Here is a 288,358-nt window from a genome sequence, read left to right as displayed (position 1 = left end):
TTGATGTGATAGAATTGGGTTTCACTCTTCCTCTAATTCAGCTCCTGAGCGCAAGATAGCATACATTCAGATGACTCACTCACCCTATTGTGTTTGCTGTCGCTGTGGGATAAACACAGCGCCTGAGTAATATTATCATGCTATTGTATTACTGCTTTGCATAGTTTTATAACCATGACATTTCTGAGCATGGTGAAAAGTACTGGTATTAATCTTCAAAGCTCTAAATGCCTTTTAGTTGGGATACCTGAAGGATGGCCTCCTCCTCCATATACCTGCTCAGACCTTGAGATCTTTCTCGGAGGCTGTTCTACAGGTTTTCCCACCTAGTTTTTAGGGAAAGAACCTTCTTAGTGGTGGTGCCACAGTGTTGGAATACCCTCCTCAACAATAATTGGTGCCTTTGTCTTCTAGGAGGACTTCTTTATTCTCCTAGGCTTTTTAATAATTCAAGTTAAGAGTATTTTTGTTACTGAACTCTTGTTTTCCCTCTTTGGTGGAATTTAGTCTTTGTTATTTTAAAAATTAATCCTATACTGTTTTCTTAAGTGTTTTACTGGTTTTGCACTGACAGGCTGTCACAGTTTTTGTTTTTGTTTTGTTTTGTTTTTTGTAATGGCTGTTTTTAGTTTTAATTGCATTTGCATAGCATTTTGTTGATTTGTGAGTCATTCAAAGGATGTGGTTAATTGGACCATGTAAAAATAACCAAATTTCCTTCTCCAGAATTCCTCCTTGAATTTTAGAACTCTGAATTTGCCTCTGCCAACTAAGACTTGAGGAAGAAGTTCAAACACACAGCTGTTTGTATTCCACAGTTCTGCATTTGCAGCTCCCTCAAAGGCTCAGCTTGATTTTAAAAGCAAAATTTCTGCTCTCAATTAGAACTATTCATGCAGTTTGCTGAATTCAGAGGGAGGGGGGAATTTCAGAGTTTGGGTTACCTTAATGCAGAGTTTCTATTGCAGGTGTTAATACAATCAACTCAGCAGTTATCACTAATCTGCTACTGTAAAAAATTGAAGGTGTTCTTATTTAACGTAGATTTAAGCTCCAATTATCACTTACTTAATTTTTGCATCTCATTCACATTTTATCTATTCATTATAAATAAATATCCCACATTTCTTCCAAGGAGCTCAAAATGGAATTTCTCTTTGGAAATTAATAAAGAGGATTTGTATTATTTTTACTGCAAAATATCATTAACTCTTAAATAACTACATCAATCATAATCATAGCCACATGTATTTCCAAAGAATTTATGGGTTACGTGTCTTTGATCTCAAAGTTGATCTACAATTCAGTTAGCTTTTTGCTCCCAGCGCGTGAAATGTGCATATGTCAGATTTATCCAGTTATTACAGTACAGTATGTGTCTGAACTCACATGCATGTCCAGCAGTCATGTGCATCCATACACACACTAAATAAAATATTGGGATCATTTGCTAGAGTTACAATGTGTGTCCGTTTATGAATGTGTGCTTGACATCCAATACTTTTTGTTTTGGGCTGGTGATCCTAACAATCTCTTTAACTGCCAGATGGACAACCAGTAATTTTTAAAGGCGAACAAATAGCTTTACATTAAGATCCTTGAGAGACAAATTACCGTAACAAAGAAAGCTTGGTTTATTAAATGAAATGAAAATGACAGACTACATAAATGCGGTTTCAGACAGTAAAAATACAGTTTAAGCAGGCAGCAAATTCTACCTTGATCTAAAGAGTGAAAGAATCCCTACGTCTTCTCAAAAGCCTACAGAAGTGAGCATGACAATTTTATCAGCAGGACTCACACTAATAATAAGTTAAGCAAAGGAGGGGGGAGTATACCTGTCCTTAAGTAAAGCAGACATGTGCTGATTCCTTGAGAACAGTGAGTTATTTTTGTTGGAGCAAGGAGAGCCAAACTAACTACTGAAATCTGGAGGTTTTAGGTTGGAAGAATATCATCCTAGTGCATCCTTTGTTTTCTCTCTGCCTTCAAATTCTCTCACCATTATCTTGATAGCTCCTATTCAGGTGGTGAATAGAGTGTATCCGCAGCTAAATTTACACATTCTGACCTTTATGCAAGATGTGAGAAACTCTGGACATTTCCTGAATGACTTCAGGGCATGTTTTGTAATCAGACTTATACCAAGGTCACCAGAATTCACCATGGAGGATCTCCTGTCATATTAGAGTCTAACCCACAGAGCCTAGGGCTTGCCGATCAGAAGGTCGTCAGTTTGAAACCTCGCGACGGGGGTGAGCTCCCGTTGTTCGGTCCCAGCTTCTGCCCACCTAGCAGTTCGAAAGCATGTCAAGTAGATAAACAGGTACCGCTCCGGCAGGAAGGTAAATGGCGTTTCTGTGCGCTGCTCTGGTTCGCCAGAAGTGGCTTATTCATGCTGGCCACATGACCCGGAAGCTGTCTGCAGACAAACGCCGGCTCCCTAAGCCTATAGAGCGAGATGAGCATTGCAACCCCACGACTGGACCTAATGGTCAGGGGTACCTTTACCTTTACCTTTACCTTTACAGTTTTCTTACTTATGCCATGATCTACAGTAATCTGAACTTCTTGATGCATACCTACTCACACAGTTACATAACTGTAAGCCCAAGACACTCATTTGTACTTGTAGAAGAACTCTGTGATTTATTGTGACATGATGCTGTGCTATATATCAAGAACGCTAGTAATAATCTAAATACTCTTTATACTGACTCAGCCTCAGACTAATTCCTTTAGGGTGTGAACCGCTTCCTGTATCCTAGGTTTCCTTCTCTTTAGAAGGAAATTCAGTGGCAACTGTGCTTCGATTTAATATTACAGAGCAACCAGGTTGCCATGCAAACTGGGATGACAGCAGACATGAAGCAATCCAACTTGTTTGCCTCTCCTTAAAGTTTCAAGGACCAGAAAGAAATATACAGTACATTAAACAACAGAGAGGGCATTATCATCTCTTGGAGACCAGTAACACACTTCCAGAAAGTCTCTTAGGTTCTGCTTTAGCTGCAGCATCAAACACCACCAAAATGTTGTGAAGGGGTAGCAGCAGAATGTGACATAATATGGAGAGAAACATTTTGGAAGGCCAGGAGGAAGGCCAGCAGAATCTCCATAGTGCAGTGGTTTTCAACTAGTATGCCATGGCACTCTGGTAGTGGCGCTCACCCTGTGGAACGCCCTCCCATCAGATGTCAAGGAAATAAACAACTATCTGACTTTCAGAAGACAACTGAAGACAGCCCTGTTTAGGGAAGTTTTTAATGTTTGATGTTTTATTGTATTTTAAATATTTTGTTGGAAGCCGCCCAGTGTGGCTGGGGATTATTATTATTATTATTATTATTATTATTATTATTATTATTATTGAATGATAGTCAGGGATGCCGCAGGCAACACTGGCCTCTTTCCTTCCCTCCAGGGCCGTCTCTAGGCCCGGGTCCAGTGGCGCGGGATGCCAGGGCGCCAGGCCACAGGGGGCGCCACTGCGCCCGCAGAGAGGTGTGGCGGAGGTGGCCCCAGGTATAAGACAACCCCTAATTTTTGACATTATTTTAAAGGAAAAAACAGAAAAATGCACAGAAAATACGGTAGTTGGTCAAGAGAGCTGCGGACTCAAAAAGGTTGGAAACCTCTGCCACAGTGAAACAGATCAGCACCCTGGAGAGCTCCTTCAGACAGTATAAATGTTCTAATCTAGGCAAGAAAGAAAAAGAGGAAGATGTAAAATTGGTCTGTCAAAAGCCAATTGCAGAAGTGTAAACTTACTAACTAACAAAGACTTGATTCAAGAAGCTGTGAATGAATGCAGAATTGGTGAATTATTTGGACTTACCTTATTCTGCAAGACCAGATACTGTACCTTTAATGCAATTTCATTTCAAGCCTTCTGCATTTACTTACTTAGCTTTTTAAAATAATGTTTCATTGATTTGTTAACCAAAAAAGTGCAAACATAACCAAACAAAAACAAAAAAAGACTAAAAAATGTAAACCACAAGGCAATCTGTACCTACACACACTTTTCTGATATTTGCATTTGGGTGTCTAATTAGTATCTCAAACTAAGTATATTCATACTTGGATTGCTCACCTTTCCCCTCAAGTGCTTCTGTCCTTCATTTGTTTCCCTACCAAACAATCACCTTACTAGGAATGCAGGAGAAATGTATTCATGCACATTTGCACCCAATGGATTATTTCTGAACCAATGCATGAATTTGAAAAACAGCTTTCCTCTGAAATCTGCACTCCTCCAAATTTTGTGATGCAGTTTCAATATGAAAAATGCAACCCCCCCCAAAAAAAAGTGTAATTAATGGAAAGTGCACACAAGTATGTATTTTAGTGGAATTACTGTACACAATTGAACTGAGAAATGTGTGTATTAAAAGAAGTGAGGATGGAAGTGCATCCACAGAGAAATCATAAACTGATGTAGAAATGAGGATAAACTGAACTTAAGACTGGATTTCCACCACCCCCATCTAGCATGGTCATTGCTTAGGGATGTTGCAAGTTATATCCCAAAACATCAGGAGGGCGCTAGGCTGGGGAAGTTGATTACTACAGTCCCATTACCCTTTTCTCTTACGCTCAGGCTGGTACTCAGTCAGTTCTCCTTGCATCACCAGCTTCAATTGCCTAGTCCTTGCTGTTGTTTTTCCCTTTTAAAAACCATGCAGCTGGGAACCAAAGTTTCACCCCAGGAATTCTACTGTTTAAGCAACCATTTTCCTGTGCTCACCTAACCCTACAAACAAGATATTTCTGTAGGTGAGCTGACCAGGTTGTACTGGTCATCTGCTGAGTCACCTAATACTCATGTAGGTCAGTTGACTCAGCTGATTCCCCTACTGATCCTATGAGAAAGCTATTCAGACAGCAAGAGCATGGGATTTGTTTGTTTTTTAATCACCACCTCTGTGGCAGCAGTCCTAAATGAGTGTCTGTGTCTAAATTAATAATCATTTCCCGATTACCCTTGGCCAAAAACCTCTCCTGGACTTTTCACCATTAAATCTTGTTGATGTTTGGTCTGCTGCTTGTTCCTGCTGCTAAGATTAGTATTTCAGTGTGACATTTATCTTTTCAAAAGCCTTGAAACAAAATTTCCAAGAAATTTCAACTCCTTGCTACTTGAATGGTTATGAGATCAACACTGCACAGCCTGATTTATGTTTATGGCTTCTCTTGTAAAAGACAGCATTGGTTCAGTTCTGTTGAAATTAGTTATTTAAATTTTAAAGGGTTATTGTATGATTCTCTTTATAAAGTTGTGCCTTTTTACATAATCGGTTTCTGTGGGTTTGTGTTCTTTCCTGATGAGTTAGCTTTTCTAGAACCAGGTCATATAAATGATTGATACAGCAGGGCCTGCTTTTCATTTTGGCTGCACTGAGGTTCATCAGAAGTTGAGATCTTAGAAACAGTTATGTCTTGAATCTTGGAGTATTTATATTATATCTTGCTACGTGGATAGGAGTAGGAGATGTTCTGTGATAAGATGGGTGTTTACTAACATCTGCAAGTTTTGCGGTACCTTTCCGTTGAATTTCCTGTAAGATCTTTCCAAATATTTGCAGTGTGGCACATTCACTGAGCTAGAATAAGCTACCAGCCAGGCTGGCTGATCGCTCAAGCAATGCAAGCAAGACAGAAGCAGGAAGGGATATTAGCATAGCTGCCAAGTATCCCGTATCCGCCGGGAAAACCCCTTTTTTCTCACCGTTTCCCGGCGGTCTCCCGTTTGGCAGAAAATCCTGGCATTGTCCCTTAAATTCGATTCTTCCCGGCGGCCATTTTTCTGGTGCCGCTTTGCCCTTCTATGGGCACCAGAAAATGGCGGCGCCGAAAGTCGCTTCCGCGCATGACCAGAAGTTGCGTGACGCGACTTCTGGTGGCGCTTCGCCCTTCTATGGGCATCAGAAAATGGCGGCGCCGGCGCCGGAAGTCGCTTTTACGTGTTTCCGGTCATGCGCGGAAGCGACTTCCGGCGCTGGCGCCGCCATTTTCTGGTGCCCATAGAAGGGCGAAGCGCCACCAGAAGTTGCGTCACGCAACTTCCGGTCGTGCGCGCACTGCCGATCCCGGATCTTTACGATCCGGACTTGGCAGCTATGGATATTAGGCTATGCCAGAAATATCTAGCTGCTCAGTAAGCAGAGAGAAATTTGTTTAAGAATCCTAAACTGTTAGAAATAAATAGCAAACAGTTCTGGGAAATGTTTCGCTGCCAGTCTCCATCTCCCACTGCTCCCCCAGCAAACTGGTTACAAGAGTAAGATCAGCAATAGGAAGACCTTGCTTACAATAGCCAGAACCTTGTAAGTATCAACCCTATGGACAGTCTAGGCTCATGGAGTATCACTAGGGTGCTATTCCTGCTGGGCTTTTTGAAATGTGTAGTTTCTTCTTTCTCCCAGAACAGAACATTTAAGGCATAGGAAATTATATGTCCTGTGCATCCTGGCTGGAAATGATGCTCTAGAGCAGAGACAGGGAACCTGTGGCTCTCCCATCAGCAGTAGAGAACCAGTAGTCTTGTAGTACATCAACATTTGGAGGGCCACAGTTTCCCCAACTCTGCTCCAAAGCATGTTTTAGACCACCTGGCTTTGTTGTTGACAGTGTTCTCTGCCATTCACCCTCATTTCAAAAAAGAACGTTGCTTGGGAAAAGTAAAATGACAGAGTCTAGAAGCAAACTCAGTTTGAACAAGGCCTGAACTTCAGGGAAAGACTGGTTTTGGCTCCTGTTGTATTTCTCTCAATTCTGAATGTCCTCCATTGTCAAATGGTTGTACCTTTAGAGAGAATGGAACATTGGAAGAATGAGTAGAAAAGAAAGGTGTTGATACGTAGGATGGGGGAAAGCCAAAGTAAGGCTCATTCTAATCTATGATTGGGGTCCTCTCTCCTGCACTGTCTAGCATAAACAGAGGACTTAGGAGAATGGCATCTCCTCTCCATTGTGTGGGGTATGGAGAAGGTAAGAAACAGTGAAAGTTTCTTCTGCTTCTTACAAGGGACTCCTGCTTATTCCCTGCTTGAAGTTTACAGTGAATATGTGTCCTATGGTAGGGATTTCTGTGGGTGCTGAATGTGTTGCTCACCAAAAGTCATGGGGGGGGGGGAAGGAAGGTATCCCTGGCAAACTTGCAAGTGGAGTTGTGAATTCCTGGCTGAAGTTCATAGATGAATAGAAAACTGCTATCCAATCCTTGTCTGCATACTTCCAGCATTGACACAATGTTGCAGTCACACACAGACATCCCATTTCCCAGTGCTCTAGGATTACAATTAAGGATAAGGTTTAAGAACGTTCAGCAGCTAAAGCTCTGACCACCTTAATTAGCAGCCTTTCATATTCTGCTCTTTGATTACATTGTTAAATCTCCCAAATACATTAAGTTGGTATTTAAGTCCACCTAGATTTTAAAATGGTTTCTTTTTCTTTTTTCAACTTTCCACATAGGACCTGATAAGGAGAGACATCCTGTACTACAAAGGACGCATTGACATGGATCGGTATGAGTTTTTGAATATCGAAGATGGAAGGGATGACGACTTTAATGTCAGCATGAAGAATGCCTTCAAGCTTCGCAACAAGGAGACGGATGAAATGCACTTATTTTTTGCCAAGAAGCTGGAGGAAAAACTGCGGTGGTTGAGAGCTTTCCGGGAGGAGAGAAAGATGGTGCAAGAAGATGAAAAGATAGGTGAGCCCCATGGGTCAAGTCAGCTGGTGGGCTGGGTTATTCATACCCCAGGCTAGTTGCTGGCCAGTAGGACCGTCTCAAGATATTTTGCTACCTGAGCTTAAAGGGTATGTTGTAAACAAAATCTGCTCTTTTTCCCTTCTGGGGTATCCAAGAGTCTGCACAGAGTCCTTAAGTGGGTTCCGTATCAGTAGTAGAAAATAACAGAGGCCAACCAAAGAATATTGAGAAGCAAAGCAGCCAGTAAGCCTGATCTTTATTAAACTGTTGCAACAGGGTCCTCACTCACCACATGCAGGAGGGAGGAGGAACCCAGAACATTGGTGTGCAAGCTCTTATATAGACTTTTGAAATTGCCCACCCTGTAGCCCAAGACCACCCCCCAATCCATCATACATACATCACTGAAGGAGGCTGTCAACAGCAGAGGAGGTGGTCTACAGGAGAAATTCTGTCTGCCAGGACCTGATAATGGTCACTGATTGCATTACTTGGGCAGTCTGGCCATTCTTTTGTGAGAATGTCGTGTGCATGTGTGAGTGGAAACCACAGGAGGGGAGAGTGCTATTGCACTTGGGTCCTACTTGAGGCATGCGCTTGGCCACTTTGATAACAGGACACTAGACTAGATGGGGCCTGATCCAGCAGGTTCTTCTCGTGTTATTGTGTTCTTTAAAAGTTAAGGGGGAGGGGAGATGTACCTGGGCAGAGAGAGAGAGAGGGAGACGTAGTTGTATATGTGCGAAGTGTCTGTGCGTGTAAGAGAGACAAAGATAGCAACAGGGAGATGCCTGTGTGTCATCACAAATTCCATAGTGCAGAGGGGCACAGGAAGTTGGGAAGGGTAGAAGAGGCATTTGATAGTTTATCAAGGTATGAGTATGGGCTCCTCATTTCCTCCTTCAAAAGAATAGTAGCACTGGGAACACCCGTGTGGGGCATTAAGTCAGACAATCTAATTTTGTACACTAACTGATTGGCAAAAACTTAAACTATATGAGGTGGAGTTGACCTTCCATTTAGAGTATGTGTACACAACAATCAAACTAACATGATTTCACCTATAAAATTTGGGAATTGTATATTTTTACCATGGTGAAGAAAATGCTTGTTCTGACCTTTATGTCACATTCACTTTCCTCCAACACCCTCTTTAGGTTTTGAAATTTCTGAAAATCAGAAACGGCAGGCAGCAATGACAGTAAGGAAAGTCAGTAAACAGAAAGGTAAATTACCTGTGCATGCTCTCTTTGGTGGGGGGGCATGGAGGGGGGAGGAATCCATCTTGGTTAATGTAAACCCACCAAATTATCATTCTCTGAGCCAATATATGAACCAAAATGCTGATATTCTTTGAAATTTGCACTTCTCTGGATTTTGCAATACAGTTTCCCAACCAAAAGCACACACAAAAATCATATATTTGAGGAACGTGTGTGCATAAATGTGTATGTTGTGCAAATATATGGACAACTGCATTATAATAGGAGAAGTAGCCTGCAAAAATGTGTATATTTACAAAAATGTGCATGAAAATAAGTTTTTTTGTGAGAACTTTGGGAAAAAACCCTGCAAACTAGAGAAATGCGGTGAACTGAGGAACGGAAAACTGAGAAACTGAAAACAGCAGATTCTTCCATCCTTTAGGTGGGGCAGTCATCCTCATTATTTTTATGCCATCTTCCCATAATTAAACCATACTCTAGGTGGCCTGCAACCTGAAAAAAATGTACATATTTACAGAAAATATAGAAAAAGTTAAGTAGTCATACACAATAAATGAAAGCATCTCAATTAAGTATACAATAAAAATATTTAATCCCCATATAATTCATAATAAGGTATAACAATAAAGATACAAAAACAAATATCAACAACAGCAAAAATAATCCCAATCAACACCCTAAACAATATTCCACTCTGATAGTCTCCTGGCATCCTGAGCAGCAGTCCTACAGAACTCGTAGACCAGGAGAGCTAAGATGAACAGCTTCACCAATCTCAATCCGTCTTTCACTTTGGCCTTCTCACCATTTACTTGTGTGTGTGTGTGTGTGTGTGTGTGTGTGTGTGTGTACGTACATATGCGCACGCACGCACGCACACACACACACACACACACACACACACACAGAGCCTGATGTATTCACAGTTCTAAACATAAAGGCATTCCAGTCAACCGGCACATTTCCCCCCTCCCACTATATCCCAAACTGGACATAATTTCTGGATTGCAGACTCATGTCTAGTTTTAGCTTAATCAGGGGCTGCCATGGAAAATACCCATTCACTCATTGCCTAGGAGGCATCTGTTTGTGGGGTTGGGTACACAGAAAAGAGCCTCAAATTTTAACAGCAGGGTCTGGATAGGTTAATAAGGGGGAAAGTGGTTCTTGAGGTACTGAGGTCCCAAACCATGCAAAGCTTCTCGGGTTAAAAGCAGCACAATGGAATAGGGCTCAGAAGCAATGCGCCACATTTTACAGACATCCTCCTTTTAATGGCAGAATAGTCCAGTTCATACTACATCCTGGCTCTACATTTTCCTCTTCAGCTCAAGAACAGCTTTCTGTGTGATTGTGAGGCTTCTAGCGTTTCCCAAGTCCTGCCATCCATAGTGTGGATTGTTTCAGGGAGTCCCATTATGCTCTTATTCCCTCTCTTGAGATGGTACTACCATCCATGTATTAGTAGAGAGTCATAGGACCAATGCTACTTAGGACCTCTGTGATATGGAGGGCTATGGAGTAATGCATGGATAGATAGATAATATGCATTGGCCACCACCCACTGCTGTTTGCATTCAAAGTACAAACATATACAAATACAAGTAAGCAGGTAAAATTTCCAACTTAAAATGAAAAATTGAAACTCAGAGAGCAGCCGCTAGAATTTTTGTGTCCTTTGCTGTCACCAACTTATATTGGACCACATGGAGAAAAGTCATGTAATCAACCAACCAACCACCTTGAATGAGATTATAAAAAATGGGGGTGATTAACCCTTTACATCAGGGGTCCCCAGACTACGGCCCGTGGGTCGGATACAGCCTGAAGGCCTCTTTTATCCAGCCCGCGATGACTGCCGCTGCCCGTCTTAGCGGCGCGGTGCAGCTGCCCACTTCCAGGTCGGAGGAGCGCGCGCCCATATGCACGCGCACACGCTATTTCCGGTGCACTTCCAGGTCGGTGGAGGCCTGTGCGTATGTGCACAAGCTATTTCCGGCACTCCTCCGACCCGGAGGTGTGACGGAAATAGCGTGGGTGCACGCTCCCCTGCCCTCCGGCCCGCTGCACGATTGGCGCGGGCACCAGCTGGAAGCCGGGTATGTTTGGGGACTCCTGCTTTACATAAACCTCTCTAAAAACAGCAATAGCAATACACAAGCCAATATTTTAGCTTTACAATCTCCACCATGGACAAACCTGATGGTCTTGGGCAGTAGATCACAGCTGCACATGTTCAGTATACAAAGAACTTTTGAACAAAGTACAGTCATACCTCAGCTCCCGAACACATTGGGAGTTGAACGTTTTGGCTCTTGAACGATTGAAAACTGAAGTGAGTGTTCTGGTTTTCGAACGTTCTTTTGGAAGCCAAACATCTGATGGGGGTTCTGTAGCTTCCAACTGGCTGCAGGAGCTTCCTGCAGCCAATCAAAAGCCGTGCTTTGGAAGTTGAACATTTCGGAAGTCGAATAGACTTCCAGAATGGATTCTGTTTGACTTCCGAGGTACAACTTCACACTGAAATGAAATAAGCTTGTAGAAGTAGATTTCTTCTTCTCAGTTATATCAGGGAAATTTCCCAGTGGGTTGTGAACATAGCCTTGATTATGCTTAATGAAACTCGTCACCCCAAGACTCTGTATGAACATTTCCAATTAAATTTCCAGTTAAATTGCTTTAGACCTTCATCTGAACAAAAACAGCATACTTAATTGTCTTTAGTTTTTTTTAAAAAAATAGCAATTGCTTTCTCATTTTCTCTGTCTCTCTATGGATCCTCTGAAAAATTGAGGTATAATGTTAGTCCAGGCTGCCTTCAACATAAAATTAATTAGTTTCTGTTTCTCTAGTTGATCAGGCTGTGCCTTCCTTGTGCAGCGTGAATGTCTTCTGCAATACTGGGAATTCCTTTTATAATTAGACATCTTTGGTCTTCCTGCTTTGGAGAAACAAATGGAGTGGAACCCATTTGTGATCTCTCTCTGTGTGTGTGTCTTTTAAACCAAAGACATTAACCTGGAAATAACAATTAGAAGGATTTCTGTACAAACAAACAACAGTTATGTAGCATGCATGTGCCTAGTCTGTGAAAGCTTGTGCCGCCATGAAAGTTATTAGTCTTTAAGCTGCCACACAAACATTTTAACTGTGTCTATAAGCTGCTTTGAAGGCTGTTTGCAGAAAGGCAGTGTATACATTTCTCAAATAAAGCTCATAACAAAACAAACTCCCTAAGTGTTGTAAGCTGGCACTCAAAGTAAGGAGGTATACTTTGCCTCTGATGTACTAGCTCATCACCTGCAAGGAGGTTTAAGATAATGGTGGAGGTAGGGGGAGTTAAAATAACACACACCTGCAGTCTGTTACTATCCAGAAATCTACCATCTCATTCTGCATAATTTGTAGATTGTGGCTCCTGGAGACAAGTTAAAATTTCTGCAGCACTTGATTATAACATCCCATCCAGCAAGGCTTTTTTTCTTGTGGGTTCTTCCAGTAATTGTCTCTTACATGGAGAAGGGACCTCTGACCCTCTAGATGTTGTTGGACTATGATTCCCAATAATCACCCCTGATTCAATATGCTGTCCGGTATGCTGTCTGGGGCTGATGGGACAGCATCTAGAGAGCCACAGGTTCCCTGTTTCTGGTCTATTGCATCCTTTAAAAATTTTTATAACAATATATTTCTCCGTTGCAGTTCTTTCCTTTGTTCCCTGTGTTTGGGGAATAGAGCCTCTTTGCCCCTCTGTGATAGAATTCCTAAGGCAGTGGGGAAGGAGCGAAAAGAAGTGTTTAAGGGAATGAAACATAAACACATGAGCCAATCTAACAGAGGTGAACTTGACAATAAACTGCCACTTACTTCATGAATGGGCATGCCACATATCCCGAGAGTATTCAATGGGAGACGAGGAGTAGACTCATTAAATGGAAGTGTGTAGGTAACCACTTGCTGCAAAATGACAGGGAGGAGCCATGAATAGAACAATAGCAAGGAGAAAAACCTTCAGAATGCATTTGATCCAAATGTGCACAACAAAAGCCCAGCGACTGCTCTTGTATTTGATGGGGAAATCAAGATGGGATTTGCAGTGCATTCAAGATGGGCATATTTGGAGAGTCCACAGCTTTACATATGTTGCAAATTTCTCATTAAGAACCCCTTTTGTGAACCCCAACTCAGCTATGAGTTGCTTTTCTTTTTTCTTCTTTCAGCCTGAGTCACTAATTCAAGAGCCAGAGCAGTGTAGTAGGCCTAAAGTGCTAGATTTAGACCTGGGAAACCAGGGTTCCATTCCCCACTCAGCCATGAAGCTCACTGGGTGTCCTTAGGCCAGTCACTCACTTTCAACTTTCACAGAGTTGTGAGGGTAAAGGAGGAGAGGAGGGAGGACTCCTGTATACCAGCTTTAGCTTCTTCAAGGAAAAGTGGGATATAAAGAAAATAAAAACAGCACTTCCTATAAGCCCACTTTGATAATAATAGAATTTAATCATAGAATCATCTAGTGCTGCCCTGTGCAATGCAGATGTCATCTGGTTATTTCCTTAGCCAGAACTTTCTGCAAAACGGGATCTGACAGGCTAAACTTGTTGAACCAGTATAGACCTCTTTAGCATACTATTAATTTTACTTTACAACAACAACAAACTCACATGATTTTGGAAGAGAGGATCCTAGAGAGAGATCATTCAGACCATCCCTCACCAGTCCATAGCTGTCAAGTTCTCCCCCCTTTTTAAGGGAAATTCCCTTATGCTGAATAGGCTTCCTCAAGAGAAAAGGGAAAACTTGACAGCTATGCACCAGTCTCCTTACAAAATGCTCATGTCAGGCTTGCTTCTGGGCACATGCTAGTTTCTGCAGAAGCATGGGGGAGGAAGAACAACAGAACAGAGAACCAACCTCCATGGCCCTTTGCTAACCACACTGTTTGTCCTTGAGTGCATGGTTTTGTTTCCTCTGCAAGGGAGGGTAAAATCTGGATTGGGATCGCAGTGGGAAGCCAGAGGACTAAACGACCCCTACCTGCTACACCAGGTTTCTGATACACTTGGAGGCGAAATGCTGGCTGTTTCTGAAACAAAAATTCATGCACTCCAGGGTGAATGAAGTGATTAATGTTGTGTAGTTTGGCCCAGAAAGCTGTGGGAAGCTGGCCATGCATATCGCTCTGTCAAAATTCAGCAATAAAGAGCAGCCAAAAAAGCCAGCATAATGCTCTTCAGGCATTCTCTTTGCCATGCAGTTGCCTTCACACAAAGCAGAGTGGGGTGCACTGCCAAGCTCCATCTCCACTGGTGTGGCCTCCCCCAATGATTTTGCAAGGAGGCTATAGGAGGCTTCCTGCTTCATAATGTTGTCCTTCCTCTCACAGCGGGCTGAAAAGCAGAAAGCAACATGCCAGAAAGGTTAGGATTTGGTAGCACACAAATGCATGCACACACCATGTGATAACAATTGCAGAAGCAAAAAGAGAAGGGCTTGCCTAGGATTCCCAATTCATCAGTTCCACTGCAGAAGTGATTTCTGAATCCCTGGACTCAGAACTCCGTAATCCAGGGAAAAAATTAGGTGCCTCTAAAGAATTCAGGGCTTTGTGATGGATTAAGACCCCTCCAGAAATGATATCATGACAATGAGTTTGGATTTCCTGGGATTTGCAGTTTCAGATTGAGGAAAACCCAGCCATATTAAACTACTTAAGGCAACTCTAAACTAATTCTATACTTTCCATAAGTAAGATTGGAGGCATTTCTTACCAAAAGAGAATATTACATTCAGTGATCAGGAACAAGATTCCAGGTTTAGAGTCAGACACAACAGGAGACCTGTGATTGTGACTTCTGTTGATTTGGTTCATTTTAAAGCATCCACTGAAGGAGGTTCCATCAATGCTGGAAGTGGGAGGGGGATGTTCCTCTGTGCTCCCCCCCCATTTCAACCCTCTCCTCCCATACATAATTGGTGCGGGTGGAGAGACCTTTCTACAAACATGATACAATTTCATATTTTTGCATTAGATTACAGTCAGGGTCAAATCATAATGTGTTTAGTAGGAGGTAAATGCTGACATGTGGTACAATCCTAAACAGAAGTAAATATAAGTGTGTTCAATGGTGTTTAGGACTGCTGCCTTAACTGAGCTTTATCTGACCACATTGTCAGACTGGTAAAGTATTATTACTGTTTTCCCCACATGTGGGATGATTATTGCTTTTTTTCTGCCAGGGAAGAAATTGAGTTTTATGCAAGGGCCAGACTGTACAGGTGCTGGGTATTTTCATCCTTGTTATCAACTCCTTTGTCATCTACCATGACTCTGCTGCTAGTCCAAAGGAATTTACAATATTTGCAGGCAGGTCATTGTCTATCTTGTGGCTGCTAGTCATGATACAGTGGTACCTCGACTTCCGAAGGTTTCAACTTACAAAGTCGGCAAACCCGGAAGTATTTTCGCCGTGTGCGCGTTCTGCACATGCGGAAAATCGCGCTTCACGCATGCCCAAAATGAACGCTTCGACATCCGAAGGTTTTGACTTACGAAGAGCGCCGCAGAACGGATCGCCTTCGTAAGTCGAAGTATCACTGTAGTTCTAAGCACCCGACACTCAATTTAGGATGATGGGCTTGGATGTATGCAAACCACCCTGTTCCAGTGGTTTGCAATGCCTTACACTATACTAATTTAAAATGTCTTGCATTGCTTCAGGAAAATGCTTGGGCTTTGATGGAAAAAGCATCCCAGGAGCGTAGTTGTGGTTCTGACTAAGCACATAGTTAGACTTACAAAAGCACTTCTGGCTGTGTAGGCATGTAAGGTGGAGACAGCTTCCTAAATATGTGAGCTTAAGGCTGCTTTGGGTTATTTGTAAGTCAGCATTAGCACCTTGAACTGAGCATGGAGGGGCAACAGGGATCCAGTGCAGATAGGCTCCTAGAGCAGGGGTAGCCAACCTGCTACACTCCAGATGATGTGGTTTCCACCTCCCTTTCACCCCAGACAGCATGGTCAATGGCTAGGGAGTTGCATAGTGCATTGATGTATGGCTACCCATGCTGTTGATGCATGTGGGCAACACACAAAAAAGTACTTCAATAAAGCCTAGGCACTTTTATGAATCTATTTCTTCTCTCCAGAGTTTCAAGTAAGAATCTTTCCCAGATTACTCCAAAATGTATCAAAAATGAAGCCTAATACCCTCTGGCATATGTTTATAAACTCTAAATAATATTCTCACCAGCTTCCCACCTGAATGTATTCATCCATATCACCTGGCAGTTCCTTGCCTAGCTGCTCCCATGCTAGGACTGCCCCCTTCTGGCTTTTTTCTAATCTGCTCTGATCCAGTGTAGTACAGCACAGGCTTCAAAAGGTTTGCTGTTCAATTTTTGAGACATTTTGGAGTTTGAGTATGCTCATTATACAGAGCTTGGAGAATCAATTAGATGTTGCTCTTTGTTAGTTTTATTGGAGTAATTAAAATTAAAAGGGAAACCTGTAATGTTAAAGTATTCAGAGAGCATAGGACAATATTCTTACCCCATGTTATATTAAGTCTAGAAATAATAATAATAATAATAATAATAATAATAATAATAATAATACAACTAAACAGTGCAATTTCTTTGCAAACCCCAGTGAAGCAGTTGCAAAATTAGCTGATGCAGACTATTGCAACGACATATTTATGCTGTGCTCGGTCAGATTGAATTTCCCCATGCCAAATATTCCACCGGCATCAGTTGCCAGTCATAAACAGGATTAAGGTAACTGTCATTTGCTGATTGCTTCACACCTATCAGTTAGATGTGTTGAGGATTCCTCTTTTAGCTAACATGACTAATAGCTAATGACCAAGTATTCAGCGAGAAAGGATATCCTACTTTTTTGAACAGAGCTGATTCAGAAAATGATTCATTCTTCCTACCCCTTAAAATATGGCTCAGTTTGGCATTTATCAGAGAGCTATGTCTTACCCGCAAATGCATTTATTAGTAAGTGAATAAGTTAATTCATTTATTATGCATCTTTTCAATGTTGATTTGCCTGGGTATTTTTCTTCGTCTTTGTTTATTAATTAGCTGAGCTACTTCTCCGCCTCTTTTCTGTATGCTCTCAACCACCATTAATATTGGGAGTGGGGTAGCTCAGTGTTTGAGCACGTGCTTTCCATGGAAACTATTCAGGTTCGGTCCCTGGCATCTCCAGGTAGAGGGTGGGGGGAACCCTGTCTGAAACCCTGGAGAGAGGCACTGGGCTAGCCAACATGGTGCTCTCCAGATGCTGCTCTTCTTCAATTCCCATGAGCCCCATCCAGCATGGCTAATGGTCAAGGGTGTTAGGAGTTTTAGTCCAGCAACATGGAAGGCACTACGTTGGCTAATCCTGGTAGCCAAGCCCACCCTCACATCAATGTGCAGCTTCTTATATTCCTAGCTCAACAGGAACCATTAAGAAGTAAGAGGCAAGTTTGCTTTTTTCCTGTGTGGCCTTGCCTTGGATTCTGCCTCTTGAGGGGTATTCATACATAATATTCAGCTAGAGTACAATCTGTGTACCTGCGTGCACAAACAGTTGAGCTCTACATTCATATAGTCATTCACATGTAACATTCCACAAGTGAACCTGCATATCCAAGAGTTGAGCTGCACAAATAACAAGTGCACAGTCTTTCACACAAACACTTGTAGATGTGTAGAATCACAGAGGGGGAAGGAAACCTGATGGTAATCTAGTCCAACCCCCTGCAATGCAGGAATCTCAACTAAAACATCCATAACAGATGACCATCCAACCATCACTTAAAAACCTCCAATGAAGGAGAGTCCATCACTGGACATCACCCCTCCAAGGGTGTCCATTCCACTGTCAAACAGCTCTTACCCTCAGAAAGTTCTTCCTGATGTTTAGTTGGAATCTCCTTTTTTGTAACTTGAATCCATTGGTTCCGGCCCTACCCTTCGGAGCAGGAGAAAACAAGCTTGCTCCATGACAGCCATTTAGATATTTGAAGAGACAGCTTGAAACTTTGTAATGTGTGAATAAGCCTTTGTGCTAGAATGTGATGTAATATTGGGAACTGGGGTGAATGGATGTTTGTATCTTTAGCCAGTACATTCTGATGGGCTTTTCTTTCTTCCTACTCCATCCCACCCCATATTCTTTTTCCTCCACCATTCATACAGGTGTTGGCTACTCTCGATCAGTTCCTCCAGCCTACCCACCACCCCAGGATCCACTAAATCAGGGACAATACATGGTGACCGATGGCATAGCCCAACCCCAGGTCTACGAATTCAACGAACCCAAACGCAGCCAGTCACCATTCTGGCAAAACTTCAGCAGGTTAACGCCATTCAAAAAATAATATATAGAGTGAGATGGAGAATTTTAAAATAAATTTTAAAAAATGCTTAAAAATATTTAAAAAATATATATTTATAGATGGACCTTTTTTTGGAGAAGCACTGTTGCAACTTAAAAATACCATATAGATATATATAGATATAGATATATATATATAGATATATGTATATATACAGACATGCATATATACATATACATACATATATATGTATATATATTTGAAGGACCAAAAACCTTTTTGTTGTTGTTGTTTTGGGGAGGCAGTCTCTGCTACTATATTCTAAGTAGCACCAAGTACTTCTGATCATGTAACCTGCTTTATTTTGGCACCATTGGAACCATTGTTGTTACTGTTGTTCTTTTCTTATATATATAATTTGTTTTGTTGTCTCAGAATCGTCTCCCGGGATGATTTCTTGTTCATTGTGCATTCCCTCCATTGACATGTTCCATCCAGCGCCACACTGGTGTATATTTCCTTTGGGGTTTTATTTATAGATAACCTTCTCTTAGAAGGGGGTTGGGCGCATGGTGAGAAAAGAAAAGAAAAGAAGTGTCTGTTCCTACATCTCATTCCCACAGCCCACCATGGATGCAACCTGTTCCTGTCTGAGCACCATTGAGAAAGGAATGAGAGGCCTCATTTGCTTCAATGGGATGTGCTCAGATTGTGTGCCGGGGCGATTGTACCACACACATTGAATGCTGACTTAAAACAAGACAACAACTGCATTTTATCTCCCCACATTCTTCTGTTCTGAGTCCATGCTCCATTGTGCACTGTATAATATGCTGCTCAGTACTTCTGTTGCTTTTTAATGTTGGGTAGAGGGATTCTGGACATGAGACCCTTCTGCTCCGCAAACTCCACTAGTTTCCCAGGTAAATGGAGGTTGGAAAGCAGAAGCACCTGTTGGACTGTGTCCCAGGTGTGCAGGATGGTAAGAGGGCATCCAACTCTTTATTATGCAAATAATTATGTCAGTTTAGCTGATGTTGTTGCATTTTTTAAATTGCACTCCCCCCTCCCCTTCTTCTTACTCTGTGGTTAGAGCATAGCTTCATCTTTTTTTAACTCCCCTAGTAATATCCTTAGGGTTGTTCCCATTTTGTTTATATATTTTATTGCAAACAAGTTTTCCCTTTGATTCTACCATTTTCTGTTTTATTTTTTTTATCTGAAAGATTTGCCAGTTACAGTGCCCCATGCTCTATTTATACAACCTACAGACTCAAACCAATGTGCAGAAAAGAGTTTGTGGGTCCATATCCCATATCCAAGATTAGAACCAAATGGCTCTTAGGACCTCCCCACCCTCCCACTCCCAGAACTGGCCACTTTCCCCATCAAGGAGACCTACTGATTCTGCCATATGTAGTGTGGCTTTTATGCACCATTGGTTACTGTTTAGAGATGCATTTTCCCCAGTGAAGACAAACTATTATATGGACCTTTGTGTCTGACCTGTTTCATTTGTCCCTAGTTATAGCCTTAGGTCTCTAACTACCATGCACAGCATTAGCCAGTAATAATGAGCTATTAGCTGTAGGATCATTGCCTTAGTAATCAGAAGCATTTCCCCCATTGTTAAGGTATCAAATCCATGGAAGGAGCTTAGTGCTGCATATATGAACAGACCTGCAATGCTTATTTGAACCGAGGAATGTGCTGAGCCTGACAAAGCTAATAGCTTGGTGATGATTCTCATACAGGTTATAGCAGTTGTTCAGCAAACAGGCATCACTGTCAGTATCCAACCTCTCTCTGCCTTTCTGTCTTCCCACTCTTTTTCCCCTCTCTCTCTCTCTCTCTCTCTCTTCTCCCCTTTCTCTATTAAAAAATGCATTTTTTCAAAGCCATCTTGTAAATTTCACTTTGGAGTTCCTAGATAGGTGCTGGTCTCATCTCACTAGAAGAACAACCTTCAGTGGCGACCAGAGCTATATGACAGAGGTACCACCACATCCAAACCCTGGGTGATTCATGTCAACCAGGGTGCAAAAGGGTTTGGGTCTGTGGTGGGGGGCAGTGGTTTTGCCAAGCTTTTCAGCCTGGCAGATCTCAGCATTTTAACTTCCCCACCCCCACTGAAAGCAGTTAGTCACACCAACTCCAGGCTGTTGTAGCTGAGGGCTCCCAATAAGAGAAGCTTTGGATCCAGCTGATCCACAGCCTGCTCTGCCCCACCCCAGTTTCAGGGCCCTATGCTTGCTACCAGCAGGAGGAACACTGCTTGTTTTAGGTTCCCACCCACTGAGCAGGTGCAGTGGATGCCTCCACCATGGTAGGGCCACCTGCCTCCCTAGTGAAGTTGGTAGGGAGGCAACTCCATAATGTGATTGTTCTCAAAGACTTCAGGCCTAAACACACTTACTAAGGAATAAGCCCCAGTGAAGTGGAACAAAGCTGAAATTTGTCAGCAGGCATTCCCCTCCCCCCAGGGGGGGCGGGGAATGCCTGAGATTCCTCTTGTTTTCCTCAGTGCTTCATGAAAGAAAGAAAAAGGATGCTACTTTGTGAAATTTCCTCCAGATGTTCTCCATTTTATTCTTTTATTTAGCTACTTATTTTGTGTTGCAGTAGCCAATTTGTACTTACAGTGCCCCAAATAACATGAGGCCTGGGACATTGTGGAGGATACAGGATGGAGGCTGAGCTGCCGACACAGTTGGTTCTTGCTGCCATTTGCAACAAAAGAAACCCCTTAGGGGGAAAATAGAAAGAAGCTGAGCTGCCGCCACCACTGATAATGATGAAATTGTCTCTCGCAAATAGGGTCGAGATTTCAGTGGACAGCTCTGCATTGAACAAACATATATAGGATTGAAGTGTGCACCCCAAATTTAGTTGCAAAGACATGGAAGTAGCTCACTTAAGATACTGAGGCTAAACAATAACAGAGTGTTGCATTATCTAAAGCAGCCTTCCTCCATCACCTGGTCCTGCCAGGTGTTTTGAACTACCCATCACCCCTGACCATTGGCTGTGCAAGCTGAAGCTGATGGGAATTGGGAGTCCAGCAACATCTGGAAGGCACCAGGTTGTGGAAGGCTGCACTGAAAGAAGCATTCCTGTGCCTAGGAATAACCAGCAAGCTAAAATGCTTGGCCTGACATCTTCCACTGTGTTGTGAGTTTCTCCCCTTCGCTGATTGCCATTTGCATGGGAATGGAAGCCCACATAGTGGTGACACCACTAGCTGTCACCAGGGCAGGTGGGAGGAAGAAAAGGAGAAGCTAGGTGGTAGGTGCTCTGGATGCCAAGCCTATTACCTTCATAATGCTTAGCTTGCAAATAAAGGATGAGCTTGGCTAAAAAGGCTGAATTTGGAGTAGGTGTACTTTTTTTTCCTTTTTTCTTTTAAAGACTCCTTTGAAAACAGAGAGTAAAATGGCCCAACCTCCTTTGCTTTCTTGCCTGTTCGCTGTTGGGGTTTTTTGGTCACAGTTTTCTCTTTCTTTCCTAGGCAAATCTGGCCAGCCTTTAAATAGAGAAGATTCATTAGCTTTGCTAATAAAGCTGGTGCTAGTGGGAGTTGTAGCTCAAAACATCTGGAGTTTCATATTTCACCCAGTGAACAAACAAACAGATAACAATTTTTTTAGAATAACAGCCCTTGAGTGCATAATTAGGTTGAAAGAAGCCTCTTTCGGGTGTATCCATAGGATGTTTTGTTAACACTAACATATGTCACTGTATCCTGATCTCAACTCTTGCTGGTCCACGTCCCACAAACCCACAACAGACGACAACATCCAGTTCAATGTGCACAACACTGTTTGTGCCATGATGTTTGATATGGGCTTCTTCAGCTGCACCCCATAGTTTTTAATTTTCTCTTGGGCTGCTAAACCAGGAGTAGAGGATGCTCCTGGTCTCAGTAGTGATCCTGGTCTGAAGGGCTACAGCAAGCACCAAGAAAAGAAATGAACTGGCAAGATAAGTGGTTGAACTTATCTCATGCCTTAAACACAAAGGCAGCCTATGCATTTTCTTCCAACTTCATCCTATCCAGTTAAATTTAACCATCTAATTGCAGGCAAACTGTTGCAGAGCAGCAGTGCAGTGTATGTGCGAAACAGTCCCATCTGCATTCATTTCCAGGGAGAGGCGGCTCTTCATGCACGGAACTGCTTATGCAGCAACTCCTTGGGTGCTGACTTTGGATCAGTCTTCCCAACTGACCTTAGTGTGTCCAGGTTTTCAGTGCAGAGTGACCAATAAAGGGATGAGTCAGTGACAACATTTTGTATCAACAAAGAGCATATTTTTATTGTGGGGTGGGGGGGGGTGGGGTACTCTTTTTTTAACTTTGCATGTTAGTGGGTAACAGAGAAGGTTTTAATATAGACTCTCATTTGTTTAATACCTTGGTTTTCCTAGCTAGGCAGATGCTTAGTAATTGAACCAGGGTTATGAAACTGGAGGTAGAAATTTCTTGCAGTTTGTAAATGGAGAGAGAGAGAGAGAGAGAGAGAGAGAGAGAGAGAGAGAAAGAGATTAGGGGCAAGTTGTCAACATGATGAAAGTTTTACTTATTCCTTTGCCTTTTTAATTGCATAAGAGGTGGGAGTAACAAGCACATTAGTTAAGCCTGTTCATTTACTGTTTTGTGCCCCAGAGAGCGAAAATGAAACATCCATTATTTTTATGAGAAGATGCTTCCTAACTATTCAGCGCTAGGAAAAAAAAAAGAAACCAACATCGTCACACCATTATTTGCATCATAAATCAAGATTCGCTTGGTCTGACAAGAGCCACTTGTTGGACTCCCAGCATCTTTCTTAAAGTGGAAAAAATAATACCCAAAGGGGAAGAGCTTTGCCGACTCAGTGCCAAAGCAGAGCAGATGCTGGCATTTGTTCCCAACAGAGGGAATGCGTTTGTCCCGGCTAGTGGCATTCAAGAACTCTCCTCCTTTCCATGTGTTGCCAAGGTGCTACGAGGAACGAAGCATTGCTGCCTTGAAGAACCAGCCGTGGGTGCCAGTGTTACTACCTACTACATGTTCTTGACGGGGAGGGCTGGTGTCAGGTTGGGCTGTCTTGTTATTCTCGAATGCTTACATCTGCTCAGATTTGGGGAGGGAGAATGTCGGAGGAGTATCAGAGATTGAGCATGTTACATAGACTTCAACTTTCCATTGCCAGAAGAAGAGGCAGCTGTGGTATCACAAGGTATACATCAAGGACGGTTGTAATACGCTTACTGTACACAGGATCTCTCTGGCATAAATAGATATATATGGGGAGGGGGGCATTTCCCCACGCCTCTTTCCTTAGACCACTGATCACATTACCCCTTTGACTTTGCAAATACAAAGGATTTATCTTTAAGATTATTGGCTCCCTAACCTTCTTTTAAAATTTAAGGGAAGGGAGGCAAGGCAAAGGTGCATCTAACAGTTGTAAATAGACAATAAATAGAGGGAGAAAACAACAACATATATTTGAAATTTGTTTCAGTTTTGGATGGACGCTAGCCATCCTTTGCAATGTTATTGATAGTACACCGTGGTGCTTTTGGGTTTCTGGTTCCGTTCTCTTTATGCTCAGTCATCTTTTTTAATTGCAGCTACATTTCAGGGAACATGTATATTTAGTAGCTATTGTAAGTTCTGCATGGCATCACCAAGCTTATTTTTCCTTGAGAAGATTAAGAATGAGCCTGTCGGAGCTTAATGGCATGATGGCTGGAGAGGCTCTTGCCAGAGAATGCAAATGAGGTTGGAAGAAGATTGAAAATCCAAGTTTGGGGCTGAATGCTGAGGTTTTTGTGTGTGTGTTGTGGGGGAGGTTTTAATGGTCTGAAGGAGCAGATAAACAGGGGTTTTGGGTAACCCAGCTAATTCTCACTTGCCAGTTCTATTATTTTGTTTCTATTGGATTGTTTGACTTTGTCAAACAAATGTCAGAATTGTGTGTATTAAAAAAAAAAGCAAGCAAACAGTGTTTTAAAAAAAGTGTTGTAAAAGACACTGAGCCTTATGAAAAATATTTATGGAGTTAAATAAAAAGAAGTAAAAAAAGACATCTCTGGGCATTTATTTTCTATTAAAAAAAGAAACATGGTTTCTCTCTACACATAGAAGAAGAAGAAGAAGAAGAAGAAGAAGAAGAAGAAGAAGAAGAAGAAGAAGAAGAAGAAGAAGAAGAGGAGGAGGAGGAGGAAGGGGGGGGAGGAAGAAAGCAGTGCTCTGTGCCAAGGTACATTTCCTGCAGTTTGCAGCAGGTATTAATCCAAAACAACACCCAGGTCTTCACTTCTTGACTGGACATTCACTGAAGTGATAACTTAATAGCTGGAAGTTGTACCAGGTTTTGGACAAGGCATCCATTCAGGACTATGCCAAAGCCACAGGCCAGGTTCCTTGTTTTCCTAAGGGTCAAAATTCTCCTCCCACTCCAAGGTTAGGTGTCAGCAGATGTATTTGCACTGCCTTGATGCTCTCTGGTGCTCTTTTTTGCCTGGGCAGCTGTTTCTCTCCAGCTCCTCCTCCTTTGACCTCACTGTCCCTGCTGGCAACAATCTGGTGACCCAAATGTTTGCTTGCTTGCTTGCTTGCTTGCTTTTTTTTGATAGCATCATTACAAAACATGTGGCCTGAGGTGTAAAAAGCACAAGTAAATAAATAAATGCAATGACAAAGCAGGCAACATTAGTTAATTATTAAAAAGCTCTGACTAGCCTAAAGCATTCTGTAACTTGGTGTGAGTAAAAGCCTAATTCTGTCTCCTTCCAACTGGATGTTGGTGGTAGATAATTCCACTGCTCTGCAGTACTGGTGTGACCAGATACCAGTTTACACATTCAATTTCCACCAGTCACAGAAACCGCTGCAAAAAAAAAAAAAAAAGCAAGGGGGAAAAAACACAGACCTTCAATTAGGTTTGATTTCACCAGACTTGGAGGTTGTATGCTTCTGAATGTCAGACATTTTGGTCCCTAGATTGGTAAAGTGTAGCAGAGCACTCCTCCGTCTCTCTATCATCGTTCCCCCCCCCCCACACACACTGAGGGCTCATCCACACTTACCTCCCCCCACCCCCTGCTTTCTAGGCACAAGTCCTCACTTTAAAACTCCATGACTGAGTGTTGGTTTTTTTTAAATTTTCCCCAATGCTTTTTCCAGAAAAGCCCACTCTTCAACACTGAATCATAACAAATGCAATTTGGGTCTTCTGCAGATTGACATTTGCTCTGATTCAGTGGTAAAAAAAGCAAGAAAAAAAAGCAGGTTTTCATGAGGAAAGGGCTGGAGGAAAAGAAAACCCACTCACATATGGAGCTTTAAAGCGCAGGCATGTGCCTAGAAATGTATTACAAAAGGAAGTCTGGATGAGCCCTGAAACCTGCTTAGTTTCAGCAGAGTTAATGCATTGTGTTCCTTTAAGTCCATGCTACTAGGCACTCTTGCTTCATAGGACATGCTTTCCACCTATGTTCCCGATGCCACCCAGAGACCATCACATGGAGGCACCATTGACCCATCATCCAGTCTGTAAGGGTGCCAAATTTAATGTGGAGTAGAGTGACTGACTATCAAAGCACATATATGCCTTTCTGAGTAGTTAATCTACAAAGTTATGGATCACTTCTCCTACAAATTATTGTCTGCTGTCTTTCTGGATCAAGCAAAGATTCATCACTCCGCTTTGTGCTTTCACACAATAGCTAGCCTGGTGCCTTGGGAATTTCACACTCAAGATACAATGCTCTCTCTCCAGTGTCTGGTAACCTAGGAAAACCTGCTTCTAAACATGGAGGTTCTGTGTCTTGACAGCTCATGTAGGGATTATACTGTTATTAGGTACATTTATATTTTATTATAATGTACTTTTAATTCACCATATTACCTCATTTGTTCTTACAAAAGCCATGTGAATCACTCCCTCCACTAATGTGGAACCAAACAGAGAATAAAGCTTGCCAATGGTTAAGAACTGAGGCCATGTGCAGTGAGATTGGAACCCAGTTGTGATGGATTATGAGCAGCTGTCAGGAGGCAGCAAATCACATACACCACCACGCCACTGTGGTGCCACCCCAGAATAAGGTCAGTGTTGCCAGCATTCACCTGTTCCATTCTGTAAAACACCCCACCCCCGATGCTCAACTACAGCTCCCATCATTCCCAACTGGTGGTCATATTGGCTGAGGCTGATGGGTGTTGGGAGTCCACAATATCTGTAGGGCCACAGGTTGACCACCCCTGTATGATATATGAGCAGCAATGCCCTTGCCTCCTTACAAAGGATTGTGTCCATGTCTTAGTTTACCTGATCTCATCTCAATGAATCTGCAAAACTATACAGAAGAGGTAGGGGTTGGTTTAACTGTGGCTATGATGGACAATTCAGATATGGGCCTTTTAATCTTTTTATTTTGGAGAAGGTAAACAAACTAGCAAGGAGAGGGTTTCTCCTGGTCCATTCCTTGCTTTATAGGTTTTCCTCCACTCTGCACTTCCCTAATGATTGCTGGTGCCCATTGAGACTGGCAGGGCAGATGACAAGGCAGCAAATACCAGGCAGAGCCAACTCATTTTGGGTTTGTCCCAATCCTTTTCCCTGATGGAATCTACAGTGACAACACCAAGACTAAGGACATGTAAAGTTACAAGTAGCACTTCTCCTGGACTGGTTGTTAAGACAGAAGGCAGATGGGGAGGGTGGATGATGACAGAATGAGGTTGATGGGGCACTCCCTATTCACCCTAATATGCTGGGGTTGTAGCCAATATTAGTCCTACTCAGAGCAGATCCATTGAAATTAGTGGACCTGGCTTAGGTCCATTAATTGCAATAGGCCTACTCTGAGTAAGAGTAGCATTGCATAGAACCACTGTATTATACTTCTCCTGAATTCCCTCTTTAACTTGGAGAATTTCTAAAATGAATTCCAGATCTGGCGCATATATAGTTTACTTGCAGTTTCAGTATTCCCCAGTTTGTTTTGCACCTTGCCCTTCATTACCAGCACATACATTTGCATGAGTGAAACATTGCAAAAGAAGTACCATAGTCCTGGTAACCTTTAATAAAACACTGCTGAAACAAAACAAAAACTCACAGTGTTGATGCCAAATTATTTTTGTGCAGTGTTATACATGCACACGAATGAGCATGCTCATTGGTAAGATGTCGCACAAAGAGAAATGATGTGATTGTATATATGATGTCATTAAAATAACTATTTTGGCAATGCTTTATCAATGCTTGCATGTGGGAGAGTGTAGACATGAAGGATCCGAAGACTATTGCAAACTGCACATGAAACATGTTCTGGATAATCTGAAATAATAATGAAAAACATATCAATTGAAAATTCATAATTCATCAGTTCTGCTTCAGAAACAGAAAAGTTTAATATGGAACTGCAAACTATGATGATACATTCACATGATAATTTATGCATTTGACTTTCATTTGCTATTCTCAGGGCATCACTGTGCTACATACCCACACCAATAAAACTGCAAAGGTCCCCCCCCCCAAAAAAAGCATCCTCAGAAGTGTAGTGCAATGGTACCAAAACAGATTTTAGAGACCTCTAGGCTACCTCACTGACCTACTGTTCTCAGAGTTGGGAACAAAGGAAACTGCCTTATGCCACTAGAATGGAAAAGTCAGCATTTGAAACAGAGACCTTTTGTATGCAACACAATGCTCTGCCACTGGAGAAAAGAGAGATTATTGCACCAATGTAAGTTGGTGCTAACGGACACGGATGGTGCTGTGGGTTAAACCACAGAGCCTAGGGCTTGCCAATCAGAAGGTCGGCGGTTCGAATCACTGTGATGGGGTGAGCTCCCATTGTTCAGTCCCTGCTTCTGCCATCCTAGCAGTTTGAAAGCATGTCAAAGTGCAAGTAGATACATTGCGGGAAGGTAAACAGCATTTCCGTGCGCTGCTCTGGTTTTGCCAGAAGCAGTTTTGTCATGCTGGTCACATGACCTGGAAGCTGTACGCCAGCTCCCTCAGCCAGTAAAGCGAGATGAGTGCTGCAACCCCAGAGTCATCCACAACTGGACCTAATTGTCAGGGGTCCCTTTACCTTTACCTTTAAGTTGGTGCTATAAAAATGCCTGCCTGTTGTGAGTTGCAAAGGCACATTCAAAGAACAGAAACTGAATTCTGGGTTGCTTCCTGTTTTATTCCGTTGAGAAAACTCAGATTGGTATTTGTTCCCTTGCACAATCATAATATGCTCTTGAGCAGAGGACACCTATTCTCTAAACCACAGGTGTAACAAAGCAGCTTATTTTGCCAGTTCTAGCTTTGATAAGTCAAAGCACTGAAGCTCATCTTTCAGTACTTTCTATTAAAGCACTTAAGAATATCTAGTAATCAGTTATTGTATTTAATGACACTCATTAGGGTTAAGAATGTTTTAGGACTTAAACCCCACCCCACCACCCGGCTAAACATGTCATGTTTAGCAAATTAATTTGTACAGTAATTAAGCAGTATGGTGAGGACCTGTCAGAGTTTCTTACCAGGGTTGGTCCCAAACTACTCACAGTTTTCCACAAAAATTTTGTACGCCAAAAAAATCTACTTTTGATAACATTTTACTATTTTTCATGAAAACACCCTGGCATTCATTTAAATAAATGGAATTAAATGGACAGTGAGGTTATTGATTGGTTTGTTCTTGTTTTTATTATGAATTTTGTGTTTTTATCTTGTATTTTTATGTTGTGAACTGCCCTGAGATCTTCAGATGAAGGGTGGTATACAAATTTTAATAATAATAATAGTCCTCATTGACAATTGCCCACTGACTGGCTACAAAGCCCTGTGATGTCATCCAATATGTGATCCCTGATTGGGTGGGATCCTACTATGTGACTAATCCAGGAAAACGAAACAGTAACCAGGCACCTAGAATAAAATATGGCAATTGACAGAATTGGAAGCAGCGACCTAAAAAAAACCAAAACACCTTGCTAAAATCACAAGTAGCTATCTATAACATAATACAAAAAGCTTCTTTAGACAATGGCAATAGGAACAATAAAAGAATCTATCTATGGTTTGCTAAACAACCACAACAACCAGAAAAGGCTTGCAATAAGAATTTGCACATGTCACTGGGGATCATTGCTGTTCTTTTCCCTTGCTGGAACCTAGCTAAAGAAGCTAACTTACCATTTCTGCAACCAACCAGATTTGTAGCTGTGAACATTTGTGAAGCTAATCAATGGCTTTCCAGCTGGCTGCCAATTCTATTCTTGCCACAATCCAAATGCTACTGTAAAATACTTCTAATTCAGTTACATGTCTCAAGTGTTCAGTCAAATGTTTCTAGTGTCTGAGTAACAAGCTTACTGGACTCACTGAAAGCCTTTAACCAACCATACACTTTATTAATCTGTGCAGTTTTCTTCAAAAGCTCTTGATTTTACATTATTGCTACCAGGAAAAGAAAATCAGAATTTGCTCAACTTATAATTGAAGAATATGTAATGCTAAATAAGTTTCTTTTCATGGACACACACGGGTAGATTGAGGGCAGCATGACCAGTTCAGCTGCACTGGGGGCTGAACAATGATATAGAATGGAAGGGAAGAGGCAGGGGGTTCTGTATTTTGGCATCGCACAGGGTGCCACTGAAATTTGAAACCCCAGTGTCTGCCACTGACAAACACCTAGCCTTTTAGTGTTTTATGGCTGACCACTCCACACATCTGTTACATTTTAATTTAATTTACATACAGTAACAGTTGTAATAAGAGAGTTGATTATGTGTTCATACATTTGCAGAAGCATGCTAATCAATCCTAAATGCTGTCCTTGCAATAGCCAACCATGCCAAAATATTCTTTATTACCCGCACTTGGCCATTGTGGTTCATGGTTAACTAAAGCATAAACATTTGTCTAATCACACCAAAACAACTGAATCGTACAATGGTGAAGACTGTACAGTATGAAAGTACCAAGCCCTCTGCAATTTCTCTTTTCTTCTCTTTTGGATGACCACCCCCAAAGAGGTATGGAGGTTTGGATGACCACCCTTTAAAACAGGTATGTGAGCATCTGTGGCTTTCCAGATGTTATCGGACTGCAGCCCCCATAATCCTTGACAATTGGTCATGTTGGCTGTGGTTGATAGGAGTTGGAAGTCTAACAACATCTGGATGTTTTGGCTGGCAAAGAATTCTGCTGGGGTGTTAGGAGGGTCAAGCAGACAAGGTAGCTTGTGTTCACTGCCCTATCTATCACCATTCTCCAGATATTTTTTTAAAGCAGGGAATTGTTATGAATGTGATTTTGATCACCTGCTATCTGAAAGGCCACAGGTTCCCCATATCTGCTGTTAAACATCTGGATGATAGCACTGGGTCAGGTGGCACACACATGGTCCCTCTGACTGCTTGCCCCCTGATGGCACCCCAGCTTGGCTCTTTGCCAGGAAGAACTCCATGCACAAGACATCCTTCCCATGGTCCAGCAGGAAGTTTTATGGATTCAAAGTGTGGTGGGATCTTTTCCTTTCTGAGGCTGTGGGGCCTGGAAGGTAATGAGCGGGGGGGGGGGGAGATAAGAGGACCTTGAGATACAGTTGGCTAGAAGACTATCAGGATGACAAAGGAGATTTGATTCCTCCACTTGGGGGTTTCCGCTACCCACCTACCACTATAACCCTCCAGCCACAGATGGGCAATCAGAGACCAACTTTCACCACAGGGGAAACGTGGAGGAGAACCATGCATGCTGCCTTGAGTTCTTCGGAGGAAAGATGGGATATAAAGCTCTATTAAGATGATGGTGAATAATAATTATAATAAAACACCCAACACATCATCGTAATCATGCATCTTGTGTTTGGCAAGGCTGTGATAACACAGAACTGAAACACGGTTTCCATATGTATATTTTTTCCTTGTTAAAAATAGTTTCAAATACACAAAGGATAGACTGCTTCTCCCTTTGGTCCACATAGCAGAATGATTCTGTCATAGCAACCAGTTTCTAAGGAAGAAGAATACCTTGCCTCCCCAAAAGGCTGACTTCTTTTCTTTCTCTCTTATGTAACATAGTTCACTAGGAACATCCTCCATATAATAAGGACAAATGATGTGAGCTGTACATATTCAGTGAGCCAGTTCATTCAGTGTATCATACAAGTTGTGGTGCAAGCTGACCTGAGCATTTGATGGCTCATCTTGCCTGTTGTCTGCCATTGTTTAGTCCTTCAGCTTGTATTGCAATGTAATGTGAAACAGCTTTGATCTTGATGGTGATGAGCCATTTGTGTTCTGTTTGGAAGGGTCTACAGATCATCAGTGGATGCATACAGGCACTGAATGCAGAAGGTCCCAGCAGCTCCAATCAAAAGGCGCTCATGTCTCATTATGATTATCAATATTTTTTAAAATATAAAATATTATATACCAGCTTTCATTTCAAGGTGGTTCACAAAAAATAGAAGCCAACAGAAAAATAAGAATGGAAATCAAAATACATAGTAAGACATCTACATTTAGACACCTAATTAAAATGTGCAATACTCAAGCCTCTTAAAACAGCCTCAAATAATTTTCCTCTCAAAAGATCCAGAATAAATACCAAACACCTGCACCTCCCCACACTTGAAGGAAGCTGGGGAGTCCCAAAACTGGAGGTATATTTCATTGGTAGCCAAGTAAGTCATACATTCCCTTTTATTTTAGATGATACTTCAAAACAATTTAAATTGGAAGCAAAACAAATTGAAGGAATTTCAGCCCCAGCATACCCCTTCTTAAAGCAAAAATTTAGAACTGGCCTAAAAGTTCAAAACCTATATAGATACATACATAAGTTTATTCATATGCTGCCTTTCCACAGTCCAAACCATGCTCATGTCGGCTTATAGTATGAAAAATATGCATATCAATAACATAACAAAAGTAGTTATAAGCAATAACTAAAACATTAAAAAATACAGAAAAATCATGCTTAATTGCATGGAAAGAGTAGGCAGGAATCCTGACTCCAACACTGTCCCCACTGAGACACTTCATCTGCCACCCACTACTGTATTTCAAAATATCTATACTGGTAATGTGGCTTTTATCAAAAATACACCACTATCAGACCAAGAAATGTGGACTAAACTAGGAAATTTACAAAACCTTTGACTGCTACTCCACCCAATCCACACTTTTTTGGCTAACCCAATTACCAGTAAAGCAGCCACAAGACCACTAGTCCCTTTTGAAAGACATGTAATATCCACAGTTAGACAAGGCCCAGATATAACCTCCACAATCTACAAAATTCTACTCAGTGCATTGGTGGATTCACTTGACCCTATTTTGGCAAGCAATAGCGAATTAACCCTAAAACACATATATAGGTGGTACCTGACCCCTAGGAAGCTGGCAATGATCCATCCTCATGCCTCACTATGTTGCTGGAGGGGCTGCCCCACACTCGGTACATATCTCCATGTGGGGTGGGAATGTACAAAAATCCAGCCTTCCTGGAATTTGATATTCCAAGAAATTAATAAAATAGCAAAACAACAATTGGAAATCAACATAGAATTAGCTTTATTAAATATATTTCAACACAACAATCTTAAATTACATAATAAATAATAAGACATTTATTACAAGCGGTGAGACACAGTATAACTAGACAGTGGAAATACCTTTCTGGCACAATGATAGACAATTGGTACAAAACAGTTGGGCCACTTGGAGACCCCAGGTATCCTGCCTGGGGAGGATGAAGCCAGTCCTGAACTACCAGGAGCCGCACTGGGATCCAGGGGGCTGCGCACTACCATGCAAAAATCGCCCCCCATTTGATGTAGGGAGTGGTCATTCCTTGAGAGATAAACAAATAAACTACAGTTGACACGTGGATAGCTCAAGAAAGATGTTTCTACCCCAGTGTGGTTTAATACACCACATATGTCAGTATTCCAAAAAATGAACAATCTATCCCCCCCACATCCTCAGCATTTGTCTCAATGAGGTTGGATCTAAATTTAAATTTAAACATAAATTATTATCTTCATTTTTAATCTGCTTCTCACATTCATCAATAGACCAACACTTTATATTGTTTCATTGGTAACTTAAGAGAGAAAATGACTATTACTCATAGTGATTCAAAGCACAACCAATGAATCATTCAGGAGCCTGCAGAAAGCCAATACTGATGGGGGCCTATCATATTTCAGCAGGAAGGGAGAGAAAATGGAAAGCCACCAGCTAAGCCCTTGGGAAGCTACTGCCAGTCTGGACAAAAGTGAGCTGGATGGGCCAATTGTCTGAATCAGCATGTGACAGGCACAAGAAGGACACAAGAAGCACAGCAAATAAAATTACTCACAGACATCCCCAGTGCTTAACATTTTTGCAGCAATGAAGCTATTCAAAAAAAATCATATATTTAGTCAGTAATGAAGAGAAATGCCCCAATAAACAAAGTGTTCTTCAGTTAGTAAGAGAGGGGCAAGGAAAGCATAGTCAGGTGGTGTGCACTTTAAACCAGTCAATAAATGTTCAGATTTCTGCTTTCCCATTGGTAAATGATGCACAATTATGTCAGGCCCATGCTTTTGATAGGTAATAAACATGCACGATGATGCCACTTGCATTTTGCAATGGATAATAACCATGCATAATATCTGAGGCTACCGTTGGTGTTGGTCTGGAGGCTGAAAATGGTGCAGAATGTACCTGCTAGGTTGTTTGCGGAGGCAAATATACCCTGCCTGTAGGATTTGCACTGGCTGCCAATCTGCTACTAGGCCAGCTCAGGTTGTTGGTACTTAAAATATAAGACCATAAACAGTTCAGGGGCACATTATGTGAGAGACCACCTTATACCTGAGTGCTGCATGAAACAAAATAAAAAAAATTCCTTCCAGCAGAACCTTAGAGACCAACTAAGTTTGTCATTGGTATGAGCTTTCGTGTGCTTCGACTACGTCAGACCAACACGGCTACCTACCTGCTGCATGAAAGCTTCTCCTGCAAGTTCCTAAGATTTCAGAAGCTGGTTCCACAGTAGCTGAGACATCATTGGTTGGTGCCCATTGAGACTGGTAGGGCAGAAGGCATGGAAGCCCAGCAGAGCCAACTAATTCCAGTTTTGTACTCATCCTCATCCTCCCTGTTGGTGTTCCTAAAAGGACAAACCCAAGACTAAGGAGAATAAAGCTGACAGGCTGTGCCACCCCTGGACTGGTTTTAAATAAGAAGGCAGAGAGGTGGAAGCTGGCTGAGAACAGACTGACATTGGTGGGGTACTATTTTGCCTAATGGACCAGCCTCCACTGAACTCAGAGCAGAATTTTCAGAATGGCTGGGCTGCCCCTGTTCTGTGGAACAAAACTCCTGTTGAGATCCTGCAGGCTCCCACTATCTACACTGTCCTGGAACAATTGAACACATTTTTCTTCCAGCAGGCTTTCCCACTAGGATAAATGGGTCTTCACTGATAATGTCAATTTTGCATTGTTTTAGTTTTGCTTTAAATGTATTGGATCACCATCTCAAATTAGAACGATCTCTTCCCCCTCAGAGCAGGAGATCCAATGCTCCCTATAGCCCCTGGATGTTATCCCAGTAAAGATAGGACTGCAGATTTAGTAGATAAGTTAAACAGTGGAATGGTTTCTGTGAGATTTGAAATTACACAGGGAACAGGGAAATGACAAGGTCCTTGGTGGGTTTGGCTCCTACCACAAATGAATGAATGTCCCTTAATTAATAAACCCCTGAACCCCTTCTCTGTTCCAATCTATTGTGGCCTGAGGGTGTGCCCACAAATGATAATTTTCTTAATATTTATTAGCCAGTGTCCCATATGTGGGAATGCCTCTCAATGCTTAATTATATCACGATAGTATGCTTAATTATATCACGATATCACGATAGTAAGGAAGCAGGACTTTGTTTTATTCTGTCCATGTGCATGTATTTTTCTGCAAATGAACCTCACTCAGGCTCAAATCCTATATATTGATATCTGGAATAACATCTTATTGAACAGGACTTACTAACAAGTCGGCAATCACAGGATTGCAGAGCTGGAGATTTAATGCCATGTGGATACAGGCAGCCCAGAGGGAGAGGAAGCCTCAAGTATGGGAAATGGGGGAGGAAAGCAAAAATGGATGGAGCTATTTGAGTAGGAATATATGTAAGAGAAGGCTCTCTTAAAGCAATCTGTTCCTCCAATAAGAGATATCTGCCCTCTCCCAACAGCCCCACCAGGTGAGGAAGAAGAGAGAGAGACAGTGGAGAGAAAGTGGGTGGCCCTGCCCATTTCGGGATCCAGCCCCACCAATCACAGGTTTCAACCCCATGCACTCCAAGCATGTACCCCCATGCACTCCAAGCATGTACCCCCAGACAGGTCCCCCTCCCCAAAGGAATTTGGCCTTCGACAGAAAAGAAAAGGTTATAAAGCCCCAGAACACATGTAACCTGAAGAATACTAATGGGAGGGGGAAAGCATCACCAACCCCAAGTGGAAAAGGGGTACTATAGAAACATGGAATCACAGAGTTAGAAATTACTTTGAGGGTCTTCTAGTCCAGTGCAGGAATCTCAACTAAAGCATCCATTACAGATGGCCATCCAAGCTCTGCTTAAAAACCTCCAGTGAAGGAGAGTCCATCACCTCCAAGGTGATCCATCACCTCCATTCCACTGTCAAAGAACTCTTACTGTCAGAAAGTTCTTCCTGATGTTTAGCATGAATCTCCTTTCTTGTAACTTGAATCCAGTGGTTTGGGTCCTAGCCTCTGGAGCAGGAGAAAACAAGCTTGCTCCATCTTCCATGTGGCAGCTCTTCAGATATGTGAAGATGGCTATCATATCTCCTCTCAGTCTCCTCTTTTCCAGGCTAAACATACCCAATTCCCTCATCCATTTCTCAAAAGACTTGTTTTCCAGACCCTTGATCATCTTGGTCACCCTCCTCTGCACACGTTCCAGCTTGTCAACATCTTTCTTAAATTATGGTGCCCAGAATTGGACACAGTATTCCAGGTGTGGACTGACCATGACAAAATAAAGTAGTACTATGACTTGAGCTGGATACTATACAGTGGAACCTCAGTTTATGAACACCTCGGTTTATGAATTTTCAGTTTACAAACGTCGCAGACCCATCTGGAACGGATTAATTCACTTTCCATTACTTTCAATGGAAAAGTTCACTTCAGTTTCTGAATGCTTCAGTTTATGAACAGACTTCTGGAACCAATTACACCCATGCTTCGGGTTAAGTACGCTTCAGATTGAGTACTCCGCAGACCCGTCTGGAACGGATTAATCCACTTTCCATTACTTTCAATGGGAAAGTTCGCTTCAGTTTATGAACGCTTTAGTTTAAGTACTCCGCGACCATGTGGAACAGATTAATCCACTTTCCATTACTTTCAATGGGAAAGTTCGCTTCAGTTTATGAATGCTTCAGTTTATGAACAGACTTCCGGAACCAATTGTGTTCATAAACCGAGGTACCACTGTACTTCTGTTGATGCAGCCCAGAATATAATTAGCTCTTTTTTGCTGCTTCTTCACACTGTTGACTCGTGTTAAGCTTGTGGTCTACTAAGACACCAAGATCCTTTTCACATGTACTATTGACAATCCAGGTGTCCACCATCAATAATTTTTTTTTTTTAAAAAAAGACAATCCAGGTGTCCCCCATCTTATATTTGTGCAGCTGGTTATTCCTTGGTTATACCAATAAATCTGGATTGCCTGTTATAAACAGAGCATTATTTGTAGGATTCCTCTACTGTAGAGTGGAACATGTGGTTGATTCACCACACACCTTTTGCAAAACAATTAACCACCAAACAGTTCTGCTTTAACACAACAAAGGATGCTAGCCTTTGTTGGCCTTTTTGGGCAGTGTTTTGATGCAGGTAATTCCCCTACCAGTGGTGTAAATATATCCTCATTCCAATGCACCATGAAGGGAAGGAGGTAATGGGGAGAGCTTTTAGTGCTTCATTTTCTTGTGTCAGTTGTCTCACCCACCTTCCTCCCAGTTAATTTTTAAAACAGATGCAGACGGACAGGGAAGACTCATTGTACTTTTAATTGGAAGCTCAATTAAGCAATAGTAGGATGGGTGTTGCCCTGATTTACAAAGCAATAATCCAGACCTGGAATGAATAAACAAGAATGAGGGTTAAATACAGTTATTGGCTTTAGCCAGAAGGCTGAATTACGGTAATCCTGGATGAGTCAAAGATAGTGTTTCCCAAACATCCCCAAAGGTACACTTCTTTTGGCAAGGAGATGATAGAATTGGAGGTGCATCTCATGCCTCAAAAGTTTTAGTTTAGAGTGGGTAAGCATCGGAACCATCTGCCCTCCAAGAAACCTCACCTCTTCACACACATGCCTCATGTTTCTCCATGCTTCTTAATTAGAATGTGGCAGGCCAAGATCAGGGAGTCATGTAGTGATGCAACATTCTCTATAGACAGGTAATTCCAATGTGCCTCTTCATCAGGAGTGATTAAGTAGGCCCTTGCAGAGATAGGGCAAAATTAGCTGACACCCAGTGAAATATGATTAGAGTCATATTGACTCAACAGTTAGCTTCTTCTGGAAGTGAGGAATCCTGCTGTGTCCCTGCATTGAGAGGGAGAGAACAATCTAATCTCATTCTACCCAGAAATTTGGCAACATTACTTGCCCTTAGCAGACTCTGTTTGGAAGGAGGCAAAGCCAGAATGATCTAATGGGTAGTCTTCGGGGGGGGGGGGTAGATGGCACGAGCCATTAGCAAAACCATTGATTTTTCATAAACCACTAACCAATTCTTTCACAGAACCATCAGGACAGCAGTTTCCTGGTTTAATAAAATCAGCATGGATCTGTAGACATCCCCCTCCATGCTTCCATCTCATACTTTCCTGCTTTCCAGCAAGTAGGAAATGTTTTTACGGTGACTAAGGGAGAAGGGGGTTGGGGAACTTTGCAAGGCTGTCAGTGATATTTTGAGTTAAGGGCCAAGAACTCCAAGAACTCAGTAAGGTTTCACAAGTAGCTGGTGGTTGGCAGGATCTTGAGTGGAAAACCCCCATTCCTTCAAGATGAAAAGTATATGACATTGTGCCCTGATTATATTAAATTGAAAGAGGAGAAGGAAAATACCAGTCTTTGCTCCAAAGCAGGAATGGGTTGATGATTTAGGCCAGGCATCCCCAAACTTTGGCCCCCCCAGATGTTTTGGACTACAATTCCCATCTTCCCCAACCACTGGTCCTGTTAGCTAGGGATCATGGGAGTTGTAGGCCAAAACATCTGGAGGGCCGCAGTTTGGGGATGCCTGATTTAGGCACTTGAGGAAAGAAGTCCAAACTGCCACATGGTTGCACCACTTAACATAGGTCCTGGGTCTAGGGGGCCCTGTGTGTCAGGGCACCCACACATTTTGTGTGGGTGGGTGCTTAGCACCCACAACATGGGGCTCCAACACAACTTCCAGTTTCTACCAGAAGTCACATCAGAGTCCCAATGCAAACTCCCAGAGGATGTGAGAGACCCTGCCAGGCCTACCAATACAACTTCTGGTAGTGTCCTGCACTTCCGATAGAAACCGGAAGTCACAACATCATGATGTCATGTTATGTCACAGGTGCCATTGGGCATCCATAACCTGGGGCCCAAGTCAGCAGCACCCCTGCCATATAAAAAGAAATCTCTAAGCAGCTCACACAAACAAACTAAAAACCTAATAAGCTGTAGTTGTTTTTAGAACATTTTAACTGTTTTAAGAACACAGGTGTATCTGTCAAAAAGCCACAGTTTCATAAGACAACTGGTACAGCAGTGTGAAAGGAGCATTAGAAAATGGAACAGAAGTGCTAATGTTTGAATCAGGAAAAGTAGCACAATATTCCCTATCTCTGAATGCACCACCAGAGTCACATGTTCCCTGTCCCCAATTTAGATGTTCTTGGTACAACAACAACAACAACAACAACGAAAAAAAAAGAGAAGCTTGAACAAAGTCTTGGGTATCCCTTGTGGAGAAAGCATCAATGCCTCTGATATCAGCTATCTCCAGGATGCTGAACAGATAAGCTGATACCAGCTGCAACAGCAGAAGGGCTCCTTGCAGTCAAGCAGACATATTCATAATTAGGAGAAATGCATCATTTGTCACGTAACAGCTTGAAACTGCAAATGGGGCTGCTGCCATTTCACTTTGCCTACTAAGAGAGTGGAACGGCTTCAGTGCCTCAAATTGGCATCTCTTGAAGGAGCATCACACTTTTAAAGGATGCATGAAAATACCATAAGGAACTACCCCATCCCAAAATACACACAGTGGCCACACCCTGGGTGCTGATGCACATGCCATATTTGAGCCCACCCTGAGCTTGCTTATGTCTGTCTGTCTGTCTGTCTGTCTGTCTGTCTGTCTGTCTGTCTGTCTGTCTGTCTGTCATCTATAACCCTTCTTTTCTCCCTGAGGAGTACTCAAGGTGGCTTACAGATAAAAATAGGAAAAAACCAAATCATTAAAAAACAATTAAACATTGATAGAATTAAAACTATATAGTTGTTGGCATTGATTCAACAAAGGTGATTAACTTGATCAGTGATACCACTTTAAAATTATAATGCTATAAATTGATATACACTATTATCTCCTAATGCTGTAAAAATGCATGCTTTCTTCTTTTACTTGTTATAAGTTACACTGGATATTTTGTTGTGTAAATCATGTTGGAGATCCATTAAAATATTATATAAATATATGTATAGATTGTATTCAAATAATATATTGCCTACTTCTTATGTCATTTGAAAGCAAGTTTGTCGAGGTGTGTGTATGCAAATGCACATGGTGGTGGTGGTGGTGGGGTGTCCTGAACTGAGTCTTTGACCATGGTAAAATAAAGCCTAGTGCTTTGAATCAGGCTTGGCAAGGCTGGGTGGCGCCGGGCCACGCTGTGCCCACAGCAGCCATGTGGCGGAGGCCGGACGCGGCACCTCCCCGCATTAGCTTGCTGCCCTCACCCGCCTCCGCCATACCGAGCGGTGCCCGGAGCCTCCGTCCCATCGGAGTGCTGCCTGCCTGGAGGGGCCCACAGGGCATGGCAGCGGGAGCTGCCAATGCGCCAAGGCCCACCATGACGTGCAGGTGCTTCACCAAACCCTTGCAGCGCGTGAGGGCTGCCAGGAGGCGGCCGGCCGCTGAGGGCGAGCCCCGGAGCCTCCACCTCTTCCCCGCTATAAAAAGGTGAAATGGGGTGTGTGTATGTGTGTGCGTGCCAGAGGGATCTTTGAATGTGGGGGGGGGCACCAGAGGGATTTTTGAACCAGGGCGCCAGGGCGCCAGATATCCTTGAGACAGCCCTGAGGGTTGGGCAAAATTTGGCCCTCCAGATGTTACTGAACTACAGCTCTCATCATTCTTGCCCATGGGCCATGCTTGCTGGGGCTGATGGGAGTTGTAGTCCAGTAACCTCTGGAGGGCCAAAGTGTGCAAAGCTCTTACAGTGATGATTCACTGTTAGGTATTTCTCAGTTTATGAAAAGCATCACAGGACAGGCCTCTGCTCTTTCTTCATGGATGCAGCAACACAAGCTCAGAGACTGACAGCTTTAAGGCCTAACAGACTGGAATAGTTAAGGTGAGCTGCACAGATTGGTGGAACTGCCTGGCTGGTTAGGAGCAGTCCAAACCCCAAGAATGCTTAAGTGCCCAGGAAGACACTCCTAGCTGCACTCCTGGAAGCCCATGGCATGGCTCAGCTATACACAGAGCGGATTCTATTCCAGATGACTCCCGGCGATCTCTACAGTGCATAGACTCCTATTACTAAGGATTACGTTATACTGTACCTTTGTTGCAGACATAAGATTGCACAAACAATGGTCTGCTGCACTACACTAGTTTTTGTATAACCCAACATGTTTTGTTAAGCAAGGGATTACAGGAAGGAGGCCTTGGAATTATGGCCATAAAAACCACAACACCCAGGCTGTTATATTCTGTTTCTCCTTTCTGTCCTCCTAGTTCATTGGAGCAGTGGAGGCGGCAGGTTGCCCATCTTCCACATCCATCAGAAAGGATCAGAGTCCTTTGCCAAAACCTCACCCATGTCACGAAACAGATTTCAAGGAAGTTGGCAGCACATTCAGGACAGGTAACAAACACCCCTTGCAGGCAGAGATTCAAATTCTATTTTCCTGGGCTGACCCTATTGAATAGGCTTGGATTGCTCAACACTCATGTCACAATGCAGGAGAATGATGGGGTAGCCAATGTGGTACCCTGGAAGATGTGGCAAAGGCTCAACCTCTGAGCTACAGCCCTTCTCAAGATCAACTCACCTGAGATCATCTATCATCTGGCCTCTTTTCCTGCTTACCAGACTTTTAAAAGGATACTTTCGCCTCTTCCTTCATACATAATTCTGATATGACACCTGTCAGTGTATGAGTGGGGGAGAGATTTGATTCATTTCACATTTAAAGATGAACTTTGCTAATTCACTTTCTGAAGCAACAGGAGAACTGAAAAACAGCAATCTTTCAACATTCACAATTCCCTGAATCTTGCAATGTAGTTCTCCAGCCATGTAATGTGTGCAGATGTGCATGCAGCAGGTTAAAGTGTACATAAAAATTACTCCACGTGCAACATATTAGGGTGCATAATATATTAGTGAAAATAATATAAAGGTATTATATTATGGGAAATATAAATTTTAGGGGAAATCTGTGCATTCAGCAAAAATGTGTCGATTAGGAGAAATTCCTACTAAAATGCTGGTGAATTCTCAGGAAGACTTTGAGAGAGCTGTGGAAGTGTGGAAAACTGAAGACTGGAAAAATGAGAAACTGGGAGAAACAAAAATTTTCAGATTATTTTACATTACTTGTCAGTTTACCAGATAACCTATTTTAAAGTAGGAGGATCACATTCTTCCTAACTCCATTATAATATTTTCAATAAATTATAACATGATGAAGAGTTTTGTAACAGTCCTCTTCATAAGGGCATATTCTTTCTTCCAACGGAGTATGGCTAAATTGACTCTCCATTAGTACTTGTAGCAGAAGACTGCTCCATGCCATCATAAAAGCTATTTGAAGAGTTAGAAAGGGCACTTATAGACTGTTGCTATTTTGGGGTTGGATTCAATCATATCCCATCAAATTCAGATTGCACAATTATACTTGGTTAGGAGGTCTTGCACAACAAACCCACTTTCCCAAAATATCAGACATTTTTCGACAAGGAAAGTGATGGCAAAATACCATCTTTTCTCCCCAAAAACAAATCAGAATGGGTGCTCATTAAATAGCCAACATTGTCTTACCTACCAGCAAACAAATCATGGATGATTGCTCAATAAGCAGGTCATCTGTAAGCACCCAAAGTTTAAGAACTTGTTAATCTTATAATTTTCCAGTTGTCCAAATCCAAATGTATTGGTGGAACACTATCAAGTACTGAGATCCCATTAATGTACCATTAGATCATGCTAATAAAGCAGCACCCAGTGTCTCTGCAAATAGCATAATCACTCAATAAACATCATTGCAGCCTTCTGTCATAGTTTTTGCTGTTTGTTTTTGTTTCCAGGGCTGAAAGTCACCTAATGTTGCTAATTTGCAACAAAGCCATTCAGCTGACATAAAAAGAAAATAAATGTATATGTATATACCAACCCTTCTTGCCCACCAAAATGAAAATATCTGCTCTCCCCTTCCTTAACATGGCATGCATTTGTAAACAAGCCCATGCCGGGGGTGGGGGAGCCAAGGACACTTGCCATGGGCCTTGGAGAGCTAAGCTAGCTGAGGCGCCCCCACCAGGGGCCTGCCATACTTATGCTGTCATGCCAAGAACAAGACTCCCACTGTGCAGACAAGCTCTGCACAAGTCTTAACCTTAACCTCCTCCAAAGGCATGCAGCTCTCCCTGCTGGATTTTTAACTTGAAATGAGAAGGCTATTACCTCGTCCTCTAATTAAGACCCCCAAGAGCACTTCACACCCAGCAGATATTAGCTTAGTGTGCATGTAACTATAAACTTAACCATGGTTTAGTATGGATGTGTGACTGTATGGGTTCCTGTAGACGAGATTGCAGCCTGTCTGCTTCCCTTCTAGTACTGCTGCTGTTAGGCTAAGCCAGCGTTTCTCAACCGCTGTTCCGTGGCACACTAGTGTGCCGCAAGACGCTGGCTGGTGTGCCGCGACGTGCGGCGACGAGAAGGGCGATTTGCATTGTCACGTGCCTGGCGGCCGCCAATAAGCAACTCTGACCCGCCGGAAAACAATATTTCTCCTCCTCTTTCCCAAAGCTCAGTGCAAACGACTGGAGGGTGGTTTTAGACAAACTTAAAGAAGCTGGCTGGATGAGCTCAACCTGAAACTTGCTGAGCAAAGGATTGTGCTGGCAGAGAAATCAGCGGCTTGTGAAGCCTTATTACAGGAGATTGCAACCAACACAGCAATTGGCAAGTGTTTCTTACAGTCATAATTATATAGTCAATACAGGGCGGCACAGAGTTAAATTTTTAAACTTTTTTAATGGTGGTGTGCCTCGTGATTTTTTTCATGGAACAAGTGTGCCGTGGCCCAAAAAAGGTTGAGAAACACTGGGCTAAGCCACAGTTTAACTTTGCATGTTATCCAAACCTGGGCTCACAGTTTGTCTCTCCAAAGAAACCACAAGCTGCGAACCAGTAACAAACCATGAGCCTGAATTCAGATGATTAGCTAACACTAGTGCAATAGTAGTAGCAAGACTAGAGCAGAACTAAAGTGACCAAACCAGGTTAAGTCATAGTTTGGTTTAACATTATGCATGAACAAAGTATAGGGCTGCCAAATGTCCGGCCATTACCAGGATTTCAAAGATGGAATTTCTAGGGGGAATTTCTAAAAGATGGAGCTTTGCCCTGGCCTTAAAAAAGCTCTACATTTTGGGGGCGGTTCCTAAAAAAAAGTCCAAGAATCAACCACTTCAGAGTCTCTACTAATCTCCTACTCTGTAGCTCCATGATTTATGTCATTCATTTATTATATAGCTAGAGGTTTCTTCTTACAAGGAAACATCAGAGTCAAAGGCAAAAATAGCTGTGGGTATTTCCCCTTTTCCTTTTCTGTTCAATTTGCAATGACATTGCTTCAAGGATTGTTTCATAGACAGATTTTCTGATGCGTCTTTGGGCAAAAGTTTTAGGCTGATATGAACGGGAGCCTTCCTTCCACTGAGAGCGGCATTTGTGCTACTCCAACCCACCCCTGGTGGGGGATAAAAGTAGTCCTGTGGTCCCGATTGAACTCTGCCACTTTCCCTGCACTGAAGGCCCTTCCAGAAGTTCTTTTCAGTGCTTGTTCATGATGACTTGTGCTCATGATGGTATTGGGGAGTTTATATGTGGTTCCTCTTTCAATACTGTTTGCACCTGCAACAGTTTTAGGGTGGGCATACTGCTTTGATTCCAATCCAGTGCATGTCCTATTGCTTTGAGCTCAAATCATGTACCCTTTCATACCACAAATGTTCCGGGATTGGTTTCTCTCCCCCCCTTGTGTTGTACTATAGTGTAAGAGTGTCCCTCCAGATGGTAATAGTGCAGAAAGCGTTGCAGAAAAATTAATGGAGTGGAACAATTTATGGGTGGTCCTATAAATGCACCAATGCACTGGGTGATCCTGGACTCATGGATGTGAATGGTTTCTGGACTAGAGAGGGGTTGAGGTTTTGTTTATCTGCTAATTAGTGAGCGGGAGTATTGCCTATTTCTAATGTTTTTTTGTTACTGTTTATGGGGCTAGTGTGTTGTTTTTGTTTTCCCCATCAGCTATATTTTATATGAAATAAAATATATGAAAATAAAATATATGAAGTATTATATGACACACACCCCGTTTTCCTTTATGGCATTACATATGTGCATATATTCTTCTTCAAAGTGAGTTGTTTGGACACCTTTGGGTGACAAGGGACTTATAAGTTCAATAAATAATAGCAATAATAAAATACTATTGTGTCAACAATATGTCAAAGAATATACCCACAAAAGGCACAAGTCTGGAGTGGGGATGGGGAAACTGCTCAGAGGTGTGAATAATGTTTCATCTATCTTACAAAAGAATTAAGGAGGGAAGAATTATTGAATTTTTGAGTGAGTGCTGTGGGTGACACCCCTTCTGGTCAGTTCTACCCCCAGACTCTGCCTGTCCTCAGGATCACCCCGTCTTCTAGGAGACTAGTAGTGTGCACACACACTTCACTTTCCCAAAGGATCTGGTAAAAGCTGGATGCAGTAGAATTAAGCTGATCCTTAACAATCCTTTCCTCCTTCAGCTCTACGTATTTTTTCAAGGGGTGGTGGTGGTGGTTAACAACCCTCAGCACCTCTTGACCAAGGGAAGAGTGGGGAAACTCAGAGGCTTCATGCATGCCACTGAAGATCTAAGTGACACCATTCACATTGCTTAAGAATATACAATATGCCAGTGGTCAGCAATCTGTGAATGGACTGTATTTTGTTCATTTGTAAATATAAATATAAATATATATATATCCTATATAATAATATGCAAGTGTCTCTGCATCCAGATTCCCTGTGTCCCGTTTTCCGCGCTACTGAGCATGTGCCCCAGGGACACAGGGATTGGACGCAGAGACTGCACACACACACACACACACACACACACACACACACGCCCCCCCACCCCTCTGCCTTGCACTGGCTCACTAAGCAGTTAAAACAGAGGCCACCAGGTGGAAGGCAGGAGCAGGCAGCAAGGCCCCTAAGCAGGGCCCAAGGGCCTGAGGAGGAAGCCGGGACGACCAAAAAATCGAGGCCCCGGCTTCTCCTCACTAACAGGCCCGAAATTGAGGCCCAAACAGCGCAAGCAACCGGGAGACCCCCGCTGGGCCAGAACGGCCAGTAAAGGTGCGGGGAGGCCACCAAATGCTCAGCGCCAACCGCGGGACCCTCAGAAAGTGCCGGGGCGGGCGCAAGCCCCCCGGACGGCAAAGCTCCCTTCCGGACGCAGCAGGCGACTGAAAAACAGCCGTGGAGGCCAACAAAAGTAGCAGGAGCCACCTCCACCCCCCGAAAAACTGGGCGTACACCCCGGAGCAGCCGCCCGGGCCGTCCAGGAGCCAGAATTCGGCCACTGGGCCCTGGCAGCTATTGACGGGGAAAAATTAGGAACCAAACGGTAGGCACAAAAAGCGCGCGAAAACAGGGTGGGGAGGGATCCGCACTCCAAACACAAGCTTCGGAGGGGGTAAAGGAAGAAATACCCCACACACCCCCAGCCGAGCCCGGGCTGTAAAGGTAAAAAAGGGGGGGACTTTGGCTTGGGGTTTGGGAATGGGGGGGGAATTAGGGATAAATTAAGGATCAAAGGGAGGGGGGAGGAACAATCAATTAGACAAGGAATAAAAGCCCCCCATGCGCCGCTGCCACCGAAAAAGGCCGAATGTTCTAGTGCCCGTTTATTAAACGGGCTGAATGGCACTAGTATGTATGTATATATATATATATATATATATATATATATATATATATATATATATATATATATATGATTTCTTAGTTTACAAAAATACATGCATTGTCTCTTTGTATAAAGTTGTGTTTTCTATTCACTTGTTGTATTTCTTGGGTGGTGAGAGAGGTTGGCCTTGGGTGTGGTTGGTCATATTGTATTGCTATGCCTGCTTTTCTGGCTGTCAACCTACAATAGCTAAAAAGCTTTTTTTATTAAAAAAAACCCAGCAACAATAACACCACAAGTTTCTAGGCCAGGGGTCCCCAAACTAAGGCCCGGGGGCCGGATGCGGCCCAATCGCCTTCTAAATCCGGCCCGCGGACAGTCCGGGAATCAGCATGTTTTTTACATAAGTAAAAACCTTTTATTTAAAATCATTTTATTTAAAATGCATCTCTGGGTTATTTGTGGGGCCTGCCTGGCCTTTTTACATGAGTAGAATGTGTCCTTTTATTTAAAATGCATCTCTGGGTTATTTGTGGGGCATAGGAATTCGTTCATATTTTTTTCCAAAATATAGTCCGGCCCCCCACAAGGTCTGAGGGACAGTGGACCGGCCCCCTGCTGAAAAAGTTTGCTGACCCCTGTTCTAGGCCATACTCAAGCATTGCACCTGATATGAAAGAAATCTTAGCTATAGTCCATGAAATGGTACTTGCACTTTGACAATTGTATTACGTCGTTTAAAGGAGGGAATCAGACATTTAATAGCAACACTTTCAAGAGCAACAGGAATGTGCATTGCTCTCTCTTGAAAATAATCACAAACCTCAAATCTCTGAATGGTTAAACATAATTATGTGGGAACTAACATTTTTTGCAAGGTATCAAGGTAGAATACAGGCAAAAATATTTTACAGAAAAACTGTGTGTGTTTTTTAATAAATCTTTGGGATGATAATGTTCATGATACTTTTTGTCCAGTGGTAATCTGGGAATTAAAATGGATACTTGGTCTTGTCAGGGACCCCTGACCATTAGGTCCAGTCATGACCAACTCTGGGGTTGCGCACTCATCTCGCTTTACTGGCCAAGGGAGCTGGCGTACAGCTTCCAGGTCATGTGGCCACCATGGCTAAGCCGCTTCTGGCAAACCAGAGCAGCACACGGAAACACCGTTTACCTTCCCACTGTAGCGGTACCTATTTATCTTCTTCAGGCATCCCCAAACTTCGGCCCTCCAGATGTTTTGGACTACAATTCCCATCATCCCTGACCACTGGTCCTTTTAGCTAGGGATCATGGGAGTTGTAGGCCAAAACATCTGGAGGGCTGCAGTCTGGGGATGCCTGATCTACTTGCACTTTGATGCGCTTTTGAACTGCTAGGTTGGCAGGAGCTGGGACTGAGCAACGGGAGCTTACCCCATCACGGGGATTTGAACTGCCAACCTTCTGCTTGGCAAGCCCTAGGCTCAGTGGTTTAACCTGTGTATCATTATATTTGTTCTTAATTTTAATTATCTTTTGTAATGTTTATACCCGTGTCTTAAAATAAATTAAACACCCTTTTTTATAACTTTTGTTAACCGAAAGACTGTGTAAGAAACAGAAATAAGCAACTAATCAAAAGAAACTAAAAAGCAGCAGGTGGCCTGGAGGGGCAGCACCACTTACCTGATCTCCATCCAGCAGAGTCCCTGCAGTGCACCGTGATGGAGAGTGGGAGGGGTTAAGCCGCCAACATTTCAGCAGAACAAATCCAGTACTCCTGCTGGCGTGTTTGTACCAAGCCGAACTTGATGCCATGGTGGCAACAACAACAACAATTTATTATTTATACCCCAGCCACTGGTTTCCCCAGCCACTCTGGGCGGCTTCCAAACAAATATTAAAAACAATACGGCATCAAACATTGAAATCTTCCCTAAAGAGGGCTGCCTTCACTTGTCTTTTAAAAGTAAAATAGTTGCTTATTGCCTTGACATCTGATGGGAGAGTGTTCCACAGGGCAGGCACCACTACCAATAAGGCCCTCTGTCTGGTTCCCTGTAACTTGGCTTCTTGCAGCGAGGGAACCACCATAAGGCCCTCGGGGCTGGATCTCAGTGTCTGGACTGGATGATGGGGGTGGAGACGCTCCTTCAGGTATACAGAACTGAGGCCATTTAGGGCTTTAAAGGGCAGCACCAACACTAACTCCCTTTTTTAACACACTCCCTGTTTAACATCCTAAACTCTGAGGGTGGGGGAAGTATTGAAACAGGTTGCTTCCAAAAGTAAAATACTTGTGATTAAATTTCACAGAGGGCACTATTTAAGAGATCTTATAAAGTTATCCATCCTAGTTTATTGTTAAAGACATATTCCATTCAATCTAAGAAGAGACAATGTTAGGGGATGGAACCCTGGAACCCCCTATCTGCACTTTCTTTCTTTCTTTTTTTAACAAGTGCTAACAATATATTTCACAGGCATAGGACAATCAATAATAAGAAGCATCAAGTCTTAGCATCAAATAAATACAACTTGCAGTTTTCTGTAATAAAGGGCTAATGCACTAAAGCAACTTTCTCAGATGAGGCACTGGAAATACTCTCCTCTGTATATAATGGGATGTCAGATTCTATTGTACTTTTGAGAATGCACATTTTCCAGTTAAAATATCACTCCTAAATTGGTACAAAATTTATGTGCCATTTAGCTTTGATGGGGGGTGTCTCAATTTAGTGGTTTACTTGGTTCTGATCTGAAAACAGAGTTGATTAATACATAATGAGACAATCTAACAGGCACATATGTTCTAATCAGCAATTCCAGACGAGTCCTGAAAAGCTGAGAAGAAAAACAATTGCAACCTCCCTGGTTAACTTGATTATACTAGACTTATAAACACAACCCAGAAGCATGAGGCATTTTCTTAAAAGCTTAGCAGGTAGTGCTGTAGGGAGGCAATCTCTAGTCTCTGCCTACAGGGCAGACCCATGGTGACCCTGCCCCCTCCAAAAAAAAAAAAAAAAAACAACCTTCCATCAGGACCAAAGGTAAGTAGTTAACACAGTTTCCACCTGAGGTCTTTCAAGTAACACCAAACAAACAGAGATTCCTAACCACAAGTCAACATTGTACTTCAGGATGCCATTTTCAGATTGATGTGGTAATCAGATTTTGAGGGAACTAGACTGATCATGTCTATTAGCAGCACGTATTGCACGAAACAACCAGCTGGGGAGATTATTTTCTTCAAACAGAGTCCTCCAATCATACCTTTCAGATGTAGTCATAGTGGATTCAGGATATATTCTGCAGTCACTTTCTTTTTTGGCACCGTAAAGGCTAACAAATTTATTATGGCATAAACTCAGGAACAGAGCTGTCAGTATAAAGTTTTTTGAGGGTTTTTTTTGCATTTACTTTTAAAAAAAATATTTTTATTAAAGATTCCTTGGTTTACAAAAGTATGTGCAATGTCTCTTTTTTCAAGTTACGTTTTCTACAGATCAGTTTCATTTGCTGTTAGACATTAGTGTTACATTAGGAAGAAAAGGGGGAGGGGGGAGGGGGGAATGGTGAGTGGGGTGGGGTTGGGTGGCAATGCTTCTATTCTACTTAGTGTATGTGTGGGGTTTTGTGTCACCCTATCTGCACTTTCCAGAAAAAAGTCATTTTTGTTTCAGTGGGCTTTGGTAGTTGCATGAATGGGTCTCTGACATGAATGTCTATATTGTTTATTAAATATATTTCTGTTTCCTGTGTTGCTTTGACTGTTTTAGTTGTTTTATTGTGTCTTGTATATCACGTTGGGAGACATGTGTGTGACATGATATTATTCTGACCGCATTGCAAAGGTCATCTTAATTTGTTCAGAGGCATCTATACACTATTTATGTTATGTCTTCTAGATTCTAAGTTGTTTAATGAAGTGTAAAGCCAACTACAGAATAAAAACACACATAGTTAAAATACACAATGAAAGAATTCCTTCCAACCGTAAAAATCCACAACTGAAATGTGCAATAAAATGAGCCCATTGAAACAGCACAACAATTAAAACAGAAGGTTTGGGTTTTGATAACTTTTTTTCCTGCTTCTCCAATTATAGGTCTTGTTGTGACCTGTGGTTTTGTAAGTGGTTTTATTTTGTACAGATTTTGTTCTGGTTTATGGTCAAGCAAGCAAAGCTTACTTATGAAGGGCACCTTTGGAACTTATGTGCCCTTATTAGGGCAAAGCCAAGCTTTCTCCCACTGGGAACAATAGATGGGGAAATAATTTTGTTGTGGCATATAAATCTTGCTAAGGCAATACACAGCATTTATTACATTTTTAATACGCTTGTGCACTGGTATTAATACGCTTGTGCACTGGCTGAGGCTTGAATCATGAACCAAATAAGGCCATTTCAGCTGGGTTTGGGGTTCTGGCTGATTGGGTTCTCTCCCCAGGTTGAGATGGCCCACCTGGATTGATATGGGGCTGCCAAAAGACCAGGAGGGTGGTGTGGTAGTAGGAGATGCAGGAAGCCACTACAGAGTCTGCTTTGCCAATTTATCGAGTCCTCCCTCAAAGAGGGCATGTGTTGCGGTGAGACCTGGAGACTGACCACCTGTGTTGTGGGTGGGTAAGATTGGTCAGCCACAACACCCAATTGGTAGGTCCCTCGATGTTGGGGTTCAATCTGGCCAATGGGACACAGTCCAAACGGATTGAGAAACCTATATATTCGCATGCACACGACCCAGAGCTTCCTCTTTCAGTGCATGCATTCGGAACAGCAACAGTGTGTCCTCTGTGCAACCGAGAGAGAGCGCGATTTACCTTTGATGATCGTCTTGGTGATCTCCCCCCCCCTTTTCTCCTTGATTTCCCCAGTCGTTATTATACCCCTTCGTTAATTCCTTGCCTTGCCTTGTGTTTCCCTTCCCGCCAGAACACTCCCGTTTGGGATCTTGCCGCCACCTGTGTAATTGCCGGAGGGCTTTGTGCAGCAGCTTTTTTTACTATCCCGGCTGCGGCTGCAGCTTTGGGGCTTGGAAATTGTATCAGCTGATCACTTTTAGACTCGTGGAGAGTCCCGTCTCCCAGCAGCTTGCTTTGCTACTGTTCTGCTTAGCAGTTGGCAGGGAATTTCCTTGGGCTGGGAACCCCCCCCCCCATTTCAATGCGGCTGCCATTTTTTGTACCTTCCTGGAGTAGGGGAGGTCTTCACCCAGCTAATTTTGGCGGGAGCGCCATCTTGTTTTGGTGGGAGTGCCATTTTAATTGCGGGGTGCAATTTTAATTCTGTTTGTATTCGTTGCACTTCCCCTTTGTTTATTAAGAGGATTATAGGATGTCTATTAAAAGGAATCCCAGCCCTGCTCTCCCTTCCAAAAGCTGGGCGAGAACGATTTGCCAGAAGCTCCCAGCTTGAGCCTGCGGACCCGCTTGCAGGAGGACTTGGAAGAGTTGAAGGCTTTTTCCTGGACTCAAAATTTTTTGTTCACAGCTGTTGCAGCGACGTGCATGGTGAGGAAGCCGATGCCCAGCTGCCACCAAGAGAGCCAGGAGGCGTGTCCAGAGCGCAGTGGCCAAGAAGGTTCGGGCTTTGGGCGGGACAGTGATCTGTCACCCGGGCATTACCTTCCATGATGCGTCCCTTTACAGGCTTGATGGGGTTCATCTGTCTGTGATTGAGAATGATTTGTGGCTGACCGCCGTGTCAGCGGGGTTAAGGGATTGGTTACAGGTGTGAGTGGTTGGTGGTGAGCACGGGTGCTCATGTGGCAGGCAGGCTCTGGTTCAGGTGATAGGGATGGGGGAACACTCTCGCCATCCCTATGTGAATGGTATTCCATTAAAGGAATCCAGGGACTCTATGGTTTGGTCATCCCTGTGAGGGGGTTGTGCCCAGGCCTGAGTCCAGGGGGACATCTGGGTGGTGGACATAGTCTGTTCCCGGCTTTCCATCTATCCAAGTGTTCACCCTAGGCTGACCTATGCTGGTGCTCTGGGTCAGAGCTACCTGCAATGGTGCAGGGAGCTAGTCGAACCAGAGCCTATGCAACCACTCACCTTATGTAATCAATAAAGTTGTGTTGTGGCCTAAATTCTGCCAAAAACCAAACCAAAATTGGAGTCTTGTCTGAATTTATTTAGGAGGGAGGTCTCTGGGTCTGAACATGCAAACCCCTTTGTGGGGAATGCACTGGTAAAACAGCACCCAACAGGTTTAACTCTCTATCCATCAGCTGGTGGGTGGATGCTTCAATTCCGCTCTGAAGGGCTTTGCTTCATGAGCATGCACCCACAGCAAATGCACTGGGGAAACAACACCCAACCCAAATCAATTCAGGGACAGGATTCATGTTGGGTCAGCCCTGCATCAGCACACTTTGGATCCAATCTCAAGTACTGTACCAGATTGGACCCCAGATTGCAGTAACAGACTTTGGGCTCTCAAATGTCAGTGGCATTCTGTGCAATGCTAAAATTTGGTATGCCCCTCGCCTGCAGCATGGCACCCAGTGCCGCCGCACTGGTCATGCCATCCTAAAACCTCCTTTGCAAATTGGATCAGTGTATGTGGGCATGCATGTAGTTCCTAGCTGGTCATCCATCCAGGCACTGACCAAATGCAGACCTGCTTAGCTTCAGCAAGGTGTTTTCTCTTGGATAACCATTGCCACCACTGTCTTTATATTTGGAATAAATGGACATTGATTCAATAGATCTTCCTTGCAGAAATGAGATTTCTTTATTACACAGCTGCTCATCCCTTCTGGTGGGCATGCTGGGGGCCTTTCTGTAAAAGGAGGAGGAGGAAGAAGAACTCCTTGCAGCAGAGGTTGTCATGAGCACAACAAAGATTGTAGTGGACTTTGAATCGGAAATTGTAATAGAAACAAAACTGAATCAGACCAAGTGTTTATACCACAAAGTCAGAAAGTCTCTCTCTCTCTTTATTTAAGGGGAAGGGAAGCACAAGCTTCTTACATCTCTGGCAGATCATACTTCCTGTGCGTCTTTTTATTTATTTAGCTCTGCAACAGGATGCCGCATTTTCCAGGATATGCTGTCTGTCTCCCTTGGCACTTACCAGCAGTTACAATGACTGGGTGCATTGGGAAGCTAAAGGCAAGTCCAGGATGTCTTGAAACCTGGACACTCATCTAACCTCTGCACGGCAGGTTTATAAACTGTCCTCTCTTTAAACTGTGCACATATTTATAACTTTGCACTGGAACAACTGCCTCCACCCTATTCCCATCATGGAAACCTGGATTTATCAGTAAGTCTGCTGCATTTCCCAGAAAACCGTCATAGCACTGAGATACTTTCATTTGTTGCTGGAATTACTGGTAACTCCTAAGGACAAATGCTAACATTGCAATGACTCCCTCAATTCTGAAGTTCTGAATTACCTGGTCATATTTTCAAAGTGGAACAGAGGCATTTAGGAAATTTGTTTTCAGTCAAACTGTTTCTTTCCCACATTACCAATATGTAGAACAAGTGAGATTCAGAGGAGAAAACAATAACCATTGAACAAATGTTTTACTCTGAGCCGTATTATAAGGAAATATACTAAGAACATTACGAATAATATTTATGTAGCCTTTATTGATCTTCCCGCTGCATTAGACTCTGTTAATCCAAATAGACTATGGGAGAAATTTTAAATTGTCAACATCAACCGCAGGCTTCTGCTATTGATCCAATAACTATACCGCAACACACAAATGAGGCTCAGAGTAAGTACTGAGGCTATTAAAACATAGTGAGGAGTGAAGCAATGTTTCATTCTGGCTCCCACTTTTTAAAAAATGTTTATGTTAATGATTTGGTACTATATTTAGCCAATGCAAACTCCCCTTCTCCAGTAATTAGGGACAGAAAGATCTCAATCTTGATGTAGGCAGATGATTTAGTGCTCCTCTCTTTCTATATTGGGCCTCAAAAATCTTTTTGGAGGTGTTCAGCACCAACTGCAAACAGGAAAGCCTATCTATAAATTACTCAAAAACCAAGATTATGATTTTTGGTGAACATCGTCCTAGATATAAATGGTGCTTAGATCAGTAAGCTATAGAACAAACCCACCTATTTAGAACACACTGCAGAAGCATAATCCTGAAATGGTCACACACATATAGCAACATAGAAAGCTGCCTTCTACTAAAATAGACCATTGGGTCTTCTCAGTAGTCATGCCCACCCTGTAGACTGCCTTCCCGTCAGATATTAAAGAGATAAATAATTATGTGAGCTTCCATAGACATCTGAAGGCAGCCCTGTATCGGAACGTGTTGTTGTTGTTGTTGTTGTTGTTGTTGTTGTTGTTGTTGTGTTTTTATATACTCCTGGAAGCCTCCCAGAGTGGCTGGGAAAACCCAGTCAGATGGGGTAGGGTACCTCCTCCTCCTCCTCCCTCCTCCTCCTAAACTATCCCTGTCCCCAGGAGGGATGGGAAGGCAACTGTTTAATATATTGTTGTTGTTTTTTGTTTTGTTTTTTACAGTGGAACAATTGTCATAAAGCAAGAATTCTTGAACTTTCAGGTGGATCAGAACACAACTCCCCATCAGCCAACACATTCTCCAGTTTTTGTGATGCAGGAAATGTGCACACAAAAATAAAAAATGCAAATGAAATGCATATTTTATAGGCAAAAGCACTAAAAAGGACAGAAAGGTGTGTGTTTTACATTAAATTTCTGCACCAACTATAAAATTGTGCATTTTTTTATTATGACATAGAGCTGACTGACTTGAGGACCAGTGGCACTGCAACAGGACAGAACTAGGGACTGAGCCCATCCCTATTCCCCAGTTAGTTTTTTCAGTATTGTTAAACCTCATTTCAACAAATTCCCATCCTTTCCAGGAAATCTGTGTCACTTAGACATAACCTGAAATAACACATCCCTTAATGCATACACTCTGACACTAGGAAGACACAACACTGGATGAGGTTGACAGGCTGCTTTGTGTGAATAGAGCTAACCAGATTGTCCAATGTGAAGCCAAAGATAAGCTCAGCATCTCAAAAAACACATCCAGCAATATTTTGGATTTGCACAGGGCAGCAGGACTACACAACAGCTTGCCCTTTAGCAGAAATGGTTCCCACTGCCTCAGAGTGGAAGCAGCCATAGCTCCGTGGAAGAGCATCTCCTCTGCAAGCTATCAGTTCAGTCCCTGGCATCCCCAGGCAGGGATGTGAGAGACTCTTGGCTGAAACCATGGAGGGTTGTGGTCAGCCAGTGTAGGCAGCATTGAGCTGGATGCATCAGTGGTCTGACTCAGAAAAAGGTAGCTTCCTGTATTCTTAGAGTCATGCATTAAAGGAGAAAAAAGAAAGTCATATCAAAAGTAGGTTAGTGATCGAGGACTGAACTGATATATTCACACAATAGAGCACGCTTGAATATGTGGCCTTGTTTGCATATTGAACAGGTATTGTGTCTGATTCAAGGCTGTGGTCATGGGGGTGAGAGTAGGCGGCAGTGTTGGAGTGTTGACTTTCCTAGCCTTCCCTCAAAGTTCATCTTTCAACTGCAAAGTAAATCTTTAGCTCTTTCACATAAAGAGATAGAAGGGGAATGTGTGTAGGCAATGCTTAGTCATTTTCCTAAGAAGTAAAATTGCTTCTGCCTTTCAGTATTCTGCCTAAGATGTACAAAAGCCACTGGTGCAATGGGCTACATTTTACTTATTTTTTGCCAGTAACAAAATGTTGCACTGAATGCTGCCCTGTGGAGTCCTTCAGTTGAGAGATCCAACCAGTCACCCAAATTCAGTGGTGGGTCTACTATGAAACTAATGAATCTTCAGCTTCAGGGCCCCTAATCATGGAGGTGACCCAGAAGCAACTCTAGACCACATTGCTTAAAAATGTTAGGTCTAGTACGCCCAACTTGAGTCACGCAACACAATTTGCTTAATTTTTTGTTTTAGATATTTCAACAATCCCAAAGTTTAAGATGAGGTTGTAAAAGTAGAGTGTGGCAGTAAGTTGGCTGTTCTGCTGAAGAGCACTTGAATCTGCATACTGTCTCCAGAAAATGACATTGCAAGGAAACTCTCCTATGATGAAACCGTACATGAACATGTTGCTAGAAAAACCAGGAAAACAGTATTTTGTAAAATGTGCTTCATGTAAAATGAGATAATCCAGTACAACAATTTTAAATCAAAATCCATGGTGATCTGAATAGTGGTTACCCACAGGTTGCAATGAGCTTCAGGGCTCCCCCAAAATGTAGGTCTGCCACTGCCCAAATGCCATCTTTTAGGATACTCTGTCACCCATACCAGTTTTCCACATCTCTCTCCCCACCCATCCCAATAGGACCTTTACCTTTTGGGTTCCCATGCTGAGGCAGCTGAGACCTCCCTCTTGTGCTGGTGTTACATTGGCTACCTAAGGATTCTCAAGCAGAGAATGAGTTCTCTATCCGCACAGAACACATTTTATGCACATTTAACATACACGATTTCAACCATATGTGGTTGAAGGAAGGCTAGTTGAAATTCCACAAGTTAAATCCAAGCAAGTTGAGGAGTGTAAATGTTATTTTGTGCTGGGTCTGCTTCGATTTACCTGCTGGCAGGAAGAGTTTTTAAGCTCCTCACTTTGCTAAGGGGAAGGGGCAAGGGCTGCTTGGTGCGCTTGCTCTGAGGTGCTTTTGAGAGATCTCATGCCATCCGAGTACCTGTCATATCTCACATGAGCATCTCTAGGCTTCCACAGCTGATGTGTTGAGGTGGCCTTTCCTTCCAAGCAAGGCAGAGAGCTTAAAAACTCTTTGCCTGCTGGGTCTGCTTGAGCTACCTTGCATGAAAAGAGCTTTTAAGCGCTTTGTCTTGCTTGCTGGGCAAGACCCACTTGGTGGACATGTTCTGGGAACATGTGGAGTTCTCTCTCCCTCTTCCCCATTCGCCTGCTAACAGTGGAGCAGTTTCAGGGGTTTGGGTATAGTGATTTTAAGGTATATTCAAAACCCTTGAGACTGAAGCTATGCTTAAGATGATATCATAGAATCATGGAATTTGTAAAGTCGAAAGGGAATATGAGGCTCATCCAGTCCAACCCCCTGCAATGCAGGAACATTTTGCCCAACATGGGGCTTGAACCCATGACCCTGAGATTAATATTCTCATGCTCTACCAACTGAGCTATACCAGCTGTTGTATATAAGAGACAACTTTCTTTTAAAACACACATTAAGCTACCTGTATATGTGATCTGGCTGTTTTGCAGTGACTCCTTGCAGCCTTAGCCCTTTCCACAAACAGTCACAAAATCTCTGTCTAAATGCCTGGTTTGTGTTGATATGAACCTCTGCTTTCAAGTGCATGACCTGCAAGCCTATGCATCTAGCTCTTTGATGCCCAGAACCCAAAACTATATGTCTCCCCACCAAAAAAAAAAAAATTGGGGTGAAAGTTTGGATTTCTAAATTTGGGTATTGATGGCAAAATTTGATCTTGAATATTGCTGTTTGGATTGTGGCATCAAACCTGGATGCCAGCATTCAGCACTGTGTTTCTTTAGTTAACAGCACAACCCTATTCACAATCTACTCAGAAATAAATGCTATTCAGTTCAATGGGGCTTACTCCCAGGTAAGTGGATAGAGGATTGCAGCCTAGGTAAATTAAATGAGTTTCAAAGCCTTTAAATTCCACTGCAACCCAGCAGTCAGATGCTATCAAATGATGGCTGTTACCTCCATTGCTGCTGTCAAATACTTTCGAAGGTTGATAGATGTATGTCTGGCTACTGCCAAATCCTGGCACCCTCTTGCCAGAGGCTATTGAATGCTACTGTGGTGGGAGGGGGAAATCAGCTGTAAAATGCCTTTGCTGAATACTGAGCACCAGGCAAGACAAACAGCCCAATGAGTATCCACACAGCCAGAGAACTTGGTGAAGTTGAATTTCAAGCAGAATTGCATATGGAAGAGCCAAGGAACCTGTGACTCTCCATATGTTGTTGGACTACTGTTCCTGTTATCCCTGATTGTTGGCAGTGCTGGCTGAGGCAGATGGCAGCTCAACAATATCTGAAGGGCCATCGGTTCACCATGCCTTGTGTAGGGGCAAAGACATTCACTCTCTACAGATAAATGTACATACATATATGAATTTATACTAAGATGGAGAAAGTGGATGCACCATTAACTCACTAAATTATATGCAACCCACCAGGTTCATATGGGGGGGGGAGTGTCCATCAGGAGCTCTACAAACTTTCAGTGTGTGCTTTCTGCCTGTACAGTGGTACCTCGGTTTAAGTACACAATTGGTTCCGGAAGCCTGTATTTAACCTGAAACGTACTTAACCTGAAGCGAACTTTCTCATTGTGTATCTGAAGAAGTGTGCATGCACACGAAAGCTCATAAGTGGGGCACAAGAGCAAAACAAAGCATGGAAATGGTGGCAGCAATTTTACTTGCTTTGCAGTTGTCCTGGCTACTGTACCTCTTGTTGATGGTGAGGGTGAGAAAGCATCTGCCATGCATCTGCTAGGGTACTTACACATGCCTTGTTGGCTTTAGTTGCACCTGATGACTCACTAGTTGTCACTAAAATGATTCATTCTAATTGTTTTCTCTCTATTGACCCTTATTACAATGGAACTTCCTCAATGTATATCCAAATATGCTGGTCCTTCTAAAGCTAAATCAGCCAACATAGTACCCTCCATGGCCAATGGTTGATACGATGCGAGTTATTATTATTATTTATTGAATTTATATACAGCCCTATACCCAGAGGTCTCAGGGTGGTTCACAGAACAATGTTGGTCATTATGTTGGCTACCCTTGCCTTGAATAATAGTCTTTCATATTCAACTGCAGTGCAGTTGTATTATATCTCCTCCCACACATGACAAACAGGGCTTTCTTCTCATTCCCTCCATTCCCACCCACCACAGAAGACCTGGAATGACACACGGCATGGGAGGAGAGCGGTCAAAAGGGGCATCATAATATATATTAGTAGTAATTACATGGCTGAAGTATACCATCATTCAGCTAATAATATTTTAGTGGGGGTTCTAATAGTAACTTGTCTTGAATGCACATTTGGTTCCAAATATGGTTAATCTAAACTTGCCAATGCAATAATAGCTTTGGATATAGTAGGCAGGATTATGACTGTAATTCATACACACCTGGAATTAAGTCTCATTGAACTCAACAGGACTCCTAAGCAAACATGACTAGGTTTGCCTTTGAAGTTAGAGAAGGTAGGCAGGTAGATAAAAGATATCCAGAGAAGTGAAGCATATTTGTAACATACTGAAATTCTCTCTCTCTCTCTCTGTTTTAATATAAACAAAAAATAGAAAAAGCATGATCTTTGTCTATCTTTTATGGGTACTGCACTCATAAAATCATTATAATAGGAAAGCATGAAAGAAAACAATATCTGCAACACAGTACTAGGGTAGAGGTAGCAGTTGAATTAAAGTATAATAAAAACATCAAACACCAGCAGCATCTAAAGTTATTTCTTAACTTCCCAGGTGTGGGAGCATTGTTTAAGAATTTACCCAATAACATTATTTATCTGTTGAATCAATGCACTGGAATTCTAAAATACAGGATGTTTTCCAGCCATATCTCTTATTAGGCATTGCACAATATTTAATATCTAAAATATTTAATATTGGTAGTATAAAATATATGTATTAATCTCTCTTTCCTCTGAGAAAGCTCAAGGTGATGTACAACCAAGGATCAGCAATGGAATTACACCAGTGGATTAAAACAAATAAAGCACTAAAATATTCATAAAATAAAAGTCACATCAGAGCTTGGGGCAAACGTGTGTGTGTGTGTGTGTGTGTGTGTGTATCACATACATGTTAGATTGATTATTTCTTATTGATTACTAGTGCAATAAAAATGTTATTTAAAAATGTGTGTTACTTTGTGACATGATGGAAATCTAACCTCAATTAATACTAATTGAAATCCAGGTAATATGTCAGTGGCAGAAATCACAATCTATATATACAGTGGAACCTTGGTTGTCGAACATAATCTGTTCCAGAAGACTGTTTGACTTTCGAAATGTTTGACAACCAAGGCATAATTGCCGATCAGCAAAATCGATTGAAAAAATGGAGAAATGCGCCTCAGAAGCCGTTCAACTTCCGATGCACGTTTGAAAATGGGAGCATCCACTTCTGGGTTGTCGGCGTTCAAAAGCTGAAATGTTCAACTTCCAAAGCATTCAACAACCGAGGTTCCACTGTACTGTATTTCAAAATGCTAGTTTTTCTACCTTCCCTCTATGTGTTGATTAAAACAGCTGTAGATATGAGCTTAAGTACCCTGAGACCGAAAGTTCTGTATGGGTGAGCTTTCTAATCATATGGGGAATTGACAGGAAAATGAATCACAACTTTCCATCAATTCTGCCCCTACATCAAGGAACATTGTTCTTTGGCCCAGCTGTTTCATAGGATCCTAGTAAAGCCTAACAAGCCCTTCCAAAATTGAGGACTACTTGCACAAGACAACAATTAAGCATCTGCTGGGTCCACCACATGGAGGGTTACCCTAGGCATGATGGGTCACCTGTTCTGCACACCTGATACATGTGTCATTTTCTAGCGCTAAGCCAAGAGATTTCCTGGGGGAAATTCTGGGGGGGGGGGAATTATTGGATTTGAGGATCCAAAATGGCACCCTGAACCCCCAACTCATTTACTGGAAAGAGGTGTCCATAGCTGTTTGCAGCCCTTTTACACTATTCCTTCACATTCATTTCTCCCTCACTGTGTTTTCTAGTAGTGTATTGCCCGTGCTTGCAGCAAAGCACCATATGGGTGGGGACAGGATGTGTCCTTTTGCATTGCTTCTGAAGTCCCAGACCCTTGGAGCTGTGTGTTCTTTCAGGCAGGGAGAAGGAAGTGAGCTCGCTGAAGCTGCTGCTCCTTTAGCTGATAGACAGGTCTCCTTTCCTCTCTGCCATGGAGTTATTCCTGTGGCATAGTCTGCTCACTAGCTGTGCAGTAGAGGATTCGGTTCTGCCAGGGTATGCTGTTACCTGAAGGAGTGTCTCCACCTCCATCATTCTGCCCGGACACTGAGGTCCAGTGCTGAGGGCCTTCTGGCGGTTCCCTCGCTACGAGAAGCCAAGTTACAGGGAACCAGGCAGAGGGCCTTCTCAGTAGTGGCACCCACCCTGTGGAATGCCCTCCCACCAGAGGTCAAAGAGAATAACAATTACCAGACCTTTAGAAGGCATCTTAAGGCAGCCCTGTTTAGGGAAGCTTTTAATATTTGATGGATTTCTGTATTTTAATATTTTGTTGGAAGCCGCCCAGAGTGGCTGGGGGAACCCAGCCAGATGGGCGGGGTATAATAAATTATTATTATTATTATTATTATTATTACTGCAGTATGTTGATGAGGGGAGCATTTTGGGGCCACTGGCCTCTCCTTCTTCCCAACCACTGACAGCCTCAGATTGCTTTGGATAGCGCAACCCAGCCTAGGGTTATCTGGGGCTGTCTCCAAAGGACTCACCTGAAGCTTGGCTCCAGCTGTATTTTGTGTGAAGCCTTAATTATGACTAGTTTGGATCAATTTATGTAATTTATCACAGTGCTATATGAATAGGGAAAGGTAGAAATGTAGTTGCTGAAGATACTTCCAGATTTGCAAATCCATGCTCACTTATCTCTGCTGGAGGTTCTGTGATTACAAGGTGTGCAAAAAGCTTTATGCTCATGCAACCAATACTTCTTGCTGATTTCCAGTAAGACTAAACCCTCCCACCCCATGGTTTATTGATCCTCTCAGAGTGGCCATGGCTAATTACTAAGAGACCACCATTCTAGGCCACCAAGAAGCAGATGCAGGGAGCACTACTTTGCCAGAATCAGAGTCAGCAAGGGTGCAACACAATTTAGGGGGCTGCTGCTGCTTTAGCCCTAAGAGAACAAGAGGTATAAAGCAATGATGTGAAAGGTACAAATATCATTCAAAGCATCACTTTGAGTCCTGTTCTGATCTAGTGAAGGAGCTCACAGAGCAAGGCAAGTCAGAAACTGCAGAACCCAAAAATAGCTAAAATAATAAAAATCACATGCTCAGGCTTCCCCACAACTGTCATTGCTGAACATGTGGACTGACAAAATGAAAGCTTTTTGCTCCAAAGGAATTTTGACATGGATGTTACCTGCACCTTGCATTTTAATAGCCCAGTAATGGAAAACCTTGAAAAGTCTACCTTTGTCTTTGTAGCATAAGAACTCGTGGGCTTTGGCTGCTGCAGAAAAAAACTGAGGAACAGTGTGGAGGGTCACATGGATGGTATTTCCTTATTATTTACCCACACACATTTTGAACACAAAATCCAGCCCAACAATCGTCCTGATGGAATTAACCTGAGGGATGTTGGAATCTCAGAAGAATGACAGAATGTGACAGAGAGGACCTGCTCAGCTGTACAAAGCCAGGAGGGCCATGACTCTATAACAGTTTTGTTTACACTTCCCCAAGTGGGAATTCTTCTTTATACAAAACTACAAAAGGACCTGTTTTCTTCTGAGGGAAATCACTGGGGTTTAAGGATTGGGGAGAAATTCCATTCAGTTCAAATTTATAGGTGAATTTACCTGGTTGGTTCACACTTTCCAAACCAATATGCAAATCAAAATTCAGTCATCCTTTGAAATTCACACTTCTCTGAAATTTGCAATGCAGTTTTCTAGTCAAGCAATGAGTACAAACAAGGAACTACAAGGGGGAAGTATCCATTAGAAATACACAAGGGAAATGTGTCCCTGTTAATTCTCCCCGACATCTCAGCAGCTTTTGACACCATTGGCCATGGAGTGACTGTCCAAGTTATGGGTGGGTGGCACCATGTTGCAGTGGTTCCAGTCCTACTTGGTTTGTGGTTTCTAGAAGGTGGTACTTGGGGAATGCTTTTCCACCCCATGGAATCTTCAGTGTGGGGTTCCTCAGTGTTCAGTTTTATCCCCTGTGCTGTTTAACATCTACATGAAACTACTGAGTGGGCTTATCCAGGGGTTTGGAGTACGTTGTCTGCAGTATGCTGATAACACTCAGCTCTATTTCTCCTTTACACCTGCAGGTGTGGCAGTCAATGTCCTTGACCATTGTCTTACCTCAGTAATGGACTGGATGAGAGCCAACAAACTGAAGCTCAATCCAGATAAGACTGAGGCACTGTTAGTGGATGATTCCCTAGACCAGATGGGTGGGAGATCGCCTGCTCAAGATGGAACCACACTTCCTCTGAAGGAATGCATATATATATAGGGCTGCCTCTGAATATTGTTTGGGAACTTCAGCTGGTGCAGAATTCAGCAGCTAGGTTGTTCACAGGGGCAAGATGGTTTGAGCATGTAACATCAATCCTGGCCTGACTGCACAGGCTGCCAATTAGTTTCCAGACACAATTCAAAGTGCTGGTTTTGAACTATAAAGCCTTAAACAGCTCCAGACCACAATCCCTCAAGGACAACTCCTCTCCATATGAACCTGCTCGAACCTTGAGATCATCCTCTGAGGCCCTTCTTTATGTGCCTCTTCCACAAGATGTCCGGAGGGTGGCAACATGAGAACAGGCCTTTTCTGCAGTGGCTCCCCATTTGTGGAATGCTCTCCCCAGGGTGGTTTGGGTGTGTCTTCATTATACACTTTGAGGCACCAGGCAAGAACATTTCTCTTCAATCTGACCTTTGGCTGATTAACATCTGATACCCTCTTAAATGTATTGAGGGATGGATGATTCTTGGTTTGTTTTTGGTCTTATTTTTATTATGTATTTTGTGTTTTTTAAATTGTATTAATTCTGTTGTGAACCACTCTGAGATCTATGAATGAAGGGGAATACAGTACACAAATTTTTAACAACAACAACAACAATAATGGTATAATGGCACTACATAAGGAAAAGTTGCTTTGCAAAAAATGTGTGTACAGGTCAAAATTATATACAAAGCTGTGTATATTTAGAAGAAAGTTATTTTAAAATGTTGCTGAATTTTCATGAGAACTTTTTAAAAAATCATAAACTGATGTGGAAATGTAGAGAACTGAACTGAGGAGTTGAAAAACAAGAAACTGACAGAAACTGAAATTGAGATGCTTCCCCATCCGTACTTGGAACTTAGGGTATTTTTATACTATCTGTTTATTTGTAAAATATATCTGTCTTGAGCATGGAGGAGCAGATAGCAAAAGCACTAGAGTAGCATCTCCCAGTCCCAAAACGGTGTAAAAACACTTTACTCAGGAGCCTAGATTATAGTTAGTAGGTCTTGGTCTGGTCAGTGCATGGGTAACCATGGCATCATAAGCTTCCCAAAGGAAAGTCAGGCCACAAATGCAAAATAATTAGTTGCCCCTGAATCGGAGCATCACATTCCTTCTTCACACACAAATGTATTTCTCCTTTAAATGTTACAGGCTCTGAAATAAAGTAGAAACTCTGCAAATGCTCTTTTTGCAACCTTTGAAGATTAACCTCATTACCAAATTTCCATGCATTGATTGATTGATTGAATTTATATACTGCCCTATACCTGGAGGTCTCAGGGCAATTCACGGAATAAAAGCAAAATATAAAACCACAAAGTACATAATCAAAATAAAAAGAACAACCCAATACACACACACCCCTCAAAAAACCCACGTTTTAAAAGGGCGTAGGATGTCAATCAAATCAACCAAAGGCATGGTTAAAAAGGATCGTTTTTGCCTGGCGTCTAAAGGTGTCTAATGAAGGCGCCAGGCGAACTTCCCTGGGGAGAACATTCCACAGATGGGGAGGCACTGCAGAGAAGGCCTGTGGCCACCCTCCAGACCTCTTGAGGAGGAGGCACATGAAGGAGGGCCTCAGAAGGTGATCTCGGGGTCCAGATAGATTCATATGGAAAGAGGCAGTCCTTGAGGCATTGCGCTCCTGAGTTCAGTGGTAGAGCATCCACTTCGTTTGCAGAAGGTCCGAGGTTCAATGCCTTGCATCTCCAGGTTGCCTGAAACCCCAGAGAGCCACTGCCAACCAGTGTAGACCAGCCTTCATCAACTGACAGATATTATGGAATACAATAGCCCCATCGAACATAGTCTTTGGGGAAGACTGATGTTGACAATACTAAGCTTGCCAATGGTCTGATTTGGCAGGCAGCAGTTTCCTATGTTACTTTGCTATTTATAACCTTGTCGAGAGACTTCCAGTATCTTTTTGCTGAGACAGGTCCACATATCGGGGTGAGGGCTGGGACATCCTTCCATATTCCTGTTGACAAATACTAAGGTCCTGACCTATAAACAATGAGAACTTCTTACGTGCATGATAGGCTTGTAAATTAGATAAATACTGGTGGTTCAATAACATCCTGACTCTGGATGTGGAAGAACACAATTATGTGTATGCAAGGCTGTCAAAACTATACAGATTATGTAACGGTTCGAAAGGGAGAACAACCTGCTTGATTCTTTTTCTTTATTTAAATGACTATTTCTCATTAATTACTAGAGAAATAGATTGATCCCAGCGAGCAAGTAGAATACAACAAAGGCTTGCAATCCTAAACACAGTCACTATGGATTAAATCTGTGTATGCAGTGTGATTTAATTTTGAGTAAACATGCAAAGGATAGAGTTGCACTGCACTTTATTTGTGATTAGCTTCTATTGGTCAGTGAGTTAGCCATTACTGCCTTTTCCCCATTGAATTCAATGGGAAACTAAGCACAATAAGATTGCCCCTATATGTAGCCCAAAGCAATATACAAACATATGATATGCATTTAATGGATTTTGGAAATCAACATAGGAAGAGGGGCACAGTTCCATATATAGATTAATTATTTATTTATTCCCTTGCTTGGTAGCCTTCCCTAAGTTAAATAGCTGGTCATGTGAGGAGGTGGTCGTGTCGGGTTGAGCAGTGGACCAGAAGCAGCCCAGGCATCCCCAATTGCAAACTTCTGAATAAGAAATAGTGGGGAAAGGAGGCTTGTTGGAGACAAGGCATACTAACTGGAGAATGTGGACATTGCCCAGAAAATATGCAGAATTTAGTAAATTTATGCACATCCTCCAAAGCTTAATGGGGATATGTATATCGACCAGGAAATGTGCACAATTCCCTCTTCATGGAATGATTATTTGCACATTATCCAAGAGGCTTGGTGAATGTGCACAATGGCTCATTTTTACACACACTAACCACTCAACTTACATTCCCCTTTACAGAGAGAAAGATGGAAGAAGAGAGAGAATATGAGTGATTAACGTACATAGCATCTGGCAGTTATGTGCATTTCATAGGTCTCAAGGAGAACATGCAGATAATCTGTCCATGAAGGGACAGGTGTGCACATTTCCCAGGCCATATATACAATACAGTATATTGACTGTCCGTCTGTCTATCTGCCGATCCATCCATCCATCCATCCATCCATAATGAAAAATGTAAATAACATACCTAAAATATAAAAATGTTGTGCTGTAATTATTGCTTGTCTCTTCAATATGTGTAGACACAATGCAACATTTATCTTGGCTCTTAAGTTTTATTGAAAAATTTGTCGTCGTCGCTGCCCCCCCCCCCATTTTAATTAAGGCTTACACTGTCTGTTTAATACCAACTTTTTCTTTCTTTCTGTTTTTAATAATCTCTCTATAGTCTTGGCTGTTATTTCTTCCCTGTAGTTTCAGCAACACTGATGCCCTGTTTCTTCTGTTGACTTTTAGAAACTTGTAAACATGATGATAAATTCAGGGCTTGTCCTGCAGAGACCTGAAACATTTGCATGTGAAATCTAACAGAAAGATGGAACATTTCTGGGTGTACTATGTGTCTGTGTACTGTATTCTGTTTTAGTCTCTTGGATGCTTAATGAAAATGAAATGTAATTTAAGATTATCACTAACAAGCAGGAATGTGCAAATATATAATTTCAATTTTTTTTCACTTTCTTATTTCCAGTCTTAAATTCAGTTCTCTACATGTCCATATTTGCAAAAATAAAAATAAGTGTTCATGAAAATTTCTCAGCATTTTATTGCAAGGTTCACCTTATGTACACATATTTGTTTGCAATTTTGATTAATATACACTTGTTTGCAAAGAATTTACCCTGATATAATGGAGTTTGTATGCACTTTGGCCTAGTTCTAACCTTGCAATCCTGTGTGTGACTACTCAGAAGTATGTTCCACTTTATTTTATTGGTCTTACTCCTGCAGAAATAGAGAAAACTGCCTTTAAGCAAGTCAGACCCTTGGTCCATCTAGCTCAGTAGTGACTACACTGACTGGCAGCAGCTCTCTGGGATCTCAGGTGACATTCCCATTCTCCTACTTAGAGTTGCCAGGGATCGAACCTTCTGTATGGAAAGGAGATACTCTATCACAGACCGACAGCTTTTCCACCAAAGTGTGCACAGGGCTTTCTGCACATTTTAATTACCAAGCAATAATAATAGCTAAAGTGCTTTTCGATCTTGTTTGGGGACAGCGTCTGACAAGGGTGGCTCACTTGGTGGATTTTTGTTTGACTGTATTTCAGCGTCATATACTTTTTTATTTTTACATTTTTAAAGTGTTTTTTTTTCTTTTACAGATAATACAAGATATATATCAACAACAAAGAACTTCCCCTCACTGCCACCCCCTCGGTATGTTTTTACCGTACCCTTATATCCCAGAAGCTCAGGCCATAATAACCCTGTGAAGTAGGTTAGACTGAAAGGTTGAAGGACAGCCAGTGAGTTTCATGGCTGAGTGAGGTTTTGAACCTAGATCTTCCCCTTCTTAATCCAACACACTAACCCCTACATCACACTTTCAGAGTGTCTCTCTCTCTCTGAAGCAAAGTGTGGGAAAACTTTGGGCATCTCTTATCAGTCATCACCACTTACTTGGCTTTTTTCTAAACTAAAAAGTAAAGGTAAAGGTAAAGGTACCCCTGACCGTTAAGTCCAGTCATGAACGACTCTGGGGTGGCGGCACTCATCTCGCTTTACTGGCCGAGGGAGCCAACGTTTGTCCGCAGACAGTTTTTCTGGGTCATGTGGCCAGCATGACTAAGCCGCTTCTGGCGAAACCAGAGCAGCGCACGGAAACGCTGTTTACCTTCCCGCTGGAGCGGTACCTATTTATCTACTTGCACTGGCATGCTTTCGAACTGCTAGGTTGGCAGGAGAAACTAAAAAGTAGTAAATGCTTAAACCTTTTCTCACAGGGGAGTTGCCCCATCCTTCAGATTACAGTGATAGCTCTGTATGATCAGAAATGACAGTGAGGAACATGGGCAGGCATGACCCTGGCAGCTCGTCAGGAGTGGGGAGCTGAATGCAAACTAGAAGTAAAGTCAGGCACTCAAGTGGTAGAGCATTCTTGTAAAGTCCCACATGCACATTTAGTTTGGTATTTGATATGTTCCTGCCCCCCCCTTTGCAACTCGCCAAATCTGCTTGTTTTCCCAGTTATGTTGTGCCAGTGCCTTTTGATATCACAGCTATTAATAATGCCTTTACTTCCTGGCATATAATTATTTTAAGGATTAATTTCCTGTGCCCCCGGTTTTAACAAAAAAAGGATGATGAAGAAGAAAGCATCCACAATTATACAATATGACCATTATGTAATATTAAATAAATGGGAAAACTACAAAAGAAGCAGCTACATAAAGACTTAAAATTAATGCCAGAGAGGCATTAAGGAAGGTGAACAAGCTGAACCCAGAGAATACAGAGGAGGTGTTGTGTCATTTAATTTTTCTCCCCTTCAGAACTGTCAGAGATGTGACTGGTTCCCAGAAGCTTGGGTGGGGTTTTTGTGATTTCCCCAGGGACCACTTTTATGGGAATTCCAGCCTTACTCATGGCGACAGGAAGCCTAAGAAGGGTAGCTCAATCTCAGAAGCAGTGCTTTGACGACTGGAGTCGAATGAGGAAGTCAAGAAGTGGGGCATTCCAACACAAATGAAGAAGCAATATGACTTTGGGCTCAGTGCTGAGAGGTTTGATTGGTGTCAGCCCTTTAGTCGACATGTTTAACCCTTTCATTTACATTTTTGCATCCTTGTGACCTTGCAAATTAGCATAATTTTTTTCCCCTTCACATCATGTATAAGGACTTTTGTTTGCTGAGCCAACTGAGATGAGTTCACTCCTGTGCAGGCACAAGCTGTATAAATAAATAACACTCAACAACAATAACAGAAAGCTCACATTGGAATCAATATGGTGAAATTCAGCTTTAAAAACAATTTTGGCTCACCTCCAGGAAATTTCCCTTAGAATTATATTTTGGTGGCATTGGACACCCCCCCACACACACCTTGCAAAGATAAATTCTTTAAGCTCACCATTATGTTGGAAAGGCTGTGGAGAACGAGGTTCCTATATTCTTGTTCAGTGGGAGTGTAGCATGGTTGTTGTTGTTTAGTCGTTTAGTCGTGTCCGACTCTTCGTGACCCCATGGACCATAGCACGCCAGGCACTCCTGTCTTCCACTGCCTCCCGCAGTTTGGTCAAACTCATGTTCGTAGCTTCGAGAACACTGTCCAACCATCTCGTCCTCTGTCGTCCCCTTCTCCTAGTGCCCTCAATCTTTCCCAACATCAGGGTCTTTTCCAAGGATTCTTCTCTTCTCATGAGGTGGCCAAAGTATTGGAGCCTCAGCTTCACGATCTGTCCTTCCAGGGAGCACTCAGGGCTGATTTCCTTAAGAATTGATAGGTTTGATCTTCTTGCAGTCCATGGGACTCTCAAGAGTCTCCTCCAGCACCATCTTAATCTGACCTAAAAAATCACTAGATAATCTATCCCTCCTACTTTGGCACTTGCCTTGTTATCATTAGGTTTGACCCTAAATTCTACCCTTAAATCTAAGTAATTAATTGCCATCCTGTTCACAGCAGCTAGACTAGTTATTACCCAATGATGGAAGGAAACTTCTAATATAGCAATAGAGACTTGGGTTAATAACATCAGGAGTGTTGCTATCAGACCGTCTCACATACCATCAACGACTAATCAAAGGCATCTCCAAAAAAAAGATACATGATCTGGTCTCCCCTTTTCTCTTTTATTGAAGAAGAACAGGGTATTTTAATGCCACCATCATCACAGAGGTGTCTGTAGAGAGGATATATTGATTGAAAATGTATTGTATTGTAACTTTTGAATAAATATTTAAGAAAAAGAAAGAAAAAAAGGGAGGTGGAAGCCCACAATACTTACAAGTGACAACCAAAATAAAACAGCAGTTCAGGCTTCTAAGTGACTGCAGTGCAATACAATCCATTATTTATTTGTGTGCTGATGTGTACTCAATCAATTTGCAGCTTTGGTTTGAGAATACTAAGTACAGTGGTACCTCAGGTTACAGACGCTTCAAGTTACAGACGCTTCAGATTACAGACTCCGCTAACCCAGAAATAGTACCTCGGGTTAAGAGCTTTGCTTCAGGATGAGAACAGAAATTGCGTGGCGGCGGCGCGGCGGCACCGGGAGGCCCCATTAGCTAAAGTGGTACCTCAGGTTAAGAACAGTTTCAGGTTAAGAATGGACCTCCAGAACGAATTAGGTTCTTAACCCGAGGTACCACTGTAGTAAATCGTGTCCTCCCTCAAAGAGGGCACATGTTGCGGTGAGACCTGGCAACCAAACCCTTGTGTTGTGGGTGGGTATGATTGACAGCCACAACACCCAATTGGTAGGTCCCTTGATGCAGGGTGTAATCAGGCCAATGGGATGCAACCTAAACAGATCGAGGGACCTATAAATACCTATGCACGTGACCCAGAGCTTCCTCTTTTGGCAAGTGCATCGGAACACCCGCCCACCTTTCCCTACTTTTGGGGCTTTTTTGCGCTTGACCTTGCTATGCCGTCGTGTGTCGTCTGTCGTTGGGACAGGGGCACGGCAGGAATTTTCCCCACTTGGCTGATTGGCTGGTGCCATTTGGGTTTCGCCTGCTGCATAGCAAATTGTCACAACTTGTAAGGTTGCGGATAGGCTCTGGTTCAGGTGATAGGGATGGGAGAACGCTCTCGCCATCCCTATGTGAAGGGTATTCCGCTAAAGGAATCCAGGGACTCAATGGTTTGGACAACCTTGTGAGGGTGTGTGTGGATACACACACACACACACACACACACACACACACACACACACACACACACACAATCTGCCCAGAGTGGGCAGGGCACATAACCACAACACCCCACTAGCTTATCGTGGTATCTGCCTATTTAGGGCTGGATAAAACTAGCACTTTGAACTGAGCCCATAAAGAAACCGGCAACTATAATAGTGGGTTTTATTTTTATTTATACTTTTAATATACTTTTTACATATAGAGAATGTGAAAAACAGAAAACTATACCAAGGCTATGAAAATGAAGAGGAGGGGAGAGGTTTACAGAACAATGTAATCCTATTTAAGGAGAAAGATTTACAGGGGAAAATACTGTCCGTAACTTTTTCATTCCAGTACTGAATAATGAAGGCCCATCTCTCAATAAATCTGTCTTGCTGGTTATTGTTTGAAGCTTTCCTTTTGTATGTTGCCATTAATGCTATCTCCCATATTTCTCTCAGCCAGTCTGTTATGACTGGAGAGGTTTTATTTTTCAGTGGACTTTTCCATACAAAGTTCAGCAATGGTCCACAAGCTTGCTACCAGTAGGAGGTCAACATTGCTAACTACTGGTACTGAATATAACAAGGAGAGAAGTATTGTTCTAGAGTTCCCAGATAGGTACTGTGGCCCAATTACTGCTACTTTTTCTGAAGCTCCAGAAGATTTTTATTTATTGCATTTATCTCTTACCTTTTTCTCCAAGGAGATTGGGGTGGCATACATGGTTCTCCCTGCAACAACCCTGTGAGGTAGTTTCAGGTAGGTAGCCGTGTTGGTCTGACGTTGTCAAAACAAAAATAAAAAAAATCCTTCCAGTAGCACCTTAGAGACCAACTAAGTTTGTCATAGGAATGAGCTTTTGTGTGCATGCACACTTCTTCAGATACACTGAAACAGAAGTCACCAGACCCTTATGAATAGTCAGAGGGTGGGGGTGGGGGTATTACTCAGAAGGGTGGTGGGAATGGGTGATTGGCTGATAGGAGTAGTAAACCTGTTGATGACTGTGAGGTAGGTTAGGCTGAGAGGAGGCGACTGACCCAAGTCACCCAGTGAGCCTCATGGCTGAGTGGGAATCTCCCAGGCCCTAGTCTAACACTCTAACCACTACACCACAGTGGCTTATTGCGTAATCATCAGGTTGAGCATTGCTTTCCTTTTGGGTGAAGATAGATACACTGTGACATGCCAGAGGGTATCCTCAACACTGGCACCCTGACTTTGGAATAACATTTCCCCAAGGCTTGGTGGGCACTAATATGTTTGAAGGAGGCAGTGGTAAAACCACTCCTTAAGAAACCTTCCCTGTATTCAGAAAACCCAACTAACTACTCGCCAGTTACTAATCTCCTTTTCCTGAGTTTCCTGAGCAAGGTTCTAGAGTAAGTGGTTGCATACCAGGCACCTTTTGGAAGAAACTGATTTTTTGGACCTATTTCAATTAGGATTTAGGCCTGGTTTTGGCACAGAAACTGCTTTGGTCACCCTGTATGATGACCTCTGTCGAGAGCGAGACAACATGTCCCTGTTGATTCTTCTAGACCCCTCAGCAGTTTTTGATACCACTGACCATGATATCCTTCTGGAGCGACTCTCCAAACTAGGATTGGGTGGCACCACTTTGCAGTGATTCCAATCCTACTTGAATGGTCGTTCCCAGAGGGTGTTGCTTGGGGAATGTTTTTCAGCCCCGTGGAATCTTCAATGTGGGTTTCCACGAGGCTCAATCATATCCCCCATGTTGTTTAACATCTACATGAAACCACTGAGTGGGCTTATCCGGAGGTTTTGAGTACATTGTCAGCAGTATGCTGATGGCACTCAGCTGTATTTCTCCTTTACATCTGCAGGTGAGGCAATGGAAGTGCTGGACCAGTGCCTTGCCTTGGTAATGAATTGGATGAGATCCAGCAAACTGAAACTCAATCCAGATAAGAATGAGGTACTGTTAGTGGGTGGGAGGTCACCTGCTCTAGATGTGGTTACACTTCCTCTGAAGGAACAGGCTCGTAGCTTAGGGGTCCTCCTGGATCCTTTGCTGTTGCTCGAAGCTCAGGTGGCCTCAGTGGCCCGGAGTGCCTTCCATCAGCTTCAACTGGTGGCCCAGCTATGTCCCTATCTGGGCAAGGATAGCTTAACTACTGTTGCCGCTGCTCAGGTAACCTCAAGGTTAGATCACTGCAATGCATTATGCGACGGGCTGCCTCTGAAGACGGTTTGGAAACTTCAGCTAGCGCAGAATTCAGCAGCCAGGTTGCTCACCGGAGCAAGATGGTTTGAATATATTACACCGATCCTGGTCCAACTACACTGGCTACCAAATAAGTTTCCGGGCCCAATTCAAAGTGCAGGTTTTGACCTATAAAGCCTTAAACGGCTCAGGACCACAAGACCTCAAGGACCACCTATTTCCATGTGAACCTTCAGTCCCTGAGATGATCTTCTGAGGCCCTCCTTCATATGCCTCCTCCTTGAGAGGTCTGGAGGGTGGCAAAACAAGAATGAGCCTACTCTGCAGTGGCTCCCCATCTGTGGAATGATCTCCCCAGGAAAATTCGCCTGGCACCTTCATTATACACCTTTAGGTGCAAGGCAAAAACGATCCTTTTTAACCAGGCCTTTGGTTGATTTGATTGACATCCTATGCCCTTTTAAAATGTGGGTTTTTTGAGGGGGAGTATTGGGTTGTTCTTTTTATTTTGATTATGTACTTTGTGGTTTTATATTTTGCTTTTATTCTATGAATCGCCCTGAGACCTCCGGGTATAGGGCAGTATATAAATCAATCAATCAATCAATCAATGCATGGAAATTTTGTAATGAGGTTAATCTTGAAAGGTTTGCGAAAAGAGCATTTGCAGAGTTTCTACTTTATTTCAGAGCCTGTAACATTAGGGTATAGGGCAGTATATACATTCAATAAATAATAATAATGTTATTATTACTAGTTTTCCAGAGTTTCTAGTCTGCCCCTAGTGGCACTGCACTGGGACAGAGGGGCGATGTACTGCATCATAATTTCCTTGTTTTGATTTACTGTGATGTGTTTTGTTGGATTTTGTTTTACTTAAAACAATGATATTCCCCACCCTAAGATCACCTGCAATGGTAGGGTAGGACAGGAACTGCATAAATAAAAAACAAAAGCCACACACTTATCAACACAACCTTCAGGATATTTTTCCTCCCTGAATCTGTTATGACACATGAGGCTTAGAGCCAGAAGTCGTGGATTAGATATTGGATCTGTACCAGGGAATCAGCTATGTTAGTACATTTTGTAATTTTACAAGCTATATAACCTCGTTGCTCAGTGATCTTTTTACATGGTATTTTATGTATGGTGCCTTTGCTGTTATTTTTATTGATTATAGTCTAGTAATTATTTATTGTAAATGTTGAGAGTGAATTTCCATTTAATTGTTATTTGGTGGCATTCTGAGAGTTAATTTCTTGGATTGTTGAATATCAATTTATTTGGCATAGGTTTATTTTAAAGATATATTTTCTATTATGACTAATTTGCATTGGGTCTGATAGTTACAGAATTTGTGATCTTTGTTGTACCTATTGTTGTTTCTGTGGCTTGTAAACTGGCCTGTGTATAGCAATATAGAAAGGCAATATGCAAAATAAAAATGAAATGAAATGAAGAAGCACTTTGGTTAGGTGCTGAGGGCATTCTGCAACATTTGGTTCAGGTCCCACTTGCATCTACACACCCCTTTTAAGACTCTAAGAAGCCAATGACATTTCCCCACCCCACACCTGGGTGGGAGGGATATGCAGAAAATCCTTTGAAAATAAATGATACTGCCAGACACAGCCTTTGATGTATAACAAGGGACTATAAGACTTTGGTCAGGAAGCTGAAGGGCTTTGGGGCACAGGTGTTTTTCCATTACTCCTTCCTGTTGAAGGTTGTGGTCCAGGAAGGGAGAGGAGAACATTGGAAGTAAACCACTGGCTGCACAGATGGTGTCATCAGGAACGGTTTGACTTCTTGGACCATGGTCTCCACTTCCTTGAGGAAGGAGTTTTGGCAAGAGATGGGTTGCACCTCATGGTGACTGGGAGAATGTGTTTGCCAAGAGTCTTGCAAACCTGATCAGGAGAACTTTAAATTAAATCCTGAGAGAGCAGGAGACAATATTACAGATCACAAAGGAACAACTGGTACTAGGGATAATAGCTTCACTGATGCACAGGAAACTGTGCTACAGAAACCTGCTAAAGTGCAAGAAACTATAAGAAACTATAAGAAAGAAGCAGCTGGAGGGAATGATTCTAGGTTTAAGTTTTCTCAATACTGATGCACAGAGTATGGGAAACAAGCAAGACAAATTCTAGCTCTTAATAAAGGATGGCAAATATTACCTAATAGGCATTAGTGAAACCTGCTGGGATAAGACCTATGACCAGCATATAGAAACTGAGGGGTATAACATGTTTGAAAGAATAGACAAAACAGGAGAGGAGTAGCAGCATTATAAGTAAAGGAGGTGTACACTTGTGAAGAGATCCAGGACCTGGAAAATGGCAGGTAGATTGAGAGTACATAGGTAGAAATTGTAGGAGAGGAAAAACAACTGTGAACTTACTGTGGGTGGCTGCTATAGACCTCCAGAGGCTAGGAATCAAGTTACAAGAAAAAAGCTTGTGACTAAACACCAGGAAGAACTTTCTGACAGTAAGAGCTGTTCGACAGTGGAAAAGATTCCCTCAGAAGGTGTTGGACTCTCCTTGGTTGGAGGTTTTTAAGCAGAGGTTGGGTGGTCATCTGTCAGGGATGCTTTAGTTCAGATTCCTGCATTGCAGGCGGTTGGACTAGATGACCACCAGAGTTTGTTCCAGCTCTACAATTCTGTGATTCCATGAATCAATGAAAAACTATGTATATTGAATATCAGAAGCAACTATGTTATGATTTAAACAACATTACTTCTTAAATAAGAAATAAAAAGATTTAAAATAGGTGGGGTGAATTGAAAAACAAAAAAAATAGTATATTAAATATTAGATTGGGTTCACTACAACAATCTTTCTGCATATATGAATCCTCTTCATATTTCATCACATAATGACAAACTATATTCAGATTATTGTAAAAGTTATCTTCTTTTTCTAGTTTTCCTGACATTAAATTAATATATGAGTTTCTCAAAAGTAATTTATCTCAAAAGATCCCATTCTGTAGAGAGAGCAGATAATGGTGCCAGTCTTGACTGCAGCATTGTTTATCATAATTTATTTTTTTAATATAGGGCAATTAGGATAATGCTCTTTCTTCTTAACAGTTTGAAATGGAGAGAGTTATGTATATATGGGCAGAAAGCTATATTTGGAAATGCTCCAACCCATTCTTTATTAAAAATTATATTCAAAAGTCTTTGTGCAGTAGTGTCAGATTTATCACATCCTTCTGCAGAAACTAGAAAGTGAGTCCTCCTGGCAAAGGCAGAAGATGGGGAGGGAGAGGCCAATCACTATATTTTGTAGATGAGGTGTGTGAGTACCTAATTCCACTTTTAAAACATTAAAGCTGCAGTCCTATTGCCACTGACCCAGGAGTAATTCTCATTTAACTCAGCGGAAATCACTTCTGAATAGACAATGTAAATCTAACTGGCAGCACACCAGCCACTTGTATTCCTAAAATGTGCTTGATTTTGTTAAATCAAAAAAGCAAAACACATACCAAAAATGCTAGCAGTGCACAAGAAATAAAGAAAGAAGCAAACTAGTCTGGCAAAGCCTGGGTGAGAAAAAAAAGGTTTTCAGTATGTGATGAAATCCCAAAATGGCAGGATACTTGCGTTATTTCCAGCTCAGGTTAATGGGATTCCAGGCAGGGAGTGGGCAATAATGTGACCATTCCCATAGAACCATAAAAATATAGAGGTGGAAGGGACCATAAGTGTCATCTTGTCCAACCCCCAGCAATTCAGGGCTCAAATATTCTTATACAGTGGTACCTTGGTTTACAACCATAATCCGTTCCGGAGGTCCGGTTGTAAACCAAAACAGGTTGTAACCCAAGGCGCACTTTCGCCAATGGGGCCTCCCCCCCAAAATGGGTTGTAATCCAAAAAGGGACATGAACTTCCGGGTTTGATGTGGCTGTAATCCAAAACAGTTGTAATCCAAAGTGGTTGCAAACCAAAGTACCACTGTATATCTGAACTATCAAATGACTGAATTATCTTTGTTGCCACACTCTTATGGCCCTTCCTGCCTCAAAACATCAGTGAACTTTGCCCCATTAAGAGACTCCCTACATTCCAGCATCCATATTCAGACCTGAGATGTTTGATCTATCGGTATCATGAACATATTTGAGCAGTTTTGAGTTGGTGCATACATGTATACAAGAAACCAGATTGTGCAGTTTCTCTCCCAGGTGATTTATCGGATTCCCTTTGCAGGGATACTGCCTGCCTGCTTGTCTCTGAGCTTCATGTAATGGGAACAAAGCAGCTTCTTCCCTCTCTGAACTATCACCTTCTCCAAGACTAGTTGGAACAGTCTGGATTTTTGTAAACAACCTCTGGCGGTTCTTTCCCCCACATCTTCCCAAAAGCTTGGAAGAGGCTTCAGAGGCTTCAGTAGGCAAAACAAGCTGGAAAAGCTAATACATGCTTATAAATAGAAGGACCACAAGCACATAAGCTTTGTCTCAGTTTCTGTTTTTCTTCTGCAAGTTTCAACACCAATATAATCTGAGCATCATGACCTGGCTGGCATCTCGTTCCTCAGTTTAGCTCACTTTCAAAAGCCAGGTGTTTTTGGAAATGACCAATAAAATGCAAATGACCAATAAAACTGCCCTTGCTGAGTTTTCTTCTTACTCAATTTCTTTCCCCCTTTGCATATCTGCTGTGATGAGCCCATGACCTATAACAGCTTTCTTTCCACCATGGGACCCCAGATGTTCATTTATTTACAAGGTGGCTTACAAATTGTTTGTGATACAGCCGCTTTGAATCCAATGAGTTCCATCATTTATTTCCTTTAAGTCACAGATTCATTTGCAACTATCTCTGCTGCTCAGAGATTTACTTGCTATATTCCAAGATTCCAAATTCCTGCAAACTAATAAGAATTGAGGAGGAGCCATAGGAAACTTAATAACTGGAAGCAAGGAAGAGTTGCATTTAGTTTCCATCCCAGTCTCCAGCCTCATGGCTTGAATGCATGTCAAAACTGCATTCTGTTGAAAGAGTCCTGTGGCTATTCTGCATTGCCTCTGCCTTCCTCTGTCCTTTCCCACTTCTACAGTGGCTGCACTTTGGCATCCTTTACTTATTTTGCTGGAATACAACTCTCACCATCCCTGTTGGTGGAGCTGTCTGGGGACGATGGGAGTTGTCATCCAACATCTGGAGTGCTGAGGTTGAATAAATCTGTCCTATAAGAAGACTGGATTGGACCCAGCACACCTGTCCTATTCAGTGGTACCAGCTATTCATAGAAGGGTGGACATAATACTCATTCATCACTTAATGATTGCACAGTACAGCAGTTGCACACTTAGGTTGCATGGGTGATTCCTGGATTTTATCTGGGAAGTGGGTCACCTGATGTGGTGGGAAGGACATGCCTGCCAGGTGGATGAGCAGGTAAAGCGTAGTCTTGTTCACTGCTGCACATAGGAGAGTGATTGGACAAAATAATCAACCAGCTAGGCTGAGAAATGCAAACTAGGAAGTCCTCAGTTGAACCCCTCCCCAGCCTTTGAGTGTGCCAAACAGGTCATGTACTATTTATTCGTAAAGGTGAATGAATTGCCTCTCCATCTGGACACTAATACCGGTAGTAGCAACAGTAATAACAATGGTTATTATCACATAGTAGTCAGCACTTTACCTCTATTGCTGCTTGTCATCTGAGTCAAGTAAGATGGGTTGAGATGAGGACCAGTGAATTGCAATTGAATTCCAACAGGATGGAGGTACGATGTGTGAGTGTCTCTTGTGTCCAGGTGTTGGGCAGACAGGCTGTTCTACCGTGTTTCCCCTTTTTTAATACGTACTCATAAAGTAAGCCATGGCAGGATTTTTAAGTATCTGCGAAATAAAAGACATACCCCGAAAATAAGACATACCTTGCTGCTTTCCTTTAGAGCCTCAGAGAGGCTTGAGACCAGGTGGGAGGGGGTGCATGAATTGAGCGCGTCGCCAGGCGAGCCGCGCTAGGAGGACTTTTTACCCCGCTCTTCCCAGGACTTTTTCCCACTCCGGCCGAGCCCCTGAACAGGGAAACCCCTTGGCGTCGGGAGGCCTGCTGGCCCCTTCTGTGCCGCCGGAGCGTCATGGGCTGCATGGCCCAAGGCTGAGCGGTGGCGGGAGGCCCGTGGGCCCTTCCACGCTGCCGGGGCGACGGACGGCGGCGGGAGCGCTGCTGGCCCCTTCCGAGCCGCTGGAGCGTCGTGGGCTGCATGGCCCGAGGCAGAGCGGCGGCGGCAGGCCTGCAGGCCCTTCCGTGCCACCGGAGCGACAGACGGTGGCGGTGGCGAGAGCGCTGCTGGCCCCTTCTGCGCCACCAGAACATCGTGGGCTGCATGGCCCAAGGCTCGCGGGCCCTTCTGCGCCGCCCGGGCGATGAACGGCAGCGGGAGCGTTGCTGGCCCCTTCCGCACCGCGGGCGAGTTGGCGGCTGATTGACAGGCGGCCTCGCCAATGCCTGGAGGGAGAAGGGCGGCGAGGAGCAAGCGAGGGAGCCCCCACCCCGCCCACTAATGGAAATGGCCTGGGGTGGGGAGGCAGGAGCGCCTCAGGGAGCACTGCCGTGGTGCTGCTGCCGCCGCTTTGCCCAAGAAACCCGTGGGGGTGCTCGTCGGGCGGGCCACGACGAACTCCCCCCGTTCCCTCTGGAGTCAGGGTGCCACCGCCACCGTCTCCTCCTGGGGCAATTCTGCGGGACTTCAGCGTAAAAGCACGTTTCCTCAGAGATGTCGTGCCTGGGGGGGGTGGGGTGGCTGGCTGGCTGGCTGATCGACCTCCTGAGTTTAAAGGTGCAGAGGATTCCTGAAGGGGGTCCCCGCGCATACAGCGGGAAAGGAAGTTTGGCTCCTTGAGCTGCCGCCCCTTATGAATGCGTGTTTCGGTGTTGTGGACAAGGGTCTCGTTTCCCCCTCATGGGACCGGGATTACGCAGGCATCTTTCCGACGACCTACTTGCCATTCACCCCGGAGCCTTTCACGTCTCTCTCATCTCCCCCTCCCCCCCGCTCTCCTGCCTCCATTTCGCGCCCGTCGGCTCCCATGTTAGCGATGGGATGGATGGCAGCACCCCGAGCCAGTAAGGTACCGTACCGTAATAAAAACCTAATAAAAAATTAAGACATCCCCTGAAAATAAGACACCTTGTGCTTTTTTGAGGGAAAAAAGTTATAAGACGGTGTCTTAAAAAAGGGGAAACACGGTAGATGGGGTTGCACTCCCCTTGAAAGAACAGGTGTGTAGCCTGGGAGCACTCCTTGATCCAGCCTTGTTACTAGAAGCCCAGGTAGCTCTGGTGGCATGGAATGCTTTTTCCTAACTTAAGCTGGTATGCCAGCTGTTGCTGTTCCTATTCAGAGATAGCCTGGCCATGGTGACACATGTTCTGGCAGCCTCTTTTTACTACTGCATTGTGCTTTAGAATGGGCTGCTCTTGAAAGCAGTCCAAAATGAAACAGTCGGGGTATCCACAGAGACAGTTTCAAAGAATCATATAACTCTAATCCTCATAAAGTGCCACTCATTGCCAGGTGACTTTTGGTCTGAATTCCTCCTGTTGACTTACAAAGTTGCAAGTGGCTGGGGGACCAGGTATCTGAAGAAGCCAAAGATCCAAAGTCCTCCCCTTTCCACAGTATCCTCGCAACAACCCTTTAAAGCCCTAAATGGCCTCGGTCCAGTATACCTGAAGGAGCGTCGCCACCTCCATCATTCTGCCCAGACACTGAGGTCCAGCACCGAGGGCCTTCTGGCGGTTCCCTCGTTGCGAGAAGCCAAGTTGTAGGGAACTAAGCAGAGGGCCTTCTCGGTGGTGGCGCCTGCCCTGTGGAACGCCCTCCCAACAGATGTCAAAAAGGAAAACAACTACCAGACTTTTAGAAGACATCTGAAGGCAGCCCTGTTCAGGGAGGCTTTTAATGTTTAATAGATTACTGTGTTCTATTTTTCTGTTGGAAGCCGCCCAGAGTGGCTGGGGAGACCCAGCCAGATAGATGGGGTATAAATAATAAATTATTATTATTATTATTATTACCCTGTGAGGTAGGTTAGGCCAAGGTCACCTCCAGGCTGTCAACATTTTGTGGGAGGGATTCAACTGCATGCCCGAAATTTAGGTTTGTACAGTTAAAGTGGAACTATAAAGTACTCTATTGCTCTGGCACAATAAATCTGCTTAAAAAAACCCAAAAACTTTGTGGTGATGGGGAAATGCACTACAAAGGGTGGAATAAATTACCACATAAATGGAAAGGCATACAACCACTGCATAAGCAAATCAGGACGAATTCAGGATGAATCGTTCTTATTATTATATTATTGCTACAATTAATTTAATATATTTATAACAAGACTAAAACCCTAACAAGTGGGCACATGCGGTAAAGACCCATTTATCCCGCTGGGAAAGACTGTTGGAACAACAATATCTTCAGCTGTTTCCAGAAAGACCAGATAGTGAGTGCTTGCCTGTATTTCGACAGGAACAAAAGCTCTGTGAAGTGAGCTCCTGAGAACTTTGGAACTTGCAGGAGAAACTCTCCTGCAGGCTGCAGGGATCTCTGGGTGTATAAGGAATAAGGAGGTCTCTCAGGAAACCTGGTCCTGGGCTGTATTGAGACTTGCATGTTGACACCAACACCTTTAACTTAGCCAGGTAGCCAACTGGCAGCCAGTGCAAATCCTGCAAGCAAAGTGTTGTATGCTGAATGTGAAGGAGCTGTGGGGAAAATAGAAACACTAGATAGGAATCTAGTGCCTCTTAAATCCGCACTTCCCAAAACAATATGTGAACAGAAACACAGTCATCCATTTGAAATTCACACTTCTCTGATTTTTGCAGCATGGCTCCCCGGCCAAGAAATGTCAGCAAAAATTATTATATATTATTATCTATTATATTTGTACAGGTCTCAGGAAAGTTACAACATAAAATCACAATATAAGAACACAAAATGCATAATAAAAACAAAAACAACCCAATAACACCCCCCTCCAAAAATGCATTTACAGGGGTAAGGTGTTTGCAAATATTATATATTAGTGAAAATGACACGCAAAATGTGCATAATATCAGGAAAATAGAGCCAGTGTGGTGTAGTAGTTAGAGTGTCAAACAATACCTTGGAGACCAGGGTTCAAATCCCTACTCAGCCATGAAGCTCACTGGGTGATCCTGGGGTAAGTCACCACCTCTCAACCTCACCTACCTCACAGGGTTGTTGTGGAGATTAAGTTAGGAGAGGGAGAACCATAACTCCTCAGAGAAAAAGATAGGATATAAATGCAGTAAGCAATAATAAAATAAATGCAAATGTATGTCATTGATTATGAGATACGGTACATCCAATAAATTATGGAAAGAGTGCTTTATATTTATTTTAACCTAGGAGTAAAACTGACAAGGAAGAAAGGTACAGCTTTTGGATAAGCTTTTGTTTAGCAACATTGTTGTTAAGAGATCATGGTTCTTTTGTTGTTTTCTCTTATGAGTAACGATCTTATACATTTTGTGGTGTAATGATGAATGCTGCTATTATAAGAATAATGAATGAAAACAGAATAAAGTACCAGGAAGGAGGCAGTCAGGAGAAACCAGGCTGAATGTTTCCTGTCCTATAACCTTCCTGCAAACAATTTGGAACATATATCCTCAGTAAAGACTGCACACCATCTGACCTCCATGTCAGCTTTGTGTAGGCAAATCGGGATGAATTCTCATTAAACACATCAATTGGAGAAGCGCTGGGAAAAGGTCACTTGTGAGCTTTATGGCAAAGCAAGGATTTAAACATGTCTCCCCAACAATACTCTAGCCACTATGCAAAACTGCCGCCGTCCTCCTGCTTCGTCTTTTTTCTGTTTCGCCACTTGCTGTTGCTACTTGTTCAAACTTTGGAAGCAAAACTCAGAGCAAAGTAGTCTGACATATAGAAACGTGTGCGCAACGTGTGGGTAGGTGGGTACGTCGAGAAATCTTGCCCAGACCCAAGCAACAGGAAACAGCAGTACTCCCGGCAGCCGAGGAAAAGTGACAGAGGTGGTGGTGGTGGGGTCTCCCCCCCCCCCACTCCTTTTCTCTTTCTGACGTCTCTCTTTCCTCCTTTTCTTTCCCTATAAAGAATTCCAGGCTTGCATTGAGCATCCCAGCAAAAGCAATCCGTCTGGGAGGAGCTGGAGTAAGGAGAGAGAGAGAGCAGACCTCTGGGAGGCAGCAGTAGAGCTGGTCGCTTCTTCCCGGCTTTCTGCCCCTCCGCCCCATCACAACATTAGATCCTCGTGAGTTCCTGGGAACTTAATGTGGTTCTTTTCTTCTTTTCTCTCAGGCATCCTCACCATCCATTGGAAAGCCTGAGCAAGTTTGGAAGCTTCAAACTTCGGTCCCCCCACAGCGGGAGCTGCAGCAGCAGCAGCACCTGTGCCTCCCTGGCTGACCAGGGAGAGCTCGGGTGAAGCTGCAAAGAACCCCCCTCAAGCCGAGAGAGAGAGAGAGAGAGCTGGTTACTTTCTACCAGAAATAATTGCAGCCCAGTAGAAGACTGCACGAGAGAGACTTCTGTTGGGGTGCCTGCAAACTTTTGTTGGAGTGACTCGCTGATTATTTCTCCCATCTTATTAATCGCTTCTAGGGGCTGCTCTTCCTTTATCAAACTGAGCCACCCTACATAAAAAAACACCTTCTAGATCAGAAAGGATTTTCTTTCTTTCTTTTAAACGACAAATTAAGATTTGCATCACCAGAAAAAAAGAAAGAGAGATAAACTTTTTTCACCCCAGCAGTGAGTGGAGCAACAAGTGAGAACAGCGCTGGACGTCTCCTCCAGCCCAGACAGCTAGCTTGCAAGCACCTCAGCTTGCTTGCTGCTCAAGCGGGCATCCTTTGGCAGTACTCATCATCCTCCTCATCCTCCTCTTGGCAGCTTTCTGAAGAATCTGCTTCAACTGCAACTGAAAATGTTGCCAGACCTCAGGATTTCCCTGCTGCTTTCCCTTCTGCATGGACTGCTGTCGCTTCAAGGTAAGAGCTGCTTCTCTGTGCAGACTGATGCATTTTCTGGTTTCATTTCAGTTCTTCTTCTTTAAAACGGGCAGGATCAACTTTCTGGCTTACCTGGCTTTCCCTCTCACTCTCTCCACCTTCCAGGGGCAACTTTGCAAAAAGGCTCCTTGCTTTTCTTTCTTCTTCCATTCACCTGGTTGGCTGAGAGTTACTTTTGCAAGGCACGGCACACTTTGACAGCCACCTTTGACAAACGAGGCGTTTCCAAAGCCAGCCAGGCCACCTTGTTCTGGTGTGAACTGAGGACTAGGTGGATTTGGGTTGAAAGAGCCTTGGGTGGGATTGGCACTTTTTAAAATCCCATCAGCCACTTGCATGTTGATCTTGGTCAGCACTCCTTTAAAAATGTGGCCTTTGTTTTCAGTTCCTGGGTTCCTGGGCCTGGCTTCAAGGCATTCCCACTGGGCCAAAACATACACTGTCAGGGAGATTACTGGATAAAAGGAGCGAACAAATATCCCATGTATTTGTCCCCCCCCGCCCCCGCTTCCCTAGCCTCTGCTTCTTTTGCTTTCTTTCTCTGCCATGAATGCAAACATTTTGAGGTTGCTTCACATATGCGTGAATATGACTCAGTGGCAGGGCACATGTGTTACATGCAGAACATCCTGAGTTAAATTCTTTGCATTTCCAGTAATGGGAAAGACCTACCTATGCGAGGAAAGCTGCTGCCAATCAGAGTATGCAGTGCTCTGATTTAAATGGAGCAGTGCGCTGATTCAGAAAAAAGGCTGGTGTCATATGCTGAAATATGCCCTGTGGGAGAATGTACTCTCAATGGGGTAGTGCAGGCTTTGCATATAGAAAGCCCCAAGTTCAATTCCTAGCACTGCGCTGGGTAGACCAATAAGCTGACTTGGTATAAAGCAGCTTTCTCTCTTCCTAAAGAGACAGGACAGAACATATGTTGGTACCTTGTAAGTAGATAACTGAACCCTTGTCTGTTGCATGCAACCTGCTGTTCAATGTTTTGCAAAAGACAGTAAGAAGCTGCCTTGTACCAAGTCAGATCATTGGTCCATCTAGCATAGTATTGGCTTCACTGACCGGCAGCTGTTATTTAGTATATTGGAATATAGGAAGTAGCCTTATACCAATTGACCATAGGTCTATTTAGCTCAGCATGGCCTTCTCAGGTTTAGATGGGGGGCTACTAGGACACCCTTAGGCACATGTAGCACCCCACTTCTCTCCTTATCAAGGATCCCTGTTTGATCTCTCTCCCCAAAGCATGCATTGATGAGATTTCTCCTGTGCCATCTCTATGTTGCACTTATTTTCTCTGCCCTGCATTGCCTTTTGAAGCAGGTCATATTAGCAGGCTGACCATAACAGGTTTGTTTGCTTGTTGTTGTTGTTGTTGTTGTTGTTGTTGGGTTTTTTAAAAAACAAAACACTAAATAGGATGTTTAGTTGAACTGTTTGTATTTATTAAACAGCAGCTGCAACTCTTCACATACCCATTTGAACAGATGAGGTGGCCTTATACCGTTAGGCAATTTGTCCATCTAGCCCAGTTATTTGCAACTCTGTTTGGCAGCACCTGTAGTTAATACCCCCTTTTAACTAGAGGTGCTGGCCTGGGACTTCTGCATGGAAAGAAAGTGCTCTGCAATGAGGCTAGAGTCCCTGCATATGGAGGTGGGTCAGTTATAACCCAGAGAGAGGGGAGGAAAAGGAAGCACAGTGCTTAGATGCACATGTGTCAGAAGCAAGATGTATACAAAGATATGGGGACAGAGTTAACTTCCGGAGTCTCCGATGACAGGGTTGAAACTTGAAGAATTTTGATACACACCTGTGTTTTGAAAGGGATCCCCATAGTCTCCCCAGAATGTGAATGAGGGACAGTAACCCACAGGGGCCGGAACGTCAGTGTTCATTGGGGACAGTTTGAGCATTAACCATTTGCAGTAAAAAGATCCACCTGAAGTGAATCCAGGTGACATAATAATGCTTTCTGAAGTGGCTTAGTCGTGATGCAGTCATGTGGTGGAGAAGATGTACATATGAACATATGCATTGCCCTTTGATTTTGCAGCCAGCCATGTATATAAACCCCTCTCATACAGGTCCATGCTTTGTGGCTCTAATGCAGCATCTCAAGTGCACATGTTATGGCAACCATCTCTGCATTTGGTAGCTACATCTCTTTGTAATGAGAGTAATTCCCTCTTTGGCACAGAAAGAGCTCTGAAAATCACTCATATATCCACTTTCCAATAGAACATCTAAAGCAGTGGTTCCCAAAGTGGGATTACCTAGGGCAGTGGTTCCCAACAGGTGGTCCGGGGACCCCCAGGGGTCCGCGAGCTATGCCAGAGGGGTCCTCAAGATGCTATTAGAATAAAAAATATATTAAATATATTTCGTATGATAACAGATTTTTTGTTTTGGCCGCTTCCTGCATGAGCAGAGTCTAGCGCAAAACTAGAATTAGATAGAGGCAGTAGTTCTGCTGTATGCCGTTAGGTGGCGCTTTACAAACACTACTGTTTTGCAAAGAGGCAGCATGCGCATTCTACTAACGCTCACCTCCCCAAGATGCTTTGCGCGCGTCGGCTTCATTTGTGCGCTACTGCGCAGGTACCCTGTCTTCTCCATTCCCCTCCCTCCTCCCTGGCGCGCGCTGCCTCTTTGCAAAACAGTAGTGTTTGTAAACAAAGCGTTGTTTTTTGCGGAAGCTACAGTTCGCATAGTTAAAACTGGACCGTTGGTTAAAAAGTGGTTCATCTCATTAAGAACTGAAAATTAAAACTAACTATATACTGATGGAGTACTCTGTTGTAACTGTAAAAAAATATAAATATAAAATATAAAAAGACTCTTAATTTGGCTCTCACTTTTTAATTTTAGGATTAGGAATTAATGGGGGTCCTTGTCACAATAGCGGCTCGATGAGGGGTCCTCGAGAAAATTTTGTTGGGAACCCCTGACCTAGGGGATCACTGAGAGGCAAGGGGTGGCAGGGGGGACACTGGGAGTGGGTCCTTCTATAGTGTGATGATCTCTTATTTATGATTGACCAGGCAAAACACCTTCCTCGCTTCATATTTAAAGTTTTACTGCTCTTATTGCTTTCAAAGCTTTTTCCTTTGGTCATGTTTTCTTGCATTTGTCTCAAGTCACAAGATAGCCTCTTATTGGTATAGTTATTGATTTTATTATAAATTAGTTTGGTAAGTTGTTATTTATAAATACTTTATGCTATAAAATTGCTTCACATTTATGTTTTCATTTGTAATAACGCCCAAAAATATATTTCTTGCAATATCTGGCATCACTGGATCAAGTTAACCAGTTTTCTGGAATTAATTAAACTAAATAGTTTTAACTGGATTTGCAATAAAGGTGTAATTAAATGCTACTGTTTTGAATTTTATTGTGTTATTATCTTCCTTAGTGGGTCATGCAAACTGCAATTCTGAATAATGCTTTTCGTAGGGTAGAGTAGGGGGCACTGGGGATGAGTTTATGAAACCAAGGGGTTGGTGAAATGAAGTACAGTATAAAGTTAGGCAATGGCCCATAGGCAGGACTTCACTTGTGCTGGGGTTTTTTTGGGGGGGGGGGCAGCTTGTGTGTGTATGTCAGCCCTGCATCCATATTTAATGCCAGAATTGAATCTGGAGTATATGAAGTAAAAATGCATTCTCTAAGCTGGTGCAGAATGCATCAAATTAGGCATGGTGTGTGCCTAACGGCTTCTGAATAGTCAGGTGTTTGTTCCCAAAAAGACTTGCACCCCAAATGCCTTTTCTCAAAATTAAGTACTCTTTCCAAAGCCAGTCCTGCATTTCAGTAGTGCTACTTATTCTGATCTTGCCAGCCTCAAAATTTCGGTTTGACTTCTGAGGTGTCTGACACGCCACCTGTCTGGATGCATCCTTCATCTGGAATAATTTTCCTGCAAGTTATTCCAGCATTTGGTACGTTCAATTGAGGGGACAAATCCCCAATGCTATTTTTACTTTGGGTTAAAAAACCTGTCCCCTGCTTCAGTACTCCCAACTTTGAACTTACAGGAAGTTGGAGTGTTAAAAAGATATTGGCACATGGACATACACTTGTACGTGTTTTTATCAGCAATGCTTAGGCATGGAATAGGGAATGTAAGGGGTTCTATCACACATTGAGTTTAGACTTAGAGCATCTTTTAGTTAATATAGTTTCTGACAAGCAGGTGTCCATGCTGATAGCAGGAGAGAGGCTGAAAGGCAACTTGAGCTTCATGCTCACTCTAGGATGTGTTTATAGTGAGGCTGAGAAGGAGAGAGTAGTTCTTTCAGAATTAATGGCTCCAAAGTAGAAGGAGGGTGGATTGACAGAGGGCTGCTCTTGTGTAGAAGCCTTCATTGGGTATGCACTGCTGTCTAGTTGTACAGATGTGTTCATTACCTATCATAGGACAGAGCTAGGGAGTGACTGTTCCTGCTTAAGTTCTGACAGTTTCATCAAATGGTAATGATAATGGTTGCTGCACTTGTCTGAAGAGAGGGCACTGGTTGGGGGAAATCATTCAGCCTAAAGTTCAATGGTTAAAGAGTTCAGTTTGGTTTCCTTTATAGACACAAGTATTTCAAAAATGCTGTTGACTTAATTGGCCAGGATTTTCCTAGATATGTTTCCAATTACAATGCTTTTTCTCTTCGCTTTGAAGCAAAGCAGAACTGGAGAAGCGCACATTAATACCAGGGGCTGGCACTAGATGGCGGTTCCTGCTAGAAACATTTTCGTAGTTGCTACGGTTGCTAGGTGGAAATTCAGGAAGATGCCTCCTACCACTATTGCTGCACTACTGCATTTGCACATAATGCCAAACCATCATTTAGTGCTTGTGTGCATGAGCCTCAGGTTTATGTCCTCCCTCACTTTCTTTTCGGCATAGCTGCATAGGTCTTGTAAGCTTTTACTTCCAGTTTCATCTAGCTGCATTTTGAGGTTAAGTCCAAGACTGGACAACCTGTGGTTAATTTTAACAATGGTTTGTCTGAGCAAGCCACCTTTGAACTGTGGTGTATTCCAGTAAACCATAAATATTAACCTCCTTTCCCTGTTTGGACATCATGCGAAAGTGTTGTTAGTTGAAAACTGAGCAAAATGCTCCTCTTCATAGCTGCACCAGGGAATCAGAGCTTGAGACTTGTGCACATAACACTAAATTACAACTTGATATTACCTGCAAGTCAGGCCAGCTGTCCATCTAGCCCAATACTGTCTACTCTGAGTGGCAGCAGTCTTCCATGGTAGATTACCACCTATCTGACCTTTTTAATTTTTTTTAAGCGGGGTGTGTGTGTGCAGAAGAAAGCTGGCAATGTCAGTTATCAGATCTGGGACCTTCTGCACAAGCAGAACACCCACTTACCTGCATTCAGTTAGTATTCAGTAGGATGGAGTAAAGACAGTAGTAGCTGGGAGTTTCCTTTTGCAATTACTGTCCTCCCTCCAGTAAATTTGCATTGATGATCAGCTCTTCCCCTGTCCACAAGAGTCCCAACTTTTCATTAAGTCCCCATTTGCCTCTGAACACCTATTAACACAACCATTCTTTTCATCTTGCCCTGGAGAACCCCTAGGAACCTTAGTGTGTGTACAGGATTTTTAAAAAAGAAATCTGGATTCAGTTCCTCAGTCACCAGGTACCCATTATAGGGTGACCTGATACAGGAGAGGACAGTTGTGCCTTTTAACACCAGAATGTCAGAAGGTGCTGCTTGTGAAAAGGAAGTGAGAATTTGTCAACCATTCCTTGTGCAGGACAGCAATTAAAGACCCTCCTTTGCAGCCAATCTTCCTTGCACACCAAAACCTACATTTTGAGCCTCGTGAGGTATCTAAATACATAATTGGATTCCGCAGTTAGGAAGAATCAGAAGTCAGGAATGCACTCTCTGCTCTGTTTCTTGGTCATACCTATAGCCCCATGAACAATGTGTAGTAGGGAGGCATACCCAGGGTTGCCAGTTGTTCTAAAACTCAAGCCTGGCCTGTTTCCATGCCTTTTTTAGCAACCTGATCTTCCAAAAATCAGAGTCTCGTGCAGTTGTCACCCAACTGAGTTGTTGTTAAATGTACCGGAGCTAGGGCTGGTAAAGAAGCTGGCAAACCTGGAGAAAAATGGGAACAGAGTTAAGAACATAAAGTGAGCACTGTTGTATTAGGCGCTTGTTCATTTAATCAGGAATTCTCTTCCCACCATCAGTCACCTGTGTGCTTTTGAGACATTTATAAGCAACATGTGAGAGCAACAGACCCTGCAGTTGCTTCACAGATATGCTGCCTCTGAACATACAGACACAATCTGTTTGATCGCTAACACCCATTGTTCACTTTAACTGACATGAAGTTGCCTAACTCTATTTTTAAAATAGCAGGAAGAGCCAGGGGCAATTGGTAAATACCAGAAAATACTATGTAGCAATAACTTGAAAAGACGAGCATGAGGGAGATGCAAATCTCCCCAGTGAGTTTGTACAACCAGAGTCCAGATGGGTCTCTACTACGAAAATAACTCACTGCAAAGTTGGTTTTGTACTGTAGTACCACTATTATTGCAGACACTGGGGTTATCCCCCCCAAATAAGGACCCCTTCTGCACCACCACATATAGACAGGTCAGTGTCACCAGAAACTTGCAATCTACATTTTGAAAGCTGGACAAAGAACAGAAAAGAAAGGTCAAGCAAAGCAACAGACGAGAAACCTGTACTGAGTCATGCTTTGAAATGAAATTTGCATCATTCACTGTCCATGGAGACTTGCAATGATGGATCCTTTAGGCAGGGTCAGCCTGCCCATGAGGCAAGGTGAGGTAACCACCTCAGGTGGCAGAATCCACAAAGGAGTGGATCCCAATGTAAATCTATATTTCACCTTTATTTCTGGTGTCAATCTTCACTCCCCACTTCTTTCTTGCCAGGGAGGGGGAGCACCATTCTGTGGTTCACCTCAGGTGCCAAAATGTCTTGAGCTGGCCCTGCCTTTAGGAATTCAATTTCTGTGGATTCCAAAACAAACTGACCTAATTTGCAACTCCTGGACAATAAACAGTTTGGAATGTAATTATTCTTCAGAGTTTTCACCTCTCCAGATTTTGCAATACAGTTGTCAGCTCAAAATATGTGCCCAAAATGAATTACAAATATGTATTTTCAGAAAGAGAACATTGAGATAAATACTATTGGTGTATTTTATTTGGTTGATTGTTATTTTTCATTTCCCTGGAAGGGAATGCATTTTGTACAAAAGATCATTGTCTATTTTTAGTAAATAGAGCAAAAAATAAAAAAATAAAAGTCATATTATAAAGCCTGGAAAAAAACTTGTTAGATACATATGTAAATATGACTGTTCATGTGGGATTTAAGTAAACAGATAAAAAAGCAGTAAAGGGAAGAAATGGATTTATGACTGAACATATGTGAAGTTGACCCTGTCCAAAAATAGATTGATCAGCCCATCCTTACTTGTTAACTCTGGCAAGATAACATTGAGATCAAGCCCACTTCAAAATGCATCAGCCCCTTGTTAGAAGAGAGTGAAAATCAAGAAAGCTCTCTTTGTGTGTGTACTGTATGTGGAATCTCATTGTAGTTTTGCATACTTGAAAAGCACACACACACACACACACACACACACACACACACACACTACCCCAGGCAAGGACTTGGCAGCGGAGTCATATACAGTCTTTCTTTAAATTCCCAGAACACTTCTTGTGTGATTATGTCACACTTTCCTGTCCCTTTAAGATTACAGTCACAATATAGGAACAATATATAGGATTGAGATCCTGCTTTTCCTCTAAATCAGTGGTTCCCAAGTGGTGGTCTGCAGACCCTGGGTGGTCTGTGTAACACACCCAGAGGGTCCGCGGAACCATTCACATAACAAAAACTATCACAGAGATATCAAAATTTCCACAAGTAGGGGGTCCATGGCTTGGTTTTTGAAAAACAGGGCATCTGCAGTACTTGGCTAATTGGGAACCACTGCTCTAGGGAGCTAGAGGTGGATTTGCATAGTTTCTTCTCCCTCTCCAGTTTATCCCTACAACAACCCTGTTTGGTAGGGTATGCTGAGAGATTGTTGACTAGCCCAAGGTCAACCCAGTGAGTTTCATGGCTGAGTGGGGATTTCAACTCTGGTCTCCCACGACTTAATCCAACACTCTAACCACTATCCTGCACTAGCTGTCTTCCCACTGGGAGCCACCACCACCCTGCAAACTTTCTGCCATGTTACTAGTGCTCATAAAGTTGTTCCTGAATTTTAGGGTATAAAAATGTGTCAAGCTCTGCACAACTATGCGGCAGGAGCCAACACATGCTTACTTGGAAGTAAGTTCCACTGAGCTCAATGTATATTTCCAAGTCAGTGTCTGTAGGTTTGAAATTCTGTCTGCCCAAATTTGAATGGAAGTTGTTGTTTAGTCGTGACCCCATGGACCAGAGCACGCCAGGCACTCCTGTCTCGCACTGCCTCCCGCAGTTTGGTCAAACTCATGTTCGTAGCTTTGAGAACACTGTCCAACCATCTCGTCCTCTGTCGTCCCCTTCTCCTAGTGCCCCCAATCTTTCCCAACATCAGGGTCTTTTCCAAGGATTCTTCTCTTCTCATGAGGTGGCCAAAGTATTGGAGCCTCAGCTTCACGATCTGTCCTTCCAGGGAGCACTCAGGGCTGATTTCCTTAAGAATGGATAGGTTTGATCTTCTTGCAGTCCATGGGACTCTCAAGAGTCTCTTCCAGCACCATAATTCAAAAGCATCAATTCTTCGGTGATCAGCCTTCTTTATGGTCCAGCTCTCACTTCCATACATCACTACTGGGAAAACCATAGCTTTAACTATACGGACCTTTGTCGGCATGGAAGTAGGTAGAGGAAATAGCCTGTTGGGCACTGTTGATGTGAATAAGTGCATAGGAAGGTGCCTTACTGTACTGAACCAGGCCATTGGTCTGTCTAGCTTAATACTGTCTACACCAACTGGCAGCTGCTCTCCAGGGTTTCAGGTGGGAGTCTCTCCCAGCCCTACCTGGAGATACTGGGGATTGAACCCGAGAGGCACAAGCTCTACGACTGAGCTGCCTACCTCGTGGAGAACATGCTGCCATATCCCCCTGGACGTCTCAGGTTTGCCTTGGAATCATTCTTATGCTGCATGCTTGCTATTTAAAACAACACAAGTCTATCTCTTCTCATTCATCAGATGTTGAAGTGTGTGCCAAGATTTGCAGAGAAACCTGGCTTCAGACAGGGTGTAATTTCCCTTCAAAATGCTCGAAACCTGATCTTGTTCCTTATTCTCCATGGCCGGGTGGGGCTGTGAAAGCAGGCCGTCACTGCCCTCACCCCCAGCCAGTGATTTCAATATTGTGTCCTAATTGAAAAAAGCAGTAATGAATGGCTGTAGAAGCCAATGAGGCTTGTAATGCAACTAGGAAAGGGGGACCAGGAGTCATAGAAAGAAAATAGAAATTGCCAGTTCTGTCTTATACACCTCAAAGATGGGGGACCTTTTGTGGGATGTCAGCATCAATGCATATGTAAAGGGTTGGTTGCAAGAGCTGTAGAACTCTATGATGTCATTGAATCTGTGGCAGTTATTTTCAGTTGGTACAGTTATGGCAGTTAGTAACAGTTTTAACAGTTAGAGCAGCAGGCATGTTGTGTTGTGCTGCTGCCTGCTTCAGAGTAAAAAAAAGTTTCAACTATCTTCGAGACAAAATGGTTCTGAAAATGTTTAAAAATAATAATTGTACATAGCACTTTGCCTGAGAAGGGGAATTAAAACTCTAGTTCCCATTTGCAGAGTATGCGGAAGACAGCCCTGTGTCATTATGTAGCAGGGGCCCAAAGGACCCCAATTAAGGTGATAATGTAAATCCCTATAAATCCTAGAATATGCTTATAATAGTGAATTATGGGAACTTGTTGCTTAAAGAAACTGATGATTTAGCAAGATCCGTTCTTTTACTAGAACAGAAGGTCAGCTAACACGCAAATCACAAAGATATAATTCATAAGCTAGAACACAAATTGTTACATGGTACACGTAACACAGGTTCCCAACATGCATATTATCTCACAATGTAACATATTATTGAGAATCAAAGGCCTAGTTAGCAATCCTTGGCCTAATTAGCAATGCTTACTGCGCATGCGTATTAGATTAGGTAATGACATACATATTAAATATGAAATGAGATAATGATGAATATTAAATATTAAATGATTTAATGCTTTATGTGATTGGTTAAATCAAAATCCTTTGTTTGAAATGTTATAAATTCTCCTGCCCGACCTTTGGGCGGGGTTGCAGTTTTGCAAAAAGATTTGACTGTAACCTTATTGCTTTGCAATAAACATAATGGACTCCTAACTCCCCTTGTCTCTGAGTTTTATTGGCAAACTCAGAAGATAAGCCATTTTTTGGCTTACAACAATTAGACCCTTTAATTAGTTCTCTTTTCACTCTCTTTTAAAGTTCAAATAACAAATAACTTTTACTTAGTGTACTTGCAGATATGGATTAAAATATACAATGTAGGTAGGTGATACTAAAATTGCTAAAAAAAATCTTAGATTTGTATCTAAGACTGACTGACATTTACAGACTTACAGATATTCTGAAGCAGACAGCAGCACAACCACCTTTTCTCAGTTTGAGGGGCCACATTGCCTTGTGGACAGCCTTCCAGGGCCACATGTCAGGAGTGGGTTAAGCCAGAAGAAAAATTGGGTTGGGCAAAATATGTGACTGATCTGTATACAGTAGGTTACATTCCAGCCATGCAAAGGTAAGGGTTTTTTTCTACACACACACACCTGTTCATCTACAGAGGCAAGCAAAATGCATCACTACAGTCCAAGGACACAATTCCAGACTGGCAAAAACGTTTGAGGGCACAGAGCACTCCAAGTAGGGAGTGCGATCTAGGGAGGGTGGGGTTCCTGGGAAGAGTCTGAAGGGTCAGATAGAGAGACATGGAAGACCATGAGCTTGAGAGTCTTTATCCCTCACTATACAGGTTTACTCAGATGTAAGTCCCACTGAGCTCAATGGAGATTGTTCCGAAGTAAATGTTCCATCAAATTCATAGTTGAAATTAGAAAGCATCACTTCACACACACACACACACACACACACACACACACACACACTTTTTTACTTTTTTTCCTTCTGGAGAATGAATTGCAATTTGAAGGGGGTGGGCAGCAGTGTGGACACAACAAACCAATGCTTTCAGTCTCTTAACAGTTCCTGAAATAAGAGATCAAGGTTGTTGTTGTTTTACCCCAATTTTGCAGCCTGCATGAAATGACTGACAGGAAGTTAGCTGCCCGTTTGCTAACATCCCTTCACCCCTTGAGAAGTAACTGGGCAGAAAGCCCAGCTCCATACCCAATGCACTCTGGCCAAGTTGGCACCCTGGCATAAGAATGATGGCTCCCACTTGGTTGGCTAAATGCTCCTCAGTTCACTAGCTGATGAGATATTTTATCCACTACTTATTTATTTATCTGCCAGGAAAGACAGAGAAAGCAGCTATACCTGCCAAAATCAACCAGCCCAGATTGTTATCTGGAAATGCCGCTTCTCTTAAGCACATTTTTACCAAGGGAGCGTTTGCTGTGGCAGTAGAAGTCCCCAGCCAGCAAGGAGCAAGGCAATATAGGAGTTGACCATATGCAATTGTTTTCGTGTAGCAGATGGGATGCTAATGACTCATCCCAGGCCCATTTCTGTTACAAAGAAGAGGGGAAGAGGGGAAAGTGAGAGAGGCAAAACATTAATACATGATACAATGAGAATATAAGGATCAGGCCATGGAATCATCTAGTTAAATGACAGAGCCCTCTGATGATGATGATTATGCACTTTAGTCCCTCACTTTAGAACATTGACTAAGACAATATTTACAACATGCATTTAAAGCTCTATGATACCACTTTAAACAGTCATGGCTTCTCCCAAAGAATTCTGGGAGCTTTGGTTCATGAATTGTGATGATAGTTGTTAGAAGACTCCATTTCTCCTCACAGACCTACATTCTCATAGTGGTTTAATGCTTAATCCCTCTTCCCAGAGAACTCTGGGTTCTTGAGGGGAATAGGGGTGTTCTCCAAATTTTGTAGTGTACAAAAAGAAAAGGTTTTAGATGAAATGTTGCAGACATGTGTACATTAGACCGAGTTGCATACAAAAAATGTGTGTATTGGGGAAAATATTTGCACTGAAATGCTGATAAATTTTCATGGAGATTTCCCCCCCCCCCACAACAACACCTCCTTCAAACTGATTTGGAAATGTGGAGAACTGAACTTCAGACTGGAAAACTGAGAGGTGCTTAAGTCGGCAGGTCTGCCCATCCCTATAACATGAGCAAAGTGGTCAAACAGAGATTGGGGTAAATAAGTTATTGTCCACTCTGTGAATTGGAGAGTTGTTTGAGCTGCTCTTTGCTCACTTGAAATGAGGTACTTAAGGTGCATAATGAAGGCGTAGTCAAGGGCTTTGCATAGGGCCAGACTGGACCAGTAGGCACCCCAATGCTTCTTCCTCCTCGATTCATTTATTCATTCAAATGGAGGGATTCCCCAGTCCTCTTGCCCATTCAGAGCAGCAGAATTTATTGCGCTGGGGTCCAATTGGTTAAGTTGGCATGTTCCTTTTCTGCAGATGGGAAGGCATCCGTTCTTCATTTGCCACTGAAGTGAGCTAGAATTGGTTGGGATTTTTGTTGTTGTTGTTGTTGTTGTTGTTGTTGTTGTTGTTGTTGTTGTTGTTGTTAGTTCTTCTCATGCCCCCACAACAAAAGGGGAATTTGCACAGTGCGGTTGCAAAGAGATTTTGTTTTGGTTCTGACATGGGAAAGCTTTTAGCACCGCAAAGGAGTTTTTGAAAGGATTGGTCAAAAGGGAAAGAAAACAGGATTGTTTAAGCACTTAGTTGATGATGGCTTGGCCCTTGCTATGCTTCCTTTTATGGTGTATGGGGAATCATGAAAGCCTATGGGTCTGAAAGATTTTGCAAAATCCTGGTCTTGGCTGTGATATGTAAAGGAAATGTATGGTCTCTCATTCTATTTTCAGGACTCGTGGCTTTTGTCTTCTGTGTTTCCACATAGGCTTCCTTAGATCTTCCTGTGTTTTTTCTCAAGTGTGGGAAAGAGATTGCCAAGGAAGTGGACAGAGGAGCCTGCAGAATCACTGGGATTGTTCTGAGGTTTGAGGGTCAAGGAAAGCTGACCCACCATTACCTGTTCAGTTTGTTTGTTTAGTTTCAAAAGCCTGATCTACAGATTACACATCCAACCACAGCTAACAATTAAAATTATGATTGTTCCTTGGTGAAAAACCTGGAACATAAGGTTTCCTCCTGTCAGCCAGAATGTGTGGCTTGCTTTTGCTGCCACAAATTCTCATTGTTAGGTATCATGCTCTGCCTTTTATTGGCTTCAGACACAAGGGCCAACCTTCATATTTTCCCAACCAATAAAAATCTCCACATTTTTATGGCACTTTGGAATGATTGAAGCACATTTAGATTAGTGGCTTAGTCAGATCCATCTGAAGCCCAGATAGTGAACCACATTAACCTGATATGGGTTGATTTGGGCTTTGAACAGATTGCGTTGTCATAGCCTTTCATCATTTGGACCCACCTGGAGTGATCCAGGGCTGTCTAAAGGCAGGGTGGCCATGGAAGAAGAGACATGTAGGCATTATTACTAGAGTGTATGGTCCCTTTTATACTGCTGTGGTTTCCTTTCAAGCAAGCATGGATAGGGTCTGGCTTGGCAGCAGCAAACACATGCAAGCCCTCCTCCTTTCCTCAAAACCAAGTTCCATTGAGTCCAGTGGGGTTTACTCTCCAGTACATTGATTCTCAAATGGTAGTGGCAGAAAAACATGCACAATGTGTGATTTCCACTGAGCTGCGGCCACAGGGATTAAATGCAATTGTCCTTGAAATCCCTTCTCTGCCTGAAAGCCTGGAGAGTTGCTGCCAGTCAATGTGGACAGTCCTGAGCTAAGTTAGGGCTGCCATATGTCCAGGATTTCAAAACCAGAAATTATGTTCAAAAGGGTTTCAGAAATGTGGCGCTTTGTCCTGGATCTTAGGTAAGTCAATTGAAAAATCACATTTTTTTGGTGTTTTTGCAAAAACAAAACAAAAACTCAACAACTTTTGGAATCTTTCTTTAAAAAGCTCATAAACTTTTGGGGTATCCTGTTTTTTTTTTTTTTACTTTTTGAAATATGGCAACCCTAAACTAAGTTACAAACCCAGACAGCATCTTAAAAAGCAGAGACATCACCTTGCCAACAAAGGTCCATATAATTAAAGCTATGGTTTTCCCAGTAGTGATGGGGAAGTGAGAGCTGGACCATAAAGAAGGCTGATCGCCGAAGAATTGATGCTTTTGAATTGTGGTGCTGGAGGAGACTCTTGAGAGTCCCATGGACTGCAAGAAGATCAAACCTATCCATTCTGAAGGAAATCAGCCCCGAGTGCTCACTGGACGGACAGATCCTGAAGCTGAGGCTCCAATACTTTGGCCACCTCATGAGAAGAGAAGACTCCCTGGAAAAGACCCTGATGTTGGGAAAGATTGAGGGCACTAGGAGAAGGGGACGACAGAGGACGAGATGGTTGGACAGTGTTCTCGAAGCTATGAACATGAGTTTGACCAAACTGTGGGAGGCAGTGGAAGACAGGAGTGCCTGGCGTGCTATGGTCCATGGGGTCACGAAGAGTTGGACACGACTAAACAACAACAACAACAAGCTAAGTTAACCAAGGTATGACTCTGTGCAAGGCAACTTCCTTTGAGGACACTTTGCCCAGTCCCTTTGTCCAGTGTCAGCCATCCTGACTCACCTACCATTCCCTCTCAAGAAGTCATGTTTGAAACACATTGTAATGTGAGTGGAACCAACCATCACGTGTGGTGGGACTGTGTCCAAGTAAATAAGTTCTGGGGTCTGATAATGCTGGAAATTGGATTATTTACTGGGCAAAAAGTTTTCTTGGATCCTAGGTTATGTTTGATTTCTGTGTTTGTAGAAGGTAACTCTGATATTCATAGTAAGACTCTGATTACCCACCTGACGGCTACAGCCCATTTGGTTATAGCTCAAGGATAGAAGAATGCACTGCATTCTGTGTTAAACTGGTTTAAACTGTCCATGACCATATCTGAGAAATGTGAGTCACCAACTAAGGGTTGTCTGGCGAGACACTGCTCCACTGGACTATGGTGCTGTCAGAGAAATTATTGAAATTATAGGAGTTCTAGAATGAAAATTGAAATGTGCATGAGAAGGGTTGAACAAATGAAGGTTGTGTCTGCAAGATAGCCATGAAAGAAAGACAAAGTGGCACATAAGCACAAGAAACTGTTGAAGGAAAAAGGAGATAAGGGTGAAGGTCATTGTTATGCCATATGACTTAGCCAGACAGAATAGCTGTTGTTTAGAAATGAGAGAAATTGCTGTGTCTTTTACCTGGTGCAGTACTTTCTTCTCTGCCTTTGGGGAGGTTAAATGTCATCCATTGCAAAAGTGAATTCTGAAGACTGATGACTGTGGCAGCTAAGGCTGAGCATCCAGTCTGGAGTGGGTCAATGCAGCCCCAAATCATCTTGGATTGGCTTGGGTTCACTCAGAGCAACCTGGGGCTGTGAAAATTTGGGGGAGGATATTAAACATGCAGCCAGGTGACAAGGAGAAGGGAGAATTAGACTGTGCAGATGAGAAATTTCTCTCCCCCCCCCTTGGCGCTTGACCCTAAGGCTATGCAAAACCCCTGGTTCCATTCAGAGCCTGGATCCTGCCTGGATTGGGTTGGGCCCGAAGCGATCCAGCCTAAATTAAGCCCTGAATCTTCACAGTCCAAGTCATACCTAAGAAAATGCATCTTACAACAAAGAAACAGGGATGCATTTCAAACAAACACTGCAAAAACTACCGTATTTCATAATAACATAGTAAAAAAAATACAATAGCATAACAAAAAAGGCATTTCAATACTATAGATATAAAAATATCTCTTAAGCAATATGCATCATCCAATAGCAAAAATAGCAAGGGAGCTTTGCGGTTTCACCACCACTCCTTGATGTTTCTCACAGCAGCAGATGCTTATAAGGTTTCAAAGGGCAAGGAGTGGGGTAGCTGGAACCATCACTCCCATGTCCTATGATGTTGCTCATCTGGAACAGCCCCAACCTCACCATCATCCTTCCCTGCCTCATCCCTATCCAGTTAAGTTGTACTGGTGTCAGTGCTGGTAGGATGTCTCCAGCCCACCACTCGGGTTGCTGTTGGGCCCAATACTCTCATCTGGAGTGCCTTCATCAGTTTAGGAATGACCTAGCTAAAGATAAGCAGTGTGAATTGGATCAGGACAAGTTTCCCAGATGCAAGCACGTGGTTATTGTTTAAAGAGGGCTACACATTGTTCTAGGGCTGCACATGGCTGCTGTGTTTGCTGGGGAGGAGGGTGGAGAGAAGAAGAGAAGCCTTGGATAACTTTGCCTGAATCACACCCTCTTATCTCTCACTCTCAGATATTTGAAAAGCTGGGAACTTTTAAATGGCTTTTTTCTGGACATGACACTGGTAGGGAGAATGGAAGAGAAGATTTGGCTAGTTGAGAAAATGTTTCTGCTATTGCAATCAGAAGGCATCCAGGCAAACATAAACAATGATGTCACCCCAATATGCATTTCAAACATAATTCTGAGCTGGTTCAAGAACAGAATCCAAGAGAATCATCTAACCTTTTAGCCCTTGGAATAGTTTTCATTTCTGAGAAGATGTGGCTATTTTGGGTATGGTACTTTTGTAAACAGAGACACATTTTTGTCTGTTGCATTCAGACCCCTCCCTTCTTTCAAGTTGCTCCAAGTGTGGGGAGACTCACAGCAGAACCCACATCTGCTTAGCTTCTGAGATGTAGCTACATCGGACACACACACACACACACACACACACACACACACACACACGGCCCATAGTGTAATAACAGAGCCTACCTGCATATTAAACAGAATAACATTGTAGCATCCTGGGTGGTAGAATTCTAGACTGTACCATGGCAGACGGGGGTTTATTCAAAATGGATAGACCTCTGTCTACTTTGAGCCAGGGATACCTTTTTCTATTGCTGACTTCCCTGCAGTTTACCTGGATGTGGCTGGGGCAGGAAGGCAGCAAGGTCAGGGCTGCAGAGATGTGCTGGCAGGAGTGCCAGATTAGGCCAGCTGATGTTCACACAATACAGCCCTGAATTTACTGCTGCTCTATTCCATCTCCATCCAAGTGATGGGTGGACATCTCTACAGCTCTGCTGCTGCCTCATCTCTGCATCTAATTTAAAAAAGGCTAGGTTAAAACTGAATAATTTTGAGGACATGTGCTGGGTACTCCAAAATCAACAAATTCCGTTTCAGATTAGCTCTTTTTGGGACTAGCTAGACCTCGAGGCAGTGTTGCCATTGGGGTAGGACTCTAGGGGGCATAGAAACAGGGTTCCACTCTGCAGAATGAGAAGAAGTAGGGCCTCTCTGAGAAAAAAGCACCTGGATATGGGTCTACAAAAAGCTTGGTATATTTATAGTATCCAACTTGGTGTATTTTATACTGGATTGTGCCCATTAGCTCACTAGCTAGAAGGAGTGACATTTGGCAGCAAATGTGGGCTGGGGAAAGCAGCTCACCATTGGAGGACTGTAGCTCAGTGGCAGAGCATGAAGAAAGTCCCAGGTTCAATTCCTGGCATCTCCAGGTAGGTCTAAGAGAAATCCTGGAGAGCTGCTGCCAGTCAGTATAGGCAATATTGAACTAGATGCAACAACATCCTGACTTGGAACTCAGCTATACAGCTGCAAATGTTTTAAGTGTGTTTTAAGTGCAATATACAATGTTACACTAGATGGTAATGGTGAGCTTTATGGAAAATTCAATATACTGTATTTTTTAAAAATGCTTTTTTTTTAAAAAAAAAGCATTTTCAGCATGGTTTTTTATATGTGTGTATATTCCACCTTGGTATAAGTAAACTTCCTATGCTCCTGCAAACAACCTGTATGTAATTTCCCTTGGGTGGAAATGATCTATTGAGAATTTATTGATTTTAGTAAACCTACCATAGCTCAGTTGTAAAGCATGGGCTATACATATATAAAGTTTGAGGTTTATTTATTTGGGCAATATATTTAAAAAATCTGCAATCAGTGCACATAAAACCTAACAATAAATACCCCCAAAAACTATTAATACAAATTACTAATAAATGAATATTAAAGCCTTTTTCTGACACGCTTCCCCACTCAATGCCTCTCAGTCTTCTGGCCCTCAGAGTAGGACACCCAGCTACCCCAATTCTCACCCAGGGCTCAAACAAACTCACAGATCACCCCCAAGAGGGTTCCTGGAATCTGATAGTGTCACCCTAGTCTCTCTCACTTGGGTCTGTGAGCAGGCACCCAGGCCTAATGGAGTTTCTTCAAGCTGCCCACAAATATGTCCCATGCAGCACTCCAATCAGCTGCTCTGCACACACCCAGTTCCAGGTGACAGAAGGCTTGGTCTGGGGAGTTCCCAAGGATGGTAGAAGGACACTTGCTGTTCTTTCTCAAGCCTCTAGACACATCTCCCTTCCCGCTACTTCTTTGACATCTCTACTTAAAGCATGGATGAGGGACCTTTGGGCGGACAGAACTTGCTGGACTACAACTCTCATCACTACTATTGGCCTCAGTTGCAGGGGTGATGGGAGTTGTAGTTCATTAGTATCTGGAGGGCCACAGGGCAGCCACCCTGAGCTAGAAAATATGCTGCCTGTCAAAGAAGAAGAAGAATTTAAACTAAGGGCTCCACCCCTGCTTGCTCTCCTCACAAACCCCACCTTCTCCTTCACATGACCAGTTCCCACTGCCATTACACTTTACCCAACCTCTCATCTACCCCCTTAAAGCTCTCCCCTAGCCCACCCTCCCCCACCTCTCACAGCTCACTCCAATCCCCAACCCCTTGCTGCAGCTGCATTTAATGGGTGGAGTTGTCATTCACAAAGTGGCTTGCTAAAGTGGTCTGTGAAGCACCTCCACCACCCTGAGTTAAATGCTTCCTCACTCTGATGCCTGCTATATATTGTGCTGGAGTTGGCATCCTCACCTATTGGTGGCCATGTGTACTGCACAGCATGATGACAGACTTAGATTTTTAAGTATATGGGAAGATACAGACCAGTGGTCTGACTCAGTAGAAGGCAGGTTCATACATTCAAAAGCAGCCTTTTCGTTTTCCATTTCCCAGCGTTTTTCTTTCGAAAAATAGCAAGAAAAGAATGAGCCATGAAGCTACAATATTGGTTAATTCATCACTACCACGCCTCCCAAAATTAGGAGGAATCCTTGTCCGGCAAATTATGTTATGCACAGAATGATAAAAGATGACTATGATGATCCTATCCATCCTCCTTTAGTAGTTGGGAGTGGATGAATAGTAGGATATATGGGTGGTTACACTTCAGCTCCTTTGTCTCCCGGATTCCAACACTTGCTTTACTGCAAAATCGTGACATGAGTTTCTAAAATGCCAGGCATGTGTACAGTCTTCATTATGCCCCATACATCTTCCTCTGTAGGAATGCCTATAGAATCCCCCCACCATTTCCTGCCATAAATTTTAATTATGCCATCTGTGCAAAACACTGATTAGCTGTGGGTCTGTTAGGTCTCCTTGCATCTATTTTTGAATACAGTCCCCCCCCCCTGTGTTATTTGCCCACAAACACAATGCAGTGTCCTAATTTCCTAGCAGGGACAATGCATATTGTGCACTGAACAGGGAATGCATGAAGAGGAAAAATAATGGCTTCAGCTGTGGAATTCATCCCCAAAGGCCACTTTGGTTATATTTCGGCGGCCTTCCCAATCAGAATAAAATACTCAGGGCCTGTTCCTGTCTGTCTTAAGTGCAATTCTCACTCAACATCTTCCAGGGTTAAGGAGTTGCGCTTTGATCCCCATGCACAGTCTGTGTCTAGGAACCTTTCTAAGGGGCCACTGCTGGAATTGGAACTATATCTTTCTTGCTGTCACTGAGAAAACTAACAAATCTCTGCAGAGATGTGGTTTCATCTCTTGCAAGCCACATTGGCTCCATCATTCATTTTTCCTCACAAGAAAGGGGAGTTTGGTGCTCTTTACTTATCAGAATTCGTGCAACTACATTCATGCAGAGGTGTAGGAAGCCCAGGTGGTACCCAGTGCAGAATTTTTTTTGTCACCCCCCCCCCACGCGGCTCTGGCTCTGGTGAAAAGTGAAAAACATGAATTGCAAAAAAACTAGAGCTTACAGAACAAAACCGACTTCAGATATGAAATCAGCATTGAAAGAACATATAAGAACAGTTGAAAAATCTCATGCAACAGAAAATAAAAAAGTTCCCCAGTGGGGGGGGTGCCGAGTGTCACCCCCCCTCCAGGGTGGCAACACGGAGCAACCTGCTCCCATTGCCCCCCCCCCCGCTACGCCGCTGCATTCATGTTGTGTTTACAACAGCTGAGGGAGGAAAAGGGTGGGGATCCTCTCTTTTAAAGAGATGATAGGATAGGATGCCTCAGGGAAGATCTTGATTAAGGCCTTTGGATGCATGGCAGCTGTGAGAAAAGTACTTGAAGAGCTTATGTGTCTTTGGCTCCAGAGCTGCAACAGGTATTTGAAACTATGATTAAAGACAACAGCTGGGAGTTTTATCTTTGTTTTTCGGCACTCAGATTTGGCATGCAGAACTGTACCTTGAAAATAGGTAAAAATTGGTGCTTTAGGCTTGTCCTAACATGACATAATTGCACAGATTCCCCACCCCTGTGAAAAGCAGCCAGTCAAGTGGTGTTGGGCACATGGGTGAGGGATTTGCCCCACACATATTTTTGTCTACTATGTTTCTCTGCATGTCACAGGATCAGGGATTAAGATTATGCTTTTGGTGAATGTGGGAAGACCTGGAGGGCTTTCCCTGTCAAGGATATTCCTTTCAAACACTTTCCTGAATTTTTAGGTTTTGTTTTTAATATAGGCAAGCCACTCTTTTATTTTTGGCATTTACTCCATACCTCCCAGGAGTACATTGTTTCATCCCAGTGTATATTGTTCTCTCTCCTCCATCTCCCCATTTTATCTCCACAACAACCCCGCGAGATCAGTTAGGTTGATAGACTGTGGCTAGTCCATGATCAACTCAGTGGATCTACCTTCCACATTATGACCTTCCTTGCTGGTTTAGATCATCAATGCGCCCTTGTGCTCCTTGATGTTGTTTCTTCACCTCAGTCTGCAGCACTTCCTTACCATGTGACACAGGAATGAGAAACCTGTGCCTCTCTCTCATATGTTGCTAGATGGCAACTCGCATCAGCCCCTTCCAACATGGCTAATGCTCAGGGGCGGTGAGCATTGTTGTCTCATCCTACCTGCATGGCCACAGGTTCCCCATCCCTGATGTATTGCATATCTCCCTGCAAGGCTGCAATATTCTCAGTTGGAGAAGATGTTTCTAACAGAAAAGCCGGCTCTTACAAATTAGAGGTAGAGAGCATGATTTGGCATGATCGTCTTCACTGAGACCGAGGCTTGATGCAAACACCCTTGAAAAGTGACTCATGAGCCGAGAATAATATTCATAACTACCAATCCAGCATGCCAGGAATGTTCACATTTCTCTGCTAATCCCTCCCTCTAATGGACTGCTTGTTGATTGGCTGCTTGTTTATACCCAGGTACTGGGTTTTAGAAGATGTTATGGTTAAAATGGAATCTTGGGAAAAGATGAAGTTTCGAAATACATCTCCCATTTTTCCATGTGGAAAACAGAATGGTTGTTTTAACTTTTCTGGGTAAATAAAGATGGGAAGCCACTTGCAATCTTGTAAGACTGCACCTCAGGGTGAAATGGAAATGAAAGATCCAGGCACAGGAGAGTTGTGAACTCAAAAACAAGTGAGAAAGGATTATTTTATCATGCTGTGAGTTCTCTCCAGGGTTGGACAATTGTGGTTTCTCTTAGTTTGCATTTAAATCTTTTTCCAAATGACATTTAAAAAATTTTAAGCAAACATGAAACTTCCAACTTGGCACGTTTTTGTGCATTTCTCCTACTATATGCACTTTGTACACAATTTTACCTCATGCATTCACCTTTGCAAGCAATTTTGCCTATTGTGCTACATTTCTGTACATTATTTTTTGCTAATGTAAGCATATTTGTGTTAGCTTACCCTAATATACTTTGAGATTTGGATTTACCTTTTGCACTGCAAAATTTGGAGAAGTGTGAATTTCAAAGAGTAGCCATTCTTCAGTTTGCTAATAAATTCAGGAAGTGCATATTAGCTAAAACACAAATAAATCCCCCCATCCCCTCTGTTCTGACCTCTTCTGGGGGAGCAGCTGTATTCCTGGTCAGGCCATTTGTTAATCAGCTAGCCCTACTGCCTACTCTGACTGGCAACAGCTCTTCAGGGTCTCAGGTATCATTCCTCAGTCTCACCTTCCCCCATATCTTCTTTTTAAAAAACTGGAGATGTTATTGGGACCTTCTACATGCAAAGCAGTTGCTGTACCCTTGAACTATGGGCCTGTCCTTTATGTGGCCTCTTCTGCCTTGTCTTTCTATTCATTCAGTCTATCCATACTATGAATTAGAGTCATACCTCGGGTTGCGAACGTGATCCGTGCAGGAGGCGTGTTCGCAACCTGCAGCGCCGCATCTGCGCATACACGTGATGCGATTCAGTGCTTCTGCGCCTGATGTTCTTTTGTGTTTTTGCACATGCATGAGCGCCGAAACACGGAAGTAACCCGTTCCAATACTTCCGGGTTCGGCACAGAGAGCAACCCGAAAACACGTAACCCACAGTGTTCGCAATCCAAGGTATGGCTGTATCCTATCACTGTAGTATCAGTAGTTTCTTTTCAGTGTCAGTTATTAGAGGCTGTAAGGAATATCTATACAGTGGTACCTCGGTTTATGAACACAATTGGTTCTGGAAGTCTGTTCATAAACTGAAGCGTTCATAAACTGAAGTGAACTTTCCCATTGAAAGTAATGGAAAGTGAATTAAGCCGTTCCAGATGGGTCCACGGAGTACTCAACCTGAAGCGTACTTAACCCGAAGCATGGGTGTAATTAGTTCCGGAAGTCTGTTCATAAACTGAAGCATTCATAAACTGAAGCGAACTTTCCCATTGAAGAAGTGTGCATGCACATGAAAGCTCATACCAAAATAAAAACTTAGTTGGTCTTTAAGGTGCTACTGAAGGAATTTTTTCATTCCCCATTGAAAGTAATGGAAAGTGAACTAAGCCGTTCCAGATGGGTCCACGGCGTTTGTAAACAGAAAATTCGTAAACCGAGGTGTTCATAAACCGAGGTTCCACTGTACACAGTAATGTCAGGTTGTTATTGCTTTTAATTACATTATAGGGAAATCTGATTTCTGCATCTAGGCTTGGAAACAGAATATCAATTGGATCAAATACTCCTGAATAATTTAGATTGCATTTTGGTTTGATTTGTTTTCAGTCAGCATTTCATTAAATAACATCTTTTAAAGTTGTCAGTCATTGTGGGTCTACAGCCATGGCACATGTACTTTTGAGGCTGTGGCCTGGGCTGATTTTATTATGCATTTATTTGTTGCTTTTATATCCCACCATTTCCTCCAAGGAGCTCAAGGTGGCATACATTGTTCTCCTCCCCATTTTATCCTCACAGTAACTCTGAGATAGGTTAAGCCGAGAGTGAGTGATGGCCTGAAAATCATCAAGGGAGCTTCCTGGTTGGGTGAGGATTTGAATCCTGGTCTCCCAGGTCTTAGTCTAATACTCTAACCCAGGCATCCCCAAACTGCGGCCCTCCAGACGTTTTGGCCTCCCAACTCCCATGATCCCTAGCTAACAGGACCAGTGGTCGGGGAAGATGGGAATTGTAGTCCAGAACATCTGGAGGGCCGAAGTTTGGGGGTGCCTGCTCTAACCACTGGCTTAAAAGTTCAGTGTCCTTGCAAACAGGAACAGCCCTGTTCCTATGCCATATGAAGCTGCATTAGTCTTTGAGATGGGGGATAAATTTGTTTGATTTGCATTTTAAGGCAAACCTACCTAATTCACACTTCTGGAACCAATATGCAGACTGAAACACAGCTATCCTTCAAATCCACACTTCATCAACCTAAAACATGTGCATTTGCAGGAAATAAAAAAAAAATTATATGAATGAAAACAGAGCTACAGTTCTCAGAGTGGTTTAACAGTAAATCCCTCTTGCCAGGGAACTCTAGGAATTGTAGCTCTGTGAGGGGAATGGGGGTTGTCTCCTAACAACGAATGTTCAATGGCATGGTAAAGGGACCCCTGACCATTAGGTCCAGTCGTGACCGCCTCTGGGGTTGTGCGCTCATCTCACATTATTGGCCGAGGGAGCCGGCGTATAGCTTCCAGGTCATGTGGCCAGCATGACAAAGCCGCTTCTGACAAACCAGAGCAGCACATGGAAACACCGTTTACCTTCCCGCTGTAGCGGTTCCTATTTATCTACTTGCATTTTGACGTGCTTTCGAACTGCTAGGTTGGCAGGAGCTGGGACCAAGCAATGGGAGCTCACCCCATCACAGGGATTCGAACCGCCGACCTTCTGATCAGCAAGCCCTAGGCTCAGTGGTTTAACCACAGCGCCACCTGGGTCCCACTCAAAGTGGCATGATACTGCTTTAAATGTACAGTGCATGATACTGCTTTAAATGTACAGTGCAGATGGTGGCCCTGGGTGAGATACACCGACTAGCTTTCTCTTTCTGTTTTTAATTATAATCACTTGGCATCTGGATTTAGTGAGAGGCTGATGCAAACGAGAGTCTCAATCTGCAGAACTCAGGGACTGGACATCTGGTTCTGCCTTCAAGCTGCAAGGCCATAAGTAAGTGGGCCAGTGAACTAACGTCAGCTGCCAAGATGTCCCCATGGCCTCCAAGTTCTCAGGCTTTCATAATTTGTGGCAGGGGAATACATGCACCACTGGATCAGTTAGAAACCAGCACCCAAAACTCACACAAGCGACGCCTTCGCTATTTTTGCATACAATGTGAGTTAAGACCTGCTTCTGGACAGGGCTGCGAGTCAACCACAGGGCGCTGCTGTTATCACTCCACATATCTCAAGCTCTTTGGAGTGCATAGTCACTGTATCTTCAAAAAGAACTGTTACTTGATCCTTTTTTAATTGTGGGTTTGCTCCGCCTCCAAGTTTATTCTCAGGGTTTAGTGCCAGATCTTGCTCCTTAGCAAATTTCCCAGCACTAAGATCTCCAGTAGAAAGTAATGCTGTGCCATAGGATGAGTAAATTGGTTGGTTTTTGTTTCTTTCAATTTTTCCTTTTTTCCAATCTTAAGTCCAGTCCTCCATATTTCTATATCAGTTTGTAATAATAGTGATAGTCCTCATTAAAATTCACCAGAATTTTACATATTTTGCAAGCAATTACATATTTTGCAAGTTTTACATGCTATTTTTTCTAATATGTGCATTTTTATGCAAACTCTGCTTAAAAGCCTCCAAAGAAGGACGCAGACTGATTCACTGTTGAATAGCTCTTCCTGTCAGAAAGTTCTTCCTTATGTTTACTTGGAATCACCTTTCTTGTAATTTTAAGCCATTGTTCCCTCTTCCATGTAACAGCCTTTGAGATATTTGAAGATGGCTATCATATCTCCTCTCAAAATAAAAAAAATTCCTTCAGTAGCACCTTAAAGACCAACTAAGTTTTTATTTTGGTATGAGCTTTCGTGTGCATGCACACTTCTTCAGATATCTGAAGAAGTGTGCATGCACACGAAAGCTCATACCAAAATAAAAACTTAGTTGGTCTTTAAGGTGCTACTGAAGGAATTTTTTTATTTTGCTTCGACTCAGACCAACACGGCTACCTACCTGTAACTATATCTCCTCTCAGTCTCCTCTTTTCTAGGCTAAACATACCCAGCTCCTTCAACTATTCCTCTTAAGGCTTTGTTTCCAGATACATGACATTCTGGGATCAAATCAGAAGCCAGGATGGCGTTCATAATTCTGGGACTGTCCCTGGAAGATCAGGACACTCAGAGGGTATGCCAATACCCTAAAACAGTGGTTTTCAATCAGTGTGCTGTGGCCAGAGGTGCCACGGGCAACAGTGGGCTCCATCTCTCCTTCCTTCCTTCCCTCCCTCCTCTGATGCCCTCTCGTGTCTCTTCCTCCCAGAGGCTTACATAGCTTTTTATAGCAGCAGAGACTGCCCAGAGGACTCCCAAGGAGAGGGGAGAGGAGAGAAGGGTGTTCTAAAAAGGGTGAGGGGCCGCCAGCTGTGCAGGCAAGTGTTGACATACCGGGTAACTGGGCTCCTGAGCCCCGCAGGGGTGCCACAGAAATAATGTAGTTGGTCAAGGGAGCCGTGGACCCAAAAAGGTTGAAAAGTCTGACTGGCCAAAAAGGCAGGGCGGGGAAGACCACTATTGTGGGGGGCAGGGCAGAAGACAGGCACAAGATCAAATGAGTGTCTGATGATGATACTTCGGCAGTTGCAAGCTCCAAGGAGGGAAGGCACCCTACCCACCCCAGTGCCAGTCTGCAAGTAGACCAGGGACATGTAGTTTTGCCAAGGGCCACCACATCCTGCCTTGCATCCTGCCACAGAGACTGCAAGGTTGCACTGAACATGCAGACACCCTTGGCCAGTTTTGTGTGCAAAGAAAAAAGGCTGGAGTTGACTAAATACTTTGGCTGCTGGAGAAGTTTTATGGGAGTTGCCAATGGTGTTTCATCTAAAGGGAATAATTGGATGAACTCCTCTGGTGAAATGTCTAAGAAGCGTTAGTTTCTTACATTTTGCAGAACAATTCAATTGCTGCAGATTCCAGAGGGGTAGTAACCATGTTAGCCTCTTGTGGCAAAAACAGCAAAGAATATTTTGGCACCATAAAGACTTACAAACTGATGGTGGCCTAATGATAAATGGGATCTTATGCCATAATGCATAGTCCTTAAGGTCCCACAAGACACTTTGTTGTTACTGATTAAAATGTTAGCCTTTGAATAACTTGGTTCACATTTTTGCCCTTTCTTTATACCCTCACATCTCCCCTTAGATTAGGAGAACAAGAGGGGGACAGTAGCCAAATAGCTGCAATTAGATTTACCACAGAGGAATAATCAGCTCACTGATGCACTTCCCTTATTAGATTAGAAACCCAAGTGTGTGTGTTTCTGAAAACAGTCGAGGTCAAATTTACTACAAAGGGGCTGTTATTTCTTTTCCTTATTCTTTATTGTTAACTTTTCACCATGAACACCTTTCAGAGAGGAAAGGGTTTTTTTAATATTAAAAAACAAAATCCTGCCCCAGTAAGATTTTTAAGAATAAAGCATCTTTAATAGCTGGGGCTGCACCAGAAGTAAAAAGTGGGGAGTGGGACTTTGTGTATACTTAAGAGACGGGAAGGGGCCTGAGCGCCAGGAGTCGTCACAGATAAAGGAATTCCGGCCATTGTTTCTTGTGATATGGAACTTCCTTTGCCCAGCAGTAAATAGACTCTAGGCTGTTCTGCAGAAGATGATGCTGGGGGCAAGAGAGTAAGTGAAATATTGTTCCTGGTGAATTAAAAGTCAGTCCCACCACCCAAATGTCCAATGTTCTCATTGGAGCAGCTCCTCCAAAATTCTCCTCTGCAAATTTTGAATTCATATATTCTCCCAAAGGCAAATATCCAGCAAATAATTGATACACAGGATTGGCATTTGAAATCTGATATTTATGCAGCAGCCGTCATCCTTTGATGGTATCTGACAGCTTCCAAGTTTAGGAGTACTCCATATCTGATAAGAACATATGGTAAGAAGAGCTTTGCCCATCTGAGCCAACCAAAAGTCCCTGAAAAGCCCACAACCAAGTTGAGAGTGCACAAGGGGACAACTCCCTGGCAATCTCTTATAGGTCTGGGAAGGATTCTGGGCTGAAACATTGGAGAGCCACTGCAAATCAATGTCAAAAGTATTGAGACAGTCCAGTGGTGGTTGAGTAGCCATTGGTAGCCTTGACCTCCATGAATTTATCTAGACCCACTTTAAAGCCATCCAAATTTGTGGCCATCAGCAAATAGAATTATATAATCATAGAACTGTAGAGTTGGAAAGGACCATGTGGACCATCTATTCCAACTCCCTGCAATGCAGGAATCTTTCACCCAAGGTGGGGCTCAAATCCATGACCCTGAGATAAAGGGTTTCATGTTCTGCCAACTGAGCTCTACCTTGTGGTAGTGATTTCCATAATTCAGCTGTGCAGTTTATGAAGAAGTACTTCCTTTTGTCAGTCCTGAATCTCCCACCCTGTTCATTGGATGCATAAATCCATAAGATGGGGGAACACTGCTGCAAAGTTGCATATATTAGGAGAAATGTGTACATTTTTAATTACAAATTTCCATTGTATTGCACACTAATATGCAAATGGGCCAAAATGAATTTACGACTGGAAAAATGAAAAGTTTAGAGAATCTGAAACTGGCATACTAGTTGTGTGTGTGTGTGTCAGTTTGGCACTCACGCATTACACAAATGAGGTAAAAGTAGAAATATTGCACTTCCAAATTACAAGCAGCTTGAGAAAACTGTGAGGGGGCGCTTTAAATGAGTCAGAGAATGAGCTTTGTAAAGGACTTTGACATTGTAGGTGGGTTGAGTTTGGAACTTGTTGTTTTGAAGGTCTGCTACAAATCAATGTCCAGCCAGATTCTCATGATGGTTTCAGGAGGAAATCTGCCAACAGTCAATTGAAATACAGAACCTTGAAAAGACGTATCAAAATCACGATCTGGCTAATAATAATGTAGAAAACTGTCAATGTGCACTTCTTAGAAAGGGGATTTGTGTTTGTTTGTGGCTTTTATAAAACCTTGTCTCACACATTTCTGAGCCAAACTCCGTTTTCTTTATCTGAGTTGAGAGGCTTTTTTTCTTCCTCAGGAGTTCCATTTTCTGATATTCTTGTTAAAGAACAATGGTAGAAACCTTAAACTTATCTTTTTGGAACAAGTAATAATAATAATAAATTAGATCCAGAAATCAGAATCAGATTTTTATTTTTATTTTTAGAAAAAGAAAAATAGCATACAGTACCAGTGCTCCTAAATATGAGATTTTAGACCCTTCAAGGTGGCGAATGAATTCTAGGGTGGCCTGCAGAATCCCTACCACTTTCTACACAAAATATTGGACTCCTGGTACCCTGATCTGGACACAGTACTCAGGTCCTGTAATTCCATGGTCACCACAGTAGTTACTGGTGCCCATTAGGACTGGCAGGGTGGAGATGGGGTGGAGGGCAAGGAGACTAACAATAGGTGGAGCCAGAGCTTATGAAAGGCAGAGTCGTCCCTTGGCTGCTGTAAGTAGAAAAGCAAGCAGGTGAGAGTGGCTTAGGTTGGTGGCACAATGCGCCATTCACCCCTATTGCCATTTGACAGTGCATAGCAGCTAACATGCAATGGTTTGATAACCAGCTAATACTAACTGCTACAGCATCAAACAGCAAAATAAACATCCCATTTTGGCACCTGCAAAACTGTCAAGACTCAAATGTAAATATAAATTCTGAATGCAACATTTTGCTCAAACCTTGGGTGGCAGTTGTTACAGGTAGGTAGTCGTGTTGGTCTGACGTAGTCGAAACAAAAAATAAAAAAATTCCTTCCAGTAGCACCTTAGAGACCAACTAAGTTTGTCATAGGTATGAGCTTTCGTGTGCATGCACACTTCTTCAGATACACTGAAACAGAAGTGGCAATATTGGAAAAAGTGGGAAAAGGTGGGAAAAAATTACAAGCATACACAAAATTTTAAACTTGCTTGGAAGAAGTCAAAGGCTGGACAGAAAAAAGAAGAAGAAAAGAAATTGCATTGCTTAGACCCAAGTGTGACAAACCTCAGGTCTGTGGGTCAAATGAGGCCCCCAGAACTATTTCTGTTTGATCCATGGGACTCTCTCCAGGCCACATGCCTCCCTAAGCCACAGCCCTGCTTCACGCCCCAAGTGTTTTGGCCTGGCTTTAATGTTTCCTTGGACTTTGATAATGATTCTTGGTTGTCTAGATGGAAGATAGAGGGAGGTTTGTGAATATAGGTAGAAACAGTATAAAGCCTCTTGGTAGTCCTGGAGGTCCCATAATTCATCTTCCTTTAAAATAAACGGGAGTATATACGTGTTCTCACAGCTACACAGATACTTTGTTCACCTGTGAAATCTCCCTCTGACCTTTCGTTTTCAAGTCTGCTGCTTCACCCCTGATCTTGTATTACCTCTATCCTGGGCCTGATCTTGACAACTTTTGTTCACACCCACCTAACCTTTTCCTACTTTATTTGTCTCTGCAAAAGGTAACCAGAAACATATTTGCTTTCCACTTGGCTCAAGCAGATATTCTCAAATAACAAAAGCGGTTTGTGCCAGGCTAAAACTCTTTTCCTAACCGAGATGGGGAGAAAACAGATTTTAGTGAGATAAACTCAGGAACTGTGGCTAATGATCCTAGCAGCTTGACAAGCTGTTTGGTTCCTCCACAGGACCTGGCTTTTGTTAACAGGATCAGCTCTTCAATTTATTAGCATAACTAGTCACGTCTACCTTGGGAGTGGGATGAGAACCTTCATTTTTATAATTCACAGTTGTACAACTCAGATATCTCCAAAACTGAAAACTGATGCATTGTTTAGCCCAGGGTTTCCCAAAGCCAGGGGTACTGCCCCCCCACCCAACCCAGAACCTCCACAGGGAGGTTCACAACATAAAAACGCAAAATGAGAACACAAAATACATTAGATACATCACACACAATTAAAAAATGGCAAGGCAAGAGATGGCCTGTTACAGGCAACGCTTAAACTGAGCTGGTGCTGCTAAATTCAGTGTATAAATGTATTTAAAATTACTGTATTACAGGGTTCCGGTTTCCGCCTGCAGGAATGGCGGACCTGTTTTCCATCTCTCTGACCTTCGTAAGGAATTTGGCGGTTGCTAGGGGAGTAAATGGCAACCCCCTACCCTCTCCGGGGGTTACGGAGAGGGGCCGCTGGCCCGCGATGCCCCCAGACCCACTCCGACTGTTTTTGGAGTGGGGGGAGCTTGGGCTGAGCACTTACGACGGCCAGGACTCCCGGACGCTAATCTGCATGGCGGGGATTTCCATGGTTAAAGAAGATAATTAGGCTTAAATCTATGGACATACTTCAGAAGGAGGGGAAGAAGCGCTGTTTACTGCTGAGAATTTTATGCTGCTGAGCGAGAGGAGTCAAAGAATGTACGGCATCTGGAAGAAGGATTGATGGGGACGGAGCGATAAGGGAAGCAAGTTTTTATTTTTTCTTCATATTGTTGCCTCGTATCTTCCCGGACGCGATGTCCTGGCTTGTTTGGAGTGAAAGAGAAGCAAAAGACTGTGTGAGTTGAACTTTATAGCTGTTGTTACTGAGCATATTTCTTAAAGATGTGAAGTTGCCGATGAGAAAAGCCCCCCCCTAGTCAGACGGAAGGAGTTCTGGACGCGTTCGGAGGATTTATGAGCTGTGACGCACTTTAAATTGGAGCAGCGACCTGAAGCTAAGTTCAGCTATAGGGCAAGGAGATCCATTAATTTACCAAGAGTTCATGGTTGGATGTTTGGGTCTCCTGCCTGAAAAAGCTGTAAATTCTATAAAGATAAATAAATCGTAAATCTTCATGGCTATGAGAGAAAATGAAAGTGATTTGAGCCTTTTAAGATGGCGCTGCTACTCCGTCGCAACAGGGAGCTCCACTAAGAAGATTTATGGGGAGGCTGGACTGATTAACTCACACAGGAGAAAGAACATCTGTGAAACTTCGTTTGACATTTATCTCAGCAGCTGGAACAATCGGATGAAAGTGGAAAACATCTAGGTGACTGTAAGGGGAAGATTTGGAATATTATGAGCTTGGAGGACGATTTGAACTTTAGAAATAAGACGGCAGTGGACAGTTGCGAGGAATTCCCAATTTCTTGAAGCATGGGAACCCAAAAATAAATTATTTAGATGATTTGGCATAACATTCGGTTTGATTGATATATATATGTGTATAATTTGAAATATTGAATGTGATATAATTGGTTTTAATTGGAAAATTAATAAAAATATTTTTTTAAAAAAAAAATAAAATTACTGTATTACACACTCAGTCTTTTTAGGGAACCCTAGCTCACATTTTCAGGACCTAGTGATGTGTGTTTGGTCAAGAGGATTGACCACGTGGACTGAACAGTGTAATGAACAGGGATCTACATAGACACATATGCACCCACCAGGGGAGCCTTGCTGAAGCGAGGAATGTGTTTTTTGCCAGAAGGTTTGCTGTTGCTAAATTGATCCGTGTGTTTGCTGTGCATGTAACCCATTTTATCAAAGGCAACTAAATTAGAAGCTCAGAGGCATCACTTGTAGCAGAAATAACCAGAGGCAGTGGTTCATTCCTGCAAACTATTGGAGGCCAGCTAGACATTGTCACTGAGTGTGTGTGTGTGTGTGTGTGTGCGTGTGCGTGTGCGCGCGCACTAAGGTTCAGGTCAGCAAAGCATTTTTTTGGTATAATAATAATAATAATAATAATAATAATAATAATAATAATAATAAAATTTCTGTAACTATCTACTGCCATTTCATTTCAAAAAGCATTTCAAAAAGAATTCAGTAATAAGAACTTGATAATAGCACTGCATTTCAATAAGACAAATAAGTAATAACATAAGAACACAAGAATACCCTGCTGGATCAGGCCAATATCCCATTTAGTCCAGAACCCTGTTCTCACAGTGGCCAACTAGATGCCTCTTTGGGGAAGGCCACAAGCAGATCAGTTTATTATCATTTTAATTGTTTAATTGATGGTGATGATGATGATAACATGGGAAATTGCAATCAAACATAATTACGGATGTGTGTCAGTTAGTGCTTGAAGGGATTAAGACCGTAGAATTCTGTTCCTTGACTTGGCTAGGTCACACCCCCTCATCACCTTGGGGGAGTAAGTGAAGCTGCTTCTCTTCCTTACTCTCTCAGCTCCATGTAACTGACTAAGAAAACATGTTTGAACCTGTCTTCCTGTGTTTTCTGCTCAAAAGTATCCTTTTGCTGTATTGCTGCATGGATAAATAAATGAATTTGAACTTTGGGACATTTTGTAAGTACAGCATACTTACAGTGTCTGGTTGGTTCGTTGTAATAGGGGTAGAAAGAGGAGTGCTGTATGCAACTAAACAGGAAATGAAAAGGGTTTAATAGCCTACGTTCCCACTTTACTTTACTTTAGAGTTTAAACTCTAAAGTTTAAAGGCAGCCTTGTTTAGGGAAGTTTTTAACCTGTGATATTTGATGTATTTTAATGTTTGTTGGAAGCCGCCCAGAGTGGCAGGGGAGGCCCAGCCAGATGGGCAGGAAATAAATAAATAAATAAATAAATAAATAAATAAACTGTTGCTGGGGGCTCTCTTCTGTTGGGGAGTGAGTTTAGCCTTGCGTTTTGAATGCAGGCACCGATCCAATTCCTTTCTTATTTACCCCACACACATGGGTCACAGAGATTCATATTTTCCTCCCACAGGTATCATGGAACTCATGGCACAACATCAGCCCAGACTGAATGAGGGAGGTGTTGTGCTTTTGTATACAGTACGCCATCCGAGATGCTTATTTTACCCACTGCTATTCCAGCAAAAAGTAGGAAAAGCAATGTTTAATCCAGAGTAGGGAAACTTTTTTTTCTGTTGAAGGCACAATACCTTATGGGTAACCTGTCAGAGCAGTTGTGAGTGGGGCTAAAGCTAGTGATAGGTGGGGCCAGACCCCAAAGTGGGTGGAGCAATATTCCTTCCTTCCTTTCCTCCCCTTCTTTCCTCCCTCTCTCCCTGCCCCCTGTCCTCTTTTGTTCCCCTGTTTTACAACCTCATTCCCAGCCACATTAAATTGGTCCAAGGGCCCCATGCAGCCCCATGCTGCCCACCCTCCTTTAATCAGATTGATTGTTTTAAAAAGAAAGACTTTGTGTGTTTAGACCTTTAGACCTCCCCCTTAAATAAATTCACACAAGACTCAAATTTTTGCTTTGGTTTTTGGCAGAATTTAAGCCACAACTTTATTGATTACAGCAAGTGAGTGGTTGCATAGGCTCTGGTTCAACTAGCTCCCTGCACTGTTGCAGGCAGCGCTGACCCAGGGCACCAGCATAGGTCAGCCTAGGGTGAACACCTGGAATGGCAGAAAGCTGGGGACATGCTATGTCCACCGCCCAGATGTCCCCCTGGACTCAGGCATGGGCACAACCCCTCGCAGGGTTGACCAAACCATTGAGTCCCTGGATTCCTTTAATGGAATACCCCTTTACATAGGGATGATGAGAGCGTCCCCCCATCCCTATCACCTGAACCAGAGCCTATTCACAACCTTACAAGTTGTGGCGATTTGCTACGCAGCAGGTGAAACCCAAATGGCACCAGCCAATCAGCAAGTGAGGAAAATTCCTGCCATGCCCGTCCCAATGACAGACAACACACGACGGCATAGCAGGGTCAAGAATGCAAGCCATAAATATAGGGAGAGGTGGGCAGGTGTTCCGATGCACTCACCAAGAGAGAAAGCTCATATAGGTCCCTTGATCCATTTGGCTAGCGTCCCGTTGGTCAGATTAAACCCAGCATCAAGGGACCTACCAATCAGGTGTTGTGGTTATCCAATCATACCCACCCACAAGACAAAGGTTTGGTTGACAGGTCTCACCGCAACACATGCCCTCTTTGAGGGAGGACCCGATAAACTAAAAGGCTCCTTCAAACTAACAGGTAACAGATTTATTTCAATATTGCTTTTGATACATTGCTTTTCAAAACTGCTGAGGGTAACCACCAGTTTTAGAGAGACATTCTTCTTTCTCTCACAGACAGGGCAAATATCTCTTCATTGGGTTGAAACCCTAGATAAAAGAGCATGTGGAAGAGAGGCACTGAAGTCTTCGTTGTGCTCAGGTCCACCTAGTCCAGAATGCTGTTTTCAAAGTGGCCAGCCAAACAACTCTTCCAATCGGTGGCTATCTTGTGGGAGTGAATTCTATACAATGCACTGTATTGAGAAAGTTAAACCACAGAGCCTAGGGCTTGCCGATCAGAAGGTCGGTGATTTGAATCTCTGCAACAGGGTGAGCTTCTGCTGCTCAGTCCCTGCTCCTGCCAACCTAGCAGTTTGAAAGCACAAAGTGCAAGTAGATAAATAGGGAAGGTAAAGCGTTTCCGTGTGCTGCTCTGGTTTGCCAGAAGCAGCTTAGTCATGCTGGCCACATGATCCGGAAGCTGTACTCCGGATTCCTTGGCCAGTAAAGCGAGATGAATGCCGCAACCCCAGAGTCGGCCACAACTGTACCTAATGGTCAGGGGTCCCTTTACCTTTACCTTTAATCTTCCCACACTGAGCTTCATTGGAGTTCCAGTAGAATGAGAGCGTATATTCCTGGCAAACATTTGTGGTACAGATTGGGTTTTTTTTTATTCTCATAAGTGGGGCAGACAATGGTCAGCTAAACCAAATTCAACAAGTTCTTACTCAGAGTGGACCCACTGAAATTAATGCACATTATTAAGTTAGGTCCATTAGTTTCAGTAGACCTACTCTGAGTAAAACCTAATTGAATACAACCCATTATCTCATAGAACATTTCTGCCAACTGACCTATTAAAAATAATGTATACTAAAGGAGCAGGTGACGATCAGCATTTTTGTGTGTTCATACACACGCTATGCATGAAGAAGAAAATCAGGGAGAGAATAGCTAAGTGCATCTTTCTCTCCCCTCCACCCCGATGTGCCACATTCAGGGAAGCATGTAAAATATGTTAGACATACACAAGCACCTGAAGTGGTTCAGTTCAAAATGAGCAATTAAGGACACTGAGCCAGACCATTGATCCAAAATAGCTTACTGCAGTCTACACTGGCTGGCAGCATCTTACCAGGAATTTGCCCAGTCCTGCCTGGGGAGGCCAGAGACCTTTTGTATACCAAGCATGTGCTCTAGTTAAGGCTCCGCATTGTGCAAAACATGCAGATCAATTCTATGGTGTGTTGATTTCTGCAGAGCTCCCTGCCAAGTAAGTGTGCTTAGAAGCACAGCTTGGTAGACAGCAGCAGTGGGGAGGCAAAGGAAAGGAAATGTGTTGTTTGCTGCACAGGGACTTGATAAATAGGTGGAGTGCTAATGCAAAGCAGATTCTCCTCCACAGCCTTGCCACAAGCAGAATTCTTCCAGAGCCTGTCGTTATGTCACAGCTGTGGAGAAGCTGAACAAGAACAAACAGGGGTCGTGTAAGGAAACAGCAAAGGGATAGCTTGTTGGGAGGATGGAATTTGCCACTGAATCTGATTTCTGAAAGTATTTGCTTTGTTTTTATGTCCAACTGGTGTGCCTGGGTGTAGTTCTGCTGAACTTCCCCAGGAGAGATTCCAAGAACAGGAAATTCAGGGAACCTGCTGCTTGGGAAAGGGAACAGAAACATCAACATCATTATTTGGTTCTTTTTAAAAGGCATATCTCTACACCAGGAATGGGGGACCTCAAGCCCAGGGTGCAGATGTGGCCCTCAAGGGTTTCTGTCTTGGGCATTTCTCTGGGCATTTCTCACTGGCTCTGCTTAGTGCCCTCCTCAGGTGCTGCAATGTGTTCTTGAACTGTGATACTCATGTTTCAGATATATTAATTAGGCAACCAAATATAAGTTGTAGCTATATTGAACTGTGATAGCATGTCTTGCTTGCCTGGATGAAAAGTTGTGTGGGTGACGGGGAGTATATTGGAATCTCAAACTTTTGCATGGCTGGTATGTAGCATCTTGTACAAGGGTAAGAGTCATATCCATCACTGAGGGCCTTTTTAATGGCTGCTCCCAGACTTTGGAATTCCCCTCTAGAAAAGCTCTAGAACAAAGGGCTCCCTCCTTGTTCTTCCGCTGGCAGGTGGCAAGACCTTCTTTTTCCAACAGGCTTTGGGGAACTGGCTGCTTTTAATGAGGGGTTGGTGCCCTGCTGTTTTTATTACAATTGTCTCTATGTTTTTAAAACATTGTAGATGGATTGAAAGAATGATAGATTGTGTTATTTCTATTAATATTTAATTGCTTTTTAATAATTGTCCCCCCTATGTTTTAGCTGTTCTTGTTTCACCTGTAAGCTGCCTTGAGTCTGCCAGAGAAATATATAATGATAATAATAAAAGTGGTGCACAGCACTCCCAAGCAGTAGCAAAATTCCAGGGGGTTCTAAGCACTCTAAGTTGTATTTCCTTTGTGAAATCAAAGCACAATAGAGACTGGTGTCTTTAAGAAATACGGTTTATTTTACAAATATTTACACCTAAAGCCTTCAATAGTGGGGGTACACCTCTTTACTCCTCTTGTAGCTTCAGCAAACTTGAGTCCAAAGCAGCTGTCAGTCATAGCCACTTGTCTCTCAGTGCAGCCTCTTTCTGCAGTACTGCATGGAGTTCCGCCTAGTTCCTCCTCCTTCTCCCCAGCAGTCTTTCCAGAAAACAACTCCTCCCATTCCACTTTCAGCATCCCCTGTTCTTTCCGCCACTCTGGCAACCTCCGTTTCAAAAGCCTCCTGCAAAAGGCACATTTTTTCCTGTAATCCTGGCAGCCTTCCCCTTTAATGTCTCATGATGAACCTCTCTCCTTTTGTCAGGGTAATGGCTCTGCAATCACTTGTCTTTGTTCTTGGTTGGCACTTCTCTAAGTCCAGCTCCTGAGGAAGCTGGCTTGACTTCAAATTCCAACCCCACATTTACTAATATCAGAAATTATGGGGAGAACCAGACACCCAGGAATTTTAGGGGATCCTTGCTCCCTCCAAATCCATAGCAACAATAATAATCACTCTGCACACTTTTTATCTCTGGCTTCACCCACCTCTGACATGTAGCCTCTCCTCCTGAAGGTTCCTCATCCGATAGTGTGGCCCTTGGAATGAAAACAAAATGTTATTCACTGTTGCACTACACTATAAACTTAGGGCTTCTCCCAACAACCTGTTTATTGAGCATTCATCCTGATTTGTTTGTACAAGCTTAGACTATATCCGGTCATTACTGAACATTCCTCCTGATTTGTTTGTAGGGAGGTTATATGGCAATGAGCATCCAGCCTGATTTGCTTATGCAACATTTACGTGTCTTCCTGTTGACCACTTGTTCATTCTACACTTTTCAAAGGGTTCACCCATTATTTTCCAAAACACAAACAGTCCCATTTTCTCTAAAAGATGGGTTGTTTGTATTAAGGGAAACAGAGCACGTTAATCCAGTTTAAGGTCCTGTATGTGCTTGAACTCTCTCCTGCAAAATACCGACAGCCTCGAAGCACCCTTAAACTGGCTTAATTGTTATTCCTTTTCTCAAAGGAATCTGTCAGCTGTGGCTCTGTCAGGGTGTGTGTGTGGGGGGGTATGACACCCCAGCTTCCTTGGGTCCCGAAGGAAGATCCTGCCTAGTCAAAGTGTACCTGTCTGCTCGCCCATCATTCCTTTTAGATCTTTGCTTCCACCAAGTGAAAGAGTTATTTAATTTAGAGTTGCCATATGTCCTCTTTTTCCAGGTCATGTCCTCTTTTTCAGGGGTAAATGTGAGACAAATTGCATTTGTTTGCTTTGAATGGCTGTCATAACGTCCTCTTTTTTTGCTCTTCAAAATATGGCAACCCTTTGGCTGTCTTTCACCTGACAGCCTAAAATTCCCTTCTGTCCCTGAGAATACCTCCAGGTATCATGACACTGACTTGACACTAGATGTGGGGTAGTACATTAAAGGCAACAATGCAGGGTCGATGAAACAATATTAATAGTATGCTAAATGATAAAAGGGTATTTTTTTAAAGAAGATATTTTAACACAAGAATGGTTACATGCAATAGGGCAAATAGAATGCAGCAAATAAATATAACATTAAACACCATGCACTTTCCCTCTAGATCAAATATTCCCTAACAACTTACAACTGGCGGTTCTTTGTATGATGTTAGAATGGCATCCTCATTCCTTTCTCTCTTGAGATCATGCCTTGAACTGCTAACCCAATCAAGTCACTGTGCAGACAAAGCCTTGGGCTATGTGTCTCCTGATCCTTATTTTCAAGAAAGTTGGAGGGTCCCAACAACAGACAGTGCCTACTTGCCACCTATTTGTCACTTGCAATTAATCTCCCAACTTTAAGTTTAACAAGTTAACCTTTAAATGTAACAGAACAGTCTGTAACAGACACAGTACAGTCCATTTGCTTCTCATATTATATGAGAAAACTACATTATTGCTAATGGAGATTTTTCAGCTCCTTGTCAAACTTCAACTACCAGAATTTGTTGGAGAAATCCCCTCATTCTGTAGGCATGGAAGAAGAAGAAGAAGAAGAAGAAGAAGAAGAAGAAGAAGAAGAAGAAGAAGAAGAAGAAGAAGAAGAAGAAGAAGAAGAAGAAGAAGAAGTTGGATGCTTTTTGCTGTGGACATTTCAATGCATTTCATTTTGTTCTGCACAGAACAGCTTTCTAGCCCAAAGCCCAGAGTGATCTTAACCATGTCTACTCAAATGTAAGCCATATTGCATTCAGTAGTGCTTACTCTCGGGCAAGAGGGGGGTTGGGATTGCAGCCTTAGTTTCTAAATCTACATTCAGTGTCTGAGAAGCACGTGAAGTAAAAATAATAATAAACAACCATAAATAAGAATGGTAGTAGTACACTAGAATTAGATGGCAGGGCAGAGGGTTGGAGGAGTGGCTATCATATTTTTTAGTAAAACAAATTGCAGCACGCAGTCCCACACCTAGCTTAAAAACTACTCCCATATAACAAGCAAAAACTAATGCAGCTTCCAAAAGAATGTTAAACAGCATACAAGACTTTAAAACTGCCCCCAGATAAAAAGGATTTTTAAAGCCTCTAGTCAAGTAAAAACAAATGCAGCTTCCAAAGCAACCTGAAACACAGAACACAAGCTCATACACAGTTCCCATGGCATTTAAAAAGAAAAAAAAATGATTTTTTTTCTATCCAGAAGCAGAAAGTAAAAAACTATATTTCTAAATACTAATTTCTCCAATCAGTGAATGGTGTGAGGAATGAAGAAGCAGATTGCCCAGATAGACCTTAGTAAAAACCACCTTACTTAAGGACTCTCTGGTGGGAATTTTAAATGTGTCTTTAGGCAAAGTCTCTTTCAGAGCAGTTAGGCTCAACTGTTATCCAGCTAAAGCTTAATGAGGATGTTCTAGCAAGGTGTGGTATGGTGGCAATATCTTATTTGATTGACAGGTGCTGTCATTTACCGGTATCAGCACCACAGACTGCAATGTCAATGCCACCTCCTCAAATTTGCCACCATGAGCAACTGTCCCATTTGCCCTCCCAAAAACATGTGTTTGGTGGTAGTGGCACCCCAGTTGTGGAATATTGTTGTTGTTTAGTCGTTTAGTCGTGTCCGACTCTTCGTGACCCCATGGACCATAGCACGCCAGGCACTCCTGTCTTGCACTGCCTCCCGCAGTTTGGTCAAACTCATGTTCGTAGCTTCGAGAACACTGTCCAACCATCTCGTTCTCTGTCGTCCCCTTCTCCTAGTGCCCTCAATCTTTCCCAACATCAGGGTCTTTTCCAAGGATTCTTCTCTTCTCATGAGGTGGCCAAAGTATTGGAGCCTCAGCTTCAAGATCTGTCCTTCCAGTGAGCGCTCAGGGCTGATTTCCTTCAGAATGGATAGGTGATCTTCTTGCAGTCCATGGGACTCTCAAGAGTCTCCTCCATCACCATAATTCAAAAGCATAAATTATTCGGCAATCAGCCTTCTTTATGGTCTAGCTCTCACTTCCATACTACTGGGAAAACCATAGCTTTAACTATACAGACCTTTGTCGGCAAGGTGATGTCTCTGCTTTTTAAGAAGCCTCCCCAGAAAAGCTCATCTGGCACCTTTGTCACAGTTTTCTCAGCACCAGATCAATAACATCATTATTAGTATTGTTAGTATTCACACATCTGATCTGCAATTTACTCAAAATCTATGCTTCTAAACTACTGTTATCTTTTACTATACAGATGGAGAGGGGAGGAAATGTTCTCTCTATACTGTACATTAATATTTTGTTTGTTCATTATTAAAAAAAATACAATCAATAAATAGTGGTTCCCCAGTGAGGACAGAGATTGCACCCAGGGAGTTGTGCTTAATTCTGTAGGGTAGATGTTGGTGGGCATGGCAGGGGGTGAGGGTGGTACAAATTAAATAGCAAAAAACAAACAAACCTCAAGTCAAAGAAAGGATACCCCACCCCGTAATTCTTTCCCTCACTATTATTTTAACTGTGTCAGGGAGACCCTGAAAAATTATCAAGCCATCTAATTTAGATGTTTAGGACTCCAGCTCCCATCAGCCCCTGCAGGCAGTTACCCAGTAGCCATGACGGTGGTGGTTATAGTTCAAAAAATCTGGAGGGCACCAGGTTGGAGAAGGCTGCCCTGGGATGTTGGTAACCGTAGGGGAAGACTTACTGGTTTCTAGCATGATCACATTTGTGGAGCTAGAACATTCAGAAATGAAAGAGCAGGCTTTGAAGGGTACCCACTGTACATTCCCTCTATAATAATTAGTCTCTTTGTAAAGTTCCTGTCAGCAAGGATGTCCTCATTTTCAGCATGCTGAATCTATACAGGTCAAAGAAAGGAGTCAACGTTAAAAAAGGAGGTTAATTGTGTTGATCTCTCTGAACTGTTTGGCTCATTTGCTTCCGTTTCTCTCTCCCCCCCCCCTCTTTCTTTCTTTTTGGAAGTTGCGAAAGAATCATAACAGCTGAGTTCCAAAGCTAACTGTGAGTGCAAGGAAGTCATTTGATTTCCAGATTCCTTCAGCCTTTGCCACCACAGTGTTGATTTTCCAAGCAAAAACATCTGATCGTAAAGCAAGCCCAGAGATTCAGCTCAATAAGACGGTATTTATTGCAGTCAGATTGTTAGATCAAAGTGCCATAGTCCACCTTTTAGCTAGACTTGCCCCTCTCTAAATGCTATTAATTTTTTTTTTAATGCCAATGCTCTCAAATCACTGGTCATCATTTCAATCCTGGTTCGGTAGAGAATGTCAATAAGACATCAGTGATAATCCATTTTAGATCAACTACTTAGAGCTTTTTTTTTCTACAATCAAGCAGTATATAAATTTTATGAATAAATCAATAAATCTACTGCTTATTTTCCAAGTGTCCTTTCCAAGTGTTATTTTCCAAGCCACCACCTTGCTGACGTTTAAGCAGGCCTGGGTCTGACTAGTGCATTCCCCTGATAGCACAACATCAGTTCCCTCATCTTGGCTGGCTACCTCTATTGCAGGTGTTTCTCCTCATTTGTTTGAATAGAAATGGCAATTCCTTGATATATCCATTGGTCCAAAGATAGGTCTTTATTGAAGGTGAAAAGTCCAATAGATAAGTTTGTAAAAAAATGACATATGAAATGGATAACAGATCACTCTGCTGGCAGATACAGATGTATTTCTGCTATTGCTACACATGAGGCCCGGGCTTGCATCATAATAGATTCTGGTAATGTCATTCCTTTGATATGTGCTAAAAGGTTGGAGAATGCTCCTTGGACCAGGCTGTGTGCAACAATTGCTTTCATTCCTTTGTGGCTGCAGAAAGCAAATCGGTTTGAAACAAACAGAGGGTGGAGGTGCCAAATTTGATACACACAGGGCTGCAGGAACGACAGCACAAAGCCTGCAGGTTGCCACCAATGACTTTCCAGCTTTGCGAGTCTTCTTTTGATAAATGTTAGGTGTAATACTATGGCAGCTTAGTCCTAGTTATGTGTGCATTTTTTGAAGTATTCCCCCTTTATAGAATCCAGAACTGCTGAAAGTAGCTATGCATGAGGTCTCTTACTTAATAAGATGTTATTCTTATTAGATTAACCTGGATGAACCAGGATGGGGGGTTTGGCAAATGGAAAGCCACAACATATGGTTTATGTTTGACTGGTGTCTGCACCATTGTCATAGCATCACGTGGGCAAAACCCTCAAATTGATTGCTTTGTCAAAGGATGTGCAGCTCATGAGAACTCTGGAGATCATGGTTGTGCCAAGTTTTGGCACTCTCTCTTGGCCTCTAAAAGAGAGGCAGTCATTGAAGTATTGCGGTTCTTCTGATGGGCAACATTGCAGTGATGAAGTGGTATGTCACACTGCCTAGGAAACACCAAGAAGAAGGGAAAGGGAAGAAATGACAGCAGAGGACCTGGAAATTAGATCAACACCCAACCAACGGGAATTAAAGAAGAAGAAAGAAGAACTGTTAAGACTGAATGAGATATGGAGAGATAGCACAACTCTGAAGGGTCTAGGATAGAAATAGGAAACCAAGCTAATTTCATGCACATCTTCAACACTCCATGTGCAGTTTCTCTCTCTTAAGGTCACCACCATTCCTCTCTTAATTTCTCTGGGTTGTAAAAGGCCTATTGAAAATTGGTGGGCATGACTAACATAAGCTAATGAATGTCAATGGGTCTACTCTTAGTGAAACCTAGTTGCATACAGCCCATTCTCTCTCAGTTCCTAAGATAAAGAGAGAGAAAAAAGTGAGAGGTGGTTATCATATTTTTTAAAAAAGCTTTTATTTGTATTTGTCTGCCTATTGATATCCAGCAGGAGCCTTTACTGTACTCTTGGCCACATGACCTGGAAGCTGTACGCCGGCTCCCTCGGCCAATAACACAAGATGAGCGCTGCAACCCCAAAGTCGGTCACAACTGGACCTAATGGTCAGGGGTCCCTTTACCTTTACCTTAAAAACAAACCTACCCAGGTGCTTACAAAGTTGATGTGAGTTTTAATCTGTTTTTAGTCTATTGTCACTTTATCTTTTCAAAAGTCTTAAATTGTTGTTAATTTCTCTCATGGATAATTTCATTTCAAATTTTTTTTGTCCTGTATTTTGCCAAACCTGTCCTTTATTTTGCCAGACCAAATGTGACAACCCTAATTTTTCACACATTGGCAGTGCACATTGGTCAGGAAATGACACCACTCCTTTATCACTACGGGCTGCACATCATAAAGGTTGCCTACCCCCCCCCCCAAAAAAAATGGAGATAGAAACTAACAAGAAGTGCCGGAAAATTCTTGAAATTCTTGACCTTCTAAAGCTTCCCATACTGTGCAGGCACAGTGAGCCAGAACCAGAGATGCAGGGCAGCGGTAGAGAACTGTTCTCAGCTGGAGGGCCACATTCCTTCATAGACAGACTTCTGAGGGGTACATGCCAGTGGTGGACAGAACCAGAGGCAAAAGCAGGTGGCGCTTGTACCATTGTACAATAGGCTACATTCCACTCATGCAAAAGCCAGAGATTTCTGGCATCCACTTATATGTTTTCCTCCTCCATCCAGGCAAGCAAGAGGCATTATCCTAGTTCTAGGGCACATTCCATCCAGGTAGAAGCACTTGAGGATGGCATGGAGCTAGGCAACTGAAAGGCATGGCTTGGAGAGGGGTGAGTCCTGGGAGAGTCCTGAGGGCCAGATAAAAGGCCTCATTTGGCCCCGAGCCTCAGGTCCACAACCCTGGTATGAGGAGAAATGAGACCTTCTGGGTTCAGAAAAGTGCAGTGCTGAAGAATCCTCAGAAATTATTAGGGAGTTGCCAATAGCAAAGAAGGGCAGTTGAATGTCCCTCATGGAAAGGTTTCTACTGATTGCAGGAGGAAACTAGCATGACCCCATGGCAGTCCAACAGGAAAAGCTTATTCATGTGTGGCTGGCCTGGTTAACACTGTGCAACAGGAGCTCAAGATACCACCACTTCCTTTGGGATTTATTCCTCTTATCTCGAAGCTGTGGCCTTCCTTGCTTATTTTGAGTGTGATGCGGTAAAATGCGCCACTCGCCTGAGACAAGGGGAAGGCGCATTGGAGATGATGCATTTGCACCCGCATAAAGTGCCTGTGTGAAGTGCTTATTTGTACAGAAAGCATAGGAAACTGATAACACAAGAAGAGCCTGCCTGCTGGGTCAGAGCAAAGGCCCATTTAGTTCAGCATCCTGTTTCACACACTGGCCAACCAGATGCTTACTGGAAGGCTACAAGCAGGACACAAGTGCAACAATACTCTCCCCACTTCAGAATTATTCCTCTGATCCTGGATCCTGGAGGTAGCATATTACCTGTAGTAATACTTAGAACAAGTCCAATGGAAACAATCAGAGCCCTGTCTAATCCATCTCCACAGGACTGGTTTCAATATTTTGCCCCAAGGAGATAGACAAGCTGCTTGCAGAAATGTAGCCAACCACTTGTCCATCTTGGCTTCTTAGAAGTAGCTGTAGGGCATTGACTGGGCGGGTCGCTCCAGGGAGTGATCAGTGCTTCTCTGGCGAGAGGGGAGATACCATCCACCATGAAGGAGGCAATGGTGTGTCCTCCTTGTTTAGTTGTTTACTCGTGTCCGACTCTTCGTGACCCCATGGACCAGAGCATGCCAGGCACTCCTGTCTTGCACTGCCTCCCGCAGTTTGGTCAGACTCATGTTGGTAGCTTCGAGAACACTGTCCAACCATCTCGTCCTCTGTCGCCCCCTTCTCCTTGTGCCCTCCATCTTTCCCAACATCAGGGTCTTTACCAGGGAGTCTTCTCTTCTCATGAGGTGGCCAAAGTATTGGCCTCTTTACGAAACTGATTTGGGTTAATCCATCCTTGATTAAGAACAGTTTTTTCAAAGAAGATGAGAATGCAATGTACAATAGTACAGGAGCATGGATTGCTTTCCTGCACAGCCTAACTAGGCTAGCCTGTTGCAGCAGACACCTACACAGTGGATTTGCCAAGGAGTTGCATGTAAAGTCTAATGTGCATAGGCAATAATATCCTGGTTGTGTCCCAGATTCTTTTTTTCTCTGATTTAAAGGTTGGTTGGTTGATTGGTTGGTTGGTTGTATTATTCCAAACCTAGCCTCAGCTGCCCCTTTCAGAATTGGGGCAGATAGACTGGATATCTTATTCTATGTTCATATTCCCCTGCAAAGGAGCTCAATGTGGCATTCATGCTTTTCCATTTCCCCATGATATCTTCACAACAACCCTGTGATGTAGACTAGGCTGAAATACAGTGCCTAGTCCAAGGTCTCACAATGAGCTTCCTGGGCAAATGTTAGTTTTCACCATGTTCTCACCATTGGCCTGATCCAGTGGACTTATGTTATGATTGATCTAATAATAATCATGACTAGTAATAAGGTGGTGATAGCCAGGGACAGATTAAGACATGGGAAGCTATGTCAGGTTTAAGAGGCCCCATAGCATAGAAGTGTATTATTCTACCAGAAAAGATGATGAAAAAAGAAACACGAATCTTTCATATTTGCACATATTTGTACACAGGGAAGAATGCAGCTAAAAACTTAACTAAAACATATATCCTGAAATAAGTTTTTTTGCATATTAAATACCTTTAAAATAAAATAAAACCTTATTATTTCTTACTTTCTGCACAGATTTACGTACACACCATGACAAATAATTGTGTGGCCATTAAATAGGTTTTTCATAGCAGAATAATAGTGTCTGTTTTAGAGTCTGTTTTCCCTGTTTTCTTTGTTTTTTCTATGTAAAACTCTAAATTTAGTATTTTTATTTATTTAGAGGCCCCATGGGGTCCTAAGTCATAGCTTACTTAACTTGTGCTTAATTCCAGTATTGTGTGGTAGCTTTATTTCAGACAAATCTGTCTCATTTTAATGCCATCTCAGTTGGTGGTCCTAGCCACATCATGTGGTAGCGAATTCTATTAATGGGCAAAGATTTGGCAGTATTCATGATTGCAATTCAGATAATGCCACATTACAGACAAATTGGGCACAATCCTCTTGGATGTTCTGTTCTGCAAACCCTATTGAAATGCACGGGAACTGTGAAATGTAGCTATTGCTGTTGTCGTGACTGCCAGGTTCTCAGTGCCAGGTTAAGAGATGCTTTTTTGAAATCCGCCACCACCCCTGAGATTGAAAAACAATACGTTGCATCAAAATTCTGAGTGTATGCATACTTCTTGTGGTGAGAAAAACAGACATGTCTTTAAAAGATTGGATAACTTGTTCAGGTTTGAATATTTCAAATCTTTCTGTTCATGCTTCAGACAGTCTAGTGTCCCCGCTCCCCAACCAGCAGAAGAGATCAAACCATGGGCAATATTATGAAAGACACACTATTCATTTTCCTTAATTTATTTTGATTGCTCTCATCTTCCCCTTTTCCAGTTTCCACCTCTGTCTCTTCATTAAGCATCTTGACCACTATAGACCACAAACTCAGATGAGAAAATCAAAAGGGAGGCAAGAGAATAACCTGCAACTCTTGGGACACAGGAGATGAGGACCAAGAGTTCCTTGTTCCATTCCAGTAGGAAGATCAGTGTTTCCATTTCACAAATGAGGAATCAAGATTTAGTTCAGACATCACAGCTAGATATAGTTTTCAGCAACTATAGTAACCTTGGTTCGCAGTGATTTGATTAGCTTAGAAGTATGGTGTTGTGTTGTTGTTTTTTAAGTGACTTTATTCTTTTAATTTGAACATTATAAATCACCTCGGGATCTTTTAGGACACCAGGCAGTATAAAGTAAATTGATAAAGATATATATAACTGGGCAGATGGGACAATACCTTAGGGTGAATTGCCAACTGATTTCCGATTCTGTCAGAATATTGTAAGGTAAGAAGTAAACTTGGGTGAAAGTGGCAGGACAAGTGGAACTCTGGATGGATGAGCCCATAGTCTTGTAAGACTGCTGGTTGAAAGGATGAAGAAAACCTAAGGTTTATTAGTGATGGAAAACAAAGCCATTCTGAGTATAGGTTTTATCATACCCCACAAGTATACTGGAAAAAGATGGGACTTCCCATTTTCTCGTGCGAGAGCACTCACTGGACACTTGGTGATGTGGTTCCAGGCTGGAGCCCCTGAGTCCCTGTTCCTCTTTTCTCTTTTCATGGTTTTTCCACAGCATACATTTATCAGCCCGCTTTCTTGCAAGCTGCTCACTGTAGCCAAGCCATTTTTGGGGAGAAGTCAATAAATATCTGCCTTGCCTTGTGTTGTGCTTGGCGCCAGGCTGCTGTTTAAGCTTGTGGTTAAACCAAGTGTCTAAGAAACACATGTGCTGGAAATATCTCCCTTTCAGACTGATGGCTTGGCAGGTTGTGCTGACACGCTCTCAAAAGAGATGTCTTCACTTAGATTGTTACGTCAATGTCTTCTGTTTTTCAGGGTTGTGCTTGGATGAAGCAAGGGGGTTATGAAGCAGAGCTTTGTTTGCAAGGGGGAATTGGCTTGATGCAGAGTGCAGCGCCCGTGCAATTGTTGGGCTTAAAAGGAAAATTGGGACTGTAGTGTTGTTCTTCTGCATAGATTCTGACCCAGAGCCGCTGGGATGCCGCAGGGCATCAGGCAAGGAAGATCTGTTTACACAAGACTTGTTGCTGCAGTACATTAGCATGATTGATCTCAAAACCTCTGGCTGGCCTGGAAGGTGCAACAGATATGTACTGCTGTTTTGATTGATGCAAAGACATTGGGAAGCATCATAGTTAAGATATGAAGAAACAAAGTAGCCACATGTCAACTACAGAAGACAATCCTATCTTTGAAGGTGCCTTGTATTTGAAGGGCTTCATCTCCAAGTTTCATTTAAAGCTGTGGGGAACCTCAGAGCCAGGTGCCAGATGTGGCCCTCCAGGCCTCATCACTCTCTATACTCCCTCCCCAGACCAGGTCTCTCACTGGCTCAACTCTATATCCTTTTCCCTGGCTGGTATACCGGTATCTACTTGAACATTCATAAATCTTCTTGCATAGCTGGACATGGAGCTTTGCATGCAGAAACTGATGGGTCTGATCCCTGGGTCAGCTTCAAAACTGATGTGTGTGTCTTTTAATGGATCGGTAATTGGGTGGTGGCAAAGTCCTCTCTGAGTGTTTGAACAGCTGCTGGCAGGTTCAGAGTAGAGAAAGCTGAGCTAGATGCTAGCTATGATCCTATAACCCCGATTGAGAGAACATTGATTGAGAAGATTAAAAAGAAGGCTTCCTGTTTCCGGCAGTGAGAAATGGCTGACTCCCACATGATAGGACCTCAGACATGCTGGTAATTCAAGGTTGATATGGGGGTAATTAGCCTGAAAGACTCCCCAGGGTGGGGGAGGACTGTCTCGTAGACCCGCAGTCCGCAGATCATCCGAGATTGTCAGCTAGCATCAAGGTGCAAGTGGCAGGACGCTGGGTCCCAGAGCACAGCACGGCTGGCACTCTCCGAAGTCACTCTCACAAGCCAGAAATATCTGTTTGATAAAATAATTAGATTTGGACAACAAACAGACATAGTCTGGACCAGGGGCGGAGCAAGTGGGGGGTGGGGGTGGTCTGCCTCGGGTACTGTCCTGGAGGGGGTGTCACTCGGGGCCACGCCTTGCCTCTGTACGGCAGCCAGGGGGGAGCTGGCCAAGCGATTGGGCACTGTGCGGGTGCCTGCTGGAGGGGGGGTGGCACTCGGGGCCGCGCCCCCACCCCGCAATCAGCGCCTGAGCCTGGACGCTCTGTTTAGCCTCCGTTTTGAATTCGCGGGGGTGCGATCCCCTTCTACGTAGCATGCATGTGCAGCGGGATGCTGTGCATGCGTACAATGTAGAGGGGATCACACCTCCCAAGACTTCAAAACGGAGCCTAAATGGAGTGCCCAGGCTCCAGGCAGATAGCCCACTGGTGCGGTGGGAGCCTGGACACTCTGTTTAGGCTGCGTTTAAAATTTGCGTGGGGGGGTTGCGACCCCCCTTTACGTAGCGCCGCATGCGTCATTACGTAGCAACTCCGTGCCCCCCGGGGGCATGGCAATTTGCCGGCCCGGGTGTCGCGGCACCTCAGTACGCCCCTGGTCTGGACCAAAGAAGACAGAGAAAAAATCTGCAGAATTGCACAGTCCCTGGTGTTTAAGCTCAGACTTCAAAGAGATTCTCATCATGGTGTCTGGATTTAAGGAGGTGATTGGTATGTTCCTTTTCCTTCTTTTCTATGCCTACAATTGTTTTTCTATGCCAAGCCTCATTAACAAACCTTTTTAAAAAAACGGAGTACAGATGGACTTCTATTTATAATTAAGTATTCAACTGAACAGCTTTACTTACACTTGATAAAGGTAAAAGAAGAAACAGGTGGCGCTTGTTAGTATGACGCAGCATGGAAAAATGAGAGTTCTGCCCTTTTCGAGGGAAGTGGGAAATACTTGCTAGCTGACTTTATAATGAATTGAGATAACAATTTGGGACAACATACAGTGCATCTGTTTGCAGAATTTCTTCATTATGAGCGAGGGAGACGGCTAAGTGGATGTCTAGCAGCCCCCCTTCTAGGTCCAGGGTGTGTGAGAAAGCTGATTGATCACCAAATGACTTATATCTGTGGAATACAGTTCATTTACATTGCAATATTGCAAACAGTATGCTTAACAACTTAACACTGGGAAATTATCGTGAACAGTTACAATTTAACAACTTGGGAGTTACTGCGTCATTAAACTTCAAACGACAGGCTTGGACAACAGCCCGGATTGGAAGATTGGAATGAAGTCAGGAAAAGCTGCACTGGCAAATAGACAATTAAAAAATATATATACCCAATTGATGAAAGGATATATGATTTTTGACGTGATTGAGAATCGCACAGCCAGGGACGGGGAACTTTAAAGTGTCAAGATCAGAATGTGGAAAATATGAGAGCAAGAAGAAGAAGGCAGAAATGGAAATATTGGAGATATACTTCAGAGTTCCAGACTATGGGAAGCCCGGAAAAAATAATAATTAATAATTTGGATTGTAATTTGGCTGTTTTTTATTTTATTTTATTATTTTTAATTGGATTATGATTTGATTGATTTGTTAATTGGATGTTTTTATTGGAAAACTAATAAAAATGATTTTTTTAAAAAAAAGAACTGTTTGGGGGGGGAAGAGAAGATTTTAAAAAAAGGTTCTGGATTCAACCCATTTGGAATGTGAATGCAGGAGTGCCCATTTGCATTAGAAATTGCTCTACCCTGCTTTTATCTTCTGTGTAAGCAAAAATCAGAGATATGCTTAACATAGCAAGAAAGAGTCTCAGAGGTGATTTTTCATGTGTAAAGTTTGAATGGGCTTTGGATCTGCCTTGTTCTTGTCATGAAGACTAGAAACCCCATTTCACAAGTCTTCTTGTAGTTATTCTTCTCTTAGCTGCCAAGTATCCTGTTTTTCGTGGGAAACCCCCGGATTTTAATCCGTTTCCCGCTGTTCTCCCGAATGGAGAAAAATTCCGGAAATCCCCCAGATTTCCTACCTGCCAGGGAGCCTTCATTTTGGGTGCTGCTCTGCTCATGTGTGGGCACCGGAAATAGGGCAGAGCGGCACCTGAAGTCGCTTCTACGCATGCCCGGCGGCCATCTTGGTGGTGGCCGCATGGTGGCATGCGTAGAAGCGACTTCCGGCGCTGCTCTGCCCTATTTCCGGTGCCCACACATGGGCAGAGCAGCCCCGGAAGTTGCTTCTACACAACGTCCGGTACCGCGCCACTGCTGATCCCACATTTTTCAGTGGGAGACTTGGCAGGTATGATTCTTCTTGGGCAAAGAGCATAATCTTGTAGGATCCAGACTTTTGTTGTTGTGAGAACAAGATGCTGAACAAGATGGGCCTTTGGCCTAATCCAAGAACAGGGCTTTTCTTAGGTTCTTAACATTCATTCACTTCTTGTTTTTTTCTTGTGCAAGTGCTGCCTCTCTTGAATTTCTCTTGAAACAAAACTTTGAGGCTTCTCTGCTGTTGGAAGAGTCCCTGACATTTGCTCAAAGCCTGCTCTATCTATGTGTCTTCTTGGACAAAGTGCTCCTTCTTGGACAAAGTTCTCCTCAATTTTGAGGAGCAGGGGGGGAGGGAGTTTTGAGAAGACAAGCAGTGTTTCTTCATGAGGAGGGGGCCCAGGGCATCCCTATTTATATCGCAAGTCCTTGTGCTTCCTCCTGTGTGTATTGTGCTTTGGCTTCCTTCCTTCCTATTCTGCCACTTCAAAAGGGCATGTGGACCTTTTACTCAGATGTCAGGATGACATTTGCTGTCATTCTGCCGAGTAGATGCACACCTTCAATAGGCAAGCTAGCAGCAGCAGTGAGTGTGCTTGCGTGTTCCTTTCAACCTTGCCCCTCTCCCCAGTTTCTGCTGTCGTCGTGTGTTCTGCTGCATAATAGGAAATTGTCAAGACTTAAAAAAAATAAAATGAAACCTGAGATTCAAAGGTGATCTTCCTATATGAATCACAAATGATGTTCTCGCTGAAAGAGGATTGAAGTCATCCTCCCACCTCATGTCTCTTTCATTCATTGTCGTCCTTCTTCAATTAATTTGCTTTTCATGCCATGAGCCAGCTGAGTTTTCAGCATGGCAAAGACCTGTTAAGAAAGCAAACACCTTTTTTCAAGTGCTTGACAGCTAGCTAGTTGTCAATGGATCCAGTGCCTTGAACACTTCTTCATGTCAAGCTGCCAAGTGTTCATTGGTAGCTATTTTAAACCATGCAGATAACTGGATGGGCAGGGGCTGGAGTACTTGTAGTCCAGCAGTTCCAAACATGGTGCCCACAAAAGACTTCTTGAGTACCCATAGGGCTCCCTTGACCCTCTGTGCTGATCAGGCATGAAAGAAACATTCTTTGATAGGCGATACAATAGGTTGCAATTGTTGTGTATTGAGTCAAAGGATTTTATATCTGTATTACTATTGTATGTATTTGCATTAGGGTAAAGTAACTGCCTTTTAGTTCCAGAAGGTACAGCTACTATTGGTTCATTTAAGCTGCTGTATTTGGATCCTCTGTCTTACTGGTTTCCTCCAAAAGGCAGCACTGTGATTGCCTGATAGTGTTCCCTCCATAATATATCCCTTTCTAGCTAGTCCCCCGTCCCTATAAATGTAGCTTTCCTCTCCTCAGAGCTCAGTCTCGTTTGCTTTAATAAAGAAGTGTTACTAGAGAACTGTCTCCAGCATATTATGTCAAGAGAGCTGAAATCACGAACCCCACATCACAACAACGTGTGCTTGGTTGTGGTGTGCCTGTGGTACCCAAAACAGATTCCCTAGTTTATACATGTCACCCCAAGCTCAAGAAGGTTGGCGACCCCTGCTTATATGACCCATTAAGACAAATGCAGGTCACCAGCTATTGTATTGGGGTCTTTCAAGGTGTTTGACCTTTCTTCTCTGCTATCCACAAGTTCATAAGCATAAACGTTTGAGAAGTTATGGAATTATGCTTGAAATCCAGCCCCCATTGTTTCTTGATAATCCTAGGTAGAAAGCAAAACAGAATGCTGGCTTCCTACCGAAGGCCTTGATCAGGCATCCCCAAACTGCGGCCCTCCAGATGTTTTGGTCTACAATTCCCATGATCCCTAGCTAACAGAACCAGTTGTCAGGGAAGATGGGAATTGTAGTCCAAAACATCTGGAGGGCCAACGTTTGGGGATTCCTGGCCTTGATCATATATGATCAAGGAGCAGTCATACCATCCCAGAGCAGGGCCTTCTCAGTGGCTATTCCCAAACTTTGGTACTTCATAGAGAAGCTAGATTGGCTGCTTCCTTGTCCATCCTCAAGCAGGTAAAGACTATTTTATTCCAACAGGCCTTTGGGAACTGACAGTTTTTTTTAAGGAAAGGGTTTTAACAGTGCTGTGCTGTTTTTACTACCTGTATTTTATAGTGTGTGCATGTTTATATATATGCGAAAATACAGATACTAGTAGTAGAAACAGCACCACACACACACACACACTTTGTTGTTGTTGTTTAGTCATTTAGTCATGTCCAACTCTTCATGACCCCATGGACCAGAGCACACCAGGCACTCCTGTCTTCACACACACACACACACACACAATTTTTTAACAAATTTTTTATATGTTTGTACCTTTTTGTATTTTATCTGTATTGTTTTGCTTCGTGAAAAATGTTTTGAGTCCAAGTCTGGAGAAAAGGTGGGGTATTACTTTTAACTCTATGGAGCTCATGGTGCCATACATAGTTCTTCCCCTCCTCATTCAACCCCAACAATAGCCCTATGAGGTACATTAGGCTGACTGGCCTAAGGCCACCCAGTGAGCTTCAGGGTTGGGCAGGGGTGGTGGTAGATTTGAACACTGGTCTCTCAGGTCCTAGTCCAACACTCTAACCAGTACATCACACTGGCTCTCATATAGATGGATAAGGGAAGGCACCAATCACAAGTGGAGTCCTCTCACTCACTCTGCTGCCTCATGGAGGGGAGGAGATGTCCTGAGTCCTGAGGAGATGCCATGCAGGGGCTGGTCAGACCAGAATGAGTGGTGGGAGGTGACACTGTAATGGACTGCCCCGTTTTCTCTCATGTTAACCAGATGCTCGGTGCCCACTTTTTCCTCACTTCCCATGGCAACCTTGCCTCCAGTCCTGGAACCACCACCAGCACTGCCAGAACCCATCCACAGCCTATCCTCTGCCAAGTCTGGTTCAGAGGCGCCATTGCCAACTCACCTTGGTCATAGGGATGCTAGCGGTGGCATGAACAGGCAGTTCAGATCCAGCACACCAAGGGAAGTTCCTCTTTCCATGTCCAGTGCAAAGGAATGCCCTGCCTGCCCTGGAAGTTGTGCCCATCCCATTCCCTTATAATGAGACCCAAGGAGGCATGTTGTTCATTGGCTCAACCTCTTCACTTGCTTGGCCATGTCCACCACCTGTTGTGCCTTTGAATCTTATTTTGCTTGTGTTCCCCATACTGATTTGGCATTAAAAGATTTTGGCAGAAAATATAAGAGCCAGTACAGTAGAGAGGAAACATCCACAGCCCACTTCGTTGACCCTTCCCCCCCCTGCCCCCGCTTTGTGAAGCCAAAAGAAACTCACTTAAAGAAGTAGCTGTTTAATGCAAAGACTTGTAATTGCGGAGGAAGAAAACACTTTTCTCTCTCTTGCCTCTTGTGAAAACATTTTGAAGGATTAGGAAAAGCTCCACAATGCATACTCCTCTCTCTCCAGTGAAAACAGCAGCTTGGAGTGAATCAGAATGCCAGCCAAGTGCATGCTTTATGTTATTGCAGTACTGTGCAAACACTGTATCACAGCTGGAGAGCACCAGGTTAGCCAATGCTGTTCCGGCTGTTTGTAGTCTTCTGTCTTGTTTCTTCTCTCTCTCTCTCTCTCTCTCTCCCTCTGTGTGTGTGTGTGCATGCATGTGTGCCTGCCTGCCTGCCTTTTACCCTTTATTGTTATTTGAAGACAAAGTGGTGGTTATGATCCTGCTGCAACTTCTCTTGGTTTTGCCTGCAATCCAACCCCAACCCATCAGTTGAGGACCAACAACTAACAACAATATTTAACAATGTTTAGTTTAATATGAGATAGTCTGCTTTACTTTTTATTTTAGCATTTGATATTTGGCAGTCAATTGAGTCAACATTTCTGATGAGTGATATGTTAATGCCATAGAATATTTGACAGCATTTTATAGCCAACATGGAATAGCATTGGTGTGTTTGTGCTTGCAACACATTTGTACTTTTAAAATTTAGAAGCCAAAAAGTGTCATCTAAAATCTGTTGCTCAGATTTCAAATGTCAAAGCAGAATTTCATTGTCAAGTATCGTTCCACTTTTTAGTGATAAGTTTGAAAATTTCAGAAAACTTTGAGTTTTTGCAAAGACCCATTTCAGCTCCACTGATGTGTCATGTGACATTTATATCGGAAAGTCCCATGGTGAAACAGAATGGAATTGTTGAACCATGATGCCTCCACTACTTCCACTGTTAAAGGCAATAATGCTTCTGAATACCAGTGGCTGTAAGTCACGGGGGGTGGGGGGAGAGTCCTGCTTTTATGCTTTGGTCCTTCTTGCCAGTTTCCCAGAAGAGGCAACTGGTTGGCCACCTTGAGAACAGGAAACTGGACTAGATGTGCCACTGGCTTGATCCAGAAGGGCTCTTCTTATGTTTTTATGACATCATTAAAGTGGCTTCAGTTGCATATGAAGAAATTTCTTATTTATGGTCGGTTACTGCAGAAAACCACTAAGCCAAGTGAATTGTGTTGCTGACAGGACCCTTGTTACATAACTTAAAATAAGATACAAATGTCATAAAGTAGACCTGGACAGCTCAGCTGGTTAGAGCGTGGTGCTGATAACGCCAAAGTTGCAGGTTTGATCCCCATGTGGGATAGCTGCATATTCCTGCATTGCAGCGGGTTGGACTAGATGATTCCCAGGGTCCCTTTGAACTCTACAATTCTATGATTTTGAGTTACATGCATTTAACTTGTGCACACTCAGCTTTATGTGCTTGGCAAAAAAAGTTTCAATTTTTTAAAAAATTGGGGTGGAAACAGGGTGAGTGTCTGGGATAAAAAAAAACCTTTGGCAATCCCACCTAACATTGCACCCAATGTGTTTTCACAATACTTGATTTTTGGCTTTATGCACTATCCCCAGAATGTAACCCTGCATAAATTGCAGGTCTACTGTATATGTATAGATACAAATCTCTGTCTCTGTGCAAATTCAGATGGTGAGTGTCTGGGTTCTTGCTGATACTCTGTTTTGTTTACCCCCCACTTTCCTGCCATTAGCTGGGGTGGCTAATCTTTATTTATTTTATTATTATTTTGTCCCAAGGGACATGAGCATGCACACACACACAGGCACACAGTCCCTCTTCTCAGCTGATTCATGAAGATGAAAGGTGGGGGTTATTGAGAAAGGGGTGATTCACATTCCCATCAGGGCACTGGGCTCTGGCCACCTCCACACTGCCACTCAAATTGGTACATATAGTACATTGTGGCAGAGCTTTCCTAACCCACCTAATGAAATTACAACAATTCTAGCAAATTGGTAGGATCTTCATGCTCCAGAAAAAAATGGTTGCTGGGGGGCGGGGGCGGGCAGGGCAGGCCTTTGAACTGGGGGTTAGTCATCTCTGCTATAAGCAAAGAAAAAGTTTTACAAGTTTTTAACATTTAAAAAAGCAGGAGGAGGGAGTAGGAGATCCGAAGCCCAGCACAGTCTATCCCCTAAAGTCATCCTTTGTCAACCTGGCACCCTCCAGCTGTAGTCCAGTTGTTTTGAACTACAACTCCCATCAGTCTCTGGCAGCACTCCCAAATTCCCATCAGCCCCAGCATCATTCTGGGACTGATGGGAATTATAGTCCAAAACATCTGCAGTCAGTGGCGGCTGCCCTAAGCCACCCCATATTCCACTCTCAATTTGTCATCATAAGAGTTGAAGGGTGAAATAGTTTTGCATGAGATGTGTTAATCTTCGAAATCTGCAACCTCCTGTCCATCAGTTTGGGTTTAAGAAGTGAAAAAGGGATGGAACTATATAGACACAAGTATTTATATTGTTTTGCTTTGTGTTCTTTGTGCATGTTTGATGCAGGTCATGCAAAGGAACTGCGGCTGATGAAACCAGAGTTGAACTTGAACAGTGACCATATTATAGTTGCTGCCGGAAAGCCTTTCACAATCACTTGCCGGTAAGTGGTGCACTGAGAATCCAGGGTTCCATCCTAAAACGGAAGGTGTGGTGGCAAATCCAGAGTCAATGCATAGAATCCCAATGCAAAGATTAGGGGAGGAATTCTAAATGGGAGAGTGTTAATTAAGCTGTGATCCAAAAGTTGCAGGAGGCAGAAATTTCAAATATTTGTACCCTACTTCAGTGTTTCTCAACCACTGTTCCGCGGCACACTAGTGTGCCGCGAGACGCTGGCTGGTGTGCCGCGACGTGCGGCGACGAGAAGGGTGATTTGCATTGTCATGTGCCTGGCGGCCGCCAAGTATGACATGACCCAAAAAAGGTTGAGAAACATACAATAGTAATACAGTTGAGAAACACTGCCCTACTTCACCAAAACTCAAGGTGCTTTTACAAGAAAATGAAAAATCAGACCTACAACCTACAATAAAATAAAAATGCAACCCTCTCACCACTCTTTCGAAAACAGAAGAAAAAACAAAAGCCAGATTCCTTGAAGGAAAGGTCGGATGAAAATGCAATAAATTTAAAAATATTTTTAAAAATCTTTGGCAAAAATGTGTATTTTATGCAAAATTGCATACAAACGTGCATATTAGGAGAACTTTGCACTGTGAAATAGTGATGACTTTTCATCAGGACACTGATGTGGACATGTGGAAAACTGGATTTAAGAAAAATGGAAAGTGAGAGAAACCAAAATGGATAGATTCACTCATCCCTATGGTGACAGGAAAGAAGCTTAGCTGAGTAGCAGAGTAGATCCTTTGGGTGCAAACAGTCCCATCTTGAAACATCGGACTGGAGGGTCACTGGTGCCCCACTCCAGCTTTTGCATTCTGTCCAAACTAATAAAATAACTTCCTACCAGATAGTAAAACTTACTGAAAATGTTTTGAATTACACTCCCCACATCCCCAAACACTATAACCAAACACTATCACTATATCTTGAGATATTAGCAGTGTGATTCTATGCATGTCCACTCAGAAGCAAGCTTCGTTGAGTTAAATGGGGCTTTCTTTTGTTTAAGTCTATGGTTGGACCATAAATCTTTTTTAAAACCCTCTTTGGCAATCACCTCCTAATCATGCTCTAATGAGGAATTCAGTGCAAGGCAGAATATTGCAGTGAAAACACTGTGTTTAAACCTCACAACATGTGAAAATATCCTAACCTCTTTGCAAGTTCCTGAGCCAATCACTCTTTCCTCTTTCCCTCTCCCTTCCTCCCTGCCCCTGCAACACCCACTCACTCACACTGATGGAAACAAATAGATTTGAATTTAACTTGGAAAAAATCTATAGTGTGTTTTCCCACTAATGTCTTAGAGCATTTCTATAGCAACTTCAAACAGTCACTGTTTGTTCCACCAAAATGGAATATAATCATACCTTTCCTCCAGAATCAATACTGTGCTGTTTATAACCTTGCTCTTGTGACATCACGTATGTCAGGGAAGAAATGCAGGAACACTCATCCCTTAACTTTTCAGAAGTTTTCTTTTGGGGGAAAGAGACTTAGCATAACACCTCAAACAGCTTTAGCAGCCAACCTCAGGAACATAGGGAGCTGTCTTATACCATTGGTCCATCTAGCTCAGTATTGTTGGCGGTGACCGGCAAAAGCTCTCCAGGGTTTCAGGTGGGGTCTGTCCCAGGACCACCTAGAGATGCCATGGATTGAACCTGGGACCTTCTGCACGCAAAGCAGATGCTCTGTCTCCAAACCGCAGCTGTTCTCCTGAACTAGCCAAAGCTTTTACTTAAAGAAGATGGGATCACAGAATACAGATAGTGATGGGGTTGTCTCTTCCAGGAAAAAGAGAGAGTGCTTAGAAGCTACTCTTCTGCTTTAAAGAAACTCGTAGCAACATGCAACATTGATATCTTTAAGCAAAATGAACACCATCAATATAGTGTATGAGCAGTCTACAAACAAGCTATAAGCAAACTCTAGTGAATAAAGAGCACTGGCAGGTTTGGTCCATCCCATTTGTGGCCAATAGTCTTCTGACACACACATGAATGATGTCAAAGCTAGCTAGAAAGGTAGTCAGGCAGAGTCCCATTTGGGAGTGAATTTTGCAAAGATGGGAGCCAACACTGAGGAGGTCCTGCTCCTTGCAGGTTTAGTATTGACTTGGGTAAAAGATAGAATGGGAAGCAAACTCTCTTCCAATGAATCTTGAGGAACAGGGATGAGTATGCCTGTGAAAGTCCCCCATCCCAGTTTGAGTTGCTTGAGTTAGCAGAATCTGAGAATGTAGAGGTTGTGCTCACTGGGCCAAGGTTAGTACCTGGTGAGGGCAGAAGATGGTGTATGGCTAGTTGGCAGAAGAGCCTGACTGTGTCCGGAGTAGGGAAGCCCATAGCTCAGTGACTGAGCATCTGTTTTGCATGCATAAGGCCTCAGGTTCAATCCCTGGTGTCTCCAGGTAGGACTGCTAATGTTCTCTGTCTGATATCCCAAGAGAGCTGCTATCAATCAATGTAGGCAGCACTGAGCTGGATGTACCAGTAATCTATGTGTCCTACTTTACAGGACAGCCCTATACTTGAAGGAGTTCTCTATTTGAAGAGCTGCCTGGAATAAGTCTGGTTTAAATATAACCCTATAAAGGGGGAGCAGCCTCAAGAGTGGGGAGGGGAAACAAAGCTTGAGGCTGGCACTAGGGCAGCAGGCTGAGCCAGCACACATTGGCCACCTCACCACTCTTCCCCACTATAACATTAATTTTATTTCTATTTAAATTATTTCTAAATTTGCAACTATACATATAAATTAGCATCTGCAAAATTATGCAAATTGTGCCCTCTGTAGTCCACTTTCCTTTCCTTTCCTTTCCTTTTTTTATTTTTTACTGCCCCAAACTTCAGAGCACAGCCATCATGGCTAGTAGCCACCAATAGCTTTCTCCTCCAGGAATTTGTGTCATCTTTTGAAGCCATCCAGGTTGGTGGCTGTGACTGCCTCCTATGCACTGAGTGATGAAGTGTTTTATTTCATCTGTCCTTAATCTTCCAACATTCAGCTTTATTGGACGTTAATGAGTTCTGGTGAAACTTTTATATAACCACTTTCTCCAAGTTGTGTATAATTTTATTCATAAATCCATGCATCATACAATTCATCCCCACTCCATATGGTTGAAGCGTAGGTTGCACTCACATATATGCCTGCCTAATACATTACATCAGGGGTGAGGAGCCTTTTTCAGCCACGCTCCCTCATGGACAGCCTTCAGGGGGGGCGCATGCCATAGTGGGTGAGTCCTGACCCAGAGTGAATGAGGGGGGAAATGTTTGGAGCAATGGATGAGACTCTTACATTTCTATGGTAGGCTCATTACTGCTGTGCCAAAGGATTTTTGCACATGCTTCTCTATCCTCCATCCAGTTCCAAGGGCCAGACAGAGAGGCCCAGAGGGCCACATTTGTTCCCCAAGGCTGAGGTGACACATCTCTAAGTTACACTCACATATGTACTTGCCTAATTATGTCTGAAGACCAAAATAAGTTTCATGTCTCAATGTCTTCTTTTGGCAGGGGCTCACCTGGTTTGACTTGGACCTGGAGAAATGACAAGGATGGCAATCGGTGGCAGGTATTCGAAAAGAAATGCCCAGACAGGTCACATCACACCTGCAGCACCCTTGTGGTCAACCGAGCTGTTGCCAATGACACAAGCTACTTCACCTGCCTTTACAGCAACCTTCCATCAAACAAAGAACTCAAGGCCAAGTTATACATTTTCGTCAGAGGTAAATGGTTCAAGATAATAATAATAAATAATAATAATATTTTTATTTATTTATACCCCACCTTTCCTGGTTCAGAAACCCAGGCTCAGGGCGGCTAACAACAAATTTAAAACACTTAATTGTAATACAACATAAAAGCAGCATAAAATACAGTATAAAAGCATGAATAACAATAAAATTCAAAACTCAAAAATCAATTTGGGGGAAATCTATCCAATAAACATTAGATAGTCACCAGGGCTAGCTGGCTAAATTAGTCCTACTTGGGCCAGCGAGGAGGCCAGAGGAGAATTAGCTGTGGGGTCCCAGAGCGGGTAATCTTCATAAAGAGGGAGTGGGGGAGAGAAGAGAAGAGAAATAAAAGATCAGGCTGAGTTCAACTTAAAGGCCAGGCAGAATAGCTCTGTCTTACAGGCTCTGCGGAAGGAGGTTAAATCCTGTAAGGGCCTAGTCTCATGGGACAGAGCATTCCACCAGGTCAGAACTATCACTGAAAAGGTCCTGGCCCTGAAGTACTCATTAACCTGTCTTTCGGGCTATCAATCTTTACAAGGCTGCTTCCTCTCGTGGCATGAAAGATGACAAGCCAAACCCCTTTTATTAAATCTGCCAGGCTGAATACTGATGTCTGCTTTTGGCTCCCCGCCCTTAGAAAACATTCCACCCTGATGCTACTTAATTTCCCACAAAGCCCACAATGCCATGTGAGGGGTTGTCAGCGGCCCACAGCATCTTTGTTAAATCTGCCAAGATAACCAGATGCATTTTAGGTCCTTTTACTCTTTACCAAAGTGCATCTAATACTCTTGGTGTGGCAAAGTTTTATGCTGCAGCAAACAAAACCTGCCAGGAACGGACCCTTCTGACATTTTGTAATTTTCCTCTTTTGGAGTTCATGACATGACTACAAGTTTTAAAATGCTGGTGCCCATTTTATTTCACTCTGTGCCACTTCTGTGTTGTTGTTTTCTATTCTCTTTTTCTTTTACTCTACTATACACACCTGGATAATGCAAAGCTTGTACTTCTTATCTTGTTTGCTTATCATTGACTGTAACAGCAAAGATCTGAAAGGTGTCAAGGGCAAAGACACAGACATGAGCTAGTACAGGACTAGGAAGAGAAAGATACGTGTGGGAGCCTGAGGGGCAGGTTCTTGGACTCACTCACATCATGTATTTTCATGATGGCTGCATTGAAATGAAGAGTGTGGAGGGAAGCCCTCAGTGGTGAAGAAATGAACCTTCAACTAAACAGGATGTAGAGGGGAATCCTCTGTAGTCATCATTGCTTGGCCCTTAGCCTCTCCGTTTGAAAAAGTGGAAATCCTAGGAAGGCAGAGAACAACCAAGGCTAAAAAGCAGGGGGAAGGGCAGCTCAGTGGTTGTGCACCTGCCTTGGCTTAATTTCAATCATAAGCATTTCCAGGCAGGGCTGGGAAAGACCCCTGCCTGAAACAATGGGGCAGTTGCTGGATAGACCAATGATCTGACTCAGTATAAGGCAGCTTCCTGTGAAGTCACAGTAGAAACCAACTTGAGCAGAGGAACCTGGAGACCACGGGAGATGTACCATGCCAGACACCAGCTCTACAAAGTGTGGGAGGAGGGGCAGGGGCAGGCAATACATCCTGCCAGTCAGGTTGTCAGAGGGTCGTCGTGGCTACTCTAGAGTAACTCTGCTTGAGTCCAGTTTGTCTTTAAAGACTTTTATTGTGCATGGTATTTACAGTGCAGAGATAGCTTAAAACATGACCTCTCATTCCGAATCAGAATCCGGCAATGGCGTACGTCTGTTCCTACGCCAGCAAAGTAGTCGGGGCACCCCAAAACGCCTCCCCCTTGACCTGTGTCACGGTGCTCTCCTTAATTCTTGCGCCAGAAGGAGCGATGCCCTCTCAGCCTCCTGCTGGCCAAAGCGGTGTGATGGCTCCCCAGCATCCCAGAGCCCTTGCCTACATCTCTCCTCCCCTGAGCTTTCCCATCATTCCGCACGCTGGTTGCTCTCTCCCTCTGAGTCTCTCCCTTCCCCCCTGGCTGCTTCAGACCCACTGCTGCTCCCTGTGCTTGGCGAGGTGGACGTTAGGATGATGGGGGCTGGCTCCCTGTAGGGAGTCACCCTTACACAGGTGAATTATTTTATTTTTATTTTTTAGGGTCCTCCTGCCCTCTAAATTATCCAAAGCCTACTGAGTTACCTTGCAGGGTTTTGGAAAAGTGCAAGGCTTGGAGAAACTTTTGTTAGTGATCAAGGAAGGTGGCTGTCAGTGCATTTTCTTGGTGGCTTTATCACACACACACACACACACACACACACACACACACACACGTGTGTGTAACAGGACTGGTCAGGCTTCTGGAAATGAATCCCACTGTTTAGCAAAGAATAATAACAGCAGTGCTTAGCATTATATATTTAACAGGATTTATATACTGCATAATATAAGAAAACCATCTAAACTGTTTACATAAAAGAATATGAAATATTTATAAGAAAATACCAATAAATTCAACGGGAAAACAAGGAGGCACATTTTTTTAAAAATAATAATAATATCAAAATGTAGATAAAACCAGCTCTTTTAAAAAATGGTAAACATAATAAAATTATATGCCTTGGTAGGCTTGCATAAATAGGAAAGGTTTTTGCCGGCATCAAAACAGTACAGTGAAGGCATATATATTTGCAGAGCTGCTCAGTGACAACAACCTTGCATGGAAAGCCAGCTTTATCATCTGGTGAGCCTCCGAGATGCTACCTTGCAGGGAGCTCCTGAAGCACATGGTTACCCTCTGCACCAACTCCAATGCCCTGGTGTTGTCAGGAGTATGGGCAGGAGTCAGGCTCTGGGGCCTGTAGTGCCTTGCAGGACTGGGGCCTGCCTCAGCTTGTGCTGGGGAAGCAAGGCGTGGCCACACAGGTGAAGACATCAGCTTGTGCTGGAGAGGCAAGGAGTAGTCACCCAGGTGAGGCCACTTGAGATCTCACTGCACCTGGTGGCAGGAGCTGGGAGGGATAAAAGCCCAGCATTTCCCTTCAGCTCTTTGCCACAGCAACACCATCCCTGCCTGGTTGCCTCTGGCCTCTTGCTCCTGGAACTCTTGCCTTGTCGTCGCCTTGCTCCTCGACCCTTGGACCTTCGCCTTGCTTCTTGCTCCTGGATCCTTCGCCTTGCTCCTTGCTCCTTGGACCCTTGCTTCACCTTCGCCTTGCTCCTGCCCCGTGGACCTTCGCCTTGCTTCTTGTTCCTGGATCCTTCGCCTTGCTCCTTGCTCCTTGGACCCTTGCTTCGCCTTCACCTTGCTCCTGCCCCGTGGACCTTCGCCTTGCTTCTTGTTCCTGGATCCTTCACCTTGCTTCTTGTTTCTGGACCCTTGCTTTGCCTTCGCCTTGCTTCGTGCCCCGTGGAACTTCGCCTCTGCCTTGCTCCTCGACCCTGCTTCTTCACCACCATCTTGCCTCTGGTCCTGACGCCCGCCGACCGGACCGTGACAGGTGTCATAGTCCTCCAAGCACCTCCCAGGCCCATCACTTCCCACTGTTTCCCTTCCGGGGCGGGGGGCACTATAGGCTTTGTGTCTTAATACCATTAAAAAACAAAACACTACCCTGCATCTTCCAAGAAAGGCAGAGTATATGTTCAAGTCATTTGAATAATCATTTGGCCTGTTCCTTGGTCTCTTAAAGCACTGCCCATGCAGTGGTGCAGCCCAGTAATCTTAGAACCTGGACTTAATTGTCTTATAGGGTGGTCGCCTTTAGTCAACCATGTGTAGTAATGGTTAACCTTTCTCTCCTCCGCACCTTCCCCATTATTATATACTGATCATTCTTTCCATGTTCCTGATCTGCTAGAGCAAAAGAAAAGAAAAAAGTCAAACTAAAATGTGTGCAGACCCAGATTTTTCTTAATTCAGTAAACGTGCAGTTTTGCATTTTAAAACTCCCATAAAGCTGAGAGCCATAATAATAATAATAATAATAATAATAATAATAATTTATTATTTATACCCCACCCATCTGGCTGGGTTTCCCCAGCCACTCTGGGCAGCTTCCAGCAGAAGAATAAAATAATCGATTAAAGATTAAAAGCCTCTCTAAACAGGGCTGCCTTCAGATGTCTTCTAAAAATCTGGTAGCTGTTTTTCTCTTTGACATCTGATGGGAGGGCATTCCATAGGGCTGGCACCACTACCAAGAAGGCCCTCTGCCTGGTTCCCTGCAACTTGGCTTCTCACAATGAGGGAACCACCAGAAGGCCCTCGGCACTGGACCTCAGTGTCCGGGCAGAACAATGGGGGTGGAGATGCTCCTTCAGGTATATTGGACCGAGGCCATTTAGGGCTTTAAAGATCAGCACCAACACTTTGAACTGTGCTCGGAAACGTACTGGGAGCCAATGTAGATCTTTCAAGACTGGTGTTATGTGGTCTCGGCGGCCGCTCCCAGTCACCAGTCTAGCTGCCGCATTCTGGATTAGTTGTAGTTTTCGGGTCACCTTTAAAGGTAGCCCCACGTACAGCGCATTGCAATAGTCCAAGCGAGAGATTACTAGAGCATGCACCTCTCTGGCGAGACAGTCTGCAGGCAGGTAGGGTCTCAGCCTGCATACCAGATGGAGCTGATAGACAGCTGCCTTGGACACAGAATTGACCTGCGCCTCCATGGACAGCTGTGAATCCAAAATGACTCCCAGGCTGCACACCTGGTCCTTCAGGGGCACAGTTACCCCATTCAGGACCAGGAAGTCCTCCACACCTGCCCGCCTCTTGTCCCCCACAAACAGTACTTTTGACTTGTCAGGATTCAACCTCAATCTGTTAGCCACCATCCATCCTCCAATGCCTCCAGGCACTCACACAGGACCTTCACCTCCTTCACTGGTTCTGATTTTAAAGAGAGGTAGAGCTGGGTATCATCCGCATACTGATGAACACCCAGCCCAAACCCCCTGATGATCTCTCCCAGAGGCTGCATGTAGATGTTAAAAAGCATGAGGGAGAGGACAGAACCCTGAGGCAGCCCACAAGTGAGAGCCCAGGGGTCTGAACCCCCATCCCCCACCACCACTTTCTGAACATGGCCCAGGAGGAAGGAGTGGAACCACTGTATGACAATGCCCCCAGCTCCCAACCCCTCTAGACGGTCCAGAAGGATGTTATGGGCGATGGTGTCAAAAGCTGCTGAGAGATCCAGCAGAACTAGGAAACAGCTCTCGCCTTTGTCCTTAGCCCGCCGGAGATCATCAACCAGTGCGATCAAGGCAGTTTCAGTCCCATGATGAGGCCTGAATCCCGACTGGAAGGGATCCAAATGGTCCGCTTCTTCCAGGCATGCCTGGAGTTGTTTAGCAACCACTCGCTCAATTACCTTTCCCAAGAATGGAAGATTTGAGACCGGGCGATAGTTGGTCATATTGGCCACATCTAAAGATGGTTTTTTAAGAAGCGGTTTAATAACCGCCTCTTTCAGTGGGTCTGGGAAGGCTCCCTCACAGAGAGAAGCATTCACCAACCCATGAAGCCCATCGCCCAGCCCTTCATGAATACACGAGTAAACCAGGGTTTGCTTCTGACACCACGATGCAGAATTTTGAGATTATTCTCTATTCACTTTTAAAAGTGAATGCCATGAAATGTTATCAAAAAATAGGAAAATGAATAAATCATGATGTCACAACCTTGCCAGCCCAAATGCTGATGCCCCCAGCAGCTGCTGCTCTCTGTGTGGTCCTTTGAGTGGTCTTTGGGTTGTGGGCCCTGTGCTTCTGCCCAGCTACACTACTGCACCCACAGGACTTTGTTCCTAAACCCCTTATAATAGGGCTTTATTTCTGCATCGTTGTGTGCAGTGAATTACTTTCCTTTCCTCTTCCTCCATTTTGTACATTCCTGGAATTCCCTCTCCTTCCAACACAATAACCTTGATTTGTCTTTATCTCCCTTAATTCTAGTCTTGAGCGGTTTCCTTTTCCTGTTTCAACATTCTGCTGTGATTGCCTGCCTTTTAACTCTCTTGACTCACCCCGGGCATCTCAAGCCACAGGAAGCAGGACACTCAAAAATTCAATTCCCCTCTCGCATTCGGTGCCCTTGGCAAATTAAAAACCACCTTGACTTGAATTGCTTTTCTCTGCAATTGCCTCAACGTGGGTTTTGAGACCCTTCCAGGAGTGCCCAAGGTCTTTCCTTTTTAAAAAGTGCAGTCCGGTATTAAGAAAATCTTCCCTGTTGTGAGCAAGAAATGAGGACTGATTAACTCTAGAAATACTTTAGCATGATCCCTAACTCTCCAGCTCATAGATGTGACTTGTGAAATCAGTATTGCATTTCAGCGATTTATAAATGATCATCTTATTATTATTATATATTTTTCTGAAACTGATAACTGGGGAACTTGAATATCATACCTTCAGCCCCTGGGGACAGAAGAAGGCAGTGGAAATTAAAACCATTTGTGTAAATAACTACAAATTATGGCAATCATAATGTGCATGTGAATAGGAAAACTTAGGTAAATTAGATTTAAATAAAAATTGGTTGCAAATCTCTTCATATGACACATTATGTAGAGCTCAGTAGTTCCTTCTCCTACTGGTCGCCGGTTACTTATTTTACCACAGTGGTTCCCAAAATGGACAGTGCTGTCCCCTGTGGGGTGGTGGGATTACCTACGGGGGGGCATTAAGTGGCATGGGGGCAGCAGGGGAGTGCTAGAGTGTAAATGACCCTCTGACTTTGAAAAGCTGATATCACTGGATCAAGCTCATCAGTTTTATTGAATTAATTAAACTAAATAGTTTTAATTGGATTTCAAATAAATGCGCAACCAGTTGTTATAGTCTTTATTATTGTTTTATTATTATTTTGTTATTGTTTGTTTTTTATTGTTTTATTATCTTCTTTTATTGTTTTTTGATTGTTTTATTATCTTCTTTACTGGGTTCTGCAAACCACAGTTTTGAACAATCAGAGAGCAGTGGCCCCAAAAGGTTTGGGAACCACTGATTTAGCACATGGGCAGGGAACACCTGACTACAGAAATAAGAGGCAGGACACGTCTACTTGTTGTGTGTTCAGACCTTTAAACCACCCCCTTAAATAAATTCAGACAAGACTCAAACTTTGGTTTGGTTTTTGGCAGAATTTAGGCCTCAACTTTATTGATTACATCAGGTGAGTGGTTGCATAGGCTCTGGTTAGACTAGCTCCCTGCACCCTTGCAGGCAGTACTGACCCAGGGCACCAGCATAGGTCAGCCTAGGGTGAACACCTGGAATGGCGGAAAGCCGGGGACATGCTATGTCCACCACCCAGATGTCCCCCTGGACTCAGGCATGGGCACAACCCCCTTTTAGGGGTTGATCAAACTATTGAGTCCCTGGGTCCTTTAATGGAATACCCTTCACATCGGGATGGCGAGAGCACTCTCCCATCCCTATCACCTGAACCAGAGCCTATCCGCAACCTTACAAGTTGTGACAATTTGCTACGCGGCAGGCGAAGCCCAAATGGCAACAGCCAATCAACCAAGTGGGGAAAATTCCTGCCGTGCCCCTGTCCCAACAACAGATGACACACGACGGCATAGCAAGGTCAAGCTCAAAAAAGCCCTAAAAGTAGGGAAAGGTGGGCGGGTGTTCCGATGCACTTGCCAAAAGAGGAAGCTCTGGGTCATAGGTCCCTCAATCTGTTTAGGCTGCATCCCATTGGCCTGATTACACCCTGCATCAAGGGACCTACCAATTGGGTGTTGTGGCTGCCAATCATACCCACCCACAACACAGGGTTTGGTTGTCAGGTCTCACCGCAACACGTGCCCTCTTTGAGGGAGGACCCAATCTATGGTGCTAAAACACCATGTAGGATTTAGGTGCCTCACCTTCCCATCTCCATTATGTAATATGCAGATCCTCCTGGTGGGTGCTGGTTATGGGATCAAAGATCCCTCAGCAGGATGCCAGATCATTGGCCCCTAAATTTAATCCCAAAATGCAATGCCATGGAAGTTCAAAAAAATGAGGGGGGAGAACAGTTGCCAAGTTTTATGGTTGCTGCCATGTTTTCTAAAAACTACTATATTTAAGCCCTTCCATAGCTTTTGTTTGTGTTTGCATCAAAGTAAGTGTGGATTTTGAAGGGCTACACAACTGCTCTGGGCTGTAGCAGGTGGAGTGAAAGGAACTGTTGAGTAAATTGTTCTTCCTCTGGGAGCACCAGGCCATTCTTAATAAAGGGGAAGAAAAATAGTATCCATTCCTCTTTGCCCCCCATCCCAGCTGTGCTTGTTGTTGAAACAAAAGTTTTGCTGCCCTGCTACTGTGTTTCCTGCCCCTGTTTCGACAGCCTTCCCTGGGGAGTTTTGCAGGGCTGTCAGACTAGGCTCCCTGACATCTGAATATATGGCACAGTCTGCCTGAGACAGGAGTAGTCAATGTGGTGCCTTCCATATGTGGTACTCCAACTCCCATCAGCCTCAGCCAGCATGACCTGCGGTCAGAGATGATGGGAGCTGTAGTCTGACAACATTTGGACTCGAGAAGGGAACAGGTTAGACATCCCAGGTGTGCGGAGTGGAAATTGCCACTGTTCACTTATTCATCCTATGTCTGGAATGAATATGATTAGTATTCCCTGCTGTTGCTTTCAATCTATAAATTAATTATCCCCCCCCCTCATTTGCATTGTCCATCCCTTGCATTGAAATGAATGGGGTAGAATAATATAATGACAGTGTAAATTATGTAATTGCACCACAGAGGACAGTGAGACTAATAACGTAAGTTTTGGCAGAAAGTGAAATGCAGCAGAACAGAAGTGATGCTGCATACAATGAGTACAGGGCAGAATGGTGAAAGATGCTGTCTTGCATCTCTGACTGCACAAAATAGGCTGGATGGAGCTAAGTGCATTATCATGATTATTATAATATTTATTTATACAGTATCTCGTATTTTTCCCAGACTAGGATTCAAATTACACAAATTTTAAAAACACAGATAAAATACAAAAAGTTAAAAACATGTAAAAGATAACTGTTAAAAACTAATTAAACTCTAATAGAATTAAAACAATTTAAACGAACCTATTGAAATACAGATAATAAAAGCAGCACAGCACTATTAAAGCCCTTTCCTTAAAAAACAAACAAAACCCAGTCCATTTCAGAACAAAGTCTTCAACTGCCAGCGGAAGGACAGCAGTGAGGGAGCCAGCCTAGATTATCTAGGAAGGGAATTCCAAAGTCTGGGAGCAGACTTCTAACTGGGAAACCATGGTTTATTGCCACTTTAGTAACCAGGATCTTAAACCATGGCATGCATGCATGCACATACACACACACACACACCCCTGTTGATATCAGATATTGAGGAGGTGTTACAACAAAATATGCAAGTGCAGCAAAACATAAAATACCATCAGTACAATACAGAATCATCATAAGAATGACTGGCTCAACCCAAAACACATCTTGCTGTTTGAAGCAAAGGACAATATGGCACCCTTCCATTCCAATTCCATGTACTAAAGCTACCGGTAGTTAGGCTGGCAGGGTGAATCTTACCTCAACACCAGCTATAGAAGAACATATTCTACTCACCTGAGAACAGCAAGCTGGTGGTGCAGGCCTACTTGTGTATGGTACCGGTACACACAGCTCTGCTCTCTAACTCTTCACCATCACTTGCCCCCCCCACTTCAGTCTGCTGCCTGGGGCAGTTGCCTCATTCTGCCTAATAGCAGGGTCAACTCTGTTCCAGGTGTAAAGTGTGAATTGGCCTCAGTGTTCTGATTTAGTGTGGCATGCACATTTGTCAATCATAACTGTGCAAGCTACTGCGATGAATTTCAATGAATCACAAAGCTACCCATGCTACTTTTCTGCCAGTTCTGAATCAAACATTTAAAACACTTTGTTACTGCTTTAAAAGCAGTGGCTCCCGCGCTCACAAAGAATCCTGTGAACTGTAGTTGGTTATGGATGCTAGGAGCTGTTAGGAGATCTCTGTCCACACCACAGAGCTACAATTCCCAGCATTCTCTGTGAAGAGGGATTGATTCTTAAACCACTCTGAGAATTGCAGCTCTGTGAGGGGAATAGGGGTGTCAATTTTTCTAGAAAAAAAGAGGTGACGGAACTTACCATGAACACCTCCCTTGTTTTCTTAGAAAGGCAATGGCGCCTACCTGAGAGGTGCTGGAATTGAGTTCCAGCAGGTTCTGGCTCAAAAAAAATGCCCTGGTCCCGACAACTCTCAGCACCCTTAAACAAAGCTACACTTCCCATGATTCTTTGAGGGAAACCACAACTGTTTATAAAGTGGTATCATATTGCGTTAAATGTATGTTTCGGATGTGACCTTTGTTTTGTTTTTCCACTACAGATTGGTGTGGCTTCATTTTGCCTGCTAATCTCTGCTGATTTAAGCTCACATCTCGCCTCTTCACTCCCCCCCCCCAAAAAAACTTCTGACCCATCATTAATGCTTCTTCAGCTCTTCCATGTAAGCGTACCTCCTTGACCTACACTGGACATAAATTGTGTGAGCCCCGCCCTGCCTGCCTTCCTGCAGAATTCCACTGACCTGCGGAGCCAGACAGCCTGTCTGCGGGACCCACAAAAAAAGCCTTTCCCGTCTCCTCGGACTTCCCTGACAGCCGATAAGCTGTGAACATTCTGCAGTGCCTGCCTGTCTCTGGGTGCGATGTGTGTTGCAGCTCATAGCAATTTTCTTCCCTTGAAGAAGCTGTGGGTGGCTTGAAGGGTGTTTGAATGGGAGGCAGTGAGATGCCCTTGCAGCCCAGACATTTTGTGCCACAGGGGAAATCACTTCTCTAGGAGCTCAGGATGCCAGATATGCTTCCATCTAGGGTGGTCCCATGTGACTGCTGAGCCAACATTTGACATTATCCGACAGCTTGTGGACATCTTGCAAGACAATTGAATGGAACTTTGTTCATTCATCCACTTAAGCCAGCCTTCACCAACTTGGAGTCCTCCAGGTGTTTTGGATGGGAACATCTGGAGGGCACCAGGTTGGTGAAAGCTGGATTGAAGAAACATTTCCTTGAGAAGCTAAAAAATGCACTGCCAACTCTGTGGGATGGGGAAAGCTTGTTTTCTGCTGCTCCAAAGGAAAGGACCCGAACCAATGGATTCAAGTTATGAGGAAGGAAATTCCAACTAAATGCTAGGAAGAACTTTCTGACGGCAAGAGCCTTTTGAACGAACTGCCTCAGAAAGTAGTAGACTCTCATTCATTGGAGGTTTTTAAGCAGAGGTTGGATGGCCACCTAGCAGAGATTATTTAACTGTGATTCCTCCATTGCAGGAGGTTGGAATAGATGATCCTCAGGGTCCCTTCCAACTCTACAGTTCTATGATTCTTGTATTCATCTGCCTGATGATGGTACCCATGGATTCATCTCTTTCTTTTCTGCTATGTAAGTGAATGGCTGCTGATAGTTGATGCCTGCTTCTGTATTTGATTCAAGTTAGTGGCTATTGCGTTTTAAGCCCCTATCAGTGGCTTGGAGAACAGGATTTGGGCGACACCACCGTAACCTGCATAATTCTGCCCATTCACTAAGGTCAGCACAGAAGACCCTAACCCTTTGTGAGGTGGGTGGATGTGATCACAGGGGCTTCCACCATTGCAGCGCTTGTTCTTTGGAACTCCCTGCTCTGGTGGTATTCTGCTGTCATCTGGAAACATCTTTGCTCAGCAGGCATTTGACCTAGGTGTTGGGTTGACTTTGCTTCCTGCCTCTCTCCCTTTTGGCATCTGCTCCCTCTGGTTCTTACTGTTTTAACAAACCTGCTGCTTTTGTTTGCAGAGGCCCTTTAGGGCTTTAAAGGGCAGACTAACACTCTTGAATTGTGCTTGGAAACATACTGGGAGCCAAGATCTTTCAGGACCGGTGTTATTTGGTCTTGGCGGCCACTCCCAGTCACCAGTATAGCTACCACATTCTGAATACCAGTGGCTGGAAACCACAGTGAGGTTGTGTGTGTTTTGTACTTGAATCCTGCTTGTGGGCTTCCCACAAACCTCTGGTCAGCCACTGTGAGTAGAGGTTGGTAGACTGGATGAGCCATTGGCCTGATCCAGCAGGCTATTCTTATGTTCTGATGTTCTTAAATCTAAGCAGCACTCTTCTGCCAAAGCTGCTCATTATTAAGACTCAGGTGGATAGCCGTGTTGATCTGTCATAGTCATAATAAATAACAAGATGAAAGATGAAAAATATTTTTTTAATAATTCCAGTGGCACCTTAAAGATCAACTAAATATAAGCTTTCAAGGTACAGTATGAGCTTTCGTGTGTAATACACACTTTGTCAGATACTCTTTGTCGTTATTAAGATGGTTGTCTTTGATCTCTGAAAGCTCCAAAAACAGTCAAAAGTTGCAATTGAACAGGGTAGTCTTAAGAGCATCCAACTCAAGCTTTTTGGCTTCTAGCTTCTAAACAGTTGCAGGAAAATGGTCATTCAGATGTAGCCCATCTATTAAAAAAATGAACTATTTGAGTTTAATAATGGGTACCAATGTAGAGTGAGTCAACAGTTTGGGTTCTTTGTCTTGTTTTTAATGTCACTATTAGGTCCAAGGACAAGATGTTTGTGAGGAAAGGACTTGCACAATGAGGTCTGAGTGGCTTTGTTCTTTTGCCAGCAAAGGATCTGCAAAAAAGCAGTGAGGCATTTAATGAGGTCTGGAATATGGGTTTATGTGTCCTACGACCAAGGGTGGGGGAGGACTTCATTTGCATTTTAATGTGAACCCACCTAATTCACACTTTCTGAATTAGTATGTGAACAAAAAATGCACCCGTTATCCTTTAAAATCCAACCATCTCTAAATTTTGGGATGTAGTTTGCCAGCCTCAAAAACAAACAAACCAAGATTAGCAGAAAGTATGTGCAAGAATGTGTATGTTGGTGAGAGCAATGTTCAAAAAGCAAGTTACCTTAGAGGAAATTGCTTGCAAAAATATGAATATTGGGCAAACTTTCCTACAAAAATGTGTCTGTTAGGATAAGCTTACACAAAAATGCCTATGTATTTCGACTAGGGCTTAAAACAGTTTTTTAAAAGAAATTTAATTATTTATTACATAAAATTAATACATTTCTTGATTCCAGAAAAAGCCTCAAAGTGGTCTAGAAAGAGAATAAAACAATAAAATTATTACTAAAATACAGTTAAAAACAATGGTTTAAAAGCATTTTCCCCAAATAAGCTAAGTGATAAACAAAAAACGCACATCAATATTCTAGATACCTGGGTAGGCTTGTCTAAACAAAAATGGTTTTTAGCAAGAGCCAAAAAGAGTATAGTGAAAGCACCTGCCTAATGTCAGGCAGGGAGATCCCAAGTGTAGATGCTGCCACACCAAAAGACTGTCAGTAACCTCCAGACTGCCCAAAATAACTTACTTCTTTATTATTATTTTTATTGGGTTTTTGATAATTTTGTACATATAAAACATAACCATTTCAAACATTGAAATACAAGATTCTTTCAAACCTTCAGACTTCCCTCCCTCCCTCCATGGGTTCCATGTTTAAGTTTAAATTTGCTGCATCTTTTACCATTATCCATCTATTATCTAACCATAATTATCATAAATAATTCCACATTACAAGTGCCATTACATCCCATTGGGGATGATGTAATGGCTAAAAACAACCTATGCAGAGAAGGGGGGAACTGAATTTAAGACTGGGAAAAAATGAAGTGGAAAGAAACTGAAATCGACAGATTCTTCCATCCCCCTAACTTCAGAATGTAAGGATTAACAGTCATACCTCAGGATATGTCCACTGCGGGTTGCGTCTTTTCAGGTTACAGACACACCGAACCCGGAAGTTCCAGAACGGGTTACTTCCGGGTTCAGTGCGTCCGTGATCTGTGCGCATGCGCAGAAATGCCGTATTGCATCATGCGCGTGCGCAGATGCGACGCTTCATGTTGCGGCCTTTTCATGTTGTGAACGGGCCGCCGGAATGGATCCCATTCGCAACATGAGGTACCACTGTATATATTTACTGTAATGATGACGGGACTGAGGACAGAAATACATCTGTGATTATGGAGTGTAGTTGTGAGGTCAGGGTAGGGCCCCCAGTGCCAACCCCAACTTCCCCTTTCAACTGGTTTTACCCCATTTTTTATTTAATAAAACCCCAAGCTAAAATAAAATATAAAATAACCATCTTGCAGGAGCATCATATTGACACTGTGCAAATATCACTTTGTCATACAGTGTTTTGACATAGTTCTTTGAGGGCATGGAAGGTTTCCTTTGCTGGATTTGTTTTCTCATGACAAACCGAATCTTGAAAGAACCTTTTCAACATTTTTACAGTTGCACATTGTTACAAAATTATCAGGCTGATAATAGAACCCTTCTTTCAATTTTTATCAAATCTAAAATCAAATCTGAAAACACTCTTTTGGACCGCATCTGGATTTACTCTACAGGCTTCTGATGCAGAGAACATTCTGAAAGTGTGAAATTGCAAACATGAGTTGATGTTGATACTCTCATCTTCCTTAGGCACTTTGCTCTTTGGGAAATTTTAATTTACTGGCCAATGGATGGACTTTAGGCTGACAAGGATAGAGGAGCTGCTTCTGGGTATTTTCCAAAACTAATTTGAATAGTACAGTAGCTATAATAATAGCTATAATGCCATCCGACCTGTCAGAATGGGAAGAGCTATATTGACTGTGATTAGCAAACCCTGAAGTAGCAGACCAAGAAGAGCCAAGAGATACTGTGGGCGGGGGAAGCACAGCTAATGAAATATTAGGGGAGACAATAAAATAGCTTCTTGCCCCCTCTCTTCCTCTGCCCCTTCCAGTGTGATCCTAGCAGGCTTTCAATTTCATGGTTCCTCTGCCTTTGATCTTCTGCCCCACTTTGGATTTTCCCTCCCCAGCAAAAACATGACATGGGCAAGTTTGTGGTTGAAAAAAACACAGGGTGTGCCATAAGGTACACTGAGAAACTTATGGAATTGTTTTTATGACTGTGTGAGAGAGAGTTTGGAAAGGCATGGACAATGTTTGCTGAAATCTTGGCAGCCAAAATTCCAGCTATATAAAATATGTGGTAGTTAGGGTTGGGGCCACATATATCTCCTCCCCCCTCCCAATGTCTTGGTGAGTCCAAACTAAATTAGGCGAAGCAGTAAACAATCCAAGAGGAATTGTGAAAATTTTGCAATAATTTAAGCAGATTGCAGAATGCAGCTGTTCTTGGTGCAGAACTTAGATTCTCTTGAGTGAAGGTGTTTGGGGTGTTTTAAGGACAGAGTACCTACCGTATAGCCCTGAATAAAACAAAAGGGGAGGGATGCAAAATGCATGAGGGATGTTGTTTCTCATCTTACTATCTGCTTTTCTGCTTCACATGCTCAGTTTCCTCCACCCAAGCATGAATTTAGAAGTATGGTAAGATTTAAAATTCTGTACAAAGTACCAAGAGAGACGTTTGGATGTGGTTAGAAGTCACCCTAACTGCACCCTCGTGTGGTAAGAACTGGTATTTCATGGTGCTGGATCAGACAGTAAGACTTGCTTCCTTTGCTACAAGGCTTAAATGGCAAAATCTTAATGATTGCAAAGTCAAACAACAGCATCCCACTTGCATAGAGCTGCCAGGGGAGTCTCTTACTTGAGTTGTAAAACCAATGTCTTGGATTTGAGACATTAGAAGAACAAGTCCTGTTCTGCAAGTCGGTCCTGAGGCATAGGCTATTCTGTTATGGCGAATGCCCAGGCTCAACAGATATGCTATACAGCATCCTTCATCAATTTAGTGCCCTCCAGAGGTTTTGGACTACACCTCCCATATGCCACAGCGGCTTTGCCTGATGGAAGTAGTTCTCCAAGGGTATCAGGCTGGCGATGGCTCCTCAATAACATCTTTTAAAAATCTAATGCAATCCATCTTTGTAATAGGCAGGACTTGTGTTGCAGAACTCTCCAGCGAAAGGTCTCCTGAAAGCATTAGGGAAGCATCATGCTTGAATGGTGCACAGTGTATAACACAGTAAAAAGCAGATGAACCATGTTGATGACTGTCTCTTTCCCTCATGGATGGAAGGGGGGGGGCATCTCTTAAAGCCTGTAAATCAGTGAGCCAAAGGAAGTCGAGACTTATCGCTAAGCTTATAGTTCACCATGTGTGTAGAGGAAGCAGGGACCATGGATCTTTCTTGTAAACAGCGTTATCTGTGAACCTGCTGGGCATGTGATCTACTTCCTTCAGTGGTTATAAACCTGGGAATCCAAGACAAAAAAGAAGAAGAAGAAAGTCAGCTCTATTATCTCTGAGTAGCTGTCTTCTTCTTCAATATATCTTTTGGCAAGGTTTCTCCTCTGTCTTATTGATCCCCACTCTTTGTGTAGGGTGCCTAGGGATCCCAGGTACACCACTGTGACTTCTCTGATGGAAGAAGGCAAGATAGAAATGTAATGAATACTGTAAATAGACAAAGTTGGAATGTAAGGAATGTATTTTTCAGCAGTATCTAAACAGCGGACAGCCTCTTAGAGGTGCAGTATTTGGATATAAGTGTTTTGTATGGATCACACCAACTATTATTTCCGCCAAACAGCACAAGTTTCTGGCATTGGATTCTGTCAGCTTTGCTGAAAACTCAGCTCCATGAGTCACCTCCTACCCCTGATTTGTGCCAGCTGGTCAAGAATTGGTGCCTAAGTTAGGGGTTGTTTTCCTCTCATCTTCCCTCCCTGTCCCTAGGTTACGCTAGGAGATGCTGACTGGCCCAAGCCAGCAAGGTTCACAACTGAGTGAAGATTTGAAGCTGGATATTCCCATTCGTAGTCCAACACTCTATAAGAACGTATGTGATAAGAAGAGCCTTTTTGGATCCAGCCAATGGCCAATCTAGTCCAGCATTCTGGTCAATCACATACCTTTGGGAAACCCACAAGCAGTACCTGAGCACAAGAGCCCTCTCCCCTCTTGCAGTTCCCAGCAACTAATTTTCAGAAGCCTTTCTACCTCCTACCATGGAGGCAAAGCATAGCCATTGTGTCTAGTAGTCATTGATAACCTCCTCCCTGAATTTGTCTAATCCTGTTTTGAAGCCATCCAAGTTGCTGGCCATCCCTGTCTTGTGTGGGAGTGAGTTGCATAGTTTAACTCTAGCAACAGTCCCACAGTGGCCCTCATTGATTTCTGGTGTCTTCCTTTTTTTGCTTTTCTCTTAAAAGAGAATGCCTGTTGAACATGCTGGCATCTCATGCCAGCATAATCCTTCCTTCCTTCCTTCCTTCCTTCCTCCCTTCCTTCCTTCCTTCCTTCCTTCCTTCCTTCCTTCCTTCCTTCCTTCCTTCCTTTTACAAACCACCTAACCAATAAATCTTTAAGTAGTGTACATAAAACAGCAAAATAATTACCAACAATATATTTCATTATGAATTTATGTATTCCAGTTACATCCCTCCTTTTTCTCCAAGGAGCTCAAGGTGGCAATACATGGTTCTTCCCCTCCTCATTCAATCCCCACAACTATCCTGTGAGGTTAGGCAGAGAGAAAGGGAGTGGCCCCGAAGGTCACCCAGTGAGCTTCATGGTCAAGTAGGAATTTGAACCCTGTTCTCAACATAATTTAAAACCAAGTATAACATAACTGAATTGGTTTTCCCCCCTGGATACACTTGCTAAAACAATTCTTTTTTAAAAAAGTTGTTTGCAGGCATCCAAAACGATGTCATACAGGATTATGTCAGCATAATCCTACATAGCGTTTTATGTCAGCATAATCCTAAATGACAAATAAGGCTTTAGAGTTCTTTATAAAGAATTGCTATGACCAGGCAGCTTGGAATATAGGAGCATAGGAAGCTGATTCATACTGAGTCTGCTCATTGATTTATCCAGCTCACTGTTGTCTATACTGACTGGCAGGGAGCCTTCAAGGTTTCACACAGGGGACATTCCCAGCCCTACCTGGAAATACCGTTGATTGGACCTGGGACCTTCTACATGCAAAGCAGATGCTCTTTCACTGAACTATGGTTCTTCCCCAAATTTGGAGTCAGAAACTCTTGCCAAACTAGATCTACCAAAAGATCTAGATAGCCTGACTATTTAATTCTGGGTCTATCTTCTGAGTAATATAGTCTTTCCATTCATGTTTGATGCAGGATACAACAAAAGGCACTTTGCTGGAGGGGAGAGTGCCCCTGTTGTGCTCAGGTCCTGCTTGTGGGCTTTGCTTGGCCACTTTGAGAACAAGATTCTGGACTAGATGGGACACTGGTAAACATTTTAATCTGTAGTAGCTCAAATGCTGGATTATGGGTTTAAGCGGGCGACTAGGTTTGTCTTATAGGGACGCGGGTGGCGCTGTTGTCTAAACCACAGAGCCTAGGGCTTGCCAATCAGAAGGTCGGCGGTTTGAATCCCCACAACGGGGTGAGCTCCTGTTGTTCGGTCCCAGCTCCTGCCAACCTAGCAGTTCAAAAGCATGTCAAAGTGCAAGTAGATAAATAGGTACCACTCCGGCGGGAAGGTAAACTGTGTTTCCGTGCGCTGCTTTGGTTCGCCAGAAGCGGCTTAGTCATGCTGGCCACATGACCTGGAAGCTGTCTACAGACAAACGCCAGCTCCCTCGGCCTATAGAGCGAGATGAGTGCCACAACCCCAGAGTCGTCCATGACTGGACCTAATGGTCAGGGGTAGCTTTACCTTTTTAAGTTTGTCTTGAGCCGCCATCTGCACCTGGCTGTGCCACCACTACCCAACTGCTTGGCTCTGTTTGGCTAATAAAAGCAAAGTAGAGCCCTCAAGCTCTACTCATGCTCATGCCCACTTAGAACACATTCAACACTCCTCTGCAGCTACACACTTCTAGAGTACGACTGATAGTGTTGGGCAAGCTATCTTTCTCTGCTGAGCTTTTTTCCTATTGATGGTCTTCTAATTGAAAAACTATTTATAAGCTGTCTGGAAGCCACTGCTCCCAGCCTGCAGTTACTCTCTTTCTAATAAGAAACCTGAACAAACTTTCAATGGAAACCTCCAAGGAAAAGGAAGCCACAGCCTCCACCACAGATAGCAGATTCCATTAATTTTGTGGCTTCCAAATTAAAGGCTGTGGTTCCCAAGTGAGAGAGATTCATGAAAGATTCATGGGATGAGTCACTCCTAGGGTTGTGAGTTAACACCATATTTAGGCCAGTTCACTGTGTAGGTCAACCACTATCAAGTATTTCATTTTTGCTACCATTTACTGCAGATGATAAATTGCACTTTAATTTCACCTTTCATTATAGTAATATGGTGTTCATAGATTCAAAGGTCTTTGGGACAAAAAGTGGTATTCAAGTTAAGTAAATGAGAGTTGTATATGTAAGTGAGTCAGTGTGATGTAGTGGTTAGAGTGATGGACTAGGGCTTGAGAAACCAGGGTTCAAATCCACACTCAACTATGAACTCACTGAGTCACCCATCTACTGACTCTCAGCCTAACCTACCCCACAGGGCTATTTTAGGTATTTAAATGAGGGGGATAACCATGTATGCCCCCTTGAACTTTTTCAAGAAAAATGTGGGAAATGCGGTAAAGAAAGAGGGGGGGGATAAAATGTGAGGTGGACTTTCCTTTGTCAAAGCTATAATGAACCTTCTTCAGAAAAAGTTCATTCTTCTATATGAAAAATATTTCTAGCTTTAATAATGCTTCCCCCATTTGTCCAAGGCAGACATAGCTAATGGGTCTGTAATTTCCTCCCCACCCCCTCCCAATACCTTTTTTTTAAAAAAAGAAAGAAAGAAAGAAAAAGAAATGTGTTCTGTTGGCTACCTCTGAATAGCCTTCTCTTAGAAGATTTAACAGTTGTGTATTTGTGCTGTTGGGGAACTCTTGTGTGGATTGCCGCCGATGAATTGTTCAGTTGTAATTTTGTCATTTAGCCCTAGAGCATCATCTTTCGCCACCTCTGTTTAGGCACTTGCTCATATGCTCTGCCCCTGAGGCACCATTTCCCAGTGAAATGTTTCTGACATGGTGCCCAATAAAGGTTTGGAAAATGTAAAATGTATAATAGAAATAACTACATATGCAGCGATTTCAAAGCAGTTCTTAAAAACCTCAAGCTACATAACTGCAATACACATGATAAAGTGGCTGAGGCATACTTCAAGGAAGGCCTTCTTTGAAAGACAGGTTGTCAATAGCTACCTAAAAGCAAGAATGTTAAGTGCTTGTCTAATTTAAATTGGAAGCTCACTCCAGAATACAGAAAACATTTTTAGTTGATATCTCAGAGAGAGGCTCCAGGCATCAGGGACATGAGATACTCTTAGCGCTCCATTCAAGAAACACAAGGCCAATTCGGTCTCAAAATCAGATCTGAATCCTGACTTAAATGGATCTAGATAATCAGTTTCATCCAAGAATTTCTGCAGTTGCTCCTCCAGGTCCTCCCCACCACCTTTTGAAGAAAAGGTGTGTTTGCAGTGGGTTCATAGCACAGCTTAACAGGTCCTGGATATGCTTCTTGCACCCCTAAATCTGGTTGGGCCTCGCCATCTAGCTTCTATTAACCATGAGGAACAGGAGTCATGGGGACATAGGGACAGCCACATTGCTGTAAACATCTCAGGTTGCATTGGCTGAAATTGCATATCCTCCAAGTGTCTCGATTTTCCAGGGGATGTCCCAGAATTATGAAAGTCATCCCAGCTTCTGATTTGATCCTGGAGTGTCCTTTCCCCCCTCCAGTGTTGCTGCTGCTGAGCTCAAGGAGGAGGAGCTGATGCTTGTCTCAAGCGGCAGCGGCAAGGGAGCATCCCATGGCCTCTCCATGGCCGCTGCTGCCAGCCTCCTCCCTTGGAGCGCAAGGAGTCTTGATTTTTTTAAAAAAGCTTTGTCCATCCATTTTTTGCCCCTTTCTAAAATTTATTTATTGGTGTGTGTTTTTCTTTTTGTAAATCTTTCAAAGAACAAAATAAAATACAGACTAAGGGGTTTTCTCAGGATGGCAGATGAGTGGGTGTTGTGTCCTGTTGCTGTAGTGGTGGCGGCCAGGAGCGTCTTAAGCTTATCTAGCGCCTTGGCGCAAGGACCCCTGCTGCGCCCCTACCCCCACGTTTCCCTCTGGGCAGGCAGGAGACTGCTGCTCGGCAGAACGGAGGCTCTGGGTGGCCCCACAGCAACCCCGGCAGCACACGGAGGAGCAGCACAAGGAGGAGGAGCCACGGACGGCACCCAGGAGGAGCCCGCGCCATGCTTCCCTTCCTCGGCACTGCTGCTGCTGCGCTCACAACAGGCGTGGGCTCCTGGCAGCGAGGAAGCAGCAGCAGCGGCAACTCCGAGGCTCGTGCCCGGCCATGGCCCTCGGTGCCCGGCTGCCTCCTGGCAGCCCCCACACGGGCTCTCTCGCAAACGCGCCCTCAGCATGCTCGGAGGAGGACTTGGACGCAGTGCCGAGGGCAGAGGGGGCTCGCCCTCAGTGGCCGGCCACCTCCTGGCAGCCCTTGCATGCTGTGAAGGTCTGGCGAAGAGCGCGTGTCGCAGCATGGGGGAGATGGGGGAGGGCGGGATGCTGATACGGGAAGCGCCACGTCCAGCCTCCACCTCTTCCATGGCAACATCAGGCGCAGGCTGTAGGCGGCGGGGCACAGCGACTTGAGCCGGCGTGTAGGGAAAGGGGAAAGTCACACAACTCCCCCACTCGCTGAGAGGCTGGCACCCTGGCGCAATGCACCAGTAGCCCCAATAGGAAGGACGGCTCTAGTGGTGGCACTTGCCCTTCTTCTGCTAGGGGGGGTGAGGGGGGATGCAAGGAGGGTTCAGTTGGGGTGGGGGAGTGAGACATTTTTCCTATTTTCCTATTTTCATCTGAGGAATGTTGGAAGGTATGAAACTGATCCCACAATACACAGCATTTGACACCTCAAATCTGTAACTGCATAAACTGTGGTGCCATGGTCATTACAAAGCTGAGAGATTCCACCCTCCACAGATTTGTCTCAAAAGCACATTGCAAAAAACAAAACAAAACAAAGAAACAAACAAAAACTCATCGCAGTTGTGTCTCTTATTTTGAACAAAAGCAGAGGTTGATGTGGGGTAAAAGTGAGTCTACAGCCTGTAAAAGCAGGCATTAGCATTGTCCAGACCAGTGAGCAGGATCCATAAACTCCTACATGGGTTAAGGGCCCATTCTGGCCTATCAGTGTAAATAAGCTTCCTTGACCAGTGGGGCTTTATCCTCTACAATTGTTTCTTCTGGGCTGAAGCTGGTTGGTGGTGCACCAGATTAAGCCCCTGCCTGCAACCCACAGGTTGACAGTTCATGCCTTCCTACAGACTTCAGTCCTGACCCTGTGGCCGTCTTGCTCACATGTAGGCCTAAAGCCAGCAAAGTGTAGAGTGACAGACTAAGACGGGACAGATCCAGGCTCAATCAAGCATTCTCTCATTCTAACCCTGGGGTTGCCAGTGTGGCACCCATGGGCAGAAAAGCACCCTTGAGGCCTCCCCTGGTTACAACAAAGCCTCTGAGGCCTCTACTCACTGCCCACGTTGTCATGGTACAGGTAAGGGTGGTTACCATTTTCCCCAGGAAAAGAACATAGAATGGAAGGAGGAAGTTGGAAGAGTGATGTTCTTTCCCACTTCCTCATTCAACCCTATCTGCTTTTCAAGGCTCAGATTAATTCAACTGGTGACTGTGGTCTTTATCCAGATCCCCTGAAAAACTGAAGTGTGTGTGTGATGTACTCACTTTTTTCCTTCCTTTTTGTTGCATAGGAGGTGAGTGGGAGCTGATTCAGGGGATGGGAAGAAAAGTGACCAGAAAGGGTGGCACCCACATCACTCACTCACAAATAAAAATGTACCCATGATCCTAAAATGTCTGCTGATCATTGGTTTAATCTATCTCACAAGGTTGCTGTTGAGAAAAACGAGGGGCTGTTTTGTTTTTGGAGAAAAGAACAGGTTACAAAGGAGAGAAATACAGTGGTACCTCGGTTTATGAACACAATTGGTTCCGGAAGTCTGTTCATAAACTGAAGCGTTCATAAACTGAAGTGAACTTTCCCATTGAAAGTAATGGAAAGTGGATTAATCCGTTCCAGACGGGTCCGCGGAGTACTCAACCTGAAGCGTACTTAACCCGAAGCATGGGTGTAATTGGTTCCGGAAGTCTGTTCATAAACTGAAGCGTTCATAAACTGAAGCGAACTTTCCCATTGAAAGCAATGGAAAGTGAATTAATCCGTTCCAGATGGGTCCGCAGCGTTCATAAACCGAAAATTCATAAACCAATGTGTTCATAAACCGAGGTTCCATTGTACCATCAAAGTTGCCTGCATGAGCATCTGACTAATGACCAAACAAGCTTGCTGGCTGGCACGTAACTAACTTTATCTTCTCTGTGTTCCGCAGATAACACACAGCCTTTTGTAGACTTCCGCCCAAGTGTTCCTGATGTTATCTTCGTACACAATGCTACAGAAGTGATCGTGCCTTGCCGGGTCACCTCGCCGGATATCACACCAACACTCCTGCTGGTGAGCACACTTTTTCTAAGTCTCATCTAAGAGGAAATAATCAATTCTGCAAGTGGCATAACCAGATTATGGGTGTAATCCGATTCTTGGTAGCGGCTTGGAATAGGATTTGACGGACTTGTCACCCGTCATACCGTTTTGCTTCAGTTCTCACTTCAGCTATTTTTAGCTATTCCTGATCCAGCCCTTTAGCTTTTTGAAAACAACACTATCAACCTAGATTGAAAGCAGCATGCCGAGGATGAGCATGAATGATTCCAGATTGAGAAAAACACAAACTTTAGGGTACAAACAGGTTAGTGTGAAAGCATCCTAAATTGATAGTGTCTTTGGAAGCAGATTCCATAGTTTAATTATGTGCTGTGCAATTAATACTTTCTTTTGTCTGCATCTCCCACCATTATTATTATTATTATTATTATTATTATTATTATTATTATTATTATTATTATTAGATTTCTCTGGCTTCTAGTTTTTTGAGAGAGGGAGAAAAGAGTCTCTCTAGTCACCTTCTCCATACCATATGAAATATACTCGGAGTCGAGAGTGAATTTCATGCTCTTTATTCAGCTCATATTCATCAAGGAGAAGAAGAGAAGACGAATGGCTCTTTTCCCAAAACCATCTGCTTATATACATTATTTACACAATGGGCCTTGCGTGATTGGCTACTTCAGGGCTACACCTGTGGGCCAATTATATTGTGGATTGACTTCTGCCTGCAGCCTGATTGGCTGCTCCTACAGGCCAATCAGGTAGCAGATTCACTTCTGCCAGCCGCCTGATTGGCTGCTCCCGCAGGCCAATCAGGTTGCGGATTCACTTCCACCTGGAGTTGGATTGGGTAGCTCCCGCTGATTCTGAATCCTATTGTTCTAGGATTCAGCTCAGTACATAACACCATACATAACTGTACTCATTTGTATCCTATCTCCCTTAACTCGCCCCCCCCCCCAGGGCTCATCCACATTTTTGCTTGACCCATATTTTGATTGCATTGTGTGCTGATGAATTCTCTTGGGTCAGAGAACTTTTCTCATTGTTCCGCAGCTGTGCCTTGTGAAAATCTGATCTAACTCAGTTAAGCAAAATCCCTCCTCAGATTTTCTGTGCATCTGATAAGATCTGATTTAGCAGGTAGGATTGGATTTTCCCAAGGCACAGCCACAGAACAATGAAAAAAAGCCCCCAGACCTGGGAGGATTAATTGGGACAGGATATGATCAAAATACATGTCAAACAAAAGTGCAGATGAGGCCAAAACTAGAAAGCCCCAGATGTTCTAACGTTTCTTCATAGAAGAGTTGTTATGAACTTGGTTATATTGGTTGCCTATTTCTGCACCTTTTCAGCTTTACAATATTCTTTCTGAAGTACAGGACAGGCTCCAGTTAAGCTCAAGGCAGGGTGAGATAACATGAAAAAAGTGAGAGGAGGAGTGACTCTACACTTCATCATCAACAGACAGTTTCCAATTAGGGCTTCATTTCTGGGTTTCTTCATAGGAATGCAAAAGGCAAGAAGACTCCAGTAGTCCCTACAAAAGAATGCAAATAATGTCAATACACAGCTGAACTGCAAGCACCGCCTTACATCTATTTAAATTATTGAACTTCAAAAGGCTGCTGCATCCCCAAAATTTCATTTTTGCAATTTGCAAAACTCATGGACTATGTTTTGCATATTTGCAAAGAGTACCAATTTCTTCAGACAGTATACCATCTGCTTTGGTCTTCTTGTAAGAGGAAGGAGCAGCAGATGCACAGTTGCACAATACCACCCTCACAGTTGTATCCTACTGAAAAACTGCTGGCTTGAAGGGACACAGAGGGTGGGATGAGATATGCTTGTGGGGTGCATCTGGTTCATGGCCAGAATCATTCTCTCCCGCCCCCGGAACTGTACCAAGATTAATATTGACCAGTGGCATAAGAAGGTTTCTTGTGACTACCTTTGAGCAACTGAGCATTACATACCTTATTTTTTAAAGTCTTAACCTTCCTTTTACCTGGCTTTGTCTCAAGTTTCTACCTGGTCATTTCTTGTTATTGGAACTGAAGGGACCTTCTTCCTACTACCCTTTTGAGTGGATAAATGAAATGTTTCCACTCTGAGCTGCTACAAAATCTAGGTGAAATATTCCACACTTCCTCTTTGAAAGGGGTCAAATGGGCAGGGCTGGAAAGGTGCCTCCGGACATCCTCAGTAAAGATGATGAACCTATTCATGGAGGTGTGTGAGTGAGCAAGTGTTTACCTTGGGCGCCTTCATTCTGTTCCCATTTAAGGAAATACCATAGTGGCTGTTTTGGCCTGGCCTGGAAGCGTGTAGAGCCTTGCTGGCTGCTTCCTGTACTCAGAGGAAGTTTGAGGGGACGCGGAAGGAAGGAGTCCGTTGATCGGACGAATTTAGAATATCCTCACCCAAATTTAATAACTGGCCCAGTGATAAAGCTGCAGGAGTGGGGTGGGGGGAAATACCACAAGGTCTTTTCAAGCGGTTGGGTAGATTCTACCCTTTTGTTGTTGTTGTTGTTAAAATATTTTATTATAATGAATAACTTTAATATGTGGGACCATCTTAAAAAGGCAGATATTCCTTCCTATTCTTTTTCTTGACCACTGGGGGATACTCAAGCACAAAACTGTAATATTCAACTCTATTCCATTGTATTATTCCTGTAGGAATGTACTTTCTCCCTCATAAATTACCTTTCTTATGTTTCCATTATACTTTAAAATGACTGCACTCCATATCCTTTAAATATTTATGTGGAAGTGTGCAGACTGCTAATGCTAAAGGAAAGAGCCTAACTTCACATGATTAGTTCTTTGCTTTTAGCTTGAAATCCAACCTTTTCAACATCCCCATCCACAGTGTGCATCTGCATTATATTTGAAATTGTGTTTCTATGTTTTTGTTCTTGATGATATATAGGTAATTGCTTTGGGATGTTTCATGAAAAGTGATTCATAAATAAAACGTATAAATGAATGAATGAATAACTGTTGGAGTGGTTTTGAATGTCAGGTGTAGCATCACATCTGCCTCTCATCTTCCTCAGCATCCTTCCAGCAATGTTGTGAGGTCTGTGAAGATGGAATGGGACCCCAAGAGAGGATTTGTGGTCACTTTGCCCACCTATGAGTTCTTCAGTAGCATGCTCAAGTGTGTTGCTACAGTCAAGGGAGATGAATACACATCCTACTATGTGCCACAGAAAGTAGGTGAGTAACTTGTAGGGATGCGAGGAGGAAGCAGATTCCATCCTGTACAGTATTCATTGTAAGCAGCCTTAGGGCGGACACTGAAAACCAGCACTCCCATTGCTGACATCACTTGAGCACAGTATTTGTGAACCCTGATTTCAATTACAGGTCAAATTAAGATGCTTCCACAAATGCTGCCCATAGCCTGGTGTCAGAAGTTCTCCAGATATCTACCTTGCAGAGCCTGGTGTCAGATGTTCTCCAGATATCCTTTAATTCAGCCTCCCCCAATCTGGTGCACTCAAACTGGGACTGATGGAAATTGTAGTCCAAAAACATCCGGAGGACACCCTCAGGAAGGCTACTTAAATACTTGGATATTTTGCTGATGATCTTTTAGTGTAGCAGCACCTACACTTTGGAACTCCCTGCCTATTTACTGGTACAGTGGCAGATCTTGGACAATTTTCAGTGGGGTCCTGTGTGATGTCAACATGTGGTGCCCCCTACCTCTTACACTCCATTCTAAATCATATTTGTGGTGTCACCTGTGGCACACACACACACACACACCCGGGGGCTCCACACCCTGTGCGACTGAACTAGTTATGCTACCCTAAATCTGCCTCTGTTATTGATATCAGTTAGGTGTCTTCACTGTACCTTTTTCGGCACCTGCTAAAAACATTTTCATTTAGGCAAGCCTACCCAGAAGTTTAGAAGGCTGAAGCAAGTTTTAATCTGTTTTTAGTATTTTGTTATTTTAACCTTTCAGAAGTCTTAAATTGTGGCTATTTTTCTTATTTATGAGTTGCTGTTTCTAAGAAGCAGGAGGTGTATAAATTTTATGAAATAAAAATAATAATATTTGCCAAATACTTGATAATCTGCATTTGACATATGCCATTGTTTGGATTTTGATATTGGTTATGGCTTGCTATTTCTTCCAGAGACAAGGATACAGAACCTGGTTCTCAAAACAAGTCCCCAAAAGCTGCTGGTTGGAGACAACCTTAACCTGGAATGCAGAGCGGAGACATTTTTCAATGGACGCATTGAATTCGTATGGACAATTCCTGGAAGGACTGTGAGTAAATCACATCTGTCCCTGGATCAAGGACAGTTATAGGTTCTGCTGAATGCAAAAGATTCCAGTTGTCTGCTAGCAAACTCTGGCCTCACTTACTTAAATAGTTTTTGAGCAAGCATTCAAATGCTCAGTATCCAATCAAAGAAATTATGATGTCAGATATGTTGTTGGACTGCCATCATCCCTGACCACTGCCACTGTGGGCTGGCACTGACTGGGGGAGCCCAACAGCATCTGCCTGCTTTCTAGCATCAGTTCAGAATTGCTAGGAATGCACAGAAATGTTTGGGTTGGCGGTAGTACATTTTGATGGGGAGAGAAATGATTATGGCTGCTTCACTGAACATCCTGAGTGAATTTTAAAGCATAACATATTCTGCGTGTTTGCAGAGAGAGCTAATGTGCATAAGAATATAGGAGTGAGACTATGAGGCCATCTTGCTCAGTATTGTCTACACTGACTGGCAGCATCTGTGAGGGTTTCAGACAGGTGTCTCTGTCAGGACTACCTGGAGCTGTTCTACCACTGAGCCAAGCTCTATGGAAGAATCCAGCATCGTGTCTAAGGATAGATAAATCTGCCTCAGTTTGTTCTCTTCTGGTTCCACACATGGCTGTCTTAAAGTATGTCCTGTCTGTTCCCATGGGGGGATAACTCTGTACAAATCCTTAAAAAGAAAAAGGAAAGGCCATAACCCCACCCCACTCCATGCACAAATGTGGGTAACTTATGAGCTGAATCACTGTTACCTTGTTTTTAACACTGTAAAGCATATTGGAGTAGCTTCAAAGCCCAGCACACCAGCTGCACAGCACAGAAAACATTTTTCAAAATGGTACAGGAAATAACTTATTGTGTAATTCTATGCACAACGGTTCATTCTACATACAAAAAATGGCTACCCCATTTTATACTGATGGAGGTACGTTGTATGTACAATGGCCCTTTGTGCACAAAATTATACAGGAAGTGGCATAAGGTCACTTCCTGTACCATTTTAACAAGCATTTTTACCTTGTGTGCTACAGGTACTGTATTTTGAAGCTGTTTCAAGCATCTTTACAATGTTAAAACAATAAAAAGGAGAGCAGCCCCATATGTAGTGAAACAGCTCTCAAAAGGGTTCATAGATCAGCAGATTAAACCATATATCTACAGTCCATTCTGATGGGTTGTTTGCCAAGATTGTGTTTTTAGTCAGGAGGGTGAGGAGGGTATGCAGAAAGATAAAGCCTGGATTAAAATCCCCAAACATATTAATTTTGTTGCAGTCATTCCCTTTCAGGGCTGTCTTAAGCATATGCGGCACCGGGGTGCAAAGATCTGCCCGGTGCCCCCCACCCCGGTTGCCCAGTCCCAGGTATGCAGGAGGGCAGAGCCGGCTGGCCACCTCAGTGTCTCGCTGGCTCAGTAACCCTGAACTCATGGCGCAGAGCCGCCCACAGCAGAAGAGTCCGCTGCAGCGCTCCGACCAATGTGGGCTCTTTCGCAATTCAACTCTCGGGCCCCGGACTTTTGGTCTCATGCCCCTGAGAGTCCGGCGCCCGGGTGCCCTGCACCCCTAGCACCTATGGGTAAGACAGCCCTGTTCCCTTTCCATATTAGAGGATTTGGGTCACAGACAGCAAGACCTGGAGATACCACTGCCCCAAGGCTTCTGATGAGTAAACGAAGTAATGGTTCCACCACCCTTTGCCTCACTAGAGGCTTTTGTGCATCTGAGACAAGATCTAGCATGACTCATAGATGCATAGCTGTCAACTTTCAGATTTGAAAATAAGGGATCAGCAGCAGCCTCACCTGTCCTGGCGACAGTCTACGGTATATCTAACAATCCAGGATAGCAGCGGGAAACAGCGCTGGAATAAGGGAATGTCCAGCAAAAAAAGGGAAGGCTGACAGCTGTGGCTTGGAATAAGGGAGTTTCCCCTGCAAAAAAGGGGATGTGCTGCTCAGTCTTGCCAGATTTGCTCTGAAGCCTTCAGCACAGCAAAGGGGAGTTATGTTGTCATTGCACCACCTGCCTCCCACCATCAAGGCATCTCGCACACAAAGGCACATGCTATGCCCACCTCTCATGCTATTTCAGACACAGGCCCCAAACCCATCAGAAAGTGGCAAGCCCTGTGTTAACTCAGGAGGAAATTCCCTCCCAAACTGTGGTTCTGGCCTGAATTTTGATTCTACCCCATCCTACATTGCAATGCACCACCATCACTGGTAGTTAACTCTGTCATTGTTATAGGAATGGGGTGAACTAATATTGAGGGTCCAAATACCATTGCGACTGAATACCATTTTGCGATTGAATACCATTTTTTCATTTTAATAATCCAGGGTCACTAAAATTCCATGAGGCTGGAGCTTGTAAAAGTCACGTTTCAGAATCAAGAGTCTGAGGACTCACCTGATTTAGCCTTTTACATCGTTGGATTCATGGCTTTCTAAAGAGAAAACTTTTAGGAAATCTAATATTTGCTTTTGTAGTTCACTGCTTGACTGGATGTGTGCTACTCTCTGTTTGAGCTGTTCTGAACTGGCCTAATAGCAGGTTTTTTTCTGTCTCCACTCTGCTCCTTTTAGGAAACCAAGGTTGAAAATACATTCGACCTAAGTGAGTCAGTGTATAAAGCTTCTTCTAATGTGGTCATCAAGAATGTTACAATGGAAAACAAGGGGTTGTATGTATGCAGAGGCATAATTGCCAATACAACACAATTAAAATCAGAGGCCAACATCACTGTATACAGTACGTATGATTCTATCTCCCGGTATCTATCTATCATCTGTCTATCTATCTATACTGGTTAGAAAGTATAGTAGTAACTTCTTTTTGTGGAGGCAGAGTCCACCTGTCCACTCCAGCAATCAGTTTACAGCACGTCACCGACCCCCCAACTGTATCATAATCAACACCACAAACATTCACTAACACATATATGCAGCCTAAAGTCAAGGAAATTATTTACCACTTGATATTTCTGATTGCGTCAGCCGGCATTCAAGAAACTCCAGAGGGTTTGTGTGACATGTTGTTACATTGACAGGCACCACACTTTTTTTAAATAGAATAGTACAGAAAGGGATATTTGCCCTTTGGAGATCTTTGTTTGGCTGTGTGTGTGCCTTTGATCTGAAGCAGTTGTTCCCAAACAGTATGTGTCATAAAAGAACTAATTATGTACTGTGAGAAATTCATTGATTCAACAGTTTAAAAGAGTGCCCATCTGCAAAGAGAGCGGCTGAATGATGCATTCCAACAGCTGGCCTCCTTTGCTTAGGGTGGGGATTTTGAAAATGTCTCTGCTGCCTAAATGTTATTTCAAGTGTACACCACCTTCCATCAGAACATTAGTTTTCACAAAGCTGGTATAAAGAACAAAATTAACAAACAGTATATAAATCAATTAAAGCATCAAAATCCATAGAATAGGATTCAATTCACCCAATACCCCCACAAAATCCCACATCCAAGAACACACCTATACTTCAATCAAACTACACCTGTATGTATTCGCCAGCTGTTGGGCTCACCCATAGCTGCAAACCCGCTGTGCTTCATTATAATTAGCTACTGGGCCCAACAAGCCTCTGGAAGCATATACAAATAGACCACCCCACAACACTGGTAGCCTTACTACAAGTCTAAAACCAAATCCAATCTAGAACCCCACCAACATCAATAAAAGCCTAACACCCTTCACCTAATCACATGCTCAAATTCATAGAATTATCCTCTACAGCTGAGGAACTGTCTTTTCACCCTAGTAATCAACCACCAGTTTCCAGCTCCCACCTGCGAAGTGATCAGACTCTAGCTACTTCCCCAACCATTTTATGCACTTACTTTGGAACAGCACCACACTAATGACGGGGGGAGAAATTTGCTCTAGTTCACATTTATAGGCAAACCAAATTAATTCACACTTTCTGAAACAATATGTGTTGGCCAAACTTGGGTCTCCAGCTGTTTTTGGACTTCAACTTCCATCATCCCTAGCTAACAGGCCAGTGGTCAGGGATGATGGGAATTGTAGTCCAAAAACAGCTGGAGACCCAAGTTTGGCCAACACTGCCATATGGGAACTGAAACACTGCCAACCTTTGAAATCCACACTTCTTTGAATCTTGCAATGCAATTCTCCAGCCAAGTAATTTATTTATTTATTTAAAAGCATGTACTAGAGTAAACTATGCATTTAAAAATGCATAATTAGTGAAAATTACAGTATATAAAATGCATTTTATAATGGGAAAATGCTCTGCAAAAAAATGTTTGTTAGGCAAAATTGCCTGCAAACTCTGCAAATGCTGGTGAATTACCGTATATAATCGAGTATAAGCCAACCTGAATATAAGCCGAGGCACCTAATTTTACCTCAAAAAAACTGGGAAAACCTATTGACTCGAGTATAAGCCAAGGGTGGGAAATGTAGCAGCTACTGGTAAATTTCAAAAATAAAAATAAATACCATCCTATGCCTTTCCCAGCTGTCGGCGGCAGGGTGGGGGAGAAGCAGTGGGAAAGGATCCCTTCCTCGTCTCTTCTCCCTCCCTGCCGCCTTGCACAGAGCAGGCATAGGACGGGGGTTCGGAGAGTTGCAGCGCAGCGCTTCTCCAAACCCCCGGTCCTGTGCCTTTCTCCGCCGCCGCCTGCCTCACTCGAATATAAGCCGAGGGCGGCTTTTTCAGCACATTTTTCGTGCTGAAAAAGTAGGCTTATACATATATGGTAATTAAAAAATGAAGCACATGTTTCAAATGGCAGCATCATTTCCTATTCTTACTTTATGCTAACTTCTGGCTGGCCAGTCCATCTACTTGCTTTCTACTTGTGGGACTCTTGCATTCTGTTCCAGAGCTTTTATTATCTGTTGCTTTATTATTGTTTTGCAAAAAAGCAAATTTGAGATTCATGCCTGCAATTTTTCTTGTTTATTTTAAGGGGAAGCTTTCATCAAAGTTTCCTTTAAGAAAATCAATCCCTATGAAGTTATCGAAGGGCAAAAGATGCTGAAATTGTCTTGGAAGGTTCAAGCTGTCCCCCGCCCCATAGTGACCTGGTAAGAACCAAGGAGGTACTTTGAATTGACAGAATGAAAATGCTGGTTCAGGGGGGTGAGGAAAGCACAGCAATCTAACAGCAGTTCTTTGCAGGTCTACTCAGGCTTGTCTGTGCTTCATTGTAGTGCTTAAATCTGTGCTGTGGTGTGTTTTATTTGGCATTTGGTATTCCCAATCCCTTGTTTGTTTTGAACCATTTTTGTGTACATTGCCCAGAAAACTTTAATTAAGGTGTTGCATAGAAGTCATGTTAATAAAGAATAAGAAGAGTAAGTCTCAGTAACCCTATAATGGGATTGCCCTTGTTTCCCCTCTATCTTTCAATTGGTGACTTTCTTGTTGGACATTATAGGTACAAGGATGGCAAGAAGCTGACCAATGCTAACAGTGACTGCTATGAACTAGATCCACTGAAGTACAGGCTTATCATAAGGGACGTGAAACCAAAGCATGCTGGGAATTACACCATAACCCTGAGCAACACTAAGCATAATCTCCATGAACAACACACTGTCGAGCTGGATGTATTAGGTAAGCACCTATTAGAACCTAAATAACTAACCAGCTTATTCCTCTGTTTCTGGTTTCCAGGGCAAAGGAGAATAGCAAGCACTTTTTGGTCAAATGCTTTGTATAATTGATGTACAAACATGTGGTATATATCCAAGGAACTGCCTGTTTCTGCTGCTATAAGCTGTTATTACTGCCATCATTTCAGTATACTAAATGGCACAAAGCTCATGTGTTGTAGTGGTTAGAGTGCTGGACTTAGGGCTCCATCCACAGTCCCCTTTGACCCAACACTGTCCCCTGGGGAAACGCTCAGTTTAGCGCTAAAATGGAACAATCAGCAATTGGGTTTTCCGAATTAGAGTTACAAAGCAAGTTTTCCAGGGCAAATCAGTGGGGCATAGCCAAAACTCCTCGGACCCATGCCTACAAAGTATGGGGCAAGTGGAAAACTGCTTGGACCCATGCTTTCTAGGCATGGGATAAGCGGAAGTGTGGACTGAAAAGGTCCAGGTTCAAATTCCAATAAAGCTCACTAGGTGGCCTTGGGCTGATTCCACACTCTCAGTCTCACCTACCTTACAGGGTTGTTGTGAAGATAAGATAGGGATGGGGTGAACCATATATGCTGCCTTGAGCTCCTTGAAGGACAGGCAGGATGGATATATATGAGAGGGGATGAAGCATTGTCCAGGGGACAATGTGGCCCTATAGGTCTCTCTGTCCGGCCCTCAAGATTTCCCAGGCCCACTGCTTACTGCTCCTGTTCCTGTGTGCTTTTACCAGGCTGAAAAGTGTCTATGAGCTTTGATGGTGCCTCTTGCTTGCCTCGACAGAGAGGTGTGCGGGTGTATAAAGCTCTGACTTTTGCATGGCTGGAATAAAAAAATTAATAAGAGTCGTATCTGTTGCCCCACCCATTTTTGCTCCCCCCCCCACTGGCTCACAGTTTCTGGAAGGCTGCCCATGAGGCATTGTGGTTGTCAAACTGAAAAAGGTTCCCACCACTTCTGCCATAGCATCCTAAATACAGACACCAGTGTATAGCCAAGTATCCAGGAAATATTTGGTAAATTCATTTTGACACCACTGCATGGCTTTTAATGTTGGGGTAGCATTTTTGAAATTGTTTTACATCACTTCAATAATTCAGTAACTAGAAAAGTGACTAACACATTGAGAAATAAATTCAGTATACAAGAAAGGCAGGACCTGCTATGTCCATTATTTTGAGCTTCTGCTTTAATTCAGCATCTCATAGGACTGGGGGCCCTATTTGCAGGTCTGTATTTCTGCTGCCAAAGTTTTTTCCATCAAAGTTTTTCAGGGCAAGAAATCCCGCTTGATCTTGATATATCAACATTTTGTCTCATGGCTTTGTTTAGTGTTGGTTGGATGGCATGTGGATTATGGCTAACAGATTTTTTTGTATCTGTACAAATGCTGTTGTGTGCAAAACAGAATTGTTTTCTAGTTTAAGAATTGACTGCCCGTAACTAGGGATGCAAACACAAATCAGTTGGTATGAAATTCACAGGCAGTTAACAAAAGGGTTTCTTGTGTGCTGGCTACAATCCATTCATTTCATCTCCGTTAATGCTTTTGCAAGCTTTTGGTATTTGTATTTGTTTACGATTTCATGCCCAAGTGCTCTCTGTTGTTCTTTTGTCATGCATCAGCATGGTAGCATGAATTAAACTGGGATCATTATTGCAATTATTGTAAATATGTTGCTTATCACAACCGTTCCAGCTCAAAGAATGCTGATAATTCATATACTGAAAAAGTATTTCTCCATGTAGAGGGCAGGAGAGAAATAAACAACAGGTGCTTCATAAGTTTTAGCAACAGATTGCTCCTCCAAAAAAGATGATCTGACAAGGAATCTCTGGTGTTGATTTATGTTCCCTGTGATGTGTATTACAGTAATCATAATCGTAATAGCAATAACAAGAATGACTATTCTTGTTATGAATGCGGATGCATTCCCCCCCCCAACAGTTTTGTTACGGATAAACCAGGGGTCCCCAGACTTCCCCGCCTTTGGGCCGGAGGGTGGGGGAGTGCGTGCGCAGTGGGCCAGAGGGTGGGGGAGTGCGCGCCAGTGCGCATGCGCAAACCCATTTACTGGCATGGTGGCGCGCTTCCAGGCCGGAAAAATCGCCGAAAATTGTTTGTGCGCATGCGTATGGGTCTCCCCCAACCCAGAAGTGCACCGGAAATGACCTCTTCTGAGTTGGGAGAGGCCCATATGCATGCGCAGAAACGATTTTCGGCGATTTTTTCCAGATCTGGAAGCGCGCCGTCGCGCAGTGCGCCGCAAGAGCGGGCAGCGGGGGTCGTTGCGGGCCGGATTGGGAGGCCAATTGGGCCGCATCTGGCCCGCGGGCCGTAGTCTGGGGACCCCTGGGATAAACTAACTGTGATGTAAACACATATGTGGCTATTGCAACACGAGGCTCACAGAATCTTCCTGCCCTGTATAATGTTTGCTAGAACTGACTAATTTCCTGACATCATGATGTCCCAAATTCCTGAAACTCCTCTCTACTTTACATTGACTGCTACAAGATATAGTGACATCCTCCAGTTGTAGAAGTAGGTCAAAGAAGGAGCTGAAAGAGGAGTAACAATATTCCTTGCCCACCTTTCACCACAAGGTCCCAGGGCATGTTACAGCAATTAATACTGATAAAGATAACAACAACTCCACGCCAATAATTTTACAGGCATAATTTAAAACATACAGAAAGTTTATACCACAATAGAACAGACTAAAAACAAATTAAAACTCATACAAACTTGGAAACTTATGGGCAGTCTTGTTTCAATAAGAGTTTCTTCAGGTGCTGAAAAGAACGTATTGCACAATTTACCATCTAATAAAGGGGTTTCTTGAATGATCCTGGACAACATGAGGTACTTAATCACATAGCCTATTATTAAACTACAGTATTCAGTTCAGTCCCACAGCATATAGTGCTGGTCATCAACTTGGATTACTTTAGAAGAAGAGTAGACAAATTCATGGAAGAGAGGGTTATTGAGGACTACTTTTACTATAATGGATATGTTCTATTCAGTGCTGTTTTTCTAGAAAAAGAGGTGCTGGAACTCACTTGTTCTCTTATACAGTAACGGCAAATATCTAGATGTTGCCACATCTCTCAGACTTACGATTGTTAGTTCCTAGCTTGTCAGTAGTAATAAACAACCATTGGCCCTACAGAGACTCTGATTTTGCATTTTATATTTTGTATATTGTTTGATCCACTGTAATAAGCACCTGATGGATGACTATAATAATGGAGGGGGGTTGTTTGCATATATGAGGAGAAACAGCCAAAGTTTCATGTGAACTTCTACAAAAATATAAAAGAAATTGCAAGTTTATATGGAAATGAGGCAAACAGGACTTGCGGTTGGAATGTGAGAAACAGAGTAAACCAGAATTGATGGATTCACTGAACCGTAAATGTAAGAATTGTTGCAAAGTCCATTCCTCCTTAAACTTCCTGTATAAAGATACATGTAGTGGCCCTATGCTTGGGCCACCCATGTTTCCAACCCACTCTACAGACAGATGGAATTTAATCTGGCATGAGGAATATAACCCTCTTGCTTGCTTTGCATGTAGGTCTCTTTGAGTCTCCTGGAGGCCGCTGGACCCCCTTTTTTATATATATAAACCCATTCTTCCTTTATATGTTTGCACATCAAGAGCTGTCCAAGAAGTTGGTGGGTTGCTGTGTTTTTGTTTTGTTGGATTAAATTCTTGTTGAGAGCCAAAGTTTCAGGCAGCAAATGTCATGAAATATTACAGAGGAGGGGAGAGAGTGAACAAAAGGGAATCTTAACAAACAGCTGGCAACTATACATCCTGGTGAGCCAAGAATGGAAAGGGGGAAAAAACATGGGAGAAAATGGTTACTCCAGACTTGAGTACAAAGCAAAGGTGGGTGGGGGGAGGATAAAAAACCTCTGGTCTGGTAAGGGTATTTTTAATTCTCACCCTAGAACAAATAAACAGAATATTCTGGGTCTTCTCCAAGGCTTTGTGGAACGGCAGCGTTTCAGTTGAAGCTAGCTGTATATTATTCTCAGTTTGTAAAACAATTGGAAACTTTGTTGAACCATTTTACAAAATAGACCAAACAGACTGCAGCCATCTTACTGTCTTCTCTGTTCTGCAGCAGAGGACTTGTAAAAAAAAATTGGCAGATATTTGTGATACCTTCATTCATCAGTCAGAAAACATCATTTTGAAGAGTTGCAAAAAGCAACCTGATCAAACTTTTGGATTTGACTTCAAAATTTAAGTTTCAATTTTGTGGTGGGTGGGTGTTGAGATTTCAGCCACTGAATCCAAATTATAAAATCTGAATATTCAGCAGAATCTGATGTTTCTTAAAAAGTTGTTAATATGTTTATTTAGGAAACGTCTATAATGTTTTTCACTTTTACAACAAATTATCAAATTGGTTTACATCTATTGCATTATATTTATATGTAAACCTATTTGATAAAATGAAACCAGTGATTGAAACCATATAGTGCAATGCAATGCACCTGCTATTTAAAATTGGAAGAAAGCTCCAATTAGTTAGTATTGCTGCATCTGATGAAGCAGACCATGCAAGTTTTTTCAATAGCGGGTGTAGGTTTTTTTTAAAAGATGCTTCTGTGTGCAATGACTGGCAGCAGCTCTCCAAGGGTTTCAGGCAAGGAATAAGAGAAGAGCCTGCTGGATCAGGCCAATGGCCCATCTCGTCCAACCTCCTCTTTTCACAGTGGCCAACCAGAAGCCCATTCTGGGAAACCAGCAAGAAAGATCCAGGAGCAAGAGTACTCTCCACTCCTTCGGTTTCCAGCAAGTGGTATTCAAAAGCATTTATGCCTTTGACTGGAGGCAGAACATAGCCTCCATCATGGCTAGTAGCTATCTTCCATGAATTTATCCAATCCTCTTTTAAGGCCATAGAATTTTGTGGAGTAAAACCAATAAATTTGAAATGTATAAAATGAGGGAGGAAAAAAACACCCTCCCCCTTGATTCTTCTCTAAAGTGGAGCACTGGGGAAATTCTTTTGTTATTCAGGGCAGCTTTTACACCTCTCATCAAAGCACACCTGAAGCCCTTTAACACTTTATCCCAAAGACAAGGGTAACACTTGACATTGCATGTTTAGTATGTTTGAAGAGTGTGAATTTGCAGTTGGCAAACTCCAAAGGTTTAATCTATCCTTTGTTGTGGCAGGAGGGTGGCTTGGGAGGGAGGAATGTGCCAGGAGAGGCAGCTGTTGTATTTTGGAAGGGTGGTAACACCCACACATATTCCTCTGCCTTTAACAGAAACTTAACATGCAGACATTAGCTAGTAATGCTTTTCACAGCTTGGAGAAAAAGATGGTCACTGGCTGTTTCCTGTTGCTTGCAGTGCTGTTAGAGCAAGGGCGGAGATCCTCCAGATGTTGCTGGACTACAGCTCCCATCATCCATGACTATTGGTCATGCTGAGTCCAACAACAGCTGGAGAGCCAAGGGTTCCACTATTGCATTAGAGGCACAGCAACTGTGGTTTTTCTCTTGTTTTTTAAAATTGGGCACTGCCATTCAGCTGAGCTTCTAGAATAGTTTACAAAACCAAGACAAAATACAAAAAAGGTCATTGAAATGCTGGAATAGGGAGGGCTGTAACTTAGCAGCAGGTCCCTGGAAAGACTCCAGTCTGGTACCTTGAAGAGCTGTTGCCAGTCAGATTGGACAGCCCACCTAGTAATGAGCTAAGTGGACCAACAGTGTAAAGCAGCATCCTTTGTTCCTGTTTAAATAACAGGCGAAGCTAAAATACCCTTGCCTAGTGCCAGAAATATAACTGTGTTGGTGCCAGGTGTCGATCACCCCTTACACATTGCCCCCTTCTGAAAAAAGAGGAACTGCATCATTGTGTTCAGAAACACACTTCTGGTTAATCACTTGGCAAGTCTATTACCCTGTTGCGTCACTGGAGTTCTTTGTCTGGCTAGAGTTGTATCGCTAGCAGGGTCCCATGCAAGAGACACCTGCAGACTCAGTAAGCCTGAGCTGACGCTATTCTGTCATTTGGCAGATGGAGCTAGGAAATGTGGGAGTGGAGGAAGAAGTTGTTGGACGTCTTTGATGATGGAAGAATTTTCCATATCCCCCGATACTCCTCCTCCTTTCCTTCAACTCCCTTCATGCTCTGCCCACTGCTCAGCAGCCTTGTTATTCTTTCACACAGCATGAAAATATGCACAGAGGGCCTGTCTACACATGCATGACTGTCAGCTCAACTTTTCATCACTTCTTTATTTAGCATCTGGTGATTTGCACACAAACATGCAAACTGACTCCATTTTATGTGAGTTGAGGCCCATTTGCGGTTTTTGACCTGTGATTGTCAGTTCACACATGTAATCTTGCCCACCTCCCAGAGCTGCTGTCATCAGGCAGCGGGCTTGCACCTGTAAACCACCATCAGATTTTTGATAGCATGGCACGCATCTTAACTGGAAATTAATTACAGCAATAAACCCTTTGCTACAAAAGTGCCCAACAGTCACACCCACTTGCTGAAAAAGAGATGAAACAGTTTTCTAGTTTAGTCAAAGTTATCAACAGACTATTGTCAAAACAGTTTTGGCATTTGCTATCCTAGCTTGGATTTGGGGGTCATGGGCTGAAATGAACGTTGCCAGAAAACTGGTTGCACCTCTGTATGCTTAGTGCTTCATTCCTCCAATGTGCTAAATCCATACATTTGCTATTTGTGGCAATGTGTTACTTCTGTGCCTGAAAATGTTGGTACACCCGTTCACCTTGCATTAGCTTTTTGCAAGTGTATCACTTAGTAAGCTCTGAATTCACACCAGATGGATGTGGTAGGTTGTGTCTCTCCCCCCCCCCACTCTTTTAAAGAAATACTGTATTCTTTTTGTAAAAGCAGCTTCATTTCACAGTCCTTGTCTTATTAAATTTGCGTTGGAGATGCATGATTTTTAAAGTGCAACTCAATTTATTTTTAGATCTTGGAATTCGTTAAAAATGGGCTGCTGCTACACATCAGCCACAGCAAGAAGATACTAAAGAATCCAGTTTGTTTATACAGTATACATCAGGCACCCCCAAACTTCAGCCCTCCAGATGTTTTGGACTACAATTCCCATCATCCCTGACCACTGGTCCTCTTAGCTAGGGATCATGGGAGTTGTAGGCCAAAACATCTGGAGGGCCGCAGTTTGGGGATGCCTGGTATACATGGAGGAAGCTGCCTTATATTGAGTCAGACCATTGGTCTATCTAGCCAAACACCAGCTGGCAGCAACCCTCGCGTATTTCTTTTTTATATATATGTATATAATTTTTATTGGGTCTTTGATAATTTTATACATATGAAACATAACCATTTCAAACATTAAAAATATAAAGGTTCTTTTGAACCTTTGGACCTCCTTCCCTCCCTCCACAGGTTCCTTGATTAAGTTTAAATTTCTTTTACCATTATCCATCTATTATATTACCATCATTACCATAAATAATTCCACATTGCAAGTGTCATTACATCCCTGCCAAAGATTTTAACTGTTTACAATGGTCTTTTAAATAAATTACAAATTTACTCCAGTCTTTATAAAATACTTGATCTTCCTGGTTTCGGATCTTCCCCGTCAGTTTCGCCATTTCCTCATACTCCATCAGTTTCATCTGCCAATGTTGGTATTTCTCCTTCCACCCATCTCTGGGCTAGTAGCATTCTAGCCCTTATGTATTTCAGGCAGGGGTCTTCCCAACCCTGCCTGGAGACACCAGGGACAACTCAGCATCAACAATACCAAGCTAGATGGACCCATTGTCTGACCAGGTATAAGGCAGCTTTCTGTTTTCCTGCGTTCCACCCCTCAAAATTCCAAATAAATTCTAAAACTGAGCTGAGAAAGAGGCAGAAAAATGGAAGTATCTTTCTCAGAAATGGAGTGTGTGTGTCATATTTCAGCAAAGCACTAATTTCATTCAGTAGCTTAAAAAATGTTGCTGCCATGGTAACCTCTTATCAGTTTATGATTGACTGACTCCTAATACAGTAATTACATCCCTCTAGCCTACAACAAAACAGAATTACATATGCCTCCCACGAAGGACTTCCTTAAGTCCCTCATTCTCATACTATTATTTATCTCTGCCTCATAAATAATGTGGTTACAGGTAGGTAGCCGTGTTGGTCTGGATCGAAGTAAAATAAAAAAATTCCTTCAGTAGCACCTTAAAGACCAACTAAGTTTTTATTTTGGTATGAGCTTTCGTGTGCATGCACACTTCTTCAGATACAGTGAAATGGAAGTTTCCAGGCACTTATGTAGAGAAGGGGTGGGGAGGGGTGGGGATGGGGAGGGGGGATCACTCAGAAGCATAGCTGCCAAGTTTTCCCTTTTCTCGCGAGGAAGCCTATTCAGCATAATGTGCCCCTCATAATTGTTATATGCATGTGCACAACCCACCATTCTTGCTGTTTCATAAAGAATTAAAATGTTTTCAATAGTCATTTTAAAGTCAACAATTACTCATTTGTTCCCCCAGAAATTATTGTTTTATTTAATGAATCATTTGGCTTCACTAATCAGTAATTGGAGTAATATGTAATAACAAAACGCATATAAAAATTATTCTGGAGTTATAAAGGGGTTTCTGGATCATGCTATTCATTATATTAATTAACCCCAAAGGGGGGGGGGGTTACTTACTAAAAACAGATAATTGAATTGTTGTTCTATTGATTCCGAGAGAATGACAGAAAACAGGAATATCATGTTCATTTGCTTTGATTTTGCCAAATCCCTAATCACAAGTTTAAAAGGTTACCCCCTGAAATATAAATAAATTATTTTAATATATTTCTTTTTAATTCTGAAATACAAACAAATGCAGCTGAGGCAACAGCCTCACTTTGCCTCATGGGCAGATAGGCGCTGCATTCACCCCACAGGTTGGAAGTTCTGCACCCCAGTTCTAACTGGAGATGCACACTATGTTGTTCACAGCTTTGGGGAGCTTGGGCTAAAAAGTGGCATGTAAATGAGCCATACCATACCATATAGAAAGGCCTTGGAGGTTTGCAGGTGGCTACCAAGGCAAAGAGGTTCCCCATTCTAGGTCTTAGAAACGAGGGCTCCTAGGCACAGATAGAGAGGATTGAAACCATAGGATCAAACTGATTATCTCTGTAATATGAGAGTAGAGCTCAGCATTGGAGGAAATTGTCAGGCAGAAGTGGGAAATGAATGTGAAAGGCAACAGCTTGTATTTACATATTAAGGGGCCTGCTTGACAAGATGAGAGAAAAAAACTGTTGAGCAAAGACAAGAAAACGAAAAAGTTTAATTTGTGGACCGTTCCACAGGTTGTCGAAAGGGGTGAAATTGCAGCAGCTGCCCCCAATTGGACAGAGGTGCTCTAAGTGCGGGTATAAAAGGGATACATCTGTTCGATTTCCTGTTATGAATCACAAATCAAGTGAGATACCTTGGGACAGGGGGGAAACATCCATGCACAATGAGAGGTGACATTTTTTTCACCTTGAACTCAGAACCATTTCTTTTTTCTGGGGTCAGAGAGCCTTCCTTCCAGCTTCTTTTGTTTTTATCTCTTTGTTTTATAAGAAGGAGAAAGAAAAAAAGAAGTAATATTTTTTATTTTGAGTTCTTTCTGAGAAAACTAAAATTAGAGGAGACTGAGTCTCCTGGTGTTTCTTGTGATGAGCACTCATAGGAACATGCTGTGCTTTGTTCATAGGTAGTTTATGGTGTCTGAGACTAATCCTGCCGTATGTGGTATATGTTGGTGGGAATTCAGTGGAGACAATGGAGGGGAGTGACATTGCATACAATTCTGCATTTGTGTGGAATGATGCAGGTCTCCTTTTAAAAAGTACATCACAGAAAGACAGGAAGCTGTCTATGACTGTACTACCCTGAACACCCTGAACACACCTAATCTCATCTGATCTCTGAAGCTAAACAGAGTCAGGCCTGGTTAGTACCTGGATGGGAGAAAGACAGGAAGCTGCCTCATACTACTGTATTGCTTTACATAATTCAGTATAACTAACACTGAGGGGGAGCAGCTTCCTAAGTATCCAGAGTTTCAGATGGGGAACAATCCCAGCCCTTCCTGAAGATGCCAGGGATTGAAACTGGGTCCTTCTGCATGCAAAGCAGATGTTCTACCACTGAGCGATGGCCTTCCCCCCCCAACACCCTGCCAGCTTCCTTATTTTCACCATCTACCTGATTCCATGTTTATACCAAGATAACAAAGCTAGGGAAAATGTGATCAATCACTGCATTGCCTCAGCTAAACTACTTGAAGGGGTCATAAAATATTTCTTTCTTGAGACTCAACATTTAAATAAATAAGTATTGTGATCTACTCCTGCTAACTAGACAATGGGCAGAGGAGTGGGATATAATTTTAGTGAATCAAATGTCCTAGAACCTCTGGTGTACAACATTCAGATTTGGGGGGGGGCATTGGTGGAGTATCATAAATCAAAGACAAATTTCAGCAAGACAAAAACATTCAGAGTGCCTGGGGCCTGGCCAGTGATGTGTGTCATGGGCTTCACAGGCCAGTTTGTAGTTCCTGGACGCTCTCTGTGGGAGAATGCATGATTCGTAAAGTTCTTTCCACCAATCTTTTTCTTCTGTTTAAGTGCAGCTTTCTTGAGAAAATGGTCCTTTGACAAATTTGCTTTTTCTTTGCAGAGAGACCCAGGATTTATGAAAAGGAGACAGATTTTTCTAAAATGGAGCTGGTCACAAAAGGAGGAGAGCAGAGCCTCCAGTGCACATCAAGTGGGAACCCTCTGCCCACCATACATTGGGAATGGGAGCCATGCAGTCATGAAGACAACCTGTAAGTTATCACTGTAATGTGCTGATCTGAATCAATAGCCATTTGCCCACAAGTCATTTCCCTTACTGTTAACATAGGGCTCTGCCAGAAGACTGTGATATATGAAACATTATTCACTGAAGTCCTGGCAAGAGAGCTAATGCTTGCTCTAATGCAACTAGAGGTTGCAGGACATCAATTTATGAAGGTGTTTCTTCAACTCTTAAGCTGTGGAAGAAAATTGGTAAAGACTGTGTGGGTCAAAAACATAAGAACACAAGAAATGCCCTGCTCAGGCATCCATCTAGTCTGGCAACTGGCTTCCCCCACCAATCAGCCAGATATGACTGGCAAGCCAACAGGACCCTAGACCACTGCACAAGCACCCTTACAGGTGGACAGGTCTGTCCATTTTCTTTCCTAGTCAGTTTCACATGTGGTGGCCCATAGGTTTGTTTTAATCTGCTTTCTGGAAAACAGATTAAAATACACAGTTAACTTTAACACATTTCCACCTAGCATAATAAGAACATCAGAAGTGCCCTGCGGAATCGGGCCAAAGGCTATCTGGCCCAGCATTCTATTCTCACAGCCAACTTGATGCCTGTTGGAAGCCTGCTAGCAACATCAGCTCTGGTATTCAGAGACATACTGCCTCCTAAAATAGGCAGTTTTGTATGCATTTCCTTCTGAAGTATGCATCTTTTTGGCATACATTTTTTGAGCCCAGGACTGTGTTGCAACATTCTGAATAGTTTGCAATACAACTGAGAGCTGTATTGTGATCTGTGCATTAGTCCCTGGAATACAAGTCAAGTCAGTTCACGTAACAAAATTCCCCTTCACCTCTAGCAATACTTCCCTATGGTTTGCATGCAGCATCTGAAATGTGGTATATTGCTTCTGGGCATGGAAGTTCCATTTATTATCATGTCTAGTAGACACTCTCTTTCATGGATTTGTCTGAAATACTATCATTATTACTCACGTCATCATCATCATCTTGAGATAGTTAACTTTTACCAATGAGAAGTTAAGGATGGGATAGAAAAGGAAGCGGCACCTCCAGCTCTGCCTGCATTTGATAATCACAGTCAATAGTGTTTCCACCTACACACATTTTTTTTGCAGCTTGGTGTCACATAAGAAAACCCCAGCTCTGAGCATCATCTGAGAAACCAAAATTGACAGATTTGCCCATTCATATTGGGAAGCTATAAGCCAAGGTGTTTTTTTGCACAGGATCTATTTCCATCCATCCCAAAATTTAAATGAGCCCTCTTCCCAGCATGCTCTTCCAGTTCCAGGATCCTCTACTTCAGGCACCCCCAAACTTTGGCCCTCCAGATGTTTTGGGCTACAATTCCCATCATCCCTGCCCACTGGTCCTGTTAGCTAGGGATCATGGGAGTTGTAGGCCAAAACATCTGGAGGGCCACAGTTTGGGGATGCCTGCTACTTCCTTCCACTTGGAGGGAGGGATTGAGTGGCTGACTGCACCCAAGATAAAGAACCCTGCATTGAAGATAAGTCACCTATTAAGGACAGGCTTCACCTCCTTCCCCGGGAATCTTCCTTGACTTAAGTTCCACTCCTTGAACCTCAGGGTTTTTGCAAACCTTTACCCTCTGACAGAACTGAAGATCAGTGAACATAAAAATATGAAGTTTATCTCCATTTTGTAGCTTTGAAATAAGCTCCCCAGTTGCCAAATTAACTCCAAAGGGATAAGACTCCCCCCCCAAAAAATAAACAGCTAAAAAAAAAAAACCCAACACACCCCACTGTGAAGTTTTGAAGTTTTCAGAGATTCCAACTGCAACAGCTGTTCAGAAGCAAATAAATAGGCCCCTGCAGAATGTCTGTTGTAGGGTCTTCAGGTCAGAACAGAAACCAAGCTGGTTTTGTAGATTCTGACAGTCCAAGATGAGATGTTAAGGGGGAAAGAACAAATGGGCAAAACAACAGAAGTCCAATTATATTTTGATAGATTTCATTAGGCAGGTGAGGAGATATTTTATCCCCCTACAGAGCCACATGTATGGGTTAACAGACAGACAAAAGAATCAACTTACTGTTTGAGTTTAAAAATGTGGGGCTGAGCAGAGTTTAAATTCCATCTTAAGCAGGTTAAGTGAAAGCAAAAGAATTAGGTTTATCAAGGAAACAGGCTGCAGACTGAAAAGTAAGTTTAAAACATATATTTTACTCACAGTCAAGCATTTGTCCTTAGCAGCAACAGCATTAAAAGTAAATGCAGGTTAAATACTTGTGTTTACAGCAAAAACAGCTTCTGCTTCTGCAGCATTTAGAGGCACATCCTTCTTCATGGCTGGTTGAAGAGAAAGTGAGAGAGAGAAGGCACCGGAAATACCGTATTTGCTTGAGTCTAATGCGCCATCAAATCTAATACACACCTCAATTTCCAGAACCTTGAAACCAAAAAAAGTATTTGCTGGTGAATGTAAATGTGCCAGCAATTCTAATGTGCACCTTAATTTTTGCAACATAATTTGGCCAAAAATGGTGAGCATTAGATTCAAGTAAATATGGTATTTCTTTTGCTTCTTCCCTCCCAGGAGTGGAGGGGAACTGACATCACACTGAGTCTTCTCTACCAGTTGCTTTTCTGTTGTCTGAGTCTCCCTATTGGCAGTACAGCTCTATGGTCTTAATCTAGGCATCCCCAAACTGCGGCCCTCCAGATGTTTTGGCCTACAACTCCCATGATCCCTAGCTAAGAGGACCAGTGGTCAGGGATGATGGGAATTGTAGTCCAAAACATCTGGAGGGCCGAAGTTTGGGGATGCCTGGTCTTAATCCTTTCACATGCCAACTAGCAAGAAAATGCATTTTTAGATTTGACTGCATATCTCCCACAGCACAATGTTCTACATGTCTATTAGTGACAGAACTGAGGCAATGCAATTGTCTTAAAAAGAAACAATGTTTCTTCCTATGAGTCTTCATCAGAGGTGGTTTTATGGTGGTGCAACCGGTGCAGCCACATTGGCGCCACACTGTCAGGGGCGCCAAAGCAATGCTGTAAAATGAAGCAGGAGAGGCAGGGGCACTGAATTTTTGCATTTTACAGGGCAGTGTGTGAAATGTAAGAGCCCAAGGTCTGCCACTGGTCTTAATGCTGCTTCAGCTAGCTAGAGAGAACACTGTTCAGCACTTAACCCCTTGGTTAGTCCCCATTCTTCCTCACTCTCAACGTCCACCAACTCAGATGGCTTTAAAAGAGGATTAGATGAATTCATGAGTTGCTACTGGCCACTGTGACAATGTTCTGCTTCTGCTGATGGAGGCTGAAATGCTTTTCAAAACCAGTCGCTGGGAACTGCAGGAGGGTAGGGTGCTGATGCACTCGAGCCCTGCTTTGAGGCTTCCCAGAGATCCCTGGATGCTGGTCTAGGAGGGGGAATTGTTTCAGCCCGAGAGCCGCATTCTCCCATGAACAAAGAAAAATCATAATTGATGCAGGGAAAGGTCAAGGAAATGGAATAAACTGCCATATGAATGCACCCCAAGTCCCTGGAGGGTACCATACACAGCTCAGAATTGTGAGCTGGTCTGGTCTTGGTGGGTTGCAGCTGTGCAGGCCTGGCACACCAGATCCCCATGCCTCTTCTGCGTGGATGTGAAGAGCAGCTTCTTATCCTTGGCTTCACTCACTGTTCAAAACATATTGCCTGGCAGGCATACGATACAGGAACCCCCTAACTGTCTTATTTCTCTGTGTGGGGTTAGAGGAGGGACAAAGAATCCCAGGTCTACCAAACAGGAATGAAGTGAGTTAGGCATAAGGTGCTGCTCGGCGCAGTTTCTCTAAACAAACAGACAAGTTTCCTTTGTTCCTGTTGAAATGTTAGCAGAGCAACCCATAGAGAGATGCCTTGGTTCAGGCCTGAATAGAGAGTACTTCCCTTGGTGAGCACCAGCAGGGATGTCTGGGAGCCAAACCCAACATCTCCTCCTGCACTTTCACCCTTCTGTGCAGCAAGGAGGCTGGAGTCAGGTTTTCCACCCTTAAAAATAAAGGACAGATGAGGGAATATAAAGAGCCAAATGGGCCCCCTCTTGACTCTTTCTCTTTTCTGATGTTTTTGTTGGGATGGGGAGGCTTACTGTCATTTGAAGAACACCCGTGGAAAAAAATGTTTGAAGTTGAGATTGCAGCTTAATTTGTCCAAGGTCATGGCTGGTGATAGTTCATTGGAGGAGCAGCCAGGAGAACCTCCTGGTGTGTGTGTGTGTGTGTGTGTGTGTGTGTGTGTGTGTGAGAGAGAGAGAGAGAGAGAGAGAGAGAGAGAGAGAGAGAGAGAGAGAGAGAGAGAGAGAGCATCAGTAATACAACAGATTTATTGCAACCCATGACAGGATCTGATTTCCTTGCATTATTTCAATCTATGTTAGTAAGATGCCCCCTGGTTCAGGTAGGGATAAATAATAAAAAGAAAACAGAAATATGGAGAGTGGAGTGAAGTGTAAGGAAGTGTGACAAAATTCCGGTTTTTCCCATGATAGACTGATGCTATCAGTCTATTTCTGGTCAGTTTTCCATGTGTTCATATGCAAGTACATCCCATTGCATTTCAGAATCAATATGCATTTAAAAACAACAACTTGTGTGTATGTTTTCCTAAAATATGAATCTTTGTGTGTTTTTTGTAGGCATTTTTAATGTGAATTTTGGTATGCATTGAAAATGTCAAAAAATTACAGATGAAGAATTTTGCTTATGCAGTATAGAATGCTACCACATGTTTCAACTGACCCTGCTTACCAGAGGCATTGCCTGTTTTTGCCATAACTGGCAACTCAACCTAAGGTCACATTCACACCATATCTTTAAAGCTCTATAATACCACTTTATCTGGCTTCCTGTGAGCTGCAGTTGGTTAAAGGTGCTGAGAGTAGCTAGGAGATCCCCTATTTGCCCCGCAGAGCTATAATTCACAGAGTTTTCTGTGAAGGGGGGATTGATTGTTAAACCACTCTGGGACTTGTTGCTCCGGGACAGGAATCAGGGTCTCCTAACAACTCTCAGCACCTTTAACAAACTCAGCTCCCAGAATTCTTTGTGAGAAGGCATGAGAATTACAGTGGAATCTTAGTGCTTTGAACTTGTGGTGTGAGTGCTGCTTTTGCTTGGCATAAGCACTCCTTGCCACATGCCACTTGGGACCCCAGTGACAGGTTGGAACCCGATACGAATACACCTATTGAAATTAATGGATGCAATTTATTCATGCTCATTAATTTCATTAGGTCTCCTCTAAGTTAAGCTTCATTGACTACCACTCCAGGAGTACCCACAGACTACAAACCCATTCCCTCAGTGCAACCCCTCCCAGAAGAGATCATCCACATAATTACCCAATATTGGAAGCGCCCACCCAAAGCACCTCCAGTCGTTACCAGCATTTAACCTTAGATTATTGACTCCCTTTCAGCCTTACTGCTTCAAGGCACAAGTGCAACATCTGCACAGCATCTCTTCTGTTGTTATCAGTTAGGCTGACCAAGGCTGTTTCTGTGCTAAAACTGGACCTGAAACAAGATTGAAGTCTGTCTGGATAGAACAGAACAAGTTAGGCATTCTTCCCATTACACTGCATTAGCTAAAATGCCACATTACACATTTTGCATGCAAATTGCCTTACAAGTAGGGATTTAAGCATCTTTACAGTCCAGTCCTCTTTAGGCTTACTCCCATGTACCCTGTTCAATGGACAAACAGGATTGCAGAGTACTATAATCTTGAGTGTTCCTGCTGACCCCAGGAGTGTAAACTAAGCCAAATCATGAAAATGCCCAGCTTGTGGTTCTATCACTTTAAACACAATGGCAAAGTGTGTTTGTATCTCCACTTGACCTCCAAAGTAGCCTTATCTTTCCTTACAGAAGCTGGAGGGGAAGCCTCTTGTGAGAAAAAACACCCCTTCCCTCATTTCCTGTTGTTATTTCATTTCCCCTAACCCCCACTCCCCACTGCTCCCATTTTCCCCCCTAATGTCCTGATTTTGTGACATTGTTCAATCTACATGCAGAAGTTCTGTCTCCTTCGCACTCATTGAGTGATATTGTGTCTGAAGGAAACTGCAAAAGCCACCAGGAAATCACAGGGGCAGAGGAAGCTGCTTTATACTAAGGCAGCCCCTTGGCCCATCTAGTTCAGTACTGTATTGTCTGCACTGATTGGTAGCGGCTGTCAGGGGACGTTCCACCCTTCATGGAGATGCCAGGAATTGAACCTGGCACCTTCTGTTTGCAAAACAGATGCTCCAATTTTAAGTTATGGCATAATTTCCTTAAATGGAAAGACATTTGTAGTGTAGCAAAATAATAATAATAATAATAATAATAATAATAATAATAATAATAATATCACCTTATTTACCTGATATTGTTAAAATAATTAGCCGCCCCATTGTTTTTGTTCAAGAGCAGTTTTTAGTGCTGGTGAATGGGTATTCTATATTTATCTTTCTAATAATAATTGAATTTGTGTTTCATTTGTTTATTTTCAATGGCCTAGTCCCAAGGACTGTGTGAGCCTACCTCCTCTTTGCCACTGTCATCAATACTGATTTACCTTGCCACCTCTCAAGAGCCACAGCTCAGCAGTTAGAGCATTTGCTTTGCATACAAAATGTCCCAATGTTCAATCCCCGACATCTCCAGGTGGGATAAAGATAGACCCTTACCTGAAACCCTGGAGGGCTAGTGTCAGTCTAGGAAGTACTGATCTAGGTGGACCAATGACCTGGATTAGTATAAGGCATCTGCTTGTTTGATCCTCCCTCTTGGCCCAGTCTATAGAACCATCCAGAGTTGTGTAAGACAAACTGGAAGCTACTTGTTCATTCCCTTTCTCTTATCACTGCTCACGTCCTCAGAGAGGGTAGGTGATCATGCAGAGATAGCAAGGGTGAGCCAGTCCAAGAGGACTCTGGAAAGGCCCCTTCCTGAGATGTGGTCCTTGGCAGATGCCCAATGATGCCAAACCTGTTTGGTACACTGTTCTGGCAAGGGTGCAAACAGTATGTAAAAAATACATAAATACATAATACTAACTAGGGTGCCTATGTTCTTTCTCCACCATTGGAAGCAGGCACATTTCTGTATAGTGGCTGCTGGAAACTGCAAGTGGGAAGAGTATTATTGCACTCAATATCTACTTGTGGGCTTCTCATAAGCATATGATTGTCACTGTAATAACAGGGTGGTGGTCTAGATTTCCTCCAGCAACGCTTAATTTGACCATCAAATTTAGCAACAATTCCATTTGTTTCATAGAACAGTCTCCTTCCCTTCATCAAGCAGAAAACAATTATTTGTAACTCTGAATCTGATCTTTAATTCCTGATTTCCCATAAAGATTTTTTAAGGCTAAAAACACTCCCTTTTCAATACTGTCATTTTCCATGTGTATTTGCTGGAAATTAGCCAAACATTGGATTGAAAGAGACTTTGCCCTATGTGTTTCCCATCCAGCGACAGTACCAGCATCTTACACAGATTTTTCAGTCTTCGCCATTTCCAGAATTCCTTCACCATCCATAGATTATGTACAGCCAAGCATGGAAATCTCCTGATTGCAACTTTGGGATCAAGGCATGCCTGTTAACGTTGGCCTGAGCCTTTGTTCTTTCATTCAGAAACCTTCTGCAGCTTTAGTAAGCTGGCATTGGGCCCAGAACCTTCTGGAGTTTGGTAAATATATTGCAGCAGTGTGCAGAAAAGAAATGGTCTGCTGAGTTTGCTTGAAAGTGTAAAGAAAACATTTATTACTCATGGCAAAGAAAGCCGTTCCAGGGATGGGTTTTACATGTGGCCAAAATGGAATCACACGTGGGCTAACTAATACTGCAACTGGCTCGAGCTAATTCACTAGGAGAAGAAGTCTACTTTACCAACAATTGGTTACTAAAAGAGAAGGAACCAGTGCCTTTCTGTCTATCATTCCCCCCACTGGTTCAGGTAATTTATTGCAAGCATTGTTGTTTTACTTCCAACACTGAGCCTTTGGTCTGATCCAACAGGGTTCTTCTTATGTCCTTTATTCCAGGCTTTCCTAAATTGTGGCCCTCCAAATGTTAGGAAGTTCCACTTCCCACCACCCCTGAGAATTGCCTGTGCTGACTGGGACTGATGGGAGTTGGAGTCCAACAGCAGCTGGAGGACCACAGGTTCTTCACTCCTACTTTGAACCCTAAGTCCATTTTCTTGGATGCCATGCTAGAAAAATGGCCATGTCTTGAGTCAGGTGCACAGATTTATGTGATTTGCCATTTCAACTTATTCTTATTCTTTTTCCTTTTCCTTTTTTTTTTTAAAAAAAATTCAGATGCAAGCAACGAGGGAAAAGGATCAAGGTGGAAGAAACCATTGGCCGTGAAATCACCTACCCAGCAAATAAAATCAAATCCATTGAACCTAAGTACATAAGACATGGCAATAAATTAAAGGTACGGCTCAGGGAGTATTGATTTCCTGCAGTTTCAGTGGGTTCACTCAAAAGCCCCCTTTCTCTTTTTATTTGTTTTTTTAAGATTAATTTTTAAATATAAAAACCAACCTATGATCAGTTACAATTTCCCCCTGTTCACTCCCCATAACAACCGCAACTACATCCAGTTGTGTTAGTAATGATAAAATAAAACATTGCCTCCTTTCTCAAACATCTCAAGCACTGATTTCCTTTTAGCACTGAATTTTTGACATGCTTGGAATTCTTCCACCCTGGGATCATGTTCAAATCTTCTCTGTTTATCGACTCTGGTAATGATGTCACTTGTCCCCCTTCCCTGGTTTTCATTTTATTTTTAAAGCTCTCAGAAAATGCACGACTCACTCAGAAAGCTTTTTGGTCTTGAGCCTGAGAAAGTGCAAGAAGCGCTTCCAGCCATGAGAACTCTTGCAAAGGGCATCCTGCTAATGAGATCCCTTATCTCATCCAAATGCTCAGCTGTCTTTGTGGAGTCTTTTCTTTTTTGCTCTCCACCATTCCAGCCACACTTGCTATTCACTCCATGGTTCCGACCCCAAACAAAGCAGAAATATATAAAATTCCTACCTCACTTTCTCCTGTTTTGGAGAAATGCCCTTTTTCGGGGGAAAGTGTGGTTAGGACAATGCAGGCTAGTTTTCTGTAGTCTTCATCCATCCATCCATCCATCCATCCATCCATCCATCCATCCATCCATCTATGTATATTTCTATCTATAATCAGTGCTTTTTTCTAGGAAAAAATGGTGCCAGAGCTCACCATGAACACCTCCCTCATTCTTTTAGAATGGCAGTGGTGCCCACCTGAGAGGTGCTGGAACTGAATTCCAGCTGGAAAAAAGCCCTTTCTATAGCTATGTAGCTGCCTGCCTGCCTGCCTGCCTGCCTGCCTTATCACACCATTAATCCAGCTTGCTCAGTATCAGGGGGTGTTTTTCTTTTCTTTATTTTTGTACTGTATTATTATCTTGAAAATCAATAAAAATAATTTTTTTAAAAATCCAACTCAGTATTGTCTACACCAGCCTTCCTCAACCTAGTGTACTCCAGATGTTTTTTGAATTCCCATCAGTCTCTGCAGCCAGCATGGCCAGTGGTCAGGAATGATGAGAGCTGCAGTCCAACAACATCTGGAAGACAAGAGGTTGCAGAAGGCAGGTCTGTGGTGAATGGAAGCGGGTCTCTAGAGGGTTTAAGGATTAAAAGGTGTATCTGTGTGTGTTCAGGTTGGTAGAAACATCTGGCTCATGTGGTTAGGATGTAGCCTACTGTACAAAGATAAGAGTGACATCAGTTGTTGCAAACATTGCCTTTGGCCTTACCTATACGGCCTCTGAAAGGTACTCCAGAAAGAAATGTGGCCCTTGGGATGATAAATGTTCCCCACCCCTGCCCTAGACCATGATTAAAAACTATGTGTGTGCACATGTTTTTAATTTTCCTTTTGCTCCTAACCTTTGTGGTCACTGTGCCTAAGACTCATAAAGCTAAACTAGCTGAGGCTTGGATTTCAAGCGTTTTCCCTGTGAAGGCCCATTAGAGAAAACTCTCCTGCGCAAACATTTTAATGAAGTCCAAGGGTGTCTGCATTAAGCAAAACTTTCAGATAATGAATATAATTTTATAAACAACACACTGATGATAACCCTATTGCCTCCAGCCTCCCCCCCACCCTCTTTTTACCAGTGTCAATTACCTCCAGAAATAGAACATTCAGGAAACAGACAAATTCATTTCCCACCATATCCTAGCAAGTAATTTTATTGGTGCTTTGCAAGCTAGATAAAACAAAAATGCCAGAGACTCTGGTGGCCTGCCTTTAATTGACTGTGCTGTGATGCTGGCATGAGCTCAGATCTGATAATCTTTCCTATGTGCCTCGACTCTCTAGTACTGTATCAAAAGCCTTACATCACAGACCTCACTGGAGAGACAAATTTTCTCAGCCTCCAGTGAATCACTTGCTGCCTACTTCCATTTTGGACACTGAGGTGCCTATAAGGATGTAGAAATTTCAGAAACAAACAAACAAAAGTGGTTATTAAAAAAACACCAAACCAAAACGCACAGCTTGGACATGTTTACCCTGTTCGGGTGGTGGTGGTGGTGGTGATGATGATGATGATAAAGTAGGCAAGACACAGCATTCCCTGCCAGGTTCGTAACTCCTATTTGTTTATTAAAATTGTGTGTTTTAATAACACTTCACAGTGTGACTAACCATCACATAAAACAGCTGGCATTAAGTTTAAAGGGACCCCTGACCATTAGGTCCAGTCGTGACCGACTCTTGGGTTGCGGCGCTCATCTCACGTTATTGGCCGAGGGAGCCAGCGTACAGCTTCCAGGTCATGTGGCCAGCATGACAAAGCTGCTTCTGGTGAACCAGAGCAGCACACGGAAACGCCATTTACTTTCCCACTATTTATCTACTTGCACTTTGACGTGCTTTCGAACTGCTAGATGGGCAGGAGCTGGGACTGAGCAACGGGAGCTCACCCCGTTGCAGGGATTCGAACCACTGACCTTCTGATTGGCAAGCCCACCCTAGGCTCTGTGGTTTAACCCACAGCACCACCTAGGGGCTTTAAAAACAGCATTATAAACTTGACCCAGAAATGCATTGCAGGTGGCATATATAATACATGTGTAAATGAAGCAGACCATCATATTCCAAAGGTGGTGTTGGCGGCAGTAAAACTTCTTTCCAGTCCTGAAAGTTTCTAGGATGCTTCAGGCCCCCTTTATAATCTTTAGAGGACATGCCATCATCCTTAAGACTTGAGGCGAATTGTCTTCCGTGGCTTAATAGTGATTTCTTTTCTTGCAGTAATGTTAGCTTGTTGCCATGCACTTGGCAGATTTAGGGGGTTGCTGAACGACACTAGTGTAAACCTGCCAATTCTGTCTTCTCATAACCATCTCTGTCACAGCACTGTGACAGTATCCAACAGCTTGAACTAGTTCCCACCCACTTTCCCTGCACCTACTCACCCGCATTGCCTCACTGCAAGGGAGAAAATAGAGGTGGGGGTGGGGGTGAGACTGTGGAACTGAAAAGTGTGGAGTCACACAAGCCCTGTCTCTTTTTGCTGACTGCAGTTTCCTGTCTCTTAAGGCTTAATTGGAAGATCAATTTAAGAGCGTGCCCCTTCATCACTTTAGCCTTTGCAGAATAATCTTGCAAATAGTCCTGGAGACAAAGCTATTTCTTATTCTCACATGATGGATGGCATAGCCTTCCTTTGGGGCAAATAACCATGTCATGTATTGTGTTTTTCTTAGAGACTCAAGGGTGCACATTCTAGCATTTAAGAAGCAGCATACTTGATTCTGCAAAGAAGAGGTTACTACATGGTACTTGAATCTGTCCAGTCTCAAAGCAGAGGGCTGTTCTTATGTGAATGTATATCCCATGGATACTTCTATATTTGACAATTAGATAACTGAGGGCTTCTCCATGCTTGCCTTTACTCCACTCTTTATAAGCATGGTCTGTGATTTTAAGCTCAGTATCCAAGCTCCTCGCCTCCCTTTTTTTGGTTCTAGAGCTTTCCCCATGAAAACCTGCTCTTGAAAGCTCAGTTGGTGCCAACATCAGTCTGCAGAAAACCCGAATTGATGTTCGCTGGGTTTTTGCAGGAAAGCTCGGGGCGGGGAGGACGACGACCAGAAATACCATGTTCTTTCATGGGGTATTAAATCACAGGCCTCTGCCTAGAAAGCATATGGCAAAAGGAAAGTGTGGATAGACCCTGAGGCAGCTGGCTCCATTGAAACACATTGGGGACTAATCTACACTGGTCAGTGAAAACATAAAAGATGCATTATAAACATGAAACACTTGAGGGCACTGTAGAGCAGTGATATATTGTCGATGTAATTTTGCATTGAGAGCTATACTACTTTCTAAAAATGTTATCCCGATCAGTGTAGATCCAACTGGCTTTGATACAATCAGAAATTTCTCTTCGTCATGTTATGGTCCATTCATACACAGAATCATAGAACCAAAGAGTATGTATAGGCTCTGCTCACTTAGAGTAAGTATACGAAGCACTTGTTTATGCCCTACAAGTACTTTTGAGAAGAACAGCTACTTTACCTGAAATCCTCCAGGCATTGCAGAAGAGAATTCTGGAATCTAGAGTGGATTCTGGGATCCAGCTTGATAGACTGGCTGCTGAAAGTTTGCCATGCAGTATTTGTGTGTAGCCATAACTATGGATGACTAGCAGGCCAGAATCACCCAATGGGGAGGAGGAAAAGGTCAAAGCTCGGTGGCAGAACATCTGCTTTGCATGCATAAAGTCCCTGATTTTATCCCCAGCATATCCAGGTAACACTGGGAATGTCCCATGTCTGAATTCCTGTAGAGCTACTGCTAGTCAGCATAGGTAATAGATGGATCAGTGTTCTGAATATAAGGTAGTTTCTCATGTTCCACACTAATCTTTATCAGACTCCATTTTTGCAGGCCAAGCACTTCTGATTACAGTAGTGTGTCATAAACTGGAAACAGGAAGCTTTTGTTGCTAGTCTTCATGGTGTAATAGCATTGGCACTGCCCAAAGGCTACACTTTTATGTGTGAGAAGAGGACACATTACAAAATTCACAGTATGGTAGTGTGTGTGTGATTGCTTAATTGGCTGCAAATTACTGCCTCAATCCTGGGATGGGGAACCTGTGACCCTATGGAAATGGTTGGACTACAACTTCCTTCACCGCTGGTCTTTGGTCATGTTGACGGCAGCTGGGATGGTTGGAATTCCAACAACATCAAAGGGGAGGCAGGCTCTCCATCCATGCCTTAATCCATAATTCAGGACCTCCAGTAATTATAATCAGCATAGCTCTGTCAGTGTCTGCTTGCCACAATGGCTATAGAGAGTCTTCATGCTTGAAGGCAGTCTTTCTCTGGGTGCAGTGTGCTGGGGTTAAACAGCAGGGGAGAGGGAATGGCTTTCAAGCACTGCTTGTGGGCTTTCCAGAAGCAATGGCCTGTCCACTTCTGAAAACAAGAAGTGGGAAAGAAGCAGCTTTGGTTTGATCTTTTTCAGCATTTGTGTTTTCTTTGCTTGCTTTTATCCCACTCTTCTCATTATTTGATTATCTTTCTCTGCACGTTTAAAAAACGTGTGCCTTAAAGTTGTTCCAAAGAGATGAGATTTGAAAGAAGAATCCCTTAATCCCCAACGGCAGTTCATGGCCAGACACAGATGGATTTCATGGAAGTGGGGCTTCTCCAACCCGAGGTGGTTTTTTCCAAGCACCTAAAATAACAGCTGGGGTACATCTGTGCAAATATCTGCATTATGTAGTCATAGGCAGTTTATCGTTTGGGTTAGTGCAGGCCATATCTGGACTGAGGGGGCGTAGACACACATTTTGACATTGCATACAACCCTCTGAGCATATAAACGAGGCATAATCATGTTTTGTTGTTGTTGTTGTTTTAAAAAAATCTTATCAAATCAAACACCAGGGTCTTTTTAATTGCAAATTTGCAATTTAGTTACAATATTTTAAGTGATGTGTCTGAGTCATTCTTAGAGCTGCTTCCTCACTGGGAAATGGCTGTAACTCACTACCAAAGGAGATGTTTTGCATGAGATGTTTCCAGGCTCAGTCTTCGGTGTTTTCAGGTAAGACTAGGGAAGATATTTGTCTGAAAACTCTGGAGCTCCACAGCTGATCAATGTACAAAGTCCTGAGTTAGGTGGACCAATGAACTGACTTGGTATACAGTGACTTCCTAAGTTCCTTTTTGAATAGAGCAAGGAAGGTTGGAATATTAATTTATTTTAGGGGAAGAGCTGCAGCTCAGTAACTGAAGGGTATCTGCATGCAAAAAGATCCAGGTTCAATCTCTGACATCTCCAGTTAGGGCTGGGAAGGACTCCTGTCTGAAATGTTAGAAAGCCACTGTCAAGTCAGTAAAGATAAAAGTCACATCTAGTCTGACCCTAAGCCATTTGCACCGCAGAAAAGTAACCGAACAAAATGTGAAAGGAGTTCCTTGAGAACCAGGATGATCTTAGGGGGCAGATCACCTGTAAAAGGCCACTGTGGGCTACACTGTGCTCTCAAATACCCCATTGTCTATCCCTTTTCTAAACTGAAATCAAGAGTGATATTCCAGATAACCTTTGAGCATTAAGCACATTCTGTATCTTTTGATTGCAAAGCAGGAAGTGCCTGGCTTCTAAAGAAGCTATCAGTGTTGACGTGCTGACCATTTCCATATGAATTCAGTTTTCTGATTTACAAATTTTAATATGCTGGAAAGGGAAATCCACATATAGGTTTGCTCATGCACACATATAGCACCATGTGCACAATGATATTCTGGAGACGTGTGGCATTATTTTATTGGCAACTGAAAGAGGACCTGAGCATGCAGACAACTAAAACCTTTGCATTAGACCCCTGCCAAGATAACTTGATCTCAGGGATTTATGCAGGGATTTATGCAGAAGAAGAAAGCTTGAGTGAAAGGCTGGCACATAATCATTTCAAGGGATTCTTCTTATTAAAAGATAATCACTCTCAATCTTTCATTTCCCCACTGAAATCCTGCAAATTTCTGGGCTCAAGAGTTGTTTGCAAGTAAAGGCAGTTATGCAGCAAATGGATTTGGTGAATGTCTGCCAGTGTTACACCTTTATTTCCCACACAAGCATGGAGGGCATGTAAGATATATGTCTGTTTCAATGCCTTTGTATCTCTAAACATCTGTTTGCATGTGTCTTGGGAACCTGGTTAACCCAGACAGGCTAATGTGGGTAAAGGTGGTCCTTCAAGTAACTTGGTACCAAATTATTTAGTGCAGGGATAACCAACAAGGTTCCTTCCATATGTTTTTAGGATCTTGTGGTGCCTCTTCCTGGGCCTCATTCTCAGTAGCATATATCCAAACTTGTTGAAAACCATCATCACCCCTGACGCCCACAAGGAAATTTCTGGGGCAAAAAATAAAATGCTCAGACACATAGATCTGAAGTGCAGACCTGTGCCTCAAAAGATTGGGGCAAAAGGTATGTGTGGATAAGTCCCCAGCCCTTTGAACCTGTTCCTTGTAGGGGTGATGTACCAAATTTTTCGCTTACAACTTACAGCAAAAAGAAAACACACATATTTTGAGGTTGAACGTGTCAACCATTGACAGCACACTTTTTCACTATTTGCTAGTCTCTTGTAGTGTATAGGAGAAAATCTTCTTCTTTAGTCTTTGGGGAAATCGTGTGAAACAACCTGCTGTGGTCCATGTTCTATTATAAGATGTCACAAGTTATCATTGCAATAGTTGGGCCAGTTAACAGGGTGACTGTAATTCAAGTCAGGCACAATACCTTCTTCTTTTGCAGACTTTGCATTACTCTTGCTTTCTTGACATCCTCTTCTTCCTATGTGTGTTTTCAAGAAATGTATCAAATTTGTAGTAGAAGCACCACATTCAGCTCCCTCAGTGGTGTTAGCTTCAACAAAAGTACAGTCATATTCTTGTTCTTCAATTGCTTTCTGTGAACAAAGGTATTTCAGGAAGAACTCTTCTTGCTTTGCCTGCTCCTTAGCTTTCTCTGCCTTTCGTTTGCGGTACTGAGCTACAGGTGGTCAGTTTTTATCAGCCGTAGCTTACTAGAAATATGTAACATAACCTCTGAGCAACTCTATGGTCTTTATCTATTTCACGTATACATAAAGAACAATTCTAATTCATGAATTACTTCAAAAATGATAAAATTCTTCAAAATATAAAAGTCAAATATTCAGTAATTTATAAGATATAACAAAAACCAATCTGTATAAAACTGTGCCCCTCAAAGGTCAGTACTGCACTCCTCCGAGGTCTGCACCTTGGGTGACTGCCCAGTTGGTCCCATATTGCAGTTTGGGAGTCAGAGTTGGGTGTCATGTTTGGACCAGTTGAAGACCATTGGTGAAGTCCATGTATTGGTAACTTTGAGGCTAGATTACTGCAATGTGCTCTATTTGGGGCTGCCCTTGAGCCTGGTTTGGAAGCTCCAGCTGAAAAGTTAAGCTTAGTTTTTGCTACAAATGCATTCAAGGTGAATGATTTACAAAGAGAGAGGGGGAACATACTGTACTCTGTATATTTGGTGTAGGATGTTAAAGAAAATAGCCAGAGATACTTTTTTGGGGGGGGCAAAGATAAGGCTTAGGGGAATTCTCACATTCAAACCCTGTCAGCAAAAGGGATCTTGGTATCCAGAACAAAATGACTTGAGACCCTCAGGCAAAATCCTCATCCCATGCCTATTCAGCAGAGGATCCACAAGGGAGGAAGTGACTCACCAGGTATAATTTCCAGGTAAAGAGGGACCTTGTGGTTCCTCTACTGTGTGGAAGCGAACCCTCCCTGCCACTTTGCTGCCGCCACCCCCACTCCCCCAAAGTAAGGCTTGTTTTGCCTGTGGAAAGGAGAAGACTTGCAAGGGAAGGCTGACACATCACTGGTGTAAGCTTGGATTTAGATTAGTAGAGAGATTCTCTCTTATTTCATCTGCCTGATATAGTCTGAACTCCTTTCTTGACCCCTGCCCCTAGTTCATCTTCACAAGCCTAACATAACATAACTGGATTGTGAGATAGAACCAAGAATCAGGTCGGACGGGAGGATAGACCATATCATATAAATTTTAAAACAAATTTAAAATGACACAGAAGAGGGAAATACATCTCGAATCCCAACTCCTTCTCTGGCAGTGGAATGTCTACTCAGTAGTAAGCTCCATTGAGTTTGATGGGACTTACTTTTAGGTAAGAGTGTATAATAGCCTTCCACAACCTGGTCCCCTTCCAGATGTTTTGGAATATGATTATGATGCTCTGGAGAGCATAAGGATGATGACGTCTGGCCTAAAACTGCAAAGTTTCCCTAACTAATGTGGATCTTTTAGCTCTAAGTTGCATTGATGAAAGTGTGAAATCAATGTGTGACAGACTGGTAGATGTGTGTAAGAAGCGAGCAAGATGGGAATGACCTCAGCTAGAATCCCCTCTTTCAAGTAGAAAACTCTTGGAATTTTTCATCCTTGCTGTTACCCTAAGCTAGGCCCTGTCTGCACCACCAGTTTCCTGAGTATCAATATTTAAGTAAAGTAGATTAACCTGCACCTGACCTGTAGCTGAAAACATCTGAGGATCTGTAACGGTATCACTGGAAGATGAAATTTGCCTTGCTTGGACTAAACTTTATTCCTGTCCTCCCTTGACAATGCCTCTGCTGTTCATCCCCCAAAGGTGACTCTTGAGCCCTTTGTGTGAAAGATTCTGCAGATTGGCTTATTCCATGACATCTAAAAGTAACCAGGCTGTCTTTTCTATTTTCCCACGTGGCAGATCATAAGCACCCTGGAAACCACAGCAAGCAATGTCTCTGGGGTCTATTTCTGTGTGGCTTCCAACAAGGTTGGCACAGAAGAAAGAAGCATTAGATTCTATGTCTCAGGTAAGATACCAGTGCACCTTCACACCTTATATTCTGGAAGCACATCTGCAGCTATGCGCATATATCCATGCATGCATACATGCATTGCAGGTTCACTGGACACCATGGCTACTTCAAAATATGGGATACTTGCTAGGGAAATATTGGGGTTCAGTACCCTGTGGATTCAGCCAGGGTGGTCAATAAGAGCCAGACTCCAACTGTAAGTCAAGCAGGATGTTGCATTCCAACATACTCTCCCCATGCAGATGAAGCAAGTTGGACGCCAACAGCTGAAACACACTTCTGTTTCCATTAAACATACATTGTGGCATAGTTCAAAGAGATATACATGGCAAGAGTAGGAATGTCCCACTTCACAATAGCAAGGTTGCAAAACAGGGTCTTCTGTGGCAGAAGCTATGTAATCTTGTCAAAGGTGCCTGTGGTTATCGGTTTAAACAGATCTTACATTCCACTCAGCCCAGAGCTGCAGGGGACACACATGCATGGCCACCTTGCTTACAAACACATTTTTGATTCTTAAATCCATTAATACCTTCATAGCTTCCATTCCTCCCCACTGCCACACAATCAGCAGCTCTCTTCCCATGGAAAGAGCGTCCATATGCAGAAGGTGAAGTTTGGCTGTGCTGCTTGCCCTACCTGCAAAGTTATGACTGCCCCAGGCATCTATGTTGAATGTTGAGTCTCCAATGAATCGGGGGCCCTTTTGGCTCCTGCAGACGTTATTGCTGAGCCAGCTCCCAGCTGGTGCAACAGAGGTGCCTGGATCAGACCCTTCAACCCACCTGGCAATGAACTGGCAAATCCTAGGCTGGCCCAACTCCACCTCCGAAATGTCCTGTTTTAGAGTCCTACTCCATCTCAGAACCTCCACCAATCAGCAATGCTCTCCTTCACTAGCAGAGAGGAGCCTGCCCTGAATCCCAAATACATACACACAGCCAGCAACATCAGTATGCTAGGATTTCTCCCTTAAGTTAGGAATGTTGCAAAGAAGAATCCTCTTGTACAAGTCCCATGCAATATGAATGAAAAGGGTGGAGAAGAAATTCAAGCTCATTTGCATCTTATGAGAAATTCACACTTCTTAAATCTAGGAAAAATAGCACTGTGCCCAACCAAACAACATATACGAACATACAGTATACATTTTTGGTGAAATGTGCATAAAGATGCATGTTTTGGTGAAAGTTATTTATAAAAATGCATCGTATTAGAGGACATTGGGGATTTTTAAAAAGTACATTAGTCAAAAGTGCATTAAAATATGCTTGTTAGGAGAAAGTACCACAAAAATGCTGATGAATTCGCAAGCTGATGCAGAAGTATGGTGCATTGAATTTAATATTGGGAAAATGAGAATCTTCGAGAATCAAACTTGCCAGAATTGTGCATCCCTAAAGCCTGTCCGACTAATTTTACTGGAGCTTGCACAGAGGACTTTGCTGTATGATTGTGTCCCTTGAGGTTTGCTTGATTTCCTCACACAAAAGTTTAAATGTCCTACCTAACAGACATAAGATAAGATTTGCTGCCAGATTCCCAAATGGGGACAGTTACAAACGGTTGCCCCAGGCAGTTTGTCCTCTCCTGACACATTTATGAGACACATGAAAAGGGCCTGTGCTTTTTCAGGCTGGCAAGGGGGCTGTTCTGTCCATTCTCACTGTAAGCAATGCAGCTGCTCTGCGGAAGCTCAAACACAGAACTTGCAAAAGCACAGAGGGTTTAAATTATGCAGTTTATTGTGCAAAGGACAGGAAATTAAAGCCAATTAATTCCTTGTAAAAACAAATGGAACCAGACTTCCTTTTTGATATATACTGACAGTTTACCTTTTCTCATTGGAATAATTTATATGTTTATGTAAGGAATCCTGGGCACTTGAGCTCCCAAATTGCAGCAATAGCAATTAATAAATACAGTAACTACATCTGAAAGCAAATGCTCAGCTACTTTTAGAAGATGTCACATAGTACATGCTTTACGGTGGTGAGTTGTGTGTGTGGATTTTTTAAAGGCTGTTTGCATCTGTTCAGTGCAAGGATATGAATTACCGTATATTTTATGTGTCTGGACAATGTAAGCACAGACATTCAACAAACAAGCAAAGTGAAGATGCACTCTCAAGCATGGCTGCCAAGTTCTCCCTTTTTTTAAAGGGAAATTCCCTTATGCTGAATAGGCTTCCTCGCGAGAAAAGGGAAAACTTGGCAGCTATGCTCTCAAGGTGAATCATCCTCCTTAGGTATGGTATGTAGAGTGACACAAGAGGTTTTCACATTTTCCAACTTTTCACATAATAGGGACACCGTGTTCAATCTAGCCTCCCCAACTTGGAACAATCAATATGTTTCCGACCACAACTTTCATCAGTACCAGGCATGCACAGGATGGGAATTATAGTCTGAAATACCTGTAGGACATCGGGGTGGAGAAAGCTATTTAATTAATTAAATATTTTTGGGTTGATTGTCCAGATGTTCCTTTTGGTTATGCATTCATGACAGTTTTGCTCATGGTGCCATCAGGGTGATTAACCACAATCTTGCTTTCAATGCTGCTGGTGCCTCCAAAAGTTTTTTTTTGGGGGGGGGCAATCATGCTGCTTTGTTTCTGATCAGTGCAGGTCCCATAACTTTCTGCTGAACTCCTGTAGCTTTTCATACCACAGTTTCCCAGGGGTGGGGTGGGGGGTTGTTCCACTTTTCTGGTGCTATAGTGCAAAACTGCCCCTCTAGACAGTGACAAGGAGGTAACATTAGGGAAGCATCTCAGCAAACATGTGCCCAAAGAGGCCTTCCTTAGTGCCCGCAATGCTACTTCTCCACTTCCCTGCTGAAGTTCACCTCAAGAGATGCATTATGTTACAGCCAATAGAATAGGTTGTGGTGGGTGGGTAATGCCCAAAGAATTTTATTTGGTTTGCAGATGTGCTCACGGTTCCAAAACATGTAGTAGATGCGTAACTTTGGCAAGCTCTACACACCCACCCTCATCCCTTACACGTGAGGGAAAGCCTTTTCTAAGATGTCGTTACAGGTGTGTGCATTATCTCAAAATAAGTAAATTCTGCTTTTTGGCTTTATTTCACAATATTATGTTATTCACCTGCAAACATGCAGACATTTTGATGAATTAATTTGATTAATCAACTAAAACCCATACATTAACTCAACTTTCTTTAATTGGGTGTCAGCCCTAGAAATAATTGAGAATCAAACTGAATTAAATTGCATCTGACAAGCACTTAAAAAATAAAATAAGTTGAATGTAGCCCTTGAGCTTAAAAATGTTCCCCACTGACTGGCAGCAGCTCTCTGAGGTTTCTCCGGAGATGCTTGTTATTGATCTTTAAGCTGCTCTCTCTGGAAACCTTTTCAGTTGAAGAGCGGAGTTAAACATGCTTTGATTTATTCATTCATTTCAGAGTTCCAAACTATATCTTTCCCAGCAAAATGACCCATCATGCCAATTGCTGAATATCACTTGGAGAATTGCCGTATTTTTCCGTGTATAAGACACCCCCATGTATAAGATGCCCCCTGTTTTTGGGGACTCCAATTTAAGAAAATGGAGGGGACTGCCCGTAGTTGTTGAGCTTTTTTGCCGAAAATCACTCACCAGACTGACAAACGCTGCCAATCACATGCGTCACAAACACCGCAAAGCGTCTGCCCAATCAACACCAGCAGCTGGCAAGCAAACACACAATTGCAGCAGTGGAAGCCAATCCACAGCAGCCCTTGCGACAGCCACTAATTACCCACCCAATCGCTGCTGACAACCTCCTCCTCCTCATGGCTGCAAACAATTGCCCATCCCCCCTCTGCATAATAATAATAATAATAATAATAATAATAATAATAATAATAATTTATTCCCCAGCCAGTCTGGGCGGCTTCCAACAGAAAAATAAAACACAGTAATCTATTAAACATTAAAAGCCTCCCTGAACAGGGCTGCCTTCAGATGTCTTCTAAAAGTCTGGTAATTGTTTTCCTCTTTGACATCTCTTGGGAGGGTGTTCCACAGGGCAGGCGCCACCACCGAGAAGGCCCTCTGCCTAGTTCCCTGCAACTTGGCTTCTCGCAATGAGGGAACCGCCAGAAGGCCCTCGGTGCTGGACCTCAGTGTCCGGGCAGAATGATGGAGGTGGAGACGCTCCTTCAGGTATACTGGACCGAGGCCATTTAGGGCTTTAAAGGTCAGCACCAACTGTACTTCTCCGTGTATAAGATGAGGGTTTTTTACTCTAAAATAATGTTCAAAACTGGGGCTCGTCTTATACACGGATAGTACATGGAGGCACAGGTCAATTCTGTGTCCAGGGCAGCTGTCTATCAGCTCCATCTGGTACGCAGGCTGAGACCATACCTGCCCGCGGACTGTCTCGCCAGAGTGGTGCATGCTCTAGTTATCTCTCGCTTGGACTACTGCAATGCGCTCTACATGGGGCTACCTTTGAAGGTGACCCGGAAACTACAACTAACCCAGAATGCACCCAGTGACTGGGAGCGGCCGCCGAGACCACATAACACTGGTCCTGAAAGACCTATATTGGCTCCCAGTACGTTTCCGAGCACAATTCAAAGTGTTGGTGCTGACCTTTAAAGCCCTAAACAGCCTCGGTCCAGTATACCTGAAGGAGCGTCTCCTCCCCCATCGTTCTGCCCGGACACTGAGGTCCAGCGCCGAGGGCCTTCTGGCGGTTCCCTCGCTACGAGAAGCCAAGTTACAGGGAACCAGGCAGAGGGCCTTCTCGGTAGTGGCACCCACCCTGTGGAATGCCCTCCCACCAGAGGTCAAAGAGAATAACATTTACCAGACATTTAGAAGGCATCTCAAGGCAGCACTGTTTAGGGAAGCTTTTAATGTTTGATGGATATCTGTATTTTAATATTTTGTTGGAAGCCACCCAGAGTGGCTGGGGGAACCCGGCCATATGGGCGGGGTATATATGATAAATTATTATTATTATTATTATTATTATTATTATTATTATTATTATTATTCCATGCATTCAGCTGAAGGCCTTGGCAGTGTATCTTTACATACATGTGGCAAACATGGTCATGGACCTGCCCCATGTGCTACCATTCATACAAACAGAGCCTAGTTACAATAGGGAGTGTAAGAAGGCAGGAATTGCCACTTGTCACAATTAGCATTGTTTCTATTCTGCTGCAGTTCATTTTCTGCCAAATACTACATTATTTATCCCAGATGCAATGCTCAAACCTATAGACTTATGATACCTTCTGTTTGGGGTAAATGAAGATGCCTGCAGCAAAATAGCCATTTAGGGGCCTAATGGGGTGTGCAGTGAATGGCAACATGCCCAGATCAGGCCTAAGAGTAGAGGAGAAATTCTATTCAGTACACATTTAAAGGTGAGCTTATGCAAATTGCACTTTCTGATGCAATACATGAATCGAGAGTCCCCCTTCAAAATGTGCACTTCTGCAAATGTTGCACTGCGGTTCTCCAGCCAAGTAATGTGTACAAAAATGCATATACAGGTGTAAAGTGTGCCTGAAAATGCATATATTATTGAAAATAATGTGTTAAAAATGGATTATATTTGGGGAATTTGCTTTGTAAAAATATGAATACAGTCATACCTTGGATGTTCAGCTTCCAAAAATAGTTCACTTCAGGGTTTGTGACGTTCGGGAGCCAAAACGTTTGGGATCTAAGCTCTTCGACTTCCAAGGTACGACTGTATTAGGACAACTTCACACAAAAATGTTGATGAATTTTCATGAGGATTTTTTTTTTTAAGTCACGAACTAATGTGGGAATATGGGGGAACTGAAGACTGTAAAAGAAAGAAAGAAAGAAAGAAAGAAAGAAAGAAAGAAAGAAAGAAAGAAAGAAAGAAAGAAAGAAAGAAAGAAAGAAACCGAGAGAAACTAAAATTGACAGATTCACCAATCTCAGTCAGGCCAGAGAGAAGCCATTAAGAGCTTGCATCTGACTAACTTGGCATTGTCTAAATATTACTTTATTTTAGTTTATTTTTTGGATGATGGTTTCTTTCTAAAAGTTTCACACTAGTTTTGACTGCTGCTTTTACATCAGATTTCCATGTTATTTTAGACAAACATTGCAGGTAGCTATATTGATCCATTAGGGTAGAAAACAAACAACATTCCAAAAGCATCAGTAGCGTAATATCTATTATTAGGACTGACTGAAATGTTGTGAGCGAGCTTTCAAGTCCCCTTGAACTGGATTTTAAGCCACAGAGGAAAAGGGGCAGGGAGAAAGATGTTGCTACTGGACGTGATCCCATTCTGCAGTTTGTAATCATCACAGGACGGAGTGGAGCGAGTGATTGTGCAGCTTTATGTACTGCTCTTGGGATGAAGAAGCAATGGCCACACTTCCTTTGAAAATAGAAAAGCCAGCAGTTATTGAGAGCTGGTAATCAAACACATGGGGCTGTTGAAAAGTCATAAAAATAAAGTACTACTTTACAGTGCAGTCCTATATATACTAACTACTCAAAAGTAAGCTCCATTGAGTTCAGTGAGACTTACTCCCAGGTAAGTGAATATAGGATTGGATTCTTTGTGCCTTTTTTTCATTGAGCTTTTATCATATAGTTATTGTTTGACTTTAACTGTAAATTTATTACCTTCAGTGTTTTATTTTAGAGGAGCAAGCCATAAACTTGCTTGTTAATCGCAAGAAAATAACTGAAAATCCAAATTTAGACCAGGAAACAATACCTTTTCATTAGCAGGAGGCGCTGTGGGTTAAACCACTGAGCCTAGGACTTGCTGATCAGAAGGTCAGCAATTCGAATCCCTGCAACGAGGTGAGCTCCCGTTGCTTGGTCCCAGCTTCTGCCCACCTAGCAGTTTGAAAGCACATCAAAGTGCAAGTAGATAAATAGGGACCACTCTGGCAGGAAGGTAAACGGCGTTTCCGTGTGCTGCTCTGGTTCGCCAGAAGCAGCTTTGTCATGCTGACCACATGACCCGGAAGTTATCTGCGGACAAACGCCGGCTCCCTCGGCCTATAGAGCAAAATGAGCGCCGTAACCCCAGAGTCGGACACGACTGGACCTGATGGTCAGGGGCCCCTTTACCTTTACCTTTATCTACGAAGTAGTGAGCAAGATTTTGAGTTTTGCTGTGGTCTTCTCTGGGATAAATGACTAAAATGACTCAACACACATACACAAAAGGGTTTTATGTCTTAGGTGGGAACCTTTAGCAGCCTGAGGCCCACATTCCCCCATGGGCAATCTTCCAGGGGTCTACATGATAGTGGTGGGTGGGACCAGAGGCAAAAATGAGCAGAGAAATGGAGGTGTCTTGGGGACGGACATGGTCTGGAGAAAGAGCCAATGGCTGGATAGAGAAGCCTGGAGGGTTGTATTTGACCCCCAGGCTTGACGTTCCATACTCATGTTTTAGGTAGAAGAAATGGTGGATGCCCAGTCTGCTGTTAGTTTCAATCCTAAAAAGGGAACAGAGAAATCTATGTGTATGGAAATGTATTAGTCTCAGTTCAGCAGCTGTAAGGATAATTGCCAGGTAATTTCAGACTATAAAAAATTGGTTAAGGCCTGGCTCCATGCGCAGGTGCCTTGAATCTGCCCCCATCAGGATGTCTCAGCAAAACCAAAGACCACCAACAACATTGTATGGGTTAATATTAGGCTACAAGTTTATTGATGACAGATGTGAGTGAGTTAGGCTTGGCACTGGGTTAGCCACCATCACCTCCAGCCCACCTGCTGGAGGGATACCAGGGGTCAAGCTGGCTTGAGGGGAATTTGTCTCCCAAGAAGTGATACCCAGTGGTGCAACAGATGGCAGCAGGCCGCAAATACCTCATCACCCACATAGAGGGTGAGTGAATATTGTCAGAGGCTGGGGAGAGTGTTTGGCAACCAGCACGTGCACACACGCACACACAGTTTCCCTGTCCCCTCCCATTTGTAGCATTGTTCAGGTCGAACTGCATTAGTCCATATGCACTTCATTTGGTAAAGACCATAGCTTAGTGGCAGAGTATCAGCTCTGCATGCAGAAGGTTCCAGGTTCAGTCCTTGGAGTCTCCATATAGGGCTGGAAAAAGACTCCTGCCTGCTGAGACCCAGGAGACCCACTGCCTGTAAGTGTTGGCAATACTGAGTTAGATGGACTTGTGGTCTGCGTCAGCTTCCTTTGTGCCATTGCTTTTTTATCGTTTGAAAACAAGAAGTCACCCATCTTCTCAACTGCATTTCAAGCTTGGTTACAAGTGTTCTCCTCCCCCCCCTTCCAGATGTGCCATCCCAACTACAGACTGAGCCACAAATCACAGCCATTGTAGCAAGCAACGTCCAGTTGACCTGCAAGTCCTCCAAGTACATCTACAACCACCTCTCTTGGTACAACCCCACCTTGCAGGCCGTTCCTGATGCTTTGATGCAGAAGAAGGTGGACAACTATTCCATCTACTTGACGTTGGGCCTTAAGAATGTCTCACAGGCCCACGCTGGCCTATACAGGTGCAGAGCCCGAAGCCACCCAAATAGCACTGAGGGGCTGGAGAAAAACACCATGCTCAACATCAAAGGTGAGTCTGGTAGGGAGGCCAGATTTCCCAAGGGAATATTGTTGAACGGGGTCATACCTGGGCAGGTCAAGGGATTGAAAATAAAACTACAGATATCTTAGAGTCATTATGCATATCTGTGGAATAGTTGGACTACTGTGTATCATTCTAGTACACAGTGGCCTCACCTCAGAAACGATATCATAGAGTTGGCAAAAGGTTCAGCAAAGGGCAACTCCCCTATGAAGAAAAGGTACAATAGGGATTTTTTTTAGTAGAAAAAGCTTGGGTTGAGAAGGATTCGACAGAGGAGCATAAAATTATATGTGGTGTAGGGAAGAGGTGGACAGGGACAAGTTTTTCCTCATTATCTCACAATATTAGAACTCAGGACCATTCATTGAAACTCAATGTAGAAAAATTCAAACAGAAGGTGGTGCTTTGCACAGTGCATGTCTCACTTTTCTGAAATCCCAGACAAGCAGCAGAAATACAAAATAAAAAACAGCAAGAGGTTTTGTCAAGGTCAACCTCAATATATGTCTGATATATTGTATTTGGCTTGGTGGGTCACAAGTTGTTTGGCTCTAGACTTTAGTGTGGAAACAAATAGATATGAACATATGAGCACCCCTTGATAGATGAGACCAGAGGTTCATTTAGTATAGTAACCTGTTTCCCAGAATGGCTACCTAGATATTTCTGAGCAGTGCCCTTGAGCGGTGGAACACCGAGGAGCAGCTTCACACCACTGGCAAGATCACATGAGATCTCACTGAAATCTCACAAGAGTTCTGAACCTGGAGGCCTTCATAAAGCACATCTGTGCGTTTCATGGTGTAAAAGGTCTGAAAACCATAGCTCTTCTTTCCAAAAGAGCCTGTGGTATTAGCCTCATAATTGAAGGAATAAATATATGGCAGTGGACTATGATAAAGACTAAGGGTGGCATCCAACAAAGTACATTCACTAGCACAATAATTTCCACATGGAATAGAAGCTTCTTTCTTCCTCTTTCTCCTCTCCCATGTGCCCCCATGCCCCTCGCTAATCTGATCTGGAAGGTTGAGGGAACCCTCAGAATAGATATGGGGTGCATGGGGAGAGGAGAGGGAGGGGAAATTCATCGTTTAACCAAAAGTACTTTGTTGGATACCATCCAAAGAAACCTTTAGGAGACAGATAAAGGGAGATCCAGATTAATTCTTTCACATCTTGCAATTTCTAAAACTTGGTTTGTGATTTTAATGAACGTTCATGATTATCTAAGCCAGGCATCCCCAAACTTCGGCCCTCCAGATGTTCTGGACTACAATTCCCATCTTCCCCAACCACTGGTCCTGTTAGCTAGGGATCATGGGAGTTGTAGGCAAAAACATCTGGAGGGCCGCAGTTTGGGGATGCCTGATCTAAGCCTATAAAAGACTCCTGCTGGTCAAAGGGTCCTTGTCAGATTTCTTAACATACCAAGAACATACCATGAAAAAAAGAAATTCTACACATCTCAGTTGTGCCATCTTTCTAGGCATGGTATTAGTGAGTGAAGATTTTCTCCACTTGACCTCAAAGAAAGCAGGAATGGGTATCCTTCACCGCCACCAGTTGCACCCTGGTGTCCATTCAGTTTATGCTAGTTAGGGGGGGACAGTGAAAATTGGGTGATTCTCCCAAGTTCAGAAGTCAACAGAGAGTCTTGGCTCCCAAACAAATTCATCCATGCCAACTACAATACAGGACTGTAGCAAATGTCCCCAGTGTCCAGCCTGAAGGTCCATGAGGCCACCTCCTTGCTGGAGCAAAGTAAGTCTGTGTCTTGTCAGTGCCTGGATGGGAGACCTCTGGGAACAACATGTACACTGCCTTGGCTTCCATGATGGAAGAAGATGGGATATAGATGTAAGAGAATAAATAGTAAAATATATAAAAGTGGGAAGTGCAGCCCCACACTAATCTGAATGATTAAAATGTGACAAGCAAGGTTAAAAAGAGCTGCTTCTCTCTACCTGGCCACTTGATTTGCTGTGACGTTCTTTGAGTCAGAGAGAATTTCTCCAGCAGAGCAAATGGAAAATCCAATTCCAGCTTTTTCGGAAAATCCAATTCCAGCAACAGCATTCTCCCTGTCAGGATGTTATTATCTGCAGCCAGGTGCCTCAAAACACTTTACTTCAAAGAGCTGTGTCTGTCATTCGCTTGAACCAAAATATTGTACCGTGTTTTCCTGAAAATAAGACACTGTCTTATATTTATTTTTCCTCAAGAAGACACACTATGGCTTATTTTCAGGGGATATCTTATTTTTATTACACGTCCAGCCTCACCTCTTCCTTGGCGCCCTCCAGAACTGCACCTATCACGATGTCTTATTTTTGGAGTATGGCTTATATTGCGCAAATGCTTAGAAATCCTGCTATGGCTTATTTTATGGGTATGTCTTATTTTGGGGAAAACAAGGTAGCTGTACAGGTGAATTTATTTATTTATTTTTTAAGCAGTTGGTGATTTTCTCTGTCAGAGTGTTGAAAAAGTTTAGGCTGCTCAATCATTCCGTTGTTAGGGAGCAATCGTCAGCTGTGCCACCATGGCTAAAGCGGGGGTAGGGGACCTGTAGCCATCCAGATGTTGCCTCATCGGCTACAGCCAACATGGCAGATGGATGACAATATTTACTGTAGTCCCAACAACATTTAGAAGGCCACAGGTCTCTTAATCCTATAAAACCAACATGGTGTTCACCATTAAGACCTGGGTGGGAGAACTTGATAGAATTGATCTGACTCATCTTCCTACTCAGTATGATATCAACCCTGACTGGAGGGTGGGATGGGATGGGACAGAGAGGTGTTGCTGCAGTCCATAGGACATAGGTATCTGGTTGGACACTTTGAGAAGAGGATGCTGGGCTAGATCGGTGTCTAACCTGATCTAGCATAGCTCTCATAGTGTTCTTACACCCTTGGGCTGACATTATAACTGTTTGGGGGACGGAGGGCAATCCCAATATTTCAAACAGAAAATTTTATACTGGATCATCTGGTATAAAACTAACAGTTCACATCCACAAAGTTCACATCTTCAACGTACCTTGAAAGCACATGGCTTCCTCTAAAGAATCCTGGGATTTGTAGTTTGTTAAAGAATTCCCAGCTGGGAATTGTCACTCTGTGAGCAATAAACTACACTTCCCAAGATTCTCTGGGGGTAAGCCATGTGGTTTAGATGTGCTTTAAATATGTATGGTGTGGATATGACCCAAATGAATGCATAAACGTGATACTATTTGGAGAAGGAAAAAGAAAACTTTCAAATCTCAACTAGTCTTCTTGAGGAGTGCCAGTTTCAGCTGTTGGCGGGGAGTCCTTGAGGAAGTCACCCACCGCTGTTGTTTGTTTGCACCTCCCCTCTGGGGCAGAGGAAGAGTCAGGTGAACAAGTAGGTTGCAATGGTAAACATGAGACGCATGTACACAGGGCTATTATCAGTGGGGCTCCTGCTGCACTTTGGGCCCTTGGCAGGTGTCCTACCATACCAACCCCTGGCACCAGCCATGTTTCTGAGGTTAAAATACAATAGTCGAGGCAGAAAGGATGAAAAGTATAGACAACTGTGCTAGATTGTCTGGCAAATACTGGTAGGAGAAGTAAATAATGCTTCCTGGCATCTGTCCATGATACTTTCAGCATACATTTATTTAGGGTGGTGGTCATCTTCACTCTTGTTTTTACAGGACAAAACTGACTCTGCATTCTTGTCGTCCCAATATTTGGCTCAGGACCACCTCCAGTGAGCATGTGATAAAACTGACACCTGGGCTGAATTTGTGGCCTGAGGACGTCCTCTGAGCAAAAGCACTTAGTACATGCTTCAGCCACATTATCTGCAACCATGAGAGCTACTTTCTATTATACCGTATTCCTCTGAATTTTGGAGGATAGCCTCATCCAACTATTCATTCCTAGTTTGGTTGGATTTTAAACTGTGCTGTGTTTTTATTGATGTGATCTTTTTGTATCCTTTCCTCTTTTCTTTCTTTCTTTTTTGCTTTCCATGCATTAGAGACTTTGTATTGGTATAAGGATGGAAATGCAGGTCTTTGGTGAATATGTGGTCCTTAAAAGCGTTGCTTCTTTATATTTGCAGCTAAGACTGTGCCTTACATTATGGAGAACTTCACAGACTTTGAAGTTAATGTTAGTGGGAAAATTGTTCTGGAGTGCAAAGTAAATGGGACACCCAAACCCACAATTGCTTGGCTGAAAAATGGCTATCCAATTGCACCTGCTTCAGGTGAGCTTCTGTTTCTCCAACCTTTGATTACTGTAGTGGTATTTGCCTTTGATTAACTTCAGAGACACACTTGCATCTGAAACCTGGAGAACTGCTGCCAGTCAATGTAGGCAATATGCTGCTCTGCATAGCTCATAACTGGGTTAGAAACACGGCTTACTTAACTTTTTAAAATAAAAGGATAGAGTAGAAAAAAGAGATTTGATCCATTTATTTTAAAAAAGCATTATACAAGCATTATATATCATAAGCATAAATGTCTCTAGCAAACATTACTAGGTTGTCAAATATACAAGTCATCCTTAGTGCTTCTGCTTATTAGGGTTGGCAACTTACTAAAACCATGTGTAAAAAATACAAAATGCATTTTAATCATGACAATATGACCCTCGACAGACAGAAAAAGAGAGAGAGAGAGAGAGAGAAAGAAAGAAAGAAAGAAAGAAAGAAAGAAAGTTATCCAGCCCCACCACTATATAACAAAGAAATCAGAACAGCAGGTTTCATTCTTTTAACTGCTGGACAACATAGTTAATATTACTCCTGATGTTCTGCTTCTTTTGCCCACTTGGTCTGAGCTCAGGGATGAGGAAATGTTTTCTGTGCAGTTGTGATAGTTCTGGGATGCTCAGCATGCTAGCTATAGTATAGGCCACATCCAGGAACCCACACCTGTTCACTTCAATTCAGATAATGTCATTGTCCTGATACTGGCTTCATGAATCTTGCCAATTTAATGAGTGTAGGGTGTCTGGAGCATCTGATGGCATGAACTTAACTTATGGCTTGTCCATGCTTCCACTTGTTTCATGCCTAGAAAGCACAGGTATGAGTGGCTTTGCCCCTGCCCTGCCACTTTCATCCAGAAAAACACTGTCTTTGGTGCTAAATTGGAGAAAATGGAAATTCATGGAAAACCTGATTGCCAGTTGTTCTGTTTCAGCACTGAACTCTGGGTTTTCCCCAGGAGGGTGGGGGAAGCAATGGAGCAAATGGATAAGCCCCATATCATATGCAGTGCAAAATATACTAAGAAGTAACTCGAATGCTACATTGGCGAGCAAGTCTTAACTTCCCCTTTCATTTCAGCTAGTCTGCCTGACCTTTAGAAAGGGGTGGGTGCATGAGAGAAGGAGACATATGGTCATTTGTCCTTCACAATCTTCTTTTTATAGATAAACACTGCTCTGGTGATCGTGTGTGTGTGTGTTGTAACTGTTGCTAGCTGAGAGGTATCCATCACAACCATAACCCAGAGAAGGGGTCAGTTTGAGGCTGAAAACTTGCAGGGCTGATACTAGTATTACTATTATTTTATTTATTTATCTCCCACATTTTCCCCAGACCTGGGCTCAAGGTAGCTTACAGATAAGATAGAAACAAGTAAAAAACAGAAAAACCATTATTAAAAAGCAAATAAACGCTAATAGAATTAAATCTGTCTATATTTATCATCTATCTACCTATCATCTTTTAAAGACACAGGTTATTGCAATGAAAACATCACCAGCCCTTTCCTTAAAAAGTCAGTTCCCAAAAGTTCCCAGATTTGTTCAGTACCGTACTTGTCCCAGGGCTGGAATAAGGTATGTGTATTTTAGGGGTAGTGAAGGTTCTAAGACCTTCTAAGACTTTGTTGGTCTTAGAACATTCACCCTTTAGAGACATTTGCCACCCATGTCTCAAACTAAGGCTTGATTAATTTGTGTTTTGCAAAGATGCATATTTTTCTCTGCTCCTCATCAGTGGCTGCCCCTATGTCTTTAATTTTCCTTCATGGGTTAGGCAGAAAGGGATATATAATTCAGATCAGGCTGTTCTGGCCAGAAACCCTTTACAGCTACTGAAATTTCATAAATAATTCCAGAGGGACAAGCATGTAACTCATCCAGCCAATGGAAACATGAATAAAATATCTGGAGGGGGGGGGGACACACACACCTCAGGGTAAATATTTCAGCATTCTGCATGGAAACTTGCACGCAGAGCTTATGTTAACAACAGCCGCATTCACAGGCAGGACACGTTACAGATCTAAACCCTATCCCCCTTCAGTCCCAGTGGGTTTTACCTGTTTGGTGATGATACCTCCTTAGCAAAACAAATTCACTTAGAAATCCCCTGCATCAGCAGGGAAATTAAAGATGGCAGGTTTTGCTTGGTGTCTGCACAGGCCAATGGGCTTTTCCATAGTGTGCTTGTAAAAAGCTTCCAGTGCTACAAAGGGTGAAGTATGTGAACACAGAGAGGCCTTGCCTGTTGTAAGGAAATTTGGAAGAGTGGGACCCCTGTAAGTGGGGGCCAGGGCAACCCAATGTCCGGATGGAGGGGAGGACTTGTGCTCACTGCAGCAGCTTCTCCAGGAGCTGCCCTGCTAATTTCATTTCATGCATTTTAACACCTACCACTTAATATAACAAAATATCTGAAGGGTTCACACATGTTACAATCATAAATTCACAGTCCTTCACTCTTCTCCTAACAACGGACACTTACTCCAGCCATTGAGAATCATGCCCACAACCCCCTTTGTAGTCTGTACCTTCTGTTTCTTGGTCATGATAAAATATGGCCAAATGTTGAGGTATGACAGACTAAACATATTGTCCCATCTTATTTAGAATGGTCCTTCATTGAAACTACATCTTCTAGAACAGCCATTCCTTCATTGAGTTCTATTAAGGCATGGGTGGCTTATGGGTGGCCCTCCAGATGTTACTTAACTACATAACTGGATCAGGCCAGTGGTCCATCTAGTTTAGCATTCTGTTCTCACAGTGGACAACCAGTTACCTGTGAGAAACCTACAAGCAGGACCTGAGCACAACAGCACTCTCCCCTCCTGCATTTTCCAGCAACTGGTATTCAAAAGTATTGCTGTCTGGCATTCAAAAGTATTGCTGTCTGCAGCGGTGGAGGCAGAGCATACCCACCTGGCTGCCCTCTCCTCCATGAATTCTTCTAATCATCTTTTAAAGTCAGCTAGGTTGGTGGGCATCATTGCCTCCTGTGGGAGCCAGTTCCATAGTTTAACTATGCACTGCTTAAAGAAGTACAGTACCTCCTTCTATTCGTCCTGAATCTTCCAACATTCAGCTTCACTGAGTGTTCATGAGTTGTAGCAATATGAGGAAGGAAGAAAAACTCTCAATCCACTTTTTCCATTCCATGCTTAATTTTTAAACTTCTGTCATGTCACCTCTTACTCGCCTTTTTTCTCAACTAAAAGGACCCAAACTATAACTTTCATAGTACCTGATCAGTGGCTATGCTGGGTGCAGCTGGGGGGGGGGGGTAATTCAGCAAACATTTGGAGAGCTAGCCTGGCTCTGAGGGCCTCATGCACCTTAAAGTTTTTAGGTGTGCATTCAAAATGGTTGCTTTTTAGAGTGCATCAGAATGCACTAAGTGAGAAAGTGACGAACAAAAGTATCCTTTTACTGGGGGGGATGGGGGACCAAGTATTTTGTATTTATTTAATCCTATTTGCAAATCACTTCCTATAAAAAGCTCAGAGTGATTTAACAAGAAAAACAAACCAACCAACTATAATAAGAATTAAAAACAATTCCATATATAAAAACAATTTTAAAATAATTTTGTATATAAAAGCAATTTCACATCCAATACAGATTGCAATAGATTGGCAAAGAATTCCTGAATCCCAATTTTCTAACCATAGCTGCAGCAAAATGACTCCCCTGCTGCTCTAAATTACACTGCCAAAACGAAGAAAGCTTGGAATGGATTTTTGTGTGGAAGGACTGGGAGCTCAGTTTCACATTCTGAGATTCAAAACAAATTCCTGAGCTCTCTTCTTCAATTTGGTACTTTTTTGCAGCAGGCCTATTCCTTGCCTTAGATGTAGTACAAATTGTGGGTTGGCGTGAGGGGGGAGCAGGCCTCATATGATCCTATACATAATACATCCAGCTAACAGGGTTTCAGAAAGCTGAGAGAGCAAAACTCTTCCTGAGATGCTGGGGAGCTACTGCCAGTCAGAGCAGACGGCCCTGAGCAAGATGGTCCAATGGTGTGACCCAGAATAAGGCAGCTCCCTTTGATTTCATGTTCCTTTACACTTCCAAGCACTTTCTGTGTGATGTTGCCAGCAAACTCTAGATGCCAATTATATGTTGAAAATGCTTCCATGAAAACACTCTAGTACGTGCTAAAACTACTTTTCAATCCATCCCTCAGGAATTTCCATGGAAAACAACACCCTGGTGATTGAGCGAGTGAAAAAGGACGATGAGGGTCACTATAAGTGCAAGGCCATCAATGAAATGGGCCAAGACAGCACCCAAGCATTTATTAAAATAGAAGGTGAGATTGCAAGAGGAAAAACCTTTGACAGGCTCAGTCAAACATTGTAAAGATACCCTAGATGAGCTGCAGTGAGGATGAGCTGGACCTGCAACAAAATGTTGCACAATATCCTTGCCTCCTAGCAGGAGTGTTTCTGGTCATTCATGCCAGCCAGATAATGCTCTCCTCCAGGTATTCCAGTCCACCCCCACACAACACACATATTCTCACACTAGTGTTCTGGATCACTCTACTCCCTCATGCCCTCCATACTGTAGCTATTGAGCATATCCAGTCTTCATTGGGTTGTTTTTCATGCCTTTTGTTTCTTGCTCCATAGGCTTATTTAGGATGCAAACCTGTGGCCCCTGGAAGGGTGACCCAGAGGCCATAAGATACAACAGAGCATCTGCTGTCCCTTAGTGATGCAGAAACCTCCAACATACTGGCCCAACCAGTATCAGAGGCCAAAAGCGGTGTCTCTTAGTTTCCATTTCCAAGAACACAGGAAGAGCCTCTGCTGGATCAGGCCTGTGACCCATCTAGTCCAGCATCCTGTACTCACAGTGGCCAAACAGATGCCTGGGGGGAACCAGAAAGCAGGATTCGAGCACAAGAGCACTCTCCCTTCCTGTGGTTTTCAGCAATTGCTATTCAGAAGACTTGCTGCCTCTAACTGTGGAGGCAGAGTGCAGCCATCACAGGCTTAGTAGTCATCAATAATCCCAGTACCCCAACAGACATGCCTTCCCTGTAAACTGAGAAGTAATTTAAATTGCCACCTGCCAATATTTTTCCTTCCTACATGCTCCCAATCCATATAAGATCTTTGTTCTACGTACCACTGTATGAAAGTGACTCCAAGCAACATCCAATCTAGCCATCTGAAGCCAATCCCTTGGTTTGCTACACGAATGAGCATTTTAATTTTACAAGGTGTTCTTTTTAGTTACCTGCAGCGGTGATCATTGTGTCTGGACACATGTGTGATTTCTGGAATGTTGTGCATGGTGCAGTGGGAAACACTTTGCTGTAAGTGAATCATGTATTTCTTTTTCCAGGCTCCGAGGAAAAGTCCAATATTGAAGTAATCATTTTGGTTTGCACTGGTTTAGCAGCCACCCTCTTCTGGCTCCTCCTCACCCTCTTCATACGGAAACTGAGAAAAGTAAGAGGATCTCTGAAATGTTCCAGGCTTTTCTTTTAGATACCAAAATTGTTCAGAACAGGAATAGGCAGCAATTCTGCAGATAATAATCTGTGGCAGGGGTGGGGAATCTCAGGCCTTGGGGTGGAATACGGCCCTCCAACCCTCTCCACCTGGCCTTTGAGATTCTCCCTAGGCCATCCTCCTTACTGGCACTGTTCTGTGACTTCCTTGAGTGCTTTTTCCTAGCTAGAATATGTCCTTCAACTGTGGGTGTAGAAACCTCCAACTTTTGTGAGAGCCTGCTGTACATAGATATGAGCCACAGGTGTTGCTCCACCCCCTGCTGGCATTCCCCCCCCCCTGTAAGGGTGCCTGTTACAGAATGCAGTCATGAGATAAGAAGTGCTCCCTGCCCCCCTGGTCTGGGTTTTTGTTTGGTCTGACGCACAGCTTCCAATACTCACACCTCCAAGGATTAGACAGGTGGTGATTGGGACAGGACCTTTTCTGTGGTGGCACACATTCCTCAGATAGATTTGCCTGGCAGCAAATTTACTGACTTTTAGGTGCCATGGTTAAAACATTATTCTCGCATGCATTGGATTGGCAATCAGCATGGCTTTATGCAGGGTGTTGGACTAGATGACCCCATGGGCCCTTTCCAACTCCACAGTTCTATGATTCTAATATTGGTTTTTCAGCTAAGTATATTTATTGGGGGAGTTTTAAATAAAAAAATTGTATTTTTATTTAATATTTATTAATAGTATATAATATATTAAATGATATGTTTATAATCATCACCATTGTTATTGTCATTATCATCTTAAATATTTAATAATCATCTCAAATATTTAACCATCTCAGTTATTTAATCTAATATTTATTGAGCATATTTAAAAAGTCATCTCTGGTTACTTGCCTGGAGATGTATTTATTTAAACTTTGCTGGGGTGACTAAGTGAATGCGTATCTATATTTATAAGTCTGTGCTCATGTGAACAGAATGCAAACTGAACCAAAGCCATGATTTTGGACCAGTCGTTTGCTCACATTGTTAGACTCCCTCTCATTTAGTTTTGGATCCAGCGGCCATTTGCCACTTTAACTGGGGATTCCCCCCCCCACCTCCGTTCTTTACAGCCAGATGCCACAGATATTAAAACAGGATACTTGTCAATCATAATGGATCCTGAGGAGATGCCGCTTGATGAGCAGTGCGAGCGTCTCCCATATGACAGCAGCAAGTGGGAATTCCCAAGGGACCGGCTGCGGCTAGGTAAGTGATGTGTATCATGTCAAGCTTCAGAAGCAGGAGCTTAAGCATTCTGAGAACCACAGCCTAGGTCAGGAGTGGATATATTTCAGGCTTGTAGGACACACTTTTGCCAGAACCCCAAGGTCCACCAGTCAGAGCTGTGTCCCCCAGGGGTGCGGAAAATACTTCTGAGCACATGCTCAGCCCAGGGGTTTTATTTCACTATCATTAGTGACCTCACAGTTCTGTAAAACATAAATGTACTCCTTGCTCCTCTTTTCCTTTCTGCTCGCCCTTACATTGCAGGGGGTTGGACTAGATTGGAAGGGGTATGTCCCTTCCAACTCTACAATTTTATGTTTCTATGAGTATCCATCTCAGCAGTGCAATTTAGAAAAGGGGGAGGCTTTCATGTTGCCACTGTTAAGTAATGGGGAGTCAGAAACGCTTGGTAGTCCACTGCAAATCACTCAGATATCTACCGCTTGATCCCAATCTACCTTCTGCTGATGCCTCGGTTAGATATGATATTCTTGTATGGTGGTTTTCAAATTTTCACCCTTCAAGTACCATAACTGCTTTCCATATTGATTTTTCAGCTATGGGACCCCAACATGGTATAAAAGGATTTGACCGTGCACATCAATAAGCAGGAATAGCCAATGCAGTGTCTTCCAGATATTGCTAGACTACAATTCACATAATCCCTGACATGCTGGCTGGGCTGTTGGGAATTGCAGTCCAACAACATATTGAGGACACCATGTTGACTAACCTTGGTCTACAGTGTGCTCTGAGTTCCATGCAAAGCATAGTCCAAATCTGTCAAGCCTTTTCATTGCTCTGAAGTAATTGAAAATACACCCAAGAATGCACCCTTCTGCAGCTAATGAATCTTGAAAGAGGGTTGGTAGAGACAGGCAAGCTGTCTTTCAAGGAAACCTGTCCACATTACTAGAATTTGCACTGAGGAATCTTGAATAACAGATTCTGTTTTAGAAGCCACTGTTCCTGGTAGGCACGTTGACCAACTTGATGGCTCCCAGTTTAGTCCATCATATTTGCAGGAACTGATGGGTTCATTTAAGCAGGGGATGTGCAGGCCACCATAGAGATATGCTTCAAAACTCAGCTCTACAGAACAAATGTCATTGCCTCTATCAAACAAGTGCCCTCAGCTGAGGCATAGCAGAGAATTCTTTTTCTTACAGGCTTTTTCACGAGAGCAATAATTTATGTTGCACTGAATGTAGAGCAAAACAGACCTCACAATTTATCCCAGTTTAACAATCTGCACTGTAGAAAAATTCACAATTAACAAAGCACATTTTTTGCAAGGTCGTCTGAATGCAACCTGAACTCTGGAATAAATGCACTCTTGAGAGCTAACTCTTACCCTGTCTATTATCTCTGCAATGTACGTTCCCTCTGATGATTTTTTTTAATAGGAAAAAAAATCTTACATTGCATATGTCCAGTGCTTTTTTTCGGGGGGGGGACGCAGAGGGACGCATACCCCTAAACATTTTTGTGAATCTAAGTTTGGAGTCATTGAGGGGTAGTATTTCAATATGAGTAGGAAAACAAGAGTACCCCTAAACATTTTTTAAGAAAAAAAGCACTGCATATGTCCATAAACTTTGTTTAGTTTATGCACATGTTCTGGAGTGATATGGGCCTTTGATGGATTTCTGGTGGCTTCTGCATGTGGCCAAGACTCCAATGTTTTGCTCTTCTTGCACAGCAAGCAGTGCATGTTTCTCTTGTATCCAGGGCTGTGTGTATGCATGTCAATTCTGTGCAGTTGCAAAGGCACAGATTGTGGTCTTGAGAGTAGAATTCAGTTTCCTTAAACTCTTCGTTTTTGTTTAAAGATTATAACGCAAGTTTCCCCTTTACTGTATAGTTACAAAGATTCTATCTGAAATGGTAATCCTGGGGATGAGGGTTTGTACCCTGCATAGATCCTAGTTCTACCCCAAGATTAGCAGAAGAAGGAAAAGCAAAATGAACTGTGCTGAATAAGTGGGATTATGCAAAGCTGTTCAGTTTTGCATAATTTATTCAGTTCGATGAATGCAGTATTTCTTGGCACAGAATTCAGGTTACCGTGATATAGTTTTGTTCTGAGTGTGGGTTTTTTTCCCCCTTTGCACATACTACACACAGCCTTGCTTCTGTCGGATGCAAACTATTGACAATTCTGCCTGGCTCACTCTTTCCTCTTGCTTCTCTAGGTAAAACTCTGGGTCATGGTGCTTTTGGGAAAGTGGTGGAGGCATCTGCTTTTGGCATAGATAAATCTTCAACCTGCAAAACTGTTGCTGTTAAAATGCTTAAAGGTACACTTCTCTTAGAATCTTAGAAGGCTTCTCCCAAAGCATATGGCCAACCAGTTCTCCATTGCTGGCTGATTTTCCACATGATGGGACCACGGCTGAAAATGGTAGCCCTGTGTTGTTCTTCACTCCTTCTCCACATGACCAGAAACATGGTGCCACTGCTGGAAACAGCAGCTTAGCACTGACTTCCTCCCTCCCTCTCCCTTACCATTGTGCTGACATCATTGCATTGTGTGTCTTCACATCCTCGTCTGTGAATTATGTGGAATAGAGGATGGGAAAATGCAGTGTGGCAATGGGGACCAGGTCTGGGGTCAGCACTCCTGGGCAACTGCTGGAACCCCAGCACCACAGCTGGGGCCGCTGGGGCTGAAGCCTGGAATGTGGAAAGGTCTGCATGCTGTATCTTAAATTTCCCATAAATCCCCTGAAATAGAATTGCACTGTAAGAACTAAAATGGCAACTTCCAGCAGGGCGGAGTGACACTATGTTGAGACAAGGTGGAAACTGCCCTTGCCACCAGAGAAGCCCAAGGCTGGGGTCCCACCAACATGAGAGGGCCCAACAGAGGTCGCTTTGCTGAGAGTCGCCTCAAATATGGAGCAGGCCCCTATTAGAGATCCCAGGATCTTTCCTTGAACATTCAGCGGGATTTTAGAGGAAACATCTGCAGTCCTCCAACTTGTGTAGTGTCAACTAATTGTAGGGGCAATTGTATCCACCTGGCAACCTACCCATTTGGTCAGTGAGATGCAAACTTGTGCCTGCCTTCTAGTGTTTTGGACAGCAAGTGCAAAGGGCCCTAGAAAACTGACCAGCACCATCGATCCTTATTTGGTAATATGTAAATAAATATTTAACATAACGAAATGACTTTAAATATATTAAATTTGATATATTTTGGTCCTGGCTGTCCTTAACGGATTGTACAGTTAGGCCAATCCTCACCTCAATATCTCTGGGCTGTATCCAAACCTTGCTTGTTTTTATGTTGCGCAAAAGAGGAATCCAAATGCAAGAGCAGCACTAGAAGAAGCTCGTTTTTCAGAGATGTGCAACAAAGTTATCAGCAACCTGCTTGTGCATTGTTTTGTGTGACATATGCACCAGCAAAATTATTACTGCTGAGTGACTTTAACTTAGTGCTACATTGCAGGCCCATGCAGAGCTTGTCTGAGGGCTGGGGCTGGGGGTCTTGTTAAAATAAAATAAAACAGAAAAGCAGCCGGTCCCTAGTGGGGCCCCCAGCCAGTTTAGCCCTCTGAGGCCCAGGGCAAATGTAACCAGCTGTCCCCTGCCTGCACAGATTGGATACAACCCTCTGACTCCAGAGCTGTTTTATGAAGAAAAGGGGGAAGACGTCAGATGTAAGAAGAGCTGTAGTTCATTGGCAGAGCATCAGATTTGCATGTAAAAGGTCCCAGGCAGAAGCATAGCATGGGAGGGGCCCTGGGCGCACAATCTGGGAGGGGCGCGAACCAGGCGCCCTCCCAAGATCCCCCTTAAATCCCTGCCAGCGGCAGGGGCTAGAGAGCATATAGGGTGGAGATCACCCTCTCTGCATGATGGGCCCAGCTGCAGCTCCCCCTTCCTGAGCCAGAAGCAGAGAGCGGCTGTGGTGCCGGCATACCCAGCCACAACTCCTCCTTCCCCAGGTCAGGAAGGAGAGCAGCTACAAAGCACCCAGCCGAGGCTCTGCCTTCCCTGGGTCAAGACTGACCTGAGGGCAGAGAGCAGCTCCCTCCACGCCCCACTCCCTTTGGGGGTGTGCCCCGTACGCACAACCCAGGCATTATTTACCTACACTCCCAGGTCCCAGGTTCAATCCCTGGCATCTCCAGGAAGGGCTGCAAAGAGCTTCCTGGTCTGAAACCTGAAACAGTCACTGCTAGTCAGTGTTGACAATACTGAGCAAGTTGGACAGCACAGCCCCACCACCTTTGTTGTAAGCTTTCCTACCTCTGGTTTGAAAGTCGGTGGCTACAGACAATGTGGACTTACTGCATGGGAACAATTTGTCAGCTGCACAGTGGCTGTCTACACAGAGGGAATAACATGTGGACTCTATACTCAGCCATCAATGCAGCCTTGAATTCCTAGCATAAATGCAGTGACAATCTCCATTAGAAAGTAGGTTGTGGGGGGAGGATATCATAGAACATAATGGAATTTGATTGTCTGAAATGGGATATAAACCTTTGATCCCAGCCCTTGGGGATGGAGAGAAGTTCAAGGGCCTGAAAAGTGAGAGGTGCCAAGAGAGCAAATTAAGGGCAATAGACTTGCCATGTTTAAAACAATGGAATGTGTTTCTTATCCAAAGCTTGGGCCATATGGTACCTCCTAATGATGTTTACATGTCAAAAACTTGATGAACAGACAAATCATCTGTCAGCTTATACATTGGAAAAATATTTTAGTTGCACTTTTAAATATTTTTGGAACTGTGCATTTGCCTAATTATGCAAATGATTGATTATTTCGTTCCCTATCCACTATTTCTGGTGTTAGTTCAGTGCCTCTTTTGCTTTAGAATCTCCCCCTACACCTTGGTATAGCTTTCCCCAATCTGTGGGTGTCTAGGTGTTCCTGGACTACAACTCCCATCATCCCTGACCATTCGCCATGCTGGCTGGGACTGATGGTAGTTGTAGTCCAAAATGACTGGGGGGGAGGGGCACCAAGTTGTGGAATGCTGCTGTAGCTCAACCATCACAATCTTCTGCCTCCTCTCCTGGGTACCCAATCCCTTTAAATGTTGAACTTCCTCACAAGGCTATCTGGATGGGCACCTTTGCACTGTGCTGCACATCATTTTCAGGTCTTCTTCAAGGATTAGTTCTGACAACAAACTGCTTTTGAGAAGCATAGGTGGGAAAATGTCATATTGCAATTCACCATCCATGTGGATTGTGCAGGAAACATCTCTGGGAAAGGTGCTGGATTCTTGACAGACTGGGTCTACAAAGCTTTCCTAAAAGTCCACTTGGGTCTTCTGCAAGGTGCTGAGTGGTTTTGTGATGATACTTTGTGCTGCCATGTTATTAGCATACACTATATTAGAAAAACCTTCCCTAACTGGTGTCCTCCAGATTTCCTACCTGGTGCCCGCTAGGCCCTGCCCTAGTCTTGTGGCTGTAATTTGTTTTACACTGTTAGTTAATATTGTGATTTAAATGACTGAAAACTGCCCTGGGACCTTATAGTGAATGGTGAGTAATAAACTGAAATAACAACAAGAAGTAGAAGAATAGCTCTACTTATTGGACTGCCCCTCCCAGGAGCATTTGTGCTACAGCCCAAAACATCTGAAGGGCACCCAACTGGGGAAGATGTTCTTAGAACTTCAAAAGCCACCCTTCTCTGTGTAACTGGCAGCACAGAGACATTTCATCAGCTGTAGCTCTTTCAACCTCTAGCAGGAAATGTGGAGAGGGAAAGTTCCTGCAGGGCAGTTAACCCCCCCCCCCAGCAACACCCCAATTCCAAAGATAAAAGAGAAGTAACTCAGAGGACTTGGTGTTGTAAGAGCCAAGGCAGGACGTTTGGGTGGAAATCATTCCTAATCTATGAGAACAAATAACACACACACACACACACACACAGAGCAACCTGGGAGGGCTTTGTTCATTTCCTTTCCACTATGGTGGTTGGTGGTGTTTTGCTTCCGTTTTGAGTATAAACAGGATTTTCCACCCACGTTGACAATATCCTGTTGTGTCAAGATGGCTCTGTCCTGTTTATCTCAAGCAGAGTGCTCAACGACCAACGAGCGCAAGGCTTTGATGTCTGAACTGAAGATCCTCATTCATATTGGACACCACCTGAATGTCGTCAACCTGTTGGGTGCCTGCACTAAGCCAGGAGGTGAGCCACTACAATTTGTTTCTTTTACTCAGATTTGTTTCTGTAAGGGAAAAACAACTCACATCACAAGTGATCTGATCTATGACATGGCCAAAAAGCAAACTTCTCCATAGATGCAAATTCTAAATATTACCCAGAATGATGTGGCAGAATTCTGAAGTGTGTTGCTTTATAGTGCAGAGCAGGTCATGCTTTTGAGCTATCTTCTCACATATATGGCACCCTGCATATAATAAGTGAGCAAATCAGGGAGGCAGTTATGTTAAATATATCTATCTGAGGTGCTTGTTTTCCATCAATAGGAAAAATGGGGGGGTTGGGGAGGGAGGGAGTTCAAAAGTGCAGTCCACATTCTGATGTGGTACAGCCAACAATTCTACCACCTCATTCTGCACAATGTGTGTAGTACCTCTTGGGACTATTATACCTCCCCCATTAACCCTACACCCTGATCCACCAGACCTGACCAACAGATCCCAATTCTGCTAAAAAGCACCAGGCCCCACCTCTGACCCACCATGACTTACCCCTAGTCCACCCACTGACCAATTTCTGCCAACACTCACTGAGGAAGTTGGAAACTTTACAGTAACTTTGTGGGCAGGGCAAACGTGTGTGGGGGGGGTGTGTTTACACATGAATGGAAGGGAACCTATTGTGAGGGGCCCAAAGTTCACAGACTTTCTTGAAGCTTTGAGAGTACCACTGGATTTGCTCACACCCCTCCCACAGAATAGTTTACTGGGTCATGTCATGAGACTCCTCTTGGTGTCCCTTTTACAAGCTAGCTGTAGCGAACACAAGCATTCAGCTTTCTGAGTATTCAAATATGTAATTGTAGCTCTTATGAGTTGGAGAAGGCTTCTAGACATTGAAAGGCTGATTGCTTGAGATGGCTGTTAATGGCTCGTTCCATGTGGTCTAACCCCATTTATTCGTATTTTCTAGCATTTCTGAGGTATTTTTCTTGCTATTACTTTTATGCATCAGCCACAGAGTACAAGCTGATGGCTTCAAAATGATGCTGTCTGATTCTCACTATAATACAAAGGGAATTGCTTAAAACATTGTCCCGCATCTTGGAACACCAACAGCAATTATAGCAAACTAAACAATACTTAGTTGGCTCCCCAAATACAGAAGAGACAAGCTGGCAGATAGGTGTGATTCAAGAGCAATTGCTTTTGACATGCTTCCATTCCTGGAGTTTCACATCCAGATGTACAACAACAGAATGCATGGAGGTCAATCTAGATGACAGAATGCAAACAAAATTCAATTGTGACTGCATAAAGAGAGTCAGAGAGATGGAAAGGCACGTAATTGCAGGGACAATCTGTGTTTTTATTGGGGGTTTATAGGGATGGGTGACTATGTTCATTTTGTGTTCACTCAGTTTCCAGCCATCAGTTCATCCCATTTCCACACCAGTTTGCTAACACAAAAATGGCTCAACCTCCAAAAGATCAGAAAAAGAAAAGCATCAGAAATATAAGCTTGTACAAATAATGAGAATGATAATAAGCAATAATGATTATGATGCTAATACAGTAATGATGATTATGCCTCTGCACTATGCTCCCTCCCCCCATGCTCAAGAACTTAGGAGCAATCCCTGGACCCTTCTGGGGGCAGGCAGAAGGAAAAATATAATGAAACTGGGCTCTGCCCCCCCCCCAAAAAAATACCAACAAGAAGTTGGGAACAGTTCCTGGTGTGAGGCAGGCAGCATGAACAAGAAGGGTTTGCCATATCCCCCAGCATCTTACCTCTTCTCCCCATTTTCTTTCTACATGGCCTGAAGATGTTTGGGCATTTTTTTGATCTGGGCCTTGGTCTGAAAAAGATCCCCTACCTCGACTTAGAGCCTGGTAACTTCATTACACTAGATCACCATTTGCCTCTGAATCTGTAGTTCTTTTATCTGCATCTCATTTTCTATCAAGTATCCTACAGGGATGTCCTCTTAAACGTGACGATTCCTACATCCTCTATATGTTGTCATGTTAGAAACTTTTCTTTGGTCATTTTTGCAGGTCCTTTGATGGTCATTGTAGAATACTGCAAGTATGGAAACCTGTCTAATTACCTACGAGGAAAACGAGGAGACTTCATCGCATGCAAGGTAAGATGAATATCTGACCTCTAAGGCATATGAAATTGGTTGTCCTTTAAAAGGCCATTTGTTTGTTTCCTACCAAAGGCCCAGATAAATTCTGTTTTGCCCTCTTCCTGACACCAAGTGAAAGAAGGAAAACTGTGGAGAAACAGGCCCTAGGAATGGTTAGGTGGAGACAGGCATGGCATTCCAAAGCTGCAGTCCTCCGCATGATTTCCTGGAGTAAGAACCATTGAATTAAATGGTACTTTCTCCCAAGTATCTGTGCATAGGATTACACTGTCCAAGCAGCAGATGCAGCCTGATTGCAGCTCTGCTTAAATTTTTATCTCCTGGGAAATTCTGAAAAAAATGAGGGGAAGGCTGGTTGTGTCTTTTCAGAATGTAAAGGCCACTCACTGGTAGAGTATGTGATCTGAATGCAGGAGGACCCAGATTAAATCCCTGGCTTCTCCAGATAGACGTTGAAAGGACCCCTTTCTGAAACCCTAGAGAGCTGCATAGATAGTACTGAGCTAAATAGACCAATGGTCTGATTCACTATAAGGTAGTTTTTAAAGATGACTCTGCAGGTTTTCTGGGTGGTTCAACTTGAATGCCTTCGATGCACACCTACAGAGTAGTATCCATTTCTTCTGCAGAGCAAGTGTGCCTTAAATGTTTTGAATGTTTTTTTGGGGGGGGGGTGTAAGGTGAACTTTCAATGTGTACATAATACAATGTACAGGTGCCACTTAATGAAACAAAACAGGTATACAGCCCATCTCAGACACAGTTAAACTGAAGGGATGTATGTTTGTCCCATGAGTAGCAGAGCTCATCCTGAGTGTAGAACCACTGTGACTGCTTATAAAATTCTGAGCCTGTCTTTAATATTTGTTTCCCTGCCAGCATCTAAGATGGCATCAGATATGTATATTATTTTGGGTGTGTTGTTCAAATTCCATCACAGTAATTTCTACTAGGGGGTGCATGAGATTTGCACCCCACTTTCTAAACTCAGGTCCAAGTTTTCCAGGTCTGCTTCTGAGCAGGGTTTTTATTTCTTGGTACCGGCATTTTCACCAGGAAAACCTGTGTTTTACTGCTGAATCAGAGTACAGTGGTACCTCGGGTTACAAGAACGGACCTCCGGAACAAATTAAGTTCATAAACAGAGGTACCACTGTAAATAGCAATCCTCAGAAAACCAGATTTCTGTTTGCTCCTGTTCAGCAGTAAAACATGGGTTTTCACGGAGAAAGCACCAGGACAAAAAGAAACACACTTAGACACAGACATGGAAAACCCAGACCTGTGACTAGAATGTGCAGAACAAAGGGAAGTGTTGAGCCACATATCTCCATGCTTTTCCCCTCCTCCATGGGATGGCATATTTATGAAAAAGAACCGCACACTAAATAACCACTCACTTTTTAAAATGGTTCTAAACACACAGAAACTCCCATTTCTGAAGAGCAGAAAGAAGGGATGGGGCACCTATGGTCTTCCAGGTGTTGTTGGACTCCAGCTCCCATCAGACTCAGCCAGCATGGTCAGGGATCGATGGCTGCTAGTGTCCAGCAGCATTTGTATAACTACAGGTTCCCCATGGCTGCTCTAGGAAATCAAGTCCAGTGTGCTGGGAAGATAACAGTGGGTTACGGGGTTCTTTATAATTTTTAGTTTCGGGGAGGGGGTGACATGTTTATGATTAGCTTGAAGTGATCTCACATTTGTGCATAGAAAGCACTGATGATATTCTTTCCATAAGCATTACCACACATTGACAGAAATCTCTGGCTGTCTATTAGACACCAGACCAATTCTGAAGTCTTGTTACTTACATATAAAACCATAAACAACTCTGGACTAGGCTACCTGAAAGACCAGCTTTCCCTTTGTTGCCCAGTAAGGGCATAAAGATCAGTAAATGGAACCCTGTTTGTTGTTTTGTGGTTAGATGATTATTGGTAAGGTGGAAGCAGGCTTTTTCACTGGAGATTTGGAGGGTAGTTTTCTTTTCTTTTTAGGGTCTCACTGTACCATTAGACAGAGAGCACCAACTCGCTGAAGAATTTGAGTGTCATGAAAGGGGATGAGATCACTAGCTGATTTATTATTGTTGCTTAGTTATGATTATTTTCCAGGGGGAATGAACATAACAAGCCTTGAATCACTTTGACTGTGGGATGGGTTGCTATTTACTGTTCCACCTCAACAGGGCTGGTGTCAAAGCCCAACTTGAGGCCCTACACCCAGCAGAGGGCCACTGGCAAGGGTCCCCTGGACTGGCTTCAGTGAGGATCTAGACTCATGGAGGGAATGGTCCCATGAATGGTGTCTTTCTCAAGCCACCACCCCCACCCCCATGAAACCGCCTCAGGCATAAGAACCAATGAAAAGCTTGCTGGATCAGATCAGTGACTCATCTGGTCCAGCAACCTGTTCTCACAGTGGCCAACCAGATAGTTATGGGAAACCTGCAAACAGGACCCAAGCGCAATGTCCCAGTGGGAAGCCGGCAAGCAAGATTTGAGCACAAGAGTGCTCTCCTATCTTGTAGTATCCAGCAGCTGGTGTTCAGAAGCATTACTGCCTCCCAACTGTAGAGGAAGAGCATAGCCATAGTGGTTGGTAGTCATCAGGAGTATTAACTTCTTGCATGCATTTGTCCAAACCTCTTTTAAAGCCACCTATTGCTATCCCTGACTCCTGTGGAAGCCAGCTGCATAGTTTAACTATGAGGTGCAAAATGGCAGGAACGTGTATTGATTCAGCTATACATTAGGGTGTGATGACTGCTGGGAATGGAGAGAGAGAGAGAGAGAGAGAGAGAGAGAGAGAGAGAGAGAGAGAGAGAGAGAGAGAGAGAAAGAAGTAAAGAGCTTCTTTGGGTCTTTCTTTCCTCCAGCCTCAGGAAAATCCAGACCCTGCAGAGAAAGAACTGGAAGCATACATCAGCGATTTAACAGAGCTGATCAAGAGGCGCCTGGAGAGCGTGGCAAGCACAGGAAGCTCTGCAAGCTCAGGATTCATTGAAGACAAGAGTTACACAGACTCAGAAGAAGAGGAGGAAGGTAAATATATTCCATATTTATCTGATTGTTTCTTGCATTTATAACCCAAGGAGCTCAGGTTTGGTAACCACCCTCTGCCCTCAATATTCTAGTATTATAGAGAACAGTTCTCCCTATCTACTCTCTCTGTCATATTCATTCATTTGTATACCTGTACTATAACCCCTTTAGTTGTATTTTTAAAATAAACCAAAAAGTGCCAAATGTTCCCCCTTGAAGAACCGCTTTCCCATTTAAATTGGCAGTCCCAGGAAGCTACTTTGATACTTTTCCTTTAAAAAGGAACTACTGTGCCAATCACGGCTGCTCTACCACCAAATGTCAAGATTGAAGCTTTCTGTTGCGGTTGCTTCTAGAGCTCCTTCATGTGTCTTGGGATGTGTTTGGAGCTATAGCTTCTGTAGTAGAGACTTAAGTCTTCAATGGTACCCTGGACAGCTCCTTAACAGCAAAACTCAGCTGTTGCTTCAGCACTTGCTATTCTCAGACTGAACTTTAATAGGAGTTTTGCCACTACAGTATTGCAGTTGTGATATTCACACCTGATAATGGGAGCCCTTAGAGGGACTCAGCCTGTTTTAGCAATCATTGATTCTAGCAGAGCAGGGGAGAACCTGATTGCACTAGTACTCCCAAGCAGGAGTCCTTGGGCTGGAGGGGCATTGCCACAGTGGGCTCCTCTTGTGGGAGTGCTTCTGGCTAGGGCTAATCCTGAGAGCAATTCCCTCTACTGCTCTGAATCCATGGCTTGACCCTGTGATGTCTTATGCATTACTCAGATTGCTCCTTGGTCTCTCTTAGATATTGAAGATCTCTACAAGCGCCCCCTGACCTTGGAGGACTTGATTTGCTACAGCTTCCAGGTCGCCAAAGGCATGGAGTTCTTGGCCTCCAGGAAAGTAAGTCCTGCTTAAAACCCCTATGCTGTTGAAGACATTGAGTGAGAAGTGGGTCAGTTTCTCCTATAGGATCTTTATTAAGAACTGTGGATCAGTTGATAAGCACACCCCAGTCTTATAAGTCCTCACTAATGCAAGAATCACTTTCACATGCATACAGAAATGTAATCAAAGTTGTAGGATTTTCCTTGCTGAATCAGAACAAGATCCAACTAATCCAACTAAGGTCCATCTCGCCCCACATTCTCCATTTAACAGAGGCAAAGCAGCTGGATGTGTAATTATTAATAGAAGGCAGTATTATTGCACAAGGTATGAAATCAGGTGTAAATAATCAGGTTGACAGTGTCCTTTCTATGTATGGTAGAAAAAGTTGAACAGTTGAGTTATGGCAGATCGGTTTATCTGAAAAATATGGGTTTGAATAAAAGAATTTATGTTATTTTGATATAACTATATGTTAAGATTCAAGGTAGAAGTTGAGCATATAGTAACGTATAAGATGTAAAGAAAGTGTAAATATCTGAGGAATGTGTGTCTTAGGAGTAATGTTGTATATTGGTATATTTTTGCAATACTGTTTCTGAATAAAAATATAAAAGGAAAGCACATCTGATCTTGAGGGATCCAATAATATTTTTGGTTCTGATTCCATTCTCCAGTGACTTGCTTCATTATTTGCGAACTTTTTTATTTATTTATTTTTTTAAAAAAATATTTATTTATTTTAAAAAAAATTCAATAAGTTGTTGAAGCTCAGCTCTTGCAATGAGGGTATAAAATAATAAATAAAATAAAATAAAATTTAAAAATATTTTCTTATTTCATTTGCCCTTTCCTCCAGTGCATTCACAGGGATCTGGCAGCCAGGAACATTCTGCTGTCTGAAAACAATGTGGTGAAGATCTGTGACTTTGGATTGGCCAGAGATATTTACAAAGATCCTGACTATGTGCGGAAAGGCGACGTAAGTCTTGTACGCATGCAGAATCATGTGTGGTACACCCTTCTAAGCAGACTGAAACAAATAAGTCAATGGGATAGGATATGGGTATATGCAGGTTGATAAATCATAGAATCCTAGAACTGTAGAGTTGAAAGGGACTCCAAGGGTCCCCTAGTTCAGCTCCCACAGCTAAAGAATCCCTGATAGATGGCCACCCAACCTCTGCTTAAAAACCTCCATAAAAGGAGACTCCACCACCTTCCAAAGAAGTCCCTTCCACTGTCAAGCAGCTCTGTCAGAAAGTTCTTCCTAATGTTTAGTCAGAATCTCCCTCCTTGTAACAGGAATCCAATGGTTCAGGTCCTACCCTCTGGAGCAGCAGAAAACAAGTTTGTTCTATCTTCCATGTTACAGCCATTCAGATATTTGAAGGTGGCTGTCCTATCACCTCTCAATCTTCTCTTCTCCAACCTAAACATACCCAAGTCCCTCAACTGTTCCTCATAAGGTTTCCATACCCTTATAATTTTGGTCGCCCTCCTCTGCACTTTCCAGCTCATCAACATTCTTAAAGCAGAACTAGACACAGCACTCCTGGTGGAGTCTGACCAATGCAGAATAGAGTGGCACTATTGCTTCCCAGCATCTGAAGCAGTGGTGGATCTTGGGGTCTCAAATTTCACCACAATGCCAAAATCCCCCATCTCTTGCCTTCCATTCTATATCATAGTTGCAGCACCCCCTGTGGCACCCTTGAGGCTCCACGCCCAGTACGACCAAACTCTTCTTGCTCCCCTAAATCTGCCTCTGTCTGGACAAATGTAAATATTGTTAATACTACAGTAGTCTCCTTTTGCTTTCTTCATTTTGTAGGCGAGACTTCCTCTGAAATGGATGGCTCCAGAAGCTATTTTTGACAAAATTTACACCACGCAGAGTGATGTTTGGTCTTTTGGTGTGTTGCTGTGGGAAATATTTTCTCTAGGTAATGTTGTGCTTACTTTTATTGTGTTTTATTTTAAATGGACTGAATGCTGTGCAAAATACATTTCAGATTAAGAATGAGAGTAGGATATTTGTTAATAGAGAGTAACACATTAGGCATGATTTAATATCATTGAGTTACTATTGGAGTTCTGTGCGCTAACGATGGTTGTCTATATTACCAGTAGCTACTGAGGTGTTCTCTTACAAAGCTGTTCTTGTACTTGTCAGGACTACTGAAGGGCAGCATGCTTGTGGTGGCTATATTCAAAAGGAGTCAGATACAACAGCCCTTAGATGGAGCTGTGCTGAGAGTACCACATGTCCTAGAGATCTGCTTGGTTTCTCCTAGAAACCAGACTTTTAGGGTTGCCGTTCCAGCCATCTGGAAATTAGACACCAGCTGAAAATAGATGTTTAGGCACCTGCTGAAGACAACTTTATTTAAGAAGGTTTTCACTAAGGTGTGACCAACTCATTTATGAAATAACTATACTATAGATGTGTAGGGGTGCTTTTAATTTTTTTAAAATCTTTTTTATTTTATTGAATTCCCTTTTAATCTTGTACACTACTTTGATGGCCTCAGACCATGAAGCAGTTTATAAATTTGTTAAATAACAACCACACAGCAGAACAAGGCAATTTGCATCTATCCACAGTGCTTACACCTCCACATGCCATGAGAGCAATCTCACCTCCTGTTCATGAAAATGGCTGGCATGCAGCACTGTTCACGTCCTCTGGTGTGCACAATCCCTTGCTTGGCAGAGTCACACATACAGAGCAAATATTTAGGAGTCACGGTGCTCGGGGATATGTAGCTGTAAAGTGAAAGCAAAGCTGAGCACCTCAGTAACAAGTCAAAGTTGCTGCAGCCAAACATTTCTATGGGTAGGTTCTCAGAAGGGATCATCATCATCATGAAATTATTTATATGCTGTCCATCTGACTGGGTCCCCAGCTACTCTGGGCAGCTTCCAACAAATATAAAAGCATAATAAAACATCAAACATTAAAAACATCTCTATGCAGGGCTGCCTTCAGATGTCTTCTAAAAGTCAGATAACTGTTTTTTTCCTTGGCATTGATGGGAGAGTGTTCCACAGGGCAGGAGCCACTACCAAGCAGACCCTCTGCCTGGTTTTCTATAATCTCACTTTTCTCAATGAGGGAACCCCTCAGAGAAGGCCCTCAGAGCTGGACCTCAGTGTCCAGGCTTGAAGGATGGTGGAGATGCACCTTCAGGTGGAGCTTTAAAGGTCAGCACCAATGCTTTGCCCCATATAGTTGAGGTTTGGGCTTATCCACACTTCCACTCTCATCCCGGTGCTTTCTCCTGGGGAAAGCAGCTCTTTAGCTCTCAGTTGGAGCAAACAGCCATTTGGGTTTTCCTGGATCTATTCCAATCTATTGCCAAAGAGCAAGTTTTCCTTTGGAAAGGAGCGGGCCAAGGGGAAAACAGCACAGACATGTGCTTTCTAGGCAGGGCATAAGCAGAAGTGTGAGCAGCTGATGGGCAAGAGCCCTTCCTGACCCTGGAGAATTTCTGCCGGTCAGAATATGCCATACAGAGCTTGATGGATAAGTGGTCTGAGGTGATATGATGCAGCTTTCCTATTTTCCGTGAGGCAGGCTGTGAGGGCTCAGTGAGTAGCTTTGCTCTGAAATGGTTTGAAGCCAAAACCCTTTTTTTAAAAAAGCTGATTGTTGATTATACACTCTTCTTAAGCCAGAGGTTGATTTCAGATGGATCTTGATGTGGCTGATAGACATTTTGGCCCACAACAAATGCTTTCAAAGCTGGAATTGACATTTGCAGCAGTTCAAACCAGGAGACTTTGTGGAAAACTCTTAATCGTGGCTTCTGTGGATTAAAGCTATTTTGATGGACCAGAAAACCTTCCTGTCAAATGGTATTTTCCCACAGGCCGAGCGGGTTCAACTCAGAGACCACACAGCTCAAAACGTTGCTTGCTGCGGCTCCTGCCCCAGATGGCTCAGCTACCCACCACTAGCAATATAAGAACTCCCACAACAAGGAGGGGGGAGAGAATGAATGCTGCAGATATTTGATCCTAGAAGAATTCTTTACAAAATGCTGACTGGCTGAAAAACAAAACACCCACAGGGCCCACAGGTTGGCTGAAGCCACTGTCACAGAAATGCAGGCAGTTATGCCGGACTTTGCATGTTCTTTTGCCAGAAGGAGAAAGAGATGGGTTTTCCCCCCTGACTGTGCCACTCATGCAAGCCTCAGAATGTTTAGAATGATTATTCATTCTCCATTCATGCCCATGTGCATTTTTAAGGGGTAAGGCTTTCTGGAAAGGCAGAAGTAAGGATGGGGTGAGGAGAGAATTTGATTTAGTTTTCATTTAATGGCAAACCAACCAAATTCACACTTGCCAGTGCAATACGCAAACCAAAACACAACCACGCTTGAAATTTGCACTTCTCTCAATTTTGCAATGCAGTTCACCTGCCAAGTAATGTGTGAAAACATGCATATACTAAGAACAAGTGTGCATAAGAATACAGATATCACTAAATGTTGATTTGCAAAAATTAATGAATTAGGCAAATTTGAATGCAAAAATGGTGTATATTAGGAGAAATTCACCCTAAATTGCTGCTTAATTTTCATGGCAACTTGTTGATTTAAAAATTCAGAAACTGGTGTGGAAATGTGGAGAACTGAACTGAAGAGTGGACAAATGAGAAAGTAAGAGAAACTGAAATTGATAGATTTTGGTAATCCCTAGATCAAATGGCTTACATTTTTTGAAAGGGATGTGGATTGTTGCTTCTTTATCCCAGTATGCAGTGGAACAAACCTGAGGCATTTTGAGTAGAGAGCAGGAAAACTAAATTAGTCTGCAGAGAGTTTCATGAATAACAATCTACAATTGCAAGTATTCAGGCTGATCCATTAGAAAGAATCTGAATAACAACAAAGCAGTTATTTTTGTCCAAATGCTTCATCAGGCTGTGGCTCTTGGAAAAGAATGCCAGTTTCTATTTCTCAGCTTAGACTTAGTTACAATATTCAGCTTTCCCTCAACTTGGTGCCCACCAAATGTTTTGGGCTACAACTTCCAGACTTCCTGATAGGAGTTGTAGTCTAAAACATCTGGCATCTGACATGGCATTAGGGTGGTGGGGGTGTATGCTAGCCTGCTTTTGAGCATCACAGTTTCTAAACAAATGGAGGTGAAGCATTAAAGCCACATTTTTGCATGGCCAGATCTCAGAAGAGATTTATATGGAACAGCCTAAAGGTTTGATCAAACCAAAGGAAGCACATCTACCTTAGTATGCAAATTTCAGAAGGGGCTTGATGGCTCAGAACAAGCTGCTACAGCCTGGAATGAGAAACTATACAGCTGGATTTTTTCAGTCTTCCTCCTTGCCTGTCCCTCATTCCTTAAGCTTTCAGTACTTGGGTCATGTAAAATGTAGTAATTTCTACTGTGGCTATTGGGGTGAAGTGATTTTTTTGCAGGGAAGGGAGCTGCCACAACAGCTTCTTGCTCCATGCCAAGGGCACAAGGGACCCTCAGTATGGCTCTGATGTTGTTATTTAGCCGTTTAGTCATGTCCGACTCTTCGTGACCCCATGGACCATAGCACGCCAGGCACTCCTGCCTTCCACTGTCTCCCACAGTTTGGTCAGACTCATGTTGGTAGCTTCAAGAATCACTGTCCAACCATCTTGTCCTCTGTTGTCCCCTTCTCCTTGTGCCCTCAATCTTTCCCAGCATCAGGGTCTTTTCCAGGGAGTCTTCTGATAGGCTCTGATAAGCACAGGCAATACAGCCAAATACACCTATGTGTGACATGTTAGGTACTCTTCCATGGAAACATATTGCTCACCATGGTGAACATCTTCACTGTTACACTTTTCTCCTTTAGAAAGTATACAACACAGTACCTTGAGAAATTGTCCCAAATAATTAATATGTACTTATTTTTCTCTGGGAATGGAACATTGAGTGGACCAAATAATAATAATAATAATTAATAATAATAATATATTATTTATAACCCACCCATCTGGCCGGGTTTCCCCAGCCACTCTGGGCGGCTTCCAACAAAATATTAAAATAGAGAAATCCATCAAACATTAAAAGCTTCCCTAAGCAGGGCTGCCTTGAGATGCCTTCTAAAGGTCTGGTAGTTGTTGTTCTCTTTGACCTTTGGTGGGAGGGCATTCCACAGGGTGGAACTACTTCTCGTAGCGAGGGAACCGCCAGAAGGCCCTCGGCGCTGGACCTCAGTGTCCGGGCAGAACGATGGGGGAGGAGACGCTCCTTCGGGTATACTGGACCGAGGCCATTTAGGGCTTTAAAGGTCAGCACCAACACTTTGAATTGTGCTCGGAAAGGTACTGGGAGCCAATGTAGGTCTTTCAGGACCAGTGTTATGTGGTCTCGGCAGCCGCTCCCAGTCACCAGTCTAGCTGCCGCATTCTGGGTTAGTTGTAGTTTCCGGGTCACCTTCAAAGGTAGCCCCACGTAGAGCGCATTGCAGTAGTCCAAGCGAGAGATAACTAGAGCATGCACCACTCTGGCGAGACAGTCCGCAGGCAAGTAGGGTCTCAGCCTGCGTACCAGATGGAGCTGATAAACAGCTGCCCTGGACACAGAATTGACCTGCGCCTCCATGGACAGCTGTGAGTCCAAAATGACTCCCAGGCTGCGCACCTGGTCCTTCAAGGGCACAGTTACCCCATTCAGGACCAGGGAGTCCTCCACACCTGCCCGCCTCCTGTCCCCCACGAACAGTACTTCTGTCTTGTCGGGATTCAACCTCAATCTGTTAGCCGCCATCCATCCTCCAACCTCCTCCAAGCACTCACATAGGACCTTCACCGCCTTCACTGGTTCTGATTTGAAAGAGAGGTAGAGCTGGGTATCATCCGCATACTGATGAACACCCAGCCCAAACCCCCTGATGATCTCTCCAAGCGGCTGCATGTTGATGTTAAAAAGCATGGGGGAGAGGACAGAACCCTAGGCACCCCACAAGTGAGAGCCCAGGGGTCTGAACACTCATCCCCCACCACCACTTTCTGAACACGGCCCAGGAGGAAGGAGCTGAACCACTGTATGACAGTGCCCCACAAATCACTGTAGATTAAATCTAGCACACTGGTGCTTCTCTTTTCAGAGGATGGAGGGAAAGAAGGTTTCACACTTTTCTCAGTAATGCATTAGAGGCAGTAAAAGCTTTCCACATCAGTTGAACTGTTGTGGAACTTCTGCACAATGGAAAGTTTTCTAGTGTGCTCACACAGTCTACACATGACAGGTCCAACAATATCTGGGTACAGGATTTGGCTACTTCTGGGCATGGCCAGGATTTTATAGGACATAGCATTGGCTGCTCCTGCCCTAGTTGAACTGAATATCTGCTGTCAAACATGCACCTGAATCCTCAGCAAACAAGACTTTGAATTAATGTTCCAAAAACATGGCATTAGAGCACATAGAAGCCCTCTCCATCTCCAAACATACCATTTGGGTGACTCAGCCAGCACACATCACACCTCAGCAGCACTGATTTGGACATATACAAGGGACCAACAAAATAGCCTGGAGGTGAAAGATGTAGTTTAGGAATCTGATTTACATTTATGCTAGAAATGTATTCAGGCACACCATTGTTAACTGGCAAAACCTTTTATTATACAAGCTTTAATAAAAAGATAACATGCAGTGCAGATACAGTTATCTCCAACAGGCTCTTTAAGTTGGAGGAATTGCTTTGATTTTAAGAAAGTTTGTTCTCTGTACGAGGGATGAGGGAGAAATTTGAATCTATTTGCACTTAAAGGCAAACCTACCTCATTTGCAGTTTCCAAAGTGATACACAATGAACACTCGGCCAATCATCAAAATTCACACTCTGAATTTTGCAATGCAGTTATCTAGCCAAGTAATGTGTACTGAAATGTATATACAGTGGAACCTTGGTTGTTGAACACTTTGGAAGCCGAACAATTCGGAACCCAAACGCCAACAACCTGGAAGTGAATCAAACGGCTTCCAAGGCGCGTTTCTCCATTTTTTAAAAGGAATGTGCCGACTGCCAATTAGGTCTCAGTTGTCGAACATTTCAGAAGTTGAATGGTCTTCTGGAACGGATTGCATATGACAATTACTGTATGACGGCAAAGTGTGCATTAAAATGCATATAGTGAAAATTACATACAAAACTAAACTATGCTGGGGGAAAACATTTTGCAAAAATATGTGCATGAGGGAAAGTTGCATACAGAAATGTGTATATTAGGAGAAAATCACTGAATTTTCATGGGGCTTCTTTTATATATAAAAAGATTACAAACAGATGTGGAAATGTGGAGAACAGAAACTAAGCCTGGAAAAATGAGTAATGGGGGGGGGACTAAAAATGACGGATTCGGGCATCCCTACTGCCAACCCAAACTGCTCCATTAAGACAATGGGTTGCTCTATCAGCACTGGGTTGCATTCTGGTCACAGCACAATTTCTGATTACCTTGTTGTGTGACTCAGGATTAGAGTCCCATTTCTCTGTGGCTGCAGTTGAAAAGCAAATTTTTCTTCCAAAGCAATGTGTTGATAAAGATCAGCCAGGCGTTTCTGGGTTTTGGCGCTCTCCTATCTACAGTTCATGCAATAAATATTTAATTGAGGAGCTGTGTCAGTGATGGAACTCACTTACAGAAAATTTTTTTTACAGATCATTAAGAATCAGAACATGAAGGCTTGTTTGCCTTTGTTACAGGGCATATTTGGGCTTCCAAAATTCGCACTTTTACAGGGCTCCTCCACTCCACTGCCTATATTAAAATAAAAAATTCAGATAGTAAAAGGCATCACTTCTACACACACATATCACTTTTTCCTGAGACAGCTATGCTTTGTGCCTGCTGCCCCTCAAGCTGTCAAAATAAAGACCATTTGAAGGTTTGGCATAGCATTTATTAAGTAGTGCAGACGTGACAATGAACTATGATTAAAACTGATAAACGGAATGTGGAGTTGGAGGTAGTCAAAGAGGAAAGGAGGAAGTGCAAAGGAGCACCAAACCCTAAGGATATATTATTTATATCCTCTATGTTTGATTACATTCATATTTTAAATATTCTTATACACCCAAAAGGGATTTCCCAACTTCTGTCAACATTGTTTTCATATAAGACTCCTTAGCAATTGGAAAAGCGACAACCCCCAGGTTATCCAAACAGCTTTAAGGAACAGTTGTTCTCTGGCCTGGGTTCTCATTCATTCCTCCTTGTTCCTGCATTACTTACTTTGCTCCCAAGCATCCAGTGAAAGCTGTCAGGCCAGAGATAGACAAAAACAGGAAATTGAGCATGGAATGTAAAGTGTACAGAGATTCTTCAAAACTTGGACTCCCATTCAGATTCCTTTAAATCTCCTATGTTAAAACCGGATTACATGTTCTTCCAAATGATTTTTCAGGCTTCAGGGAGGCCAGATTATGAAAGGAACGTTACATCCCACAGCCCTCTGGGAAATGAAGGAATTGGGAAGCTTACAGAGTTAGAGTGGAATTAATTCTTCTATTAACTTTTATAATAACTCAAGCTTTCAGGAGGCATGATTCCAGGGAAAGCTGTTGAACAGGGAACCCACACACGGAACATTATCTGTTGTTTTCTGAAACACTGAGTTATTTTAACGCCCCTCCAGCATTTGAAGAAGCAGTTATAATATACATTTAAGCGATCAATAAATTGTTTGAAAAGTTGGCAAGTAGTTGGTTAACATTTTATAATGCAATGTAATCAAAGGGTTGGGGCAATCCTGGTTGCTGTTTGATTTGGGATGGACTTAAGATTTACCAGGTGTGCAGTGACAGCCCAAGGGGTTGCTTCAGGTTCACTTCCTGACATGTCAGAAGGAATGTATGAATTAGCAATAACTACATACAGCACAGATATTTTGTCTAGTTCCAAATCCCCAAAGCATGTTTTTTCACATGCAGTAGACAGGTAAGCTTCAGGATCAGGGGTGGCTTTGGGAGCACTGGGTTGGACCTCTGTGGGAAACAGTATGGTGAGCTAGATGTATCCTCCTCGTTCCTGATCCAGTGGTGGGTTCTTTTGCTCTTTTGTCCTGTAGATGTTATAGTCAAATAGTATCTTAAGGCACCTGAGGCTAAGCAGGTCAAGGTTTGGTCAGTGCCTGAATGGAGGACACAAACTAAGAACCACATTTAGGCTTCCTTGAGTTCCAAAGCTGAAGAAAAGCAGGATGTAAATGTAATAAAATGTACATATGCAAGAATGAATGAATGGGGAGGAAGAAGGCCTGCTTTACCTTCATTTTCTGCCTTCAGGCTGTCTCAAGCCAGGAGTTTTATAGGCATCCTGTAAAAACAAAACAAAAAGGGAGATAAAACCTGAAGCCTAGATTTTTTGTTTTTTTTATTAAAGGTTTTCTTGGTTTTCAAAGATATGTGCAATGTCTGATTTTGCAAATCAGTTTCATTTGTTGAGACATTGGGAAGAAAAGGGGGAAAGAGGTAGATGGGGGAGGGTGGGTGGGGTCGGGTGACTATCTTTCTATTTTGCTTAATGTATGTGGGTGGTTTTGTCAGCGTCGCTTGTGTAGGTTCTCTGCTGTTCACTTGTGTTCCTTTGGTGATGAGAGGTGTTGGGGTTGACCTAGGATATGGTTGTTCCTTTGTGGTTGGCTGTGGTGGTCTTTGTTTTGTGTGTGAGTGGGGTGGGTGAGTGTTTTGGAATAATCCCCACCTGCATCACAAAAAACTCATAACCCACTTAGTCTCAGCAACCAGAAACACCATAACCAGACACTGGAAAGACCTGTCAGAAGTAAACATGGACCAATGGTACCAAACAGTATGGGAAACAGCCTTATTAGAAAAATTAATCAATAAGTTGAAACTGACACGGGGACAAATAGAAGAAGACGGCTTCACCCCTGTATGGTTCCCTTTTATCACATACACAGCCCAACAAGACAATGACAAAAATCCACCAACAGCATACAAATCAATATGGCTAACCTGAAGCATAGTTGAAGACAGTCATGTTTTTCCCAACACTTTTGCAATTCTGAAGTGGAATATACTTCCTTACCCCCACCCCGCTCTGAGGAAATCAAGGTCTATTAGAGAGCTGCTCAGCTCCATTGCGCACTTACTTTCTTTGCCCTGACAGTTGTATTAGTCAGGGTGATTTATTTGTGTTCTTTTCAGTTTCCTTGTCATATTAGTTCAGCTGTCATTACTGGAGGCAAGGCTCCTACAGGGTCTTCAAAAGAGAACAAGGTGCAAGCAGCGGGCTGAGGTGGCTTGTCTCTCTAGACATTTTCTATCCAGTACATTTCACATTTCTTGTTATCCCATCAGCCGTTCATGAAACAAGAGCTTGAGCCTATCTTGCCTTAAACTTTTGCTCTTGAGCGAGTTGCACAATAGTTTTGCTTCGTCGCTGCAAGGGGATGTCTGCATTGACTTCGCATCTATGCATAACTAACTAAGAGGAACTGAATCACCTCCAGGCAACCACCTCACGACATTTCTTTACCTAGTCCCAGGCCATAGATTTTCAGTGAAAATCCATCTGGACAATGGGATTTTGGCTGGTCCCACTTATGAGCCCATCCTTTCTATACATAATAGTATGTAGGTGACAAATCTCCTTACCTTAGCTCCGTTTTCTGCAATTCAGTGCCAACCAGCTTAGACAGCTTAAAAATAATTTGTCTTTCAATAATTCTGAGCCATAATGATAAGTGTAGGTTTCCGTTTCAGGGTGCTTCCAGATGACCAATTTATTGAGCTTTCTTCATGATCTGTTCCTAAGGTGATTGGTCCATGTTGGCTATTTAGTTAGCATCCATTCTGATTTCTTTGTAGGGAGGCTAGATGGTGTTGCATCAAGGAAGGGTTATCCTTCTTGCAGGAGATGCAGGCTCTGCTTAAGGCATCTGACAGAACATTAACTGTCTCTGTGTCTCTGTGTTTGTGTCTACAGGGGCAACACCATATCCAGGTGTGCAGATTGATGAGGACTTCTGTCGACGCCTCAAGGAAGGGACAAGGATGAGATCACCAGAATATTCAACTCCAGAAATGTAATTTCATCTCACATGTCTTTTTCTTTTTTTTCTTTTTAAGTGCTATTTTGGTTTTTTTATTTTAAAAAGTACAAAACAATACAATACACAACAATCAACAAAACGATCAACACTCAATTTAAAAAAAAGAGATTGAGTTCACACGTCACAAATTCCAACATGACTTCTAATCCCCCCCATTGTGATTCACATGTCTTTCTTGGTCACTCTTGTGTACTGATATATTGACCGTGTAGGAGATGAAATGCATGAATCATATCTATCAATTAGCAATTTTGCTAATGGACACCATTATGTATTAATGTGCTTCAGCATATGTGCCTCTTTGTTCCTCTTCCTTCTGGAATGTTTAGTGTGCCTGCCTTACCCTCTCCCTTCTTCTTCAAGTACTGTGTGGATTTTTGCCTTCCAGAGCTTCTGGCTGGGTAATGTACTCTGAACAGCTGTTTCACCCAACACCTAGTCCAAAAGCAGTGGTTAGGAAATTATATCTATTCTTTACCATTGGGGAGGGGGCTCCTCCCTTAGAAGTTCTAAAAAGCAAGTGGTATGCAAGTTGCTTTTAAATGGACAAGTGGGATTTTTTTTCATTAAAAACATTTATGTGGACACAGTTATACCATGTAAAAGTACTGTAATTTACTATGAAACTGGGAAGATGTGTTCATTCATTCATTTGTATGACCTTAGGACCAATTCATACAAGCATTTGGCTTTTAAGAGTGATAAAAAGGAAAGAATGTAATAACCAGTCTTCTCTCATAAATACCAAGATGTCAGCTTACCTTTCAGTGGTTCAGCTTTCTAGAATGTGGGCAGTCATGACTAGGGCTGGGTGATATCAGCTTTTCAACATTGTGATGTATCACCACCTAAACATACTGATGTTGAAAAGGAAGGAGCAGCATTCAGCCCCAGCCCTGCAAGGCAGTGGGGTGAAACTGCCTCAGCTCCCTCCAGTGACAGTGCCCAGCACAGGGAAGAAGGAGGCAGCCTATGGAAGATGACAGAGATCGAACCTGGTTCCTTCTGCATGAAAAGTATATACCTTATTACTAAACTTTCTTTTTGAAGATGTGGGTGACATTTGCTCATAGGGACCTCATCTGTTCTCCAGCTATTCTCAAAGATTATAGCCAGAGGCTCTGAGATTACATCTGCATGCTCCATTAGTACCTTGAGTGAAGCTCATCAGGCCCTGGAGATCTGAATTCATTCAAAGTAGCTAGGTGTTCCCTTACCACTTCTTTTCCTATCTTCGGCTGCAGCTCCCTCCTTGCATCATTGATTTTGTTATCATCAGGTTGGGAAGTGCTTTTCTGGAAGTGACAAAAGAGGCAAAGGAGGTGCTGAGCTGCTCCAGCTTCTCTCTGTCCCCCAATAGCATTTCTCCCTCTTCTCCATCCAGAGGACCTACTACTTGCTTATTCTTCCTCTCACTTCAAACATAGCCAAAGAAACCTTTTTTATTTATTTTTTAACCTCTCTTGCAAACCTGATTTCATTCTGCACTTTAGCCTGCCTGAACTTCTGCCTGCAAGTGTTGGCTACTCATGTATACGCTTCCTTTCGTGCTTTTCCATTTATCCATTCCCTTGACATGCCCTTCTTAAATCTCCACTCATCTGTGAGCTCCTTATGCAATTATACTGGTTTCTTTAGATGCCTCCCACTTTTTCTTTCTTAGAATTGTCTGCTTTTGTGTCTTCAGTATTTCACCTTTAAGAAATTAGCATCCATCTTGGACTCCTTTCTCCTTGAATATTTCTGATCATAGTATCTAACCCAGTAGCAACTTCAGCTTTATGAAATTGGCCTTCTTATAGTCCATAGTGTGTATCTGACTACACTCAGCTTTCCATTGTCTCTGTATTATGAAACCCAAGAGGACATGATCACTTCCTCCCAAGATTCCCTGTACTTCCACTTTGTTGATCTGTTCCTCCCTGTTGGTGAGGACCAGATCCAAGATAGATTTCCCCATTTGTTGCTTCTTCCACGTTCTAGGAAATGAAATTGTCATGGAAACAATTGAGGAATTTGTTGGACTTTACATTTTTGGCAGAGTTTGAGTTCCAACAGATAAATAAATCTTTAATTGCGGTCCAAAGACCCATAGAACAATTTCAGAACAAAATACAGTTAAGACAGACAACCACAAAAGAGACATGATGATCTTTGTTTCTTTTAACTTCCGGAAGAAACTTTGCCACGGCCAGTGTAATATCATTGGACCTGTCATCCAAAAGATATTTGGGTAGTTGAGGTCTCCCATTACAGTACTACTGTACCACTCCTTTTTGAATGTTTGGTTATCTGCTCTAGGAAAGCATCACCCAGGTCTGCAATCTGGGGAAAGCAGCAGAACCAAAAAAAAAAACCCCAAAAACAACATGCTCGGACACACCTTGAAAGCATGGCATAAAAGGAAGTCTGGACAAGCCGTTATACCAGCTTTCAGATGATGACATGAAGAGAAAAGATAACATCACAAGTGAATAAGAACTGTTAATGTTTAAAGCTCAATTCTTTTTTTCTTGTAGCTACAAGACCATGCTGGATTGCTGGCATGGAGTCCCGACAAAGAGGCCCAACTTCTCCGAACTTGTGGAACGTTTAGGAGACTTGCTCCAGGCAAACGTTCAACAGGTAAAGTTCAGGGAAATCTATCTTGTTTCAAGTTGAATCAATGTGTTCAGAGCTTGTGTGCTTTTGCTGAAATTCTAGACCTTACGTTAAACAAGTTTGTTAAAGGTTGCATCATAGCGGAAAATACAGAGCAAATGTTGAATGGGCACAATGTATCTCATGCTCACAGATTCAGTTGTAGCCATGCATGACCAGCAAAAAAAAAAAAAAACATGTCCAATCATTGAAAGCCTAATTTGTCTCCCTAGATAAACAATATGCATATTTGTAATTAGTTTTCAGCATCCAGAAAGTGACTACCTTGTTTCTCCTTAGCTGTGTAGCTTGGACACAGACATATATCCGGTGTCCTAAACTCATCATTGCTTTCAAGGGCTTTAACATAAAAGGCTTTGTGTCCCACAAAGGCAATTACATAATTGCCTGTTTCACAATAGCTTGATCAACCTTTTATTTCTGCTTTTAGAGCAGAGCTGTTATGTAACCTTCAGTATCTTGGTTTTCAGTTCTCCCTTTTCACTTGGCGAAACAAATCAGTGAAGCTCAGTTGATGGAGACCTAGTTTGCCATGTGGGGGTGGGGAGTATAATTTGTGTATTCCAAACATAGCCAAGGAGAACAAGAAAGAAAAGACGATGTTAAGGGACAAGAAAAATAAAAGTAGGTGAAGAGGGGGGTGGCAGAATTGAAAAGGGTCTTTGTGGGGTGGTGTAGTGGTTAGAGGGCCAAACTAGGACTTGGGTGGACCAGGGTTCAAATCCCCGCTGAGCCATTATTATTGCTATTATTTATTAAATTTGCATACCACCCTTCATCCAAAGAACACAGAAAGCTTCACAACATAAAAATACAAAATGAGAACACAAAATACATAATCAAACAGAAACTGAAACTAAATAGAGATCTTGGGCCTGTTGCTGCCGCTCAGCCTAGCCTACCTCACAGGGTTGTTGTGGGGATTAAATGAGGGGGAGAACTATGTGCCACACCTTGAGCTCCTTAGAAGAAAATGTAGCAACATTGATGTGCAGATATCCTGAGACACGTCTTCTGGGAAGCTCACCTGACACAGCCTCCACCATCCTGGTGCCCTCCAGATGTTTTTGACCGGAATTCCCATCAGCCTTGTGCCCTGGCTGGGGCTGATGAGAGCTGTTGTCAAAAACCGTCGAGGGACACCTAGTTGGCAAAGCCTGGTCTAGCTCCTTTATTTTGACCCCCTTGGAGCTCCTTGGAGGGTATGGGTATGGCTATGTAAAGAATACTCAACGAAACTAGCACATTGAAAAGGGGCACAAGAGATGATGATATAGTGGACCAGGTGTATGTGCTGTATTTCCGTATTTTGATCTTTTAGTAGTTACTATGTTAGTTATTTTAGATTTATATAATGATGTTTGGGAGGATGTTATCTAATTCTTCTGTGCTGCTTTACAATGTGAACATTTCAATATATGTTTTGTATTTTTGTTTTGTTTTTTATAATGCTGTAAACAGCTTAGAGGCATTTTCAAAGTATGTGGCAATGTATAAATTACCTAAATAGATATATAAGTGATCATCACTCATTTTATTGATCCAGATTTCACAATAAAACATGCCAATATTAGAATTGCAGAATTATCAAATATCTCAGGACAGGGGTTGTGTGTGTGTTTTTTTGGGAAAAGATTTCATTTATTTGGAAAATATTTTTACTTGTATCATCATTGCACTTAGCATAAATTTAGCTACCATTTCTATAATTAACTTATTTGTATCAGACATAAGAAGATAAACATTTCCATCAGTCTTCCAAAATTCAAAATGATCAGTGGATTGATCAACTATTTGGTGTTGTTAAAAATTGCAAAACAATAAAACATGGAATACTGCATCATTTAGGTCTGAACCACCATATAAGGTAACTTCTTAAATCTTCCATCAAGGAGAACTGAGGGCATAACATTAAAATGTGCAAGAGGGTGCTCCAGCTCTGCTAATATTTGCCTTGAAAATTGTTATAGGAAATGCCAAATGACAGAGATGAGCAGATCTTTTTAGCTACTGAAAGTGAGTGTCAAATTTGTTATTTTTGTCTTCCTGATCAAGGCTTTGAGCTGGGAAACCCAAGACTAAATCTCAGCTCACTAGGTATCCTTAGATCACCTCAAGAGACGAGAGGCCAGTCAAAAGCCCTAAACCTTCGTGCTACTGCATTGCCAATATATTCACAGTAGTTTTATAGAAAAATGAAAGAAAGAAGCAAAACTCCAGAGGGTTTCTGGGATAGGGATCCTGCTAGAAACCAACTCAGCAGAATGTGACAGTCACTAATGTCTGAAGCCAAGTAAGAAAAATGAATCTTAGTTTCCCTTATTTTCTTCTTGATTATGAAATATGTAGGATGGGAAAGACTACATCCCACTGAACATTACATTGTGCCCAGATGGAGATTCCAAACCCAAAATCAGCATCCTTGAAGAGAATGTGAGGAAGGGTTTTCATCGCTGGAGTACACTGGAAGCTTAGTAAGGAAATTGGTTTTGTAAAATAATCATAGTGATTCGTCTTTCTCTTTGGGGTTTGGGAGAAGACTGCTGCTGTTTCTAAGCTTTTGCTAACAGGAGGGTAAAGCCAATGGTTTGTTTGCTGTTCTGGGATGGATATGTAAGAGGTCCAGGGTAACCTGCGGAATCTCAGCAAATAGATACCGTAATACAGCATCTATTTATCTTTACCAGCAAAAAGGCATCATTATGACAGGGAAGCAGAGGCAGTAGCTTCATTGCAGGAGGACATGGCTGTGAGTTAGGGGGACAGCAATGCATCTCTTGGCAAAAAATGTTCTTCTTCTAAAAATGGCAAGATACAGATGGAGAACATTTTTAGGCCAGAGCAAGACTAGTGAGAGGTGCAGCCTGGGGAGAATCCTAAGGGAATAGAGAATAGAGAGAGTTGGAAGACCACATTTGGCTATTAGGCCTGAGGCTCCTGACCCTTATATAGGAGACAATAAAGGGATATTTTCAGGAATACAGTGGATGGTAGAGCCTCACCTCTCCCCTGCTGACTTGGTTTTTTGGAGGGGTCATTTTTGCCCCTTCCATAATGGTCTCTTGCCATTTGCTGGCTATTTCAGCAAAAGGTGTCATCCTCCATAATGTATCATTCTCCTGTATTCATAGACTATGTTAACTGCATAGTCGTGTTCTGGGTTCTGTTTTTTGACACCTTTGTTTGATTGTTTATTAATATATTTATATTCCTTACTGAAAGATAAAAAGTAATGTGTATGTAATTGTTAAGTGCACAGGATAAAATAAAATGTGAAAAAAGGAGGGAAAGTGAAAACGGGGGGAAGATAACACCCATATACAGTACAATACAAAACAAAAACAGAACTTATAAACATTACAAGATTGGTATTGTAGTTAACCTACATTTAATCTAATATACTGTAGCATTTATAGAAATGAATTCCAAATATCATTAAATTTGTCCATGACAAGTCTACGTTTATAGGCAATTTTTTCATGTGTTGTGAGTTTGTACATATCTTCTATCCATTCATTGAAGGGAGCTGCATTTTTATTTTTGTAAATTTTGGCCACGTTAGAGCATGACAGAAACCTGAAAGAGAGAGGGTAGGCTGTGGAGATTTTTTTCTTTCTTTCTAATTTTACCTCCAAACTATTTTTTGGGCTGGTGACTGTTATTTCCATGTTCCATGCAACTGAGGCTAGGTGCTAGAACAACTTTGTTGAGGCCACACAGCAACTGTACAGGTGAGTCCTAAGTTTTTGGGGACCAGCTCAAGCATTCTCCTTGTGTTGTGATTGTGCCGTGGCTCAACAAAAACGATTCAGTACACATGTGCCTGAAAGCTAAATGCAGCTGTTGGTTTCATCTTTCCGCCACACAATAAAGAACTAAAAGTCTGTGACTGAATCTCTCATTCTCCTTGTTTTCAGTATTAACCCCAAGAATCGGCCGCTCAGTGTGAAAACATTTGATGAGGTGTCAGTGAAGAAAGAAAAAAAATTGCATGAGGTAAGTTTGGGCCAAATGCTTTGCTCCCCACAATGCATCACTGTGCTTCCTTGCGCCTCCCAGTCTCTCTCCTGGAAAGCAGCAGTGAACCATCCATCAAAAGGTCAGGTAAGCAACACCTCTCTATCCCGCTGCCCACTTTTTTGGTCAGCATCCATCTGTTTCAAGAGACAATGGAGTGTGCCTCTGGAGGTAAAGTCAAACCCCTGCGCTAGCAGCACTGAAATGACCTCCCCAGTATGCAAGCCTAGGCAGTGTGCAAGACTATCCATTGGCTACTAGCCATGATGACTGCAATCCACCTCCACTGTTGGTAGCAGTATACCTCTGGACACCAGTTGCAAGGATTCACAAATGGCAAGAGAGCATTACGCTCATGTCCCATTGCAGGCTTCTCATAGGCATCTGGTTGGCTACTGTGATGACAAAAGCTGAACTAGATGGTGTGATCCAGCAGGGCTCCTTCTTAGATTTTTAAACTAGTCTTTGCTGAAAGTACATTAATGTGGGCACAGGTAAGCCTCTCAGTTGGTGTCATTGCCAAAAAGGCAATGTTAAAACAGAAGCCTGTTGAAATAGCTTGTGGGGGGGGGGAGAGAGACCCAACAAGCTGGCCATCCCTGAACTGGGTGGCTCTTGGGTTTCTTTCACTATTTGGCACCTACAGCTATGAATACCTATCAATTTCCAAACAAGAACTTGCATCTTTTCTCATTGGTGACGTCTATCTTTTCTCATTTTGTTCTGCAAGCTGCTTCATGAAGGGAGATAGTTTTTAACTGAAACACTTTAATGGTAACATCTGTCTTTGCTTTTAGATCAAGGTGACATTTTAAAATAATGGTGCTGCTAATGAGCTCTGAATTGCTTTGGGACTCTTGCCCAGCCAAGCCCTCGCACCAGACCATTTGATGACTTACATGAGGATTAGTATCAGTGCAACATGTCAAAATAATTCAGTATGCTTGATTCAAAGAGTTGCTTGGGAAGGTTCAAAGTGCAGGCTTAGGCTCTTTTCTCCCTTTGCTTGTGTTATTTTTAGTGTTTATCGAATTGGATTGTCCTTAAGAGAAAACAGTCTTGCTATCAGACTGGCTGAAATCAATAAGAAGACTCCCAAAATCATTACCGAATTCTGGATAGAAAGCAGAGTGGTTGTAGGCAAGAGACAGGTGTTATGGAGTTTGTACAGCTACCACCAGATACTGCAACCTTACCTCTTCTCCTTCTCTTTTCCCCAGAAACATCTAGCAGTACAGAAGTGTGACGTGTGACATCATTGTGTTCTGAGTTTCCTTGCACCTCTTCCCTGGAACTGGAGTGGGAACACTCAGGAGTGCAGTGATATTGCATCATACATTTGGGGTTGCCATATTTTACCAGTAGTGGCTAGTGTGGTGGGGCGGAGCCATAGTGTTGCCCTTGTGGTACTGCTACATAATTCCTAGATGAGCACAAGTTGCCTATATGATTGAAGGCTTAACCACATTTACCTATTGCCCCGCTCGTTCCAGCTTAAAAAGCTCTCTGTCCGAGTGGTGTTGGGATTTTTGCCCTGGAGCCATCCCTGTGAAAACCTGCTCTTTAAAGCTGAATCAGAGCAAATGTCAGTTCAGGATTTCTGTAGATTGACATTTGCTCCGATTCAGCTTTAAAGAGCAGGTTTTCACAGGGAAAGCTCCACAATTGGGGGGCGGTCAAATACAAAGCTTTTCAGTGCAGACCTGCCCGGAAAGAGTGGGGCAAAAAGCAAGCGTGAATAAGCCCTGAAGCTCTGGATGCAGCAGCAGCAGGAGCACTGCATTGCTTCTGCTTGCCACTGTCCTGCCCCAGTCCATCTAAGCAAACTGCAGTGACACTGGTGTGGGGAGGGCAGCTCCACTCCACCCTATTGGCTGCTATGTGGTTAAATTTATAGACTGATTCACACATAAAGCACATAAGACAAGCTCTAGTGACAAACTCAAAAGTGATCAAACCAGCCACACAACTCTAGAAACAACCAAGCTAATTCATCAAATATAAAAGTGATTTTACATAAATGACTGAAGTTACACCTCTGGGAAAGCCTTACTAAACAATCATTTTTTTAGTACCGTGTTTCTCTGAAAATAAGACACCGTCTTATATTTAATTTTTATCACTATGTCTTATTTTCGGGGTATGGCTTATATTCCTTGAATGCTTAAAAATCCTGCTATGGCTTATTTTATGACTACATCTTAAAACAGGGGAAACAGGGTAGGCACCTAAACATCATCACGGTTGCTAATAACAACATTTGTTGTGGCAGGGCAGCTCCAGGCATTCTTGGATGAAACTTATTGTCCAAACCCATTTCAATCTGGTTTCAGAGCTGGTTTTGACACTGAGTCAGCCTTGGTCCTCCTGGTGGATGATCTCTCTCTCAGGAGAGGAACAAGGGGACTACAATCTTGTTTCTTTTGCCTTTTTCTCAGCTTTTGATACCTCCAACCACAACATTCTCCTCTGAGATGAGTGTTTAACAGCAGTTACAGTCCCACCTACAGTACTGTTCATTGGCCAGTTCGCATTTATGTTATGGGGGACCATTTTGTCCCCAGTGTTATCATCTATATGAAGCTTTTGATAATGGCCATTAGGGATGTGGAGGAAAGTATCATCTGTATGCTGATGGTATGCAGCTCTGTATCTCCATAACATCTGAATCAAGAGTAGCCATGCAGCCTCTGGACTAGTGTCTGGCCACAGCTGGATGAGAGCCAATAAACTGAGTTTAAACCTGTATTTAACATGTGAAGTGCTAAACAACTTGGGACCAGGATATCTATGGGACCACCTTGCCCACTATATTCCTGCCCAGCAACTGCACTCCTTAGATGGGGCACTTTGGAGAGTACCATATGCCCCAGAAGTGTGCTTAGCTTTTAGTGTTGCAGCTCCAGCTCTCTGGAATCAGTTACCAGTCAAAATCAGACAGGCACCTGTTGCAGGGAAGGCAGGAGGAGTCATCTAGGTCAGTACTGTCTGTAGGGTCTGTACACAGATTAGCAGTAGCTCTCTAGCCAAGTGTCTTCCCCAGCCCTTATCTTGACGTGGTGGGTTTAAGCCTGGGACCTTCTGCATGCAAAGCAGATGCTCTAGGTACATCTGTGTGTCTTTAGCTGCAGGCTTGGGACTTTCTGAACACAAAATTGTCAGCTTGTAGAAGAAGGGGTAGCAATTTAGTCCATAGTATGGAGGATAGGAGGCTTAATAACTCTTCCCTTGCAGACAGCACTGGCCTAGTTGGACATGGCTTCCTGCATTCCTAATGTATCATAATTTAGTAATGCACCTGTTACAAATATATCTGCCTATGCATTGTGTGCATATAAATAGTCACTTGCTCTTCATCATGTTTTTTCATAATGAATTCTTTTATAATTCACAGTGCCCATAGAAGAGAGTAGTAGAGGTGATGCATTTATCAGTTCATAAGCTGTCATAAGAGCCTGCTGAGTCAGGCCAGGGGGGCTTTCACAGGATGCCCACAAGCAGGACCTGAGAGTAACAGCACTCTCTCCTTCTGCAGTTTCTAGCAGCTAGTACAGTGGCACCTCAGTTTAAGTACACAATTCATAGAATCATAGAGTTGGAAGAGACCACAAGGGCCATCCAGTCCAACCCCCTGCCAAGCAGGAAACACCATCAAAGCATTCCTGACAGATGGCTGTCAAGCCTCCTCTTAAAGATCTCGAAAGAAATAGACTCCACCACACTCCTTGGTAGCAAATTCCACTGTCGAACAGCTCTTACTGTCAGGAAGTTCTTCCTAATGTTTAGGTGGAATCTTCTTTCTTGTAGCTTGAATCCATTGCTCCGTGTCCGCTTCTCTGGAGCAGCAGAAAACAACCTTTCACCCTCTTCTATATGACATCCTTTTATATATTTGAAAATGGCTATCATATCACCCCTTAACCTTCTCTTCTCCAGGCTAAACATACCCAGCTCCTCATAAGGCATTGTTTCCAGGCCTTTCGCCATTTTGGTTGCCCTCCTCTGGACACATTCCAGCTTGTCAATATCCTTCTTGAACTGTGGTACCCAGAACTGGACACAGTATTCCAGGTGAGGTCTGACCAGTGGTACTATTACTTCCCTTGATCTAGATGCTATATTCCTATTGATGCAGCCCAGAATTGCATTGGCTTTTTTAGCTCCTGCATCACACTGTTGACTCATGTCAAGTTTGTGGTCTACCAAGACTCCTAGATCCTTTTCACATGTACTACTCTCAAGCCAGGTGTCACTCATCCTGTATTTGTGCCTTTCATTTTTTTTGCCCAAGTGTAGTACAATTGGTTCTGGAAGTCTGTACTTAACCTGAAGCGTACTTAACCTGAAGCGAACTTTCCCATTGAAAGTAATGGAAAGTGGATTAATCCGTTCCAGACAGTCCGCGGAGTACTTAAACTGAAACGTACTTAACCTGAAGCGAACTTTCCCATTGAAAGTAATGGAAAGTGGATTAATCAGTTCCAGATGGGTCCGCGGAGTACTCAAACTGAAGCGTACTTAACCCGAAGTATGAGTGTAATTGGTTCTGGAAGTCTGTACTTAACCTGAAGCATACTTAACCTGAAGTGAACTTTCCCATTGAAAGTAATGGAAAGTGGATTAATCTGTTCCAGACGTGTCCGTGGAGTACTTAAACTGAAAGTACTCAAACCGAAGCGAACTTAAACCAAGGTATGACTGTATTCAGAAACATGCTACCTCTGACAGTGGAACATAACCAGCACGGTTAGTAGCCATTGATAGCCCTATCCCCTATGAATTTGTCTATTCCCATTTCAAAGCCATCCAAGTTGGCGTCTTATTTTCTTTCTTGGTTAGGATTGTAGTGTGTGAGTAATTTTTAATAATAAAATATAAAATTAAAAAGTGACCATCCTGATCACAGCAATGTCAGGATTTCCAGGGCCAGAATACATAGAAATGTGTTTTGCCGGGGTCAGTTTCTGACACTTTGTTGGATGCTGCCCTCCAGTGCTCTGCAATGCATAGAAAACCTGAACAGGGAGATCAGAGACAGACAGCTTCCTGGGCATATTTTGCAACACAGATTGCAGGCACAGGGAGCAAAGTGGGGTTAATGTCCCCGCTACCCTTTGTGTGGTCAAGTGTGTGTAAGGGAAACCCTGCACCCAAGGCAGAACTGTCAGTATAAAAGTCATTTGTCGTTTGGCCCTCTGTACTGCCAGCAAAAAAAATATGAGATCATTCTTATTGCCATTGCTGCCTGAGCACATGGTTTTTTTCTCTCTCTCAACGCAACTGTAAAGAATATATCGAACTTGTTAAAACCATACAAGCAGTGGAAAACCATAATTATAATTGCTGCAGTGAATAAGATACAAATTTTGATAAGGTACTCGCTAACCAATTGCCCTTCCTTGGCAAATGCCCAACCTCTGAAAGTAAGAAGAAAAACTGTGCTGGATCAGGACAAGGGCCCATCCTTTTTTCACAGTGGCCAAACAAGGGTCATGAGAAGCACAAGAGAAGGATCCAGGTGCAACAGCACTTTTCCCACCTGTGACTCCCAGAAACTGTTATTCAGAGGAATTCCACTTCCCCTGCTCTAAACACTAACCCCCACCCCCACCCCGGAGAAATCCCTCTTGCTAAACATACCCAGGATTTAATACATGGGAAAGACAAATGAATCAAATAAAAGCATCTTTGCTTTTTATATAATTAGCCCACCCTCACTATACCATCTGTGTACGTTAATTTTATATGGTTTTTTAAAGCTTGCCTCTTCCCCTCAGCCCAGCATTATCTTCATAAAACCAAGAGAGGAAATAATTTACAGGCTAACTGCAGAGTGCCAGCATTATAAATGAAACTGCAGCCAGCTGTAAGCCAGGTGGCTGAGAATGGGGAGGTTAAGTCATTTCTCTGCCAAGAATATCTTTGAATTTAAAGTAGAGAGTGGGCTCTCTAATCACAGGAGTAGATCTATCTTAAAACCAGTGGGGCACTACCATTCTAAAGAAATGCTTTCTCCATGGAAGTATTTAAACCTAGCTTTCCTCTCATTCATATCATAAGATCCCCCTCCCATCTCAGATCAATTCATTGAATGAATGAATGAATGAATGGATACATATGGGGCCACTGCTGGGTTCCCAGCTGAGCTGCAGTCTCACAGATGTGCCATTTATGTTGACAGGTGTCTCCATATGTCATATTGTACACATGTGCATGGAAATATGCATGGTTTCAGCAGCTCAGAAATGTTGTTGTGTCACAGAACTCATTATAGTCACTTATATGAACTACAAGGGCTATGCTTTGTACGCAGAATGTCCCAAGTTCAATCTCTGGCATCTCTAAGTAGTGCTGGTAATGCCCCCCCCCAAAAAAAAACAGAAATCCTGAAAAGCTGCAATTGTTCCATGTAGAGTAGGGATAGCCAACATGGTGCCCTCTAGATGTTATGAACCACAACTCTCATCAGCACCACTCATCATCTCCAGTGGTCAAGGATGATGGGAGTTGGAGTCCACATCTGGAGAGTCTTTTCTATGATGTAAACAAGACAGAGTGATATAGGCCAATGGTCTTGAGTCAGTATAAAACAGCTTGCTTTGTGGTTAAGTATGATCCTTGGAGAAGAATTGATGCTTTTGAATTCTGGTGCTGGAGGAGACTCTTGAGAGTCCCATGGACTGCAAGAAGATCAAACCTATCCATTCTGAAGGAAATCAGCCCTGAGTGCTCACTGGAAGGACAGATCGTGAAGCTGAGGCTCCAATACTTTGGCCACCTCATGAGAAGAGAAGACTCCCTGGAAAAGACCCTGATGTTGGGAAAGATTGAGGGCACAAGGAGAAGGGGCCGACAGAGGACGAGATGGTTGGACAGTGTTCTTGAGGCTACCAACATGAGTCTGACCAAACTGCGGGAGGCGGTGCAAGACAGGAGTGCCTGGCGTGCTATGGTCCATGGGGTCACGAAGAGTCGGACACGACTAAACGACTAAACAACAACAACATGATCCTTGGACAAGGGACTGACTTTTGATGAAAGCATGTAGGGCCAAACTAAAAATGTGACACAGGACACCTGTGATCAGGATCTCTCTCTCTCTCTCTCTCTCTCTCTCTCTCTCTCTCTCTCTCTCTCTCTCTCTCTCTCTCTCTCTCTCACCAATTAACATCCCCACATGGCTCTTTTGAATATGATGGGCTAAATGAATATGATGCACTGGTATTTTTCCCTTTTTGGTGCCAATTGCTGCTTGGGATGTGTTGATATACTTTGGGGAAATGACCTGAAAGAGTCGATCCAAAAACCCCAAAAACTTATCTATAGTGGGCACTACTTCAATCTTCACAGGAATTATGCAGATCTCCCAATTAGTTTACAAATAAAATAAAGCAGGCAAGCTGGAAAACCTAATCATGGGAATTCTGCATTGCCTGGCTTTGCTGGCTGGGACTGATGAGAACTGTGGTCCAAACATCTGGAGGGCAGCAGGTTAGAGAAGAGTCAATATTTGGTGGTTCCCTAACCATGGGCTTAATGGACCCTCCATAAACAAGGCTTGTGAAGCCTCCTGTGGTTCTGATGGTGTCATCACTAAGGGAAGAAAAGCTGTTTGCATTACAAAAATTATAGAGGGGTGGAACTCTGCTTGGAAGAGTTAGCAAAAATCGAACAGCTGGTGTTGGAATCACTTCATTCTGCTTTTTCTGCCACTGCCAGGCTGTATTTGCTATGAATCTAACCCTCCCTCGAGATTGTATTTTGAGCTTGAAGGAGCTGTACAGTCCTCAGTTAGAAGAAGCTAAAGCTTTGTTTTTTTTCCCCTTCTTTAGGAATGCGAGTCAGATAGCGGGATGGTGCTGACTTTGGATGAAATAAAAAGCCGGAAGAGATTGGAGATTCGTTCTTGGCCTTATGGAATCATGGCTCTGGCGTAAGTACCCCTGGATGAATATATATTACTTGATACTGGCCTGGTGTGCTTATCCATGGTTTATTTGGGCTAACTGTGGTTTGTTTGGATGTGCAAATTCAACCCAGCAGAGTAGCCATGGTTTATTTTCTGCAAAAAAAAGTTGTAATATATAGGCATGGTTTTGTTGTTGGCTTATGAACAATGGCTTGTTTTAACTATGTTTTGGTATTATGTCCAAATCCTTACTTAACCATGGTTTGTTTGGCCACCCCACCACAGACACTCTCATGAGGCAAGAGCAGCTGGAAAACAAACCAAGCTTTGAAGAAACAAACTATGGCTTGTTACGTCATCTGTGAGCTGACTTGTGGTTTATCAAACAAACCATGCTTTAAACAAACCACACTTAGCTTTACATGCAAATGTAGCCATTGGCATCCTTTCACAAACTAATACTGTTTATCCAATAATTGGTTTGTGATGAAATACAAGTTTTATTCATTCATTATTCATGTCTGGGGGCGTGTATAAAAAGAGGGGAAAGGGCCATGTCACTGACCCTGATCCCAATTTGTGACTTTTTAAACTTAGTATAAATGTTTTACATTGCTATACCTACTTAGCCTGGAAGTAAGCCCCGTTGAACTCAGCGAGACTGGCTTTTGAGTAGAGTTGAATTGGATTGGCTGGTCTCCAGTATATAATTCGGAAAGTTTTTTGTTTGATTGATTGTTTTTGGTTTTGGTTTGTTTTGCCAAAATGCACTTGGACACCTCTTATGATATAACCAAATTTGCATGGTTCTAAATTTGGTTAGATCAAGGAGCATTTTTCAGCTATGTTTGGACTGCAGCGTAGCTAGCCGACTGGCTGCCCAGGGTGGCAAACCCGAAGGCACCCCGCCCCCTGGTGGGGTGTCTGTCGCGCACATGTGCCGCGCATCACAGGAGACATGCGACATGGCGACGCGGCAAAACCTGCAAGCAAGCCGCGGAGTGAGGCAGACTCGGTTGCATCAGGGCATCTCCTCCATGGCGGCGGCCGTGTCGCGCGGCAGCAGCCATCGGAGGTGGTCAGCCCCATCCGGCCTGCTGCTCCCCCGCCCCCCCTATTACTACACCACTGTGTTTGGATACGATTAGACAACAGTGTGAATAAAGATGAACCTTTCAAAACTTCCCTGATTTTAGCCAAATTCTGAATGATGGTTCATGAGATCAAGGATCACGTTTTTGCTTATGTTTGGACATAATTTTGAATCAAGAAGGCTGACTAAACCCGTCAAAACTGCACTCATTTTTTTGTTTCTTGAAATTTCCAAACAACACCATATATGAGGCTGCTAGTAATCAAACAAATAACTAATTACAGGTACGTGGCTGTGTTGGTCTGCCGTAGTCGAAATAAAAAAAATCCTTCCAGTAGCACCTTATAGACCAACTAAGTTTGTCATTGGTATGAGCTTTCGTGTGCATGCAGATATCTGAAGAAGTGTGCATGCACACGAAAGCTCATACCAATGACAAACTTAGTTGGTCTCTAAGGTGCTACTGGAAGGATTTTTAATTTTGTTTAAACAAATAAATGATTAGGAGTGCAAATCTGTACAAGTATACCCAGAACATTATTTCAATGGTATTTACTGTTGTGCCACCTCATATTTACCTCAGGTCCTCTGTACCACTTTCTTTCTCTTAAGAAGATGTACAGTCCTGACCTGGGTTTCTGAGAGCTATCTTTATAACTCATTGTTTCTGCTGCCAGCAGAAATACCGAATATCTGACTATTTCCCACCTCTAACATAGCCAGTCAAGTGGCATGTGTGTATGATACAACAATTTATTAAAAAAGAAATGGCAAAAAATGGGGTTTTGATGACTCAGTGTACAAAAGCATATGGTGATTGTGATTCATATAAAACAAAATCTAGTAACAATGCTGACCCTACCCTATCAAACTAACCCTGCCACCACCCAAACACTCTTGACTGCCCCCCATCAGTGTTCAAACTCCCTTTCAAAACTCACACCTACCTCAGCACTCTCTCTCAACCTTCCAACCTCACACCTACCTCAGTTCATCTTGTATATTCACCTACACATTTATCACATTTTAGTTTTCCTTAACTGGTGATAGTAAAGCACCCTTGACCACACCTCAGAGCTTCTCAGCACATAAAAGCTCTGTTCTCCAGCATATCAGCACTGCCATGCACACCCCATACGCATCACATTGCCATGCACACCCCATACGCATCACATTGCCTATGGTAAGGCTGGTCCTGGTGTGTATAGTAGGAATGAGGAATCTCAGGTTTGGGGGCCAAATTTGGCCCTCCATACCTCTTTATCTGACCGCAGGACTCTCCCCAGGCCACACACCCTCCTTAGTGGTACCCCTTCTGCCAAGGTAACCCCCCTCTTTCTGCCTGGCTGGAAAGTGTCTTTGAACTCTAATAATGCCTCTTTCTACCCTGGACAATAGATAGAGCTGGGTGCTGCAGTGTGTGTAGACAGTAGCCTACAGAACGAAAGTAAAATTCACATTTGTGTCTCTGCCCACGCCTATCTCTAGCCTTGCCCATTAGCATGTGGCCCCTGGAAGGTTGCTTGGAAGGAAATGTGGCCCTTGGGCTGGAGTAAGTTCTCCATCCCTGGTTTATAAGGTTTAAGCCTCAGTTGACTAAATAACTGCACTCCTAAAGTTTATTTCATATATTTATGAGGATCATTCCATGTCATTGAAAGCCAACACCTAGTTAAGCACTGAGAAAAATACAGCTTTGCATCTACCCACAAACTTGGAAAAAGCAACTCTGAGTATCAGCTCTTCTCTTCTCCATGGCTTGCTGAGGCTGGCTGGGAATCAGTATGTCGCCCTTGTTAACGATATCTCTCTTCTTATCAAAAACATTTATTCTGGACCTATTACAAACAGTCCTGCTTTACTTCTACAAGCCCTACGGAAGGCTTAGTGTGTTTTCCAAACCAGGGTGGCTCTTGAGGCTCCCGCCCTCTTTCCACCCCCCGCCAAATCTAGCTGTTTATTTGACTTGCATTTGCTGAGTTGAAAGGGTGGAGGAGGCGGTGGAATTGGCAATGCTTAAGTGAAGAATTTGGAGAGTTTAGGGAAGACAAATATAAAACTCTGGGACTGGGAATCCTGTTGGACAAACAATGACTGTATGCTGTGTCAGGTGTTAAGAAAAGAGAAACAACATCCAAAGAGACAGGCTGAATATGAGTTGGGTGTGAGTCCTGTATCTTCCCTCCAGAGATATATCGAATGAAGGCAAGGAAGATCTGAATACTTTTTCCCTGAAAACTGAGCTGTTTTTAGCAAGGGGCGTAGCGTGGGGAAGGCCAGGGGGCCCATGGCCCTGGCTGCAGATTTTTGAAAGGGCGTAATGGGGTGCAACCAGGCTCCCTCACTTCCCAAGCTGCACCCAGGCTGAGACTTCAGGGCTGGGCAGCAGCAGTGCCTCCTTCCCCTTATGGTCAGTGAAGGGGTGCCACTGGCACCGCCCAAGGGGCAAGAGGCATGGGCAGCCACCTCTGTGAATGGGGCATCACAGCCCTCGGTTCTGTCCTCATCACAGGGCAGCTTTGAGCCTCTTTTTCCTCCCCTTGCCTCACTCACCTTTGGCTCAGACCGCCACGGCTCTGTTGGCAGTGAGGGCTTCGGCTAGCATGGCCACCCTCTGCACCCCAGCGTACTCGTACTTCCCAGGCACTGAGAACCCACGCTATGTGGATGTTTTCAGCCTTTCCAGTGAATGGGTGGCAGGCAATGGGAGGGAGTGTGTGCAGCCCTGAGAAACTGTTGGAGAATTTCTTCTCTATCCCTAGATTAATTTTCCAAGGCTGAAGCAGGCCGAGACGTAATACACAGAGAGAGGAGAGGGCTATTTATGGCTGCTTCCAGGGCTCTTGCGCTCTGGTCCTGCACGCAGGTTCCCCACAGGCATCTGGTTGGCCACTGTGATAACAGGATGCTGGACTAGATGGGCCATTGGCCTGATCCAGCAAGCTCTTCTTAAGTTCTTAGAGAAAATGTATATGCTGCCCTTCCTCCCCCTCCCATGGAGACATTCTCTTTTCCCCTCCTGGGAGAAATTTTGTGAAATTGCCCCCAACGTTTCTGTGCCCTCAAGCAGTATGGAGCATTTTCATTTGGCAATTTGTGCACCACTCTCGTCTGAACAGGCCTGTAGCAGTGAGGTACACCTCATGTTTACGTCTGCAGCAGGGCAGAAGCACCTTGGTCGTCATACTCCTCTGAATTCCTTCAGCAAACCATTATTTGATATACATTGAAGTATTGGCTCTGCCTTGTTTTTGTCATACCCAATTAAGCTCAGAAATAATTAGACCTAACAATTTAGCTGAGAACCAAGATATTCCCCAAGTAGGGCATAGCTGAGGTGCTTCAGGCATCAGAATGCCGAAGCATTCCAGCAAGGATACTGCCTTTGCCTCAGACACATTTCTCCTAGCAAAATCAAATAGAACAACCCTCCTCAACTGTGGCAGGCCTTCCTGTTCCAATCTAAAGTGTTAGGGGGCAAATCATAATCATTAACTGCTTCTGATGGGGCTCCAACTGGTTGTCCGAATCCTACATTGAAGCTAAGGGACTTGCCTCAGGGACCATACTCCCTGCTACAGCACACACACTCTGTGCCGAGTAGATTCCAGGTTCACACCCCAGCATCTGCAGGTAGGGTTTGGAAAGACCCCTACATTGCCCATCAGTGTAACCCAGAAGTGGAAAGAGCTCAGGCTTGTGGGATATACTTTGCTTATTACTAGAACCCCTCAATCCACCAACTGCGATTAGCTGAAATTCTGAGCACATGCTCAGATCAAGGATTTGTTTTCAGTTCCAGAACTGAACTCTCAGCAACTTTATGCAAAAATCTGCTCCTGGTTTTCCTCCCAGGCTTTTTACATTTTGGGGGGAAATATGACATTTTAGTTGTCATCTATAAACAACTGCAAATCACCCAGAGATCTATCAGTAGTTCTTGATCTACATTTTGCCTACCATTAGTGTACATAAACTAAACTAGATGGACCAATAGTCTGACCTGGTACAAGGTCCTTTGCTGATGCTTATTAAAATAGCCAAGTTTCTCTGGTAATCTAGGTGCTCACTGAATGCCAAATTCATATCCCCAAAAATTAATCTGACTAAAATCAGGGGAGACAACCTGACCATCCAACTGGCATCACTAGAATTTCCAGTGTTTGCACCACCTGTTTCTAGCATGTTAATACAGACTGAGAGCATGTTCCAGGCCTTAAACCTTTACATCCCATTAATTGTCCCATGAAGCAGATTGTGGGGGAAATAGCCATTGTTTCAACAACCACATTCACTACTGCAAATTCTAATTCAACTTACAACCATTATTAAATCCATTAAGGGCCTTAAACACGCTTGCCCTGCAAAATAAAAATAAAAATAAAGCCTCATTACACACCTATAAAAAGCCATAAAGCCCATTATAAGCCCCTGCAGCTCAATTACTGCAATTGTTACAGGACTCATATGCAAGGTATAACTTGCTGCAAACAGCAAATTGATTGGGATGTCTTTCTTTGAGGGCTGCTGCTCCTTGTGTACAGAATTTTTAATGAATGGGAAAATCTATTAAGCCTGAAATCCTAGGCAATCTTATTTGGGAGTACGGTAAGCTCAATTGAACATAATGGACTTTGTTCCTAAGAAAGTATGCATGAGCTCAAGCATTCTCATTCATAGGGTTTTGGAGCCACTATTCCAGACCTATGAGGCCACCATAATGTGTCTGCCTTATTTACATATAAAGCAGGGAATTGCTTTAAAAAAAACCTGCTAAGTGCTTTCCCCTCCCACACCTTAACCTCCTCACAATCTTGCACTATCCACTTTTCTCCATTTCCAGCTACAAAAACAACATCAGACAAGAATAGTGGGGAAATGGCTGGAGCAATTGACTGTGGAGAAAAACAACCTCACCTTTGTTTTATAGATGAGGAACACTTGAAAAGAATAGACCATTGGTCCATCTAGCTCAGTATTGTCCACACTGAATGACTGTAGCTTCCCTGGGTTTCAGACAGGGGGTGTTCCCATCCAGGTGTTCTACCACAAGGCTTTGGTCCTCCTAGTAGGAAAGGAGATCCAAAGGCGGCTTCCAGAACTTCAATGGGAAAACAAAATGTGTATCTCAAATCATGTAAACAACACTGGCAGCATCTCAAGATTGGGTCAGTTGTTGAGCAAGGGAAAAACAAAATGAAATCTCAGTAAATACAAAAAGTTGTTAAGGATTAGGAAACAAAGGCTGAAGAGTTGTCTTAATTTCAGGGTGTGCAGCTTGGGTGAAATGATTATTTTCTAGGATGGTAATTGCATTTCAAATCTGCCAGAGATAGTTAACCACACTCCCTGCTTCTGACCAAACTTGTCATCCCTCTGACTTGGGAGCAAATATAAAATGTCATTGTTTGAGAGGCTCGCTTTAAACATTAGCTGACAGACAGTGTCATTCCCAGATTTGACATGGTGGCTGGGAAGAAGCTCCCTTCTTCCTACATACTGGGAGCTGACAGAGCTCTGAGAGTCTCATTGTGTGGCCAGGCTAAGCCTTAATAACACTTCTTTTATTGGGCACTGCAAGACTCGCCCAGGCCAAGGTCCAAGTTACACAGATATTTTTGTGTTTTTCTCAATCCCCATTGACCAGTTTAATACCTGGTAAATTATAAAAGCTGCTGGAGTTATGGAGTCAGCTGAGAAGAAACATCAGGGGTCACCAATGGCAGGGTGTGTGGGTGAGAAATAGATGAATACTCTTCACAGGAAGAGTTTAACAAAGAGAGGGGAGAAACCAACTGCATGCAAGGATACAAACATGCCTATGTTTATCATAAGAACATAAGAGATCAAGCCAAAGGCCGACATGGTCCGACATCCTTTTCTCACAATGGCCAACCAGATGCCTCAAAGGGCAGTCCATAAGCAGAACCTGAGTGCAAAAGCAGCTAGAGGAGGAGGAGAGAACAGAGGGTGAAGAAAGAGCTGTGATTGGTGGAGGGTCATCTTCCCATCCTCTAAGCCCCCTGGGAAACTCAGCAAACCTGCTGCACCTGGAACTGGGTGTGGAGAGTGCAGCTGAATAGGACTCAGGACACGACTGAGCAACTAAACAACAACAAAATGGGCAGCCTAAGGAACTGCCATTCACCTTTTGTTGTTGTTGTTGTTTAGTCGTTTAGTCGTGTCCGACTCTTCGTGACCCCATGGACCATAGCACGCCAGGCACTCCTGTCTTGCACTGCCTCCCGCAGTTTGGTCAAACTCATGTTCGTAGCTTCAAGAACACTGTCCAACCATCTCGTCCTCTGTCGTCCTCTTCTCCTAGTGCCCTCCATCTTTCCCAACATCAGGGTCTTTTCCAAGGATTCTTCTCTTCTCATGAGGTGGCCAAAGTATTGGAGCCTCAGCTTCACGATCTGTCCTTCCAGTGAGCACTCAGGGCTGATTTCCTTAAGAATGGATAGGTTTGATCTTCTTGCAGTCCATGGGACTCTCAAGAGTCTCCTCCAGCACCATAATTCAAAAGCATCAATTCTTCGGCGATCAGCCTTCTTGATGGTCCAGCTCTCACTTCCATACATCACTACTGGGAAAACCATAGCTTTAACTATACGGACCTTTGTCGGCAAGGTGATGTCTCTGCTTTTTAAGATGCTGTCTAGGTTTGTCATTGCTTTTCTCCCAAGAAGCAGGCGTCTTTTAATTTCGTGACTGCTGTCACCATCTGCAGTGACCAAGGAGCCCAAGAAAGTAAAATCTCTCACTGCCTCCATTTCTTCCCCTTCTATTTGCCAGGAGGTGATGGGACCAGTGGCCATGATCTTGGTTTTTTTGATGTTGAGCTTCAGACCATATTTTGCGCTCTCCTCTTTCACCCTCATTAAAAGGTTCTTTAATTCCTCCTCACTTTCTGCCATCAAGGTTGTGTCATCTGCATATCTGAGGTTGTTGATATTTCTTCCGGCAATCTTAATTCCGGCTTGGGATTCATCTAGTCCAGCCTTTCGCATGATGAATTCTGCATATAAGTTAAATAAGCAGGGAGACAATATACAACCTTGTCGTACTCCTTTCCCAATTTTGAACCAATCAGTTGTTCCATATCCAGTTCTAACTGTAGCTTCTTGTCCCACATAGAGATTTCTCAGGAGACAGATGAGGTGATCAGGCACTCCCATTTCTTTAAGAACTTGCCATAGTTTGCTGTGGTTGACACAGTCAAAGGCTTTTGCATAGTCAATGAAGCAGAAGTAGACGTTTTTCTGGAACTCTCTAGCTTTCTCCATAATCCAGCGCATGTTTGCTATTTGGTCTCTGGTTCCTCTGCCCCTTCGAAATCCAGCTTGCACTTCTGGGAGTTCTCGGTCCACATACTGCCTAAGCCTGCCTTGTAGAATTTTAAGCATAACCTTGCTAGCGTGTGAAATGAGCGCAATTGTGCGGTAGTTGGAGCATTCTTTGGCACTCCCCTTCTTTGGAATTGGGATGTAGACTGATCTTCTTCAATCCTCTGGCCATTGCTGAGTTTTCCAAACTTGCTGGCATATTGGGTGTAGCACCTTAACAGCATCATCTTTTAAAATTTTAAATAGTTCAACTGGAATATCATCACTTCCACTGGCCTTGTTATTAGCAATGCTTTCTAAGGCCCATTTGACTTCACTCTCCAAGATGTCTGGCTCAAGGTCAGCAACCACACTACCTGAGGTGTACGAGACCTCCATATCTTTCTGGTATAATTCCTCTGTGTATTCTTGCCACCTCTTCTTGATGTCTTCTGCCTCTGTTAGGTCCTTACCACTTTTGTCCTTTATTATGGTAATCTTTGTACGAAATGTTCCTTTCATATCTCCAATTTTCTTGAACAGATCTCTGGTTTTCCCCATTCTATTGTTTTCCTCTATTTCTTTGCATTGCTCATTTAAGAAGACCCTCTTGTCTCTCCTTGCTATTTTTTGGAAATCTGCATTCAGTTTCCTGTATCTTTCCCTATCTCCCTTGCATTTTGCTTGCCTCCTCTCCTCCGCTATTTGTAAGGCCTCGTTGGACAGCCATTTTGCTTTCTTGCATTTCCTTTTCCTTGGGATGGTTTTCGTTGCTGCCTCATGTATAATGTTACGAGCCTCCATCCATAGTTCTTCCGGCATTCTGTCCACCAAATCTAAATCCTTAAACCTGTTCCTCACTTCCACTGTGTATTCATAAGGGATTTGATTTAGATTGTATCTTACTGGCCCAGTGGTTTTTCCTACTTTCTTCAGTTTAAGCTGGAATTTTGCTATAAGAAGCTGATGATCTGAGTTACAGTCAGCTCCAGGTCTTGTTTTTGCTGACCGTATAGAGCTTCTCCATCTTTGGCTGCAGAGAATATAATCAATCTGATTTCGATGCTGCCCATTTGGTGATATCCATGTGTAGAGTCGTCTCTTGTGTTGTTGGAAAAGAGTGTTTGTGATGACCAGCTTGTTCTCTTGACAGAACTCTATTAGCCTTTGCCCTGCTTCATTTTGAACTCCAAGGCCAAACTTGCCAGTTGTTCCTTTTATCTCTTGGTCCCCTACTTTAGCATTCCAATCCCCTGTAATGAGAAGAACATCCTTCTTTGGTGTCATTTCTAGAAGGTGTTGTAAGTCTTCATAGAACTGGTCAATTTCACTTTCTTCAGCACCGGTAGTTGGTGCATAAACTTGGATTACTGTGATGTTAAAAGGTCTGCCTTGGATTCGTATCGAGATCATTCTGTCATTTTTGAGATTGCATCCCATTACAGCTTTTGCCACTCTTTTGTTGACTATGAGGGCCACTCCATTTCTTTTACAGGATTCTTGCCCACAGTAGTAGATATGATAGTCACCCGAACTGAATTCACCCATTCCCTTCCATTTTAGTTCACTGATGCCCAGGATGTCAATATTTATTCTTGCCATCTCATTTTTGACCACATCCAGCTTACCTCTATCCATGGTTCTTACATTCCAGGTTCCTATGCAATATTTTTCTTTACAGCATCGGACTTTCCTTTCGCTTCCAGGCATATCCGCAACTGAGCGTCCTTTCGGCTTTGGCCCAACCGCTTCATCAGCTCTGAATCTACTTGTACTTGTCCTCCGCTCTTCCTCAGTAGCATGTTGGACGCCTTCCGACCTGAGGGGCTCATCTTCCAGCGTCATAACTTTTATATGCCTGTTGTCTTTGTCCATAGAGTTTTCTTGGCAGGGATACTGGAGTGGCTTGCCAGTTCCTTCTCCAGGTGGATCACGTTTGGTCAAAACATAACTTCTCTAAGTTATTTAAGCCCCTTCGCCACGACAAGGCAGTGATCCATGAAGGGGCCATTCACCTTAGGCCTGCCCATAAAAAAACAAGTCTAGAGTGGGAGACTAGGGTAATGTCTGCTCTTTACAGAAACTCTTGTCGTCATGAGACTTTTGTGGGTGAGCTGAGAGTTTGTTTGGACCTTGGGTGAGAACCTGGAAGCTAAGAGGGAGGGTGTGTGCCAGAAGGAAAATGAATTTATATTGATTAACATATATTAGAAACTTCATGTTAATGAAACATTTTTTATGTTTAATGTTTTTTTTGTAATATTTTAACTTGTCCGTTGTTGCTTCAGTTTTTTGTACACCGCTGAGAGATGTTTTTAATATATTAAACAGTATAGAAAATAAATAAATAATCACCCTACCTGCAATTTCCAGCAGCTGGTATTCAGAGGCACCCTGCCTCCACCAGTAGAGGTGCCATCATGCTAGCAGCCATTGATGGCCTTTTCCTCCATGAATTTGTCCAATGCTCTTTTAAAGCCTTTCATAGTTAACAGTCTTTGCCTCAAATGTCTCCCTTCCCAGGAGCAAGGATCTCACAGACCTTATTTAGCTAAATGGTAGAGCATAGCACTGCATACAGAAGTTCCCAGGTTCAATCCCAGGCATCTCCAGGTACAGCTAGGAGACACTTCTGCCTAAAACCCTGGAGAGCCACTACCAGTCAGTATAGGCTGTTCTGAGCCCATGTAGACCTCTGACTGCATATGAGGCAGCTTCTTATGTTCCTAATGTTCCACTCAGAATGGTTTTCCACCTGTGTTCTAGGCAGACACCATAAAATAATAGTACTATACAGATCATTCCTTTGCCTTCAGACAGGATTTTCCAGGATGTTAGAGCAGTAAAAACAACAGATAGATGCTCACAGGAGAAATCTAGGATGTTACTGTACCTGTGATTTGGTAGCAGTGTATAATAATAATAATAATAATAATAATAATAATAATAATAATAATAATAATTTATTCTTTACACCCCGGCCCATCTGGCTGAGTCTCCCCAGCCACTCTGGGCGGCTCCCAATTGAATATTAAAACAATACAGCATTAAATATTAAAAGCTTCCCTAAACAGGGCTGCCTTCAGATGTCTTTTAAAATTAGGATAGCCGCTTATTTCCTTGACATCTGATGGAAGGGCGTTCCACAGGGCGGGTGCTGCTACCGAGAAGGCCCTTTGTCTGGTTCCCTGTAGCCTCACTTCTCCCAATGAGGGAACCGCCAGAAGGCCCTCGGTGCTGGATCTCAGTGTCCGGGGTGAATGGTGGAGGTGGAGACGCTCCTTCAGGTATACAGGACCAAGGCCGTTTAGGGCTTTAAAGGTCAACACCAACACTTTGAATAGTGCTCGGAAACGTACTGGGAGCCAGTGTAGATCTCTCAGAACCGGTGTTATGTAGTCCCAGCGGCCACTCCCAGTCACCAGTCTAGCTGCTGCATTCTGGATTAGTTGCAGTTTCTGGGTCACCTTCAAAGGTAGCCCCACGTAGAGTTATCTCAACCACCAACTGCCACCACCTCTTCCATGCTGCAAACTGGTTTGAATTCACATGAGACAACACACAAATCCACAGGCTGGGCCAGTGTCCTTGGTGAACCAAGTGTGGCACGTCCCAGAATTCTCTGCAGCACACAATGGTTCAAGCTGATGTGGAGCCAGGAAGCAGAAAGATATTAGATGAATTTATTCATTCATTACATTATATATCACCATATTATATTATATTATATTATATCACCAAGGAGACCTGGGACTCCTTGGTCTTAGTGTGACCCTTTAACCCATTATACCATTATTCGGAACACAAATATTTTATGTCTTAAGGGTAGGGATGAAGGAGAGACTTGGTTTGGTTTGCATTTTAATGTGAACCTTTCTAATTCCTACTTCCATAAATAATCCACAGACCAAAGCACAGCTATCCTTCTTAATCCACACCTCACTGGGTTTTGCAGTGTAGTAGTCCAACAAAAAATGTTATGAAAAATGTGTATGAAAGTGCTGGTTTGTTTTTGAGAGGACATTTTTGCTGAATTTTCACTCACTTTTCCTCCCACAGGAGAAAAGCCATCAACAAGAGCAAAGAGTCTGTATTCTCGGAGAACGAGCGCGAGGCTGTGAAGTACCTGTCAGCAACACAGGTGAACGATGCCGTCCAGGAACAGTATGTTCTCCTGCCAGTTGATCCCACCCTGGAGTGCCACAGCCCACCTCCTGACTACAACTCAGTAATTCAGTACTCTGCTCCTCCAGTGTAACTGGCTCAGGGCTGCTCCTCTTCATTTTACACATCTTTCACCATACAGTATATTCATCAAGCTTCCTATTTGTGCTGCCTGCTTAATAGAATCAGTGGGGTGTTCTTTTCACGCAAAAAGGGGGATAAGAGATCACACTCTTATCCAGGTCCATCTCTCCAAGGTATTAAACCCCCAAAGCAGATAGAAGTCCTTTGAAGAGCAGCTGTCTTAAAGGGTATATTTCTGCTGATCTTTTATTTTCTAACCTTCTGTGCAGCAAAATTGTTTAAAGGGGAAAAAATGCAGTTTTACCCATTGCATTGTCATTCTTTGGGGGCGTCTTTCTCAAAGCTTTGGGATATACACTGAAAATTCTGGTTCTGTTAACAGGGGCATATTCTTCAGGGATCACTTCTCTCACACTTTCAGGTAGAAATAAGAATTTCTCTTTTCCTCATTTTTGGTTCCTTATTATCATTACCAAATTTACATCTGCCAGAATCCCACCCCTTTCCCAGTCCACATCAGATTACAATGAGCTTGCACTGCAAAACAGATAAAAGCTAATAAGGGAATAATTAGATGAGCTCATTCTTTTCCAGAGCAAACTTCCCTTCCCTCTTTCTCCCAATGAAAAATCTGACAATTGTAACTGTGTAACTGCCATGACTTCCCCCAAAGAGCCCTGGAAATTATAGTTTAGGAAGGGTGTGGGATAATTCTCCATTACAAATCCCAGGCCCCCTCCCAGCCCTTTCCTCATAGAAATCTCCCTTGGAGGAGAAAATGAAGATTACATAACATCCTTTTCCCTGGCCTGTAGATTTGCCATTAGCTCCACTTTCCTCAAAATCTCTTACAGAAAGAAATGGGTGTGAAAACTTTCTCGGCAATGAATGTTAGTCATTCAGCAGGGACCATAAAGACCTTTAGCCATCTAGGGTAGTGAGGTTCAATATATCCAACAATATTGGAAAAACATAAAGAGAAAATATGCCTCAGGTGTTTTTGAGCCAGGCTAGGTCAGCTGGAAGGCAAGCCTGTGACCCTGTGAAGCTGTGACTCAAAAAGCATCCTCTTAAAAGGCGTTTGGAAAATCTATTCGATTCTGGCAGGGATTTTTCAGACAATGGCTCCACAAAAGAAAACAGTGTGCCTTGATGAGCAGCAAAAACATTTCCTTGAGAGGAAGAGAGGAGAGAGAGATGGCTATTTAAGGTTGGGGGGGTGTAGTCCAGTCACTATCTTGCATATTATGATAAATAACATGTTTTCTTTGGCTGTGTCATATGAATGCTGTGGAAGGTGTGTTGGCTGCACAACCACCCCAGGGCATCTGTACCACACTGTGGTCCTGAAAATCAATGTATGGCTCCCAGAAAGGTGCACTTGCCACTTCTCTGTGATGTCCTTCCCCCACTAACACACACACACACACACACACACACACACACACACACACACACACCATTCCAGTTAATGTTAACATGCAGCTCTCTTTGGGGAGATACCCATGCTGGTGTTGTACCTCCTTGGAGGTCACATTATCTGCTCATTCCAAACTAGTATTGAAGGAGTGTGGGAAGATGCAACAGCCACTCTGATAAATCCAGAGAATGGCACAGAATGGCACTGTGCTGTGGATTCTTGCTTTGCTTGACCCAAGGAACCTTGCAGCCATTTCCTCAGAGCCAGAGCAGTGGAAGAAATGCCCTAACCCTTTTGCCCAAGCCCCCAATCCTGAAACTCTGACAAACACATAACCTTTTAAGAGGGTCTCTGAAAACTGGTTTCACGACCAGCAAAAGAACTTTCAGCTTTCTCAAGGGCTGTTGCATTCAGCATCTCAGGTGTACAAAAAAGCAGCACTGAGCAGAAACGTAGCAAGAGAGGTACATGTTTGTGTTCTCCTTAAACTCAGCTAATTGGAAACTGAGAAAGAGAGATGCATAAGGTGCCTTACGGCATGAGAGTAGGCATGACCCTTATCTTCTTGCAGGCAGGTGGCCTAATTCACCTCTTGTTCTGGATCTGAAACCCAGAGAGGCCTTCATTGAACTAATATGGAATTGAAGAATTTGTGTAGTATGGCTCTTCCCAAAACCAGAAGCACCCCATCTAGACTCAGTGCCTAGCTTCTCGGTAGGAATGGTTCTGACTTTGGGTTCATAGACTTCCTTACTGTTTTTGTTTTAACCAGCCTGTGTACTACCTAAAAATGAACCTACCGTATATTACTTGTATTTTATTTACTAATATTTTTTCTGCCCTTATCTTCCCATTCCCTTAATTTAATTACTATGTGTTTGTCTTTCCAATTAAGCTGCTATATGAGATAGATATAATCCTGCAGAAGCAAAGCACCTGATCTCACTGGTAGAGGTGAGCCTTTCCTTTGCGTAACCTCTTTTCTCCCCAAAGGTGCTACCAACATGTTTGACTTCTGCAGGATCTTGCTCACTGTGTTTAATCTGTAAACACAGTTCTATATAGACTTTCATTTATGTAGCAACATGTATAATTCTTATGTAGTGCCAAAGAGCAGGAAATCCCCTGAAATAAGAGCTTTCCATGGGTTTACTGAAAATGTCACTAACGCTTGCAGGACAGGCTCCAGTTTATGAGAATCTCCCCAGTTCCACAATTACTGCTAATTTTGCCAAACACCACCCACTTCCCCACCTTCCTTAGAATTTTGGGGACATCTTTGTTTGTTTTGTTTAAATGCTACCTGGCTTCTTTCAGAAAAAAGGGAGCTATGTGAATCTTGTGGGGTTTGGATCAAAGGGCAAGAGAGGCATAACCGACCTTGTTCCCATGTGAGGCTGATCTCGATTGCAGGACAAAAAGAGGAGCCAATTGCCCAATGGAAGTGTATATTTTGGTATCTTAAGACTACTCAGGGAATATTTTGTGACTTTAGAAGATACTCAGCCACCTGCCTTTGTGACCTGACAAATCTCAGATATGTTCAATGTTAATCAGTACAAACCTGTCTCTCTGTTTCAAGCCAGACCTTATCTTTTTTCACTCCTTTAGCAATCCTACATTGCCAGAGAATATAGTATTATTAACCTGTTAGTTTTGTATCCAGGGCCGGCTCCACCATTAGGTAGAATGACACTGAGGGGCACACAAAACTGTGTACCATGTGGCTGACCTGCATCACCTACCTGCTGCCTGTGGAGTTTGTCCTGGCACTAGTGTTGAAGTTAAGAATTCAACTGGCAGTCTAGACAGCTTTTGTACCTGGAATGGGGGAGACACTGACACATGCTTCCCTTCAGGCAGCAAAATGACTTCAGTCAGCCCTGGTTTTCTCTCCCTTTATACCATAATCAGCAGCTTCAGAAAAGACATTTGTTCATAGCTACAACCTATTCTTACAGTGAGATTATTCTTTCAGAAATATATTCCTTGTCCTGCTCTAATTATATGTCGTTATCTGCTGCTGTGACAAAAGCAATAATCACCATATTTCCTGTCCTATATTTCTTTGGCCTTCTGCCTCTCGGTTGAGAAAGACACAGAGACAGAGAGAGACATTTGCTGGGAATCACAAGCAGGGAGAGTGTTGTTGGAACCATCTCCTGCTTGCGAGCTTCCCATTGGCCACTGTGAGAACAGAATGCTGATCCAAAAGCGCTCTTCATACATCCTTAATCTCCGGGCCTTGGTTGTGGGAAGACTTATTATCAGGAACCGCACTGAGCAGAAACTCCCATAGACTTGGGTTTGTTTTTTCTACTGCCCCATTTTCCCATTGTTCCTGAGTTGTCAGTACCATTAACAAATGCCTGTGACTCCAATAATGAGATGGCAGAGCAAGCAAATAAGCAAATGTCCCATTCTGCTCCAAACACTACAGAATGTACAGTGAGACCAGACCCTGTCTGTCTGAAGAATGCACTGGGGGGAACCAAAACACCTGCTCTCTTTATATATTCAAAAAATGTATTGTAATTATTAACCAAAAATAAATAAATAAAATAATTTGATTTTATACAGCCTCAAGCCTCCTTTGTGTCATATGTTCTGAATTCATGCTCTATCCCAAGCATCGGATAGGAATTCCCATGTAAACTGAGGCATCAGAACAAACCCAATCATGATGGCTGCCATATTATTATTATTATTATTATTATTATTATTATTATTATTATTATTATTTTCAAAGTCCCAGTTAAAAGCACTTTAGTGCAGGCCTGGTGCCTCTGGGTGGTTGGTAGATCTTTGGGTTCCACTAAAATACACAGATAGACAGAATTGTAACAATAGCACAGCTGTTTTGCATGAGAAGACCCACATTCAATCCAACCATGTCCTGTTAAAAAGCTCAGCTGACAGGTAATGGGGAAGACCCCTAGCCAAGAACCTGAGGAGCTGCTGCTAATCAGAGTTAGTAACAGGCTTTGTGGGGAAATAATATGACTGAAATAAGGCATCTTTCCTAGGAAGGAAGGTACATACTCAATGCATGGGGCCACAATGAAGCTTTTGATTGCTATGGATTTCACAAAAGTGGTTTTCAGTGGGAAGTCCAAAGGATGTTAGAAGTGGGAGGGGAAAACACACAAGGACATTGGAAACAGAATCAAAGGCAGCCTCTCAAAAGAGCCTGTTATGTAACCAGCAGAACAGGAAGAATCCAGTTGACGGCAGAAGCCTGAAAGTGCTCAATGATTGGGAAGCCACAGTGACAAGGAGCATAGCAGGGGCCTCAAGCAAGAAATCAGGTCTTCTCACAGTTGTGGGTGTCCCACCACTTGGTGGGCAGCATATGACCCTTGTCAAGATCACATGGCTAAATCCAGACCAATGCCTTTACAAAATGAAGGCCATTAAAACAAGGAGGGTACGGTACATTCATGGGTACAAAAATGGTGGCGGCACATCCGTATACTGTAAGCAGGGCTATTAAATATTTAATATTGCATTTCCCCATTGTGGCTCACATGAAAATCATCTATTTATAAAAGAGTAAAGATTGGTTTTCAATATGGCATAGGCATACCGATGTATCCAAGAATTACAAAAGCCACCCCAGCTTCTGATTGGATGTCCCATTTTTGGTGCCAAGCTCTTGCACGAGTCAGCAGGCTCCTGCAAGAGCTCAGCACCAAAAGACGCACATCTTTCATGGGAAAGAAGGTTTCTGAGTTGGAGCCCATGGAGGGGGAGGAGGGCTGCTGATGGTGCAGGCCAGGCCTCCCCCACTGGGCCCAAAGGTTGTGCCGCCTCCACCCAACGACACCCCCAACAGAGGAGAAGAAACCAAGGCAGTCAAGGATGACACCAGAAGAGGAAGAGGAGATGGAGGTGCTTGCTCTAAGAGTAGCAGCTGGTAACTGAGACAGGGAAAGGGGCCCAGCTGGCTTGACACCGAAAGATCCACTTCCTGATTTTAATTGATGGGATGCTGGAGAGTAGGATATGGCAATGGCATGATAGAATCAGGCAAACACCTCTTGCAGAAATCCTAACACAATGATGCTAGTTGGCCAGGAGTGAAATTAAGCAAGGTACAGTATGTGGTTTGGGTGAATTTCATTTGTCAGCTCTGAGCAGGGTGACTCACATCCACCGTCCTCAAAGGAATCCTTTTGGAGAACTTCTCAGTATCTAGATGTATCCTGTACTGCATATTAGTTCCATGTCAGTGAATATCTGGCAAAATGCTGTGACCAAAGATTCACAAACTCTGTCACTTATATTTTAAGTTCAGTTTTTTATATCAATTGTTATTTCTAACCTCTTCTTACAATAAAACTATAAATTGGGGGTGGGGACAGTAACAACATGGAAATGTTTCAATGCCAGCTGAATTGTTTTAAATACAACACAACCACCAATGTTCACATACACACATAACACAGAAAAAGCCACGCACGCGCACACACCCCACCTGTGTATAGTATGCTAGTTTCTACACACCTCTCTTTAGCCTCCATCCAGGCAAACAAGAGGGAGCACCAGAGCTCAAGGACACATTTCAGCCAGGTAGAAACACTCAAGGAGCGTATGAAGCAGAGCTGGTGATAGGTGCAGCCTGGGGGAAAGTCAAAGCCTTGGAGGCTTGGAGGTCCACATTTGGTCCCATGCTTGTTCTTCCCCACCACTGCACTTAGCCTAACTATGGCTTTTCTGGAACATGTGAACATGCAGACTCCCACCAAGGAACTCACAGCAGTTTTGCTTTCCCACTTTGCTGCATTGCAGATGATTGGACTGGAATACCCTTTGGGCCCCTTCCAGTTCTGCAATCCCATGAGTCTGTGCTTCTGTGTTGTGTTTACTAAGCCAATGTATAGCTTAGTGTGTTGTCTGAACCTGGGCTCATGTTTAAGCTCTCTCTCCTCACTAACCATAAGCTGTAGCTAAGGTTTATACCATGTCATCCAAACCAGGCCAGAAGCTACATCTTGCCTTGAAATGGAAAGGAATACGGACTATCAAGAACTGCAGGTGGTTTAGTTTATGTGCTTCCCATTGGGGCATCTGGTTGGCCACTGTGAAAATAAATTGCTGGACTAAATGGGCATTTGGTCTTATCCAACAGCTGTGCTCCTCTTATTTTCTTAAGACATTTGAACCTAGCAGCCCTCGCTCATAACTCTGTGACATCTGGTTCTCTAATCTCGCCCAATAAGTAACTTGAGTCACTTGAGTAAGCCAGAACTATGGACTCTGATTTGCAAGGGATATTGATTTGTTGATGTGCTTACAGTTTTGTTTTGTTTTTATATTGGAGATATTAAAAGAGATGGCCAGGAGAAACCACTTTGGATTTGCTGGTGGTGAAGTAGCTGCCTCTTAATTTTGAAGCTGAACCTTTGTCAGAACAAATTCTTCAAGTTCTAAAAGGTTAATTTGCTTTTCATAAACTACACATTTTTTAAAAAAATGATAACTTTATTCCTTCCTGGAAGAGTTTTGACCTTTTATTCATGTATATTTTTCAACTCAACTATTTGCTGTTTACGCCACGAGCAAGGATGTCACAAACTGTCTTAGCAAATCGAGCAGCAAACAATGAAACGTGGGGGTAAGATGAGGAGAGCAGGTTGTGAGGGGTGGAAAACAAGCTGTCTGAAGGTAACAACTCCCTTTCTTTTCCTTATAAACAGGTCTCTGATTCATTACTGGATGCCAATAATGGGGAAGGGCTATAGCTCCATGGCAGAGCATGTGCTTTGTGTGCAGAAGGTCCCAGGTTCAATCCCCAGTGGCATCTCCAGGTAGGGCCAGGATTGTCCCCCATTCTGCAACCAGTCTGTATATGCAATACTGGGCTAGATGAACCAGTAGCCAGACTCGGGGCTTATCCAGACTTTTTTCTCACTCTTTCCAGGCAGAGGTTCGCACTTTAACGCTCTGTGTCAGAGTTGTTTTTGTTTTCCCCTCAGCTTTCCCCATCAAAACACACTCTTTAAAACTGAATCAGAGCAAACATCAATTTGGGTTTTCTGCAGATTGACATTTGCTCCAACTGAGCTTTAAAGAGTGGGTGTTCACAAGGAAAGCTCGGGGGTGGGGAGGTTTAAATCACTTACTTGGACTGGAAAGAGCAGAAGAAAGGCACGGCCGTCTTGAGGGTATCCAGCGCCATGGTGCAAAATCCCTCTGGCGCCCCGCCCCCCCTGCTTGCTAGACACTGTTGGAACGGCGGCTAGCAAGCCTGCTGTTGCGAGGGGACGTGGCGGGAACAGCACACCGAAAGGAGGCCATTCGGGCGCTGCTCCTGCCATCACCCCTCACCTGGGCGGGCTTGCTAGGCGCTGTTGGTACGGCGGCTAGCAAGCCTGCTGTTGCAAGGGGACATGGCGGGAACAGCGCACCGAAAGGAGCCCTTTTGGGCGCCGCTCCTGCTGCCCCGAACATGAGCAGCGGGCGGGTCTGCTGGGCATCCCAACCCAGCGCCCCTGATGGGGAGGCATCCTGGTGCACCACACCACTAAGCCAAATGGAAAGGGCGGCCCTGAAGAAAGGTATGTGTAGATAAGCCCTTGTAGCGGTTACTCTGACCTGCACATCACCACTGGACATTTTACGGTCGATTGGTGATGTGCCAACTA

General features: G+C 43.1%; 2 protein-coding genes and 1 non-coding gene across 8 annotated transcripts in view; 2 read left to right on the top strand and 1 right to left on the bottom strand.

The window, feature by feature from the left end:
- The window catches only part of ARHGEF9 (Cdc42 guanine nucleotide exchange factor 9), a 272,440-nt gene extending 249,379 nt beyond the window's left edge, over nucleotides 1-23,061 (top strand). For 3 of the 4 annotated variants that reach the window (XM_035113484.2, XM_060270161.1, XM_035113490.2), the window contains 3 exons: nucleotides 7,480-7,723; nucleotides 8,881-8,949; nucleotides 18,145-22,587. In XM_035113484.2, the coding sequence (XP_034969375.2) occupies nucleotides 7,480-7,723; nucleotides 8,881-8,949; nucleotides 18,145-18,326 (495 nt within the window). In that variant the 3' untranslated portion in view covers nucleotides 18,327-22,587. Of the gene's footprint in view, nucleotides 1-7,479; nucleotides 7,724-8,880; nucleotides 8,950-18,144; nucleotides 22,588-22,947 lie in introns of those variants that run through there. The other variant, XM_035113485.2, reaches the window with a different exon arrangement.
- A 34,832-nt stretch (nucleotides 23,062-57,893) lies between these two features.
- Nucleotides 57,894-57,966, bottom strand: TRNAN-AUU (transfer RNA asparagine (anticodon AUU)). Its single transcript has one exon. It is a non-coding gene; the product is annotated as a tRNA-Asn (tRNA).
- Nucleotides 57,967-84,190: 26,224 nt separating this feature from the next.
- Nucleotides 84,191-284,286, top strand: LOC118084151 (vascular endothelial growth factor receptor kdr-like). 3 transcript variants are annotated; one of them, XM_035113499.2, is made up of 30 exons: nucleotides 84,191-85,179; nucleotides 142,899-142,995; nucleotides 146,546-146,760; nucleotides 170,208-170,332; nucleotides 173,397-173,559; nucleotides 174,492-174,628; nucleotides 177,216-177,381; nucleotides 179,578-179,695; nucleotides 180,049-180,227; nucleotides 190,985-191,135; nucleotides 199,471-199,591; nucleotides 208,997-209,105; nucleotides 217,398-217,691; nucleotides 221,811-221,957; nucleotides 226,158-226,283; nucleotides 227,327-227,433; nucleotides 228,559-228,694; nucleotides 230,911-231,015; nucleotides 234,767-234,883; nucleotides 236,920-237,008; nucleotides 239,896-240,061; nucleotides 240,863-240,960; nucleotides 241,805-241,927; nucleotides 242,780-242,891; nucleotides 252,912-253,011; nucleotides 255,558-255,663; nucleotides 258,049-258,173; nucleotides 259,617-259,695; nucleotides 267,549-267,649; nucleotides 280,103-284,286. In XM_035113499.2, the coding sequence occupies exons 1-30, from the start codon at nucleotides 85,116-85,118 to the stop codon at nucleotides 280,299-280,301; spliced, it is 3,975 nt and encodes a 1,324-aa protein (XP_034969390.1). In that variant the 5' UTR covers nucleotides 84,191-85,115; the 3' UTR covers nucleotides 280,302-284,286. The 3 variants fall into 3 exon arrangements, with proteins under 3 accessions (XP_034969390.1, XP_034969391.1, XP_060126626.1); XM_035113500.2 differs by having other exon boundaries at nucleotides 84,192-85,179; nucleotides 234,770-234,883; XM_060270643.1 differs by lacking the exon at nucleotides 84,191-85,179 and adding an exon at nucleotides 127,264-127,347.
- Nucleotides 284,287-288,358: the final 4,072 nt, after the last annotated feature.

This window comes from Zootoca vivipara, chromosome Z (genome assembly GCF_963506605.1).
Source record: "Zootoca vivipara chromosome Z, rZooViv1.1, whole genome shotgun sequence".
Lineage (NCBI taxonomy): Eukaryota > Metazoa > Chordata > Lepidosauria > Squamata > Lacertidae > Zootoca > Zootoca vivipara.
This window is presented reverse-complemented; position numbering and strand designations above follow the sequence as displayed.

What these genes read in the sequence shown, in the direction of transcription:
- LOC118084151 (XM_035113499.2), top strand. Translation starts at nt 85,116, where the DNA reads ATGTTGCCAGACCTCAGGATTTCCCTGCTGCTTTCCCTTCTGCATGGA. An exon ending in CTCAGAAGAAGAGGAGGAAG is followed by an intron (nt 240,062 to 240,862) that starts GTAAATATATTC and finishes GGTCTCTCTTAG; the next exon opens with ATATTGAAGATCTCTACAAG. An exon ending in TATGGAATCATGGCTCTGGC is followed by an intron (nt 267,650 to 280,102) that starts GTAAGTACCCCT and finishes TTCCTCCCACAG; the next exon opens with GAGAAAAGCCATCAACAAGA.